The sequence below is a fragment of the Centroberyx affinis genome, unplaced genomic scaffold (assembly GCF_046629955.1).
Source record: "Centroberyx affinis isolate AG114_WGS23_722 - 3 ecotype Tasmania unplaced genomic scaffold, CSIRO-AGI_Caff_v1 ptg002185l_1, whole genome shotgun sequence".
Taxonomy (NCBI): Eukaryota; Metazoa; Chordata; class Actinopteri; order Beryciformes; family Berycidae; genus Centroberyx; species Centroberyx affinis.
The window spans coordinates 1-268,016 of NW_027280493.1; the positions used below are offsets into that span (position 1 = coordinate 1).

At 42.5% G+C, this 268,016-nt stretch overlaps 11 protein-coding genes, 1 long non-coding RNA gene and 2 pseudogenes across 18 annotated transcripts; 9 read left to right on the plus strand and 5 right to left on the minus strand.

Annotated features, from left to right (window-relative positions):
- Positions 1-4,460: 4,460 nt before the first annotated feature.
- LOC139655045 (keratin, type I cytoskeletal 18-like) lies at positions 4,461-10,066 on the minus strand. The gene is made up of 8 exons (XM_071532349.1): positions 9,701-10,066; positions 9,129-9,211; positions 8,692-8,848; positions 8,332-8,493; positions 8,059-8,184; positions 6,433-6,662; positions 5,656-5,690; positions 4,461-4,993 (listed from the first exon to the last, which is right to left on the minus strand). The coding sequence occupies exons 1-8, from the start codon at positions 10,064-10,066 to the stop codon at positions 4,575-4,577; spliced, it is 1,578 nt and encodes a 525-aa protein (XP_071388450.1). The 3' UTR covers positions 4,461-4,574.
- A 419-nt stretch (positions 10,067-10,485) lies between these two features.
- Positions 10,486-16,322, plus strand: LOC139655025 (keratin, type II cytoskeletal 8-like; annotated as a pseudogene).
- Positions 16,323-21,406: 5,084 nt separating this feature from the next.
- On the minus strand, positions 21,407-22,432 carry LOC139655040 (G-protein coupled bile acid receptor 1-like). The gene has a single exon (XM_071532344.1). The coding sequence runs from the start codon at positions 22,430-22,432 to the stop codon at positions 21,407-21,409; it is 1,026 nt and encodes a 341-aa protein (XP_071388445.1).
- Positions 22,433-40,035: 17,603 nt separating this feature from the next.
- Positions 40,036-49,438, minus strand: aamp (angio-associated, migratory cell protein). Its single transcript, XM_071532337.1, has 11 exons — positions 49,129-49,438; positions 48,674-48,817; positions 48,445-48,564; positions 47,563-47,702; positions 46,831-46,975; positions 46,183-46,266; positions 44,548-44,663; positions 43,887-43,981; positions 42,184-42,274; positions 41,357-41,511; positions 40,036-41,019 (listed from the first exon to the last, which is right to left on the minus strand). Exons 1-11 carry the CDS (start codon positions 49,217-49,219, stop codon positions 40,944-40,946), a joined length of 1,257 nt encoding a protein of 418 aa, XP_071388438.1. The 5' UTR covers positions 49,220-49,438; the 3' UTR covers positions 40,036-40,943.
- A 9,814-nt stretch (positions 49,439-59,252) lies between these two features.
- LOC139655023 (histone deacetylase 4-like) lies at positions 59,253-127,339 on the plus strand. 3 transcript variants are annotated; one of them, XM_071532319.1, is made up of 27 exons: positions 59,253-59,375; positions 61,785-62,125; positions 78,728-78,796; positions 88,434-88,765; positions 93,871-94,021; positions 95,859-95,982; positions 98,021-98,139; positions 106,226-106,354; positions 106,597-106,706; positions 107,675-107,809; positions 108,219-108,411; positions 110,673-110,896; positions 113,589-113,804; positions 114,633-114,828; positions 115,412-115,545; positions 115,656-115,758; positions 116,190-116,236; positions 116,645-116,752; positions 117,387-117,442; positions 118,232-118,319; positions 118,559-118,678; positions 119,239-119,336; positions 120,260-120,378; positions 120,618-120,751; positions 121,964-122,048; positions 122,924-123,068; positions 123,907-127,339. In XM_071532319.1, exons 2-27 carry the CDS (start codon positions 62,104-62,106, stop codon positions 123,944-123,946), a joined length of 3,297 nt encoding a protein of 1,098 aa, XP_071388420.1. In that variant the 5' UTR covers positions 59,253-59,375; positions 61,785-62,103; the 3' UTR covers positions 123,947-127,339. The 3 variants fall into 3 exon arrangements, with proteins under 3 accessions (XP_071388420.1, XP_071388418.1, XP_071388421.1); XM_071532317.1 differs by lacking the exons at positions 59,253-59,375; positions 61,785-62,125 and having other exon boundaries at positions 78,682-78,796; XM_071532320.1 differs by lacking the exons at positions 59,253-59,375; positions 61,785-62,125; positions 78,728-78,796 and adding an exon at positions 84,216-84,296.
- A 2,442-nt stretch (positions 127,340-129,781) lies between these two features.
- On the plus strand, positions 129,782-142,089 carry LOC139655031 (ribose-phosphate pyrophosphokinase 2). Of its 4 annotated transcripts, none has more exons than XM_071532331.1 (8): positions 129,782-130,047; positions 134,190-134,373; positions 135,192-135,200; positions 137,044-137,142; positions 137,693-137,817; positions 138,227-138,400; positions 139,530-139,689; positions 140,628-142,089. In XM_071532331.1, exons 1-8 carry the CDS (start codon positions 129,926-129,928, stop codon positions 140,718-140,720), a joined length of 966 nt encoding a protein of 321 aa, XP_071388432.1. In that variant the 5' UTR covers positions 129,782-129,925; the 3' UTR covers positions 140,721-142,089. The 4 variants fall into 4 exon arrangements, with proteins under 4 accessions (XP_071388432.1, XP_071388433.1, XP_071388431.1 ...); XM_071532332.1 differs by lacking the exon at positions 135,192-135,200 and adding an exon at positions 136,490-136,494 and having other exon boundaries at positions 137,046-137,142; XM_071532330.1 differs by lacking the exon at positions 135,192-135,200 and having other exon boundaries at positions 134,190-134,374; positions 137,036-137,142.
- A 1,244-nt stretch (positions 142,090-143,333) lies between these two features.
- LOC139655029 (thymosin beta-12) lies at positions 143,334-146,122 on the plus strand. Its single transcript, XM_071532325.1, has 3 exons — positions 143,334-143,454; positions 144,789-144,901; positions 145,120-146,122. The coding sequence occupies exons 2-3, from the start codon at positions 144,802-144,804 to the stop codon at positions 145,149-145,151; spliced, it is 132 nt and encodes a 43-aa protein (XP_071388426.1). The 5' UTR covers positions 143,334-143,454; positions 144,789-144,801; the 3' UTR covers positions 145,152-146,122.
- A 34,415-nt stretch (positions 146,123-180,537) lies between these two features.
- LOC139655049 (transcription elongation factor A N-terminal and central domain-containing protein) lies at positions 180,538-185,105 on the plus strand. Its single transcript, XM_071532353.1, has 3 exons — positions 180,538-180,606; positions 184,006-184,398; positions 184,540-185,105. Exons 2-3 carry the CDS (start codon positions 184,011-184,013, stop codon positions 185,103-185,105), a joined length of 954 nt encoding a protein of 317 aa, XP_071388454.1. The 5' UTR covers positions 180,538-180,606; positions 184,006-184,010.
- A 3,368-nt stretch (positions 185,106-188,473) lies between these two features.
- Positions 188,474-194,098, plus strand: LOC139655027 (ras-related protein Rab-9A-like). The gene is made up of 3 exons (XM_071532324.1): positions 188,474-188,574; positions 191,032-191,066; positions 191,731-194,098. The coding sequence occupies exon 3, from the start codon at positions 191,810-191,812 to the stop codon at positions 192,413-192,415; it is 606 nt and encodes a 201-aa protein (XP_071388425.1). The 5' UTR covers positions 188,474-188,574; positions 191,032-191,066; positions 191,731-191,809; the 3' UTR covers positions 192,416-194,098.
- Positions 194,099-197,373: 3,275 nt separating this feature from the next.
- Positions 197,374-224,786, minus strand: LOC139655026 (neuronal membrane glycoprotein M6-b-like; annotated as a pseudogene).
- Positions 224,787-240,733: 15,947 nt separating this feature from the next.
- On the minus strand, positions 240,734-243,765 carry gemin8 (gem (nuclear organelle) associated protein 8). The gene is made up of 4 exons (XM_071532347.1): positions 243,706-243,765; positions 243,339-243,393; positions 242,478-242,853; positions 240,734-241,961 (listed from the first exon to the last, which is right to left on the minus strand). The coding sequence occupies exons 2-4, from the start codon at positions 243,339-243,341 to the stop codon at positions 241,705-241,707; spliced, it is 636 nt and encodes a 211-aa protein (XP_071388448.1). The 5' UTR covers positions 243,342-243,393; positions 243,706-243,765; the 3' UTR covers positions 240,734-241,704.
- Positions 243,766-244,500: 735 nt separating this feature from the next.
- LOC139655032 (motile sperm domain-containing protein 2-like) lies at positions 244,501-257,131 on the plus strand. 2 transcript variants are annotated; one of them, XM_071532334.1, is made up of 16 exons: positions 244,501-244,546; positions 244,640-244,697; positions 245,298-245,453; positions 246,049-246,135; positions 246,909-247,063; positions 248,765-248,825; positions 248,996-249,034; positions 249,448-249,572; positions 250,809-250,958; positions 251,224-251,241; positions 251,564-251,661; positions 253,442-253,535; positions 254,396-254,492; positions 254,758-254,887; positions 255,626-255,740; positions 256,646-257,131. In XM_071532334.1, the coding sequence occupies exons 1-16, from the start codon at positions 244,514-244,516 to the stop codon at positions 256,796-256,798; spliced, it is 1,569 nt and encodes a 522-aa protein (XP_071388435.1). In that variant the 5' UTR covers positions 244,501-244,513; the 3' UTR covers positions 256,799-257,131. The 2 variants fall into 2 exon arrangements, with proteins under 2 accessions (XP_071388435.1, XP_071388434.1); XM_071532333.1 differs by lacking the exon at positions 251,224-251,241.
- An 818-nt stretch (positions 257,132-257,949) lies between these two features.
- On the plus strand, positions 257,950-260,475 carry LOC139655048 (uncharacterized). The gene is made up of 5 exons (XR_011696054.1): positions 257,950-258,153; positions 258,403-258,714; positions 259,306-259,426; positions 259,988-260,024; positions 260,118-260,475. It is a non-coding gene; the product is annotated as an uncharacterized lncRNA (long non-coding RNA).
- Positions 260,476-261,333: 858 nt separating this feature from the next.
- LOC139655050 (uncharacterized) lies at positions 261,334-264,318 on the plus strand. The gene is made up of 5 exons (XM_071532354.1): positions 261,334-261,418; positions 261,937-262,248; positions 262,399-262,519; positions 263,245-263,302; positions 263,890-264,318. The coding sequence occupies exons 1-5, from the start codon at positions 261,358-261,360 to the stop codon at positions 264,103-264,105; spliced, it is 768 nt and encodes a 255-aa protein (XP_071388455.1). The 5' UTR covers positions 261,334-261,357; the 3' UTR covers positions 264,106-264,318.
- The last annotated feature ends 3,698 nt before the right edge of the window (positions 264,319-268,016 follow it).

Sequence of the window (268,016 nt, forward strand, 5' to 3'; positions counted from 1 at the left end):
AATACTTCTACTTGTTTCCAATGCAAATCAAGTTGTCTAGACAGTTTCCATGAATTAAGTGACATTATGTTGATCTTTTTTTTTACAGTCTATGGTTGATACTAGTGGAGCCATCTGGCTTATTCTGCCTTATTTCAAAATATTGTCACTCGTTTCAGTGAAATTATCCCAAACGGGTCAAGCTGCATTGGAAACAAATGGAATTATCTCACTCCAATGACGGGCTATAAGTAAATGCCTAGTTAAGATGGATAGTTTGCAGTGTAGGTATTTGATGAAACTCTCCCCGATGCGTAACGTACTTAAAAGACTTCTGCGTCCGCTCCACAGGCCTACATTCACACACGTATGAGGGCCAAGACGTCAGACTTCCTCAAGGTGCTGAACCGCGCCCGGCCCGACGCCGAGAAGAAGGAGATGAAGACCATCTCGTAAGTAGCCTCCGCTCCCTCCCCTCCTCCTCCTCCTGTCGGCCCTCGGCCCCTGGATCTACTCCCGCACATGTGGATTTATAGTGCGAGTGTTTGTGAACTCTTAACACGTTCATGTAAGAACAAGATAAGTCAAGGGCAAGTCAGGTATTTAACCAAGGATTGTAGTTCTGCCCTTCTAATCATAAGAAAGAACTTGAGGATTCTTCGATCAAAGGGGTATGTGTGTGTGTGTGTGTGTGTGTGTGTGTGTGTGTGTGTGTGTGTGTGTGTGTGTGTGTGTGTGTGTGTGTGTGTGTGTGTGTGTGTGTGTGTGTGTGTGTGTGTGTGTGTGTGTGTGTGTGTGTGTGTGTGTGCGTGTGTGTGTGGCTGTGTTTTGCTCTGCTCCTCATAACTCAGATTCCAGCAAACAGAGCCAACTGTTTGTTATTTAAGTTTAAACAAACAGATTTTCTTTTGTTTATAGACAGATCATGGGATTTTAAAGACAAGTTTGATCATAACTCATCTCCGCAAGCCCTTAGGCCTCCAATAGCTGCAATATTCAAATCTCATCTCTCTATTCAAATTCAACCCACAGCAATGCTCGAGCCATTTTTGTGGTTGAAAGCAAAATACGACAAGATTCAGGGTTTAGGTAGCCTGTCTAGGAGTGTGCAGGTATGCAATATTTGTTTCCCGTGTAGTTAGACTTCAAGAAGTCAAAGATGGAAGTATTTTTCTTCTCTTGTTGGTTTATGATCTACTGTGTGAGCCTGACTGCGGTCTGCAGGACGTAATCTCTGTGTGTTTTTGAGGTGTGTGTATGAGTGTTTGCCGGTACTACGTTTTGCACTGTTTGAAGTCAGTCAGGTTGGAATTTTTTTTTACGGCTTTCTACACACATACGCTAAAACCTAGACACAGCCACACACATAAATTGTTTTTAGCCTTATTGTTCCAAATAACTGCTGAATCCAGGCTGCCAGCACACAGAAATCCTTTGTTCTGTGGTTAATGTGTAACTGGAAACGAAGGGAAACCCCATAGCTGCCATCTTTGTGAGTTTGGAAAAGGGATTGGTTTCACATGACTCCTACTTTTGGTCAATAAATATGAGGGCCAGGAGGGAGTTTTTTATATTTTTAACACCATATTATTTGGATAGTCCAGTGTTGATACTCAACTAACAGGTGACAAAAAGTAAATGTTTAACAAAGTCTGGCTTGCCTATTTGCAGTATCTCTACAGACTAGGGATATGGTGTTTTAGTATAAATGCAGATGCAGAACAAGTTAAGCTTTCCAGACAGGCCTATCTTAAGATAATTAAGTGGCTTTTTAAACAAAAGACCATGTTAGTTATATTCTGTTGCTAATTTTACGGTTGTATTAAGTGACACGCTCATAGAAAAAAAGGTCACAAAAATGCCAGTTCCATAATCGGCCAAATATCAGCAGTTAAAATAATATACGACCGATACCGATATTGCTTTTTAAAGTTGATATCGGCCGACACCATCTGCAGTCTGTGTAACCCCAACCCCATTTCTAACCTAAACCCCAAATAGACTATTCTTCTCACTATTATGAGTATCACTTGAAACTCTGTAGGCTTTTTAGTGACACGTTATATTCACTTGATAGAAAGTTGAGTATCAGTATTGGACTATCCAAATACACTGGGACCCTGTAGGGGAAAACACTTGTTTTATTGGCCTACCTTTCCTATAAGCATCGAAGCTGCATGTAAAATATTTAAAAAAAAAAATGAAATAAAAAAAGGACCAGTTACAAACACAAAAACAACTCTGTCGACTAAGAATTTCCCAAGTCTGCTAAAACCCAACAGGCAGCATCAATCATATATCGTTTAATTAATGTGATGAAGACATGAGACAGATGATATCTTAAAGCATACCATGAATACTTTGTAAAGTGTCTCATTGATCGAGCTATGAAGCAGCTGAGACAGTTGTGTATTGCAACATATCTCCGTGTGTGTGTGTGTGTGTGTGTGTGTGTGTGTGTGTGTGTTACTCCAGTCTACACCCTGTACTAAACTGAATGACATCATCTGCGTAGCGTACGGTGGCGAGGCCTAATACGTCTTTCTTGTTTGTTTCCAGGGGCAAGACCTTCTCCCGCTGAGGCCACCCCCTGCCCCCCCCACCACCACCACAGTAATCCGACCCCCCCCCCCTGGACACGCCGAAACGCGCCACACCGAGACTTGATTGGACAGGACTCCAGGACGCCTCTAATGCCCCGCCCAGCCCCAAACCGTGTCCAGTCTTTTTAAAAAAAACAACAACAAAAAGAACGAGTAATAAAGTTGGCTCTTCTTTTGAATAAAGTTGGCTCTACTTAGGGAAAGCCGAGGCTTAAGATAATGGAAAAAGGGCATTCCTTGCTTTGCATAGTTAAAGAGAATTATTAGTCCTATATAAATATATATATGAAAAAAAAAAATGAAATTTTTGATACGATATCTTTTACTCCATTTGGTACTCTTGCTTGCCCTCCCTCCCCCCATATGCCCCTCCCCCCCTCCCCCCAATAGTATCCATGCATTTGATGATTTCAAACCTCCTCTCCCTCTCCTTCTATCTCTCTGTGCTTTCATGTCGTCTGTACCATTGTCATTGGAAAAAAATAATAAATCACTCTTACAAAAAGCACATCTCTCTGGCAAATGGTGTGTGTTGTTTTTTTTTACCTTTTTTTTTTTCTTTAGAATCTGGTCCGACCATGACTCACCAGAATCTCTTTCTCTCCAGATTTTATCAGTTTTTGGTAAAACAAGTTGGCTTTTGATAAGAGTTTTGCGCTGAGCTTATCTCTAGTGGTTCTGTTTCCTTATTTATTCTGTTTATTCTGTTTCCTTTCATAAGTTCTGTCACACATTTACATGCAACCAAGGAACAGCATATTGACTTGACACACCTGAAAGTCACAATGAAACCGAGAGCGTCCTGCTTCCTTAATGTGATGTATTTCCTGCTGAAACAGGATATTGGGGCGGGACATAACACAGGGAGAGCTCATTCAAAAACCAACGGGATATCAGGCAGAGAAACAGTTTATTTGGTGGGAGAGGCAGGATTGCTCAAAAATCTGTGATGGTTTTATTGGTTGGAATTTTTAGTCACCACTTAAGATTTTCTTCTTTTTTTGTATGGCATGATAGAATGAGCTCATTTTGGTGTGACTTGGTTAATGGGATCGGATGGGTGGGGATGTGGACACTGCACTAAATAAGAAAATATATTATACAAGCATGAGTGAAGCCACAGTCTTTCCCCATTGAGGGCAGCAAGGTGGGCCCACCATTAACTGTCTCATCTGTTCCTATACCTTTTTTGGCTTATAATGTTGTCATTCTTCACAGTATCATCAAAGTTTATATATCCCCAAAATCTTTACAACCATAGGTAATTAGTATAAATCACTCATGGACATTACTGTACACTATTATAGGGGAAATTAGGCCATAAATGACTTGTATGTGTTTTCAATGCTAAACCTTCATGTGTAAGGTTCTCTTGAAATATTTTCTCATTTAGACATATTTGTGGGTTTACTAATGTGTGTATATACATTTTTCTGTCATATGAAAACCTTGTAAGTCATGTTTTAACTTCAATTTAAGGATTACTACTATGGGTTGAGCCTAAAAAAAACATTTCAAACCCCTTTGGATAAACTCAAAAATGCATGGTGGTCAGGCTAGAAACAAGGCTGCGTTTGATGTTTTAGAGATATGGGGTTTTCATATCTACTCTACTTGTCTCTACTAGTCCTCAAAGGCCAAATTCTCTTTTCACTCACCACCTTACTTGGCAATGAAAACATTTACAGCACATGTTTATATACTGTATCTTCTAGGTAAATGAGGATAGAAAAACTAGTTTAGAAAATCTACTATTTAGTTGCCACATAATTCCTCTGTCAAAGTAGATGAGTGGGTAAATGAAGCATTGTTAGAAGACATTCTTCTGGAGTCAAATATATTTATTTCACCACCACAAATCAGACAGAAAATGCATTGTAACAGCCTCCAAGTCACATCACAGGGTTCACAGCATCAGTGCAATACCGGGTTTAAAATATCATTGATGTGATGCAAAGCTAAGTGAAAGAAAAGTGTGGAAAAGAGATAAGATCAATCTTTGGCCTTTTCATCTTCATTCTTGGGCTTTTCATCTTCGTTCTTGGGCTTCTTAACTTTGTTCTTGGCCTTTTTATCTTCATTCTCTGACTCAGAAGAGGAAGAAGAAGAAGAAGAAGAAGAAGAAGAAGAAGAGGAGGAGGAGGAAGAGGAAGAAGAAGAGCCCTTCTTAGTTTTGGTTTTGGGGGTTTTCTTTTTAGCGGGGCCGTTGTTCGGAGCGGTCGGGGCTTCAGCGCTAACTGCGGGCGCTGAAGCATTATTGACAGCAACCGTCTCCGCCTTGATGACGTCTCCGTCTTCCGCTTTAGGGGGTTCGTCTGGCTTTGGGGTGCTCTCCTGAGGGGCTTTGGTGTTTTTTGGGGGGGCGGCCTTATCGGAGGGGGCATTTTCTTGCTTCACGGGGGCTTCTTCTTCTTTCACACCTTCCTGCTTTTTGGGTGCCTTATCATCAGGCTTTTGTGGGCCTTTAGGAGGAAACAAGAAGGTGAATCAGATTTTACATGGATTCAAGAGGACAGATACATCAGGCTGCTTTATTTGTCCTTCACCTTTCCTTTTCCCCATGTGTGACTGCAAAAAAACAAAGAATCGTGACATTTCTGCTTCCCATACATTGTGTTAAGATCATGTGTGTGACTGCATGCAATTACAAGGTGCAACAGGTGAAAATTACACTTTGTTTAGGTGAAGTTTAGTGACACTACTAGCCATTACCAGAAGTGGTGTGAGGGTTAGATTCCAAATGTAACCCTATTCCCTACCATATAAACTCCAGAATGAAAAGGTTTAAGCCATATGGTTATTTTATTTTGGGTAGAACGTCAACCATATTGCTTACACCTCTCTACAGCAATGTTGTAATGGCAGACATGAATCAAATCACTCTTTAAAATGGAATCAATTACTTTTCAGGGGAAGACTAATTTTGCCTGGTAATTGAAAGCATTTCAGTCAGTAATTGACTCAGCTCTGTGTAGATGTAAGTTTCGTAACCTGGGCTTAGAGATAAACTGCTTGATTGGGTCACAACACAAACATGCCGCTGTGATTTTCTCCTGCAGGGTCCAGAACTTACCGCTCTTCAGCGCGTCCTCTAAAGAAAACTCCAAGCTGTCGGGGAAGAAGAGGATAAGTACACTGACACTAACGCACCAACTGGGAACCTTGAACAGTTACACCATGCTGACTTGAATACATTTGTAAAGGCTCAAGATCTGTGTGGATTTGTGTGTGTTTAGGTGTGTGTATGTGATGATGTTGGTGGTGATTTCTGGGTCTCTCGATGTCATTTGAGCAAATAAGGCAAATCTACAGATTCTCAATTAGGGAAGATGGGACACTTCTTTATTGCAGCCTCACTTTGTGATTTAGACTGATATGACAGGTGTATTTTTACATGATAAATCTTGTGTGTCTTGCCTAAATCTTGCCTGGTGCAGCTTTAAATGGAAAAGAAGGAGTTCCAGGGTACTCTTCTGGCAAAAACCTGAAAAGCCTTTCTTTCATGGCTAGTTCAAAAGAACACATTAAAACCAACTTGTTACTCATTATCACATCAAACTGCATGAAGAAGGTCCTTGTTCTTCAAATTTCAAAACCTTTTAAAGATAGTAGGTAACTTAAGTCCCTCGCTTGACACTTTCATAGACTGGATCATCTCTGTTTTGCAGATAGTGAATGATGAACTTCAGGTAATTCTTTTTTTTAATGGATGTATATGTATCATTTTGGGAGAGACCTCCTTCTTCTTCTACTCCTGCTCTAACCAGCACCAGAGACAAGCCCCATGTGCACAGAGCATCTCCAGCCCTCCTCCGGTACCAAAAAGCAGCGCCCCCGCCCGTCCTCTCACCTCTCCTCGTCGGCGGCGATGCCGTGCAGCAGGCGCCGGTAGTTGCTGATCTCCGCCTCCAGCTTCATCTTGACGTGCAGCAGGTCCTGGTAGTCGTCCACCTGCCGCTCCACCTGCGACCTCACCTGGCCCAGCTCCGCCTCCAGGCCCAGCAGGATCTTGTTGAGGCGGTTCAGCTCGTGGCCGTAGCGCCCCTCGGTGTCTTTCAGGGTTTCCTCCAGAGAGCGGATCTGAGAGAAATATATCATGTGATCAGCAAATCCAGGAGCGCTCCTTATACTTGTATTTCTATTTTATCTTTAATTTTGTATTTGTGTTTCTTGTTTTATCACTTGTTTTTTTACTTACTAGTTATTCTTTACTGTCTCTATAGGGGACAACTTTTATGTAAAATTCTATCTGTTTTTAGTTGTACGTCTGTTTTCTAGTTGTGTCTGTGTATCTCTTGTATTACCTTTTATTTCTATTTTTTATTTATTTATTATTTTTTATTCCACTTTGTTTTATTTAATCGTGGTACTTTTACATCACTGTCTCTTTGGGCTTTATTGTATGTAAAGCACTTTGTAAATACTGGTTTTAGAAAAGTGCTATACAAATAAAACTATTATTATTATTATCATTATTATTATTATAAGTTACTGATTCTCAATGGCGAAGTCATCATCTGATGCAGCCTTGGTGGGCAAGTACACTTCCTGGATCTTTATCCGTCCTTCGTTCTTTGCATTCTTTTGCTTTAGAATCGTACTTTAGCCGATAGATAGTTCGTCAAACGCATCACAAGAACACATATTAACAAAGACACATAGGTAAACAGAGAAATATCAGTATAACAGCATGGATTTACATACTTTGGAGGTTTTGTATGGGCTTTGTGTGGGAGGAAGAGGCTGGAGGAGGAGGGATGGAAGGGAAGTATGAAGGGTGGGTGGCTGGTGCAGAAGTCTGCTCCATGTGTGTTGACTTTGCTATTTGGCCAATGCTTTACCACACACTGCTCACAATCCACTTCACACACACCTGCCCCTCAACCCCCAAGTCAAACCTATCGCTGCGACTTCTTTGGGACCTTTGACCTTTTTCTGTGTTCTCATTTTGTTTTGTTTTGTTGCGTAACACCAGTTCCAGCTGGCTCGCTCGACTACAGTGAGACGGAGACTGAGAGCTTGTCTGGTTTGAAATATCAGTTTTACAGAGTAATAACAAGGTAGTCAGGAATGCTCGTGAAAAAGGACAGGCGCACTCACACCCCTCCAGACGGTTTTCTCATTCTTTACATGGCATTAGAAGGCTTTTTTAGAGCTTTGCCTTTGATGTGGTGTCACAGAATTTGAATGAGCTGCATTGTAACAATGTCTAAACAGGACATCTCAAAACTTGTCTTGAGGGTGACGTTGCTGTTAAAGCATTGACAATAAAGCTCAACTCCATTGTTTTCCCTGTATATCTGTCTGCGGTAGGCTAATAGCTCCAGGTCATACATTTCACTTTGTTGTTTTCTCGTTGTGTATATTATTACAAGTGAGGAACAGGCTTGAGGGGAGTGTATGTGCACATGTGTGTGTATTTGAGCTGATGTGTGTGTGTGTGTGTGTGTGTGTGTGTGTGTGTGTGTGAGGCTACCATGCTGAGCATAGCCTGGATGTCGATCTCCAGCAGCTGCCTCTGTCTGCGCAGGTCGTTCAGCTCGTTCTTGCCCGACTGCAAGGCCTCGGTGTTTTGGGCCACCTCCACCTTGATGTTGTCAAACTGAGAAGGGGGAAACAAGATGGAGGCGGGAAGTGAGAAAGGGAGGGGGAGAGGGAAAGGGAAAAAAAGGGAAAGGAGAGAGGATTATTAGGAACACAGCAAGATAATTAGAGAGGAAGAGGAAAAGACATGCTTTTGGTAACGCACCTTGCTCTGGTACCAGTCCTCGGTCTCCTTCAGGTTCTTCTTGGCCAGTTTGTCATACTGGCCGCGGATCTTGTTCAGAGTCTCGGCCAGGTTGGAGTCCTGGGAATCCATCTCCACCACAACGTTGGAGTCCTTGACCTTCTGACGGAGGGTGTCGACTTCCTACAGGAGCCACGGAAGAGCAGTTTTAAATTTGTCCCTAATTTCAGATAACATGTTTCTGCAAATATGGCATGTGCTGCAAGTCTGCATCTTTGTGCTATGTGTGTTTTTATGGGTGTTTTTGCAATATGAACATGTGTATATATGCTGGATTTTTGGGGGGATGGGGATGTGTATGTGTGTGTTTTTTGGCCTCACATCCTTGTGGTCCTTCTTGAGGAGGGCCAGCTCCTCCTTCACAGAGTCGATCTGGTTCTCCAGCTGCATGCGGTTCAGCTGGGTCTCATCGATGGTCTTCTTCAGGCCAGCCAGGTCATGTTCTATCATCCGACGCGCCTGCTTCTCACCGTCCAGCCTGCACAGGGGGGAGGAGGAACCCGACAGTGAGCCGTGAACAGCAGACATGGCAATGCAAATTATAGTTATGCTAATAAATGTATGAAATTAATTCATTAAATGATGTGGCAGGCAAAATTTATGCAAAGCCTGTTAATTCATTGCTTGATCCACATCTCTCTCTTGTGGGAATAATGTTACATTATAGGTTTGCTAGACCATCATGCATCATTTTGCCAGTAACTAATATTTTACCATCAGTTGTTATTGATTTTGTATCAAAAATGCATGTCACTTACTTGGTCTTGAAGTCCTCGTTGGCCAGTTTGGTGTTGTCAATCTGGAGCAGCAGCTTGGCATTGTCCATGGTCATGTCCTTCACCTGAGAGGAAGAATGCAAAGTATTATTAATATTTCTATTAGGCTAAAAAAATAAACAAATACATTGTTTTGGGGTCAAATTAAATTTTATTTAGCATTTCAAAATTTCAAACTGTATGTTGAAACATTTGGCCCTCCGGTTACTTCACGCTGCAAAAATATCCATCCTGACAACTCGTATAGCCTAGTCTTAAAATGTTGTTTTCCTTAGCACAAGTAAAAAAAAAAAAATATCTGTAAGTGAGTGAGATAATTAAACTTGTTTCCAATACAAATTAACTTGCTCAATCATTCTGATTATCTGGATAATCTAGTAGAGTGACCCGCTTTATTCTTCCTCTAGTATCAAGCTGATTTGCATTGGAAAGATGAATTTATCAGCTCATTGTTAGAATATTTCACTTAGGGAAAAAAGGTTTTAGGGTGCAACACTACTGTAAATGTAACGACTTGTATAGATAGATAGATAGATAGATAGATAGATAATCACCTTCTTCCTGAGGTCAGCCAGTGGTTTCTCCACCTCCTCCCAGTCGCGTCCATCGGGTGCTCCCCTCTTGGCCAAAATGTCATCGATCTGCTCCTGCAGCTCCTTGTTGGCCTTCTCCAGCTGCCTCACCCTGCCCAGGTACCCGGACAGCCGCTCGTTCAGACCCCGCATGGTCTTCTTGTCGTCCGCGGGGGCGACCGGAGCTGGCGCGGCGGCGGCGGTGGGGGCGGCGGCAGCTGCGGCGGCGGTGTCCCTCTCCGGGTCGCCGCGCATCACGTTCCGCAGCCCCTCCAGACTGGCCACGGACACCCTGGAGCCCCTTCCGCCGGCTCCACCGAACATGCTGCTGGAGCTGTTCCTGGGCATGACGACGACTGGATGGGAGTGAGCTGACACAGAGAGAGAGAGTCCGACTGGAGCTGGTATCACCTGGTCAGGTATAGAGCTGTACAGAATCCAGGTACCGTTTTATACTTGGGGGTTTTACGCATGAATCCGGCCCCGCTGATGCCATTGGCTCCCCGGGTCCAGCACCCCTCCTGACAAACAGGTTCAGGGTCGAAAATCAAGTATTTCATGTTCATTTTTTTATTTTCCTCACTGTAATTTTGCACTTGTCCTGTCTTGATTGGACGCAGGCAGAGTTTTGGGGAGGTGCGGGGTGGTCCCGCTCACCTTAAAAGCAGGTGTCTCCTATGGGTGCAGGTAGGTAGACTCCCTTGCCTGCGCACTTGTTCTCTTTCTACCACTTCTGGGGTAAATCTCACTCTACTACACGCACCAAAATGTCTAAACCTGGAGGATACAGCAGCCAGTCCTATTCCCCGGCCGGCAGGGCAGGAGCGCCCAAAAGCTACCCGACCGTCGGGCCCAGCAACCCCGCCCTGCTCGCCCCGGTGGACCCTAAGGTGGACCCGAAGGACCAGACGGCCAAGACCAAGGAGAAGGACCAGATGGTCGGACTCAACGACAAGTTCGTTGCCTTCATCGACAAGGTCTGCAACCTTTCTTTTATTCTTGTTATAACAATCCAATTAACTAATTAGCTATAGCCTAAATATTAGCCCAATTTAGCCTATTTATGCCACTTTTTAAAACAGAAGTTAGAAAGTGCTTAAACAGGTGGTAAAAAGAAAAAAACTGGGAAAAAACAGTAAGGGGAAATAAAAGAAAATATTGAAAAGTAGGCTAATAGGCCTAAGAAAATTGTAAGTTAAGTATAAACATGAAAGTAAAATTATAAAAATGCCTTTTGTATAAATGGGTCTTGAGAAATGATTCAAAGGATAAAATGGGCTTCAGCCTAAAAAGTCACTGTTTTGACATTTAGCCTACTTTTCTTTTTTTTTTTTATTTTTTTTTTTTATAGTGTAATATCATATATGAAGTGTAAGCCTATTTTATTTTTTTATTTTGTATTCTTTTAGGCCTTTTTTCTCTTATTTTGGGGGTTATAGTGTAGGCTATATAATATAGCCTATGTGTAAGTGTAAGCCTAGGCCTATTTTATTCAAAAAAAAACAACCAAAAAATCGATGTTATTTTGTATTCTTTTAGGCCTTTGTTTTTGTTTTTTGTTTTTTAGACTGGCTCACTCTTTCTACTTCGTTTTTTTTCTCTGTCAAAGAAAGCTCTTGCCAGTCTCAAAAACAGACCAAAGTCAGGTTCTCTTATTATAAGCCTAGAAAATTATAAGCCTTGGGGAGATAAAATGTTTGCATGAAAACCTGTCAGACACACTGACGCTTCCGAGCCTGCGGCCAAGGAAAGCCTCTCGTCTCCTCACACCTTTACAGTCTGTCGCCTCACACACACACACACAACAAAGAATGGTCTTCTACAGCTAAGACGCCATCTTGCGGCCAATTAGATAACTGCAACAAACCTTTAGCAGTGTTCTCTATATTTGGGGTATTTGGGGGTTTCTCTCTCTCATTAAGATCAAATATGTTGAATTTAACAGCGTGTTTTTTGTAAATCTGAATGTAGTATGAACGTGTATATTTTCATCAAGAATTTTTTCTTCCCCCTCATACACACTGATGCGCACACACACACACACACACACACACACAAACATACACACATGCATTAGGAATCAGGAAAATGTTTTCCATATGTCATGTCATTATCAGCACGAACCATAGTCATAATTTAACGTAAACTTTGGCCCTCAGCCTACATGTCATGACATGCCGCAGGATCATGATATATGAAGTGGTGTCTTTTCTAAAATGAAAGACGTAGACAAAAAAAAGCCTTTATCTTTATATAAATCATTATCATTTACCTCACTCCAAAATTAACACTTTTTTTGCATCTACTCTTTTCTCCAACTTTTTCATTCTCTCCTTTCTGTCAACTTTACCTGTTTTCCTCCTTTATTTTTTTCACTACCTGTTCCCTCTCTCTCTCTCTCTCTCTCTCTCTCTCACTGTCTCTCTCTCTCTCAGGTGAAACACCTGGAGAATGAGAACAAAGTGCTTGACACGAGGCTGAAGATCCTCCAGGAGCAGGAGGACTACAAGGGGAAGATCAAGGACATCGTGAGGCACCTGGAGGCGGAGCTGCAGCAGCAGGTCGAGGGCTTGAAGCGCGATCGAGCCAAACTGGAGGCGGAGCTGCTCCAGGGCCAGAAGGACGTGGAGCAGACCAAGAACAAGTCAGTCTGTCGTCCTGCTTTGATTGACTGATTGGTTGACTGATTGATTGATTGATTGATTGATTGATTGATTGATTGCATACTGCAGTTTTAGTTACTGCAGTTTTAGTTACTGGAGGCGGAGCTGCTCCAGAGCCAGAAGGAGGTGGAGCAGACCAAGAACAAGTCAGTCTGTCCTCCTGCTTTGATTGAGTGATTGATTGATTGCATACTGCAGTTTTAGTTATACCATGACATTTCTCAGAGGCAGAGCTGGCCTGGAGATAGAAATAATCTCACTGGTTGAGTTCCAACCCCAAACCTCAGTGGGTGGAGCCAAAGAACCACAGTTGCAAGTTAGCTAACTGACAAACTTGAATGGTAAAGAAGGAACTGAAACTATAAATAAAAATATGAATGGCAAGGACAAATTTTTCCATTCATTCATGACCATGGCATTCATGATATTGGAAGGTCAGCAGCTAGCTAACTAGCTTACCTAGCTAGCTAGGCTATAGTATGGCTAGTTTGAACTTGGAAGGTCCACAAGGCTAACTAGCTAACCTAGATAAGTTGCTACTAACTAAAAAATACAATCTAGCCATAGTAATTACATTGCAGGCAGAACGTTTGACCTCCCTAATATTAGCTTCCTCCTCTCTTACCTCTTGTCTTTTACTGGGCTTCTAATGTTACTTAGTTTGAAAAACTGTGGTTCTTTGGCTCCGCCCACTGAGGTTTAACTCAACCAATGAGATTATTTCTGCCTCTCTTCTCTTCTGCTTTCAGTTCATGTAAGGAAGGTTCTTGACCTCGCTAGCTGAATAAAATATGTAGAAATAAAAAGAACAAAGGATGAATCACTGAGCAAGAGGTGTCAAATAGTTTTCTAATCAATGTGGACAAGATTCTTTAAAGCATAATGAAGCATGCAGGCACACAGAAACACATACAAATATACGTACATTTGTAGATGCCACTGGTACTGCCTATGCTTTTGAGCTTCATCCTGTTGCAGTGACAAATGGCATTTTCTCGCTGTCCGTTTTCCCACCTGGTTCGCTGTTCTTCAGAGGGCTTCTACCATTCATCAAGCTTAAAATAAGCTCGTGTCAGACGGGGCAACTTGGGTTCGAGGAAGATCCTGCACTATGTCTAAGGTTAAGAATGGAGGTTGTGGAATTTAGGTTTTGGGGAGAATATGTAACCGTCAGGGCGGAGATCCAGGAGCCGGGGCAGGACATCCATCCACCCTGTGACCTGCTAACTCAGTCTGGATCTGCTCAGCACACATGCACACACACACACACTCACACACACAGGCTTCAAAACAGGAAGCATCCAGTGATTCAGTGTGTACCTGTCTGCCTTCAGGTATGAGGACGAGTTCCAAAAGAAAACTGAACTGGAGAATGAGTTTGTCATCAACAAAAAGGTGAGAAGATTGGCCTTTCTGCTCATTTATTTAGCCAATAATGATAAAAACGAAGAACACCAACTCATAAAATGACACAAATTTCAAACATATTATGGTACTTTTTAAGGGATAGAAGGTAACTGAAATTTTACAGATTTACTGTATTTTATAGATATTGAATAATGAATTTAAGGCTTTTTTTTTAATCAAACATGGATACACAAAATTTTGAACAAGTCCTTCAAACAGTAATCTCATAGATTGTTCATGTTGTTAATATGTTTATCTGTGTGTGTGTGTGTGTGTGTGTGTGTGCGTGTGTGTGAGACAGGAGGTGGACGAAGGTCACTTGGGGACAGTGGCCCTGGCTCTGGAGGCGGAGGACCTGATGGGAGAACTGGAGTTCCTCAGGCTGGGCTATGATGAGGTAAAATTGATTGACAAATCAATAATACATAACAACACAGTGCATAGTGAAACATGGTGGTCATCACATACAGTGCAAGACATGAAACACATATCACTCTACATATATACATTCAACATTAAAAGCAGAGAAGAAGTGGATGTAGATCACAGTCTTCTCGCTGACTCTGTGTTCCTCCTGTCTGTTCCTCGCAGGAGATCAAGGAGCTGGAGTCGCAGGTGCAGAACGAGACGGTGATTGTGCGTAACACCAATAAACGTGCGCTGGACATGGACGAGATCATCGAGGGCGTCAAGGCCCAGTACGCCGACATGGCCTCCCGCACCAGGGAGGAGGCCGAGCAGTGGAACCAGAAGAAGGTGAGGAGGAGGAAGGAGGAGATTTATATAGAAGAGATAATAATAGTAATATATATACTACTACTACTACTGCAACAGCTACTACTACTACTACTAATTCTAATAAACAAGTATAACCAAACAATGAGCTATGGTGACTGTGTGCATCATAATCGCTCAAAAATGTACTGAAGAAATTTCAGAGAGTTTCCTTAAACCAGTCGTATAAATAATTATACCTGGGCAAATATTTGAAGCAGTTGAGGCATGCCTTGCTGCAGATTTGCAGATTTATTGTGCCAGTAAATTAGACACATGACTTGCAAGTATTTTCAACTTTTTTCAACTATTTAAACTATTCAAAAAGTAAAACTATAACCAACAAAAAGACACAGGCTGGAATTCACAGAATGTCTTTGGCTTCAATCAGTAGCCGATTTTTTCAGTTAAGGCTTTGTATTTTTATTCTGATTCTATTCCTAATTTCAGTTTTTTTTTCCTTACACTACTAAATAGATCTCATCAAGAGATTTTGTTCAATATGGATCTCATTTCTTAACTTAAACTTAATCCCTCACGATGCAAGTGTGTGTGAGCTGCATGTGAAGCAGGACATTGTTGAAAAACAGCGAGCGTGCTCTGTGAACCTTCCCTGGATTAAAAATACAAACATCAACATCATACAGCACATTTTGCCGTTCCCTCCTCAGATGGACGCCCTGGTCCTCAATGCAGGGAAGCACGAGCAGGACGTCCGTGATGTGAAGAAGGAGATCGCAGACATGCTGCGCCTCATCCAGAGGCTCAATGGGGAGCTGGAGGCTCTCAGGAAGAAGGTGGGGGTCTCTCTCTCTCTCTCTCTCACACACACACACACACACACACACACACATACACATTCAGAATAAGTATATAATGCCAATTTTGTGGTCAACATTAGAATTGAAAAAATGGGACTCCATGCAGCTGCTTGTTATCCAAACTGATTAGAAAACATCAGATCTTTGTCATGTGAGAAAAAATCAGAATAGAGGTTTTGCTGGTGTGTGACAAATCACCTAGCAACCACAACTGTATGCAAATGATGTCTAAATGAATATCAATCACACTAGAAAAAGAGAGATTAAGATCATTGTGGCTTTAACTAATGTTATAAGTAAAAGTGACTAGTCAGATGAGGTAGTTTTGTGTTCAAATTTAGGTTATTTTGACACAGTAGCTTGAAAAGTGTTCAGTTAATCTTAACAGTTGGTTTTTGGCTTTGTTAGCTAACTAGCCAGCGAGCTAATTTAGCAAAGCAACTGAAGTTACTGTTAACATGTGACTACTAGACACTTCTAACCAAATAGCTAGTTGACATTATCTAAACACAAAATTGATCAGATTTATCAGAAGCAGAATGATCAGTTCCCTGTCAAACACTGCACAGAAATGAACCACTATTTGACACTTCAGCCATGGTGTGAATATAGCCTAGACATCGACTGACTGCTTCATAAATTCCAGCTCTCGTTTTAACGCTCTTTCCTCTGCAGAAAGAGTCCCTGGAGAAGGACATCACGGATACAGAATCAGACGGCCAGCAGAACCTGGACCAGGCGAGGGAGAACATCGGCCAGCTGGAGGAGGCTCTGCGGCGGGCCAAGCAGGACATGGCCCGGCAGGTCAGGGAGTACCAGGAGCTGATGAACCTCAAGCTGGCCCTGGACATCGAGATCGCCACCTACCGCAAGCTGCTGGAGGGCGAGGAGAAGAGGTGAGCAGCCGGGGGGGAAAGGAGGGAAGTGCAGGGCGGGTGAAAGTGTGGGTGTGGTTGAGAGGGGAGTGTGTTGAGGAAGCCTGTAAGTGTGTATGTGTGTGTGTAGGTGGGTGGGGGGCTGTATGGACACATATCTACATGCATGCAGTCATATTCAGTGTATTCACTCATGTTGCTGGGTGTTAAAATGTACATACCATGATACATTAATGCTTACACTAACATTTGTCTCTCCATCTCTTTAAAGAATGAATGACCTGATGCGTCAGGCAGGTAATTCTGTTTCTAAATAGTCCACTTTTGACATAAATTCTTAAAGGAAAAATCCACCTAAAACACTTAAAAAAAAAAACAGCTACTGGCGATGTACCTTGCATTCCTGGGCCCATTTTGTTGTTTGGTGGTGTATTTTTCACAATGAAATATTTCCAGCAGCTACAATGGAGTTTAATAGGAGAAAAATGTTCAACTATCTAAACTTTAACGGTAAACGTCAGGTTTTGGTGTCAGCTCCTCAGAATCAAAGAGCGAGGGCTTCTTTCTAGAGCCGCCATTTTGCACCAAGAAACGTTCAACAATCAAACAGGGAGAAATCCATCGTAGAGGAGGCAGAGAGGCCAATTTCTCCACCCACAGGAGCAGGAGAGAGACCAGAATGCAATGCAGCCATGAAACAGGTTGCGTTTTGAGGAAGGGGGCGTGACTCTCTCTATTTTGTCAATGTTCGCTCGCTCTGCTATCACTATCGCTATCGCTCTCTCCACCGATACATGTTTAGCCCACAGCTGAATGCAACAAGTTCACGCCTGTTCTCTTGGGGTTGTTGAAGGGCATTCTGGGAAATGTAGGAAATCATTAACTGAAGCAGAAGTAGACGAGGCGGGTTAAAGGAAAGTGGGTTCACCAAAAAAAGTAAATTACACTTCATCACAAAATAACTCCTGGAAAGCACTGAACATCACAGATTGATATCTATCTATGTAAGAGTATCAGAAGGTGGATTTTTCCTTTAATAATAACTGTATTGACATAGTACTCTTCAAGCAGAGAGAGCTAATTCTATTTCGGCAAGTCGGACAATGAGAAAAGCCAAGAAATTTCCCCATTATACTCTCATGATTGATTTATGTTTTGTGTCCCAACTAAAATCAACCCTCTCTTTTGCTTAGATTTGTAAAAACAAACCAACCAATCCAAGTCCTTGCTTGCACGCAGACGTTGTTCGCTTGCCGTCAAAGCAACAGCCACCAGTGAAGCCACTCCTCATCGAACCCGCCGTTGCCCCGGCAACAACAACAACATCAAGCCCCGTCCCCAAGAAGCGCCTGCTGGTCCGAGTGGAGGTGGAGGCAGGCAGAGTCGTGTCCGAAAGCTCCCATTACGCTGACGACTGAGCCGATCTGTCCTGTCAGCACTACAAAAAAAGACAAAATTCACATTCACAATCTATATTTGCACTCTTGGAAAAAAAAAAGAAACGACAAATGATACTGAATGTAATGATCAGAATGTTTCCTTTGTGTGCTTCCTGGTTTATCTGGTCAAGTTTAAGAGCTTAACTATTATCTACTGTCTTGGGAGGTTCAATACTTTTTCCTGGAAGGCTTTGTTTGAAATTGGAGACATTTTGTTCATATTATGGTGTTTTTTTAAAAAGTTCTTATCTTTGTTTATATTTGCGAAGACTCGCAGCAATGCTCGTACCAAACCTGACTTCGCTTTGTGTTGTTTTCACCTTTCTTACCGTTGTTTTTTTTCAAGCTTTGTGAGCCAAATGGAAATATACTGTATACAGTTCTGTCTTTGTGAACCGGAAGCCCCACATACCTAACGGTCTGAAGGTGTCTTGATGAAGTGCAGAATAAAAAGGGGAACTTGTGGTATCCAGCGAGTGTTTCCGTTGGCTGGCTCCGCATCTACTAATATCTTGAAGGTAGAAAAAAGCGAACAGTGTCATACATACACAGAGATAATGTTAGAATTGCAGGAGGGCACATTGTGTGTTCAGCATACTTATATGACCAGGGTCGGGTAGTAATACTTGTAAGAACTACATGTTCTAAATACAAAAAATATATAACTGTAGTCCTTTACGTTACCTAAAAAGATGATATATTCTGATATACAGAGATACTTGTGAAAAATGTGAGGATTACGTCTGGGAATACTTTTAAAGTGAAAGCAAGAAACTCAGAAGGCCATTTAGTGTCAGGTGTGTTTGTATGCAAACCTGAAATAAGTTTCCTGAACCGAATAATTAGTAGTAATTTTACACTTTTTCCTATCTGTACTGGTACATTTATACCTCAAGTATGGCTGAAAGTAATCAGAATATATTACTAAATTTGGGTATGTTACGCTACCCAACCCTGGATATGATGTATCCAGGATGCTAATGTTTATACTGACAGTATGTACATAGTCACACATTCTCTCTCTCTCTCACACACACACACACACACACACACTCTTATGGAAATAAACTGAAGATGCTATCTGGTTCTTACTTTAAAAGATCCAGACATGGTTTGAGCATGGTGTGTTCCCTCTGTGTTTGTTAGATGGGAACAAAGAGAGGCTTCCTGAAGGGACACCGATTCATGTAGGTGGGAATAAGTAATCGGCAGGAGAGTTGGGGGAAAGCCTTGCGGTCTCATCCTGCATTCATTTCTCCTGCACGTACCTGACTGCTTCAAACATGGAAATGCTCATAAAAATAACAACAGTAACACCCTGAAAAGCATGTTTAACACCCCCTGCCTTCTCTCTCTCTCTCTCTCTCTCTCTCTCTCTCTCTCTCTCTCTCTCTCTCTCTCTCTCTCTCTCTCTCTCCCTCTCTCTCTCTCACACACACATAGAGACACACACACACACATATCTGGAAGAAAATATGCTTGCATCAAGTGCATCAAGTTAGCGTTAGTAGGTAAACAAAATATTGGTCTTTGTCTCATTCCCCCCACATATGTATCCACTGCACATTAAAAACAGTTTTGAGTGGGAAACTAAATAGATTGAGATATTTTCAGTGGTGGAAAGTAACTAAGTACATTTACTCAAGTACTGTACTTAAGTACAATTTTGAGATACTTGTACTTTACTTGAGTATTTCCATTTGATGCTACTTTATACTTCCACTCCACTACATTTCAGAGGGAAATATTGTACTTTCTACTCCACTACATTTATTTGACAGCTTTAGTTACTTTTCAGATGGAGAGTTGACACAATGGATAATATAACAAGCTTTTAAAATACAACACATTGTTAAAGATTAAACCAGTGGTTTCCAACCTTTTTGGCTTTTGACGTCTTACAAAAAGCAGTGTGTAGTCGGGTCACATTTCAGATGTCTATGAGTTGTTAACAGCTCCACCAAATAGTGATTTTTCCCTCTAAACCTCACATGGTTTCATTTCAATAAATGTTCAAATGATCCAATATTTCAGCAAAAATCAAAGATTAGAGAAAAAGTCCAAAAACTGAAAACAGATTTGTGTATCAGAACTTTGTTTTTTCTTCTTTCCTCTGCCATTAATCATCTCACGACCCCTCAGATTTACCTGGTGACCCTTTGGAGGGGCCCGACCCCTAGGTTGGGAACCACTGGACTAAACTAGCTAACTGTATATAAAGTAGTTCAAACTAGCTCCACCTCCAGCAGCTACAACAGTAACATGCTGCATACACACTGATGCTTCAGTATTAATAATCGAATGATGTCATATATAATAAAATATCAGTCAGAGGGACCAAACCACTACTTTTACTTTAATACTTTAACTACATTTTGCTGCTAATACTTATGTACTTTTACTTAAGTAGGATTTTTCATGCAGGACTTTTACTTGTAATGGAGTATTTTTACATTGCTGTATTGGTACTTTTACTTAAGTAAAGGATCAGAGTACTTCTTCCACCACTGGATATTTTGCATAAAAGTAAAGACTTAAGAAGTTAAGACATAAGTCTTTGAAAGAGCAGATATGTCTGTGAAGCACAACCACAGTACAGGCATGATTTTTATTTCATCTTCATTTAACATTTTATCCAAATATGGCTGGAATTTGAAACTTATGTCTTGGTGGATTTTCACTTCAGCTTTCACATCAGGCAGGCTTGCTATTTTAAGGAGTGGCCCTTTACTAATGGCTACCCCTATATACTGTATATAATGAGACTCTTGGGTTGAGTTATTCATGTGAGCTTAGTTTTCCCCTCATGTTTCTTTTCTATGTGTTGTTGCTGTAGGCTTAATCTCCCCATGTCTTCCAGATGTATTATGGACTGTGAATGCATCCCTCTCCCCCCCCTCAGCTCACATACCAGCATGTAGATAAACACTGGAGAGAGAAGTAGGAGTAAACACTGCAGGCAGGGGGGTGACGGATGGAGAAAATCTACAATCTACGACTTAGTTGATGTCCATCGATATCTCCAGAAAGTCCACTTTCTATGAAGTACAACTCTGATACACGGGTACTTTGATTTAACGTTCTTTGAAAATCTTGTAATTTAGGCTACATTTCCACTTTCACATATTGCAGGCCAGAAAAGAAAAACAGACCTCATAAGTTACCTGTTTTATGGATATCGGTGGTTGAAAGAATCTTTCACAAGTAGACAGAATTAATTTCTTTTTTATTTGTCTTCAATATACTCAACTGACTTGATTCTTGTGACTGAAGATTATGATTATGATGATAAGATTATGACGGGTTGTGAAACATTTTAATGTAATTTTTCATGCTGTCCTGAATACTGCACTTACTGTATAACTAGTCACTGTAGATAAGACTGTCAGCTAAATGCCTAAAATGTAACTGCAACTGTAAACCTAAAGAAGTGGAAAGCCCCAGAGACAAAAGGTATGTAATTATATCCAGTGTAGTAGTGGTGACAGGTGTGCTTTTTTTGAGAACATTGATAAATAAATGTAACAGAGAATCAAAGAAAAACACACAGTGTTGCTTTGTAGATTTTCTGGTGATTTTCTGCAACATTTCCTCACAACAGCCTTGATCAATAGGAATGCCGTCCATCCACATCATTTGGTTTGATATCACTGGCTGCATCATTAACTGCACATTCATCATCATAAATATGAAAATCCATCTGTATTTCTTAGAGCGAAACCTCCTCCGATTCCCGCGTCCTTCGCCCCCACCTGTCTCTGAGTTTTTGCATCAGTTTATGCGCAGGTTCTGTGTACTGCCTGTTTGCCAGGCCGAGCACCAGCGGCACGACCGCCATACTCCCGATGCCTGTGCATGAAAGCACGATATGAGTGGTGGAGCTCCACTTGGTCTCGCTCAGCAAGAACGCCACGCAGACGTGCATGTAGATGATGTAGGGCACCCAGCACGCGAGGAACGTCAGCGACACCGCCGCCACGCAGCGCGCGTATCGCAGGTTCAGCCTCTGCTCCCGGTCCGAGGCTTGACTTCCCCTCTCCACCGAGCGATGGAGGCGGCAAATGTCCTTCAGCTGGCCTCGGGTGATCCACAGAACGCGGCCCGTCATGCCCGCGATGGTAAGGATAGCGGGTAAGACGAGCCCGTACACCTCCAAATAGATGAAAGCGTTGTGGAAAACTCGCCGGTACGAGCAGCAAGCGGTTCCGTTTGTTGAGCAGTTCGTGAGCGGCGTTATTCGTCCACTGCCTGCACAACAGCCGTTCCAGTCTGGGCCTGTCCAGTTATTCCACCCGAAAGCAGGTAGGGATGCGTACAGTAGCGGTGGTGCCCACACTACTAGCAATGCCAGCGGAAAACTGCGATGCATCCACAAGCTGCTGTAATGCAGGGGGCTGACGATGCATATGTAGCGCTCGTAGTGGACCATCACCAGGTTGAACAGGAACGCCAGGAATAGGAAGTTTGGGAAAACGTGAACCACCAGGCAGGAGCTAAAACTCAACTCTCGGTTCAGGCCCATCCACGGTATGAAAGGGAGCGCCACGCCCGTGCACAAGTCGGCCACTAGCAGGCTGAGGAAGAAGTAGTTGGGCGTGTTGTGGAGCTGGCGGTTGCAGGCGATGCCCAAGATGATGACCAGGTTGGCCAGGATGATGGAGGTGGACAGCGGTACGGTGATGGCGTAGATGAGCTGTTCCCCGGACAGCAGGGGTTGGGAGTCGTTGCTGCCCATCGCAGGTGAAATCAGACCACCAGACCTTCTCCGCCTTGGAGCCTGTCTCCACTCCCATCAAGGTGCAGGTGTCCTGTATGGAGGCACAGCATAAAAGTTCTCAAAGGAGGCAATGACAAGGTAAATAGAGGGATACAGTAGGCAACTTTGGTGGCAGTTGGGGCCACAGAAACTATGTCATCACTACAGGGAGGCTGGAAAGTGTGTATGAGCAAGTGCTACTCACATATGAATGCCACATGTATCATATCAACAAGTCAAATGTTTCAAATTTAACCATAAATGATAAGTAATGTTCAGCAAATTATCAGTCTGGTGAAGTTTTAAATAAAAATGTTAATTAAATTAGGTGAAATCATCTTCATTGACTTCGTTGACATTGGCCCAAAAACACTTCCTTAATTGCTGTGGTGATTAAAATAGCAAAACATTATCAATTTGTGTTGTATAAAGCATGTTAAGTGCAACAGTTATTGCTTATTGTTCCAATATTGGACTGGTGCTGGACTGGTTTCAGTGTCATGCCTGAAATTACCATAAAACAAGAAATAGAAACCCTTGGCTAAGGCTTTGAGAAGCTTAAAATGAATGAGCCCAAAATAAACCCTTAAAATTAGAAAAGTCAAATTCTTAAGTGACACGATTAAGGTAGTAACTAAGGATATTTTATGGAATCCTCAGGTAGAGAAGCACTAAAAGTGGCCACTGGCCTGATAAGACATGGAGTGGAAACAGAACTGAGTATAAGGATGAAATATGAATGCTGGAATGTCAGGGATGTGGAAATAAAGAACATGCTGACTCATGCTCAAGGTAGAACTCCAGCAGAGGATGAGAGAGCAGCTGGGAGAGATTGGGGAGCTGAAGGAGTATAATCATGATGCCATATGTATATGGACTAACTGGTGCTGGACAAGATCTATGCTCAAATCAATCTTGAACATGTTGATATGGGGCAGAAAGAGAGGGAAAGCATGAAGCTCATAGCAGACAGTGAGCTCAAAGCGGTCCAGCTGGATGAGTGTGCTGCAGGAATTGTGAGGGATAAGTAGAGGATTGCAAAAGCTCTTCAGACAGTCAAGAGGCTACAGATTGTCCTCATTGAACAAGAAAAGACAGATGAGCTCGTTGAAGCCCTAGCAATTGATGAGCTCCAAGCTGGGAGAGCCAGGATGAGCAAGACATGGAGAACGATAGGCCTAACAGTCTTAAGATGGTTGACCTCCACACAGCCATGGCTGAGACTAAAGAGGAATGCATAGTTCTGCAAGGAGCCATTGATGAGTTCCAGGCTGGGAGAGCCAGGACAGAGCAAGAAAAGGCTTAAAATGGCCGAGCTCCAGATGACGCTGACCGAGAGTGACGGGAAGCGAGTCCATCTGCATGAAGCCATGGAAGAACTCCAGGCTGGTGAGTCAGATTGAAGATAAGGAGATGGATAGACCGAAATGGAGCTGCCAATGTAGCTGTCTGGAAATCCCAGAGAAATACTGACCCCCTGCGTTCAAAGACTAGGAATGCTGTAGTCTTTGAACGCAGGGAGTCAGTATTTCTCTGCGTTCAAAGACTAGGAATGCTGTAGCCTCTCAAAGGCCTTTCAGGCTTTCAAAAGGCCCTGTCAGTCCAGAGACAGGTAGAGGAGCAGCTGAGATTGCACCTTAGTGAGTCTGAGAGAAAACAGATTACTTTCCTCAGTGAGAGAGAAGAACATTTGGCTGCCATGGATCAGCTGAAGTCCTATATACCAGAGAGGCAAAATGAGATCAAAGACACCAAGAGCCAGCTAGAGATGGCCCTGTTCAACCTGGCAACGTCCACTCCGGCTGCTGAGATGAACCAGGTTTCTGTTGTGGAAAGGCCTGTTGAAGTTCGAGGAAGCTACCATGCCAGCTGAGGTCTCGCCATGTGTCAGTCTCAGAGCTTAAGAGTCAACTGAATCCAGCCAGCTGTTATCACAGCAACCCAGGAAGACTGAGGTGTCAGCTGTCAGTGTGGAAGACACAACATCCAGAGGGATGAGGAGCAAGCCAGTCTCAAGGCAAGCCGGCTGCAGAAGGCCCCGATGGCCCAGAAGAAAACAAGAAGGACCTCAGTGCAGGCCAGGAACTTATTCAGGAGAGGGACCAAGACAAAGATGAAATTGAGTCCCAGGTAACTCCAGTAGAAAACAGTCAACCAGCTGAAGATGGAAAAAAAATGGAGGCAGAGCGGAAAAAATGGGAGGAGGAACTGACAGAAACAATCCTATGGCTGGAAGAGAAGGGCAGCAGGACCTTGCACAACTTCAGGTACAGATAGGCAGGGCAAATATTGAAACTTTTCAATGTACATTTCGGTTTCAGTTTATTGATAAAATTCTTATCTATATTTCCCTCTCCATCAGGTGGCAGAGACAAAGAAGCAAGGATGCATAGCTGCATGTTTTGGAAGGAAATACAGAAAGCAGAAGATCACACATACTGGAGCAACATAAATACACATTCCTGGCCAATATTTCATCTTTCCCAAAACACAAAACAAACCATGTCCTTTGCAATCATCTTCCTCAATAAAGACACACATTTTAGTTAATGCTTATTAAGCATTAACTGCTTATTAAGCATTAACTAGCCCTTTTTAAGTATTAACTAACCCTTAACTTAGTGACCCTTATTGTAAAGTGTTACCGAATCAAACTCCTCCATTTGAAGTTTAACTTGCAAATAGCTTGAAATTATTCTCTCTCACAAAGAACCAGGTCCTTTTTGTCCGAAAGCACCCTGGTAAGTTACCCTGTTCTGCTCTCTCTCTCTCTCTCTCTCTCTCTCCCAACAAGAATGGCTGATGTGTAATGTTTTTAAAATGATTGTGATTGTGTTCACGAATGATTGTGTGACATTTCTTTCTGATGTGTGTCTGAAAACAATTGTATGGTTCCCTTTCTACATCTTTCTACAAAACCAATTTTACCCGGTGTTAGGTAATAGGTAAGATGAGAAGAAGCTATAGAAGCTAATGAACGTGAGGCAACTATCACTTAATAATTGATAAGGGAAGATTGTGGTGTACCTTTTACAGTCAATGTGCTTGAGTTTCAAATATGAATGCTACATTTGCATTGAGTTGGAGAAAGTGACACATATCCTTAAGATAACGTTATACTATCTCATGTCTACAAGGATCACAGTGTCTCTATTGTGCATTATAATCTTCCATGTAGACCTACAATAAACCACACCTATATGATACACATAGTTTTATGTGTATAAGCTCTATGATGTCCTTTATTATGTGTGTAGGTATTTAGTTTATTTGAAAAAAAGATTTTTTGATTTTAAGAACATAATCTAAACAGAAATATTCAATGCAACTGTGCAAATGCAAATAAGGAACATTATATTTGCTAATCACATTAAAACCCAATTAAATATAAGGGGATTTTATGGTATCAAAGTCCTGTGTCAGTTTTGACAAATGCAGACTTTAAAAGGTCTCAGTGTGGTAAATACATGGGAAAACATCATTAACACAATGCTATGTCTGCATTGAACATAGTTTTGTTGAACTATAGCGAATCTTAACCTCTTCAGTTTTGTGCTTTTTTCCTTCCCAAATTGTTTTTTTTTTTTTTTTTCCAGCACTGCATTTCATTCTAAGAGGCACCTGTAAAAGAAGCCAGATACTTTCATCGAATTAAATTGTCTTTCACAATATGAATAGTTATAATAAATGCTACAATTTTGAAATTGATATAATAATGTATCACTGACATAAGGCAAAAATATGTCACCACAATTAGAAGAACGACCTTTTGCAAACTTTTGCAAACTTTTGGAAACATAACTCAATGAAGCTAGTTCAGCCTTTACCTTTTCGGGATGAGCAATCCGGTCATCTATCGCTTGACAGAGGAAATTCAATAAAAACACTGTTCCTTATCCCTCTCCTTGTGACTTGCATGTCATATCCACATCCAGAGGCACAAACAAGACATGGCGTCCATCAGGAACTGTTGGAGCTTCTTCTGCATGTTCCAACGGCAGATCCCTCCAGTCAACTCTGCTACACCTCTTAAAAGACTGAGAGAGAGGCTCAGATAGAGATAGAGAGAGTGAGAGAAAGAGAGAGTGTGAGAGAGAGAGAGAGAACAGCCAAGTGCAAGGGTGTTCCTCAGACAGAAACTTTTAAAGGGGAAGTACACACTGGAGGAGGAGGGGAAGTGGTGGCGGGTGTTGTATGTTTCTCCTTCCCAGAGGGGAGCTGCTGGTCACAGTGGGGATGATGGGGGGGTCAGGGGGTTATTTGTGTCACACGACATGAGACAGCAGCGCCCAGTGACGCATGACCTACTAATTCGTTCTCTGTCATCTTTGCACAACCTTTCATCCATGTTGTTCTCATAGGCCCTGTGCAGATTTTACAATACTGTCCAGGACCGCAGTACACCGTGAAGATGGAAAGTTGTTATCACTGTAGCCAGCAGATGATAACGTTCCAGGTTAACATCAGTAGCATGGCATGTGGTTTTGGACACGTGAGGCCCCCCCATTTCACACCCTCCATGATGGGCCCCCCTATTTCACACCCTCCATGATGGGCCCCAGATGTTTCAAGGCAGCCTCAGCAAGATGCATGGCCTGTAAGTATGATCTGCAACTAAAGCCAACTTTATTCAGTGAGACAGTTTGTGTCTTGAGATCTGAGAAACAGCCGGGGATCTGCATACACTACATGAACTGAAAGAGAATAATTTTCAACATCCAACTCTGCTCCTTTTTCTCTTTTGTTACATAAGTCCCAAAAGAGCACCTGACCTAGTGAAGCAACATATTGCAGTCCTTCTGTCAAGCATATTGTCCTCCATATTTCTGACTGTTCCAATCCAAATCTGTATCTTTTTATGTGTTTTTTAACCCTCTCAGGCGACACATGGACTTGATTTGCCACATAGGACAATGCAATGTGTGCCAGAAATTTTCAGAGGTGGGAAATATTTAAGCAAAATTTTCAAGTGTCTGTGCTTTCCTCAAGTTTTTCTTTCACTGAAGAGTTTTTACTTTTACTCCTTTACCACATTTCAAAAGTAAAATGTACACTTTCTACTCACTACATTTTCAAAACTGACTCGTTACTCTCGGGAAATCAACAGATTTTTTTCTTTTCTTTTTCTTTCTTCTTCTTGTCCAGCAAAACGACACCAATATACTTTAAGTAAAGTTAAGACAATGTACTTTTATACTTTGACTTGAGTTAAGGATTTGAATTGGTAGGCTTAATTCACACTTTTACCTTTTTGTGTACTTCACCTCTAGAAACTTTAGACAAGAACAGGAAAGTATTTAACACAAAAAAAAGCCAAGCTGCTGTCAACTGATGGTTGTTTCGAGTTTTAGAGTTGAAATACCTCCGCTTTCAAAATTGAAAAAATTACTTTTCCCACCTTCTGTACAAACAAAATGATTTATTAATTTATATTTTCCCCCTTCAATTGCCAGCTTATAGGTCTTGTCTTAGGCCTAAGCCAATTTAGCATATTTTTCTGAGAAGTCATCGTACCTGACACTATCTCCATTGCCCTGAATTGGTCATACTGTGCTCCAAGTATACATTAAAACAAACGCTAAGACTTATTTGCTACGACTATTTGCCCCAGGTCTGATCTAAACATATACATACAACAGTGTGTATGTATAAATTCATAACAGCTGTCAAACATGTCTGGTATTTAAACATAGCATTGGATGGAGGGCCGGTGGCAGACCTGTGGTGTTGGCCAAACACGGAAGATAGTAGTGATAGTTTGGACGAGGCCTGGTCCGGTGGAGATGGATGAGCTCCGGGCAGATAATGGCTTTAAACATAACGTTCCCCCGCTTTCAGTGTCTGACAAGACACTGTGCAGGGAGGACAATCATAAAGCTACAAAGGAGAAGTCGGAGTATCTTGGGTTTCCTTGGGGGAATACACTACAATAAATCAATATATTTTCAATGATTTCTACACAATGTTAAGGTGACTTTCTAACTGTGGAATGTGATACAATTAAAGACGCATTAAGTACTCTATGACTTTATTGGCGACCAGTAAGAATTGCAACATCAATAGAACCAATTCTACCAATGCTAATCTCACCAGCCTCTAGCTCAAATGACGAAGGTCTGGAGAAATTCTCGTCATAAAATGTGGGACAACGAGAACTTGCTGAGCCAAAGGCAGGACTTACGAGTGTGAAACAGGATTTTTACACAATCCCCAATAGATGGCACTTCTGGTTTGTTTTTCTGCCCGGGTAGAACAAGTTGCCATTGTTAGCTTAGCTACAATGCTAGCTACTTCACTGAGTAAATTAGAGTTATTGTGTTGTACTATTAGGGAAGTAACTGTCCACACCAGGGATTAATAAAGGCAATAGTTTTCATTAAGAAGCCAGAAAAATTTGTCTGCATGGCCATAGCCCACACAATTTATGTCAGTTTTGTTTCGCTATATAGCTAGCTAACTGTTGCAACTTGTTACTATGACAAGTGAGCAGCAGTGCTATAACGAAATTTGACTGGTTATGATGACAGAAAGAGTAGCTAATTAGAGAAGAGGACCTACAGAAACCTCAAGTTAAGAGGTGATGTATCACCATGCTAAATGCCCTAATAATAATACTGCTTTGTTATTTGCTTTTTTGCCTTCGTAGCTGAAATGTCTTGTGACACCGGTCGCTTGCTCGTAGCACCTCCATCGCTGAGCGGTTGAAAATGTGAGTGGGTGGGAGGAAGAGGCTCTTGAAACTCAATAGGTGGTTAGTTTTTGTTCCAGACCACAGTACAGGCCAGAAAGTGAGTTTTGAAAGCCAGAAATCAAAAGTAAAACTCTTATAACTTAATAACTTCCCTTTTAAGGTACTTTATCAGGAATCGTTGATATTACATGCTTTTCACAGGTATTTAAAGCTGATTCTCCTCTTATCATTTTTTTAATCAGTTATAGTCCAGATGTCTGCAAACGTTGTAAAAGGTTTTTTTTTCCTAACTCAGCTTTCATCATTATGAAACATGTATTTTTAATGGATATGTTGCTTGACTCCTTTCCTTCAGACATGTTTACCTTGGCAGGACAGCGGCACCTGCCCCTCTACTTAACTGATTTGTTACAGCATCTAGTGTCACCGCAGCAGCCCTGGTGAATACGAGCTGTTATTTAATAGAACGGGCTTCGGCTGCGTCTCGGTCGCTCCCACCAGACTGATAATCCCTCGGCCACTCCTGCAGCCTTTTGTCTTCATACACGCTGACCTTTGAGGCCAAACACCATCCAGTGACAGATGAGGAAAATATCCTGGCTAAACTGCACACATCACAGGTGTTATTTTCCCCCTGGTTTCTAGTTAAGCTCCAGCTGTATGCAGTAATGCTGGGAAACCACTGAGGTGACGCTGGGTGAGCGTTGTGCAGCTGCTTCCATGTTCAGACTGGATGTGAATTGATGCAAAGGGCAATTTTTGGGGACACTTTACTTGCAAGGCACCAGCAGAACATTATAATCGTAATTAACACTGACTGTACAAAATAATGGGGACATTTACTCTCTTTTCATGAAGTCCACTGATGAGGTGAATCCAGGTAAAAGCCATTATCCCTTATTGATTTCCCCTTAATAAATCAATACCAATCACTAAGGAGGAGATGTGAAAAAAGAGAAGCAGACGAGTTAGAGGAGGATTTTTAAGCTTTGAGACAGTTGAGATGTGGATTGCGCAAAAGGGGCTGAAACTCAATATGAGGAAGATGTTCTTAAAATAGTATATGCTCTTTTTCACATTATGGTCAACTCAGAAGATCATATTCAATACAATGCATAATGGCATGCAATAAAACATATATGACTATTTTCTGAGTTTTTTGATGATGCAGTATGATGTATAGTATGTATATGATGTAGTAAATTATGTAAATGAAGTATGTATATGTTATGTTATGTGTTTATTTCGAACATGTAACAACACAATAAATAAGACATAAAACAAGAAAATCCATTAAATAGGCAAAAAAGAAAAGAACAACAAAACCTAAAACATACAGTAAATTCTTGAAAACATTCACTAAATTCTTGACAAACAAAAAAGTAGACCTAGTATGGGCTGTATGTGATGTGTATATATATTGTAGTATGTGTATGTGTGATCTAGTATGGTATATGACATGTATGATGGTATTTAAAGCCCTTTGAGACTTGACTATGACAAAGGGCTATATAAATAAACTAGACTAGACTAGACTTTTGCATAGTGTATTCTACTGTATGATGCAGCAGGGTGGATTAGCGGTTTAGACACACTTTATAGCCAACAGATCACAGGTTCAATTCCCTACAGCAGCCAGTGTCTGTCCATAAACAGCCGTCTGTCCTGTCCTGTAGAAGTGAACCAAACCCCATCCTAGTTTCTCGGGGAAAAAATGTAACCCCTAACTGTTCAGTCATACCAGAGAGTTTGCTTAGTGCCTAAAATGTCTCATAAGCTTGGTCTCACTTTGGTCACAGAGTCAACTTTGCTCAAGTCCCAAGTCAGTCTCAAGTCTTGAGGCACAAGTCTGAAGACAAGTCCCAAGTCTAAATGTAGAACACCAAGTCCAGTATCAATTTAATATCTTAAAGAAAACTAAATATCTAGGACTTTTCAATGCAATATGGTTTTAATAGGATCATGAGTTTGTTTTCTATAATCAGTTTCAACTTCAATAAATTCAATCGTTCCATACAAATTCAGAAAACAGAATTTAAATTCAGTCGTCTGCTGGAACAAATCTCATCACTTTCAATTGAAGTCAAGTCACAAAAACAAGATCTTTTGTCAAGACTTTAGAAACCTTTTCAAGTCGTCAAAAGTCAAGTCCCATGTCACCAGAACCCAAGTCAAGTCTCAAGTGTTGTCTTCATGTATCAAGTCAAGTCTCAAGCAAGTCTTACTTGAGTCTCACTAGAGTCCAAGTCATATGACTCTGAGTCCCCACCTCTGCCCATGAGCAACGTAAAAACATGTTTGTGCACGCAAGCGACTCTGCACACGCTCACACGCACACATTCAGACACACACAATGAGCTCGAGTGCAGGATCCAGGTACAAGGAAGAAGCTCTTGTGCACAGGATACTGAGCGGAGACAAAGGGGCGAGCGGAGGGTAGAGAAAAAAGGGGGGAGCGGAAGAAGAGAGAGAAAAAAACAATGTGGGTTAAGCAAAAATATTGAAGCAAATATTTAGCAGTGTTTCAGAAAGGGATGAAAACATTAGTGGTGGCTTTTATCTGGTGCAATATCAGTCAAAAAAATCAAATGCATGAGTATGGGGTTAAAGGAGGGGCTGAGGATGGGAAGGAGGGGAGGGGCTGTAAAGAGGAACTGTTAGGAGTGTTGGGAAGACATACATTACACTGGATGGCAGGCAGCTGTTTCCTTTCCCTTCACAGGTTTGGCCAAATCTGGTCTTCATCAGGGTCTGGATGACCAATCAATATAACAATAATAATAATTTATCAAAACAAAGTTGCCTCAAATTGCAGAGCAGGGAAAAGTTGGTTGTCTAATCGTATCGTTATCGTATCGTTGAATTGCCCCTTTGTGTTGTCCATTATTGTCTGTTTAAATAAAAAAATATATATTTGATAACAAAAAAGAAAAACATAGTTACAAAGTGCTTTACAATACAGAGAGGAGAAATACGCACATAAAAAAGACATAACAATAAAATGCAATTACATAAAAAGGTAAGATATTACAGGTTAAAATCACGACTTGTAAATATGCATCCATCAATACAAGTGAATGGGAAAGTGATGGTACAGTATTGAATCCCTGCTGGGAACGATTTCATGCACACTTTCTACCTGAAGAGTGAAAAACAAATACTTAGCAAACCTATAAAACGCAATAATGCTGTGACCTTATCGTTTTACAGGCTCCCATTCTTATACACACACACACACACACACACACACTGGCTTACTCACACACGCGGGGTTACCCTTGCCCTCCTTTGGCAGTATAGTATGATTAAAAGCGTCGGCATGGCAACAAGATAGCGCCTTCGCTGGCTGGTGAGCTAATGTGTTTTCCTGATTGGGGGAAATATGGGCCAGGGCAGTAAAATGGCATGATGCACGGGCAATAACATCCACATAGACGTTTCATAGACGGCAAACGCTCGCCACAGTCACCCATAGAAAGCAAAACAAGAAGTGAATAGCAGGGTTTGACCAATACGGGATTCTGAAGGCCGATATTTGTTGGGTATTGAAGGTGCAGATATTCAACATTCAACTTTAAATTTGTCATTTTTAACACCAAAAAATGCAAGGATTCTGTGTTTTCCTGCATTTAGAGCATCAAAGAACACTAAAACTCTCCACTGAAATCCAGACTAATGAAATTATCACAGTTCTTTAAGGCAGGGTGACCCACTTCAGGAGGTACAGGGGTCCTTGATGGGGTTCCAGGGGGTCCCCAGCAAATTGATGAATTGTAAAACATAACCATTATTTCATTTACAAGAAGTTGACACAATTAGAGAAGATAGAAGAATGACTGTTTTGGTCATAGTTTCACTGTTATCTCTCTACCTACAATACAGATATTCATGGAATTCTGGACAAAATCAAATCTAACAATAAAAATATTCTCAGATTTGGGTCAGATGGGGGTCCATGGACCTAATGTGGACTATATTAGGGGTTGTAGATATGAAAAAGGTTGAGAATCACTGCTCTAGGATACAATACTACTATATGAACTGTTTTACTCCATCCTGTTCATTATTTATTACAGTCTTGTACTTCCATCCTTATGTAAGTAAAACTATCTCATGGTTTGTTGTTCCGATGCACTGCTGGACTCTCACCATCCACTGCAACGTACTGTAGGTCACACTGCCTGAATGCAAATATTGATATAATGATAAACATATAGAGTGATATGTATAATATCCACAGTCTAATCGAGGTGTTGGACTGTCTCCTTGCACTGAAAACAAGGTCCTGTTGCCCCTTCACCATGTGTGTCAGTCTGTATTTCTGTAAGCGATACTTCCCTTCTCCACAGCTTCAAAATGTTGCTTGTGCATCTTGGACCTAAAGCTTGTGATACAACAAGCAACATTTTTGGAGAAGATGACAAGGCAACGTGTCGGTCAACAGGAATTGAAGTCAGACATGCAGCATAATACCATGGCATTAGAAGTTGCCATGTAGACAATGTGAGAGTGTTTATCCATCTACTTGGGCTGTGTAATCCTGCAATGTTGACCAAAATGTTACACAGTGTGCGTATCAAGGATATAAAAGTGTAAAGGCAACTTATTGATCGATCTTGATCATCATAATTGCCCAGACATGTATTTTCCCTGGTCATCTCTGCCTCAACAGTTGAACCAAAACAGGATCTGTCTGTCATAAATTTGCTGAATTCTACTCCCAGTGACTCAACAATAAGTCCATTCCGTCTCCCACAGAAACTTTCTCCCTGAACACCCTCAGTTCATTTCAGCCACCAGTATCAACTGTGTTTGAGTGCTTTTACATCTGTTCTCTAGTTGTGAGTTTGGTAGTTGGTTTTATTGTGTCGTTGTTTCTGCACTGTTGATTTGTCATCCAGTAACAAAACATCAATGGACTGGATTGAAGGAGAAAGGGTCATCTATAGACCTATCAAGGTATGTGAGCATTGTTTATTGCAGTAAAATTATAAAGATTTTGAGCTGAAATTAAATGTAGCATAAGAGGCTTTTGAGTGACATTATCGCATTTCCTTCAAAGGCATTGTTCAATGTACCAGTGTACAGAGACACTGTACAGCTCTGCTGGGAGTGGAAGTACTATGAAGTACAAGTAAGAACCACTTTTGTTTCAGGCCCACAAAATAAAACACCTGACAAATTCTGGTAAAGTGTCTCCTATGATTATACATGAGAACATCTGATGTTTTCTATTGTCTTGTAGAAAAAAATGATGGTGCAGTTTTTGAGGCTTCAGCAACAAAAGCAGGTCCCATCTGAGCTGACAGCTGAGGACATGACTGACTGGCTGGTGGCGCAGGGCAAGACATCTCTCAGGGAGCGGTGAGACAGTCCATCCACTCAATCTGTCATCAACTCTGCTAATGTTAAAGGAATAGTTCACCCAAAAATGAAAATTCAGTCATTATCTACTCACCCCCATGCCAGTAGAAAATCGGTTTAATGTTTGATGTCCACTTTAGTCTCTGTTCTGTATGTATTCTGCACAGTGTAATACATGCAGCGTTTATAGTTAAAAATGGCACTAACCCTTTTCATTATTATTATGACATCAAACATTAATATGGGTGCTCACTTACTGAATTTGACAATTAAATACAAAGTAATTACTTTAAAACGGTATTTCTATTTTAAAATCTTGCGCTTTTATTTTGAAGGCTAAACGGCCAAACTGTCTTGTTTCTGCTAATTCAAGCTAGTCTTACCTATTGAGGCCTGTGCACAGGTGACGTATTTTGAAATAACAGCTAGAGTGGCGATTTCAGCTAAATAATGGTGTAAATGTCGATCTTTTCAAGTCACTTTGGGATTTTTTGGCTTCAAGAGACTTGGATTATGCTGTAAGAGCTGCATGGAGCCATTTTATGGTTATTTTCTGTTTTTTGTTTTTTTTAACTCTGTCCATCTGTTGTATGGACTAACAAACTATTTTTTTATGATTTTCTACTGGCATGGGGGTGAATAGATAATGACAGAATTTCAATTTTTGGGTGAACTATTCCTTTAAGCTAGTCTGTTACTAATGAGAAGAAAATAGAGCAACAGTTAAGATGAACCTTCTTTTTTCTTTCCATTTGAAGATTGTGGAGGTTTGATCTTGAGAGTTTTGATGCAAGTGTCCAGCCTCTCCTCACGCTGGTAAGACCAAGATCATGAAAAGACTCAGTTTGGAGTAAATGATCACATAACACTAGATTGATCCTGTAAATATGTTGAATCTTAATGGTGCATCCCATTTCTTGTTTCAGATGTGGGAGGTGAACATCAGCATGAAAATGATGGTCACTGAGTTTTTAGCCCGAATCGTGCTGAACTCATCTGAAGCCAACAGTCCTTGTTTTCAGTAAGTCACAGTTATGAGATAAGATGAAACTTGAATGATTTCCGTGGGGAAATTGTGTCTTTTCAGAAAATGTGTATTTTAACTCATTTTGAGCGAATCTCATTGACAGAGACCCTCAGATCATCCGTCTGGCTGACAAAGCCATCAGGAGCCTGATGGAGAAGCAGCAGCCCAGCTCCAGCCTCCTCGGCCCCCAGGAGGTAGTGATGCTGGTTGTGCCTAAAGTGCTTCAGGGCTTCTGGATTAATCCGGCGATCCTCTTATCCGTACCCCCGCTGCAGCTCAGCGACCTGGCCGTCGGACTCACGAAGGCCGTTGAGGATAAGCTCTCCACCTCTCTGACCTTCACGGACTGTCAGGCCGCCTTCTCCCGCTCCATCCGGGATGAGAAGGTCCTTACTATCCAGAACAAGGTCAGAGAGAAGTACACTCCAGATGTCCTGCTGGAGAAGCTGAAGCGCTTTGAGCCAGAGCTGCTGACCAGGATCGTTGACGTCACAGTGGGGGAAATCTGTGTGATGTTTGAGCCACAGAAACAAGTGCTGACCACCAAAGAGGTAACAAGACCTGCACAGATGTATGATCGAGTAGCTGGATAAGATACTGTATAATAAAAAAGAAATTCAAACGGCTTCTCTCCCTCTTTAGGTGGATCTAGATGATTCCACCCAGCCAGCTGTAGTGGATGGAGCCGTGAACTCCACCACCCTTGATGGAGATTTAAGCGAAGAGCCTGGCCTGAAAGAGGACACAACACCAAGCCCAGAAATGGACTCTGCTGTTGGTTCAGCTGCTCTGGTTCCTCTGAGCCTCCCAACTGAAGCTCTTGTGGTTTTTCTGACCCTCCCAACTGAAGCTCCTCTGGTTCCTCTGAGCCTCCCTACTGACGCTCCTCTGGTTCCTCTGAGCCTCCCAACTGAAGCTCCTGTGTTTCCTCTGAGCCTCGCTACTGAAGCCCCTGTGGTTCCTCTGAGCCTCGCTACTGAAGCTCCTGTGGTTCCTCTGAGCCTCCCTACTGAAGCTCCTCTGGTTCCTGTGAGCCTCCCTACTGAAGCTCCTGTGGTTCCTCTGAGCCTCCCTACTGAAGCTCCTGTGGTTCCTGTGAGCCTCCCTACTGAAGCTCCTCTGGTTCCTGTGAGCCTTCCTACTGAAGCGCCTGTGGTTTTTCTGACCCTCGCTACTGAAGCCTGTGTGGTTCCTCTGAGCCTCCCTACTGAAGCTCCTCTGGTTCCTCTGAGTCTTCCTACTGAAGCTCCTCTGGTTCCTGTGGGCCTCCCTACTGAAGCTCCTGTGGTTTTTCTGACCCTCCCTACTGAAGCTCCTCTGGTTCCTCTGAGTCTTCCTACTGAAGCTCCTCTGGTTCCTGTGGGCCTCCCTACTGAAGCTCCTGTGGTTTTTCTGACCCTCCCTACTGAAGCTCCTCTGGTTCCTCTGAGTCTTCCTACTGAAGCTCCTCTGGTTCCTGTGGGCCTCCCTACTGAAGCTCCTGTGGTTTTTCTGACCCTCCCTACTGAAGCTCCTCTGGTTCCTCTGAGTCTTCCTACTGAAGCTCCTGTGGTTCCTGTGAGCCTCCCTACTGAAGCTCCTCTGGTTCCTCTGATCCTTGCTGCTGAAGCTCCTCTGATTCCTGTGAGCCTCCCTATTGAAGCTCCTGTGGTCCTCCAAACTGAAGCTCCTGTGGTTTTTCTGAGCCTCCCTACTGAAGCTCCTGTGGTTTTTCTGAGCCTCCCTACTGAAGCTCCTATGGTTCCTGTGAGCCTCCCTACTGAAGCTCCTCTGGTTCCTCTGAGCCTCCCAACTGAAGCTCCCGTGGTTCCTGTGAGCCTCCCTATTGAAGCTCCTCTGGTTCCTCTGAGCCTTCCAACTGGTAGGAGTTCTTCATCAGGTCCGCTCACACTGTAGCTCATGTCTACTTCCATGAAGATGAATTGAGGCATTGATTGTCCTCTTTTATTTTTCAGAGATCAAAAAGACCAAGAAGAAGAAGAACAGAGTCTGGCACTTCTTCCATCGGCTGGTCCAAACACTGAGGAAAACAGCCAAGGAAACTGAGAGGGACTGAAATCCCACTGCAAAAAATAAATTCAGTGTTGCATTGCAATACGTTTTTTTTTTCATTTACTGTGAATTGATGCATTGTAAATTCAGAAATGATCACACAGGAATTGCATGACACATATACATATACAGTCAGCTCCAGAATTATTGTCACCCTTCATGAAAATGAGCAAAATGTATTGAATACATTTTTTTTTTTTTATTGATCTCAGAATCTATAAAATGTATTGCTTTCATCATTTCTTGTTTCACTGGGGTCAAAATATGAGGTTGCACACATGTAAAATCCATTTGTCATCCATCACTTTGTGGAAAATCAAAGAGCTTTCAACTCAGAAGAGACAGATAAAATACCACTAAGCACAGTCAGGGCAATAATCCAAAAGTTGCACAGTTGAGTGGAATGCTGAGGTTATCAAGTGTCAAAATCAGTTAGACGCCTCCATCATGTCAACAAGCTCTTTGGAAGGGTTGCAGGAAAGAAGCCCTTACTGAGTGCAACCCATAAACTGAAACGCCTGAACTTTGTCAAGCATCACTGGAACTACAATTGAAAGAAATCAATGTTTGCAATGGCCATCTTGTCTCCAGAGGTCTGAATTGAAGGGGGCAGTCCACAAGCACAAACCTAAGAATATCAAGGATCTTGAAATGTTCTGCATGGAGGCACGGCCCCTCCCAAAGTGTTCTCCAACCTTGTCAGACATTACAGTAAGAGGCTATTGTACTAAACCATAAAACATTTTGTGTTTGAAGAACATATTGTGTTAAAATAAAAGTGTACGACTCCCATATGTTTGAGCCCAAAGTATGACTCATTGCATGTGTTGCATGCGACCGACCGAAACTTAAATCTGATTGACTCCAGATTTAAGTTGTTATAGTTGTTGTGTTCTAGTGGTTAAAAGATTTATTTTGGAGTGGAAAATGCAGAAATCGGACATGTAATGACCCGGAAGCGGTATATTTGTTTACAAGTAGAAAACGGTGGTAAGTCTGTCTTGTCTTAGCTCTTGTAGTGTTCCTGAACACTAATATGAAACCGTGAACAGAATTTCTTTAAAAATGTAAAGGTTTATAGAAAACGCGATTGGCAGCCTCTCGCTCACTATGCTTTTTGGCAATAAACTGATTCGGATTCTGAAAGAAAAATGCTGAATTCACTCTCATTCAGAAAATCAATTCCCCACATTTGGCCCGGACATCTAATTTTCTCTTAATCTCTCTCTCTTAACATATGGATTAAATATGATTCTCTCCAATTGGCATATTCAGTTAATTCGTTCATACGTACCGGCCTTTTCTTTTCCTTTCACCTATTGGTGCTTCAGCATAAACAGACATCTGTACCTGGTCATAAAAAACTGTAGCAAAGGTCAACAGTACTACCAAATGACAAAATGTAATTTTCTTTAGCATGGAGTGAACATTTGTTAGGCTGGCATCAAACCAGAGCACAAGACAGATTCGACTTTATCGTTTTCCTAACATGATCATGCTGAAATACGTTTATGGTTGGTCAAATGTCTGACCAGGAAATGGTGGTTTTATATAGGATCAATCCATTTTAAAGTTTTGCTCTCTGACCAAAGGAGTTGGATGATATATTTGTCATCATAATGAAAGGAGCCAGAAGGGCATAAATAGCATTTTGGGTAAAAAAAAAAAAGACTTCTATGGATCATATTAAGGCTCTTAATGAGATCTGTCTAGGACAAAAAGCCCTCTGTTCAAATGAACTGATCCACAAAACGTTGAAAAATTAAAGTGGCCGTTAATGAGAAAGGAATATGGGCTTTCCTGCATCTTTAGTCAAAGCCTTCTTACATGATTTCAGTTCCAAATCCTCACTATCATTATTCTATTTTTTTTTAGATTTTTGTAATGTTTTTAAGGTGGATCATGCCTAAATTCAACAAATAAAGAGCAGATTTGTGATTATGATCAAATATATACATGGATCAACCTCAGCCACTACACTCACATCACAGAATGTTCTACCTGTAAAAGTACACAGCCTGTTGATCGATGCTGTGGTTTTGGAAGAAGTATTTTGAGATGCTCTACTTCTTTGAGGGTTGTGTCATCTCCAGTCTGACTCAACAGCTCGCTTTAGTCATGTCTGCCCTTAAGTACAGATAAGACGAAACCAAGTTGTAACTGAATCAGAGTCTAAATACAGTCTAAATAAAGCAAGAGAGTACTTTTTTTTTTTTTTTGAGATGTTACGGCAAGTCCAGTCTCGTTCCCAGGCCTCCAAATGTCACCATGACCAACAAAACGACTGCTTTTGTCCCAAAGGATGAACTCACAGCTCCATGATGCATCTCCATCACATCTCAAATCACTACTAAAATAATGGCACACACGATTAATGACAAAATGGATGACAAACATAAACCGATGACGTTCACTTGGGAAAGGGTAGGAGTGACGAATTACAGACTCTTTGGTTGAAATCGTGTTTTAATGGTTACCAAGAGGAAAAGGATATTAATTATTTTATTGTATTTACATTTGAGGTCACATCAAAAATTTGGCGAGATAATTGCTGACAGAGAGGTCTGTCTGAGAACTGGAAGACCACACACACATCCTCGGGGAATAATAAACTAGGAAGAGAAGTCTGGGCAATCTAGTCCTAACTTTTAGATCGTCGCTCCAAAAAAAACCTGATTATGAACAAAAAACAAAACAATCGACATCAAAACAATCTCATCACAAGCTTTGAGCATTACGGGATATTATCTGTAAAACATTGCTGGAGGACAAAACATTAAGAGGAATCGCAAAGTTAAACACATAAGGGTTTATAATGCATCACTCTTTTGAATTTCACTCTGTTTAATCTCTTCGGGATTCCTGTACAATTGCACACTTGAGATAAACTAATGAGGACCCAGTTTGTTTTGAAGGATCGTGCTTTTGAAACGCTGTGCAGACCAGAGCCAAAATGCACAAACTCCTTTTCTTTCCTCGGCTGCTTTAGGTGCGCTTGATTTAGCTCGCAGGTTAGAAAAGACACCAGAGCACGATGGTAAAACCCTGGAAAAACGCGCCTGCCGAGCTGCATCGAGCACAACTAAAGCTGTTAATGAACACACAGAAAAAAAAATCTTTTCACTGCTGTTTGCTATAATCCTAAAACAGCAGGTCAGATAAGAGGATATGTTAAAAACCCCAGCAGAAGGAAGATGTGCTCTCCAGTGTCAGAGAACAAAACAGTCTGATCATCGGCTGCAGCTCTTGTCAACTGGGACAGACGGTGTCCATCTGTCCCACATCTCTGCTATTTCCCCCTTAAATCCTTCCCCTCTCTCCTCCTCCCCGTCTCCTTTCTTCCCCCCGGACTCTCTTTACCGATCGGGTCTTTGGAGGCAGAAGACTTTCGCCTGGTTGTCTCCGGAAGCGGTGATTGCTACAGACGCTTCCCTGCAGGCGAGACAGAAAAAGGACAGTAAGGGGTCAAAGGTCAGGAGAGGAGTCGGTGAGAGAATTTGAAATGATTTCTCAGAGATCTGTCGTGCTAAAAGACAGCTTAAAAATGTATGCTAAAATCTATTTCTTTCATCAATGGGACTAAATCAATGTCTGAAGAAACACGATCCCCCGAGAATACAAGGTTGTACATTAGAGATGCACTGATACTAATTATTCAAAACCAATACGAAGTACTTTAAAAGTACCAAGCACTTTATTAAATAGATCGGCCAATCCAAGTACTACTCATTTAACCTCATTCATACCGCCTATTATTAGTCAGTCCCACCTGTTGAGGGTGAAGTCGAGGATCTCGGCTGTGTGGCCGTGGTACTCGGACACCATGTTGCCAGAACGGGCGTCCCATAAGCGCAGCGCTCCATCTAAGCTGCAGGTAGACACCACCGAAGAAGACTCTTCCCACCGTAGATGGACGATGCCAGCCTGGAAGAACATACAGAGGGTTTTCAGGTGACTTTAACGCACCTTCTGGCAGCCATATTGGAGGATGTCAGAGCTCTTGGGCAGCAATGGCTGTGAACAACTGATGTTTCTAAACGTACGATTTGGCAGAATTGAGTAGACATTGTTCATTTCTGTGTTGTTTTTGACTAAATTTGGAAAGAAATCTACCATATCAGACTTACACTACCAGTCAAAAGTTTGGACACACCACATTTTTCTTTATTTTTACTATTTTCCACATTTTAGAATAATAGTAAAGACGTCAAAACTATGAAATAACACAAATGGAATTATGCAGTGACCAAAAAAGTGTTAAACAAATCAAAACTATCTTATATTTTAGATTATTTAAAGTAGCCACACTTTGCCTTGATGGAAAGGCAAAGGCTTTGGAAAGAAATTCATACATAGGATCAACTTCACTGTTTATATTTGTCTAAGAAACAAATTTCAAGCAATGTCCATATATAATGGACCTCCATGATGGCACCAAATGTGGTTGCTAGGAGATTTGTGACACAACAGACCTCTACAGAGTTACACAGTGCGGCTGCATGGGAGGGTGTGTGTGAACCTGCATGAGCTCATACTGTACACATGTAAAAATCTTAACACTCGACCACACACACACACTCTCTGATGGCTGGTTACCTCATGTTGGCACTTGTGCCTCAGGGCCTGTGTGGAGAGGTCGTATATGGCCAGGGTCCCGTCCAGGTAAGCCACGGCTATCAGAGGCAGGCTGGTAAAGACAAGAGAGGCGGAGTATTGTAGAGCTGTGCCAGACTTGTCAGTATGTATCGACTGTGAAAGCACCAGGGCAAATTCCAGTACATTTTTTGTCCTTGACGATTAAAATGATCCCAGCCCTTAATTTTAGTATTCACTCAGTGTACGACAACATTGGGAACACCTTGCTAAATTGATTTGCACTCCCATGCGGACAATCCATGTCTCAGTTGTCAAGACTGAAGGTCAAAAGAAACACTGAAATCTGACGCTGAAAAACACTGAAAAAAAAAAAGAGTTGTCTTGGCTTGTTACCAAAGGGTTTTTTAAAAAAGATCATGGCAGTATTCCTATATCCTATATCCTTAGTTGAGGACTTCTTTATTATTGAGCGTTCTTGTTTCACCTAGCTGTGGTTATAATTACTTTTGATAATGTTTTCTTATTACTATTAGCCAAGCTATTTTATTATTAACATGAGATATGTAAAATTTGTTTCTGTTCATATTTTCTGCAGTTAGGTATGTTTGTGTGTTAATGAGAGAGAGGTTAGGTATTGGTGTGTGTGTATCCGTGTGCTTGTGGGTGTTTATCTGTTTTATTTTCCTATTGTCTTATTGTACTGTATTATTGCTATTCTGTAAACAGGGCACATTTGTAAGAGGGCTTGCTCTTAATGTTTTCCCTGTGTAAATAAAGGTTACTATTCCTATAATCTTAACCATTTGTAAATCCCTCTCACATTGTGCACTCTGTTCCAGTGCAATGCAACTGGACTGGAGTCACTAGTAAGCTTATCCATGAGGGATTGTCTGATGCATCACAGGTTAATTTGCCCAGGTAAGGGATTCTGAATAAACCTGCAAATCAATTTCCTCTTCATCCTAATTTAAAGCTAAGGACACTTCAGCTTCCTCTCCAAAAAACAGCATATTTATATCCAGTAAATGGCCTGTCTAGTCCTTCAAATCGTGGTGAATAGCTAAAAACATACTCAACTTTGACATCAGGGAGAAATAAAGGCTATTCAAATCCTCCTCTTCATCCATACCTGCCATTCATGACTGAAGTGGATTTAACAGGTGAAAACGTTGGAAATCCACACTAGAGATATAACTGGTCCAGACCAGACAAAAGGATGAGCAAACCTTGAGGGATCATCTCCATTACCTTTTTAATAAATCTGATAAGTTGCCCTCTGTGAGGCCTTAGTGCCTTGTTGAATTCATAACATTAATCCCTACAATTTACACTGGGAGTTGCTTTTTCCCCACATTTAAAAAAAAATATAAACTGGAATATGCACTAGTCCAGTTATGTTAGAAGCACTCCAGTCCAGTGCTGTTATGTTGTGCTGTTTGATTCATTTTCCAGTGTGAACAGTTAAGTTTATATCCCCATTTTAAATCAATAAGGGATCAAACCTCACCTGGTCAGACAAAAGAGCAGGTATTACTGATATTCATTATTCCTTCCGTTCAGACAAACAGGCTACAGGTCCTCAATATCAGTTCTCCAGTTATTGTCAATATCTACTTCATCTTCAGTGAGCCTTATCTCAGCTCTGGCTTTGTGAGGCAGTCGTTCATTTCCACAAACACAAGCAACAGCGCATCGCCACTCACATGTTGCAGAATCCCACAGACTCTACAGAGTTGGTTTCTTCCTCGTCTTTTGAGCCTTTGGGTTTGCCTCCCTCCACAGGGAATGCTCCAACCACCTTTAAACACACACACACACACACACACACACACCACACACACAGATCGTAAGTTTTAAACAATGCCGTCTTACAAAAAATACAAAAACAACATGGTTCCCGCACTCATTTGTACATTAAATTCAAGGACTATTCAATTACTTTCAAGGTCTTGTTTGGTGAAATTCAAGAACTCAAAACTGGCATGTTTTGGGGTAAGACATGACATTGATCAAAATTAGACATCATGGAGGCCTCATTTATGACTCATGATCTTGTCAAGTCAAGAAATCACAGTGAAATCATTCATTTTAGAACTCCTGCTATATCAACAGAAATCTCCATCAGAAGGTTGTGAATCTTTGGACGGAGAGAGGAATGATGAATTTGGGTGCAATGTGTAAAAAAAAAAACATGAAGGACTTTCAAGGCCATCCACTCATTTTCCTCAAATCCACAAGCTTTCAAGGATTTTCAAGGCCTTCGCAGAAACCCTGTTCTGAGATGCACACGCAACACAGACAGGTCTACACGCCCACACACAGATGTTTCCTCTCTACTGTCCGTCCTGTCCTGTCTGTGCCCACCTTGCCCGTGGCGGTGTTGATGAGCTTGGCACTGCCGTCCACTGAGCCGGTCAGCACCAGAGAGCCGTCCTTGTTGCACGCCAGGCAGGTCAGCGCCCCCTGGTGCCCGTCTTGACCTGTTAAAGGAGACGCAGCGATTACGACTCGCTGTACTGTATTCTGCCCCTAAGCCGTATGAAGATTTCTCAACATCAAGAATGACAGTGAACAAAAGGCAGGAACATTAAAAATCAATCCTTTGCCCAGATAAATCCTAAACAGATTGGTTACTTCATCTTTAAAGAGGCACTAGGCAGTAAAAGATAACCATCTGAGTATTTTAAACTTCAATACCCATAAATCATGTCATCAGTAAGCTGCAAGCTCATGTTTAACAACCTCTAAAGTCTGTGATGCTTTATACCAAAGGGACAAGAGAGGAAAAAAATTGAACGCTCCGCCCATCTTTCTCTGGACACCAGAAATTAATCTGGGCAAATATACCAAATCTCAGTTAAGCAGGATCGGGCTCTCTTCTCTGTCGTAGCCCCACTTTGTGATTTAGGCTGATAAGACAGATGGATTGCATCATAAGATGTGTGGGGATACTAAATCTACTTTACTGTTACTTCATCTATCACAGAAACATATAAAATTATACAGACACTTGGCACATTTTTATAGCCCCTGTGAGATGCTTTCAATCACCAACTGCTTGCTATTAGCCTACTCTATTTCTTTTGAAGTGTCCTCTACCACTGCAGCTGGAAATAAATCTGAAGATGGTGTCTAACTTGTATTCTATGTATAGTTCTACTTGAAACTAAGAAGCAGATAATTGTGGCTCCTAACTGTAACTGTGATAGTCGTGTTGTTTGCTTAACGCCGATTTGACACAGATATGAAAATATCAGATGTGAAAATAGTATAGCGTTAACTTTCAATTATTTTCTGTATTGTTTACACTAAGTATTGTCAGTGACCTTGTAAAAACTTACACATAGCCTGCCTGAGAAGCTCATCTTCTAAATATCTTCTTGTACCACCTTTTCCCAAGACAGGCTATTTTTATTTTTGTTTGTACTTGCCCATTTTATTCGGCTGTAACCCTGTATCTGATTTATGTCCGGTACGTTTTATTGTTCGTCTTATTGGATTTTATTCATTTCCGTCTAAACGTTTGTATAGAACTTCGTTAACTTTGTTATGAAAAGTGCCATTTAATAAAGCTGCTGTTTACTATATTACTGTTATTTCAAATGTGCAGGGTGACCTCCACTTTAACAGACTCTTCCGTCTCCTGGCTCCAAACGATGAAATGACTTTGCCCGTCTGGTCAGACCAGCAGAGTCACATCTGACGTCGCCCTCCCCAGTGAATCACATCCTCTCTCCCATGTCTTCTTCCTCTAATTTGCTCTTATCTTGAAAATAAAAAATCCCCTCTACCTCTCTCCTTGATTTGTTCCCAAGCACTTCTCTCTTACATGATCTTTTCTGGTTACTGTGACTCTTGCTCTCCCCGTAATGTTGGAGTTGTAGGACTTGAAGCTTATACTACTGTTGCACTCACTGTAAGTCACTCTGCTAAATGCCTAAAATGTAAATACACATGTGATAGCGTAATTTAACTACATATAAGAGTTGCCAGACTCACCTTTAATGACATGGACAGTGTTGCCCTGCTTCAGGTCCCACAGCCGGACTGTCCCATCCTCGTAACCCACCACAGCCCTTTTACCTGGAAATAAACAAGCAAAATATAAAATATAAAGCCGTTTCACTTGGTTTGAGTAAATTCATAAGTCAAGTAAGGTCATTTTTACAGACTCTCTCTATTTTTGCAAACAGACTTCTGAGGAACTAGTTTTTTTACCAACTTAATTTTTGTTTGCATTTGTTTTATTCCTCTGTGACCCTGGTTTTACTGTCTAAAATAGAAAAGGTGGAAAACTGTATAATGCACAAAACAAGTAGTTTCTGAGTAGCTGCTAAACCAAGCCTATATTTGTGTTCATTTATTGCTCTGAACTGCTTGTATTTGTCAGCACTATTTATAGCAAATAAATTTGTTTTGTGTATTATACAGTTTCCCACCTTGTCTATTTTATGTTCTCTGACCCATTGGGAACCGATCTTTCCACTGCCTTTTTATGTGGTTTAATTTATGTCTGGTGCTCTAAATGTTTCTGAATGGCTTTCAATTTTACTTTTAATTGTTGTAAAGCACCTTGTAACTCCCTTTTGACAAGTGAAACTCAATTTAATATCTTTTTTTTTTTTCCTCCTTTCCCCCATCTCTCACCGTCGGGGAGGACTTTGCCGCTGGTGGCCTGGCATGCCGGACTCTGGAAGGTTTTACAGTCTCCGCCGGGGATCTTCCACATCCACATGTTGCCGTCGTCTGTTCCCGCCAGCAGCACCGGAGCGCAGGGATGCCACTCCAACCACTGGGGAGGAAGCAGAGCAGACAACCCAGCATTAACGGCAACTTTACACACAAGCACACACACACAGATCTTATTTACATACACACATACACCCGGGAATCGCCTGTTGCATATTATTAGAGCAATTGGGGGTTGAGTGCCTTGCTCAAGGGCGACTGGGGAGTCGTGGTTGAGGAAGGGAAGAGTGTTTAATCGCTCACATCCCCCCGCCAGACCAGAAATTCTTGGCTGAGACGGTCATCCCCCTGTCTTATTACCACATAAATTCCTACAGCCTCAATAAAAAGACTTACACAAGTACTTGCAGATGCACATAAACACACACACACACATTAGGGCCTGACCGCTACAGGATTTTTGGGTTAGATACCAACTACTGGAGAGGAAAAGTAATAGGATCCGATGTAACTGGCGATTGGTGAAGTACTTCTCCTTGGAAAATATCTACCATGTTTTGTGAATATTTTGGGGTATATTTGCCAGTACTGATATATCTGTGAAAGGCCAATATCAGCCAATAATATCTGTAAAGCCATATATTGCTCAGGCCTTCAAACACACACACTTCAATACACACAAGTCCTCACCTCCAGGTCGCCCACTTCGAAGGACCAGATCTCCTCTTTGGTTTCTACTTTCCAAACCTTTATCATGCCGCTCATGTCACCCGAAGCCACCAGAGAAGAGTCATGGCTGAATACGGCGCACGTCACCGAGTCTTTGTGTCCTGAGGATTCGAGAGAAAGGGGTTGCTGTTACAGATCATGCATGGGTTCCACTGTTTTGTAATTATTTCTGTGTCATACTATTTCTGGTTGTAGCATCATGTGTCTCAGGGTGCGATCACACCTACAGCTTGTTTCCCTTGGCCTGACCCTTAGTGGAAAAGTTTACTTTGTTGCATTTCTGTATTTAGTTTGTTTACATTCACGCTGCCCAATCACAAGTGAACCAGTGCTTGTAAACAAAAGTCACATGACTCACTAGTAGCTCATTTATTGGACAGATTTTTAGTACCCTGTCATCCTCTCAGGTTTGAGGTTTTGGTGGCAGTGGGAAGTCAAAACAAATCTGATTCCAGTCCTTGTAACATTGGCTAAGCAAGATGGACTTGTCTGCACTCTTTGCCATGATTTCCCTTCTCTGGTTTTCAACCCAGTTAAGAAGACTGCAGTTTGCCCTCAGTACAGTTTGTTATTCTAGACTTTCCAAGTATGGGTAACGGCTGGTGTCAGATGTCAACATCTGTCTCCTGATGTGCACAATCCCTTGTGTTTTGGGGTTGTTTCCTGTAGTCGGTTCGAATTATGTTCTCACAAACAACACCACAATTCTCCTGGAAGAGGACCAAGACCTGCATTTTCAGGCGTCTCTGTGATGTTATTTGGTGCTATCCAGATAATGCCATTGTTCTCACCTGGCCAAACAAACTGAACTACAGGAGCAAACAGTTTGCCTTTGACACTCACCTGTACATTCAAACAGGACTTCTCCGTCGCTCACCCTCCAAACGTAGGCCTTGTCGTCTTCTCCTCCCGTTACAGCTAAGCTGTTGGTCACAGGGTCCAGGCTTACACAGAACACAGAGCCTGGAGAAAGGCATGGAAGAGCGTGTCAAACAGTTAAAAGACTGGATGTGTCTAATAATAAGAGTAGAAACCCAAGCTTAGGGTCTTGTAAGAGAAGAGAGGCTGGTACCAGTGTGTTTGGAGAAGGTGAGCTCGCTGTCATCTTGCTCCGCCTCCGCCTCCATCTCATCCTCGGTCTCCCAGCCTTCATTGTCTTCGTCTCCAATCCCAGGATCTTCAAAATCAACATCCTCCAAGTCATCGGCCAGATCATCTGTTGGTGGCAGAGGAGGAGAGAGGAAAAGAAGAGAGATTTAACCTTTCAGCTTCATTGATGAGTTGGAATCAGAAATGTGAATTAGGACTGTCATCAAGCAGCAGCTGTGTTGCTGGTGACGCCAAGATTGTCCGTTGCTCTAGTCAACCTTGACATAACGTCTAGAGCCAACTTTTAAGTCCAATTCCAGCTACCAAAAGCAAATGTACAGCCTGGCATTTGCTGTCAAACGTGTGTCCAAAGCTAGACCCTGTCAGCAGGTGAGTTTTAATGAGCTTTAATGCAGTTTTAAACTGTTTGCTACCTACCAGGACCCTGCTCCGTCTCGTTTAGGTCGATGACTTCAATGATTTCCTCATCTCCGTGGAGCTCTATGGCATTTTCTTCACTGTTATCCATGTTGTCAGCAAGCTAACAGCTAACCGTTACTGGAGTAAAGGGGGAAAACACACACGAAAAGTACCACCGAGCGAGTGCAGCTAAGCTAGCTGACGTTAGCTACGTACAGAGTCGTAATTTGTTTAGAAATTAAAGTTTCAGTCGCAAAAGTCGCATTTGGCGTTGTCAAATTGAGATACACACTAGTGAAGAATCAAAATACAACGTCCCCATATTTTATTCACATGTTGCAGCGACCGAGGCGCACAATGATGACGTAGTCGCACGGAGTCCCATAATACTCAGCTCCGTTCACCAAGGAGAATCCACAAGATGGCGGTAGAGTAAAAAATGAATAAACGAGAAAGAGGTTTTACAGGGAAATACAAGAATTGACCAACTTAAAAGTATATTTGAATTACTGGAGAAAAGTTATCAAGCCGTCATCCATCCCTCATTGTGTTTATCCTTCTCATAAAGCTCATTAACACGTAAGTAATCTATTTTCTTTTTTATGCTTTTATTTTTCCACACTCAAATTTTCGTTTTCCCAGCTCATCTGTGGATTTGAAACTACAACCTTCCTCTCACAGTTTAACTTCTCCAACCTTGAGGTTTGACCGCAAGCAAGTCACTGCCTTGGGGACTTAAAGGGGAAATACCCACTCACTTCAATTATGTCAATGTCCGAAGACAGTTTAGACTGTAAGTGAACTTTCTGTGTCCAAATGCCCCAGATGTCGTAAACAATAGAGTCAACCTTTTGGATTCATTTATCTATGGTCTCACATGTGATCTAGTATCTAGTATCTAAGTATTGAATTTCTATTTTTAGTTAAGATTTATATACTACTTACACCTGTATCACTTCTTTATATACTGCCTCATAAAGAGACCTATCCCCTAATTTCTACTTTTGATATTTTTATCATAGGTGGGGACTCGAGTCACATGACTTGGACTCAAGTGTGAGACTCAAGTTAATTTTAATTGCTTGAGACTTGACTTGACTTGGGTTCTGGTGACTTGGGACTTGACTTTGACTTGTACTTTGATGACCTGAAAAGGTTTCTGAAGTCTTGACTTGAGATCTTGTGTTTGTGTAAATGACTTGGATTGAAAGTGATGAGATTTGTTCCAGCAGACGACTGAATTTAAATTCTGTTTTCTGAATTTGTATGGAACAATTGAATTTACTGAAGTTGAAACTGATTATAGAAATCAAACTCATGATGCTCTTACCAAGTTTTTATCCTATTAAAACCATGTTGCATTGAAAAGTCCTAGATATTTAGTTTTCTTTAAGATATTAAATTGATACTGGACTCTTGATTTGTTCTGATTTGACTTGGTGTTCTACATTTAGACTTGAGACTTGAGCCTCAAGACTTGAGACTGACTTGGGACTGGAGCAAAGTTGACTTGGTCACACCTCTGATTTTTATATACTACTTATTTTGTGTCACCAAGCCAAATTCTTGGCCAATAAAACTGATTCTCATTCAGATTCTGATTCTGATCAACAAGAGGACTGGACCCAGATCTGATCCCATCAATCTTCTCACCAAAACCGCAGCCTGCTTCTCAGGTTTCTAGTTTTGGTAGACAGTTTGTTCACAGTCAGACACATTCGTTAGACTGCAGTAAACAACAGGATTAACATTTCACATGGAGCGGTATTCCATTTTTAAAGGATCTTCCCTCTCTTTCCCAATCTCTCGCTTTGCTGGCCAGAGACATTTTATGAACACTTAACATAATTTGTCTAGTTCAGGCTCTCTGGTTGGAGTTTTATGTCTCATGCTATATGCTGCTGGCATGGCTCGTGGACTGCATGCCCAAATGACTTTTACTGGCTGCCCCACTCTGGAAAAATACAGCCATCTCATGATGTGGTGAAACCTGGAAACATCAGGGCGCACATTATTTAAATGTTTTAAATCTGCAGCGACTGGGAGATTTATAAACACTCCACTCGCTTATGAGTTATGCTGGAAGAGACGATCTAACTTGCTCATTGGAAAATTAGATGACATTAGTTACGATGCTGGTTAGCTCCTCTTTAGTTTATCGATCTGTTTCCCTGTTTCGTCGTGTTTTTTGGTCTTTTCTGGCCAAGCAAAGAGTTATTTCAGCTCTGATTCACATGAGTTAAAAGTCTCGTTGTCTAATTAATTTGGGAATTTTAACTCTGTACCAAGACTCTAGTTGTTTTGACAGTTTTGCTTTATTAGAAAGTGGATAGTAGGGTTTGAACAATATGGGGTTTTGAGGGCCAGTTTGCAGATACTGATATTTTTAGAGTGCATTCACTGATAGCAGATATATTGTGACTATTTTCATACCAAAACATAACAAGTATTCAGTGTTTCCCCTAGAATTTTATTCTTGTCAGGGTGGAAAAGCCTCTGAAATCATAAGACACTAAAACCTTCCATTGAAACCCAAACTAATGAAATTCTTTTGGGTCAGCATCTTAAAGACCAACCTCAAATATTCAATGGTAGGGGAAACTTTGAATAATTAAATGAATAAATACAGACTGTTTTTATATAGCTGTGGTCAGGGAGAAACCTCCATAATATCGGCAGTGGACGACATGACTGGACGATATCTGATATTTAATAAAAGGTTGATATTGGCAAAGTGATATATCGGTCCAACCCTAGTGGACGGTAGCAGGAGAGACAGGATGATATCCGCTGAGCCAACGGGACGTCCAGTGATATATCCACACTTGTCATGACCTGAAACCTCATGATCTTAAGTCTTGTGTCTCCCATGCTGGTTTCACTGCAGCTCGAGTGTGAAAACATTTGAAATTGAAGCTGTCAGGCAGCTGCCATCACCTCCGCCTGGGAGGCTATGATTGGTTTTCACTTGTTAGTTTGTCTGTCTGTCTGTCTGTCAGCAGGATTGCTCAAAGACTTATCGATGTACTTTCCATTAAATTTGGTGGACAGATCGGCCTTGGCCTGAGGAGCAATTGATTCGATTTTGCTGCTAATCCAGATCTGGGATTTCCACTATTAGACGATTATCATTTTTTAGCCGTAACTCTGAAACCGACAGAGATAGAGACTTGAATCCAAATCTTACGGATATGTTTGCAAGGTCAAGAAATCAATTTAACTTAAAACTAAAGTGAAAGAAATTATGTTTTTAGGTGTAACAGCAAGTTGTGGCATTGCTCGGTACTGGAGGAGGTTTGCTCTTCCACTTTGGTTTTGTTTTTTTGTTTTTTTATCTGCCATCCTCGCTCTATTTTTACCCATCTCACACAGACGCTCTGTAACGGCACATTGGGTGGGCTCCTCTCTGCCGTCATGAGGACAGCAGCTAGCTAGGACCGACCCGTCATAACAACATTTCTCGGTTTATCACTCCGGCAAGCTGGTTTATGTCTGAAAAGCAGGGCGCTCTGGGGTGCTGTTACTTCACAGGCACACACACACACACAGAGAGAGAGAGAGAGAGAGAGAGAGAGAGAGTGCACTTCAGAAAAACACACACATGTAAAATACACACCCTGACCGGCACATGGAAGCAAAATGCAGCTACCACACACACACACACACACCTATGCACACTTACAAACACCCACTCAGGCAACGCAACACCACACAACGCACAAACACTATCACTAATAAGGCCTGGAAGCTGTTGCTGTGTGAAAGGTAATTACTCCATGCAGCTCGGCGAGGCTTTGATGGAAAGTTTTAGACTAACTGGCTCTGCTGTAAGAAGTCTTGACTCTGCTTCTTTTTAACAAGAACTCTTTATGGGTCTTTCTCACTCTCTTTTCTCTCCCCCCAATGTTCCTGCACTTTTTGAGTTTCATGGTCGAGCGTGGAAAAGATTTTGTGTCTCGTTTTCAAATATGCCTAACATACCGAGCGGGGGCTTATAATTCGCAAAGGTGCCATCGATTTATGATTATATCTGTCAGAGTTTTACGCAGCCGGGGAGCCTGTTTATTGTACAATCTCATCATGCGCTGTCAGATATACAAATGTGCTGTCGGTGTTTTCTTGCTGGCAAAGCAAACCTCTTTATGGCGCTGAGGTCGGCGCGCTTTGTCTGCATGCTGCGTCTGACTCATGTGGGCCCGCGCTGGGTGAGACGACGGCTTCCCCTCTGAAACCACTAACAGCCAGTTGTGTGTGTATTGCAAGTGGTCTGGTCCACAGCCTGTGTGTGATGTGTCTGCTGTGGTGGCAGAGTGGTAGTTTGTGCAGGCTGTTGACTTTCGAGCCTGATTGGTGTTCCTCTTCCAGCCGCCGGCCCAAAACACAGTCGTATTTTTGGAAAATCATTACTCAGGAGCTGCTTTTTTAGCCACAACTGCTGTAAGGTACTTTGGTACGACTCCTTTTGCAGGCATTATGCTCCAAATGTGTAAAAAAAGAGGACTTATAATAGCCCACACTGGATGCAAACTGAATGACCGGAGGTAATAGTTACACCCCACGATGCAAAACAGTTAAACTAACATAATCAGCGATTTGGCAACCCCAATGTACTGTTCACTGAATTGCAAATGTGCTGCTCTAGGCAATATAAGCCAATCTAATCCCTACTTTGACATCACTGCACTGTATGCACACACACGCACACACACACACACACACACACACATTTGAGTGTTGCATTTATGTCTGCATCAGCAAAAACCAATGGGCAAACAATACAGATGCAGATGCTACATTTGAGCTTCCTGACACTAAACAAGTAGAAACTCTGCAGTCCCATGGTGTTTAAAACTTAGTGGATACAATGGGAAGATCACACTCACAGCTCAGGTGTGAAGAGTCATACTTAATGTGACATTTCCACACACAACTTTTACGTCCCTTTATTCTGATCTGAGATGTTCAGGGTTATTATGATTTTTTTTTAAATGTAGTTTTACTTTTTTTTTAATGTAGCTATTTCAGTTTAGTTTTAGTTAGTTTTCAGTGCAGGTTTAGCAGTTTTAGTTTAGTTTATTTTTTGCAAATGTTTTGTTTTAGTTTAATTTTTATTTACTTTCAGTTGTAGTTTTGGTGTTTTTTGTAGCGGTGGTATTTTTTAAGAGTTATTTTAAGAACATTTATTATATGTTTGCAACAGGTATTATGTAATACAAACCATAAATCCTAAATTCGTTTTAAAAGTTATTTCCATAAATTTTTCAATATATCCTCGGCCAGTTTAAAGTTGGGCCTCTTGGTTTCTTGCTGCACAGATGAAATGCAGCAGCAGACTCAACAGCGATCTGAATTCAGAACATTTAGCTCCAAATAATCCCAAACAGACTCTGGCGTTTTCTCTGAAGTATTTTTGTCATGAGTCGATCAAACAGCAACGGCGTCGGCAACACTGGCACTTCCTCATGGGGGCCGAACAAATCAGTCGACAGGACAGCGCCATCTAGTGGCATAGTTAGTATTCAGCAAAAACAGTCAAAAAAAGAGGAAAACTAAAAACATTTCACATACTGTATATTTGTATTTTATTTGACTTTTACAAGCAGACAAGACAGTTTTAGTTATTTGACAAAGTCTCGTTTGTATTTTTTCTTCAGTTTACGACATCATTTCAGTTTTTTAACACCTAACCCTAACGCTTTCATCTTAGTTTTAGTTTACGATAATAACCTTGGACATGGTTTGTAAAAAAATATTTTCTCAAGCGCTGTAAACCGTGTCAAAGTTTGACGGTGAAGTGTCTCATCCCTGACTGACTGACCTGAATTTGTCTCTTGATGATGATGGCAGTGCCTTCCTCACATTGTACAGCCTCCAGTCCCAGATAACTGAAGAAGATCTTACCAGCTGCTTGTCCCCCCAACCCCCCCTTCGCTCTTGGACCATCATCTGCAGGCCCCGCGGCACTCGCCTGTGTACTTAGTTTATATAATTCAAAACAAAATACTTGAGTTCAAATAAGGACTGGAATTTGAAGTAATCCTTAAAGGAGGATGAAAGACGCTGATCATTACATCCTGATGAAGCCTTAAAGGGGAAATACCATTCAGCTTAAGGATTTCATAAATATTCTCCCTACGTCTAGCCACGCCCGATCAATATTCGCTTCTAAAGATGTCAAGATGTAAACTCTGAAGCTGCTCCATGAATGGAACTGAATGAATGAACTGGCATGAATGAATTGGGAGTGATGGTAAAGGTGACTGTGATAGCAGACATGGGGATTTTACAGGGATAACAGCACGTTTGCTGGTTCAGAAGTGAAAATACTAATGTGGAGTTAACTTTCCAGTGTGTTTTTTTCAGTGACAGTTATTTGGAGTTGACAAGTATTGATTAGAGAGTTGTTTGTCCATTAAAACAGCTGATATGGCTCTGAGGCGGCTGTTCAACACTATGTAAAAGCAATTAAATGATGTTGATTTTTACACTCTCAGAGTTAAATTAACACTGACGATTTTGCCGTGAACTCCAACAAATATTCTATAAAATCTAAAATCACAGGTTCAACGCTTAGTTTTGTGGTTTTTAGGTTTGGGAGAAAGACTCTTGTATTCACAAATATAGATTAGACTATGGTAGACTATGTTAAATAACACACATGAGTTCTGGTTTTGAGTGGTATTCCCCCTTTAAATTCTTCAAAATGGATGTGCTTTGTAGAGTAAGGTGTAAACAAAAGGATTATACTCGGGGCCGCTGGCCTCACAGATATATAGCTTATGTTTTTATTCATGTGAAGCATCTGCAGGGAGAGAAGCTCTGCATCCAGCGTATCTGCGAGGTTTTAACCCTAAAGAGCTTACTCAAGCACAACAGCATCAGAGATGCCTCCAAGACCGACCGCGTTACGTAACCGATGCTCCGTAGCTCATCCAGAGAAATTATAATCCTCTGTTGCTATGGATACGGCTGTCCCAACAGGCCTCCCTTGTACTCCAAAAGAGGAGCGACCTCGATTAATAAATGTAACTTGTATCCAATCCAGTCTGCAGCACAAAGCCGGGACCAGATAAAACAAAAAGTATTTTTTGACAGTAGAGATGGTGGTGAGAGTGATGGAGGGCAGCAGGGTGACGTAGGGAGCATCCGCCCTGCTGAAGCGCCTTTGAGCAAGACGCTCCAGGGCTGCTGACCCTGACCTCTGACCTCCCTGTGGAGACAAAAAAGAACATTTCCCTTCATAAATAATAGAGAAAAATGAAAGTTATGATGATAAGTAATTCTGATTGTGTAGAAAATTAAAGTCTGACAGAATGTGTGCAACAGCAATTACAGAGATTAGTATTAGTAAGTATGATTAGTTAACTATAAAATTACTACAGAGTACCGCAGACATGCTATAAGCCCCTATATGAATATTATAGGGATACCATAGGAGATAATAAGTAGCCTACCTTAAAACACAATAAGGTCATTACTGAGTACCAAGTCACATTGTAAGTCCCTATAGCAATAGTATAGGAATGCTATAATGACACCATATGAGATAAAAATATCATAAAGTATTATAAAGTTATTATAAACTCACAGTAGAGTACCACAGACACACTGTAAGACCCTATAGGAATATTATAGGGATGTTACGATGACACTATAGGAGATAAAATACCATAAAGTAGGGTTAAAGGTAAGGTTATTAGAAATTCGACCTCACTGCGGAGGGTGGGAAAGCAAAAAGAGAACTTTGCCTTCAGAAATAAAACAGAAAAATAAAAATGATTGCGATTAGGGAACTCTGTGTGTTAACTGGGTGTGTGGAAAGTTTAAAAAATGGAAAGATTGTGAGCGACAGTCATCAAGTCATACTGTTTGTCGAGGCCTTTGTCTTTGCTGAATGGCACTATTGGCAGTAATGGAGTTCAGTAATGTGTCAGGCTTTTATAATAATAATAATAATGAACTTTATTTGTATAGCACCTTTCTTAACAGTGTTACAAAGTGTTTGACAAAGCAAGTAAAAAATCCAGCAGTAAGACAGAATAAAATAACACAAAAAGGATCCAAGAACATAACAAATAAGTAAAATATAAGGAATCTGTTCACTTCCTATGCTGTTTAGTGTGGTGGTATACTGGTTCAGGCCCAGTATACTGTAGATAACCCTTCCAAAATCCAGTACAGGCCCAGAAATAACAGTCAAGCTCAGCATGAACCACAACACTGCGTCAGAGGAGCCTGAGGTTGAGAGGAACCAGTTGCATCAGGCTTAGCTCACAGCAGAACTGTGTAGTCTACCTGTACCGGTGAATAATAACACAGTCTGTGTCTGCAGATGGAGCCTGTGTAGAAACTGGTTAGCATATTACAGTAATCAAGTCAGCTAAACTTGGCAATGCCATTGCGGTTTTTGCCTGTGGGTGGCTGAGATGCAAAATCAAATATAAGGTAATGGAAATAAAAGCATATTAGATTAGAGCAGGCAGCGGGGAGGATTTTTCATGTTGCAATGAGCGAGAATTGGATAAGAGCATTCGTTTCATTTTGCCACTACTGGTTATGTTGAAATGCCGAACGTGCAGGTAAATATTGTAAGGAGAGATATTAATGTTGCATTAGATCTCAGGCAGCAAATCACTTTTATCTTTATAGGCCCGGCGAAGGAGTGGCTGCCTAATTACAATGCAAATGCTGGAATAACACTGTATTAAATGTGCAGGACTGCAGTAATCCTGTAATGCTTTTTGAAGGATGCTGTGCAAACATCACAGCAAAAATTAGTATTTATAGGAATGTTATAGTGATACCATAAGAGATATAAACACCATAAATGATGATATGATTGCTATAAAGTCACTACTGAGTACCGCAGACACATATTATATATATGCTAATATATCTAATAGATCTCTCTCTCTCTCTCTCTCTCTCTCTCTCTCTCTCTCTCTCTCTCTCTCTCAGTCCAGACACTGTCATGCAAAAATTATGAGGCATTTTGAATAGAGCACCACTGATTTTATCAGGTTACACTAATAAAGACTATAGGTTAAAACCAGTAATCTGTGGGCATGTTTAAAAGAACTTACAGTAACCCTGTAATACATTTTAGAAGGTTGCTACACAAATATCAAATCAAAACAACCTAATGTCATATTAGTATTCCCATGATGTCATGCATTTCCTACCAATATGGTGCTAATGGTGCTATTATAAATGCAATCACCTGTTAATTTATTACAGTCACTTGTTTCCTACCAAGATAGCCTTGTGGCGATGTAACAAAATACTGTGAATATGAATATTTTGGGAACATTATAGTGATACCAAAGGAGAAGAAAAAATACAATCAAGTATGCTCAGGTCACAATAATCAATACTGAGATCCACAGACCAACTATAAGTCCCTATAAGAATATTATAGGAATATTATAGGGATGTTATAATGATATCATAGGAGATAAAAATACCATAAAATAGGAAAAGATTATTATAAACTCACTATTGAATCATATAGACACACTATAAGTTCCTATAGGAATATTATAGGGAAATTATAGGGAAATTCTAAGAGATACAAGTACTATTAATTACGACACAGTTATTATAAACTCACCACTGCCATAGACACACTATAAGTTCCTATAAAAATATTATAGGAATGTAATAATGATACCATAGGAGACAAAGTAGGATAAGGTTATTCAAAACTCATTATTGAGTACCATTGAGATACTACAAGTCCCTATAGGAATATTATAGGGATATTATAGGAAATAAAAAATAAAATATATTAGGATAATGTTATTCTAAACTATCACAGACACTCAGAAAGTCCCTATTGGAATATTATAGGAATATTATGGGAATATTATAGTTGTTTTCGTTAGGGATATAACTTTACTATGGGCCTACATTATAGGACACGCCCTTAAGACTTTTCTATTCATTTTACAGAGAAATTCACAGCGGACAGACAACAATCCTTTCATCCGGATCGCCAGTGCAAAATGTAATCGCGGTTCCTCCTCACCACCACCACACATATCATTGCTCGTATAGTAGATTATCACAATTTCATCAGGCAAACCCCGCCTCTGGTAAATGCAGGGGCGCTCCATGTGACGCTGTAACAAAAATCCAGTATGGCGGAATCTGTCAGGAGATGAATTTTTCGCCCCCCTGTCCTGAGAAAACCCTGACTAAAATGGGCGAGAAATAAAACTGTGGACACATGTGGGAACAACTGGCCGGCTGCGGGCCCCGTCTAGGTGAGCTGTGGTGTTGTTTCTGTCCTCTTCTCGGGGGGGGAAATGTGCGGCCGAGCTGCGCCTCTTTTGATGTTGATATTCAGCAAGGATGCGATGCACAGGATTCATCAAAACAATGTCCGGCTGAAGTTTCCACTTGGGCTCGCTCTCCGCTTCCCTTTCTGCAACAAAACCCGAGTCGGATTCCTGGCTATTTCGGGTGGGAATGCCCTCACATTTCAAACATATAGTATTTCCACTACGGGTTATTGCACTGTAGCGGGCGGGAAGTGTGTGTGTGTGTGTGTGTGTGTGTGTGTAGGCAATAGGAGAGAATGGACAGGCGATATTTATTATGCCGATTGTTGGAGAGCTATTTTTAGTGCACGCTCGGGCCTTAGGCTTTAATGCAATATACGCCGTGCCAGCACGCATGTATCGGCTTATACCCGCGTTATTGACGAGATAAAAGCGTAAAGTTAAGGTATAGGCCTGTATAAGTGTGTGTGTGTGTGTGTGTGTGAATGGTTCGGGATGGGCGGTGGTAATTCTCTGCATGCGTCAATCTCTGTTTTTTTTGTGAATGGAGGCGTACGGGTTGTTGGAGCTGTGGCAGCATCAAAGCAGCATATTATGTCTGTTTTAAAATCTCTAATAGCCGTGCAAAGAGATTAATAATAGTCAGAAATATTAGGTTTTGTTGTTAGATATGTTAGTGACTTTATTTTAGGGTGTAGTGGAGGGAAAACTGGACTAAACTCATGAATTCATAGTAGCTTGTGTCAAACTGGTGTAAGTTTTATGATGATAGGGTGTTTTGAAGGGGGTTAAAAGCGTAAATTGGTGCTTTTTTTTGGTAATATAATAGATTTTTGTTCATATTGGTGATTTGATGATGAGCGACTGGAGGTCACAGTTCACCCTGCTTGTTATTTTTCCCACTCCTTCACTGGTTCCAACCCCCTTTTTTTTTTTTTTCCAGCTCTTTATTATTTTTACTTCGGAGCTTCAGGGCTTCAGAGTCGTCTCCCCAGATCTGTCACCCTGCATCAAGCCAGCGCTTTTTAGGGACAATGGCCTGGGACACGCACACACACACACACACATCACACACACACACACACATCACACACACATCACGCACACACGGACAGATGAGATGCCCTGAGAGAATGGTGTTGCATGGATCCCCCCTGGAGTGTAAGCTACTCCCCGTGACACACACGTACCCCCCCCCCCCCTCTTTTCCTATCACAAAGCACAAGTGAGTGTGTGTGCAGTGACCGACTTTTGGCAATTTGTCCCGCGGGCTGCGCTGTCTGGCCCTCTGTCTTGAGACCCACACCCCCCTCCTCCTCCTCCCCTCAACTCCAACCCACACCCATCCTGCCTCTGCAGACCTCTGAGACCCCCGCCAACACACACACACACACCCACACTACCCCCACCCCACCTTGCCCTCGGGCAGTTTTTACCCCTTCCATTCGTAGCGGTGCAGTCTACTTGCTGCTTTTTCGGGCTCGAGCCGTGATTGCATCTGACACTCCTGCTCCAGGCCCCGATGAATTTCGGCTCCTCTCTCCGAAACAAAGAAAAGAACAATCATTTATTCTCCCCAAACAAAAGAAATGAACAATCATCATTCCCTAAAACAAAGAAAAGAACAGTGATCAAAAGGCTTCCTGCTCTGCTGATGAGACTTTTGGGGATCTTGAATGGGACGATCCTTCAAAATCCCGACTCGGCTCAAACCCCCAAATAGACCGTTCCACACAAATTTCACCCATCCTAGTGAAAATGATACATCATACTCTTTCCATGTTATGTTTTTTTTTTCCAATTTTGGAGCGCCACAGTCCCAAAAAGAACGATTTATTGCCCGATTGGTTTACAGCGTCTTGCGGTGTAAGCTTAAAGCCAAACCTCTCAGGTCGAATTGAACGAGACGGAGACGTTGGATCTGCATGTAAACAATATTTTACCTCAAAGAACCTGGTGGGTGTTTCGAGAAGCGGGGTTTTATAGCCAGATAACTCTAAAAAACTACCAGGAAAAACTGGTTCATAATGAGAAATCATCGGTTTCTGTAGCTGCAAGAGAATCAACATCCAAAATTTATTTAACTCATTACTGAAAACTTCACTTTTGACTGTTCTTTGTCACACTGTTACGGCTAACTTGGTACCGCAGCTTCACGAAATACCCCTCCGGCACTGTGTAAGCTGTTTACCGTTATCAAAAGGCTTACAATTAGATGCCTATTAGCCTAAATGCAAAGCAAAATCGACAGTGTTAATTTAACTGAGGGTGTAAAAATCAACACCATGCCATAGTTGCTCCAAGTCCGCAGCCATCAGAGTTAAACTAACACTTTTAGATAGTTTTGAACAGCTCAAAATACTGTTATACCTCTTATTCTCTCTCTGATAGGTTGGTACCGGTGCTAGACAGCGAGGAGGCGTCCTGATTGGATTACCCAAATCAAAGGCGCATGGGGATTGGCTGCTGGTGGACGTCCGGTTCCTGCTTCCAACCTTGAGGGATTCTTGTGGAGCGGACTGTCCTGAAACTGTGTGTCGGATCAGTCCTCACACACACACACACACACACACACAGAAGCATAACAGTTGATTGAACGCTGCCCTGTAAATCACATAGGCACGTGCAGAAACAACACACACACACACATCTGTCCTGCAATACACACCAAGCCAGCTCGTCCACTTCCCACAGGACCGGCCTGTCAGCGATGACATCACACAGCCACCAAGGTAAGGGCTTTACTTCACTCTCTGTCATTAGCATTGTACCTCCTGTGTCCTTGTCTGCACCCTTGTCCTTGTCTTTATCTCAACATGAAGTCTGTTTCGCTTCAAGTCACACTTGAAAATGATGCCCAAAAAAAAGGACAAAAATGTCATTTTATTGTATTTTTATATAAAAATCTCATTCGTTGTACTTCATGGAAAATGGAAAATCTTTAGTGGTGACATCATCGTGCACCGGGCCTGCGTTCAGCCCCGTCAAAACGTAGCAAAACGTTTATATAAACGGAAACGTTGAACGCCCTGTTGTGTTACGCAAGCGTTGCAACTACAGCAGCTGAGAAGGCCATTCTTTGCGTTCTTTTCGAAGAATTTTCAGAGCCTGATGAAATCGGTTTAAATACGTGTTTAACTCTACAAAATACGCTCGATGTTACAGTCACTGCCCTTGCCGTCCAGAACAGCAGAGAACATCCCAATCGAGTGAAGGGGTTTGTGGAAACTGTGGTTCCTAATTATAGTGATCCAACATTTGCCTCATTCGCATTTCAGGATGACAAGGCAAACATTTCAGGTGAAGGATAATCCACTTCTTACCTTCGAGACTGTGTTAGGACCTATATGAGCTAATTATTTTATTATGAGTATTAGGCCTATCATTATTGCTGATCACTGTTGTTGTGATATGATATTGTAATATTTACCATTATATATTTAGAGGAGTAGAGAGGAGTAGAAAAGTTTATGAAAGTGTCACTCCACAATGGTACAAACAATAGCAAAAGATACAAACATGTCTTCTAATCAGTTCAGTTGTTGCAGACAGCAAGCTGCAGCGGACACATTTGTAAAGGACTTTTGTCGGATCCATTGTGTGCACTGCCTTTTTAATATGGCGGGGTTTATATACACGTCGCTGCTGATTGGGTAACACCTCTGACACACCCACCAAACGAGAGACAACATACCTCAAAGCCCGTTTCACACCGTTTTGAGGAAACATGACGTTCAACCCGGAAACCGTAGCAAAACGGTGCACACCGTTTTCAGATTGAACATGCCCCTGCCTTTGTCTCCCTAACTGATCTCCCATTGGTTTAGACTTTTGAGTGATCCCGCCTCCCGTTAACGTCCCGCCTCCGCATCCTGTTTCACCAGGAAATACATCACATTAAAGAAGGACGATGCTCTCAAAATGCTGTTTCCTTGTGACTTTAAGCTGGAGACAAGCTAAATTTCACTCAGATTTCTTGATCTAATTAAGCACTAAGTTGCCGTGCAAGCTAAAGTTACAATATCATGGTTTACTGGGGTAATTGGGTCAAATCTTGACTTGACTATAGATAGTGGGGTTAGACTGATTATATTATGGCTCATATTGGCCTTTTAGTGAATATCAGATATCAACAGTCATGTGGTTCACTGCTTTGATGCAGATTCCTCCCTAGCCACAGCTACATATAAACATTCTTTAAAACCTGCAGTGAAATGTTCTGTTCTTTGGACATTTTATGTGTTCATCTAATTGTTTCCCCAGTTTTTAGTTTTAGTCCCATGATGGCCTGAATGCTGTTTCAGAGGCTTTTCCAACTTAGTAAGAATAAAATTCTGAGGGAAACACTGAATATTTGCAATTTTTTACATGCACAAAATGGCCATCGGTGACTTCAGTCTAAAAATATCAGTATTGTTGTAGTTGTTCTCTTATAAGCACACCGACTTTGAAAATGACAGCCACTCTGATGCTTAATTTAGAAAAGAAAGACAGGTGATGAAATCCTGTAGTGTGTTTCCCCCCTCATCTTTATTATGAACCAGGCCTCGACACTGACAATGTCCTCAGAAAGAAACAGTGATTTGTCACATCGGCAAATCTGTAACATGTCATGTGTGGAGTAATGAGAGTCGAGCTCATCAATAGCCGCGTTAAGAGAAATGTATCTGCCGCTACATCTCCCGTATTGATAGATGTGAGCGTTTTGATTATGAACATAGTAACGCAGTAAAGCATTTTCGTCACGTCTTACGGATGTTAATTGGATAATGGTAGTGAGAAAATAGCCTTGATTCAATATGAATAGGCTCTGGAGAGCGAGAGAAAAGTCCATAACACAACCTGATTAACTCTACTACTTTCCCATCTGCTTTGACACCTAATCAACTGCAGTTTAGAAGCTCTACTCTTACAAAAAAAACGATTTGGCTCGGGCTATAGCGAACTGATAAATGATTAAACAAGCGGCCGGTGGATGAAAAGGTTAGTTTCCTGGCCTGGTGTGTGTGTGTGTGTGTGGTGCATGACAGTGTCCACCGTGTTTACTTTGTACACCTGGGAGTGTGTGCACTATAAATACCACTGCTGAGGTAACCGCCGGGCCCCGAGGGACACCGTCACCAAACACACACACACACACACACACAGAGAGGGTGACAGGGGTGTTTGGGGAGGTGTGTGTGTGTGTCTGTGGTGTTTTAATTCCCTTTCCAGAGCCTCCTTATAGGAAGATATTAACACTTTGTCCACAGAAGGCCGGTCGCTCCTCTCTACCGAGGCTAGAGGCCGAGCGCATTACGTTGTTAGATCAAGCCGGGATTAAGGCGGCTCAACAGTTATCATCAGACAGTCGGCTCTAATGCCCGGCCGCGCTCGCTCCTCTGCCCCGCAGCTGGACAAAATTAATGCCGCGCTAATCCTGAGAAATTATTTAGTTAACGGTGTCTGCTATATGCAAAATCGCATGTTAAATGATCAGATTGGTGCTCCTCGCCTTGAAATGTAATGTAATATTCCCCTAATTTGTTTCAGATCGTTTTGTGAGAGATTTTTTGCCCTTCATCGTGAATTTAGACAACAGAATTGTGTATCACGATAACTTTCATTACAATATATTTCTTTTGAAAGACGTTAAACGATAATATAGAATTATTGCCCTGCTCTGCTGCGTGGTAATATAAAGTATGATGATGTAATTTTCAAGTAGTGTTCCCTAATTTGTGCCAGATCTCATTTTGTGGGAGATTTTAAGTTGCATTTGCCTTTAATCATTAATGTAGACCAGTGGTTCTCAACGTGGGGTCCGGGGACCACCAAGGGTCCTTGAGGGGGTTCCGGGGGGTCCCCAGCAAACGGATGAATTGTTAAACTTCACCATTATTTCATTTACAAGAAGTTAACACAATTAGAGAATGTAGAAGAATGACTGTTTTTATCATAGTTTCACTGTTATCTCTCTACTTGCAGTACAGATAGTCACTGGACAAAATCATATCTAACAATAAAAATATTCTCCGATTTGGGTCCGAGAGACAAAATCTCATCAAATGGGGGTCCGTGGCCCTAATGTGGACTAAATTAGGGGTCCTTGCTATGAAAAAGGTTAAGAATCACTGATGTAGACAACAGAATTCGCAATCACAATAACTCAATATCAACATTTCATTCGATACGATCCAACCGAAAGACGATGAATGATAATATTGAACCAAGGCGAGAAACTTAACTTTCTATTGTTTACAGGTAAAACCCCAAAATTCACCAGCTACTTTTACTATTTTAGCAGCCAGTTGGACTTTCAGGACATAACAGGACCTCCAAACGATTGTTGTCGCCTGCCGAAGTGGCTGGTAGAGCAGATAAACTTACCAGCTGCAGTCGAAATATAATAGGATTTGGCTGTTTTTAATTTCCTACCCTGCCCTCCGCTGCCTCTCCTCTCCACAGTGGAACCTCAACAGCCTGCTACCCACTAGAGGGCCAAACCCAAAACGACATAGCTGTGATTTTTGTCGATTTCGGGCTTTTCGTTTTCCTTTCTGAACGACAGCTTAGGTCCATACTTGAGTATTATCTGTAAGAAAACGGAAACCAGGCAACCTAAAGACATTTAACCTGTTCTTCCCTGCCGGCCCCCCCACTTGGTCCCTCATTACAAATGCAGGTTGCACAGTTAAGCTTTGTTCAAACCCACAGGACTTTATTTTAAATTCTAGTCAAGATAACAAGTTTTCCAAAGACACCAAATATGTCATGCTACATACAGGGAAATGTGTATATAATGATGCACAAACATCTAGATTTTTTCCATTTGATGTAATGGTGCATAAAAACATGGCGTCTTGTATTTGAATATTTCATTCAATATAAGCAGCTAGAGCTTCAAGAAAGCATTGGAACAGCAGATAAAGAATATGGATGTGATGTTGTTGTACAGTTAGGAAAAAAATGTAAGGGTAAAGTCAGCTAAAGTTAGGGTACAAGGGGTTAAAGACATAAAATGAAGGGAAAAAATACCCAATAGTTCAGCCTTGTGACTTTCTTCAGGCATGTCGCAAAGGTCACTGTGTGTTTTTTGTCGTTAAAACGTTCAAACGGCAAGGAAGTGGCAGTAGGCGGGACTTCTGACTGACAGGAATAAGGTGTACATCCTGTTTTGGAGATGCGTCAGGACTCAGATTTCTGTGTTATGATGGTGCTGTGGAGAAATTGATGTGTGGAAGTGATCCAGTGGCTTCATGTTGCATTGACAGTTGAGCAACATTGTCTTTTTTCGCGAGGTAAACAAGGTAAACAATGTGAGGTTCAGGTCCGCAGCTTTGTTGCACTCTCATATTTGCAGTGTGATCCAATGCTGCTGCACCTTTTTGAGCTTGCTTTTCATAGTTATTTCCAATCATCTACCAGCCTTCTAAATAAAGCCTTCAGTGCGTGTGTGTGTGTGTGTGTGTGTGTGTGTGTGAACCTGCATGTTTGCCCTCCTGATTATGTGTGTGTGTGCGTGCCTGCCTGTGTGCTACTGTAATGTTATGAACCATTTTTATAATCTGTAATGAGCTTACTAGCACGCACGTTTTTTGATCCAGGACTTACTCATTTTCTTTATTACAACAGCAGTGGGATTTTTAGATTAAATATCATTTACCATAAATCTCTTCCTAGAAAAGTGAAATGTGAAACACTTTGTCGGGTTTATATTTCCCAGAAAAAAGGGGGTCAGGCTGATAAGGCCCTCACATCAGTCTTTATGGGCATATCTGCAAACAGGCTGGAGTGTTTGCACAGAAGTGATTACTCTGTGTACTGAGGGCTTTAGCATATTAGCCGGCGACATTTGTTCTACACTTGTGCTTAGCATTAAGCTAACGTGTCGGCTGTGTTGTGCTGAACGGGGCGGTTTTCTTAAATGTCACGTTCAGGATGAATGAATCAGTCGAGATCAGTTAGGCTTAAAGTGTATTCACAAAATCTGAAGTAGTCTGCGCTACCTGCACAGCTAGTCTGTCACACACACACACACACACACACACACACACACACACACACACACACACACACACACACACACAGATTCACACCACAGTCTGACCTGTTATTGCATTCAGAGGTCTGTTGAGAGCCTGTTTCACATCTAATCATATCACTCCGCAGTCAAGAAGTCGGGTCGATTTTGTTGATTTCTAATCAAATTAAGTGGCGCCACCTTGTGGCAAAAAAGACGTTACTGCAGACAAACTGACGGCTAACCGAGGTGAGATACATGGAGGATTTTACTTGTACTATATGTTCTATATGTTACTTTTAATTTATTAATCAGAGCGCGGAATATTTTTGATTGCTGGTTATAGAGACTGAATGGCAATCTTACTGGATTTGTTTACGTTGCCATGGTTACAGTTCAGCTATAATGTATCATGGATGCTAGCTACAGACATTCCTATGCTTTTATAGTCCTGCTGAACGATTTCGTGGCGGAAACGTTATTGTTATTTTAGCTTGTAATAAAATGAATTGAAATGAATATTTTGTGTCAAATGATTAATGTCTTTGGTGATTAGCCGTGTAATAAGCAGCAGCTGGACATTATTGCAATTGATTCAACCTGTCAGGGCTTATTTTGCTGTGCGTTATCCCTTACCTAGCAACTTCTGACCTCATGTCAGTGTTAGCTTCTTTCCCATGATTCTCAGGGGCCCCTCTGTGGTTGTGGTCACTTGCCAAGCATCCTTATCAGGTCATATGGTGACAATCTGGGCTGCCCCTATCCAGATAAAGAGGGGACTCAACTTGTGTGGTTTGGTGTAGCATAATCTCCCATTAGAAATGGATGACGCCTGTAAAAAAAAAAAAACAACAACAAAAAAAGAAGAAGTCAAGATAACAAACTTTATTGTCCCTGCAGGGAAGTTTGTCTTGGAAATTGAAGCCGCTGCACAACGTACATAAATACAAACAGTCTATGAAAACAACAGACAGCAGAATAGGACAGAAGCATCTATATATACAGTATATATCATTTAATAAATATAAAAAAACATATATAGATGTGAAATGTTGATTTCAGTGTTATGATCTCCCTGTTGAAGGGACTGAGCTATATTTATTATCCATGTCAGTATCTTCTGACCTTAAACTGCTTTGGTTCCAAATGCTAAAGTCTAACATTGATGCTGTAAATTAAAATGAAGCCATTGTTCCAAATAAAAAAAAAAAAGCAGAAAGCCTTCTCTGGTGTTACCTTATTAAAGAGGGAAGGTGATGCCACTACCAGGCAACACTTTGTTTTTGTCTTAGTCAGAAGCACCAGGGCTTTCCAGGAAAGTCTACAGTGTTTACCACTGGAGCAAGAACTGGGTCTGCAGATGAGTCATCAACACACACACACACACACACACACACACACGCGCGCGCACGCGCACACACACACACACACACACACACACACACACACACACACGCACACAGAGAGGCTATAGGTAAGCGATTATTTGTGAATGGGGAGTTTGAACTTCACGTTGTCGTACGAGAATGTAAACTAGCAAAATTCGAAGAGCACCATCCATTCAGACAAAGAAGCTTTGCTACAACATGAAGCAAACTGTTCAGATTAGATTTTTTACTGCTTTATTTTGCTGGGTCTGTGTGTGGGCGTGAGCGCCTTTTATGGCTCTGAACCAGTGAACTTGACACACTGCTCCTTTCCTCGAAGGCTCAGCGTTATCTAGGTTACAGGCGGAAGATTTTCTAACATTTTGCAGCCTTGTAACATGACAATACTGCAAGGAAAATAAAAAAAAAAACACTCCAATTATTAGGGTCAGAAGATCGCACTCACTTGGGCTGGGTCCCAAGATTAGATAAGTCTCTCTGCGAGCCTTAGGCGCTTCTTGCTATACTGCTTAGCATATACAGAGTAGTCTAATTTATGCTTTTCACAAGCTAGTCAAGAATCTGGACTCAGGATCGGCTCTCACAGGGTCTGCTTGCCTGTTTAAATTGATTCTCACTCTTTAGATGACTTTATGGAGACTGGGTTAAAGGAGAATACCGGTGCCATTTAGCATTATGACCCATTTACTTCTGCATATGTCTAGGTGACATTTCCTCCAGTCATTTTGCAATGCATGGCATATGTAATTCGATTTCTTTTAACATTTATTCATTTTTTGGCGTTTTTGAAATACAAACTTTACATATATGACAACACTGAACTTGGGCACACTGATTTAAGGATAGAACAGAAACTTGGACCAACCCAAACGAAGCCTTCATGTTTACTGTGATGGATTCTCTCGCTCTGTGGAAGTTTTTTTTTCATACTGTACAAGAATGAATGGCAGCAAATGGCTCTTTCTGAAAGGAGGAAAACGAGCGCTGATATCTCCAACTACGCTGACTGTGTGCAGACAAACCAGGAAGAATGGAAAGGAGAGGGGCGACCTAGACAACTGGCACAAACTTATAAAAAAAAAACACTGGTGTTATCCTTTAAGCTTTTGCCTTATTGCTTTTGTGGAAGATCTGCCTCACAGTTCCCATGTGTTTTTCTGACTTCCAATTTGAAAACTGGAAGCGTAATCATGGCTTGTGTGGCTAGCAAAAACCACGCTATGTCCAACAGGTGAAGATTGAAATCAGGTTTTATATCAGAACAAAGGATGAGGGCGGCTGCAACTATTTCACTTCTTTTATATCAATCTTCTGTCAGTCTTTGTACAGTAATTGTGTGTGCAAATTGTATTTTTTTTTTTTACCTCGTCTGTAGGGAGTTTTGGCGGGGATGGTGAGGGACAGCTGCTGACGTAAACAGAGCAGCAGACAGGATCAAGAAGTCTATATACACACACATACACACACACACACACACACACACAGAGACCCTGGTGTACAGGTTGCACTTGCTGATGCGAGCAAAGAGACACACGGGACATGAAACTGTGTCACATATACACAAACACGTGCATACACACAAATGCACACACACACACATGTATAGAGAAACATGTCTGATTTTTTACCTATAGAAAACAGGACCTATGGGTGTCATGGGGGTTTAGCCTGCTATTTCTCAGACCCCGATACTCGTGACCACTTGGATTTTAAGTCCCAGCTCGCACTATACTGCCAAATCTCTCTCACCGCATTTCCTTGTCCGTCTTCACAGTCCCATTTCAAGTGTTGATAAAAAATACTGGCGGCGGGTGATTGCCTGCTCTGCCTGGGACCCATATTTTCAAAGTAATTGTTCTCAAAAACTAATCTTGCAGGTTATTAAGCAGGCTACTCTAATAAAATCCATCCTGCTCTTGCACTATCAGCCTACTACAGTCTTGTGTTTGGCCTTATCTTAAATGGCAGGGATTCAAAAAGATTTTGCTCAGGGATATGATTTTTTTTTTCCCTAGGATTTCAGGATTTTGAGATATTAAATTACCGTTCATTTCTACATAGAAATTCCTGTTCACCCACGTTCCTCCTGCTTTTTTCCCCTCACTGTTTTGGATTGTCATCTTTGATAGCTTTGGATGCTAATTTCTTCAGTATAATTAGATGACCCATTTTTGCCTCCCGCAAACCAACTTTGGGTCTCACCCTTGTCTTTGATAAACACTGCAGCACAGTGTACACACACTTCTATGGGTGTAACGCTTTAGGCCTAGGTAGAGCGAAGTCTATATTGCACATCCGCCTTTTATTAGACCTGCCGCTATTAATGTGGCGGCAGTAGCCTAGAGATTTAAGATGTGGACTTGTGACCGGAAGCTCACCGGATCAAATCCCTGCACCGGCTGGTAGGTGGGGAAAGTGACTGAGAAACACTCTTCCTTCCCTCAACAACCTCCAGTGATGAGACACTTAACCCGCAACTGTTCCGGTGGTGCAGCTCAGTGATAAAACAACAAGACTGCAGTTGTACTGGGCAGCTCTCAGGTGGGAATGTGTGTAACTGTGAGCGTGTAGAAGTGCTGTTGCTGGAAACAAGCCTGCCTTCTCAACTGTCATGGGATAAGTAAAGGTTTAAAATGAAATGAGATGTGAAAAAAAAAAAAAAAGTGTTTGGTTTCGACTTTGGACTTTACGTTTCTCTCATCCCACCTTCCATTATACAGTAGAAATCAATGACCCCCTTTTCATCGTCCTCTCCAAGCGCACGCAATCACACATCGCTGCTTAAATCCAGAGGTGAAGGGGTTAAAAGCTCTCTCGCTGCAATAAAGAGGGCCCGGCTTATCCCCGAGTCTATTTATAGACACACACACACAAGATATGCGCACGTGCGTGCATAGCGAACAAACAATCATTATTTTTGGTCTCCCGTGTTGATTTCTCCTCTTCACGATTGAGCGGTTGTTGCCGTGTGTCATGCGGCTAAAAATGGAGCCCAGGACAAGTGCATGCATGACAAAAACGGCGCCTCTTTTGTGCGGCGGTCATTGTGATACGAGCGCGGACCTTTGCCGACAAACCGTATAGAGACAGTGCATAAAATAGGCCACGCCCATCGTGGGGGAAACCGCTGCACTGCTTTCGATTCACCTTGTGTGACTGCATGTACATCATTGTCATTATTCCCCAAATTAAACATGCCAACAAACTTAAAAACTGTGAATTACAGTTTTTTGGGCTCCCGAGTAAAACAAGGGAGCCGTTGAGAAGAAAAATGGGGATCTAGGCCGTAAGGAGAGAGGCGCTGACAGTGGTTCATGGTAGAAGAGGGGGAAAACTTTGGGACCCTGAGACTAAGTACACTTATAATGTGTATTTTGTCACTGGTCAGTAACTTACCAGTAATTATCTAGTTATATTCTTGTAAGATAACCTGAATGTTAAAATGTGTTCATGTGTGGGTCTCAGGATAGTTTGCTCTGTATTGACTGCCAGTCCAGGGTGCAAAAGTAATGAGAAATCTCATTGACTTGTTAGCTAACATAAGATAGTTAACTTAGCAACAATCCACTTTAATAACCAATGTCACGTCAGCGTCACGCAAATAGTCTGAAAAGCATAGCTGTATTTCAAATTTTTAAATATGAAGTGAAATTATTCAACGTCAACTTATTATCTTACCTGGTGATTAAATTAAGTAGTGGTAAATGTCTAAGTATTTCACTTCAGGCCACTGTGTGGGATCATTTATCCAGCTTTATTGAAAAAGGACATTGATGGAGGCCAATTAAGTTCATTTTTTCAGTGTACCTTCTCCTCTCTGTTGGAGGCAGTGTGCTGAAATAATTCTTTGACATTCTTTGTCTACTCGAAAACAGGAAAAACCTTTTCAGGCTGTCCATATCGGTTACGAATTCCTCCCGATCACCGCTTTTGCCTGTTTGTTAGCGATATTGTTTTCCCCTATGGTGGGCGTGGCTTTCGAAGTATGACGCCACTCTGCTGTGTGTCTATGGTCACATTTGTGCGCCGTCCAGCTGAGCTGACATGGCGTTTCTATCCTACAAATTGATATTATGAAATTGTGGCCACTTGCAAAATCCGCTTCGACGGGATGTTCCCACGATGTCGCACCCTCCCTCCCTCTCTGAACCCGATGAACAGAGATGCGGTTCATGCCAGCCAGACAGTTCGTCAGTTCAGTCCTCCCATGTGCCACCAACTTGGCTGAACATGAGTAACAGTCCATCCCAGAACAAACCCAGGGGGGTCTCTTGTGCAACAACCCCCGCCGCCGCCCACCCTCGTCCCCGCTTTGTCCTTGTGTAAACGGAGCGCACCACCCACCCCACCCCGCCGTACCCATCCCCCTCCAAAAACAAACACCCCAACATGGCCTTTATACAGGGTGGTTGTCCCGGTACATTAGAAAAGCTCTGTTTTTAATTGGTATTAGGACAGGGGCAGCAGTGAGGGAACATGAGCTAATGAAAAGAACGGGACGCATCTTTTGTCCCTGTGTCTTTTGTCCCGTCCCAGCTGAGAAACGGGATACACTGTGTTCTGCCAACGAGCTGTCAGCGGCAATTACAGTTTACACCGCCGCCTCCGAGCCCTTTCCTTGTGCCTTTTGACACAGCGCCGTGGTTGTTTGCTCTAGAGCGCTGGACACGCAACATGGATGTCTGGGCCGGCCCAAGTATTGCTTTCATCGTATCGCAGGTTTGGGATGGTTGGAAAAGTATCGATCTAAGTATGCTTAGAAACATGGGCAATATGCATAAAAACGTCTGGAAAACTATAAACAACTATTTTTGTTGAGTCTTCATTACTCCTATTACTCCATTTCTATGCAGTAGTTGTTGACCAACTGTCATCTCACAGTGTGGTATTTGTTGCTGTGAAGAATTATCCCCAGCTATAGAGGCTTTGCAGTTGGCGTCAGAAATCTCCTAGCAACACGTTTTGCACCATCATGGAGGTTCATTGGAAAATTGTCTGTACGCAAATAATGACTAAATATATAACTATATAACTAGAAGCTCGAAAAAGAGATATACCTGAAGAAGAGACTGTTGTGGTGTTGGTGTACGTCTTCAGGTAGGTAGGTACAGCTGTAGGTGGAAGTGAATAGTCTGATGAAATACTTTATGCTTTTCTTTTTGTTCCTGTGACATAGGAAACTTTCTTTAGCCCTAGCTCTTTTGGTTTTATCTCCACTCCACATAATGTTAGCTAGCTAACTAGCTAGTAGTTTAATTTAACAAAGCAACTGTTAATGTTAACATGCGACTACTAGCACTAATGCTAGCTTCTACCAGCTATAGCTAGTGCACAAATCAGATATGTTAACAGCAAGAGTGATGGTAAAGCTAGTTTAAGACTAGTCTAAGCCTTAGACTGGTCTTAGATTCTCAGGTTGGACTAGGCTAATTAAGACTGCCTGTTACTTAAATATTACGACTGACTTATTTTGAGGTAGGAAAGTTAGCCACCTTCCCCCTGGCTCATCTTGAGTTAAGAACTTTGTTGTTATGGCAACGAGTCGGCCTGAGTGGGAAGTTTAAATACTAAAGCTGTTTCATAAAAGATGGCAAATCTTTGGTTTTTGGAAAGACCTGAAGAAGAGAGCGAGTCTTTAGAGACAGAAACAACACATTAGAGATCTACAACAATCAAGAAGTAGTAGGAACATATAAGTGAAAATATAAGTGATATATATGTGTCTATAGCAAGTTTGACTTAAGGTCACATTTAAGACTAAGACTAGATCTATCTTTATGCAACTACTATGGTTAGCTAGCTAACAAGCTGGCTAAACACAAAATCAGATTTATCAGTAATTAAATAATCAGTTCCCAGTCAAAAACAGCACACAAATTAACCATTCAATTCTGCAAAGAAACAATGCAATTGTACCTCCAATATGGCTGCCAGAGGGTAAGGACATCTGAAAGCCCACACAGTGTTGTGGCCAGCCACTACCAACACACATAATATTGAACACCAAAATCTTGAAATCCAGTCAAAAATGAATGTGGAAAACGTCTGGGATTTGAAATAATAAAATATGTAGCAACCATCTTATAAGCCGTCCGATCGTTGCAGATCGTCCAAGTTGTATTTCAGATTGGCAGTTTGGTTTTATATAAATAAACTACCGTTGGTTAAAAAACAGCATCAGGATTTGGTGAGGGTCGCTGATTCAGAGGCTGTCTAATTTTCAAGGTCCGATCAGACATACTGCATGGATTTGAAAATGTCCAGCCAAAAAATAATTTGGCTGCAATGTGTACCATTCATTGAGTTCACTGATTTTTCTCTGCTGAGTATCACACAATCTTGTTAGGCTTCTGGGCAAGTTTTGTCCACCTCCAGTTTGTTTTGACCATTCGCTCTTGATCTAGCATTGCACTGTGTATCTTATACTCATACTGCTTTTTTAAAATAGCAGTAGCTCTAAACTTTCAGGCTAATAAAGCAGATACAAACCCCTATCCAACAGTCACAAAGTCATATTAAATTCGTAAATCTGATCTGCCATTTTAACATGGGCATTGCCATAATGCTGACGCTGAAAAACAGTTAATTTTTAAATTATAAGCCATAAATTGAGTCTGAGGCCTACACCCATTCATGGACAAGTGTATATTATCTGGTTTTGTGAATTTATAAATCTGGCAATCCCATCTGTAGCCAAAATTCAGAAAACATCTCTGAAGTTTTAGTTAGTTACCTAATTGTTGGTCTCTTCGTTGGTCTACTAACCTCATAACTAACTCATTTTGGATGTGTAGCAGACGCCCACGGTCTAATAACCTGTTCTCCCATTTGTGATTTTATATCAAATGACAGCATTCACTCAGAAGTACAAAGACGCACTTTCACGCCAAACCAAACTGCATTACGGCTTTGTTTTTCTGACTCTGCCGGCGTGAAATGAGGGTCAGATGGTTGCTTCCGACGGTTCGCGGGACGCAAACCGGCGGCGGCTCACCGGGGTCACCCATTCTCTTTTATCAGTCGCCGTGACGTCAGCCGGCGCCCTCGGGAAGCAAATTTGTGACCCAGAGGAAGTGGCTCTTCAAGGAGAGGCGTGTTTGATTAATCGTATTGTTCCTGTCCCGTTCACCTTGTTCGCTGGAGTCACCCTGGACGAAGCGCCCAGAACGGAAGTGAACTGAATGTAATGAGACTGGAGCATCCTTCCTCTCTCTCTCTCTCTCTCTCTCTCTCTCCCTCTCTCTCTCTCTCTCTCATTGTAAACGCCACAGACAGACAACATCTAATTTCTCCTAGATAACAAAGGCCTCTGTCAACGTATGCTGTCCACGCCAACATTGTTTCAAGCCCGCCTGGACTGCAGTAGCAAACGCAGCAGACAAAGCTCTCTCTCCACCATTTGGTTTGCTTGTTACTCCTGTATTCTTGCCCTCCATTTACAGCGCCGATCATAACATGCGTGTTTTTGCGACGAGCGCTAGCTGCATTAGCTCGAGTTGACTGACTCGCAGCCCGAGGCTAGCCGAGGCTATTTATAGCTCCCCGTCTCCCGATGCTTGCCCAGTGGGACCAAGAAGAGAGGAGGATGGAGAGAGAGAGAGAGAGGGAAAGAGAGGGAGGGAGGGAGGGAGGGAGGGAGGAGGGGGCTGGTGGGTAACTAGGCTACATTCAAGATTGATGGACCCTGTTGCCAAGGTGTAGGGCACTTCTCCTCTGCAAGTGTGCGGTGGTTGTGTATGTGGTTTGTTGCTTAATTGCGCTCCCCTTCGCGTTGATCTCCCTCGTTTTCCCTCCTGGTCTCTCTCGCTCCCTGACTCTTACGAACGTGAATGTGTGTATTTGCGCACACACACACACACACACGCATGCACACCTGTGCTCCCTCCATGTGTGTCTCAGGTATCAGCCATGCGGTTTGGAGTGAAAGCCTATATGCTTTGTTTGACTAACCACAGACAAAGACGGCCATCCCCCTAATAACCCACACTTAAGTCGGAGATGTAAAGCTCTGCTATCAATTTGTGCAAAACCGGCGTAGAATTACTCCAAGCCGCAGGTGTCATCGTTACATGCACATGCACACACATTACACACACACATGGACGCACCTCATTTCCATTGCAAAACCCAGCAGCATGTGCTTGTTGGGTCATTTGAATAGGCTAGTCGAGAGATATCAACTATCATTGGCGTGAATGTGTTTGTTTTGGAGAAGCAGGGACATGTGGGGCGTTTGTGAGTGACCACCTGTCTGCTCCTGCATATTTCCTCACCTTTTACATACTGCCTGTCACTGTGTATGTATATGGGATTGCGGATGGAGACCTGCGCCACCAATCCTTGAATAGATTCCACCCTGGGAACAGAATTACGCCTTAGAAAAGTATTTGAATGGCACCTGTTTTGAGTGGGGTTTTTTTTTTGCTTATTATTATATAGCAGGCAGCAGTATCTGGCAACCGGTGCTGAGAGGCTGTAGGTAAATGAACTCAGTATGTTGAGATATGTTTGAGCAGGACCAAACGTGATGTTCCTGTCCACACCCAAGTCCTCACAGGGATTGGTGCATCAGAGGTGCAGCCATTCATGCAAAGGTGGTGTGAGACGAATACACACACACACACACACACACGCACACACACATACACGATAATCAGTGCACAATGCATCCTCAAGCTTCACGGCTAATTAAGTGTGTGTGAGTGTGTCTGTGTGTATGTGCCAGTCTGGTCCGGAGAGAATTCCAGAAATAGATCGTGCACAGTGAGACGCTAGCCTGTTTTCCTCTGCTTTATTCCTCCAAATTTTACATGGGTTTTCATCTCCCATCCAAAGGAATAACCGCATGTTTGTGTGCCTCAGATGCCTTTAAGCCATGTGTACAATATCCTGTATGTATAGATGAGGTGCTTATGTTACACTTCGATGTACATATGTGTGTGTGTGTGTGTGTGTGTGTGTGTCAGTAGCTTTTGTGTGCACTCTTAATGCATGTCAATTCCATCCTCGTTCCCCCTCCCCTTATCCTTTCCTCTCTCCTCCCTTTGCGCTGTTTTTCGTTCATTTCCCTCCATCTTTCCAACGCCTCCTTCTCCTGCTTTCCCTCCTTACCTCTGTCTTCCCTTTCTCCCCCGATGCCCCCTCCCTCCCTCTCCTCCTCCTCCTCCTCCTTCTCTTCCTCCTCCTCCTCCTCCTCCACCACCCCTCTCTGTCGCTCTGCTTTTTATAGCCATGTCTTCCCAGGGCTCGGCAGCTACAAAAGCCTTTTCATGTTGCCACTATAATTACAGCCTACACACTTGCATACACACCCACAGAAACGCACACACACACACACACACACACACACACAGGAGAGAAGCACAGCAACAGCACTGTGTCTTTGTGTCTGTATGTGTGTGTGTGTGTGCGTGCTCCGTATGTGCCGTTATACACAAAAGGGTGAGCTATTTTTACCTCTCTCCCCCCTCTCTTCCTCTCCATCCCCCCCTTATCCCTCTCTACCGCTGCTGCCAGCCACATTTGCTATGCTGAGCACAGGCAGTATCAGTCGAGCCCCAACATCCCTCCTCTCGCACACTGAACTCGCACAAGCACACACAAGCACACGCCGCCGATGAAGGCTGCTCCCTTGTCATTCTGCCGTCAGATATCTCGCCCGTTTTAGCGCACCTCTGCCCGCCGCGCAGCCGAGGATCTCTCTCTCTCTCTCTCTCTCTCTCTCTGCGATTTCACAATTCAGCCTCGCTCTTTTCAGTGGCCATGAATCGACCGGTCGCTCAGGTGGCGGTAACGGCGCCGCGGTGCGTGCTCGCGGCCGTGCGGATGACCTGAAGCCCGCTGTGGACTGTACTCTTGACTGGCTGGTTAGCAGGTTGGTTGCTGGAAGGTTGTCTCAATGTTGCGGACCATATTTGAAGCGGAGTGCTCTCTCTCTCCCACAGAGGGGATCCTGGGCAAGGATCAGCCGCTGGAGGTTCTCAAGACATCGGCGCTCAACCACATCCCAACAGGTAGGACAGGGAGCTGTGTGTGTGTGTGTGTGTGTGTGTGTGTGTGTGTGCGTGCCCGTGCTTTTCTGTAAACCATTGCCTGTGTCTGTGCACCTACGTGATTTCACTGTTAACCACATCCTGTGCGACTTTGCATGCATAGGTGTTCTTCCTAGGATGTGTCCGCTTGTCATGAGTGTTTCATTCCAATTATAATTCCAGCTGTAAAAGCTCAGTGCATTGACTGCAACACATTTTTTTTTTCAAGTTTCCTCACTTCAGAAAGAGTGAAATGTTATCGTTACAGTATTGTGACCATTGCAACTCCCAAATATAGTTTATCTAGTTGGAATAGTTAAAAGGCTTTTGTTCAAGGCAATAATAATTGCAGACGGGTTTGGAAAGGGATCCATGCGTAACTCGTCCCTCAACTCTTGTGCAATAGGTTTATGCAGTTAAATATAGCAATCCAGTTTTGCTGAATGGAGAGTGAGTAGCTCAAATGTAGGCACACTGTTGTTTATGTGAAACTGTTTGGATTTCTCAAGAGGAATACCCTCCAAAAATATAGAGCAATACAAGCATTTGTGCATCTGGGTGATGCATTTTCCACAAGTCCCTGAGACGGTTTGGTAGTCCTAAAACAAATAAGTTTTGTTGAGCTACCTCTTATCTACTGGTGGGACCAAAAATATTGAAAAAAATGGGTTTCGGGCTCTGAAGCCCCCTCGAGTGCAAGTATTCCAGCTCCTTTGCTGTGACACAATCAAGGTATCACCAAGTGTTACCTTGACATAGCTCTCTGAACCTCCAATGAAAATGGAGATGTTAATAATAGAAGTGAGGAAGAATGCAGAGGAGGGAGCAGAGAGAGAGAAAAGGGAGAGAAGCAATAGAGGGGGAGCAGAGAATAAAGGAATGAAAGGGGGACAGATGGAGATGAGGTAATCTGAAGGAGAAGCCAGTCTGAAGTAATGTATGCATAATGCATAACCTAAATCCATAATGAGCCAGCCTAAACTGTCCTGTGCATTTAATTTTTCACCACAGAATACAATTTGGATTCTACCCTTTAAAAAAGAATGAAAATGGTAGTGCAATTCCTAATGCACCCCCCCCCCCCCTTTCTAGCTTTCTGTTTCTATCATTCTTCTTGTGGCCCAAAGAAGCAGCAGTGAGCAGGTAGGTGCTGCTTAACACTAGAGCAATTTACCAAACTCAGCCAGCCTGTTGCTGAGGAAGAGTGAAAAAAAACAACTCGGTTGCTTCTTTACTTTGACCCAAAGCGTCCTCCTCCTGCCCCGAACCTTTTTAGCCTGCACACGTCCTCTCGTGTTGTTGTTGGGGTTATTTTCTACATGCCTCAGGCTACTTGGTAAAATATTGAAATTCACTGGAGTGCCTTCGTAAGATATTCTTGAAATCTGTTGTCTTGGATACAGAGTTGGGGCCTCCAGTCAGATAGTGTCTGCGACCCGGACCGTTTGGACGTGCTCCTCCCAAAGTGAAGAGAGTCCACCTCACTAACGGCATATGCAATGCGCTTTGTAAAAAAAAACGTATTATGTTAGTCAAAGTTCCTAATGCTTCGTCACCTGTCCTTAATGTAATTAGATGCCAGTGGGAGCGTTTAAGCACACAACACACAGTCCTTTCTTTTGGGATGCAAACCCGTGGTCGCCGCACCTGCAGGGCCACAGTCATGACCCCTCGGCAAAGGAAACACCTGACTTTGGTTTCACACAAAGCACTCCGTCATTGAAGTTTGACCAAAAACAACTGCTGGCTGTTTTGAATGACTCTCCTTTCTTGACCCCTTGCCCTTTTCCTACGATTGTTTTTTTGCCATATTGCGACCTAATGACAAGGGTGGGATGCTTAAACATGTCTTCTAAAATGCTTGGTTTGGAGCGTACCCGCCATTAGGGTTGGCCATGGTAATCCTGCCTCTTTGATGTAAATTCTTATCCTTTTTGTTTAGATTAATGGGTGGAAAATGGTGCTACGAGTGCCAGGGTCAAGGGTTCACCTGACCCTGCTTAAAATGTATGCACGCATGGCACTGTAAGCTGCTTTGGATAAAAGTGTTCACCAAATGGTGTATGTTATGTTTTGCTTTCCATCCTTTATTCCTCTGATCTTCAACCCAGGCATTGCGATGACATGCTAGACCTTAGGTAAGTCCTGGGCCAAAGGCAGAGGTGGACTTCTGCACGTATGGCAGCTCAGCCTTCACACATCTCGGCCCTCTCCGTCTCACGTCTCAAGTCTTCGTCTCGCACTCACCCGTCTCCTTCCTCTTGAGCTGCGGCGCTACAGACCGGTGTATGACGTCACCGGCACCGGGACGAGCTGGAGCATGTTTTGGAAGAACGAGGCTTGCTGCACCTAGACACGTCCCTCCGTCACGCCCTCCCTCCCTCTCTCCCTTTCCCTGTCTCTGTGTCTGGCCTCCTGTCTCGTTTTCAAGAGGTTGCGGTGTCATTCCGAATCTGGGCTACTATCTGTCTTCGCTGTAAGCTAATAACAAGGAAAGGCACAAGTCCTCATCGTGTCCAACTCCTGTTCTAATTCATAACAGCTACAGTGAGAGTGAGCGGGTGACAGTAACGTAGGCCGATGTGAACCCAACCCACCCTCAGAGACCACTCAGCAACCCGACCTCAGCTATTTTCCATCATCAACAGATGCGCTACTTGTTGCCTCTCATCTCACTCTCCTGCTAAATTCACTGTGAAACCCTGTGCAGAACATCTTGTCTCCCTTGCCATCGCTTAGCATGGATAAAACAAAAAAGATCTCAGCCTCATTTTATCGAGAACGCCCAGAACCGCTCTGCTCGGCTCAGTATGACATCTATTAAGCCTAACGAGTGTAGAGCCCAGGCAATCAGACCATGGGATATCCACTCGGCGAAACGACTCTCAAATCAGAGACGCCAGTCCTCTGCATTGTCTGGTATAAATAGATCTGCAATTGGAGCCAGAAGAGTTGTGGAGTGCGCCCGAGGGGTTGTAAACAGATTGTGATTTGTTGCGGGGAGATGGAGGGAAGAAAGGTGGGAGGGAGCTACCGAGTGGGGAAGGAGGCAGAGCGGGGCCGGAGGATAGGGCAGGGAGTGGAAGGGAAGGAGGCAGCATAGGGCCTAAGGATAGAGCGAGAACTCCAAAGGAAAGGACGAGGGCAAGGGGTCATGAGGAGAGAGGCACACGCCGAAAGGGAAAGGTGGTGAAGGGGGATGAGTGTGAAAGTTCGTAGATGGAGCAGAAGTGATGGCAAGAAGGGGAGGTTGAAAACCAGGCGGGATTGGAGAGGTAGTGTGTGACCCTGATGAACACACCTGAGAAACGACGCTGCCGGAGAGTGGAATAACCTGTAGGAGTGGCATAAGAGCGTGGCGGATTGGAGAGACTGTTGTGCTAATCAATCGTGAATTATGTCATTGTCACGTGGAGATTTCCTTCTCACGCTTAAAATGCTCCTTATCAAGCTTAAGGAGACTCTTTCAGATGCTAAAAAGGAAAGAAGAGAATAGGAACAGGGATGTCAGGTCTCTACTCCATTTCCCTTCCCCTCTTTTCTTTGAAGTTACTGTGCAGACACTCCTTTGCTGGGTTGAGCAAGGCCTCAGATCCTATTCTGTAGGGAAAAGAAAAACTTTATTCAGAGAAAATACCTTCAATTTGACAAACTGGAGTGGAATCCAAGTGTCGAAAAAAACTCCTTACGCTCCTCAAGCCTGTGTTGATACAGGTAGGGTTGCCAGTTGTGTAAGAGCTACTTCCAGTCTTCACTCTGGTCTGCCCCGAGACGGCACGTTTGTCTTTGTTTTGGTTTACTGCAAGTGCGCCCATATTGTCTTCTATCTGGTGCACATCAGTAAACCGAGGTACGTGTTTGACGTCACTGCTTGTATACAAAGATGTGCTGATATCAAAGTTTATCTTTGCCAAGTGGCTGCTCTGGTCGGCCGCTCATCGGCCATAACTGTCCTTTCAGGCCTAGCCGTAAAATGCCCATGCATGTTTCTGGTTGGTTCAGGTCATGCTGCGGACCTAACTGGGCTTTAATTTGCAGGCTTGGTGTGTTTTGTTCTGTTTATGTGTATGTGTGTGTGTGTGTGATGAGAAGAACAGTGAAATCAGGACATTCTGTTGGCCCTCACTATTTTAAGGTTAGGGGTCAGAACTTTGGTGAGGGAAATTTGAGAGAGCTGGTTTCTCGATAGTCAATCATGCATAATATTGATTTTAAATGAACTGTAACTGTAATACATTTGATTGAGCTTACTATGATCTGAATCATATATAAAATGCACACACACACACGCACAAAAAGATGAATTTCTCACAATCCATTTTGATGCGAACATGTTTATGCTGCAATGTGTGTTGAAATCTTTGCTGTGAAAGATTTGTGATTCTAATGAAGAATTTGCATAGAGGATTTCCAATAAGAAAACGCCTTGATTGAGCAACAAGCCTACCGGCCTCAACACATGCACTCACACATGCACATGCACAGGATACCAATACACCGAATTCTTGTGAAATGCAAGCAACCGTAATGTCAAACTGAGAGAAATGCGCAATATTGGCACAAAAAAGAACATCAGGCAAAATCTGTGATGACATTGAACCAATGCATAATTTAATTAAAAACAACAATAGTAGTAATAAACAATTATCATACTAATCCTTAATTTTTTCATCTTTCCCTATTCAAATGTCTTGGGAGCCTCCCTGTGGGGAAAGTCCTACCTCAGCTTCACCTTAAACCATTTTGTGGTTTTATTTGTTTGGGAAATGTAGGCAAATTCCAGGCCAGGAATTTGAGCGCACAGTAGTAAACCACAGAAGAGAGAGAGATGGTTAGAGGCGGAGAGGGGAAAGGCAATGGAGACAGTCGAAGAGGGAGAGCGAGAGAGAGAGAGAGAGACAGAGAGAGATATTTGATGCACTACAACCGGTGTGGAGGGTTTTCCTCGGCCTTAGAGAGAGAGAGAGAGAGAGGAGAGGGCAAGGAGTGAGAGAGAGAAAGAGAGAGGGAGAGAGAGAGAGTGTGTGTTCTGTGTGTGTGACGTTGGTTCCTGGAAAAGCAGAGGGCTGCAGAATAAACAGGCTGCATGCCTGAGACTGCCCTGTGATGTCACCACTGGGCAAACGAGGGACGAGGGGAGGAGAGAGAGAGAGAGAGAAAGAGGGAGGGAGGGAGGGGTGGGACGCCCATCAGGTTTAAACAGGGAAGCCAGGGGAGAGGAGGGGATGAACACAGAGCAAAAAAGTGTTGGAAACGGAGGTTGGAGAGGGAGAGGAGAAGTCGGGACGGTCAGGGAAAGGGAGCGCAGTGTCGTCCCCGGTAACGGACTGATAGACTGAAGGAAGGAGGAGAGGAGAGGAGAGGAGAGGAGGAAAAGGTGCAGCAGTAAGGTTGGAGTGGAGGACAGGAGAACGGAGGAGAGGAGAGGAGAGAAGGGAGGCTGCTGAAAGGAGGAGGAGGAGGAGGAAGAGAGCACTGATGGGTAGGTACAACGATAGGACCACTTCCCCTCTCTCTCTCTCTCTCTCTGTATCTCTCTCTCCCTCTCTCGCATTGCGCGGTGAGCAATTAGCACTGATGGCGGCAGAGATGCCTTATGAAGTGTGTGTGCGTCATCATCAATCCGCGTGCGTGCGTGTTTGTGTTGTGTCAGGGACTCGATATTAGCGAAAGAACATTTTGTCCAGGAGTGCGTCTCTTTGTGCACGGCATGTATGAGTTATGGATTTGCATTAGCTAAGATTGGTGCTGCATTGCTTTGACAAGTGCAGTTTTCAGTCATCATCATTCATATCTCTCCTGTTTTATCACCCTGCCCTGTCCTAATACCTCTTACTCAGATTAACTGTTATGCTCCCCTGCTTGCTAAAACCCACATTAGATAAGAACCACCAGCCAAACCAGTTCTAGTAATTTGTTGTTCTGGTAACAAAAAAATTGAGGCCTTTTTCCTCGCCAATCCACACCTCACCTGTCACACTGGGTTTAAATTTGCATGTATACCTCTTATGTCAGCACATAATTGAGCCTTAAGGCTTAATATGGTGTCCCCTTCCCCTTCAGTCCTCAGCCTCGACTTCTTAATAGTCAGGGAGACATCAGCTGAGGATCTCAGACTGCACTGTGACTCATACAGACAAACCAGTTCACAGATAGAGCAAGAAGCCAGGCATAACCTTGCCTTAGCTGCAAGCTGCAGACACTTTTTTTGAGTCAAAAATGGCTCAAATTTGGCCATGCAATAGTGAAAAACAGAATTTTAAAAACCATGATGTCATTGTGAATACTTGATTTTATATAATTGCCATTATTTTCAGCATATCAAAACTCCTTTTCATATTTTGATGTAAATGTGTACTTTCTGTCCCTGCTCTAGTCTTTACTAACAAGCCCCCTGTTACTGCCTTCCCTTCCCTTCCCTTCCTTTCCTTTCCTTTGCCGTGCCTTTCCACCAACTGCCAAACTGTACTATTGCCGCTTTTAAAATGGGAAAGGGCCTGAGAACAGCCAAAACTGGGGGCGGTTAGAAGTAACCTGTAATGAAATATTTGGGGTACCTTGTTAGTCCGATTCACAAACGGCAAAGCTTGCGATTTCCGTTTTTTTCAAAAATGAAATTAATTGCAGAAGAACAAGAACGGAGACCGAGGTAAAAAAAATAACGGACTGAGAGAAGAAGAGATACGAGGGAACCAGAGACTTTATGAGAAAGAAAAAAAAAAAAAGCAAACAATCATATGACTGGGAAATGTCAAACCTCATGCGCTGTGGGTTGAATTGATGTGAACAAATAGAGTAATTTGTAGTTGCGGAGGGATGTAGGCACAGTGCGGATGATGTGACTGTACTGACTGTTTGACTGTACTGACTCATGTGTTGTTGTCATCCCCCACATGACGGCGGTCCTCAAGGACCCGTTGCATGTTGTTGCTCTGCTCCCCTATGTGCGGGGACGGCAGAAGCCCCCCGGGGGGGTGCGTTCACCTGCTGCACGAAAACACAAAGGAGGAAGTGGCATTTTAAAGGCACCAAATGGCTCTAATGGCAAGGGAAGACATTTAGAATGAAAAGAGACGTTCATGTCGTACCGCATGTGATTGCTGTGTGGAGGGAAAAAACTCTCTTTCCCAGGTTCAGCCTGGTTGTGAAAAGTCTGCAATCCATTTAAGGGATTTTCTGTGAATGCTTTATAGCTTTATTTTCTCAAACGTGGCGTGTTCTCGGGGAACGCGATGTGTCGTAGATCAAATCTAAATCGTGTGTGCGTCTGTGTTGGGGCATGACAGATGCAGGAGTTTTGGTCCGGCGTCAAGAATTGGAGAGGGAATGTAACAGTATCAGAAATCTCCTGATAAAGACGCTGGTAGCAGGAAAGATGTGAATGAATTAAGCTTCTCTGTCAAACTTCCCTCAAATCTGACTTAATTTGTCACAGTGGCAAAGTGACAAGTCAAATGTGTGTAATATAAATTGTTATAGTCTTCTTAAAGGGGATTTTCATACTTAGAATTTGTGGGTTTTTGTCAAAGGTCAAGTAGAAAATCTCATTTTTTCATAGTACTTAATGATACCAATGCCAGTTCATCTGTGATCGACCGATATCAGCTGATAATATCGATATGTCTTGGGTGCTGGTTTATCCTCTGGGCCACAATGCATGCTTCAAAGTGCCTCATGTTTTTGGGGCAAACCGGTGCAGCCCAGGTGTAAATGTGACTGTGGATAATGTGTGCGGTGTGTTTCCTCATGTAAGTGCTTGTATAAGTGTATCTGTGCGTGTGTGGGTCCGCGCCGACGATGGCGTGTTTGCCTCTTTATTAACACAAAGTTCCAAGCAAGTATCTCTGGCTCGCGCCGCGCTCTCGGTAAACATGTAGGTAAATAATCAGCCAATCGACTCCTATTTATTCAGATTTAATGGGGAGGAAGCCGCGTGATTGGAAGGCTTCCTGTGCAGTGATTTGTGGGTGGCTGGCCCGGCTCGAGGTCTGCACCGCCGCGGGTCAATGCGAGCTTTGTCAAGATGTCGCCAGGCTCCAGGTTTAAACTGCAGCATCAGAGTCGGGCCTGCCAGTACAGTGAGGAGGGAGCTGTGTGCTGATAAGAAGTTCATACAGACTCTTGTGTGTGTCTGTTTTTGTGGGATAGATGGGGAAAGATAAGGATTTCACTGCTGATTCTACGGTACAGATTTCTAATAATAATGTAATGTGAAGCTTTATTGATCCCCATAGGGAAATTCTGTTATCATCTGCCATCCTCCGCAAAGAGGTCAGAGGTCAGGGTCGGCTATAGAACAGCACCCTAAACAGCTGGTAGGGATTCAGTGTCTTACTCAATGTCTGCTAAACTTTAAGTATCAGCTGATACTGGGTACCGATCCATTACTCTTACTAGACACTATAGATTTAGACCATTTGTTTGGGATCACTGGTCAAATAAAAATCAATATTTCTCAATTAAAGACATATATCATGTTGCTCGTGTCTCTTAAGGTTTTTTTGGTATTGCAGAAATTCTCTGCTATGTTGATTTAAGCTGGTATCCGCCTGATATATCGAGTGCTGATGGATTTCGGGCGGGGTATTGTTGACAAAGACAAAGTTTTGATAGCTAATACTTTAAATTCAATGTTGTTTCAGTACTTTTCTGTGTTGATTGGAAGAATATTTTATGAAGTAAGTCTTTTCTGTCAACTGTAGATGCCATTTTCTAAATAAAATTATGGCAGTTCGGTGTATTTTCTTGATTAGAAACGCGGGAAAATAACAGAATTGATACTGATACCAAACATCAGTACGGTGTGTCTTTTTTGCCAATGTTCAACTCTGTATCCCAGAGCAGCGAGAAGCATTACATTATATTTCTAAGAGCTTTGATTTAATCCCATTCAGCTGCACACCGTCTCCCCTCGCAGGTGTACTGGCAAACAGGAACATGTGACAGAGTTTTGTGTGGGCCCTGCTGTCCTCTTGTGCTTTTTGCTTCCTATCCTGTAAAAACTTAGCAGACCAGAGGGTGTAATGTGCAGCGAGGGTTGGAAACTGAAATGACCGAACACGCATGACAACATACCGCTAAAACGCCACTACAGAGGCCTTGATCTCATTCTCACTGATATAACGTTAGCTACAGTTAGCTAAGTATGCTAGCAGTCCTGATGTTGTGAAAAACAAGGCAGTAGCTAAAGTTAACGTTTCTAATCAGGAAACTAAGGCTGCTGACTTTGCTCCAGGCACTGCTGATGTTTTTTTCTGTCATGGTAGTATTTATTTGTTTGCTTGTACAAACAAGGGAGTTCTGAGTGCTCCATTTTGACTTCTGTTGTTTAGGGCTTAGTCCCTTCAGGCAGTTTGATTTGTCAGTCACCCAGAGAGTGACATTGATGCAATGTGCGATGCGGCTAAAGTTGAGACATGTTCAGCTTTGTGCCCAGGGCAGTGCCCCAAAACACACCGCGTCCAAACATGAGGCACATAGCTTGGGGGAGATGGGCACCTGCTGCAACCAAACCCTTAAAAAAATAACAGAAACACGGGACAGGCACATTCAACTCTCTCTCTCTCTCTCTCTCTCTCTCTCTCTCTCTCTCTCTCTCTCTCTCTCTCCATCCCTGCAGTGGACATCAACTCGGCGCTGCCCCTGCGTCTCCCCCCGGCCGCCATCCCCATGGACCTGCGCGTGGACCATCACCACCAGCAGCAGCAGCAGCAGCTGTCCTCGCTGTCCCCGCCCGGTCAGCAGACGTCCGGGCCGGGGTCCCTGGGAGGCTCGGGACAGGGCGGCGGGGCGGCGGGGCCGGCCTCGGCCCGCGAGCAGCAGCTGCAGCAGGAGCTGTTGGCCCTGAAGCAGAAGCAGCAGATCCAGCGGCAGATCCTCATTGCCGAGTTCCAGCGCCAGCATGAGCAGCTGTCTCGCCAGCATGAGGCCCAGCTCCAGGAGCACATTAAGGTATTTTTCTACTTTTTCAAATCTATTTATTTTAATTTAGCCTTTATTTTCAAGGGAGACTTAGCCAAAAGAGCGGCATCACACATAAAAGCTGCAGATAAACAGCGTACAAGTGCAAAAGCAAATACATTCAAAGTCACACAGAAGGAGAAAAGTTTCATTTTTTATTCAAGCGCTCCATTAGGAAATAGTCCCATATCAAACCAGCCGGCTCACGGGCCAAATCCATTTAAAACTTGACTAAACAAAGCAAAGACAGCTCTTTATTGCGTCTGCCACAAGATCCTTCATTATCAGTCTAGACTCACCAGGAGAGACGAGCTCTTTCAGCTTTAAATCATTTTGCAGCGAGTTCCATAAAGAAGGAGCAGAGTAGACGGAGGCACTTTTTTGCCAAATTCACTTCTGTCTTCAGGGACAGATAACAGCAATTTAAGGTGGTAAGTGGATGTGTTTGGATTCTGAAATCCACATGCCATATGCGCGGGTCGTGCAGCTCAGTGGGTGGAGCATGGCACTAACGCTGCCAGGGTTTGGGGTTTGAATCCCGCTGGGGCCACACATGCTAAACATCATGCTGCTGTTAGGCATTCTGAATAAAAGCATCTAACAAATTGGGTATGTTCAGAGAAAACAAAAAATAGATGCATGTAGGGCTGCAACTAACCATTGTTTTCATTATCGATTAATCTTAATTATTCTTTTTACAATGAATCGATCAATCATTTAGTCTATAAAATGCAAAAATAATGACAAATGCTCATTACAAGTTCCCAGAGCCCAAAGTGATTCTTAAAATTGCTTACTTAATCTGACCAACAGCTGAAAAAATTCAAAGTATTTGTTTTATAATAATATGAAACAGAGAAAAGCAGCATATCTTAGCATTTGTGAAGCTGTAACCTTACTTGATAAATGACTAAAACGATTAATAGATTATCAAAAATGATAGTCGATTAATTTTCTGTCGCTGGACTAATCGTTTCAGCACTGGATGCGTGTTTTATAGAGCTAATTTCTGACTGATTTACAAAGCACCAAGGACCACTGGCTCATAAAAGAGAAGTGAGATCTTTTTGAGGCTTTTAGAGTGCAGGCAAATGGCATTTAGAGTTGCCATCGCTTATTCACACTTAGACTTTATGAGTATAGGTCCACACAGTACATACAGTACAGTATGTCAAATACCAGATTGGGAACGCTGGCCTTGGATCTCTAATGAAGTCCATATGACTGTTTCATTCATGGTGACCTGGAAAGACAGAGAGTGAATGCAGAGCGACACGCCCACACTGAGGCTTTAACACATAAAGGCCTTGGAGAGCTGGAGCTGTCCTGCAGGGCCGCATCGTGTTAAAACATATTCTTGCATCATTCTTTGTAGAATACTACTATTGCAATATGAATTGCAATACATGCAAATACAGTTGAACTACTTAATTTTTTGTTTTTCAGCGCTTGAAAAAATGTCCAAAAAGGATTTGGGGGAGCAGGAGATTAGATGCTAATGCTGAGGATTTACTTGGATGGAATATAACAAAATCTTTTCTCCAGTGTGCAACTTGATTTATAGGCCTTTCTTTCTTTCTTTCTTTCTTTCTTTCTTTCTTTCTTTCTTTCTTTCCTTCTTGCTTTCTTACTTTCTTTCTTTCCTTCTTGCTTTCTTTCTTGCTTTCTTGCTTTCTTTCTTTCTTTTGTTCTTTCTTTCTTTACTTTCTTTGTGTTTTCTTTCTTTCTCTTTCTCTCATTCTTTCTTTCTTTCTTTCTTTCTTTCTTTCTTTCTTTCTTTGTCTGTCTCTCTTTGTCTTCCTCTCTGTCTTTGTCTTTCTCTCTCTGTTGTTCATTTCTTTTTCTTTTTTTTTTATCTTTTTACGTAAAGCTACTGTACACGTTTGTGTGATGAGTAGCTCCTGAAGAATCTCACTGCATACTGCTGGATATTAAGAAAGAATCCTAATGATCCACTTCTGCACTTCAGAGTATCTGTTACAAAATCTAAAAGAAAAAATAATACTATTATTCAGCAGTGTGCAGATTCTTCAGTCTTCTAGTCATTTCACGTTGTATTTAGAATCAACGCACCTGCAGCTCATTCATATTTCTGGACTAATTCTTAAGCGCGACAGCCTTTCCCCTGTTCCTGCTGTCCCACACTGCTCCGTCCCGTCCGCTGGGTCGTTACTGTGATGTTGAGGGATGAGCGATGCTGTGGAAAGGCCTGTGGTGGGGCTGCAGGACCACTCAGGTGGAAGCCAGTGACGCACAGCCTGGCCAGGGAGGCCCGGCCTCAATCAGCCCCATTCACAGCCAGTGTGTACACACACACACACACACACACACACATTCACACACACAGGCGCGCAGGCACTAAAACACACACGCGCACTCTCAAATGTCAGCAAACACACACAGTCACACGCATGCACACTTTGCCTCCACATTAAGCATGGCAAACGCTCATACACTTGAACACACACACGCATGCACACACTCGCCCTTATGCATGCGTACACACACACGCACACACCCGTACTCAAATGTCTGCAAACACACACACACACACACACACACACACACACACACACACACCTTCCTCGCACATTGACGACAGGGAACATTCATACACTTGAGCAACGGGTAGAGAGAAATATACGGAGGCACTTCGAGTATTAACGAGAAAGGGAAGAAGGGAAGGTCTGTTTGTACGACTCGGGGTCTATTGAACCACAAGGGGGGGGGGTGTTGGGGGGGGGGGGGGGGGGCTTTGAGCCTTCCCACCCACTCTCTCCCCTTCCTCCCACTCGCTCTCACCTTGATTGAAAGGCAAAAGAAACAAGGCTCCAGCCTGGAAGCGGGCCAGAAAGCCGACATGCTTTTTTTTTTCTCCTTCTTCTTCTTCTTCTTCTTCTTCTTCTCACGAACCCTCTCACCTTCCACTCACCTTCAGCTCCACTAATTTATTCACCGGCTTGTGTGAAACGTTTGATTTCCCGTCACGGTACACTCAAAAGCGCACGTCCCGGCTTACTGAGCGGCTATTTGAGGTGCGTGAAAAAAAAAAAAAAAGCCATCAAAAGTCGATTGTGAACACGGAGGCGAAATTACGTCCTGTTAAACTGATCAAATATTGCCACTGGGTGTTCGGTGATAACGTGCCGGAGAGAAGCGAGGCAGGCTGTCGATCTCTTGGCACGGCGGAGAGAGGTGTCATTATGTAGCTGGCTGATTGCATACACAGAGTATCTTATTAGAGTTCGCCTATTTATTATAAATTAGTGAACATTATGGAGTAATTGGAACTCTCGATTTAATTCCTGAGGCAATCAAAATGTATTAAGCCTCTAAAGAAGGTGAAACCAGGTAATGTCCAACATGCATTGTTCATTTTTAGCATTTAACCAGAGGTGGGGACTGGAGTCACATGACTTGGACTCGGGTCAGACTCAAGCCATGATTTTAATTGCTTGAGACTTGACTTGACTTGGGTTCTGGTGACTTGGGACTTGACTCTGACTTGTACTTTGATGACTTGAAAAGGTTTCTGAAGTCTTGACTTGAGATCTTGTGTTTGTGTAAATGACTTAGATTGAAAGTGATGAGATTTGTTTCAGCAGACGACTGAATTTAAATTCTGTTTTCTGAATTTGTATGGAATGATTGAATTTATTGAAGTTGAAACTGATTCTAGAAATAAAACTCAGGATGCTCTTACCAAGTTTTTATCCTATTAAAACCATATTGCATTGAAAAGTCCTAGATATTTAGTTTTCTTTAAGATATTAAATTGATACTGGACTCTTCAGTTGTTCTGACTTGACTTGGTGTTCTACATTTAGACTTGAGACTTGACTTGAGACTTGCCGCTCAAGACTTTGGACTCGAGCAATGTAGGGTGGGTTTGAACTTTGACCTTTTGGTTATAGGACAGACCACTAGCCCGTCCCGGTGCACCATATGGTTTTTTCCCTTTGTATAATGGAAAGGAGAACAGGTTTTACACTAACATTTAAAGCGTTACACTCTTATCTCTCTTATTCCAAGAAGCGAGCAGGTGGGATGATGCGTCTTGCGGAAGCCTCATCCCCAGTTAAATTGTTTATATTTATTTAAAAGCTTAAGCTCGTAGCCTGAGGTTTTATAGTATTACCAAGGTTTTATTGTGTTGCTTCAAACAGCTGTCAGACTTAATTAATCCAGATGGCGACTTCAATAGACCTGGAGTGGAATGTAAATAAATGTTGAAAGGCGAGAAGGTAATGAGTTGATGAAGTGTAGGATGGACAATAAAAAGTGGTTGTCATGAAGTAATGGTAAATCAATGTGCTTGTGTCACTGTGTGTTTCCCCTCTGTCCAAGAAGCAGTAGGATTTCTTTAGTGTCAAAGCATCAGGAAGTCCTTGTGTCCACTGGGAACCTTTTTACGCTTTAGCTCAGTGGTTCTCAACTTTTTTTTTGGCCTTTGACCCCTTAAACCAAACCAATGCCTACTGGTGACAACGACATTTCAGGTCGTTTCATTTGAACATCAGAAGAAGCGGCTGAAAACTATTAAATATTCCACAAGAAAAAAGGCAAAATTGGAGAAAAATCAGAAAAATTAACAAATGATAATACATTTGTATAGTAATATCTTTTTTTCCTATCCCATAAATCATCTCGTGACCTCCCCCAATATTATCTTGCAACCCCCTGGGGGGTCCCGAACCCTAGTTTGAAAACCACTCTGCTTTAGCTAATAGCATTTAAGCGATACACGTGGGAAACGCTGATCGTGTCTCCTGATGTGGGGATTTTAGCAACTTTTTGCTAAAAGTTGAAATATTGTTTTTTACCCCTAATGCTTTGCGTACTAAAAAAATATGCTGTCTGCTCTGTTAAGAACGTGCAACAGCAAGCGAGGATGAAACCTGTGGCCTTCCGGTCTCACAATCTCTCTAAACAAACACGAGGCCATCCTGTCACCCAGAAACAATCCTGGGCGTTGACTGCTCTTGACCCTCTGCGGAGGTGTGCAAGCTGAAAAGTGAAACCGTCCTCCCAGAGTGAAATGTCACTGCGTTAGACCAGGGGCGTTGCTAAAGTGATTTTTGTGTTTCCTCCTGCAGCAGCAACAGGAGCTGCTGGCGTTGAAGCACCAGCAGGAGCTGCTGGAGCACCAGAGGAAGATGGAGAACCACCGTCTGGAGCAGGAGCTGGAGAAACAGCAGAGGGAGCAGAAGCTGCAGCTGCTGAAGAACAAGGAAAGGGGACAAGAGAGTAAGTTGCACACAGGGTGGGAAAATAACGTTAAACTCTGGTAAATCTCGGCGGTGGCTGGTAAGTTTGTCTAGACTACCAGATTCCTATCATTTGATCCATTTCTACTCTTTAAATCTAGCTGGCTGCTACCATGAGCAGGCAGCTCAAAAATGATTTTTTTGCATATTTTTGCATAAAGTCAGCAAAACAATACGTGCTATCCGATCTTTTCAAATCCAATTTAAACCACATTCCTAGGTTGTTTGAAATGCAATTCAAATCATATCTCCGAATTTGCAACTTGGTCTGACCACTCAGATCAGATTTCAAGTTTGTTTCTTCCTGTCACTCCCAACACGACACGTATTCGGTGTCACGCGTTGCAACAAGATGAGCAGAGAACAACAAACATGGAGGAGAGCCAGCGGGAGAATATCGATGCCTGGACGAAGGAAGAGGTTTCATGCTTCTTCTCACGAAAGAGGGAAATGGCATCATAGGAACAGTCAGAATAAGCAACAGCGAAACCTCCATATTGTTGGATAGAAATACACCTGCGCCGTTACTATGACAACCAATGTCGTAATGACAGCAAGTGATTACACTGTCTAAATCTGGTCACTTGTAAATCACAATGTGGACAATCAGCCTTAAAGTGATATTGAACTTTGGCAGTACCTTGGCTTGTGTAGCTTCCAGACCACGATAAAACCCCAAAAATCAGCAATTCTCTGTTATCTGTTGGTGAAGTAGAGGCGATTGGAGAATTGTGTTTGTTTCTCTCTCCATTCACTGCCATTGTATGGCGAAACAGATCTGAAAATCACACTTTTAGCGCAGAAACCCGAACAAAGCAGATTCTGACAATATATAAAAAAACTAGTCCTGTGGCTGAATTGTCGTTTAGTGAATCGCTTTTGAAATTCTTCCGTCTGGATTTCAGTGTTATACTTGTTTCATGAACATAAAGAAAAAGATCAGATTTGAAAAACAGATTTGATTCGCCTGCTGTCTGAATATAGCTCTAGTGAAAGTGAGTTCACACTGTTTGGCAGCATCTGAACGGGTTAGCAGGGAATGTTCATTCAAAATACCAGTTGAAGGTTGAATGGACCGTTGAGATCAGGATTCATAGTCTGTGTGTGTGTGTGTGTGTGTGTGTGTGTGTGTGTGTGTTTGCATGTGTTTCCATTTTACTTGGAGAACCTGTGTGTTTACTATGGTAAACAAGAGCTGTATTAGCCGGTGGCCTTGGCGGGGGCTGAGCCGAGGTATTGCTGCTCGCCTGCTGGGTGTCTCTCAACAGTTCATTGAGAGCGAGTGGACAGGAGTCCTTGAGAGCAGTTTACACGCTGCATGGAAAGTGGCTACAGATCGAGGCTGCATCTGTGTGTGTGTGTGTGTGTGTCTGCTCTCACGTGTATCTGTGTGCGTGCGTCCGTACACGTGAGATCACACGGTGTGTCTGCGCCCCGTGTGTGGAGTAAACGGCCTCAGCGCCATAAATTCTTTCATCGTTTTTATTTCCCTCGTTTTTTTTTGTTGTTGTTTTTTTCCCCCATGCTTGCTTCAAAATCCCACTCCTCCAGTTGTGATGATAGGGTTCCCTGGGCTGTCTTTGGAAAGTTCATTTTTAGTACGCTATAAATCCATTTTGGGAGGGGGGAAATCGTTACGTGACATGATTCAATATTTCTGAAATATAGGGAATGCCGTCTGTGAAAGTGTTGCCATTTTGTCAGAGGATTCAAGTTGCCTGCTATTGTTTTTGTAGCATTTTTTTTTGTCAAGCGGTGGATGTCTCACTGTGGAATAAAAATCTTTGTATATTAATTCGTCCCCCTCGTCCCGTCAGGTGCCGTGGCCAGTACGGAGGTGAAGATGCGTCTGCAGGAGTTCGTCCTGAACAAGAAGAAGGCCCTGGCCCAGCGCAGCCTCAACCAGGGAGGCCTCCCCAACGACGCCCCCTACTGGTACCGGTGAGAAACAGTCGCTGCAGTCAGTGAATCAATGAGTGAATGAATGAATAAAGATAGACAGGGAGAAAGAAAGGAAGGGGCGAGGTGCATAGATGCATGCAGAGCCATTTTGGGGCTTGCAGGCTGCAGCTAACTCAGCTAGCGGTTAACAATACAAAGTTGTCAGTTCTTACCATCTTGCAATGTGTTGACAGCGGGGACTAGGGCTGCAAACTAACGATTTTCCTTGTCGATTAATGTATTTTTTGTATTAATCGATTAATCGTTTAGTCTTGAAAATGTCAAAAATAATGACAAATGCTCATCACAAGTTACCAGAGCCCAAAGTGATTCTTAAAATTGCTTGCTTAGTATGACCAGCAGCCAAATAAATACCAAAAATATAAATTTTATAATGATATGAAACAGAGAAAAGCAAGGAAATCTTAGCATTTGTGTGGCTGTAACCAGCAAATGTTTGATATTTTCACTTGATAAATGACAAACGATGAATCAGTTGACAAATGGTTCCAGCACTAGCGGAGACCTCATGTCATAGTTTGATGTCGTCACCTGTCTCACATGGATGAATCAATATCAGTCTTCACAGTCTGGAAACACAGTGAGCACAGGGGAAAGGAGTGGGAGGCTGACGGCTGCCATCTTTTCATTCCTGATCCTTTGTAATGAGTGAATGAGCGTAACGAGTAAGCAGCAGAATAGATGCGAGACGCAGATCGTTCTAACTTTGGATGGTAATTCTTTCTCGCTCAGCCTGCAGGCAGATGAATAATGTAATGGATTGTGTCTTAATCTGTCAGTTTGCTTCCCCTCTTCTTCACCTGCTGCCGCACTGTATGAGCAAGACTGAGAGATGGGTCGAGAGTAGGGTTTGAGAGCAAAGATGAGAATGCACACACACACACGCACACACACGCACACACACACACACATACTGTACGTACGTGTGAGGACAGGATATTGGAACCTGTTGATAGGACTCTTATGCATCAGCATTGAGTGTTTATTTGCGTTGTTGGGGATCTGTGCAGGTGTGTATGTTTGCCATTTAAATCTTCCGGGAAAGGTGGTGACGCAAACCTGGCCCGCAATGGGACAAAAAAGGTTTAAAAATAATAATATTATGCAAACAAGAGCAGGAACCAATCACATTTGGGTACAAATCTGGCTCTCAAATTCTCCCAGTCAGTAGAGTTTTGTTCCTAGTTCCACAGCTTTTGCTCTCTGTCAGTTTAAGGATCTTAACAAGCTAAATAATCTATGGAGAAAAGCAACAAAAGTTGTTGGTTTTCCTGGTGTGTAACATTAACTGAAGTAGCCTCAAATATTTTAGCTGCTAACTTTAACTGTGGTCGGCTAAACAATGTTACGACACTTTCCAGACATATGACTATAGGTTTTATTTGAGCATTATAACATGAATAAAATATTAAAATGCAAAATAAGCCTGCTTAAACAAATAATGTTAAACAAACCCGATGCTTTCCCCAGAACACACCCAGTGAAACGCCCACGAGCGACAGCGAAGCGTCGCAAAGCAAAGTGGTCACGTTTGGTCTGCATGTACTTTTTCTCTCTTTCTCTCTCCCTCTCTTTTTCTTTTTCTTTCTGTCTCTCTATCTCCTTCCCTTCCTCCCTAAATGTAAATTTTCTGCTCGTTGGCGTAAGCAACCCCCCCCCCTCAGAAGAGATGCGTGTGTACATCCTCCTGACCTGAACATGCGGCGGGACGGGAGCCAGCCCGGCTTAGCTTTGCCTATGAACACAGCCGTAACTCTGTAGGCAATGCACAGATGGCCGCACATGTCTACAACCTTGCCAAGGGATTTGCATGATGCTTTAATCATACAAATCTATGACGGCCATAAAGTTAGTCACTTTGTTGACTTATTTCAGGAGGGATTACTCATTTAGTCACATGAACGCAGAGAATTATAGGCGTTGGGCTTTGTGGCACATGGTTCTGTGATCTTGGTGCCACCTTTAACGGGGTGTGTGTGTGTGTGTGTGTGTGTGTGTGTGTGTGTGTGTCCTATAGGAAAACCCAGCACAGCTCCCTGGACCAGAGCTCCCCTCCACAGACTGGGGTTTCCACCTACAATCACCCTGTGCTGGGCATGTACAACCCTCGGGACGACTTCCCACTCCGAAAGACTGGTACGATAAACACATACACACACACACACACACACACTCTTTGGCAGTGCCACAGAGCTATCTATTCGCTCCTATGCAGACTCACGTTTAGAGAGGATTACATACACAGAGACACGCACACACACACACACACAAACTCACGCACACACAGTTTGCCACTGTGCCGTCCAGTAGCTCCTATGCAGGCTCACGTCTAGCGTAATTTAGATGGCATCAGAGCTCTGCGCCATTAATCACATCCAAATTAGGCTGTCAGGGTCTCCCAGCATCCCCCACATGAGAGTGTTGGAGAGAGCGTAAGCGTAGGTGGTTCAAGAGTTCAATAGAGTGCACTCCAACCCTGTAACACTGTTTAAATCGAATCTATCTGCCGCGAGTACTACTAGAAACAGTAGATCCTGGAGTTTTCCAAAGTCGGTGCACAGTTTTTTAGATGGGGGATAATCTTGAAAAAAGTAATTAGAGCTGCTAAAATGCTAAAAGTGCCACTGGAACTCTTGATATATAGCAAAATGTTTTCATTTAGCCTGAAATCTAACGTCTTCAAACTGAGCGCTCAGAGCACAGAAGCCGTTACAGTGTAAAAAACAGCTGTTTGCAGTGTGTTTTCCCCAGGTAGACAGTGTGTGTGTGTATGTGTGTAAGTGTGAGTGGTGTGTGCGGTGGTGTAGCCGTGAAGCAGCGGTCGTCTTACAGTGCAATTATTCACTTAGCGGGGCGGCAGGCGGCTACAGCCAGCGCTCCAGTCCTGTTGACTCTGAGCCTTCAGGCTGCTGGCTGCAGCAGCAGATAGACCACAGTTGACACTGGCCCACACAGCCACATTCCACCCCGGGAGGAGAAGACGAAGAAGAAGAAGAAGGGAGGAAAAGAGAGAGAGTAGAAGAAGAAGTGGAGATGAGAGAGAAAGGGGGGGAGGGAAGGCGAGATAGTGAGAGGTGAGAAGGAAGGAGAGAAACGAAAAGCAGGGAGGGAGAAAGATGAGAGGGGAGAAGAAGCCTCCGGTGGCTTCACTGACCGACCCCAAAACACACTTCTTCTTTTTTTCTTGACTAGAAAAACATTTGAGGCGATGGAGTGAGTGTTTGGTTTCTTTAAGAGAGAGAGAGCAATAGAGGAGACCAAAGTTGGGAGTGCAGAACATGAGCCGGCAAGTGGCACGGCGATGCCTCACTCCCCAAAAAAGACTTCACGGGAGAAAGGAAAAGATCGCGGGGAGTGAAAAGATTGTCCCCGGAGTGTCCGTCTCCCCTTGATTTCTATGCTAAGGAGTGTGCTCAACTGCCGAGGGGAGAGAACCTGTGCCACCCTGATATTTGCCCACAGCGATGACGTGCTTTGCGGGGTTTACTTATGGTAATGCCAGCTTGGGAGAGGTTAGAGGCTCTTTTATTTCACCGCCTGGCCGTAAAGTAGAGGACTGGCACCCGAGGCTCCCAGCAACGGTCAAAGGAAGCAACAGCGCTCTTTTGTGCATCTCCCTTCTCCCTCTTTACATTTACATTTTAGGCGTTTTAGCTGACGCTCTTATCCAGAGCAAATTACAATGAGTGCAACAGCAGAATAAGCTAAAATCCTAGACGAGTAGAATTACAAGAATCAAATATAGCCGCAAGCGGCAATTGCGGGGTCCATTTGAAAAGACAGACAAATTTGAAAAGACAGACAAATTTGAAAAGACAGACAAAACAGAAGGTAGAAAGACACACAAAAACTGACAGGTTGTGAAGATCAGACACACCTATGATTGACAGACTGACATGCTAATTACTTTCTAAAACATTGTAGTACTCTCCATTAATGAATAAAACAATACTAAGTCACATGGGCCAGAAAGCCACTGCTGGCCACACTTCAATCAGTGATGCCAATCAGGTATTTTGCCATTGACAGATGATGTCAAACACCTTGAGTTTTCTAGATTTAGTGTTGATTTACTTTTCATGAAACTTCAAAATGTTTATCACTCTGCCAACTTCCACTTCAGTGGGCCATAGTGGGGAAACAAAACAAAGGGACAAGTGACTGGTCATAGGTGATAGTCCAACCCATATTGAAAGCCTCAGAAAGAATATTATAACTGTATTAATGATGTCTGTAAAGCCATGTGTAAATTGATTAATGTGGGATTAATCAATTTACACATGGCTTTACAGACATCATCTTGACAGTCCAGACATCATTTGTATTTCGTTTGATGAAGATTGATCAAACTGTCTTGAACATAACATATTGTCAACATAACACATTGTCAATTTATCAAACTATTTGCAGCTGCACATTTCCATCTACCGTACGCTCAGTTTTCAAGATATCATTACATTTTTTTGGCTGGTTACTAATTAAGGTATGACAATTTAAAAAAAAACATTTCCCTGTAATGTACGGTTTAGGAGGACAACACTGTGGGATCGCAGTCAGTTTTTGCTGTAAACAGAGGGGGGTGACTTCAGACTCGGGGGTAGATACCAGTGTACGAAAGATTAATCAATAATAACCAAATTTCATGGATTGACTTGGATATCATCCGAGAATGTGTAAAAAAAATCTCATAAAAATCTATGCAGTCAATTATGAGATATGACGTTTTTGCATTTGTAGCACCCACTAGTGGTACAGCTCAAAATGCTTTTGTGGGTGTATTCAAGCAACACTTCTCAACGTGTGTTTCAAATTTTGGCTTGATTAGATGAATGGTTAATGAGTTATGGCCAATTTAGAGTTAGGCCGTGTTTCATTAAAAGAGGACGGTCCCAAGATTCTCCACACCAAGTTTCACGTGAGTTGGATGAACAGCCTAGGAGGAGTTGCGAAAAAAGTGTCCACCATAACATGGTGGACATTGAAAACGATGTATGGGTTGGACTCGGCATCTTCCAAAGAATCTATGGGCACAAGAATTTTCAGTCTCCAACACACAGTTTAGAAGTTATTGGCCAAAACGTAAAGTTGCTTGTTATAGCGCCACCATCTGGCCAATATACGTAGGCTGCCTTGCCTGAGTAGTGGTGGGCCGTAGGAGCCCACCTGCCAAATATGGTTGCTGTAGAACTTACGGTTTCTGAGCTGCAGATACTTTTAGGGGAGAAAAAGAAAGAAAGAAAGAATTCCAGCAAAAACAATAGGGTTCCAGCACTACGTGCTTGGACCCCTAATAATAAGGAATGCAAAGCTAAGGGCCTTACCCTGCATTCAAGTGGTGTCGGATTTACGGTCCGAGCAAGTTTCCTACCAGGAGGTGCCACATGAACACCTTATTAAGTCAGAGAAATCAGGATTGTAGATGCTGCACGAATTGGCCGAGCTGTGACGTAATCGCTCTTTCCAACATGGCTGAACAGAGCACAGAGTCGTAATAAAAAAAAAAGCCAGATGGATATTCCTTGATAACTATAGTGCTACGGCATTCACTTTCCTGTGGTATTTATATTCATAACCCCCTGAAATAGCCGAACATTACTTGCTAGCTAGGCTATCGCTAACTCGTTAGCCTAGAAGGCTGGCAATGTGTGTAAACAGTTGAGGTAAAAATGCTCTCCAGACAGTAGCCTACCACATGCATCGTCGGGTACATACAGTACTGTCATGCACACATGAAGGCAACAGAAACATTGTGTTTCCCACGGGATGGGAAAGTTTGTGACCAAGGCACACTGTTCCTGACCAGCTTCGTCATGGCTTTGAATTCCTTCACTGAATGTCCATGGTCAGTAATGAGCTAACATGTTTTTGTAGCTTAATTGGGGCGTCCCATCCTTCACATGGATACAATAGTTCATGGGCAGACGTGTTCTGTACATGACCCGGCAGGTTCAGTCACCAGACTGCACAGCTAGCCCATGAATGTGGTAACATGCAACTATCTGAATACCAGGGTACAGGATATGACCCACTGAATACCGCGGCCTTTTTACCGCAGTTGTGAGGCCCATTTTAATAATGTCAACAATGCATCATTTGTGCATCAGTATCCTGTGTGATTGCATGTGCTCTTGCCCTCCTGCTGCCTACACTGAAGCCTTAATTTCTCACAAGGTAGTTCATCATAAAGTGCCAGTTATCAGGAGCCAGGCTGTCATTAATGAGTCACTCGTCTGGGCTATGTAGCGTGAAGTATAGGTGCCTATTATCAACTGCAAAACAAGTCATTTAGTCTAGTATTCAGTCTTAAAATCGTGCTTTCCTTCAAACAAGTGAAAAGATCTACCGACGGGGTGGAAATCATTTCAGTTGTTTCCAATGCAGTTTCACCAGTTTGGAGAACTTTCTTGAAACAGTGACGATATCTTGAAATGAGGTGGATCACTCCACAAATTTCAAGATAATGCCACTTGATTCACCAGTTTATTTGCGTTGGAGATGTAAAGTTACATGTCATTCTGATTTTTATTTGTTTATAACAACCGTTCTCCACTTCGCACGGTTCCTCTGTTCTTCGGACTGAAGAACAGAGGAACCGTTCACATGAGCATTTGTGATTCGTCAAAAAACAGACAGATGTGTTTTGATGGATTGTCATCACAACCCAGTCCAGTTAAAAAAGTTGAAACTAGTTGAACTTTTGACAGAGCGAAGGTGAATGCAGCCTTTCAATGCATGCTTGTCCGTGTATTTGACGGATGACAAATGTCCCATGTGAACGTCTAATAGTTATTACCTATGGCTTTTCTATAAGCATCTGTCACATCCATTCAGCTGTTTCCCTTTGAGATCCGCAGCCTCCTCCGTCCGTTCTAACAGGGTAGAAAATTTCTTTCATAGGTATTGACAATTTCTCCATCGATCCCACTTGGCTTTGACTCCACCGTTGCTTGTGATTATTGAGTTGTCGTCATATCGGATCATTCACCTTTCAAAACTTGTCCTCGCTCTGCTGCAGAAGGAACCAAAAAGGGCTAATTAGTCTCCTTCTTTCAGGTCCAATCTCATTTCATATGGTTCCTCATTAACAGACACTTTCCTTGGATCAAATCCTGAGACTATTACTTCTGTCGTTTGTTTTGGAAGCTTTAAATGAAATTATGATAATTGCTGATGGCTTTTATGTCTTAAAGATAATTTAAAGCAAATCAATCCGTAAGAACAAGGGCTCTGATCTTTCAACATTCGATCTCGACCAGCAATACACAGTTAAGTCTCCTCCTTAACTTTTTTCTCCTCATCTGGCAGGGTAATGACTTGTGAAATCTCATCTTTTTCTTTCTGAAAATTGAGATAAACCAAATCTCCTCAGACGTAGCTACGGCTTTTCGGCTTGATTCAGAGTGGGAAGACCGTGGATTAAAGATGGCTTCGATGCCGAACAAAAACTTCTCAAAACTTCTGCGTTTTAACTTTTAATATTTGACTTTTCCCCAAACGTACCAGGCCACGATTTCACTCTCACTTAAAAAGGCCCTTTCGATTTTCTTTTGGAGAAGATTTTCAGCTCAATTATTTCTAAAAATCAAACCTGGTTCATTCAGGGAAACAGGGGAGACATGAGAATCCTTTATTGAATTTGTAGCGGATACCGATAGGATAGTTTCCGAATACTTCATATAAATATGTTAGCAGCCCTGTCTGCACCAACTGATTACATCTGACTGGACTCCATCTGGGCTGGACTCTCCTCCTGCTACCGATTTCACACTTCACACTTCCTAATTCACACTTCACTCTTTTCCACACATTTATTTTTACCTGGCACTGTAAGTCAAGCTCATGTTGATGAATGTTTTTTTTTTGTTGTGTTGTTAGTTTATGGAGGAGCTCCAGGGAAGCTAGCTGGTATTTCAGTATTTGCACTTCATAGGAACGATGCAAGGAGGATGCTGTCATGCAAAATGACTATAGAAAATGCAGTTTAATGGCTGAATCAATGCTTTAACTGAAGAATTGGAATATACAGTATAGTTTCAGGTTAACTGTAGCTATAAGAAGGATCTGATTGGATTCTGATTGGATTATAATCAGGGTTAGTGGTTTACTAAATTTATGTTTTGTCCTCCCTTGATGATTATGCTGATTCTGATATTTGAAATTGGATATTGGATAGTGAAATTACAACAATTTGAAGCTTTTCGATAACGTCTGATGCTGTAACCTTTTTAAAGTTGACATTGACAACAAAATGCAGTACGCTACTGCTAGATATCACTTTTCGATACCCAGCCATAATTATGCAACTCTGGAGGGGGGAACAAAAGATATTATTAAAAGAGCGCCGTGAGATGAGAAAGAAAGCAGAGGAGAGAGAGAGAGGACTCTTGTTCTTTCATTCTGCCTTTTGTTTTCCCCTGAAAGGCTGAAATGGCGCTTCAAGATGATTAGTGACAACGAACATACGAGAGCCGCTAATTGGTTAACGTGGGCCCCACTGAGGCCCCTGATTGGCAGGGCAAAGTAAACAGAGCATTAGCCTCCATGGCAGGAGCCAATGTGACATGCCGTTCCCTTCACCCCGTCTCCATTCACAAGTCTGTGACCGCATAAAAACAAAAGACCTTTAGGGAATCAGATATGGCTCTGAAATTGGAGCTAATTTTTTTTTTTTTTTGCCTCACTGAAATACGGATTAGAAACCAAAATAGGAGGGATGGATTGGGGATTAAATAAATAGAAGCATACAATAGTATGCACAGCAGCCAGATATCTGTGTAACCTCAAGGAGGCTTGACAGGGGTGTTGGTGTCTGAGCTGGAAGCAGCTAGAAATAGATGGGGATGTTAGACCTGAGTGTGGTAGATTTTCACACAAAACTTGTTAAAGTGTAGAAAAACACTGCTGTTCCCACCCCAGAAATAATGTTGTCAGGTGCCTCGTTGAAGCACTAAAATCACATGGGTTTGGTGTTGGTGACAGTTTTTTTCTTCTTTTCCAAATGTTATCAGCAAATCCTGTGAAAACACATCATGTCACAAAATAAGTGGTTCAAATGGGTGTCATGAATCTTCAAAACAACATGAGCTGCTGCTTTGAGCACCTCATTCATCTGCCATTTTGTGGACACTTGTATCCAAAGTGCGAGTGTGGGCCATACATTTTTAGCATGGGACGGCAAGTGGAGCCGATCACCCTGACCGTGTTTGTGCCAATTTCTACCCATCAAGCCTCAGGACCCGCGCAGCTGGAGCTTCTGTCGTTCAACCACCACTAGAAATGGACTCACTAGAAACGACCCTTAACAAACCCACATGTGCACACAATGGAGGGCTTGAAGGTGACATAATGCGACCTCTGGCGGCCATAATGGAAGTCATTAGCTCTTGGGCAACAGAAATGAACAGCTAACCGTTAGCTGTTCATTGTCTGTTGTACGTTGTTGTTAGCTGTTGTACGTTAGCTGCTAACGTACAACAACATACAACAACGTACAGCAAACGTTAGCTGCTAACGTACAACTTTACCATCTCAACAGAATTCAATAGACATAATTTCCCTGCTGTTTTTGACTGTGAATTGATCATTTCATCACTGATGCATCGGTCGACTGTGTGTTTAGATTACCTTAGCTTGTTAGCTAGCTAACTGTAGCATCTGGTCAGCTAACTGTCACTTTCCTGTTGTAAACACATCTGATTTGTGCACTAGCTAACATATGTAGTAGAGGCTTAAGTTAGTAGTGGCTAGAAGTCACATGTTAACACTTGTATCAGTTTTTGCTTTGCTAAATTAGCCTGCTGGCTAGTTAGCTAGCTAAAAAAGCCAAAAAACAACCATTTGTTAGGTGAACAGCTATCTCAAGCTACGTAGTGTTAGAGTAGAGACTAGGCCTGACGACAAGACAGTTTGTGTGTCACAGTAACCTAAATTTGGAAACAAATGCACCTTATAATTCACTTTTATTTATAAAATTAATATAAAATTTTTCTCCAATGGTGACGCAACCACAAAGCTTCAATTTTGTGTCAAAAAAATTATACAATTATACTTATTTTACTTAAAATTATACTTATATTATCTTTGTACTGTATTTATTCTTTGTATTGCGTTATCGGTCACATGCCGCACCTTCCTGTTGACTGCCCTTAATGTTTATCATCCAATCAATCAATAAGCGGATCAATCAGTCAGAGTGTTTTGTTCATCTCTCTCCGTCCTTCAGCCTCGGAGCCCAACCTGAAGCTGCGTTCCAGGCTGAAGCAGAAAGTAAGCGAGAGGAGGAGCAGTCCGCTGCTGCGTCGTCGAGACAGCCCCATCGCCACCGCCAAGAAACGCTCGCTCGACACGGCAGGTAAGGGACACACACACACACACACACACATACACACACACACACACACACACACACAGCCTGCCCAAAGTTCATCTAATAAAACTTGAATCAACATTACACATATAGGCCAATTGATGGTGCTTTGTTTTCTTGTGTGTGTTTGTCTTTTGGGGTGTATTCATGTAACTTGATGATTTTGGTGTGTGTGTGTTTGCGTGCACGTGTGTGTGTGTGTGTGTGTGTGTGTGTGTGTGTTTCAGACTCTGCGTGTAGCAGCGCCCCTGGCTCAGGCCCAAGCTCTCCCAACAACAGCTCTAACAACATCCCCAATGAAAACGGCATCACTGTGGCAGTCTCCAACAGCTCGGAGGTAGCACACACACACACACACACACACACACACACACACACACACACACACACACACACAGTGAGTGTATCAGTTATACGCACACAGGGTTAGACTGGTATATTGATTTGTGTGATATTGGGCCGATATTGGCATTTTATCAACATCGTCCAGCCTGATATGACTTTGTCTCTGATATGACTTCCTTCCTGACCTCAGTGACATAAAAACAGTCTATAAAACCTGCAGTTTTATCTATTTTTTGTAAATTAAGTCTTAATTTAAAGGCAGTAATGTATCCACTACCAGTGAATAGGTGCAGTGGGTCACCCTGCCTTAAGGAGCTGCTAACCACCCTAAAACAATTTCATTAGTCTGGGTTTCAGTGGACAGTTTAAGTGTCAGATGGTTTCATTTCCAGCATGTCAACAATAAAATTCTATGGGAAGCACTGAATTCTTGTCATTTTTTGGCATAAAAAATGTCAAATTTAAAGGTATTGAATCTTGGCATGAAATATCAGCAGCTTCAGTTACAAAGTCTGTGTCATCCAAACCCTAATGCACACAAAATCATAATCAAACAGATATAAGTTGCCACACCTGCTCGTAAACCACACACAGACTCACCAACAAATCAGAGTAAGATAGCTCCTTTGTGCGGGTGCTGGAGCTACAGATGCCAGCTATTAGTTTTTATATTTAGTAGCTTAGACCATGTACCAGGCTAGTGGTGAGGGGTCTTCAGATGACGGGTCTGCAGAGGAGGAGGAGAGCCAAGGAACTGGCAAGATGCTATTTGTGGCAGCTATTAGGACACTCAGGCGGTGTGGAGGAGGCTTGAGGCCGCGGCGACGACTTCACATGGCCAGTGGAGCGCAAACGTAGCGGGATCGCCTTGTACGGACATCTGCGTCTGCAGCGTTTGCCCCTGTGCTGGGGTGTTTCATACTGCGGACACAGAATAAATCATTCAAATGTGCTTCCCAGGCGTCTCTGGCCCAGAGGCTGTGCAGCGGTGCTGAGCGGGGCTCCGTTAGCCAGCTGTCCCTCTACACCTCGCCCTCCTTACCCAACATCACCCTGGGGCTGCCCGCCACTGCCACGGCCACCGCTGCTTCCAATGTAAGGAGGCCCTGCTGCCTCACTGGTTGAATCATTTGTCTATTTGATTGATTGATTTTCAGTATTGATTGATTTCATTTATTGAGCCTTTTACAGGAATTTGCCTTGCATGTAAGAGCATTGAGTCAGACATTTAGCAAAGATAACATTTAAGACATCAAAGAACAGACATAAACCACACAAGAGGAATGACAGGAATAATTATTTATCTGTGTTTATCTGTATCTGTCTCCCCATAGTCTGTCAACCCCTTTTCTCCTTATTAGTTTTGTCTATATTTCTGTCTCTCAAACATCAACAGTTCCAAACGCACTGCTCTTCAGCTAAATATTATCATTTGCTATCGTGAGGGAACTTGGACTTGGAGTCTAACTTCACCCTCGCCCTCCCTGCTCTCTCCTCTCCCCAGGTGACCTCGGCCCAGCAGGAGGGCGGCCTGCAGCCGGCCCTCTCCCTCAGCCCGCCCTTCCTCTCCGGTGGCCACCTGAGCCCCTACCTGGCCGAGGCGGGAGCGGGCTCGGGCGGACACGGCGGCCACAGTCCGCTGCTGCAGCACATGGTGCTCATGGAGCAGAGTCCAGCACAGAGCCCCCTGGTGACAGGTAGGAGGAGGAGGAGGAGTGGTGCTAGTAGTGATCATAGCAGCAATAGTAGTCGTGATAGTAGTGGTAATAGTAGTAGTAATGAGAGTGATAGTGATAGTTGTAGTAGTAGTGACAATAATAGTGGTAATACTACATAATAGTGACAATAATGCTACATTTATTAAAGGAAAAAAAACATTTATTAAGTTCTGGATTGTGCGAAATCCAAGAGAAAGAGAGGGAGGGAAGGAAGGAAGGGAATAGGTGGTTTGATGAAATGCCTCATCAGTCAGACAGTATTGGAAATGAATGAATGATCAAATGATCTGATTGATGGATGGATAGATGTAGGGCTGCAACTAACAATTATTTTCATTGTTGATTAATCTGTCGATTATTTTCTCGATTAATCGATTAGTTGTTTGGTCAATAAAATGTCAGAAAATGGTGAAAAATGTGGATCAGTGTTTCCCAAAGCCCAAGATGACGTCCTCAAACGTCTTGTTTTGTCCACAACCCAAAGATATTCAGTTTACTGTCATAGAGGAGTAAAGAAACCAGAAAATCACATTTAAGAAGCTGGAATCAGAGAATTTTGACTTATTTTTCTAAAAAATTACTCAAACCGATAAATCGATTATCAAAATAGTTGGCGATTAATTTAATAGTTGACAACTAATCGATTAATCGATTAATCGTTGCAGCTCTAGATAGATGGGTGGTTGGTTGGTTAGGTGGGTTACTGGATGAGTATATTAAAATGCCTGATTGTATATTATTATTACTTCCATTGCTTTAGAATATATCACCATTCTGTCTAGTATTACTTATTTTTTTCCCCCGACACACACTGAAAAAAACAATACCACACTCAGAGAGATGTGTGTTCATGGTTCACTGTGCGCTCCCTCCCATTGACGGACATATATTCATTAGCTCAAACTAATGAGCTCCTTTCATATGTCAGCGTACGCTACAAGAGGACATGGGAGTGTGTGAGATGGTCGCATTGTGTGCCATTTCCCATCAGCTTGTCCATTGACAGCCATGTCACCACTATTTCAGCTGGGCATGAACAGTGAATGGGCGATGACGCACATACAGACGTATACACGTGTGTGTGTGTGTGTGTGTGTGTGTGTGCAAATACACAGGAACATACATGTAAACTCCCACACAGACCCTGTACAGAGACTGAACTTGCACTACTAACATGCTGAATTCAATAATGATACATTTTAATGATAAATATCACTCTTCAGTACAGACTTACAAAGTGATTTGCAGATAATAAATCAACAAAAATAGGAGAAAGTCAAGATTTGGTGCATTTTGGTCTGGTCAGTAGCTACTATGTAACAACGCTACATTCAATATAATTCATAATACATCTGCAATGCAGACTATGACAATGTTAGGACATTAAATTCAGTCCATATTGACACCCAAATGCTGAGAAATGTGTAGCATTTTATCTTTACAATTCCATATTAATATTTTCTCAATACTCTAACTAAAAAGCTTACTGATTGCCAGCTACTAAGTCAGACAGAGATTTTGGCTTTGGATTTAATATGCAGGCCTGTTTCATTTCGGGTAAGCAGGTCAGTCTTTTTAGGGACAGCAGCCTTGTCCTTCCTCAAAGTCTTCTCTCTCCTTCTGCTGCCTCTGTCCTAATACTGCACTGAGCCATGTATCACCTACTGATCACCAGGCCTTGTCAGAAACTGAATTTGAAAATAGTTTGGTAGGCAATTTGTTCTCTAATGCATGTATACTTAAAGTTCCAGCTTCTTAGGTAATTTTTCAAGCTTGATTTAGTCCATTTTATTACTTTTGTCCCACATAATGCATTGTTAGTGGACTAAGATGTTCACTTCACAGCCATTTTGAGGTTCAGACCCGGGACCCTCTGGTTCCAGGATGGTCTCCCTGCAGTCACTTTAGGAGTCTTTCTCATTATGTGTTATCGTGTTCTCCGTGACACATTTGACATAATATCTAGCAGCCGAAGTATAATTCCAAAACAAAAGAACGGTGAGGGCGGATAAAGATCCTGGAGGTTCACATGGCATGACCGATGAATGGGAAGCCCCAAGATCCATTGTGTGAATGACACATCACGTCTAAACAGTGCTATAGTCAAGTGGTTTTCAATACTGAGAAGGTAAATCAGGGTAAAACCGGGACACCAGCATCGACTCGGCGTTGTTCGGATGTAACAATCACCTTCGTCCTCCTCTAACCTCTAATCGTCTCCCTCCCCCTGCGTCTCCCAGGCGTCAGCGGCCTGTCCATGCCGTCGGCGGCGTCCATGGCCAAGCTGCAGCGGCAGCACCGGCCCCTGGGGCGGACCCAGTCGGCGCCGCTGCCCCAGGGGAGCGCCGCCCAGGCCCACGCCCAGGCCCTGGCCCTGCAGCAGCTGGTGGTCCAGCAGCAGCACCAGCAGTTCCTGGAGAAGCACAAGCAGCAGTTCCAGCAGCAGCAGCTCCACCTCAACAAGGTTGGTAAGGGCTGGGGTGTGGCTACAGTCTTTCATTTCATTCTTCTTTCAATTTCTGTGCATTCATCTCTTTCTCTTCCCTGCCCTCTTTCTGTTGATGTGTACTGGTGTGCAGTTTTTGTTGTACTGCAGTGCTGTTGTTGCCTCAATTTCGAGGTCTTAAAGAGCCAAAGTCAGGCCAGTCAGAAAGAGTGAGATGAAAGAAAAAAAATGCTCTGTACAAATCAAGTTTGGTCTTTCTTGGCAGTATTAATTAAGGGCAGTAAAAGCTGTATTGTTCTATTATTATAATATTAAACTTGGAAATCTTCACATCTTAGCTGAGATTTTTTCACTTAACTCCCCTGATCCCCCTTTTTATGCAAATGAGTTTCATTCATTTGAGGGAGAACTTCTGGGTTGCTCTGGCCTTCTATTAGCTTGTATGGACTACTGCCACACGATGATGTATGGTGAATATATATATCGTTAAATCTTTTTATGATCATGAGACAACACATACTTTGGATGTAATATGCGATAAGCTAATGTTTGCTAATATTACTGAATGCTCCATAGAAAAAATGAAGGCAGCTTGTCAAATAGGGAGCCACAACTGATATTTATTCAGGTCTATATGTCATTGCCAAAAATGCATTGTGGGAATGTACAGTACTAGTTTGAGTAGGTGGAAGCCAATACTGTTTGTTAGGTGTGTGTGTGTGTAGTCCTTGATTTGGTCCTTGATTTTCTGTGTGTCTTCCTCTCTCTCTTTAATATTTTTCTTTTTGAGCAGGCAGAGGCAGGTATGGGTTAACACAACTGTACAACTTGTGAGAAACAAGTGTGTGTGTGTGTGTGCGTGTGTGTGTGCGTGTGTGTTTGCGTCCGTGTCTCTGTGACTGAGACCGAGACAGTTGCCACGGGCTGCAAGGTAACTCTGCGCTGCCATGGCAACAGGGCGGAAGCCGCTGCCTTATATGGTGGCAGCGGAAGCGAGCAGCTGCCGCTCTGTATGGCTATTCCTATTCTAGCGGTGTGTTCGCTGGAGGAGAGGTGGGTGGATGAAACAAGGGATTTCCTCTCCTCCTCCTCCGCCGCCTCCTCTGCTCTCCTCTCACTCCCTCCATATGTTCTCCAGCTCTCAAGTGGCGTCTTTTCACACAAACATCTCTATAACAGCGGCTCACGCTCCAAGGACGAACTCTGTAGGATTTTTCGACAGGGCGATGGCTGCACAACGCGACGCCAGTGCATGTCTTCCAGTTTAAATGCAAATCTCCAGTTAAAACATTGTTCTGTTCTGTAAAGTTAATCAGAATGATGATGGTGTGAAGAGCATTTTTTTCTCGTAAAAATGCGTAAAAATGTACTTTACCCTAGGTTCTATCATGCAATCATTTTAAAGAACGTGATACAAAAAGAGATGATATAGGATTTCTACCTTGGATATCTGATAATGTGAATACCCAAAAATGCACATTTGCACACCCTGGATACATGCACTTGTACTGGACTGTAAGCTTATAAATCTGTTCACTGCAAACATCTGTAAATCCTTAAATCTGTCAACATAGCAAGAAGTTTTTCTAGCCAGTAGGAACTCACAGGAACCCAGTGAAAACAACGTTTATTTTTAGGATTCTTTATTTACTGTATTTTTGTCTAGATCTTATTCTTTGTTGCTGGAATGATTTAATTTCTCCTTGGGGGGGGGGGGGGGGGATCAATGAAGTCATCTGAATCTTAATTTTAGTCATGATTGAAGTTTTCGGTTTATCACAGAAATACACATATGTAGATAGATATACAGATATACATGCGTGGTTTCTGGGAAAGTAGAGCAGGAGAAGAGCGGCTGGTTTTGAGCTGTGGAGGAGGGAGGAGGTGAAAAATGGGGGAAAAAAGCAGTTTGTTTGGAGGGAAAGACAAGAACAGTGGGGGGGGGGGGGTGAATGAGAGAGCTGGTGAATGCTCTGACGTCAATGCTGTCCCTTGGCATGGCGCCAGGAGACCCAGAGGCTGACAGCTCTGGGAAACACACACACACACACACACACATACACACCTGTAGTCTTAGCCCACTCTTGAGACTTCTGGCAAACACCTCTCTTTCTCACTCTCCGTTGTTCCCTCTCTCTTTCTCTCTCCGTCAGTAATGTACATGTGCACCACACACACACACACACACACGCTATGGAGGCGAGTACTCCACAGCCTTGAATGGGACTTTCAATGGTCCATGTCAGGGAAAAAGCGAATGAATACACAACTGAGTCACTACTCGGTAGCAGGAGGCCCCAGAATAAGTCGATGAAAAGCGGCACAACAGGGAGTGTGGAATGTCTCTGTTCGACGAGACACATTTTGCCCCGGAGTACACTCGGCAGAACGGCCGCTCACATTCAATTAGAACGGATAGCTTTGAAATGAGCAAGACACCAATCTGACTGAGTAATCCAAATTAAGCTTGTTAAAAGAAGAATGCGCCAGAGAAAAGAGCGATTTGCCAGGAATTTGATTCAGAGCAGTGTGTGTATGTGTGTGTGTGTCTCTGTTTCCGTATGCAGGCTCACACGTCGGTTTGAGTGGGATTTGTCATATCCTGTGATTCGATTGCGAAATAAATCGTTGTGCTGTAAAAATCACAGCTTCCCCTCCGCCCCTCCGCCCCCCCTCTCCCCCCCCCACACACCCTCAACTGTCGCCGCAGATGATGGCCAAGCCCAGCGAGCCGTCGGTGGGCCGCCAGCACCAGAGCCACCCGGAGGAGACGGAGGAGGAGCTGAGGGAGCACCAGGACGGGGCCGGGCTGCTGCCGGGCGTCACCATCAAGCAGGAGCCCCCCGACCCGCAGGAGCTCCAGGAGGAGGCGCTGCAGCACAGGGAGCGGGAGAGGCAGGCGGAGCAGGAGCTGCTCTTCAGACAGGTAGGGGAGGATGAGGGGTAGAAAAAAGGAACGAAAAGGCAAGGAAGGAAGAGGAGAGGAAAATTTGTGTCTGCGTCTCGTCCTTTTCGATTTAAGTGCTATAATACATCACAGGAATATTGCAAGTGACAAGGCCCCGGTTATAAGCTGCCATTGTCTGCTTTGTGGCCGCTATCGCTCGCTGTGAAATGATCGCCGCGGTGACACCTACATCAGCGAAGTTGTGGGGGTTGAAAAAAAAAGTGAAAAATGAGACATCTGCCTTATTTTACAGCTGTAAAATAACGCGGGCTGAAAGAATCGATATTAAGGTTTGGAGAATTGATGCTGACTTTACCCGGCCCTAATATATTGTAGGTGCTCCGCGGGGAAGTCCCGGAGAGGTGAAAACTCAAACAACCAGACACATAAATGTAATTTGGGCTGTGAAAATGTTGCTTTCTGTCCCATGGCATACTCTTGATTAAATGCTGAGGGGAAAATCGAAGCCGCACCATTTGTTTTGGCTGCCATCTTTTGGCCATAAGTTGTACTTGCAATATAAAACAGTCCCCCCCCCCTCCAAGTCCCTCAATAAATTAACATCTTAGGCATTTGATTGATTCTGCTATACAGAGGAACTTGAGTGCAACAGTAGAATAATGTTAAATTCCTAGTTCATCAAAATAAGGGAGTGCAAGACTGTCTTCCTCCTGTTCTGTGTCTCTCCTGCTCTTCTTCATTATGTCTCTCTACACTTTCTTTGATTCTGTGTGTGTGTGTGTGTGTGTGTGTGTGTGTGTGTGTGTGTGTGTGTGTGTGTGTGTGTGTGCGTGCATGTATAAGCAGCAGGCCCTGTTGTTGGAGCAGCAGCGGATCCACCAGCTGAGGAACTACCAGGCGTCCATGGAGGCCGCCGGCCTGCCGATCTCCTTCCCGGGACACCGCCCCCTCTCCAGGGCCCAGTCGTCTCCGGCCTCGGCCCCTTCGTTCCCCATCAGCGTCCCGCCGCCCGATCCGCCCGTCAAGCCCCGCTTCACGACGGGTCAGCGCCACTCTTTCATTCGCGTTTTTCCTCTTCTGTTCTATTCTGCTTAACTGTGGCTTTTATTGCGCACAGGTTTTGTTTTCAAGTTCATGTTGGGTTTCTTTCCACAAGGCTCGTTCAAATATTACACAATTTAGGAATTTCTGACTTTATTTTGCTGCAAATTTTAGAATTCCTTTCTGATGGACTGGTTAGTGAAATTTCCATCAGGAAGGGAAAGGGAGGAAGCAGAAAGGGAGAGTATTGTCATCTTGAAAGCAGGTGACTTGCCCATGAATGATGTAATGATTTAGACCTCCAACTATGGAAATACCCATACGCCAGATGGATGAGGATTAAATTCCACCAGAACTTTTTCTCCTGTGTGTCTGCTCTTTCTCCCTCAAAGAAACAAAGGAAAAAAAATACTAAAAGGAGTGGACTGCCCATCTTTCTTGAGAAAAAAGAATATCAAAATTTAAGGCTGATGGTTGTTATCAGATTTTGACTGTGTTTGTGGAGGAGAGTGTTTTAATCTGTGTGCGTGTGTGTGTGTGTGTGTGTGTGTGTGTGTGTGTGTGTGTGTGTGTGTGTCCTTCAGGTCTGGTGTACGACTCTCTGATGCAGAAGCACCAGTGTATGTGCGGAAACACCAACAGCCACCCGGAGCACGCGGGCCGCATTCAGAGCATTTGGTCCCGGCTGCAGGAGACGGGACTGAGGGCGCAGTGTGAGGTACGACACTGTCTCACACACACTCTGTGTATCGCCAAACTGGTAAACTGTGTATGAACGTCCTCACCGTCCTGCTGTGTGTGTGTGTGTGTGTGTGTGTGTGTGTGTAGTGTATCCGTGGGAGGAAGGCCACTCTGGAAGAGCTGCAGACGGTCCACTCTGAAGCCCACGTCCTCCTGTATGGAACCAACCCTCTCCGACAGAAACTTGACTGTAAGAACACACACACACACACACACACACACACACACACACGCACAAACACACACACACACAGAGCACACCAGGATCTACTTAGTCAGCCTTGTCTTTCAGAAACCTGCCTATATAAACACAGTCACACAAAACTAGACTAACTAGACTAGTATAAAACAACATGCGATCTTGTTTTATTCTATTTTTCTTCTCATCTCCTTTCACTGATAGTAATAATAAATAATTGTAGCAGTAATGGTTTAATGTAATTTACAAACATGTAGAGGTCCGCTCACATTGTACACATAGTAGCAGAAAGCTTAGTACAATAAATACAATAACCTACTAATTTACTTTAGTTGAAATAAAGCAAAATCAAGGATCGAGGTTAGCAAGCATGAGCATAAGCAGTGTTCAGCCAATAATTTCATTTTTTTCCCCTTCACCAGGTTCAATCACTCCCATGTTCGTAAGGCTACCGTGTGGAGGAGTGGGGGTAAGTAGCAGTCGTGGTTTTATTTGCGTTTCACAGTCATAGACGGGATTAAGACACCATTTTACAGTGGAATAGAAAACTGCTATACGGTTTCTTAAAAGGATACATCTAAACATATTTTTAAAAAGTAGAAAACATGCATAAGTTTTTGTTAGACAGGGACAGTAGGGCAACTGAACCAGTCAGTTGGTGGAAATGTATGAGGAGAATGGGAGAGTGTGTGTTGAAAGATTTTGGTAAAGGAATGGGAGAGTATTCATAGCTTGGATAACTCTACATCTTTCTCCGTTTCAATGGGCTGATAAACCAACTGTCACTTGATAAATCTCTTTAGTTTCCTTTTATGTGGATTCAGCTCAGATATGAAAACTCTGTGTGTGTGTGTGTGTGTGTGGTGTGTTTTCCCAGGTGGACAGTGACACCATTTGGAACGAGGTCCACTCCTCCAGCGCGGCTCGTCTAGCCGTCGGCTCTGTGGTGGAGCTCGTCTTCAAAGTGGCTACTGGAGAGCTGAAGGTAACGAGGATCGCGCTCACCTGGTTTCTCTCTCTCTCTCTCTCTCTCTCTCTCTCTCTCTCTCTCTGACTCTCGCTCTCTCTCTCTTACGCTCACCCTCTCTCTCTCTTACTCTCTCTGTTTTCTTTGAAAATGAGTTTTTGAAGATGACTGGATGGCCTTGAAAGTTTGAGTTCACACCTATGATGGAGATTCTCTTTGATATAACAGCAGTTTTAAAATGATGAGGATTTCACCAGGATTTCTTAACCTGCCAATAGAAAATGTCTTACCCTCAAATACCTTGAAATTCATGAAAAAGTCCTTGAATTTGACGTCCAAGACAGTGTGGAAACCTTGATCTTAAAACTGTTAACAGTTAGTATTCGTCAGTGTTTCCCTGTGATTTAATGCTGCAGGAGGTAGTTTTACCTTTGGTTCCACATCTTTGGTACTAGTTCTGCTCCAAAAGCGCTTCAGTTGGGATTGTTTCTCATTTAAAAGCAGCATTTCTAAACATCAGAACCACACTTCTTTGTGTTTTAAGGGCACCTTTGGCTAAACTACAGTGTTTTTTTGTGGTGGTATGCCACTGCTGAGTAAATAGAGAGGAAAACACTGAATGGTGATGAATCGTTTCTGTCTGTTTCTCCAGAATGGTTTTGCTGTGGTCCGCCCCCCTGGACACCATGCAGAGGAAAGCACTCCCATGTAAGGCCACAGTCCGTCACCGCACTCGGTTGGACACTTTGAATCCATGCATATACAAATACCAGTGTTGGAACGGGCTTGTCTGGAATAGAAATGACATAAGCCATTGAGTTTATTTTGCACATAAAGTCGTGAGTGTCTTCATTCTGCCAGCTATGTTAAGGTGTAATTTATTCTTCTCATATCCTTCTCATAATGTGTTTAAACTGCGCTATAAAAATATTGAAATGTGGCAGTACATTGCCTCGGCACAGCAAAATGTCATTACACAACTCACAACCAAGGGTGGAACTAATTACATTTACTAATTTTTTTGTGTAATTGTACTTTTTTGAGTTAGTAATTTGACTGTTACTTAAGTAAATTTTTACTGAAGTATTGTACTTAGCTGCATTTTACATTTATCACATCCATGCTTGGCTCTCCATAAGCATTTGCAGTGAACAGTCAGTCAGCACAGAAGAGAAGAGTAATCTGGCTTTACTTTGTGCGCTTTATTTTGTAATTTCCAAATTTTAAAATTGAAGGATCAAGGTTGAACTTGTATAGGAAAGGTCACATCTAACAGCGATCTCTTTTCTAAAAACGAACTCTTTTAAATTAGCTACTTTTTCTTTTACTTTCTTTTACACCAGTACGTTTACTTCTACTAGAGTAAAGTATCAGCAAAGTAACAGTACTTCTACTTAAGTGGGACATTCTAGTACTCTTTCCACCACCTCACATAGCAAGCAAGACGGTTCAGCCAGGCTTTTAATTCGTCCCTCTCTGTGTTTGTTGCTGTTTCAGGGGCTTCTGCTATTTCAACTCGGTCGCCATCGCAGCCAAACTGCTCCAGCAGAGACTCAACGTCAACAAGATCCTCATCGTGGACTGGGTGAGTCTCCTGAGAAACCAGCCGTCTGTCACATGAAAGGGAGAGAGGGCGAAATTAATTTCCACGGCACAAGCCATTTGTGTGTATGGGCGCCTTATCTCGCTGGGATTTAGCCCTCTCAAAGTCCGCTCTACATTTCAGATTACTGTAACTCCTGTTTGTTTTGGAAGGACACCCAAGGGTAACAAGGCTTGTGATGATATAATGACTGATTCCGGGTCGTGTGTGCTCACCCTCAGGACGTTCACCATGGCAACGGCACCCAGCAAGCCTTCTACGATGACCCCAACGTCCTTTACCTGTCTATCCATCGCTATGATGACGGCAACTTCTTCCCTGGCAGTGGAGCGCCTGATGAGGTGTGTGTGTGTGTGTGTGTGTGTGTGTGTGTGACCCTAACCCTATTAACTGTTATTAATTCTAAACAAAGAGCTCCCAATGTATTGTGGGAAAAGTTCTGCACAGCATTCAGTTTTAATAGGTTGTTTAATTTGGATCTCTTTCGCAAATGAAGCCATTTGGAGAAGAATAACAATCAAACTGTTAATTGTGTGCCATTTGTTTCACTGTTCTCTGGAGTGCTGAAGCTAAATGTTAATTCGAGTTCATCGAGATGCGCTTGTTTGTTTCAAATCCTGCTGTTCTTTGGATACCAAGCTAAATTAAAGCAGACACAAAGTAAACCATACCGTCCCACGCCTAGCTCCAGGCAAACTGGAGTTAATGGAGTTAATGGAGACGAGGCATCTGTGTTTTCTTGTGTGTGTGTGTATGTGCGTGTGTGTGTGTGTGTATATATGGCTCACTGTAAATGTGACTGGGAAATCTATACTTTTTACTTATGGTGTCAGTAATGGTTTTGGTGTAGATACGTCTGTGTTTTCCCTTAACTCACACACACGCGTGCCTCCCTCTCCAGGTGGGCAGCGGGCCTGGAGTGGGGTTCAACGTCAATGTAGCCTTCACCGGTGGTCTGGACCCACCCATGGGAGATGTAGAGTACCTGGCGGCCTTCAGGTAGCACAAACACACACACATATACAGTATATACTGTATATATACAGACACACAAACAGACCAGTTTTACCAGTGGGTGCGGATGACCAAGTGCAGCCTGAGAGAAAAAGCCAATTTTCCACTGTTTTGGTCACCGGTCCAACACCAGGCTTCTCATGCAGGTCTGGAAAGTCCATGGAAAATGAATTTGATCATTTCCAGGTCTTGACAGGTTTGGGACTTGGACAAAAAGCCAATAAAAGAATGGAAGAGTTTAGCTGCAATATACACGTAACAACACATTTTATGTAGTTGTAGACCCAGTTAATACCCCGCCAAGGAGCTGTCTGTCTGTCTGTCAGCATGATATCTCAAAAAATTATGAACGGATTTTCATGAAAGTTGGTGGACAGGCAGTCCAATTGAGTAGATTTTGGTGGTGATCCGGTTCTAGGATTTCTGCCGTTAGACAATTATTGTATTTTTTAGCCATAACTATGAAACCAACAGAGATAGAGACTTGAATCCTAATTCTTACAGTATGTTTTCAGGGTCACGAAATCAATTAACCTTAAAATTGAAGTGATAGGAATTATGTATTTGGGTGTAACAGGAGGTTAGAGAATTGTTTAGCACTGGTGGAGGTTTGCGGTCTCTCGGCTTCTAGTTTCAGATATTTTTGAGATATTGGCTGCCATGATGAATAATCTTTAGCTGGATAGTGAAATGGCCTAGTAGTTCATAGTCGTATCACCCAGCCACTATCAGTAAACATCATATTAAACACCAACCAAAGGATCGAATCCAGTCAAGAAATGAAGGTCTGGAAGTGGAAAATATGTAGGAACCCTGCTAACTCACATTAACCCTTTACCACTAACAAGATCCATTTTTCAACATCTCACCTCCTTCCCTCCTTCCCTCCCTCTGCGTTCCTCTCTCAGGTCGGTGGTGATGCCCATAGCCAATGAGTTTGCTCCGGACATCGTGCTCGTCTCTTCAGGCTTTGACGCTGTGGAAGGGCATCCTCCCCCGCTGGGCGGCTACACTCTGACATCCAAATGTACGTATAAGACAGAGCTCCATTACCTGAAATTCATTTCTCACCTCGTGCTCCAGCAATCATCCACACAAGGCCGAGAATCATGCAAAATGTATGAATTGGGTGGGGAGGGACCGGGGAAAAAAGAGGGAGGGGATATCTGATAAATCTGTTTGAAACTTATTTGCATGCATTCACCTCCTCCATAACCCCCTTCCTCTCTCTCTCTCGCCCCCTCCCTCTCTGCTTCCCCCGTCCAGGTTTCGGCTACCTGACCCGGCAGTTGATGACCGTGGCTGGGGGCAGGGTGGTGCTGGCTCTGGAGGGGGGTCACGACCTCACCGCCATCTGTGACGCCTCCGAGGCCTGCGTGGCCGCGCTGCTGGGCCAGGAGGTGAGACCAGAGGAAAGGGGGGCATGGAAGGGGACATTAGGAGGCATTTTAGGGCATTAGGGCATTTTAGCAATACACAGGATCTGACGTAACTGTCCCTTGTGCTATTCAGGGCAGATGTTAGAGGAAAGGGGGCGGGTTAAAAGATATGTTTGCTGATTTTAGACTTACAGGGTTTGTCACAATATCTCCAAAAAAGCCATTTGTAGGCTCCACAGGGGAGTTGAGAGTAAACAGAAAAATTGCAAAGTACATAAATTAAAATCAGGTCCAAAATCACCAAACTTATCCTTTGAAGCGGGCATGCTTGTGGGGTTATCAGTCAGCCAACTCCCATCACAAGTGTTTTATTGAATCAGGCCCACAAACCTCCATAAGACTCGGCAGTCAGTTCTGGTTTCTCAGCCCCAGCCTCCTCCACATCCGCTCTACTGTTCGCTATTTTACTCCTTTTATGAGTAATATTACCTGGGGATTTGAAGTTGATTTGTAAGTGTGGAGTGATTTGTAGTAATTGCAGAGATTGTCAGTGATTTTAATCCAATGTGAATCTCCCATGTCAAAAATTCTAGCGCAAATGACTTACTGTATTTTGGTGACTGAGCTCCCCTTCATAATACTCATCTCTTGCGAATCAAACTTTTCGTAATTTCAGCCATAATTTGTTTTTAGCTCGTGATTTATTTTTTCTTCTTCTTCCACACTTCCACATACTCTTCTTCTTCCATTTTCTTCCCTTCATGAAAAACGGAGGCAGTAGTGGAATATATAGAGGAAGGTTTTGAAAGCATTTTCGGCACAATCGTTCTGCTTTTTGTGAAATCAGTGCGTGAGAAATTGTCAGATCGTACACAACTGTATCTGGGGCTACGATCATTTCAGCGAATTTCATTATTCTTTGTGAATGCGTTGAAATGCAGAGGCTGGTGGGTAATTCATTAATTACACATAGAATAGGGCTTTAGGCGTGCACTTAGGCTTAAATATCTCACCTCATCTGGGGGCCAGGAAGGGACGAGTAGGAAGACGGATTAGGAGTTTTGGAGTTTGGAGAGTTTGGAATGAGTTGCTGTGAGAAAACACTGAGCCTTACTGTAAACGGAACGATTGGCCGTTATCTGGTGCATTACTTAAGGTGTTAGAAATGCAGCCTGTTACATTGTCAAGGTTACTTGTGTTTACATTGTGTGTGTGTGTGCGTGTTCTTCACAGCTGGATCCACTGCCAAAGGCCGTCCTGGAGCAGAGGCCCAACCCCAACGCTGTTCGCTCCCTGGAGAAAGTACTAGAGACTCACAGTGAGTTCAACCTCAAAAACACAAACTGATAGCACCGACACACACAAAGGGACGCAGGGCATTCAGAAACAGAATATTAGTTTTTCATTGCATTGACATTTTAGACTTTTAGCTGACGATCCTCTCCCAAGTGACTTGCAATGAACAGTAGAAGAATTTTAAATTCTTAGATCACTAGTATTTCAAGTATCTGGTAACAAGGAGGGCAAGAGTCAAAAGTCACAACGTCCTGAAAATAGATGCAACAAATATTCCTGTGACCCAACATTGTTTGTGCATCTCTCTGTAGGGAAATGGAGTAATGGTTAAGCCCAAGTATAAAATTTCAACAACAACCTCTGAGTCGTCATTACACATTCACGCTTTGATACATCAAGTCATTTCTTTTCTCTGGCTCAAGACTCAGACTAATCCTTTCACAACTTGGACACTGTTAAAAAATGGAACAGATCCAAAAGAGGCAAACTCATGCAAACAAAGGACTGACATTTAATTATATAAGGTGCAAAAGTGACAAAAAAAAAGCACAAAAATTAAAACAGTTTTTTTTTTTTTTTTGGTAGTTTTTTTTGTCATATTTGCACGTTTATGTAAGTAAATGACGGTCCTTTTTTGCATCAGTTGGCCTCTTTGGGATTTCCTCCTTTGTTATCAGTGTGGGAGTTCTTGCTGGATTATTTTTGTGTGTTTGATTTTTGAACCCACACACTTGAGACAAACCTCCTTTACCACAGGACTTTTCCTTTAGAGCGCAGACATACCTCTACATTTACTCTGCTCTACTTTTCATTGTCTTTCTTTTCTTTAATTTCTGCTCTATCCTTCTTCATCTTCTGCCCCTTTTTTTTTTAACTCATTCTCGCTCTCCCTCTCAGGTAAGTACTGGCGCTCGGTGCATCGCTCCTCCCCCCGCCTCGGCCTTTCCCTGCTGGAGGCCAAGAGGGGAGACTCCGAGGAGGCTGAGGCCGTCAGCGCCATGGCCTCTCTCTCCGTGGCCAACACCAACGCCATGGACCACAGGTACGGACACAAACCAGACCGATAGGCGGGAGGATTCTTCCCAATTAGAGAATGACAAAATAAAGAGCGCTACAAACAAAAGGACAATCCAGACACTCCAAATATAAAAATATAACCACGAGGAAGAAAATATTTAAAAAACCTTTATTGTAGTGGCTAAATCATTAAAGCCATACATATTTACTTTTACCCCGCAATTTACCAAGCCTTGTCCTCCTCAACCCTTTCAGTCACCAGCTTCCGCTGCTGCTTTCTGTATTGGTATAATTGAAGTCCATACTATCATGGTATTCATTCTTTAGTGGTGTATATAAAGGAAGATAGAGGATTGAATAGCCAGCCTGCACCACATAATGCAACTTACAGTCAGTCAAAAATGTATCTAACCCCAATTTATCGGATTTGTTTGTCTAGAAAAGTGAAAGCAAATATCATTTTTAGAATAAAATGTTGTTCAAAACCCTTAACTACAACCTGAAGTTAAGGTTTATCAAAATGTAAGAATTAATGAGCAAATTTTGGCCAGTGAGTTTAGTCCAAACGAAATAAGGGGGTGAATTTTGCATAGATGTACTGAAAAATCCCCCAAAAATCCCAAATTTCCCAAAATACGCAAAATATGCAAAGAGGTAAATATTTTTGAGTGACTGTACTTTCACTACAAACAGTGGCTGGATGGGCTGAGTCCCAAGTCCATAAGGTCAGAAGGTTATCTGCATGTTAAGTGTAGCTGGATATCGGTTTACAGTTGGTTTGGAGTAAATATAGAATGATAGGGAGCCTAAGGTTTTAGACTCGCCTTGTTTATATCTGTTGGTTTGTCTTATTTGCCCGGCAGGCCAGAGGAGGAACCCATGGAAGAGGAGGAACCACTGTAACGGAGGGAACCATCAGGGTGTCGCACTGTCGCCATTGACCTCTCCGGAGAACGCCTCTTTGTGCTGCGAAGAGTCTCGACCGATCCCTTCATTTAGTCCCCCTAACCCCACTCACCACGTCAGTCACCTTGATTGGCGGGTCCCTCGGCCAACGAGGGAGAGGGGGTGGGCTCAGCCTCAGAGTAGGGAGCCAATCAGGAGACAGAGGACTGAATTGGGGAAAAAAAAATACTACTAAAAGCTCAGCGTTGCTTCGCGGCACTCGCTCAGAGACACACATTTTCTGCCAGTCTTCGCACCCCCACGTTAGCCCACGGCGGCTAGCAAAGCGACCACGTCTGAAGGCAGTAGGCGAGTGTATTTGGAGCAGGGGCGAGAACGGGCCTCGTCGCAGAAAGGTGTGATACGCTCCTGCGCAGAAAAACACGGTGCTTTACATAGCTGCCCTCTGACCAAATACGGACACCAGGGACAGTGGACGCTCCCGGCTGTCGACGCGCAGCTCGGGGTTTTCTTTTCTCTTTTCTCAACTATTTTTCCCTACAAAACAAAGGGCATCACGGCAACGGAGATAACCGTTCTATTTTAGAAGATACGTTCACTGTGGACTTTGGTCGGCCGAAGCTTAAGTAGGCCTTTACAAAGATTTGATGATCTGGTGGTGAGACTGTCGCCTCTTTGGACCAGCCTGTAGTTGCAGAGCGGAGGGTTGATGAATGAGAGGAGTGCCTTGGTGAGGGTCCGCTGGATTTCAGGATTGTTCAGGAAAAGAAGATTGCCTTAAGTTAAAATGATTTTTCTCTCCGTGCAAACCGAGCGAGAGAGGGAGACGGACAGTTTCCAGTCCTTGAGGACAAAGAATGACAAAATAAAGCAAACAATCTTTCAGCATGTTTACTTGGAACGTGACGCAGACAACATTTATGTCTCTCACAGCCTCTCTTGAAGAGTTACTTTACTTTTGGATGGATCTATTTTTCTGTAAAAAACAAAAAAACAAAATGCTTTGTAAAGGTAGTTGCCAGCTTCAGTAGAAAAGGTGCAAACATGGAGACGTTCAACGAGGAATTGGATTGAACACTGTCAAAAAGGTTTAGCCTTTTATGTAGCTTCCCTTTAACTGAAATCATTGCTTTGTAAACCACATAAGGCATGCATTTGAGCAGAGAGACCAGAAATTTTTTGCAAGATTTGAATGTTATCCAAAAAGAGAAAGCCAAGCAAGAAAAGCCAAAGCATGAGTTTGCATTATAGTCCTTTCACACCACTAGCTGGCAAGTCGACAAGCATTTCTAGTATTGGCCCTTTCAGATAAGGTTCTCAATACCAAGTTCACTGTTTACTGATTTAATTCTTCACAGATCAAGTGAGCATTTCTTTATGTATGCTGATTGACCTCCCATGCTTTGCCAGTTGGCAACTACCTTGGTTACTAGTGTGAGCTAAACATTAGTCATGTATATTGAATTGAATATATTTTGAAAGGCAATAATCGAGTATTGCCTGTTTGTAACTACATGTATGATTTCCACATCAAGTTGTCAATTTACAATATCAAATGTGTTTGGTAAGCGTGTCCACTTTTTATTTTTAATGTATAAGATTATTTTTCTAACCTTTTCATCCATAGTTTTTTGTTCCGTGTCTGTTTTTATCCGTTTTCTGGATAGTTATTGGGCCGCCATTCACATACTCAGTACTATTGTTACTTGTTCAAGACTTTCTTTCTTTCTTTCTTACTTTCTTTCTTTCTTTCTTTCTTGTATTTATCAAAAATAAGGAGCAACACTTTCTTTCTACGGCTCTAGGCCTTTCCGCAATTTCATCAATTGTGTATTTATAACATGTACTGTTTATAGGAGATTTGTATATGGAAAATTTATAAATGTACTCTAAGTAATGACAGCTATGATATTGTGAACGAAAACAGTATGGCGTACGATATTACTCCATGAACTTAAAAAAGCAGCGTATTTAACTAGTCATTGACTGCACTGTTTGAAGTTGCCCTAGATGAAATGTGGTCACTCAGCATTACATGGCACTGCAATTGAGCTTCTTAACACCCTCCAACACATTGGATCACTTTGTTGCCTAATCGATGCATTTAGCTGTAGTGCACGGGTGATGTGCACATGCCTTTCAACTGTGACGACATCACCGCACACTTCCAAAAAAAAAAGAAAACAGTTCGGAGGCCATTTGATGTAGCTGGCTGAGTTTTCCTCAGTGTGGAGAAACAGAGGAGGGGACGCTGATGTCATGATGATCAGATTTTGGGGTACAGTGACTGTGAAGTGGCTTTTTTTTTTACCCCGCCTCGGACGGAAAACGTCGATCAGATTGGTAAAAATTCTCTCTGAGCAGGCGGTGCGCCATCGCGTCTGATTTCCCATGACATCATCGTCCCCTCCTTCCCTTGTCCTCCTAGAATTCAGCTTGGTTACTGAAGTGGATCTGATACTAAACTAGCATTATTTAGTAGCCATGCATCCAAATTTCACCCAAATTATCCCCCCCCATCTGTCAACTGCTTTGTTAAAACACTCGATTAACGACGACCATCACGTTTACTTTCAGTTGATATACTTTTGTAGACTTGTAAAATTTGGGATTGAGTTGATATTTTTTCATGTCTAACAAAACATTCCACTTGTTTATAATTTTAATTTGGCTTAACATTCTTTTTTTTTTTTTTATCTGAATTTGAGGTTTAGCATTTTTGTAGAATCTTTAATACTATTCAGATGTTTCTTTTGCTGTCTGCTCGCGCCAACTTTAACTCTTTGCATGGTTTGTGAGTCAGCATGCCTGCTTGTCTATGTAACAAAATGTATTTGCACAATAGAAGAAGAACACTGGAGGACTAAAGACCTCCCATGGCAACTCAGAATACCAGGCGGGACCGACTCTCCCTCTCTGGTGTGCAAACAATTCAAAAGACTTTGTCCAAATGACTCCACTGAGAAATATTTGATATTGTTCTTATTAAATATTGTTTCCAATAAGTGATTTTAACATGATTCAGCACTTACAAGATGTACGGACGTGAGACTGTATTTAAGAGAAACATGCTCTGCCAAACCTCTGGTATATTCACACCTTAAAAGGCTCGACTCTCCCCAAGAATGTTCTTCTTTCAAAGAATTTTAAATGGGCACTGTAACGGTAGAGAATTGATGGATATTGATTGAAAACCGTTTGGAAAAGGGCATCCTCGTTTGATTGTCATACCCACCTCGGCCAGTTCTATATATAACCACTGTGGCTCAAGAGCAATTCTTGGTTTACATGTAAATGGAAAAAAAAGTTATTTTTTGTTTGTTGTTTGTCTCTCTATTGATGAAAAATGTTATCTTTCTTTGGGACCTACGCTTTGGACATTTCATCTCTGACATCATCTATAAAATATATTTCAGAAAAATACAAGTGTCTTTGGTTGCATCATTTGCATTGTTTGTTGTTGTGATGAATACTATTTTACTTAAAAACTGTACAGTGGATAAACAAGATTGGGACTCGGGAGCTTTTGGAGCTGCTTCAGGAATTTTCCACATCTATAACTAGTGGTGGAAAGAGTAATAAAATATCCTACTCAAGTAGAAGTATTGTTACTTTGCTGATATTTTATTTAAGTAAAAGTACAGGTGTAAAAATCTACTTAAGTAAAAATAAGTTTACTGAGTAAAAGTTACTGAGTTACTTTTTAGAAAAGAGAACATTGTTAGCCGTGATCTTTTCCATGCCAATCTAAAAGGACGAGAGGTTCAAACTAGATTCTTTTAATTGGGAAATTTGGAAATTACGAAATAAAGTGCACACACAAAGTAAAGCCAAGATTCCTCTTCTCACTGTGAACGGCTCTACATTTTGTTAATTTAGGAAAGTCCAGTTTCTGATGTTTATGGAGAGACACAAACTGTATAATACTTCAGTAAAAAAGTAAAATTAAGTACACAAAAAAGCCACTCAATTACAGTAATATGAGTAAATGTAATTAGTAACTTCCACCCTTGTCTGCAATCAGAATGGGGGGTTGAAGATCCGTCTGCAGCCTGTATGGGAAATTCAATTCACCAGATCTCAACCAGCAGAAATGCTCTTATCACCTGCAGAGCTTGTAAAGAGCCGTATCTGCTCTTCATTTCTGACTCGAGGACTAACTCAGTGACCTGTGGTGATCTGACTGATGGAAAACCAGGGAAATCTTTCCTCTAGCTCCACTTTTTTTTTTACACGAAACCAGTGTGACCTGAATGATGTGCGGCCCATATAGGTGACAACTGGTGGGACTTAATCATTTCAGCTCAATGATTATTCAAAGTCCATGTTAGCTCAAGCCAGGCGTCATAATGATAATCAATACTACTGGTTGTATTGGAATTCCTGAAATCTGTTAATCAGGACAGGACAGCTGTTTTTTTAGTTCAGTTTTAACAGCATTTCAATCATTTTTTAGTATTTACTAAGGGGACATTTTACTTATATATTTACTTATTTATATTTATTTCAGCTTGTCCCTTCCTTTTTACTGTGGTAATAACTTTTATGGTGTACTCTATACATGTAATACAATTTTCTTTTATTTCTTCCTATTTATTATATCCTAATATCCCTTATTTTCACAGCTCATTGTTGGCAGATGTGCAGCCTTTTCTCTCCCCACTTTTCAAACCTATAAACGTTTTGAAGGAAAACATGGCAGAGAGCACTGCTGGTTTCCCTTTTCTTTTTGGTAAATCAAATTCACTTTTTATTTTTGTTTTACTCTGTTTCAAACATTCCTTTTGAAGAGTAAACTCACACTTCTGACCTGTGCTGGATCTGAAGAAGAACAGAGAAGAAGAGCAGATTAAATTATTTCAAGTAGATTATCTGCCCGGCACATGACAGCAGCGATGTCAGACAGTATATCACCAGAGTTAAGAAAGGTCTTGGGTTTGAGGGACATGAGAGAGGCATGAAGTCTCAGCTGACTGAAATCTAATTAGCAGACCCAATATCACAAGCGTGCATGCTGCGTTTAGTCAGAGTCCAAGTAGATATCTGGCAGCCGAGCAGAGGAACGAGCTGAGAAATGATCTGTTTGATTGCAAAAGTGTGGTGAAGATTATTATTCTTGCATCTGTGTTGAAGACACACACAATAATGAGTTTTTAAATCATGTGGACATCACTTGGTTGAGGGCTCAGGCACTGTTAACTTTACCATTATACAATTACAATATATAGATATTGAATTAGAGAGAAATATGGAAAATTGACCACTTGTGACCACTTCTTGCTGACAATAGTCAATTTTCTTGTTACAGTGGACCATATAACAAGAAGAAGAAGAAGAAGGAGGAGAAGGAGAAGGAGAAGAAGAAGAAGAAGAAGAAGAAAATAATTGTATCACATGTGTAGAGTGCACCATTATTACCACAGTAATAAGGAAGGGACAAGCTGAAATAAATATAAATAAGTAAATATATAAATAAAATTTAAAAAATGAAATAAACAAAAATATTTCAGTTTCTCTCAGTGAATAATTCAGATTCCTAATTAAATTAGATTCAAACTTACATGCCTCTTATTGTTGACCATTTGGAACAATTTTTATATACTTTTTACATTGTGTCAGAAAAAGAAGCTTTGGCAATTTCTCTTAAAAAAAACAAAACGTGTGTGTGTGTGTAAAACAATTCAGCATGAAGCCTAATAAAATGAAGAAGATGAAGAAAAAGAAGATAGTAAAATGACCGTGTCGATGGACTGCTGCACTGTCCAATGAGGTGACGGCACTTCCGCTTTTACCATGCAAACACAAACTTTATTTCCTTTCTGACGTCGGTCTCCTCCGGTGCACAACTGCAATGCAAAGGCTGCAGCATTAGCACGCTAACTTTTCCCACTTTAATAACCCGTAACTGGGGACATTTACCATCTTGTTGCCTCTTCTTTTTCCCCATCTTAAAATAACTTGCACCATTTTTCGGACATGCCTAACATCGTGCTTTTCAGCGGGAGCTCTCACCACGACCTGTCCCAAAAAGTGGCAGATCGACTCGGACTAGAACTGGGGAAAGTGATTACGAAAAAATTCAGCAATCAAGAGACATGGTGAGTACGCTTGAAAGTTATGTATAGCGATTATTTTGCTTGTGCGTTAGGATGTCGACGTAGTTTAAGCAGGAGAAGCATGTTTATTTTTTGCTTTTAGCTGTCCGTGTTGCTTCAGTGTATCACATGTGCGTAAGTTAGCTCCAAGCTAACAATAGTTTACTCTTCAGCGGGCAGTGCTGTGCGCTACACGTGACTAGCTAGCCACATGTAAACACACCAGGCTAACGAGCTAACAGGAAGCTAACGTCAGGGCGTCTATTATCGGACGCAGTTTTTGCTAGCTCAGTCTTTGCGTCGACTTTCCAGTAGGCAAGCCTATTTAGTTGGCGTAACCGCAAACGAAAATGATCGACCGTGTCAAAGTAGTTGTGAAATAGTGTATTTATTGATCGTTTGGATAAACTACGTCTATCTTTCGCGCGACGGTGGAAACCGAGTCGAACCGAGGTCTATTATCGGACAAGCAGAGCAAAGCTTTAACTGTTATTGTTTTGGCCTTTTCCTAGTATCACCTCCCCTTTATTGCACAGCCATCTGTTGGCAAAATCGGGAGGTGGGCTAACCTGGCTAAGCCTAACAGCTTTGCCCACTGACAAGGCTTAACGTTAAGAGCAAGAAACAAGTAACGTTAACCACAGCTTCAAATTGCTCGTCCAGGCGGATATTTCTCCCAAATGTGTGTATCCCTACAAAAAAAGTTGGCGTATTTATTGGTAACCCTGTTTAAAAACTGTGCCGTGACTGTCGTTGTTGCCCAAATTTTTTGCGGGAAAGAGGAAAGAAGTACGGCAGGCGGGGACTTGTCCGATAATGGGTGTGTGGCAGCTAGCAGTCCGGTAACTGACGCATTTAGCTAGCTAGCTACGGCGATACCGTATGGCTGGCAACAGCGACTTGCATCGGGTTATGTAATGTTGGACGGCGAAAATGTAGCTACTGAACTACAGCAGTCACACAAACTGAGGTGTTAAACTTCAGACATGCACAAACGTCGTCTTTAGAGCCGGGAGGATAACTTGCAGTAACGTGTTTTCAAAACTCCTCAAGTTAAATAAGCAAACAGCTTTCACTACTGCCTCTGTCTTGCAAGATAAGTTACAGTCACGTCTCCAGTGATTTAAATCACATGCGTTCAATTTATGTTCATTCCTAGAGGAGGCAAGTTGATCATTAGTCGGATCAGTGGCTGCACGCTACCAGCTAGCTTAAAATTAGCAATGCAAAGGAGTCTTTTTCACTTTTACTGCCTCTGTTTCCTTGAGCAGGGTTGCCTTTATATCTGTAGCCCTTGTACCTTTCTACACACTGACCTAGACCTGTGGCTGTGAGTGTGATGACCTGAATCCACCAAAACACTGCAGGGCATTGGATTCAGCAGGGGTTTGAATGGTAGAGTGGTTGGAGAGGTGAGGTTGAGGACAGTTTTCATTGCTCATTTAACTCTTGACATCCCATCTATGTGCTTTTTTTAATTTCTTGTTTTTCTGATTCTGGAAAGGAAAATGTGCAACGTGTCAATACACGTTGCGGTCAAAAATCACCATATCATCACGATTGTCTATCATACTCAAAGACAAACAAAAATATTGAATTATCGCCCAACCCTAATGCAATGCACTTTGGATAAAAGCGTCCACCAAACGGCACATTATATTTTGTATTATTTTCATTGCATGAATGCGTTCCAACACTGCAGTTTCCTTTTATTGGGAGAGTTGTGAATATATTCCACTTGCTCCATATTTACTTGTAAAGGCTGTTCTTTTTCTTTGCTTTAGCACAAGTTTCTTCTCCTCTTGTCCCTGAGTAAGCCCCTCTCCGCCGGCGTTGTTGCCACCCAAAACACTCTCTAAAGTCCAGGGAAAACTCTGATTAGCCATGCTGAGATCTCTCTGGGGAACGCAGCTGTTTGGGTGACACAGAGTACAAAGGCACAAGATTATTTTCTTATCCTCACAGACTGAAAGGGAGGCGAGCACAGTATGTTAATCACGACTCTTTTCTCACAACTCTGACACACAGATTTTTGCCCAGTTGACTTGCAGAGTTCAAGGACCAAGGAAGGGGAGTAGATTACTTGTTCCTGGGAATAAAAAGTCGGGAAGAGTTTTTGTTTGTTTGCACAGCGAGAAATGTCCACATACAGATTTTATATTGACATTGCCTTGTTTAGTGTTGCAGTGTAATTGCTGTAGTGCAGGACAGTGTTTCCCAACCTGATGGTTTTGATCCCGAAATTGAATTACAAGATGTTGTGACAGGGCTGCGGACAAAAAAACAACTCAGATTTATCTCATTTAATGCGTCACAACTTCAGGGACAAGGAAAACTTTCGGTCTTGATCCAAGAATGAGTGCTGTGGGATGCTGTGTTGAAGACAAGTTAAGCCTCAGTTTAAATATGTAAAAATGATAAGTACACTAACAAAAGGAAAACAAAGGGTGGTGATTATCAGTTCTCCTTCAAATACTTTTATGAAACATTGTAAATGTAGATCTTAATTGGTCCAGTTGTGTACCAGACTTGGGTCTTATGTTCTCTTCATATATGTGGCAAAGAATGACTGTCTGTCCCAGAAAGTGTATCCTGTTTTTCCCCATGTTGAGCCTCATCTATTAGTACATTTCAGTGTTTCCTGCAGGAAATATGTTCAAGTTGGTAGCGGCTGACCAACCTAAATATCAGAATAAATAACACACACTAATGTTTTCTATATTGCTGTTTAGTATGCATGGGAGAATAAACTCAAATTAGTTTGCATTGCATTTGAAAAGGCAAATTCATTACCAGCTTACTTGTAGGTTAATGAGATATACTAGTAAATGCAGGGAGGAAAGTGCAAAGATATTTGTTTGCAATGGCATGAAGGAAATAATTTGAGGTTGCTAATGGACTTACTTGCTAACAAAGCTAAATACCAGCATTTTAGACAGGGTACACAGATATTATGGCTTTAACATTAGGTAGATTTGTAACAGTTAACTCTACTCGCATGATGTAAATAATGATGCAACTCAAATAAGTTTTTTTTTTTTTTTAGTTTTTCAGTCAAAGTGGGGTGTTTGTTTGACTGTGAAGCACTGCGAGAAACCCGGCATTTGTGACTGTTTGTAACTTTTAGCATCCGATAATGCCAACACCTCTGGATACACAAAACATTGAATTTTGCTTGCATTGCTATCAGATCATCAAAACCAGATGGGGAAAGCTTCAGGCTTGCATTGTGATCAGAGCTTTATGTATACGATCCAGCCACTATGTGCATGCAAGCAATATAAAACGATGAAGAGACAGAGTGAGGAAAAAGTAATGCAGATACAGTATATAAATACAGCCACTGGAGATTCATAACAGTTATTTTCAGTCAAAGTGTGAAGCCTTGCCATCTTTAAAAACACAACATTCATGTTCAGTTGACAAGTGTTGGCCTTTCTAAGAAATCTCACAGGCGTGTTGTGATGGTCGGTGCAGGCTGGACCCAAACTCATAACCACCCAGTGTGTCCGGTGATCACATGACCGAGGGACCGGGGTCGTGTTCGCCCGAGGAATGTTTCACACACGTGTTGCCTGCTGTGGCTTTCATGTCTGAGCCTTTAGAGGAGACGGACAGCCAGTGTGAGCCTGGCAATGCCGACTCTACCTCCTGCAAGCTTTTCCCACACACCTTCAAATGAGTGGAGGGACTTGGCCCAGACTTGTTTCTGAACATTCAAGGCAGTTGTGCCACATGTAGCTTTATCCAAATGAGATGACGCTGTATCTAACCTGAGTGGTTCAAGATTGCCTGGCCATTATTTCTGGTTGAATACATCGTGGGGTCTTAGTAATATGTATGTTATTATGATCTGGAAAGGTTGTTTTAGCTTTAATGTTCATATTAATGGTAAATGCTGTTGTCTAGAGAAGGTCAAAGGTCAGGAGGAATTTCTAATGCAGTTGCTTGCATTCAAAAATAATTGCAATTTATCATAAATTGTTAGTCGCATTAGCAATTTAAGGTTTTAGTCAGGTTGTTTTACCCTCTGGGCTCAGTTTCATTTGGATGAGATGTTTCAGTTTCAGGTCAGACTGAAATTTTCACACTTGAGTTTGACATGTTATAGTAATTTAATTTTTTCCCTCATTGTTGTCGATCAGTGTGGAGATCGGGGAAAGCGTGCGTGGCGAGGACGTGTACATCGTGCAGAGCGGTTGTGGCGAAATTAACGACAACCTCATGGAGCTGCTAATCATGATCAACGCCTGCAAGATTGCCTCCTCCTCTCGCGTCACCGCTGTAATCCCCTGCTTCCCCTACGCCCGGCAGGACAAGAAGGACAAGGTAGAGAGACACACACACACACACACACACACACACACACACACACACACACACACACACACACACACACACACACACACACACACACACACACAGCAACATCACTCCTAAACCCCATCCTGACATCCTTACAGTATATTGATTTCTTTCATATTTATCAGTCTATACCCATCTCTTCCATGTACTTTTACACAGTTGACTGTAACTTGCGCCTTCTGTTTTCATTGCCCATGTTTTATATCATCCCAAGCACATCAAACAAGTTACTCTGATTTAAAGATAACCCTTGTGGTTTTGTTAGTAAATGTATTATTGTCAAATAGTAACAGAAATAATAGGCACTGTGAGCTGCAGCCTCTCTGAGCTACTGTGTATTGAAATTGTTTTTGTTGGTTCCTCTTCTGGCTTCTTCTGATGTGCAACTTTCCAGCAACTCATAAATTAGACGAAACGTCTCACTGGGTGCTGCTGTTTGTAATGACTGACAGTTGTGTTCCCCCCTAGAATTACAGGTTGATATCTCAACTAATTTTGCAGTGATGTATTAATGAGAAAACATACTAATAGCTGTGGAACGACACACCAGGGTGAAAAAAAACTTGCTTTGCTGTTCTTGGAAAACCTGAAATTGATATCAGACTTTCCTACAGGGAGAAGAAATGGGTCCACACAGCCTGCTTATCTTGTAAATTATTATCTCCTGCTGCCTCAGTTGTTATTGTAATCACTACAGCATACCAAGTCCACATGAAGCAAGAAGAAACTTGCGTTTCTAGACCAGTTAGCACATGGCAACATTGTTTAGCGATGATTTGCAGTCCTCTGCAGTTTTTTCCTTCACTCCAGTAGCCCACAGGCTGCAGCTGTTCGATAAGATGAGGTCCAAAGCAATACTATAATCTCCTTTAACTCACATGGAGGTGCAACATGCTCGGGTCAAAAAGCTCTGCAGGCACTTTGCCACTTCAGGGTTACTATGCAGTTTTGTGCAGAAAGATTTGACTCCTGCAGGAGGATGTGTGCTCTATGAATTTTGGTATTTCCAGTTTTGGAATCAGGCAAAAGGTCTGGAAATTTGTGGAAGAAAATATACTACACATTTTAGAGTCATGGATCCAACACCATTTCACGTGTTATTTGATGATGGAAAAATAATCTTGAGCTATAGTCAAATGGCCTAGTTCACAATGGTGTCCAGCCACTATTAAACATAACAAAATGAACATTTTCTTTAAATTCACTCAAGAAACCAAGGTCTGGAAACAAGTATGGAACTTTAATAAATGAAAATGTGTAGGGACGCCGGACCTGAGTCTCAGTCTGAATTTACTATAATCTAGGGCTGCAACTAACAATTATTTTCATTGTCGATTAATCTGTCAATTATTTTCTTGATTAATCGATTAGTTGTTTGGTCTATAAAAGGTCAGAAAATTGTGAAAAATGTCGATCTGTGTTTCCCAAAGCCCAAGATGACGTCCTCAAATGTCTTGTTTTGTCCACAACCCAAAGATATTCAGTTTACTGTCATAGAGGAGTAAAGAAACCAGAAAATATTCACATTTAAGAAGCTGGAATCAGAGAATTTTGACTTATTTTTCTTAAAACATTACTCAAACCGATTAATCGATTATCAAAATAGTTGCCGATTGATTTAAATGTTGACAACTAATCGATTAATCGTTGCAGCTCTACTATAATCCTATTTAACTTGTACATTGCTTAGAAGTGGTTTTGTTTAGCCTACTTGTTTTAGTGAGCTGCACAGTGCACTGCATATGGATAAGTGTACTAATCCTAACACCTAATCTCTTATCAGTCTGACACTTCAGAATCAATACACAGCTGCTCAGTTTAACCTATATAAGTGTTGCAGCAAGTGTCCGGTCAGTGAGTTTGTCGTTTCATCGCCCCGCCTCCCTGCACAGAAAACCAGCTCAGCAGTCGTCCGCAGGTAGCCCACTGTTTTGTCAATAAGTCCCGAAGTCTAGCTCTTGTCATGTGTGTCTACAAAGTCTTTTCTTTTTCTCTTCTTGAGTGAAGAAAACAACTCTCAGAACAAGCCTGGGGCGGCAGGGTGGCCTAGTTTTTAGAGTGACCGTCCATTAATGGAAAGGTCAGGTCCAGTTTGAACAACAGCAGTGTGTCCTGTTAAAATGTCCTTGAGCAAGACGTTGAACTTCTACCTACCTGAACTCCTACCTAAGTTGCCCAGTATAAGGACATCACATGTCTAAAATGCAAATATAAAGCCGTCAGTCCCTTCTTTGTTTCTTGACTTTCATCCAGTGTCCCTAAGAACAAAATGTTTGTCTGTAGGAATGACACTTAGTAATGCTTCGCCCTCCCCCTCCACATGTGTTGGTAGGGGTGTTTTTAGTCGGGCTGCTCTTGTTGCTTCAGATTCTCTCTGAAAAAAATACACAATTCATCAAGAGACTTTCAGACTCTGTCACTAAAAGGAGACTGGCTGAAAATCACTGAAGTGGCCAGGAACTGAAATGATTCCTGAGACTAAAATCAATCTTGAAATGCGCTAAAATAATTAATGTGAAATGATTTTGATTCCCCGTGACAACAATAGATTTCCAGCATTAAGTGGTTCAAAGTTTGGACTGGAAGTCTGTTTCAACTTTACCTCAAATGACTCTGTCTTGCTGTTTGTCCCAGAGCCGCGCTCCCATATCAGCCAAGCTGGTGGCAAACATGTTGTCTGTGGCGGGCGCTGACCACATTATCACCATGGACCTCCACGCCTCGCAGATCCAGGTTAGTACACAGGTCTTTAAAGCAAACGAGTCCTCTTACTGTCTTTTTGTAAGCATTGTTGTAGGAATGATCGAGTAAACAGGCAAAGAAGAAAAGTGGTAGTTTATTAAATGGTTCTTCTGCTAGGTTATGTAACAGAGAACTACAAGTTTTGATTTCCTAATTGAAACTGATTGACTTGCCAATTTATAGTTTTAGTAGCTAAATCTACCCGGCAAACAATTGGCTTTGAATTGGGTATCCTGTATTCAGTTTTGAAATCTTTTCTTAAAACAATTGGAATAATCTTTCACTTTTGGGGAGAGAGAATTTGCAATTTCCAATTTAAGACATTAGAAGAATTTTTTGGATTTGGATATTTTTTCACTTCGCTCAAATAAGATTTTATGACTGAATGTGAGTAGATTCAATGACATTTTTGCCATGTATGTCGCCAATATTGGACTCAAACTGGGCTTTTGCCGAAGCCTAAAATTGGGTCCGTTCAACTAAACACTGTTGTTTTCTTCCGTTTTCTTAAGGAACTTTGCTCTGTTGTGTCTTTTTGAAGGGCTTTTTCGACATCGCTGTAGACAACCTATACGCAGAACCTGCTGTTCTCCAGTGGATCCGAGAAAACATTCTAGAGTGGAAAAACTGCATCATCGTGTCCCCAGACGCAGGCGGAGCGAAACGGTAAATACAGTGAACTCATAGGGGCTCAGAGGAAACTGGGGTGAATCACAGGCTCACAGGTAGCAGAGAGGTCATGGATGGACGGGCGCTACAGTCATCGCAAAGTTTCACTGCATGTTATTTCTGGAGGTGCGGAAATGAAGATGCTGTGAAGATAGTAACTTGCAGTGGAGTATACCAGTTTCCATAGGTGTCAACAGATCTCACAAGTTCGATAAAAGATGTCTGAGGTTTGTAATACTGTGACAAAATGGTGGTTTAGGAAGATGTTAGATGTTATGATTTCAAGTTTCTAGTCTTATTTAGAGCAGTTGATTCTCTTTCTAGACTGTCGATGTCTAGCAGGTCCTAACGGGGCAGTGATCATCTCTCACTCTCGGTTCTTCTCCTCTTCCTTTCCTCCGTCCAGCGTGACGTCCATCGCAGACCGTCTGAACGTGGAGTTTGCCCTCATCCACAAGGAGAGGAAGAAGGCCAACGAGGTGGACCGCATGGTGCTGGTGGGAGACGTCAAGGACCGCGTGGCGATCCTGGTGGACGACATGGCCGACACCTGCGGCACCATCTGCCACGCCGCCGACAAGTCAGTAACATTTTTGTTCTTTTCTGTGTGTTTGTCATTACGTTGGCCCGTGAAGAGGGATGGACAAATCGAAACTGGAGTGTAGAAACTAGGAGCAGGGCTAGTATCTTAACTTACATCTCATGCTGGGATCATACTTCATCTGTGAAGTGTTTATGTTGCACATTATGTGCAATTATGTGTGTGAGTTCAGTGCAAACATGGATCCAGCATGTTGAGGTGAAACTGGTAAGGCATCAATTAGTACATAACATAAGTTTTTGATACAACTTTGATTCATTAATGTTCATAATGTTGATCATTAAAAACTTCACATAAAGTTGGTAAAGAAAAAAGGGATAAAATATTTGTAGTTTTTGCATGCATTACCATTGCATCAATAGAATTAATCCAATGCATGCAATCATGCAGTGGTACCTGATTCCCACAGTTGAAATGAATGAACTTAGATTATTAAGCAATGCATTTAATTCATCAGCTGTGATCTTGGGTCAAAGTAAAGGCTCTGATGGAGGATCCATGACAAAAGGGGTAGATTGTATTCTGTATTTGTAGTTCTCTGAAACTTTGAATACCACTCTAAGGATTTTCATCTTCAGCGATAAGCCACTTGAGGCCAGGCTTTATAGTGATTTTTGAACCGCTAAGAGCCTTTATTTGCATTGTGCCTAAAATCTGTACTAAAGTAACTGTAAAGAACAGCTTTGAGTGGCTTATTGCTTTTATAAAATGCCAATTTGTAATGAAAACAAAGAAACCCAATTTCTGTAAATCTTTTACATGTTATTTACATGTTACCAAGAAATATAGTTTTACAACACTTGCTAAAAAAAACATTGCTGTGAAAGTGACATAAGTAGTGGTATGAGTGGTAATTTTGATATTTTACATTTTGATATTTGAATAAACGGTTATGTGGTCACAGGTGTGCATTTATCAGTTATTTTACAACTTCAAACATGATTCAGCCAATCAGAACTGAGGACTGCAACTATCAGTTTTATAATTAGAATTAAAACCTCTTGGAGGAAGACTTGTCTGCTGCAGAAAGGTTTTGATGTTTCTCTTTCCTCACACAAATACACACAGTCTAGCATCTTACTCAACTGACCTTTTTTTCCTCCTCCAGGCTGATTGATGCTGGAGCAATAAAGGTCTATGCCATCCTCACACACGGCATCTTCTCTGGTCCGGCCATCTCTCGCATTAACAACGCCCCGTTCGAGGCTGTGGTGGTAACCAACACCATCCCACAGGAGGAGAAGATGAAGTCGTGCCCAAAAATACAGGTGCACATCACGTCTTCTCATTTCCTGGTTGAATTTAGCCAGTGTGTTGGAGCATTGTCAAATGAGCATTAACTAAAATGAAACCGTGTCTAATATGCACTAGGACCTTTATGGAATTATTGGTACAGGCTGAAGAAGATCAATATAGATTGGAAACACGTCTTTTCTGCCCTCAGCTTCTGAGATCCTTTGAAAATGTGCCACACTTTGTAAATGTGTTGTTGTGTGCACCAACACTTAAGAATTTTGATTGATTTTTGGTTGTTTCGTGGCCTTCTCAACTGCCTTTTACACCCACTTTTTCTCTCATGTAGAAAGAAACTACTGTCACTTCAAATATTTCAGATAAATCTAATTTATATAACATGACCAAATGTCAACATATGTGTATTTGGTCTAGCACAATATCAGGAGTTTGTCTCCCATACCCACTACAACCAACATCAATCTATGTTTGCAACTAACTAAGCTAGATGTAACTACTAGAGACAACAGTAGTGACATCAAGTGGTGTAAATGTTAATTTCAATATGGTAAAACCCATGCAGTTAGGCCTAATGCAATCCAACCTATCTCTAATAGGGTGGAAAAAATATTTATTTTATTGTTGGCTAAAATGTTATACTTGGTCCTTCAGTGATCTAATTTCATGTTGCTGAAGTAAAACGCTGTATTTGTTTGACTTTACAGTTTACAGTGAAGGGTAGGAGTAAGTTACTAATTTACTTTAGAACTATTTCAGTTGGTGTGAACATTAAAGTGTTATTAATGAGTAAACTCGAACTTGGTGAGAATTTACATTGAAACTAGCCTACGTTTGAGCTGAAGTTTAACTGGAGCAACAGGCTGGAGTTCTTTTCTCACTATGGGAGAACTACGGGGTTTGTTTCCTCACTGGGTTGGTCGTGCTCAGTTGACAGACGTTTTGTTTCCTGCAGGTCATCGACATATCCATGATCCTGGCGGAGGCGATCAGGAGAACCCACAACGGCGAGTCCGTGTCCTACCTCTTCAGCCACGTACCCTTGTAGAGAACAGGAGGAGAGGGGACGCCCCCCTCCCCTCTCCTGCCGGCCCACTCGGCTTGCACCTTTGGCCACATATCCTAAAGTCTTGAAAAGGCCTGACGGCTTTGGCCAATCCCGTGTGACGTTTTAAAGGTCACGCCCACACATTCTGTTTGACATTTCCACCCGGGACACAGAGCAAAACATCACTTTTTCTGAAGACCAACAAGTTTGTATTTATGAGTATCACCCTTTGTCTATCTGTGTTTTCTTTCTTTCTTCTTTTGTTTCAGTTTCAGTTTTGCCAACCTTGAACCCCAAGGTCCTGGCCGTCACTTTAACCAAAGGGTCCATTAAGTAACATTGTATTATTTGTACCTCATGTTGAATTCGCTATAAATGAAGCATTCCATGTTGTGATGTGATTATTCATGTTTTGGCCCATTCTGCTTCACAAAGGATGAAAAACGGTGTAAAATGTGCACCTTTTCCCCCCCAAGTGTTCTCTTAATGGCTGCAAAAAGTATTAAAATTAATAGGTGTAATAACTGTTAACTAGCTGATGCTGTATTCAGTTGTAATAGTTTAGGCTCAGTGTTAAAATCGGGATAGTAGGAACACTAATGCCCCCGTTGTTAGTTTAACAGCCCTCTCTGTAGTTTTGTCCATTTGACCACAGACAGACACAGACCCAGGAGGCCGAGTGGGAACACAAGACTGAACATGCTGCCTCAGGTGTTCAGGCTTTCACTTTTCAACAATTTCCCTCAAGTTCAATGTTTTGTATTCTCGAATATTCAAATTTTCAGTTGCTGAGAATTGTAGTGAGCTTTTCTGAATGTGCTGATGCGTCTTACCTCTGCAGTTTTAACATCTGCAATGTCATTGAACAGCCACGGCCCCCGCCCCCTCCCTACACCCCTCCCAACACCCTGAATCAGCTGCTGTCACCCAGTGGCACCAGGTTTGTATTACAGTAACCTTTTCCTTTTAACACTCATAATTGTGCAAAAAATAATAATTAGTCAGTTAGTTGTTACTAAAACTCAAGGACAACCTTCACATCTTGGTCAGGTCTTTTGTTGAAAAAAGAATCTAATAGGAGGTTTAATGGGTGAACAACCCATGTTCCAAAAGGTCATGAAAACTAATTGAGCCCAGAGGTCGGTTATGGTAATATATTTCAATTATGATTTGAGATAGTCGTAAAAATGGTGTAATTCTCACAGTTGTCATGGGTCACCTATATGGAGCTTTTGTTTGAATGAGGCAGGTTTCACTGTTAGCCTATAGGTGGGTGAAGTTGTGGAAAAATGTGATTATTTTTTTTCTTTTTTTTTATAACACTTCCAGTTGTTTCTTTGACAATAAAGCTTTGACAATGGCTTACCGATACACTGTGCTGTCTCTCCTTGTTTAGTTTCTTCCTCATCGGTATAAGCAGAGTAATAGCTTTAATCACATTTGAATGGCTATTTTGTACCTCATTTGTAGTTAATAAGGAAGTTATTAGTGAATCAATGAGATACTGATATGAACTATCACTGGTGAACTGCTTGATAAATTATGTCCATAGTTAATCAGCCCAATACTAATGTAATGTAGCTTTGTTAATCACTGTAGAGAAATTGTGTTCCTTTGGAGGTCAAAGGTCAGGTTCAGTTACAGAACCATGACTTGGAGCTGGTAGGGATTCATTGTTTTAGGGACACTTCAGCAGGGTGCATGCTTACCAACACAGACTTCTGGTTGAACAATTAGTTGATTGACAGCAAATTAATTGATTATAATTTTGATAATCGTTTTAGTCATTTATCAAGTAAAAATACCAAGCATTTGCTGGTTACAGCTTCACAAATGCTGAGGTTTGCTGCTTTTCTCTCTTTCATATCATTATAAAATGAATATTTTGGGGGGTTTGTTGGCTGCTCGTCAGACTAAGTAAGCAAGTTTAAGAATCACTTTGGTTTCTGGTAACTTGTGATGAGCATTTGTCATTATTTTTTACATTTTATACACTAAATGATTCATCGATAATTAAAATAATCAGTAGTTGCAGCCCTACGTACTGTATGTTTAGAGAAATTCTGACAAAAGCATCACTTCTTAATCTGTTAATTCATGATGTAGTAAAAACTTAATGGGCGTGCACCTACTGAGCTGAAATGCAGGACTGTAAAATGGAGTGAAGCATGAGGATCTCACTGGGAGGGACGCTGAGTCTCCACCAGGTGGAGCCTAGTCTTCACTGAAGCAACTACAGACGCATAAAAGTGATGAGGAGAAATTTTGGGCCATTTGAAGTCACAAGTAAGCCATTCTCACACCGAATGCTGTTATACTAATGCGATAAATGCAAGTAAAAAGAACTATAGTAATGGTATAATGACATTTAGGGACACTATATAGACATTACAGGAAAATTATAGGGAGGATATGAATATTGCATTGATAACATAGGAGATACTACTAATACTATTACTTAATATAAACTCCATAGACACACAATAGGTCTCTATAGGAATATTAGAGTGATTTTTTCTATTATAAAGCGCATATTTTGAGGGATTTCAGCCTTTGGTTTCAGCATGAGGATGAAGGGTTTGTGTCGCTCCAGCAGGGGGATACAGAGGATGGGAACTGGTGATGTCAGATGTCATTAGCATATTTCTGACTATATCTAACGCTTGCGCTAAGACGCGCCACTACTGCTGCAACGCATAGACCAGAGACCTACCACCCTCCAGTCCAAACTTTGGTAAGCACTATTTAATAAATTATTTCAATTCTTTGTTCTTTACACCGCTTTAAGGGACTGAAACGGTGCGATTAATGTGAGAAACCTGATCAAGGCGCATATATTTGGATGTGATCTCTGTCAAATAGATTACCAAGGACAAAAGATTAGATAATAACATTTTTCAGTGGACGCAGCTTGTGTTGGATTTCAATATTTTAGGGTAAAATATGACATCTGCGTATATCTGGTAGGTATGCGTCTTAAGCAGAGACATTCATATCATATCAAGCCGTTTCCTTTGTTGCCTTTTGTGGCTGAGCTGCATGCGCCTTGTTCCGTTACAATGATGCCTAAACACGTTCCCAGCTTGTCTTTATGTGGTTATTTACACGCCGGGTGGGTATATTTGAACGGGTGATGAATTTAAGGAGTTGAACTTGGATTTAACAGCCGATGGATGAGCATAATGCCAATCTGGGCGGTGGTTCCTTCACATTGCGCCCCGTGCTCCCCAAGGGAGAATACGTGACAAGTGAATTTGCGGATGGTAGACAGCCTACACGTGGAAAGCCCCTGCCTGGACCCACACAAATTATTTAACGTCTAGAATGCGGTTTTTTATTATTTCTAGGCTATTTTGAAAGAATAGATGTACATAGGCAAGCAGGGTTTTCTGTTTTTTGGGGGGTTTTTCACCCCTTTCTCGGTTTTCCCAGCATGGGAACTCCTATTGTTATGTAAATGTGGGGGTTTGAAACCTTGGATGGTATTCATTGTTTGGTGCGGCTCGTCTGTGTGCAACATCCCGGCTCAGTGTTGGATAACGGGATGGATGGGAGTCAAATCACACTGGGCAGAGCCGCAGGGGAACAAAAGAATGCGCACGTAGGCTTGCACATTAGAGGGGAAATACTTTGCGGTTGCGCATGTAGTTAAATTAGGCGCTAAGTGATTTTAGCTGCAGTGATTTTTTTTTTTTTTAGAGCAGCTCGGAGGGTTTCAGGCAACGCCTCTGCTATTATCTGCTGTAAAATCAATGTAAACCACGGCCTCGAGTGGTTTTTGGTTTTATAAAATGGCGGTTACACACATTACAATTAAAAAAAGAAGCAAATGTATCATAAATATTTTATTTTTCAATTGGTATCATATTCATTATCATTCCTCCGCCAAGCAGTATAGTTCTTGAGCAGTACGTCGCTAGCGAAACATGGTGGTTGCTAGGTGACACAGAAGTACCGGTAGTGATTTGCGCATTAATACTTAAATAACTGTTATGTGGTGGCAGGTGTGAGTTTATCAGGTATTGGGAACTATCTGCTCTAACTGGATGTTTTCCTCTCATCATACAGACTCTCTGCAACAATGTCTGACAAACCAGACCTGGCCGAAGTGACCAGCTTCGACAAGACCAAGCTGAAGAAGACGGAGACGCAGGAGAAGAACCCCCTGCCCTCAAAAGAAAGTAAGGCTCACATTTATATTTCAGCAGCAAGGGAGTGGGATTACACGCGCACCTGAGATTTCTTCACCACTTCTGTGCCGTTAACGGACACTTGACTTTCATTATTTAGAAAATGGCGCATGGTTATTATCAGGTGGCGAGTTATTTAATGTGAAACTGACCGGTGTTCGGTTGTGCGGCAGGAATCTCATATCCCCTTTCTCTGTTCCCCTCCACAGCCATCGAACAGGAGAAGCAGGCGACGTCGTGAAGCCCCTCCCTGCCGTCATGCACTGTACGCCCCCCCCCACCCCCCCACCCCCACCCCCCTCCTGCATTGCCTTCTTTTCAGTCACTTCTTTTAGCTGTATAACTTTGTAACCGAAATTATGAAACGACAACAACAACAACAACAACAACCGAGCTGCACGGTCTGCGGACGGGCGTCGTCCACGTCCGGGGGCGCTTGGCCCTGTCCCCTCAGCAACGACCACCGCCACCATTTTACCATCACCACCTTAAAGTGACGCTCCCGTCCTTCTGTTGTGGAGATGAGGAAGCTGCGTCTAAGGGAAACGTGCAGAAGACGGGTCATGAGGGTGCATGTCCCCCCCCCCCCACACACCCATCCCCATCCCCCCACCCACCCACCCACCATCGCCGATGTGCAGCAGAGAGGCCTGAAGGGACGGGGCGTGGCCTGCGTCCCAGGAAGCCTCGTCATCGTCTCACCACCGCCCCAACTTCCCGTGTGGCTGCTGTCGCGCCAAAGCCGAGGCGTTAAGCTTTTTTTTTTTTTTGTATTCTAAATTTCGGAAAAAATGCACAACTTATTTGTTTTTACGCTGGTCAAAACATAATACCCCAAAATTGATACTTGTCTGTCACAATATTTTTTTCTATGTACACGAGGATGTAAAAGAATAACGGAATCCACCTAGATCTGGGAGATGCTCAAATGGACTTTATTTACGTTGATATTTTTGTAATTGTATTGTACATCGACCCTTTTTATCAGTGTGATTCGGGATAGCTTTTGTGTTGCACCCTGTCTCTGAATTATGTCTCAAATGAGGAAAAGAAAAATACTGGAAATTGATTCCATGTGTTTGCTTTCAACCGTAGATCAAAATTCTTTGGAGTTTTTGTAAAGTCCCAGCAGTCATGTTACTCTGCCACAAACCATTACCAGTAATGGAAAACCGTGAAATGTTGTAATAAAAAAGAATTTGTTACTAAGAAGTGTACTGCGATGTGCTTCTCCTAGCATTGTAACACAAATCCTCAAACCTAATTCATAAATCACTCATTACAGCACATTTTACCACCGACCCTCACACTTGACGACTGTTTGACCAATAATGTCGCAGCTTCATTTCCTGTTAGTGATTGACCGCTCATCCACCTCTAACCCACTTTTCACACTACTTTACACTCTACACATGCCAAACAGTCCTTTAACATTACTTAAGGGATGAGGCTGTTGCACAATTAAAAGGCTTAAACGTCTTCCAGACTAGCCATGCAGGGATTTAGCACAGGAAATGAAATGTGTGTGTGTGTGTGTGTGTTGTTAGACCACCTGTCATGCTAGGTATTTTCTTGAATAAGTTGTGAATATCACTGTCAGCACAAAGCTCGCCTTAAAGCCAGTGATTATCTCAGACAGACTCAAGCCGTGGGAACAAAATGGGCAAAAGTAAGCTAGCAGCAAGGAACTCACTTCAAGCATTATCAAGCTAGCTTGCGTAACAACAGAAGCAGTTAATTGATTGAATTTAAACATATTTATGTGCCCAGGTTAGTCTCTGAGGGCAAAATGTCAATCCTTTGCTTCTTTATCAAACTTTTAGCCAAAGGTACAAAGAAGGGGATAAACAAAGATGTGCTAAGGCAGCTAGCTTGCTGACTCTTATCACATATCTGTTTGATGATACCGTATGTTAGCGAGCAGGGGCTTATGGTGCAGCACGCCCTGACCCAGAGTACAGGGTGTAGTCTCTCTGGGAGATTTACTCCGCCCAACTGCCTTCATCCTAAATTAGCCCTCGCCTGCAAAGCCTTAATGGCATTAGCATGACATCGCTGACATTTCCCGTAAATGGAATGTATAGGCTGCGTAACGGCGGGCATCATCCTGTAGGAGACCTTTTCCTCAAATTAAATATAACTGGTCAGTGCGGCGGGCGTCCATTTTGACGGGCAGAATGTAAAAAAAAAGGATTGGTGAGGGAGTGTGCGATCACGTTGGGGAAATGAACACATCACACTTTGAAACAGATAGGGACCAGTCAGATGCCTGTATGTAAACAGTACCTGACACAGTATCTTGTGTCCTGTAGGCGTGCTGCTTGCGACGCATAAATATGCACAGTCGTCATGGAGCGTGTGTTGCCTAGAGAAGACATCACCGAAGTTACACAGGCTGTTTTCCGATTGATCTCGGGGGCCACGTAATAGTCGGCTAATCGCACATGTTAGTGTAAGTGGATTGTTGTTAAGTCAGTTGCTCTTAATAAGGCATTAATCTGTGCTGAGGAGGAGGGGCAGATGTGGAGGTCAGTGGGCTAGTGTGGCATGGCTACTACCGCGTCCTCCTCGCTCCCCTGATGGGATTAACACCTCCCATCTCTCGCCCCCCCATCCCCCCACCCCTCTCTCTCTCTCTCTCTCTCTCTCCCCCTCGCTCGCCCAGTGGTGTTACTTAAAGCACACTCGCCATGAGTCTAGTGCTGTTGCGAGAAAGTGGCGGAGGGGTTTAGGGGGGAGCGGCAGATGGGGTGGAGTCATTGCACGGCAAGGGGGGGAGGGGAGGGGAGGGGGGAGGGTGGGTGAGGGAGTTCAGATGTGTCACCGAGCCTGGTGGGGGGCACTATGGGTGACCTGCTTGGTAACCCATGGCAACGGCTGCTGCTGAGTCACTTCCTGGTTGGCTGGTCTGATGCTTATTATTCTCCTGGGCACTGACACTGAATGTTTCTCCCTGGCATGCGCTCTGCATAGACAAACCTTTGTTGTTAGCTGGTATAATAGGCATGTGTTGAACACTAAAGCAGAGCATATGAGTCCAGCACATTCTGGTTTACTGCCTGTTTCTATTTTGCTATCTGTCCTGCAGACCGTGGTCTCCACCATAGACATGTGCTAATCTCGCACGGTCCAAAACTGGCCTGATTAACCGAGGGATTGATTGATTAATGGCCGCCGAACGCCCTCATGGGAATCGATGTGGCAACCCCGTTGGTTTTTCACAGGCTGTTGCACAGGGGAATTGTGGGTCAGTGCTCTAATGTCCCTGCACTTGGCGCTAACTGATGGATGGTGCTGCCTGTTGGCGGTTAGTGCCAGCCACAAACACTTTCAGGGCTTTTTCAATACTGTTGCCATCACTGGCACTGCTGGTAACTGGGATGCAAAAAGATCGGATAGGCTCATTCACACAAGGTTTCTCTCATGTTTTCCAGTGTTATATATTATCTGAAGGTGCGGGTTGGCTTTCCACAGAAGCGACTGTCTGAGTCAATTATCTTTCTATCACTCACTGGCGGAGAAAAACAGTGGGTCCGGCTGGCATTTCCATGGCAACCACCCACCCAGGAGCTACATTTGGTGTCGGTAATGAAACGGGATGTGGCTGCCAGCGACCACGCAGGACCGAGACACATTAGCACCTGACCATTATCAGATATCCACTGTGACTTTGGCCATGACTGCTATGTAGATACAAACAGAGAGGCGGGGCCAAGCAGGAAAAACATGTTTGTGGGGGACGCTATTATCACTCCGCCTTAAATTCCTATCCAAACCGTGTGTTTTTAGATTGCCGATGGTATCCATGTCGACTTCTGGCTGTGTCTGCTTTCAACAGACTGGTAAATGAAGCATGAATGGCTTTGCGATACTAAAAGGCATAAAAAGAGACTGGTAGCCATGCTAGTATGTTAGCTGCTCCCTGCAAATGCCTGAGTGGAGCATTTGTTCCCACTTGTGTGTCATTGGATACAAGCCTGTGCCACAACAGCTCGCCACTGGTGTTTTCTCATCGACACATGGCAATAAAGCTTTTCAGGCGAGGCAATGACAAGCATGCGGGGTATGAGCTGCCGTGTCACAAGGGTCGAGGGCCGTGTTTGCATGAGCGCAGAAGATGTGACTTCAGTGTGTAACCGTATACTCCTATCAAAGTGTTCAGAGACTCCCACATCGTCATACGGATGAAACCAAACCTGTCTGGAATCCTTCACTAAAGCTGAGGAATGGTATGAGGTGTTATTACTTGGTTTGGTTTATTTTCTTTTTGAGAGGTACTACCAGTGATGCATGTGACAGCAGAGCAAAGTTTAGTGTATCAGTGTCAGCAGGGTTGAAACACTGCTGTTAGATAATTTGATTGATAACCATCGGTTTGCCTTCCCTTTGCTTTCTTACATAATACAATATATTGAGTCTTGAAATCTTATTTTTCTTAAAACAAGAGCAAAAGCATACCATTGGGTGAGATTTTTTCACTGGTTTCCAATGGTTTCGAAAATCTCTCCACTCCACTAGTATCAAGATATTGGCCCTCGTTTACGAAATGAACGTACAACAGAAAACTGGGCGTACGGTCATTTCCACGCAAAGCTCGGCATTTATCAGTTTGGACGTGAGCGGAGGCTACGATCAAATCTCACGTCAAGTCTCAACTCGTGTACGCAGGTTTTCTAGTCAGCGTGGACTTGCGGTGCAGCATAATAAATCTGGCTGAGTCGGAGAATTGTTATTAGACCATATATTCTGACTGGTATCTAAGCATATGCAGCCACATATTCATCGCTTAAAAATATGTAGCCTATGGCAAAATATTCTATTTTGTAAAGGCCTACATTGACTATGTGTCATATCCCTAACGTAAATAGGTATTTTCAAATTGTTTGCAATTAACGGGGTTAACAGTTTTCTGGTGTAAGATTAATTTCTCTTTCATTTTGAGATAGCCTACTTGTTTGAGGTCTGACCATTTTTTCTTCACCTAAATGTAAAGAATTGCGGTATAAGCTATTATATTACTATTATATATATATATATATATATAGGCTATACATATGTATACGATGTATAAATTAAATATTCAAACCTCAGCTGGAGTTCGATTGTCGACGGCAACGCTGTTGACCGCAGCAGTGATTTCTTTCCATGCTGCATTTTTCCGACATCCTTTGATGCCACTTTTCAGGCTGCCAAATAGAACTACTTGGTTCAATTGGACTTGGGACGTTAGAGTTTCTATTTCGAGGTCGGAGAAGTTTCTCTTCTTGGACGTATTATGCTAACCTGACGCGCCAGATGGTTTGTTACACAGAACCATCTGGGAAGTCGTCCTTGGAAACTGTTTGGAAAAGGGCAGGCACTTTCAAAAAATACTTGGCAGGTGATTGGATGAACCATCTGTCTATCGTCGTCTATCGCGGGCTTACTTCAACCAATCAGATCAACGAACCATATAAGCAAACTCTTGCCGAAGCCAGTCGGGAGAAGAGCGAAAACATTTTTTCCATCCAGAAAAGCCTTCTGTGCCGTTCTTTGCTCTTCTTTCAATGAAGAAATACTCTCCAGTTCAGAAGTAACTGATGTTATAGCAGCATCTACGCTAGCCTTTTTAGGAGCCGCCATGTTGTGAACGAACAGTCGCTTCTCGCTGTCGTCACACCTAAGCCACGCCCCCAGCTGCCCTCATAGGACGCTGATTGGTCCACACCACTGTGGTTCGGCCACAAACGCATAACTTGAAGCCTGGCAAGATGGATTCTATCCAGCTGCCTCGCAAGGTAAGTCTTACGCATCTCCTTGTCGTAAACTCTAGGGCGAGGCCTCTAAACGGAGAATATTTAGAGGTGTGATATTTAAATGACGATTGTTTTCAGCCACCACATTTATCAACGCCTGATCATTCTTACGCTGTGATTGGCGAGATACGAACGTTTCATGAATGTGAACACGTGAACCCTGTCGTAAGATGATTTCTGTGCTCGGATCTGCACTGGTTTCTACGTTAGATTGATAAATGAGGGCCCTTGTCACTAGACTCAAGAAAAATTTGATTTGCATTGGAAACATGTAAAATTATCCAACCACCAAGATTTTTTCACTTGTTTTAAGAAAAAAAACCCACACAGTACTAGACTAAATTATTTGTTTAGATGCGTATTTTTGCAGTGTAAAAGTCAATCTTATGGTCAGTCTTGCCTGTCTATGCTCAACTTCTTCCTGGATTTACACATTTTTTTATGCAACAGGCCTCAAATGGCCTCTCATTCCACCAGTCATGTCCTTTTTGCGCAATGTGCTCATAGATAAGTGCTGTGGAGGTCAGAGGAGCAGGAACTAACTTTTTATAGCTGAGCGCAGACACAAAGTGCTGTGAAACAAAGGGAACAAAACAAACATATGAGCAAACAGTTAGCTGTGATAAAGGTCAGACATGCACTGCTGGCTTCACATCGCATCGGTGCTCACCCCATATTGCCTAAATGCTAATTACATCAGATCCTGTGGATTGGTAAAATTGAAAGCCCATTTAACAGCTCTACAACCGCTAATTACACTCAAATTGAAGTAAAAGGGACACAGGCGGGTTTTTAAGGATTTTTGCAGATAGAGAAAGGGCGTGGTGCTACAGTACAGAGAGGCTTTTTATCTGCAGCAGGCTGAGCTGTCTGTCTATAAGTCGGGTTGATTATCCCAGACGTGCTCTATTAGGCCGGCCCCAGGTGGGGCCTCGATCAATGGTGTCTAAATGGTGTTGACTGTTCCCCATCGCCTGTAATGCATTAGCCAAAGCGTCGGACAGAATCAATGGCGGTGCATGGAGAGCGAAGCTAAGCGTAGCGCACAGTGGCAGACTGACTCATTGTGACTTGATGAGACGGTCCTCGTTCATGCAGACAGAAAATATCGACTCTGAGGTGCTGACTGAGGGCGTGAACAAAAGAGTGAGTCACACATTTGCATGGAGCTGTGTGTGAAGTGTCTGCGTCTGCATGGGGTCCCCTGCATTCGAGCGAGGGAATGCGTGAACTTAGCGAACGGATGCATGTGCGCCTCGAGTCACCTTGAGCATCCGCGAGGTGTAAACACAGAGAGGCTCTCGGTGACTGCTCTCCGGAGGGCTTTATTCAGAGCGACAGCCTTGACATTTCCAGCGGGAGGGGGCTGGCTGGGTGGGTGGGTGGGGGGATGTGGGTGCCACGCTGCAGACGAGACGTTTCCTCCCTCGCCGCAGGCACAGATCTGGGCCACTCTGCATCTCCTCTTCCTCCTCAACGAAGACGGTGTCGTCACTGCTGCTGCAGGAACCCCACACTTTTGGTTTCTCTTTAATAAAACGGCACCCAGCAAATTCATTTTTAGGGTTGACCTTGGTGAATTTAGAGTGAATCTCTTGCAACTGAAATGCAACTCAGCTCCCTTTGATAGCAGCAAATGTGGTGGTTCCTTGCTTGTAGTTTGGGTTTCAGGAGCCAATCTGATTTTTCATGAATTGGAAGATCTTCAGTCCTTCTAAAAATGGACTGAAAGGACTCAAAGGTCGTGTGATTAAACCAGACATGACTCTTGAAAACCAAGTCGACAGGACACAGGCCAATCTGATACTGTAAACACACCCATTGATTAAGGCTTTATGCTAAGCGGTCTACTTGAAAACGTGTTCAAAGATCACTTGTTTACAGGATCCTATATGAGTTAATGTTCAGCCCTTGACTCAATACTTATTTGTCAATGTGGCCCTCTGATATCTATTGACACTCCTGATGTAAAGGCTCTATAGTACATATAGATTAAACATAGTTCTGCTGTCAATGCAACCAAGCACCAATGACTGAACCTTGTTTAGTCTTTGCCAATTTATCCAAAGTAAAAAAAGAAACACTATTGAGTTAATAATAGTGAAACCTGAGGCGAGAGTGGCTCCCCGACTCTGTCCGAGTCGCTTGATGAAAGAATGTTGATCAGGAGCGTTAATTACACCAAAGGTCCCTGGAGAGATCGGTTTTAATTACATAACCCTCATTAATAACAAGCTTAGCCATGCCATGTCCTTATTTGGGTTATATTAATTAGCACTATGCAGCAGGATGGAGTGAGTGGGTCTGGAGGGACTCCGGCCTTCAACTGGAGATTTAAGCCCCTGTGTTGACAAGCGTTCGCCCTGCTGAAGTGTCCATGAGCAAATCCCTACCAGCTGCAGGGCTTTCCCTACGAGGATCAATGAAGGATCACATCAGCATTATCGATATTATGGTGGATGGAGTCCCTCATATCATCAAATACTGATTTATTATTATACTCTTTTGATTCTAATTTCCTCTGAGCTGCAAGTTTTGATATGCAGGTGAAAAGCCCAAGGACACCCTGTACATCCACAGTGTGTGTGTGCGTGCACGTGTGTGTGTGTGTGTGTGTGCAGAAGAGTTGATTTATGATTCAGTTTTCCAAAGACAGCCAAACTGTTCAGACTGTCCTGAGTCAAGCGGTGGGCGACTGAACGGTGCTGATGAAGCTGCACTTCTCCTGGATTAAGAGAAAGGTGTTGCCCGTTTGCCTCGTGCTGTTGCTCACAAATTAAACCCAGGAATGACTGCTGTCTCTCACTGGAGGTGCGAACATTAGTCAGTTTGTGATTCCTACAAGGAGGAGTCTCCCACTCATAATTGAATCTGTCTCTCTCTGTCTCTCCTTGTCTCTCTCTCGTCCTCAACACCGTCTCTGTCTTTTTCTCTCCCTACATACCCTAGGGGAATAGCTCTTATTACAAACATGAATAACAGTGGAGCGCATGAAATGTTCCTTTTGCCCTCCATCAGTTCATCATCTTTGTTTTGAGGCCCCGAGGTTAATGGCATGCTCTTATGAAGATACCATATGAAGATAGCATTCAAGACAGCTTAGCGCAAAATGTTCCCTCGCTGCTCCTTATCTCGTTTTTCTCTTCAGGGGCGACAATAAACCCTCTGGAGGCGTTACATCATATGGAGTATGAGACATGAGACTGGGAGAGTTGCTCAAACGAGGTTGCTCAAAGGCTTCATTGTGCAACAGCTCATTGGTATATGAAATGCATACAGGATACAATCACCATAGGCTGTAATGAGTCATGTGTTGTTCAGTCTCAGCTGCATACACATACACACGCATTTGTAGAAACTGCGTTATATAAGATGTATTTTGTGGACACACAGACAGACACTCACAGATCTGATTAAGTCTCATGGACCCCACCCACCCATAATCCATTTTACACCATATCACTCGTTGGTTTGACATGGTGTTTATTTTTTAATTTCCTGATGGCGAGGTCGGTCCAGTGGCGATAACGGCTGCTGGCATGGCAGTGAGTCACACTGGGCCAAGGTCAGCCTGAAGTTGTGTCAACAACAGCAGGCAAGACACAAGGTAGGCCAACCAGGAAGCTGGAGCGCTGCCATCCTCCGAGGGGGTTTTGTGGCTAATTTGGGAGTGCGCCACAAACTTAAAGCAATAACTCTGGCCCTTTTCAGCCTGGACTCTATTTTCCCATCAGTTTTCATCATCAATTCTGACCAAAATCTTGACAATTAACCTCATTCCCACGGCAGCCATTTTGAACTTGTGCCACGTTACGGGAAAACTCTACATAGAAGATTGGCATTTGTACAAAACTAGCATTACTTCAACACATAAGTGAGGACTTCAGATAGAACTAACAGTTATTAAATTAGCTAGCAAACTCTGGAGCAACAACAACAAAGACTGTTTAAATTTAGCAGGGAAGTTAGCTAGCTTACTAGCTAGTTAGCTAGCTAGCTACCTAGATTCCGGTAGCTATTGTGGGCCAAATATATTACCTTAAAATGTGAACCTATATGCCCTGTTTTTTCACTGGGGAATTCGTGAAATGATATATGCTTGTCCAATTCCTGCATCTTGGTTCACAACAGCAGAACATAGTTGGGCTGTACTTGCTTGTAGAGTTTCCGACCCCCGAGTGTGGCGTAAGTTCAAAATGGCCGTCATGGGAATAAGGTCTATTGCTTCACTATAGAGCTACTTGCCTCTAAAAGGCTTGGACTCTTTTTTCCCATCAGCAGGCCCCGAGCCCACTGCATCCACAAGAATCATTTTTAAAAAAGAAGAACTGTCATCACCTTAAAGCTGACAGTTTGATGACATAAGCGGTGGTTTCCTCAGGAGTGCCAGCTCGACAACAAATACAGCTCTTTGGGCCCAGAAACCATCTGCTTGGAGCCAGAAATGTCTCTGAACTTAGCAAAGGCAGTCATGGCTAGAGATATTTCAGTTCAAAGATGATCTGAAATGCAGCATAGCTGAGCCGAATGCATAATCGGCACCCCACCATGTTTTCAGGGGAAATGGATGACAAGGCTGTTATGTCTGCTGTGTTGTGAATTGAACAGGGAATAGGAGAATGATTGCACACACACACACACACACCTGCTTGCACACACACACACACACACACAAAAACACATTCTCACATACGATGGCGAGAGATTTTAAAGGCGAGAAATGGCAGGTTTTCCTCTCATTAGTGGAAAGTTTCACCACCGCCTTTTCCTACATTTATTAAAGCTTTTACATAACATCTAAGGAAAGGACACTGGAGTGTGTGTGTGTGTATAGGAATATAATGATGTCATTGATCTCGTGTTGTTTCATTTTTCCCTTGGCTATATCCGCAAATTGGACGCTCATGAATGTGTTTGTTTGTTTTTTAGAAGCGAACCTCCGCACCTACACTGGAAACAAATTCTGTGCGTAATATTATTATTATCAACACACACACACACACATATATACACACATACATGCACATATGGACACACACACATTTCCTCAGCCACATTACAGAGCCCAGGCACAGCTTGTGGCATGGTACAAAGGCACATTTTGTCCTCGTTACCTCAATGTAAACCAATCCAACGTAAACCAAGAGTATTTTCTAACAACTTTGAAGAATAGGACAAAGGAGGATAAATTCAACAGTTCTGCTTTGGACTCTTCAACCACATCATCCACTGTAATTTGTGTTTTTCTTTCCAGTGTATTTCATATGTCTCTTGTCAAACAATAGCAGAGCTGAAATCCTTGGTCCACATTTAGTCAGCACAAGGTCAGTGTTGGCTATCAACCATCCAGCACAGTGAAGGACATGAACACAGACACACACACAATACTCTTAATTTACTGGCTTTGAGGCATCCAAGGAATTCTGGACCACATGTTGTTTTGTCTAAAGAGGGTGAATACACTCATTGATAACACTCATTTTGGCAAAACACAAATGTTATGGAGATGAAAAGGGATGTTGAATGTAATCCATTGTCACCGCTGATGAATGGAGATATTATAAAATATGGCTAGATCTGAGCAAGTCTTTTCCAAAAAACCATGCTTTGAGGTTCTTAAGAAGATGCAGTTTTGATCAGAAAAATAATAATAACATGAAGTAAGTAGTATAGTTTCTAGATCAGTAGAAAGACACTGTCAACCTGTGGACAATAAACATGTCTTGGTTCACTTTAAGGCACATCATGACACAATTATGGATTGTCTACATACTGCCTGACCTCTGACCTCTCTAGTGAAAAGAGAATTTCCCTACAGCGATCAATTAAATATCACATTATCATAACAGTAGTTGATTTCCTATCTGTCAGCAACCAAATCTGAATGCTTATTTAATGTTTGGGCTGATCTTTAGCTCAGTGTTTAGATATTTTATGGCATTTCAGATGGTTTGTGTTGCATGATGACAGGAAAGATGGAAGCGAGAGGGGGGGTGGAAGGTGTGATGTCACCAAAGGTCAAGGGTGGGACTTCAGCCCACAACATTGCAAGTACATCATGTTCGCCTCAGCCCACTTACTGCAGCCTCCAGGAGGCCCGTGCCCACTGGGGGTTTTTACCCTGCTTGGAGGACTGAGCCCCGATCACGGCCAAAAATCCACTGAGCTTCCTGGGCTCCCTGAATGTCCCAGCATGCCTGTCCAGTGCTGCGTGTCTCTGTCCCTCTAACGCAGATGAATGAGGCCTTTTGTACACTCTCTCTGTTCAGAAAGAGGGAAGTCAGGGGCTTTACTTCCTCTCACACTGTATCAGTAATAGTGCCATGCTGCTTTAATTGGCAAAGTTTCGGTATTGGTTTGCATCACATTTTACATTGCACAGAGAGTTTACAGTAGTTCCACGTGGTTTGATAATGTCACAAGATGCAACAGAGACTAAATTTTTTCAGGGAGAGTACCTAGCACATAGTTAAGGGATGAAATTGCACCACAAGAGGACTGTGTGTATGTGTGTGTGGGTATGACTTAAGTCACTTTCAGGGACACACACCAGATTTAAGACCAGTTGATTGGGGACGGCTTGTGCAATTGGGGACAAAAGCCATGTCCCCAATTGGTAAAAAGCTGATTTTTGGGTCAGTGGTTAAGGTTAAGGTTAGGGTAAGGGTTAGGTTTAAGCAAGTAGTGGTTATGGTTATGGTTAGGGTAAGTCTCCAGGAAATGAATGTAAGTCTATGTAAATACCCCAAAAGTAACATAAGTAAGACTGTGTGTGTGTGTGTATATGCGTGTGTGTGTGTATATGCGTGTGTGTGTGTGTGTGTGTGTGTGTGTGTGTGTGTGTGTGTGTGTGTGTGTGTGTGTGTGTGTGTGTGTGTGTGTGATCATTTTTGAGAGCTGAAAGAAGGAAAGAAGAAGTTGCAAATCAACATGGTTCCTAGTGTCTTGACTGTTTGGCTAATATTTACTTTGGTGCAGCATGTAATAACTGCTGGATAATGCCATAACTTATAAAACGTAGTAAAATGTCCCTCTAAATGGGTTGAAAATGTAATAAAACCTGTTAATGTAATAACATCTTCTGACTAATATTGTACTATATTTTCCTGAGACTGTAATACATTATTGCTGTATGTTAACCAGCAATTATTACATTATAAGGGGTGTAACTTTTTAAAATTCTTACAATATAATTTTGAAGATGCGGTTTATTACATTAACAGGTTTTAGTACATTTTTGACACATTTAGAGGGACATTTTATTACATTTTGACCAGTAATTACATTATCCAGCAGTGTGTACATTATCAGTTGCTACAAGCAGCGCCTGTAGTGCTGTCCCCTTCATCTGTGACTGTTGTCAAGGTGGTCTATACTCTGTCTCCATGGCAACAGACATGCAAGCCCCTTCTGGATACGTGGCTGAAATGATGTGCAGCCTGTCGCTTTCTGTCTGTGTCTCTTTCTCTCTCTCTCTCTCTCTCTCTCTCACACTCTCTCTCTCTCTCTCTCTCTTTCTCTCTCTCTCTCTCTCCCTCTCTCTCACACTCTCTCTCAGCATGCCGCTCACTGCTAAACATGAATGCATCTCTCTACCACTGAGGCACACCTAATTCGTTCACCCGAGGATCGTTAAAGCTCCCCCATTACGGCGTGTTCCTCAAAATCAGCGTGGTGAAACCACCGTCCTGCGCGGTGGAAAAGAAGTGAAAGGGAGTGATGTGGAAACTGATTCTGCAGCAGCAGGACAGGATGCTTTCTGTTCACTTTGTATGCAAAATGTGGAGCAGAGCCATTTGTTAGGTCTGCACTGCAGTCAAATCCTGCCTTGACCCGCTGAAATCAATGGGAAAGTAAAGCGTGCAAACAACTGTCTGCCCGAATTTATCTGGCTCTTTTATGGTCATACATTAGTGTTTTATATATTCATATATTAGTGCAATTGTACATGATTTAGGTCAGCTATTTTCTTGATTAACCTAATCACAAGCACTTAGCTGACTTTACCGTCAATGGTTACAATTACCAATGTTTACTGCAGCGATAAAGCAAGAAAATCACAGACATTGACTCACTGATAGTGTGTGTGTGTGTGTGTGTGGGTGTGGATGTGCAATCTAGGTCGATACGCTATCAATAAAGATAATGAGACCTGATTTTCATCTCAATTGTAAAAGTCTAGTGAGTCATTCTTGTCAAGCCTGTCTATCTCTTTAGATTAAAATAGGGTGTGTATGTGTGTGTATGTATGTGTGTATACATGGACTTACAGTATGTATTAATGCTGTGGACAAATTCCTACAACTTTTTTTACCTGACAATAAAGTGTTGTGTTTCTAATTGTGGTGTTTTGGGTCCTGAAGGCCTCTGCAGGTTCTGCTCTGCAGAACAACACTCACCGGACTTTCTGCAGCTGTCGCTGCACAAGGAAGTCAAGGAGCTGATTGCTCTTCCTGTTTTTGGGGGAGATTCTTTGGCTCAGCCGCACTGTACTGTTCTCCTTTCTGCCAAGTTTCCTCCATCTGAATATCAAAGGTGAAACCACGTTGTTCTGAGGTCTGGGGTTTATTGAATTATGGAGGTGTGTGGGCAGAACGCCTGTTTATAGCAGGAGATGCTTCCAGTGATAAGAAGCCAAAGGGACAAAATGAGAAGTGGCTGCACAGGACTGTGGGGAAATGAGAAATGAGATGGGACTAATGAGGATTCTTCAGGTGGAGACATAGAGGAACGGGCTCTGCCTTTTGCCCGTGTGTACTGTAAATCCACAAACAGGAATTCCAGCAAGCACCTACTTCTACAAAACACTCGCTCGCATAAAAGATTGCAACCGTTGCCGGGTGAATAGAATCCCAGATGCCTGAGCGCCTCTCTGCCTTTGCGGGGGGAAAACAGCCGGTCCCTGTGTCTTTTTTGTCCGTTGAGGCCCCCTCCTTACATAAAGGCTGGTCAGACGTGTGCCTGCATTCCCTCATCCCCCCACCCCCCACCCCCCCCTCCCTCCTTTGGGTTCAGCTGGACTCCTGCCCGGCTGAGCACCAACTCACCCTCTTTGTCCGCGGATCTGGCACATGACCGGCTCTGGCACCTGGCACTGTGGGCCGAGCTCCAAACGCCGCCCACACGCCCCCCCCCTTTTGTTCCCCGTGCCCCTTTTGCCCCTAAAAACTCCCCGCTGCCCCAGCGTAGGCACGGCGCCACGGCGGCCGGCCACAACAACAATGGCGTCACTGCTCGTGTGGAGTGAGTGCGCAGTAACCACGCCATTGCAGAGCCTCAGTGGGTGCAATTTGGTGCACTGTTTTTTGTTGTCTCAATTGTCACAGCGAGGCGGAGCTTTGGACAGATTTCTTTTTGCAATGAGTAACTTTCAAAAAATGAAATCCACACTCACATACCTTGTCTTTGCTTATTCTGGCACAAAAACAAAAGCCAAAAATGTGGAAGGCCTAAACTAAAAATGACTTCTTTTAACCCCTAAGCTTCATCCGGTTATGATATCAAACATGCACGTGATTGTTTTTAAGGGTAGAGATCTGCAATTATGTGAATAACCAGGTGTCCGAGATTTGTTCAGACCAGCTTTTGAGCTCATTATTCAAAACAATTATGTCAACCCTGCACCCTTAGCTTGAAACTTAAACATTGTCCAAACCGCTTGATCCGCAGTAAAAAGATAAGTAGCCTACAATCAGCCAGACCAACAAATCCCATACACCTGGATACACCTGGATATAATTATAGATTTCTACCCTTTAAAACAGTTAAGTGTGTGTTTGACATCATCTGATGAAGCCTTAAGGAGACATTTTTAGTTTGCCAACCGCATTTCTTGTTTTTGTTTTTGTGCAAGAATCAAGACAGACAAGAATGAAAGTCTTTTTGAATCCACGCACCGCTAGACATCTGTCTTAAGAAGACATTTGGCAATACTCAGGCCTTTACTGTTTTTTGAAATGAGTCAAAATAAGTCAGGATGGTTGAGATGGTCGGACAGAGAAGCAGTTGTCCATGCTTTGATTTTCATGTGTGTAGCAGAGTGCGATAGCTGCCATCACAGTTGCTCATCATGCTACTACCCTGCATCCATCCTCCACCAGCATCGCAGCTCATTCTTTTCCAAATGTTGCAAAGTGGGAGTGAAGGAGCATATTTTAACACAAACGTCTCTCCAAGAGCAGCTTATTTATTGCACCTTCTGACAAGAGAAAAACAAGCCAAATGTAAGATTACGAAATTATTCATTATTTTGGCATGGATGAAAGCAGTGGCTGCAATAAAGCAATGAGCAAACCACATCTGAGAAGAAGTGAAATCCCCAGATATCTGCCTCCTCCTATGAAACTCCGCTCATCTTAATGTAAATGTTTGGATTGGCAGGCGAGAAGCCGAGGTTTGTGCCCCATCTGTTGCACAACAGATTAGCATTCCGGTGAAGTTCAGACCTCGGTGGAAGAAGGCGGGAATAGCTGGAGTGGGAGAAGGGAATGTCAGACATGTGAGGTCGACCCGGGACGGGAACAACCGACCTGCCCGGGCGTCTCCTGGTATGAACCAGACGATGGAAGTCAGATGACACTTTGCTGATATTTTACTTAAGTAGAAGTAAAAGTTCTGGTGTAAAAATCAACTTAAGCAACAGTAAAAACTAACTGTACTCAGAGTAAAAGTTACTGCGTTACTTTTTAGAAAAGAGAGCAATGATAGATGTGATCTTTCCCAAGCAGTTCTAAAAGGACGAGAGGACAGAGTTCAAACTAGATTCTTTTAATTGTAAACATTAAAAAATACTAAATAAAGTGCACGAACAACATAAAGCTAGATTCTTTCACTGCGTACTTCAGTAAAAGTAAAATTACTGACTTTAAAAAATGCAAAAAAAAAAAGTACAGCAAAAGTACACAAAAAAGCTACTCAATTACAGTAACGTAAGTGAATGTAATTAGTTACTTGAACCCTTGCTTATAGGGCCTGTACCTGTCTGTGCAGGCATAGAAACACATACATGCATGCACAGACACATATTTACGCACAAAAAAGTAATATGGGATCCGTTTTATTGTATCCTCACAAAAGCAGCTGAATGAAAACGGAGACATGCCTCGGGTATGACGGTGTGTAAAATGAACCTGGCCTTGCCCTCCTGCAGCCAAATATTCGCCAACCGCTGTGAGAGCCAGCGGAGTGGATCCCAAGGCAATCTCCCCGTTGTTTTCCTTTGATTAAGAGGGGAGTATTTCTCCTCGGTGCGGTTGGGTACGGGCTTGTTATGAACATTATTTGGCCCTCAGCTCCTTGGGGAAATGTGAGGCGAAATACAAGAGGATTAGCTTAACGGAGAGGGAGATAGAGAGAGAGAGAGAAAGAGGGGTGGGGGCGAAGAGAAAGAGGGCAGCCACAATCCCAAAGAATCCTCCTCTCCTCGCCTCTCCTCTCCTCTCCTCCTTCCTCCACCCTCCCCCAGCTTCTCCCTCAGAGAGGTCACACTCAGGGTTACTTCCCAGAAACAGTCCCACCCTCGCTCTCGCTCTCTCTTTCCCTCGCTCTCACTCTCTCTTTCCATAACAAATCTCCACAAGGCTCTCTTGCAGCAACAGACGTGGGTTACAAAACTTCATGTCTGATAGGTTTTCGCACCGCTACAGAATCTTGAATGTATATGTGAAGAGAAGTGGGATATGTATAGTCTGCCCTGTCCATGTTTCTCAGTTTGTGTGAGGTCCAGTCGTCCTCCTGACACGTACAGCAAAATTTACTGTGATAATAATGCGATGGAGGGAAATTTCCTTTTTGTTTACCGTTCCAGAGGGAGTTCAGAGGTCAGGGTAAGATTCAGAGTCTTGTTTCAGCAGGATGGATGCTTGCCAACAGAGTGATTTGACCTGGATCTTCCAGTTCGAAGGAAAGTCTCTCTACTCACTACGCCACCCTGCTGCCCTTAAAGCATGACTCCATTTTTGACCTGGACCCTATTTTCCCATAATTTTCCCATCATACTGACCAAAATCTCAGCCAAAAATCAACCACAAATGAACTTTATCTGACAAAAACAGAAGGGAAGGAGTGGATTCTTAGTGCAGGGTACTACTGGGTACTACTGTTTTTGACTGGATCTTAAAATATATTTACAAAGACTTCCCATGCATTGTCTTATTCTGAAAATGATCTGAATCTGGGGGTTGATTTTTGGAGCCTCCATTGGCCCTATAGGACTGTATTGGAGAGCCGCACCTGGGCAAGGAAGACGTAAGAAGCTCTGTAGTGAAGGAATTGGTGAGGATTTGGTCTGAATCGATTGGTATGATGGAAAATGATGGGAAAATAGGGTCAAAGGTCAGAAGAATTGCTGGAGTTATGGTTTAAGGACAGCGGTTTCACACCAAAACAGAAGAAAACACACTGATGGTGAGGTATATGTATGTATATGCATCTGTATGTTGATGTGTCTGAGTGTGGGAAGTATTTTCGATGTCAGACAGAGTGGGTTGACGCAGGTCAGTCAAAAGGCCTTTTCTGTGGGCGAGGTCTACTACTAATACCCCAACTTACCATAACTGGTTCAGCCCAAAGGCAAAACCAGGGTTGTTGCATAATGCCCTTAGGAGTAATTACTGTCCATGTCCAATGGAGTAGTTACACATATTAGACTTCAGCCAAACAAGCTGGTTTTATGAGTGTAGAGTAGCACAGAAAAAAGGGACAGTAAATCCAGAATGTATACAATGCCTCTGAAGTTGAGTGCTTTTTGCTAAAGCGAACAATGAGAAATAGCTGCGTAATGGTTTGTTGACATTGTGATAGCGAGGAGAGTCAAACACCACAGAGCAAATTTAACAGCCCAAAGCTAAAGTGGTGGAGAAGTCAAAGAAGAAAGAGATAGAATAGGGTTTTTTATTAACTGTGTTATGGATATATGGGTATTTTAGTAGGTTTAGAGCAAATTTACATTCCTCCCCGCTAACAGGGAGATGAGATTAGATGGTGATCAAGTCAAAGCACAACCTCTGCGACAATACAGTCTCTATCGGCCTGTCAGCATCTGATATGGAAACAATAGGCTAATGTTAGGGACTGGCAGCCTCCCACATTCCTGCATCCACCGGACAGATCGGCCCATAGACAGCCCGTACCCATTAGAAGCTAATCAATTTGCACAGTGACGGGAAGAGTGCTGTTAAATGGATTCTCTCTTTGGCACACTCATGTGATGTCAGGCCTCGGCAACGGGGCTGGTTGGTTGCCAGGGGGGTAAAACGGTTTAGTTAGGATTTCAAGGCCGGGCTTGGTGCTGATAACTAGGACAACGGCTGCTTCTAGCTAAGGCTGCATGTCGGGAAACTCTCTGTACAGCGCTGGCTTGGCTTTTTTTTTTTTTTCTTATTTTCAATAGAAAGGACACACTGATGCATTAGAGCTTAACATGCTTTTATGGTTAAGAAGATTTCAACTTTTAGCACTAGAGCATAATGCTTGAGGTTTTCAATTTTCACAGTTTTGGCCTAAACACAATTAAAATTTGTCTTTAAGCTCAAGATGAAGTCTTTGTTTATTTGTTTACTGCGCAGCATAAATGATTTTAGTGTTATTTTAATAATGAAAATGATGTTTTTGTTTTGTTTTGTTTTGTTTTGGTTGTGCTGAGTATTGTCAAGGGACACCAAGTGCATGTGAACTGCTCCCTGAATCTAATAGGCATGTGTGTTAACTGGCATAGACCCTCTCCCCACACACACACACACACACATACACACACACACACTCACCCTACTGTCCAAGAAAACACACACTCACACACACACACACATGCATACACGCACACACACACACACACACTAATCTCCCCTGACAAGTTGCTGATCAGATAGAGGAGTGTTGCCAGCTCCTTCAGCCAGACATGCAGGTCCTGTCATCCTGTCAAGCTACTGTGTGTGTGTGTGGCGTGTGTGTGGTGTGTGTGAGTGTGGTGTGTGTGTGTATCCTCAGGCTACATTTTAAAAAGAAATGGTCCTCTTACATAACTCATGACAGACAGTCGGACAGACAGTCAGACAGATGGAGGATGAGGTTCCTCGGGGGCTTATATTCTACCATGTACGCTTTCTACTGTTGTCAAAGATGCAGTTGACCCAACTTTCCTGCATTTTAGCCGTTTATCGGACTTTCTTATCCAGGGGATTCAGCCAAGGCCACGTTTCCACACACACAGGTGGAAAGAGTATGAAAATATATCCTACTCAGGTAGAACTTTGCTGAAATTCTACTTTTACTCTCCCATGCAGTGTAAAAAGGACGAGACAACAGAGTTCAATATGTGACAATATCGAGACTGTGTTGAGCTTCAAAATAAGAGTCTGAAATTCATTATGCAACCCGCCACAAAACAAACGTAAAGTGTTTAATATTACATTTAGCTAAGTTAACATGTCTTTTACATGCTTGAACTGGTTTGATCCAGTTGAAATTTAGTGGCGAGTGGAGACAATTTTTTATTCTGCAATTTATTGTCTGTGGTTTTGATATAAACCTATTTGATGACCAAACATGAGTTTTACACGGTCTAAACAAGTGCCGAAAAGCATATTTTTTCATCTACTAGTCAAACTTGTCAAGAACCTATGTGGATAGACTGAAAGTTTAGATGGTCAAATGAATTCCAGATTGAATCCTTACGTAACAAATCCACCTTAAGGCCGTGTTGTGCTTTGTGATGAAGGGTTAACACCTGCAGTCAGTCAGTTTCTTCACTGTGACACTTTTACAACGTCTCAATCTGCAGGTTGCACTGCTATCGAATTCGACTGAAGGTGTTAATTTGTTGATAAAGAAGCTATACACTCGAGGGTGTGGAGGAACCCGTGTGGAATTAAAAACTTGGGATTAAAACGGGAGAGAAAAGGTCACAGGAAAGAGGATCTCCTCCTGCACAAAGGAGATCAACCTGTTTTCATGGGAACTGGAGCACTCTTGGTCATGTTTTGTTTTGTTGGCTGGGCCTGGAGTAAAGTTTCAAAACCAGTGTCTCCCCCGGTGTGAACTTCCTCTCTACGGGGTCAAATATGAAAAAAGAAGCAAGTTTGACGACACAAAAACTGTAGTATTTCAGAGAAAAGTTGGTATACTATGCTGTGGAATGAGATTAGAAAGAATCACTGCTCGGTAAAAAGCAAGTAAGTGACAATTTTTGATGTTTTCTTACTTGAATTGAAAGTTCACATGGTCATTCATATCTCCCCGTAACTCAAATTGTGGTGATTTTCATGTTTTAACTTCAGTTGAAGGATTACATGCTCCTCTGTCTTCCTCCTGAGAAAACTCTGCAACCACTGGGTTCATGAAACCTTTCAAAAAACAATCAGATAAACCCAAAAATGCATGGTGGTCAAGCTAGAAACAAAGCTGTGCTTAGTTGACATTTTGGAGATACAAGGTTTTCGCCCGACAACAGTGAAATGTTGACAGTTTCATGAATTTAAGGCCCTTGAAACCTATTAAAACCACACTATATATTTTCAAAAAATACATGGCTGTCAGTGACAAGCTCCACAGTCTTTTATCATTCCAGAAAATTGGCAGATTTGTGTTTTTGTACCCTGCAGCGGTGATTTCCTCTCCATTAAGAAAATGTTAGTCCAGGATTGCAGTTCATCTCTGCCAGAGAAGCGAGCCCGTATAGAAATGTCAGCGTCAAGAAGACAATGGCTGCAGACTCTCAGGCATTTTAATAAACATACAAAGGGAGCGATGGAGAATTAACTTCGCTATGTGAGCAGATTGCAGGCTTAAATAAGACTCTCCTCCATTTATCAACACGGCGTCGTCATGGAAACGGACGAGGGGGCCAAAAGTGAGCAGATGGCCTGAGAAATCAATGGCTCCGACTCAAACTAGCTGATCCGCTGATTTGCTTCAAACCCAAGAAGAGAGTGTTTGGACTTGCTTTCAGGTTGTGTTTCGCAGGTCGTGTGTGTGTGTGTGTGTGTGTGTGTGTGTGTGTGTGTGTGTGTGTGTGTACACTGGGAACAAGTATGTGCAGGCCAGCCTTTATCACCCGGCCCTAGGGTGTCTCGCCCCCTGACTCTTTGCTCCGACAAGCAAGAAAATGCCAGTAATGTTAAAACTGGGTGTGACACTGCAAACACATCTCACAGATCCTCGGGCAAGGGGTCTCTCCGCCATTTCAAGCTTAAAATCAAAGGTTAAACGCTTTTGCAATCGGAGCCGCTGGACTTTTAGAATGACCAAATTCAGTATCTTCCTTAAAAATCCCTTTTTAAAATGTTAACAGACTTGCTTTTATGCAACTTTCATCCGTGTTTACTGTCCCATTGCTATATCTATTTCATCAGTTTCTTTCTTTTTTTGTTAGAATGAATATTTTTTCTGCGATTATAGTTGTTTTCCATGCATTTCTAGTTATTTTATTACTGTTCTATTCATTGCTTGACAGTGAAACATTTTGGGACCTTTATTTTGAAAAGTACAATACAAATATAGTGTGTTTTTCCTGTTTAGAACTGCCACTCTATGTGTATCAATATCAGGTAGGACACATAACTTTGTAGCAGACATAACCTGGCCTTGGAAACCAGCTTGGGGACTGAATGCACACAGAGCTGAGAGAGACTGAAAAAAAACAGACCGTCTCCCCTTAATGTAAGTTTCCAATATTTCCCATAATCCACCGGGGTGCATCTGTGCAAAGCCTTCCAGTTGTCCTGCTTGGAAACAACCAATCAGATCGCAGGTTATGTAATCCCTGCATCCATCGAGCGGCACAGTGAAGATGGACAAACTATGGAGGAGTGGCTTGCACACACACACACACACACACACACACACACACACACACACACACACACACACACACACACACACACACACACACAGATTTACTCCCCCTAATTTTGCCTTAGAAGCTATTTGATGATGAGCTAAACTGCTTTACATTTTCCCTCACACACATTTTTCTCGCTCTTTCTCCCTGCTTCACTCTTTCCCTTTACACACACTCTCACTCTCACCCCCACACACCCACTCACCCACACACACACACACACACACACACACACACCACCCAGACTCGCCATAATTATGAGCATTCCTCCTCCCCAAGCTGAAGTCTCCTGTTGTGCATTCCACAGACATGAGAGCAGGCCGCCGCAGCAGATGGGAATTACTGTAACCGCTCCTGTTAGCGTTACGTCATTACACACATTGTTTCTGAATTAAGAGTGACGTATAAATCTCCACTTGTTTTGCTTCATATTTAGGATTGTTGTGTGTTTAATGACTTTGTGTGTGTGTGTGTGTTTGCAGGACGATGGCATATGTGTACAATAACAAGTCATTATACCGCATGGGGAGTGCGGCAACTCACTCTCACTCTTCCGTAAAAATTGTTTAAAGGATGATTCAGGCCACAGTGAATGTTAAATGTCCTCTCTCCCTTCTATGGATTTTAACACGCTATTATCAAAGAAACGTTTATCATTTGACTTATTTCTCGACCTCCATGCTATTCCATTTCATTCAACTCCAAACGTTATCAAAACCAAATTTCTGATATGGCAAACTACGTGTAGTAACGTAATCAAAATCTTTGCTACAAGCCTCGCCTAATAAAGAATTTAAAAAAAATCACTGTTTTGTGAATGAAAAGTAGTTCCTATCCTAATAGATTTCAAAGTTTTTTTTAAATAAATCGCACATTCAGAAAGCCCTCATTGGACGAACAGGGCAGGAATAGGCCTGTCTATGATGTTTGGTAAAAATGTAAACATTGGAAAAAGTAAGAAGGAAAAACACGGCAGCTACATGGCTTTATCGATCACAGATGCAAATGTAACTCTCCAAACGCTAACACGACTAATCGCTTTAATCACTTTTTGGGTTTGATCGTTGGAGGTTGCGTCGGCACTCTCCCTGCGAACTGGAGGAACTTAAAGCTCATGAACGTAAAGTCATGAAGGTAAAAACGAGGACAATAAGGCTCAGGTTGAAAATAACCAGAATTATCTTTTAAAATTCAGATTCAGCAGCAAAGTTGGTGCTTTGGATGGACACTTTACAGGAAGATAGTTTTTTTTTCTTGTCGTTTTGCAGCAGCAGGCGACTCGCTCCCGCCTCCCCTCCTGGCCTACTCCTTTTCTGCCTGTTGTTCTTTTTCTCCTTCTCTCGCTGTACAGTATTAACATGCCCGTGGCGGGAAAAGCCCGGCTCGCCATTGTCTGATTGGGGGGCACCGATGGCGGCGGACAACAGCCGACCAATAAGAGGCCCCCTGCTGAGACAGCTGTCGTGCTGTTCCACTGATCTGTGGGCATCGCTGCTCATTAGCGGCCTTTGTTGTCCGCTATGTGTGTGTGTGTGTGTGTGTGTGTGTGTGTGCAAGGAGCTCGGTGATGAATTGACTGTGGCAGGTAAAGTAAGAGAAAGGATATGAATATGCATGAGAGGTTTTGGGACTGCTGGGAAATATGTGTGTGGGCATCTTTGTGACGGACTACAAACTGCCTGTTTTGGCGCAGCGGGTGGAAAACGCAAACTTATCAACGCTTTTTCACTCTTTTGAAATGTCAACGCTTTGAGATGCCACCTGAGGTCAGGGCCTCGTTCTCTCGTTTTCATCGCGTGGGCGGCAGAAAAAATGGGCTTTTTCCTGTGGGACGCCCATGTGGAACACACACACACGCGCTCAAATTTCTTACCTCGTTTTGCCAGCACACCACCATATTAGGACGTGAAAGGACATGAAAGAACATGCCCCCATTTTCTGTACAGGAATTTTTCAATTCGGACCTTATCTCCTGTACTCAAACTATGATAACACAAGCTTCTGGCTCAGTACATTATTCAGATAGAGAGAGAGAGAGGGGGGATAAGAAATAATGAGACAGTTAATTTCTCCCTCACTCTACTACCTAAGAATAGAATAGAAAAAGAATCGCCCCCGAGAAAAGTAAAATCCAAGCCATTTGAAAAGTGTGTAGAGAACTATATCTGTGACTTTGGCTGCACCGTGAAAATCGTTTGAACGAGCATTTCAATCCATCAAAACATCAAATCCCCAGTGCTGTTACACCCTGTTCATCCTTTACACCCATCCAATAGGAAACAGTAGGTGACAGTGTGCTTGGGATTGGGCGCGCCTTGTTAGTTTCCTCTTATCGCGTTCCAGAAAATCGCAAACAGACGAGGAATAATCCAAAGAGACGCTGAAATGGTTTTAGTAGAGATACACCAGGCAAAAGTTCGGACCCACCTGATCGAATGTACAATGTTTTTCATTCTCTTAAAGACCCTATAGACAACTTTTTTGCTTTAACTTATCATTATGAAGTAAAGTTGATTGCACAGTGTAATGGTTATAGAATAATGACACCATCGGCGTTTAGATTGGTTCCCTATAAGCCTCGCTTTCACTATGCAATTCTGTCTGCCACTGGGTACGATCTCCCGGGAGAATGAAGGCTCGACTTACGGCACAAAGGAAGTGTGTCATCCATTGCGCAACCAAAAGAGGAATAGGATAGTTTTCCCCAGTAGCTATCGGTAGCAACGCTACCGCTAGCAGCCAGAAAACGAACCAGGAGCTACAAGGAAGCCAGGAACAGTCAGAAACAAACATCCATGTTTGTTTCTGGAACAAAAGAAACAAACATCTAACTATGCCATGTCTAACGTTAGCCATGTTGCTAATGCTAGCTACGCTAGCTAACGCTAACACTAGCAGCCAGAAACAAACAAATGATCCATTGTCCGTTTGATAATCTAAACAAAGAACACGTTTTCTTGCAGTGGCCTTTCTAAAATGAGCAGTGGTGAAAGTTACTATATTGTGTTATGATCAAGGAGTTGATAAGCAGACAGATGGTTTGTTCTATTGCACACAGAAAACAGAAAGCGATCCGGTTGTCTTTGCAACAGCGGCGCAAACAACAATAACACTTGGAAACACTAGGGGGGGACAACAGGGGGGAAAGTTGAAATGTTGTCTGTATCCACTTTAAAGCCATTTTGATCTAAAGGCTTATGCTTAAATTCTCGAAATTTGCTTTTTTAGACAAATATAAATAGTGAAGTTGATGCCTATGTATGAATTTCTTTCCAAAGCCTTTGCCTTTCCATCAAGGCAAAGGGTGGCTACTTTAAAGAAGCTAAAATATAAGATAGTTTTGATTTGTTTAACACTTTTTTTGGTCGCTGCATAATTCCATTTGTGTTATTTCATAGTTTTGATGTCTTTACTATTATTCTAAAATGTGGGAAATAGTAAAAATAAAGAAAACCAAACTTTTGACTGATAGTGGATGCGATGCAACACATAACTCACACCCAAAAATATCAGCTGAGGATGTTGCTTGGCTTCACTCACACATGCAGACATATAGACTTTTTTTTTGCTTTCTAAAACCAAGCTACACACTCTTTCTTTTTCCAGGCATAGAACAGGCATAATGGTTTTCAACAGTGAGGTCAGCTCTAAGGAATGTGGGCCGTCCCTTCCTCCGTTACACTGAAACCAGCCAGATAACCTGCCCATTACAGGGACAATATGTAACCACATCAAGAGGGACTTTTCTTTTTTTTCTTTTTTTTTTTTTTCACCATACGCCTCCGAGCCAAAGAACTACTGTTTTTGGTACAGAGAGCAGCCATTGTTTTAGGAATGTGGGAGGGATGTTGTGTTTTCTAAGCCGAGCAGAGCGGCTCTGGCCTACAAAGCCAAACAGCAGTATCTACTGTTTGTGTGTGTTAAGAGCACAGTGCCAAAGCCGGGGTTTGGCTTTCATATTAACAAAAATAATATCACTAAATTCTTTTAAATGATGTATTATCCACTTTTTTTTTTTTTACCAACAAAACTTCTGGATTTCTAGCTGGGACAGATAAACTTTCTTAGATCATTTTCTTACGTAATTAGTATATTTTCATAGAAATATGTCACCCAACCTGTTTTCAGTGCTATTTGCAGCACAAGAAAACAGAAGTGTAGATGCCATCACTTTGTGTAGATCAGCCAATCAGAAGCCTGTTTGATACAGCACCATTGTTTCGCTTTGATCTGATTGGCTCACGGTCATGCAGAGTGTTACGGTGGCCAGCGGGGTCAAAGATTGAGAAGAGACAAAGACCAAACACTGTGTATAGCTCAGGCAATTCAAATGTTATCATCTCAAAAAGTAATTGAGAAAGTATTGCTTACTGATTTATCCATGAAAGTTGAATTTTAGTATTTGGTGCTGGAGAGAAACACCAAACTGACAGAATTCAAACCCTAGTCTCCTCTATACCAAACATGATGTATTTCTATGTACTAGTATATATAACCCAAGTGTTTTCATTTCTCATGTTCATGTTTCATCTGCATGACGTCTTTGTACATTAGTCACCTCTCTGACATTATCTTTGTGTAATTCTGTCACACAAAAGACTACAAAGGGGGGATACTAGACCACAAAAGGGGAGATACTTTCAGGGGCCCAAGCAAGAGGGAGGTCTGTAGGAAGGTTATGTGATACTGTACTAAATCAGATCTTCAGGATGGGGGGTGGGGGTCCATCATGTCACTGAGGCTGTTGAGAATGGATGCTTAAGAAATGATTAGATGAAGAGGAAGAAGTGAACAGTTTTGTAGATATCCACTATTTGATAAATGTGACACCTAGTCTTACAAAATGATTGATACCAACATATTAAAACAAAAGATAATACCTTTTTAAAGGATAATAGGTAGCTTAAAGTTATATATCATCAATCTATGATGTTTAATAAATTAGTTATTTTGTGATGAAGTGTTGTAGTTTACGTTTTTTTTGGTGAACACACTTTCCCTCATCTGCGTTATCTATTTCTACTACAGTTAGAGATTTCCTACATTTCCCAGAATGCAGCTGCACCTCTTAGTCAAAACACAATTGGGCCCAGAAATGTAACATACAATATATCGCCTATAGCTGTTCTTTTTACCACTGCTGAAGTGTTTTAGGGTGGATTTGTCCTTTAACTCCTCGCTTTAGAGATGCCGAATGATAAACTTCAGGTATGCAAAACATTTTGGAATTGAATTCTTCCCTCCTGAATGCAAAAGGAAGAAAGAGCCTGATAACGCAGAGGAAGAGGACGGTGAAGAGGGGACGGATGGAGAACTGAGAGCGCTCTATCCACTGCCTGAACCGCCTCCACTTCTGCATTCACTGCCGCCGACGAGGAAGTGGGAGCGCTGACTTCCTGCTGCCCCCCCACTTACCCACTTACCCACAATCCCTTAGCGCGTATTCAGCGCGGGAGAAAGGCAGGAAGTGTGACCCGGGGTTGATAACAGCGGGGGCGGCTATTTCTGAAAACAAGCAAGCAGCAGAGTAGACAAGGAGGTGTCTGTTGGCTTTCCTGTTGGTTGTTTTGTCAGATGTGCGCCTACAGTCGGCTGAATGTGTCTTTATGTGCAAAATGAACTGTTTGTGCTCTGAGGTCGACACACCGATTCACCGAAACCTCCGTATGGGCTGAACCTCCTCAGATTTTAGTGTTTTTGCCGCTAAAAAACAGGAATCCACTGTTTGGATTGCCCCAAATCATCATTCCCTCCCATTTTGTACCATTACACAAGCAAACAGGAGAATATCAAGCTACTTAAGGTCAGGAACTCATTGTTTACGCCGAGGGAAGTATCATATCATGCCATTAGAAACGCTTTAGGCCCCCGTCTCTCAAAATGGCTGACCCGGTCGCCCCCGAGCTTGTTGATATTCAGCTCTCTCAGCAGACACAGCAGAGGTTGAAAGGCTACACCGACTCCACATCAGTCTTGGTTTTGATAAAAACCCGATGTGGAATTTTGGCCCTCGCCTCCTTCCTTCCTTTTCTCTTCGCTGGGATATGCCAAATAAGGCCGGTTCGCCACATCTGCTGAAATATGAGGCGAGCGGCCCGCGCCGGAGCTGCCACTCTCGACTCTCTGGATGCATGTGTGTGAAAGAGAGAGAGAGAGAGAGAGAGAGAGAGAGAGAGAGAGAGAGATGAAGAAAGTGTGTGTGTGTGTGTGTGTGTGTGTGTGTTTGCCCTGCTGACTCGATCCCCATCTCTTACTATGAAATAGATGACATCATTGGGTTTTTTCCCCTCCCTCCCTCTCTCTCTCTCTCTCTCTCTCTCTCTCTCTCTCTCTCTATCCCCTCTTTTTTCTCTCCCCTGCCTTTTTTTCCACATGTTCTGTTATGTAACTGTGTTGAGGCAGCCAGGGCAAGATAGTGAACCTTTGCACCGAGCGGAGAAAACATTTCCCCTTTTCCACCCCGGCCACAGCTGCTGCGTCTCACCGGCTGTCAGTATCGCAGTACACACCATTAACCAGAGAGACGTTGCACTGCTTTTTGGGCAGAGTGGCTGTTTATACGACTGGCCTCAAGACACAGAATGGCCTAAAATGGTAATTTACCAAATACACAGCCTTTTTTTTTTGAGAGCAAAATATGTCTTTGCTCTGACGTTTTGTATGTTTTTGATTGTAGTTTGCTTTTAGCCTCCAAGCGAAGCAGTCGGATTAGCAGTTTCAATTTTGTTTCTTGTCTTGGTTAAATAAAGAAAAAATGATCCATATAGTGCTATTTATCTGAGTTGAGCACCTACATAGATAAAAGGCAAGGAAGGAAGTTGGGTTGATAAGAAACAGCAGATAGGCCTACTGATTTTCTGAGTAACCAATAAAACCTCAATAAAACATATCATATGATTTTCACAGTCAGGTTTATTGTTTAAGTTTTCCATTACATGAATACAGTTTAGAGGTCTGTAAACCACATTCTCTTGATGGTTTCACTTATTTCCGATGCAGATCAACATTATTGTGATACAAGCGGAGTGTATTGTTGCAAGAAATTTCTCAAAATAGGTGAAACTGGATTGGAAACAGGTGAAACCGTCTCACCCCACTGGCAGATTTTTCCACTTGTTATAAGGAAAACAAGATTTCAGAGATGCCTCAGTGCTACACTAAATGTCTTGTTAAGATCTTGCATAGCAGTATGTCTAATGCTACTTCCTCCCTTCAAGCACAATGTGTTTTGGTTTTTTTTCACTGTGAAGTTCCCCTTCTGGGATGAGACAAGTGTTGCATTTTGTCTTGAATCGAGGAAGTGAGACGCAGCACAGTGTGCGGTTTACCTCAGATCAGCCAAGTGACAAAGGACTTCGGTTCAAAGCAATGGGAATGAAAAGGGCATGACCTGTACTTCTCAGATGTTCCCACTTAGGGTGTGTGTGTGTGTGTGTGTGTGTGTGTGTGTGTGTGGCTTCATCGTGCCATCCTCATTGAGAGCACTATAAAGTATCTTTCATCCTCTCTAATAGAGCGGGGAGAGTCAGTGCCCACCACCTCTCTCTGTCACACTCTGTCCCGCAGTCTTGTTTGAGTTTCGCAAAACAGATTCCATATGTGCAATAGTTCAGAGGTTAAATATTTGCAGAGTGTCTAAGGTGAGGGAGCTTGAGCTTCAGACAGCTCGACGTCTCGTGTGTGTGAGCTGAAGGAGTCGTCCTCTCAGGCTGCGGTCACACCGAGCGTGTGTGGAGCGGTTTGTTCCAACTCTGGAGCGTTTCTTCCTTTATTTTGGTTTGTTTGGGCAGGTGACAACACTGCTGTTCGAACCTGAAAATCTGGGCCTCTGTCCTCTTCCAGGAGAATTGAGGTGGTGAGGTTCGTTAGGAGCGAGAACATAATCTGAACCAACTAAAACAACATCAAAACGCAAGGGTTTATGGGTAGAAGGGGAGGAGATGGATGCTGACATCTGATTGCCAGCAGTTCCTCATACTTGGAAAGCCGAGCAGAACGAAATGAAACCACAGTCTGGACTGATGCTCATATTCAGCTTTTTCTTCATGTGTTCTCAACTGGTATGAAATCATATCATAATCAATCAATCAAAATCTCTAACTTGGCTGGATGACAGGTTACCAAAACTGTCCAATAAACAAGCTGCATGTGAGTGAGGACAGTGTGAACATAAACAAACCAAAGACAAACCACAGACAAAGACACAAAAAACTACAGTTGGCCACTTTGGTTCAGACCACAGAAAACAAACTGTAGGTGTGATCACACCTTTTTAGACACCTACTTCAGTCTGTCACACAAAACTTTTTCTCATCTCCTGTGTGTGTGTGTGTGTGTGTATTCTTGGATCGCTTAGAGAGCGAGAGGAAGAGAGAGTGACAGAGACAGAGAGAGAGAGAGAGAGAGAGAGAGAGATGGGTCAACTCTTCTCCTCACAGCTTACTGTTGATGTCTTTGCCACATGACCAAGCAAGAATGTGAGTGTGTATCTGTGAGTGTGTGTGTGTGTGTGTATGAACATGTGTGTTTTCTTGGCGTGCGTGTCCACCGCTGATGGCAAAACACACCTCCTCCTCCACTTTTCTTTGTCATCCTTCTATCTATCCTTCAGCGTGTCATTTCATATTTCGGCCCTGCGAATAATAACGGCATCTGATTCTCGTCATGCATCGATCAGACGGCGGAGGCAGAGGAGGGGCACCGAGAGGAGGAATGCATCAGGGGGAAATCCGCAGGGGAGTGAGGAGGAGGAGAAGTGACGTGGAGGAGGAGAAAAAGAAGAAGAGGAGGAGGAGAGAGCAGGGGAAGAAGCAGGGGGTTAAGTAGCGGCCTATCCACACACACCGCAGGCTCATGAATCTTAACTGTGGGATATCTGGAATTCAGACTCGATTGCTGAGCGGAAATTACCAGAAATGGGGGAGGGAGGGAGAGAAGGAGAGAAGGAGGGGGGGGGGGGGGGTGGCAGCCTAAAAATGTAAAAAAAAGGACAGTACATGCTGCCTCTGTCCTTTTTCCGCTCTGAGAAGAATACTTTGTGCTCAAGTTTGATAGTTGCATTGTGTCAGAGGGGAGTCCTGCACACTGTCTGAATTCTCACACCAAATGTTTCTGCATGCAAGTACCTCCATAAAACAGATGAATCATTATCTCACGCGTGGGCCAACTTCCTGACATTCAAGTGTAAACTGCAGCAGAACTCTTTGGGGATTTCTGTTTCGATGGAAAATGGGCTTAAAGCCGGAGTTGATCCCCAAAAAAAAAACTTGATATCCTGCTTCATATCTGCTTGGTTGAGTGAGGGAAAGATAGGATACAGAACGCATAAGCCACATTATACAAAACCCTCCAGTTACAATAGTGATTTACACACTGGGTGTCACCCTTCCAAACAAAGCACTCTTGTTTCAGCCCTTATCTTCCACTCGCTATCAATCACACCTGTTTAAACTTGAGTCATATAGGTAGATATTTAACTCCGTCTTGCACAGTTCCCCCTCCAGTTTCACAGTGGGCGCTACCTGTGAGGTTTGACAGTTACTGTATAAGACAAATGAGGGAAGTTATGGAGCGCAGTGTGAGTTTATGTGAACTGTAAACACAGCTGTCCTCTATGGCTGTGATAAACTCTCATACGCTGAGTAGCACTGACAATACTTTGCTTTAGGCCCTTCAAAGTTGAAGTGCACAAATAGACCAAAGATTTTTCCTTCCTTTGGATCATTTCTGCAGCAGAATGCTGTAGTGGCATTGATTTAAAGGTGCGATCACATCTACAGTTTGTTCTCTTTGGTGCGAACCATAGTGGAAAAGTTTAATTTGTTGCATTTTTGTATTGGGTTCGTTTAGGTTCATGTTGCTCAGTTACAAGGGAGCCACGCCTTGTAAACAAAGTCACATGACTCAAATGTAGCTTATTTATTGGACACAGTTTTGTTAGCCTGTCATCCTGCCAGGTTACAGATTTTGCAACAAACCTGATTCCAGTCCCTGTAACTTTAGTTAAGCGTGATGGACTTATCTGTGCTTAATATGAGAATGAGTAACAGCTGAATATGAGTAATAAGTTTGCCCTCTATTCATTTTGTTATGCTAGGCTTTCCATGCATGAGTAACTGCTGGCTATCAGACGTCAGTATCCTTGTGTTTTGGGGTCAGTTCCTGTAGTTCAGATTACATTCTCACTTCTAACGAACTGTACTGCAGTTCTCTGGAAGGAGGACTCACATTTTCATGAATCTTATCTCAGTGCGTATGGCCTCATTTCACCTGGACAAACTAACCAAACTAAAGGAGGAATCCAGAGTTTGGACAAACCGCTCCAAACATGCTGAGTGTGAACGCACCCTAAAATACTTCAAGCACCTGTGCACAGATGGCACTTTGAGGCAAATCCCTCCACTCTGATCACATTACAAGGGACTTGTAAGGCCATGATAGAGTGCACAACTGTGAGCAGCGTGGGAGGATGTGGGTATTTGTAATCCAGGCCCACTGGTGGTGGTTTTCCCATAAGGCCGAGCATGTGTCCAGTTGGGAAGGGGGGTGGGGGGGTGGGGGGGGCGGGGGGGTTTCATGGGAAAACAAATGCGATGAATCAATGCAGCTAATTGTTTGTGCACCCGGAGGAACATATGGTCCAAACCACAAAGGACTGACGCGGCATGTCCTTCAGAGTCAAGTTGTTGTGTGTGTGTGTGTGTGTGTGGGTGTGTGTGTGTGTGTGTGTGTGTGAGCAGCATGTTGAAATCAATACTCATATTCTCTCATTACATTTCAGCGATACAGTAATAGGTGATGTCATAGGGATCCAAACATGTGGTGTAACATAATACTCTGCGTCTTGATGTTACCAGTGAGTGTCTCTTTCTTTTCCACTTGGCACTTGGTTGACGTGTCGCTGTGTTCTGACTGGTTGTGGGCGGGGCCAGAGCCTCTGACTGTCTCTATGTAGCGCCCTGCAGCTACACAGTGTTGAACAGGTAAATCATGTAGTGTAATGTAATGTAATGTCGTCTCTGTGTTGATCTTTGTGTACTGTTGATGTTCATTACTATGTTGAATAGTTGAAATGTCAATTTTTTGTGATTCATGTGGACCCCAAGAAGAGTAATGGGGCTAATGGGGATCATAATAAACCATAATAAACCAATACACAGTTTTGGTACTGTTTTTTATAATGTTGCTTTGTTTTGATGGGTTAACATAGCTAGTTAGCAAGCATTAATTCCGTAGCAGTAGTTAAAAATAAACAGGAAAAAATGTAAATTACTTCAGAGTTGACCATCAACCCCAACGACAGACGTTTATTCCTGTAGTCTTTCAAATAAAAGAAGTAGAGAACTGGGAAGCTTTGAATGGCTCTAATTAACTTCTTGGCCATTTTGCACTTTCAAGGTGGAACTATTGTTCATGAAACTAAATCACATCAGTAGGGGAACAAAGAACCGCGGAAACCTGATTGGCTGTTGACGGCCGATGACCGTGAAAACCTCAGCCGTGGACAACTTTTTCTCAGTCGACGAGCTTGTTGACTGAGTTGTAGCTGGTTGCTCAGCTCTACAGGAAATGAATGGACTTCTGCTGACTTGTGTTGCTCACAGTGTAAACACAGGGTTAGACTGGAGCATCGGATGCATCTGACTTGTTGTATCATATGTTAAAAAAGGCCAAAAAACCTTTCAGATCTGGATTATACTCCTCTACACAACCACTGCACTGCTCTGCACCTACCTAAACAGCAACAGACTAAAGGGACGACCTGCTGGCTTGAAACAGCCCATTCTGCAGTATAAAAACTGAATTCTATCAGCAATGAGAGACTAATGGGACTGAAGACCTTCTGAATTGCAGATACTGACCTTTTCTGCTATTGCAATGGGGAAAACTTGCTCTATAAGTGTCTGCTAATTGCCTAATTTTTAATTGTTATTGAGACCAGTTTTCCTTCAAGTTTTTATGGCCATGTGATACTGAGTATGCAGTCATTTTCTTTTACTTTGCAGCTCTTGGTAACCATATTAACAAATCTGCTGCAACAATCGTTATTTTTTTACTTGATGAGAGATCAGCACAGATCAAAGCCCTCATTATGAAATTCAATTTATTGTAATTCCAGAAGCTACTTAAACTGCACAGTTTATCCCTAATCAAATAAAAAAACTATAAAGTTTAATTGCGCCTTGAGATTCTGTTTCACTCGTTCCTCCACTGAAGACCAAACCATAAACAGAGCGATATCAAATGTTTGTATTTCCTCAGTAATTTCTGCCTTTGAAAACACAGGCTTTTATCAAACAAGAATAATATTATGATCGCCCAGCACAGACATAACAGTCACTAGTATTGTGTGGCTGCATGTTTGGGGAATCTTATTTCCTGAGTGAGGCACTGCAGTGTATATGCAGTGTGAAAAAGTGCAGACACTCAGCGCACTTTCTCTAAAAAAAAAAAGAGTTTGTAAACACTGTCACACACACTCTCAAGAAACACAAAGACCCTGCAGAGCGTCGTCCAAAAACAAAATGAACTCATTGGATGAAGTCGAGATAAAGTAAACACACACACACACACACACACACACTCCAGTCATCTATAATCACCCTCAAGGTTGTGATGGGTGGGTGTGTGAAGGAGCAGGGGAGCAGCCATCCTTCCCCGCCCCTTCACCCTCTACCACACACACACACACACACACACACACACACACACACACACAAACACTGTCAGTAGCATTAAGCACTGAAACAACATAGAGCTGGGTCTTACTCATACTTGAGGACTAAGCATCGCAGCATGAATAATACAGCGACAGCCTTTAACAGCCTGTCACACTGTGCACGTTTTGCACTGGTGCCGACTGAATACTGAACCCTAATGTGGTAAAAGTGACAACCTGAGGGAAAAATGCGATCCTCATCATCCCCATCACATGTACTAACATCCAACCGAATCCAAATATGTGGATCGAAGAAGCAGGCTTCCACGAAAAACAGCCGGTAACAAAGAAAGCTATGTAATCATTCATGATACGCAGTTTCTACTATGTGGCTGTTATAATGAGGCAGGTAAGAAAATGACATATGAGCAAATGCGCGATGCTGTTCTTTGCCTTTTATTCCATTGTGTTTTGTGATGCGCACACACACACACACACACACACACACACACACACACACACATACACTTGTGCTTGGTATGCATGTGTTGGAGTGTTTTTGGGCTGGGAGCTTACCATGTTGTCATGAATGTCTGCCTGTGAACAACCTGATCACTTTAAAAAGGAAAGCTTCCCTCCTCCTATAATGATTTCTCAAGCTCAGACACTGGGTGGGGCGGGGTAGCATGTGTGTGTGTATGTGTGTGTGTGTGTGTGTGTGTGTGTGTGTGTGTGTGTGTGCTCATGCGTACACGCCGCTCAGTGTGGCGTGGTCTGCACAGGAGAGGGCCGGGGACAAAAACGCAGGATGTGATACAGCAGGACTCCACTTCCTCACAGAGCTCCGGTGAAGCCACAGCAGAGCAGAGAGCGCCACCTCGTGGTCGCCGGGCCGCACGGCGCCCGCCGCTCTGGTAAAATTCCATTCCCACAGATAAGGAACGCACAAGTGCGGACAGAAGACTGCAACAGAGGGTCGGGGGAAATCATTCGATAAGACCCGAGGAGCCTTGAGTGCGTTTTCAGGAATTCCAGTCATCTCTGCTGCTAGAAAAAAAACAGAAAGGCAAAGACCTGCTGTGTGTCGGCTGCTGAAAGCTGAAAGAGGATTTTTTTCTCTCTCTCTGTTCACTGAAGGTCCAGCCTGACCCCACCCATCTCCCTCCACACACACAGGGAAAAGCAACGCACACAGTCTGCAGAAAGGTTGATGTTTAGGATGCGACAGACTCATCTTCCATAAAGCATAGGGGCGAGCAGAGGGGCCTAAAGCTGAAAGACCCTCCTGTAACTGAAAGGTCACGGGTTCAATCCCCCCCAGCAGCCTGTTGAAGTGTCTTTGAGCAAAACACTGACCCGCAAAGCTGCTCGCCCCCCCCCCCCCATTGATAAGAGCATCATCTAAATGCTCAGAAAGGTGGATGTAAATGCAAAATGGCAGTCAGACAGGAACGCGCGCCTGCAGGCACTTCCCTCCCCTCCTATATGGATGAATAATGCATCTTGAAACTGATGTGGCGCTGTGCTGCGCTCGCTCCGAATGCAGACGCTGGCTGGCGGATACACCGGCAGACGAATTCCTGAGCCGACCCGCCCGTATTCGGAAAGAAAAAGTTAAACATTAACATTGCTAAAAGCCTCCTGAAAGCATTGGCTTCCATCTGGGCTTTTAAAAGCCACTGTTTAAAGAGTCCAGAGCCAAAAGCTATTAAGCTAGGAGACACCAAATCAATTTTTCCCTCGGGCCTTCCACAGCTATTGGCTGCAGCTGCATAAATCTTGAAAGCAAATTTTTAATATAAGATAGAGAGGATGATGTCATTTTTGGTGCCGATGCGTTACGTAATGGCACCGCTCATCTATAATGTGTCATGAAAGCATGTGTGCATGGATTATGAATAATGACGTATATTGAATGAAGGCCTTCTATGAGTTTTGGAAATACAGTGGTGAACTGCTATGAAGCTACAATGGATTCAAGTTAATTTAGGTATAAAAACTCACATTATAGTCCAGTTACACGGTTTAAGTGTAAAAAAGCTTTCCATTCATTGTCAATGGAGCCACTCCAAAGGGACTTTCCTTATAGTAGATTAGAAATTTGACTCTCTGTGTTCCAACTTTGCTTGTTAATGTTCACAAATATTAGTAATGTCACCAAAAAAATATCATAACAGACATGTGAAGGTATAACACACCCTATATACTCATAATAACCAAATGAAAGTGGGTTTTAGAGTGGATTTCCCCCCTTAATGGCAACTCAAGTCTGGCTGCCATGCAGTGACACTAGTTTGGGGTCGTTCCATTCAAAATGGATGGATATGTGGACATTAATCCATATGCAGATATTGCATTAACCAACAATTTCTACACTTTCCACATGTCACTCTAAAGTGTGTGATATTACTATAATATCCCACTAGCTTTGAGGATTTTGTTTTAGCTTTGAAGCAAGAAAATAATTGTCTGCTTCCCAGTATTTCCACTGCAGTGCTGATAAAAGGCAGCAACACTTGTCACAGTTTCACAACCATATGTTATCCTGAACAGACACGTTCATCACATTCTTCCTACATAACCTGCGATTGCACAAGAGCCGAAAGCTTGCCTCATCTTGTAGATACATACTTCTCTTTCTTGGCTGGAGGCCGTGTTCTGCTTGGCTGGACAGCAGGTTTCTGCACACCGTCTCCAAACAGCCACCACTGCTTTGTCATTGTAACTTTACAAAGCATCAATCAGTATCCCAATCATCCAGCAGAAAGTAAGAAATACCCATTATCATACTTATACATACTTATACATCATACTTCAATTCCTGCTCCACCAGGTCACACCCTCAACTCCTTTCCTATACATTTGTCACTTATAATCCAGCTCTATTGTTACTGTCCATGTATAGAAACGGCCAAATAAACTAATAAATCTCCAGTTTTATCAACAGCATCCTCACAAAAAAGAACTATAGTAATCCTGGTGTAAATTTTAGAAGGATACTATACACATAAGTATCTATAGGAATATATTACAGTGATACCATGAAAGATAAAAACATACCACAAAGTACAGAGGAAAAATATAAATGCAAGTTTATAGTATATTTTACATAGAAACTTTTCTACAGTTTGTCTAAGACAAGTAAGATGGATAGATGAAAATGTATATTATACATCTTAATGAGCTCCAAGTAATCTTAGTGTCATGATAAGAGCTTTATGGCAAACCAACCCTGAAACTGGTCACACTGCGGGTCGGGATGTGTGAGGATGCAGCGCCATCTAGAGGCGATTTAGGCAACTCCCCCATTCTCCTGAGCCCTGGAGAGGAAATTCAACATGGCTGCCTACATGTAGACGTTTTAGGATTATGGTGTGAAGTAGCTGCAGAACATGAGGGAGCAAAGGTAAACCAAAGCACACACACACACTGAAATAAATATTTTTAAAACACAGAGTGATAAAACATGCTGGTAAATAGCACACTAAACCATCATGCATTGCAATTACAGTCAGTGGGCAAAAGTCTGTGTTATTGATGCTATTGGTATTGTTGTTATGGTTTTAAAAGGCAAACAGGCATTATATAATCAAATATGCCATTACATTTCTGAAAATCACATCTAATTTCACTAATTTGCAGCTCTTTAGGGGGAAATTCAGCAACAGTGATAAATTGTAGATACCTGTGTAGAAAGATATCAGTTGTATATGTTAAACTAGATTTTTCACTTTTCTTAGATTATGGTATCTTTGATTATGATGGTAACCGTTTAATTTCCTTATTTCCACTCTTTTCCTCTCTGCAGCCACCATGGATGCAAAACAGATCATCCACTGTGCTCGTCAACTGGAGAAATCACACCTGGACAGAAGCTACGGGAGCATGGTGACTCTCCTCGGTGACCTCGACAAGTCGGGCGTCACAGCGGAGCAGCTGCAGACGACAGACATCGTCAAGGTCCTTTACCGGCTCCTGAAAACCTGCAGTGATGCCGGCGTGAAACGGGCAGTCAAGTGCTTGTTGTCTAAGTGGAAGAGGCAGCACAGCCAGGATATGGGCCTAAAATGCACGGAGGACAGAAAGAGCGCGACAGTCTCTTGCGGTGTTTCTGTTACAGATGGCGGTGCTGCCGGTGACGGCGATGAAGGAGTCATTTCCAAGCAGGGGGTTGGTTCAACACAGAGCCAGACGTGCGAGGGTGGGAAAGAGAGTGCGAAGGCCGCTGCAGAAGAAGAAGAAGAAGAAGCGGCGTCTTCGCCCGCAAGAGATGACCCGTCGACCGCAGCTTCCGCCCTCCACGCCCTTTCAGACGATTCCAAATCACTTCCTTCTGCTGCAGATGGCGCCTCTACCTCCTCAGACTCCTCACCTGTCAGGTCCACATGCGTCCGCCTCCTCCTCGCCGCCCTCTGCTCCGAGGCTCCTGATGAAGACGACGAGGCCGCGGGGCTGGCCGGAGCCGTCGAGCGCCACATCTACGAACTCCACAGAACCAGCTGGGCCAAATACAAGGCCTGTGTCAGGAGCAAGGTGTCCAACCTCAGGAACCCCAAAAGCGTCCACCTCCGGCAGGGCCTCCTGAGCGGCTCGCTGTCGCCCGAAGCCTTCGCCCGGATGTCGGCGGAGGAGATGGCCGGCGCCGACCTGCGGCGGCTGAGGGACGAGTACTCGTCCCGGGGCGTGAGCGAGCGGCAGCTGCTCCGCGGGGTGGAGGGGACGCCGACGCAGAAGATCCGCTGCAAACGGTGCGAGGGGTCGGACTGCAGGGTGACGCAGGTGTCCCGGGGCACCCTTTTCCTGCCCGCCTGGGTGCGGCAGGGTGGCCCCGATGAGGACGCCATGACCTTTGTGACCTGCAGCGGGTGTGGGGAGCAGTGGTACCACAGTGGCTGGGTCTGCCTCTGAAATCCACTGACATATTTTTGTGTTTTCGCTAGTGAGTGATGGGACGATCTGCTTATCTCACGATACGATTCGATACAGCCACGATACGATGTGATAAATAAAAGTACAGTGATAACAAAGTCTGACTGTGCAGAATTATGTTTATTTATGAGCCACAAATCTTTCTAGTGATGGCATTGGCTTTCTAGAATGTAAACAACAATCTAAAAATGTCATTACAAAGTACAAATAATACAATTTCAAATGGAGAGCTTGTGAAATTGTGATGGGCAAGCTGTCTCATTTGTGATGTAGCTACTGTCACGATTCATTTTTCTGCTTTACGATACGTATTGTCACATTTTTGCATTGCGATATATTGAATTTCGATATATTTTTGTTTTAGTTGAAGGATGACATGCTCCTCTATGGGTGGATAAACTCAGGAACACCTAGTTCCTGAAAGGTTGACATTTTGGAGATGTGTACAAGGTTTTCACCCAATAGCAGCGATGTCTATTTCGTCTACTAAATCAAAGATAACGTGATGGAGAGAAATAGACATGTACTTTTCCAGCCAGTCCACTGCGTCAAGAGTTTTCTTCTACATTGAGGCAGGAGGAATGCAGGAGGAGGAGAAACAGAAAAACAGAGCGCTCTGGCCGGAATATTCAGAATTCCTTATCATTCTTGGCATTCTTTATCGGTAAATCCATAAGCAAAAGCCCAGAATGGTGGAATGACGTTCCCACTCCAGCTCAGAAAAGCTGAGTCACTCCCTATCTGTCGTGGGCTGAAGCCTCATCTCATCTCATCTCATCTTTTCAGCAAGCAGCTCACATCATCTTCTCTCCGCTGAATCACATCGCTCCAATTGCTCTCCCTTCTATCTCTCTCCTTACTGCAGCTCTTTACTTTGCTGCATTTCCCAGCACTTCTCTCTCTCATCCACAGGAATATTGTAAAGCCACGAAGGCCCTGACCATTACTTGTAATTCTGGTGGTCTAGGAATTGAAGCGTATTCCACTGTTGCACTCTGCTAAATGCCCCTAGCCACCTACAATATCCCATTCATTTGGAGCAAAGTGGATCCAGTGGATGAGACATGTGACCCTAGAAAACAGTGAGCATGTGAGTCAGTAATCTTCTGCCCTCCCAAACAGCCTTCGGGGTGGGTATCCCATGATCCTCCGCTCTCCCCGCGTGGTCGACGTGGCACGGTGAGTCATTTACCCGTCATTGTGACATCACATGGAGGGGGGCCTTTACCGTCCGGGACCTCAGCTTTTAGGAAGACCAGTATCACCTTTTAAATCTCATTAATACACACTTACAGACGGGCTTTTATTTTGTTAAACTTTGCCTGTGTTAATGCTGTGTAACCCTGTTTTCAGTTCCATGTCTGGCATTTTTATTGTTAAATGAAAAATAGAGTTCGCACACTACTCGGCTCCCATTTGTATGTATTTATGTATTAATGTATTCTCTTTTTATTTCTCCAGCACCTGTGAAGTAACTGCATGTGCGTGCTTTTGAGTGTTTCTTCATGGCATTTTTATTGATAAATCTAATAACTCTTTAATGGGGCCACTGTTTAATCTTATTGACTTTTATTCAATATTGAGTTATTGTGCAGTGAAATAAATGAAATTCTAAGGAAAATGACTGGAATCTTGTAAAGGTTTTACTAGGAAACCCATAAGTGTTACTATTTAGTGGGAAAATGACATGACTTACTTTATGTAATAATAAATACTAGGTAGGCCAGCTGCAGTAATAATTCGTACTGAGTCACTGCTTTCATGGCAGCATCATATAAGAGTCTGACCTTTTTTAGTACGTGGAAATCTCATTTTTCTGTCTGCACTCTATGTTCAAGTTTCAGTTAATTTTACCCGTTGATCATGCTGCAAATAAAGCATAACCTGCTCTTATTTTATTTCTTTTTTGGCAGTTATTTTCCTCCTGTTCGCTTCATCTGTCTGTTGAGAATCCCCCCTGGTTTTGAGTTCAGTTTCAGTAAGCTCAAGAGGACAAATTAGGGAAGTCCAAACAGAAAACCCCCCTGTAACAGAAACCCCCTCGTTCTCCCAGCTAAGTGAATGTTGTCAGATGTGGCTCGGTCTTGTCGCTCAGATAGCGGGGCGGCTGTATCTCACGCTGTGGCATTTCTCTGTGTAGTGTCTCCTTTCAGATGCTCCCTATCTTCTGTGTGTTGTGTCGGCTGAAGGATTTCACCCTTTCAGTCTCGGTGGCTTGTCAGTCCCCCAAGTCTCCACTCATCTCTCTCTCTCTCTCTCTCTCTCTCTCTCTCACACACACACACACACACTCATACACTCACAAAACACACTGCAGACCGAAGTAAGAAGCTGAAGTGCTCATAAATTCAAGTTTTTTTAATTGGTAATGCCTCGGTATGCTTTAATAGGCTTGCAAACCGACAGAGAACAGCACAACATCGGCAACTGTCCGCCCTGCTGATGCATCCTTGAGCAAGACACTGAACCAGCTCCAGACCCTGACCTCTGACCTCTGACCTCCCTGTGGAGGGGGGGACAAGAGAAGAGAAGTCTCTGCATTTAATATCATTCGACACCAAAACTTCCAAACCCGATTTCATCAACTCGACTACATTTCTGGGGACAAAGTGGAGCAACAACTGGCGAGACATTATTATTTCAGCAATGTGATAAATTATTAAGATGTAGGTCACCTAGCTGTGAGCTTAGAGGGAACATTGGTCTTACATGCTCCCCTGATATGATTTATTTTTGTATTTTTTAGCCTATAGCTGGTGGAGGCTGAGCCCCAACGAGTCAATTCTTCGACTCTAACACGCTTGAGAGTCAACCAATGACTCTGGAAGTTTAAACTGAACATAGTTGACCAATTTTCCAGGTTGGGTCCATTGTATCCCATGGCCTATCTGTTTTCCATGGCACACCCATAGAGCAGAGGTATACTTCCAACCAGAGATACTGAGGTGAGCATGGATTGGAATAGTATGGAGGAGATGGAGAGTGAAAAGATCAGTTCATGCATTTAAGGTAAATTGGTGTAAACTTATCTTTACTCTTGCAACATTATTCATACTTATATCTTAATTTCTGTTTTTGTACACAGCTGTACAAAAAAAAATAATTTGGGAGTCCTGTACTTCTAAATAGAGCTCTGGCAATTTTGCTTGATTTTTACTAAAATTAAAAGATCAAAATGTAAAATATAGAAATGAAAAGAGGCGCTGTTACAAAAACACATAAAATTTGGATTAAGCCACAAGTAGCCATAGTGACTGTTGACTGCATGCAGGAAAGCGCATGATATCAGTAGGCGTGACAGACCCGGGTCATATGAGCGTCATCAGCGGTTTGGGGCCAGAGCAGCGGTGACACCGGAGCGCCATGTCACCGGCCAGCCTGAACACGGTGCAGGATGGATGAGAGGAATTTAACCACAACGACCCAGCCGTGACTGATAAACAGAAAGGTATAGTTGTGGCAAGTACAAAACCTTTTTTTCGGCGGCGGTGTTTTTCTCTCGTAGCCGTAATAATCGATAAGAAAAGTCGTGAGAGCATCGGAGCGTAAACTGTCAAGTCTGGCCCGGTCTGTTAACGTAACGCGCCCATTATCGGACAGCTAAGGTTTGTGGCGAGGCATCCATTATCGGACGCGTACCCGGCTGACGTGCTTCTTTCCGTTTTGTCGCCAAATGTGGACGGCGACTCAACACAAACAGCCAGTTCGCGGTATTTAAACAAGTTTACAAATGCGCATGGCAGTTTTTGTAACGATACACACCGTTTTTGAAGTACAAAGTCAAATTGATCTCTGCTAATCGGAACCGATCAGGCGCATCACCCTAAGCTAGCTCTGAGCGAGTTTGCGGTCGCGGTTAACTAGTTGTATTTTCCATGCTCTTAAACCTTGTATGAATAGGCTCTGCTCTAGCCTATACCTTCATATTTTCAACAAAAGTTGTGGAAGAGGGTGGAAGTGACGAAAAGCCAAAACAATAACGGGCGATAACATTAGCCTTGACAGGGCTTGGCTGCGTGTCCGATAATGCAGCTCTGAGTGTTAGCTAGTTAGTAACCGCACCAAAGAAATAGAAAGTAATACTGCAAGGCAAGCGAAGTTGTCATAAACATTTCGTGGCATTTTAACGACGTGTACGGTTTTTCAAAGTGTTTTAGCTGTAATAACCCTGGCTTAGACGGGTAATGTCAACTGTCAAGTGCTGTTTTGTTGTGTTTCACACCTGGGGACTACTTTCCCCACTTATTGGTGGTATATTAATCATATTTGTTGGTATATAAATCCTATTTATTGGCATATAAATCCTGTTTGTTGGTAGGAAAGGTTTTGGCTAATACTCAGTTAAGGTGTGTCACCTGAAGTAGCTCAAGTTTTGGATGGCATGGGTAAATTATTACCATGTAGACTTAACACCCTTGCTCTTAGATAGTTCAGACTGTGAATTAAGATAATGTTGGTGGAAATATAATGTTGTAGGCTTAGACCAAAGCCTGTGCTTCGTTGTTCAGAGGAATTAACTGCAAATCATGGTGGTTGAACCGCAGAAGAGCCTCCCCCTTTAAATCTTAGCCTTCTGCTGAAGTAGGCACATGACTGTGTGTGTGTGAGTGTGTGTGAGAGTGTGTCTTTCAGTGAATGACCACACAGACACACAGAAGTGCCTCTTGCAGAACTCTGCTCCCTATAAAGGTTGATGGGTTTACATGAGGCCAGTTTGGATCCTGGGCTGAAAATATATGGAAAGTCATGCAAATATTACCGCTGCCATTTCATATATGAGCACTGTTCTCCCAGCTAGGATAAAGGCCTATTAGTCCTAAGCCACATACCTAGATAGCATCTTGACTTTTTAATTTGCTGAAGAAGTCAGCTGTTCACTGCATTCACATCTTTGAACTCTGCAAAGTAACTTTTCCTCATAAGTTTGGTGAATCTGAACCCTAATTGGCTGCAGCCTGCACAGCACACCACTGTTGAATGTTATTGCATTAGGAGTGTTATTTTCATCATGGCATATTATCATTATTACACTGCTCGGACGGGGGAGTAATCAAATACAGGTTCAACCATGAAATAATATTTCAAACTTGCAGTCAAACAGTTGAACCTCTATAGAAGGCACTTGTACAGATGAGATTAGGGCAGGGTATCACTGGATTTTTACTTTTACTAGTTGAAACTCCATACTGTTTTAAAACAGTTCATTTTCTTCACACGAAAGCACATCATTATCCAATATTTAGTTATTTTCTGTGTAACATTCATTCATTTAATCTACTTCTCCCAATTAAACCAAACTGTACTCAATTGACTTAAGAAAATGCCCCAGGTCAGTAGAAAACCTGATATAGGCTTTAGACCTTTTAGATACTTTTTTTTATTATTCCTTAAAATAAATATTGCTACCAAAAATGTCTGTATCTTTTGTTTTTCAATGCCAAGCCCCAGCTATCCAAATCAAAATAACCTGATAGTCAGTGATTGATTGGTAGGGAGGCGATCCTATCTCACCATGCTCCATCTCACTATCTACAATGACTGATGGATCGATCCCTTAACGAAGCACTTTCTCACACTCCTCCTCACATTCAGGCTGCTCTTGGGAAGCTTTCACACTTTCATCTCATGGCCTGGTCTGGGATGAGGGTTGAATGATTGTCATTAGCCTAAACGGACACTAAACTGTTAAAAGTGTGTAAGTGTGGTGCCAGATTAGATTTGCACTTAAATCCTCATTGGTCAAATAAGGAGGGTTAACCTTTTCCCAGGCAAATATTTTGGCTAATAGGATTGGAATTGCTCACTTCTCTTCATTCCTGAGTGGTAGGTTTGCAAGTGAATGAAATTCCTTGGATGCGTGGTGATTTGTAAAGCTAAATATTTTCTCTCTCTGTCTCCCCTTCAGGTCCTTGAAAGCATGAATCGTCTGCAGAAATAAGGGTGAGAGATTATTTTCGAATGAAGTCACTGTTTTTGTCGTTGGACTTTCTGACGCAAGGGATGAAGTAGCGGCCAAGCGATCGGTCCTGTGATCGCTGTCCACGTGACGCACAACGCTGAACATTGCATGCATAGCTAATATTGCAGATACTGTAGGAAGTTCATTAGTTGCCTGGGCTAATGAGCGGGCTGTGGCTGCTTAACTGCATTAGCTAGTTGACTGACTGGATCGTTTCCTTGCACAAAATCCAGCCCAATCAATCAGTCTGAGATGAAGTGAAAAGTTCAATGGAATTATAAGTTGATGAAGACAGAAAATATCAGTTGCACTTCCCAACCACAACTTTATCTCGGGTCAAAGGTTAAAGATAAGGTTAATGCTGAACAAAATAAAGGAATACCCTCGCACTGAAGTGTGGTTAGTGTGGCTCTTTGTCAGGTAATTTTGTCATACTGTCATATTTATTGTTAATATTGCCTGATATAAGATAAGATAAGATGCACTTTATTGATCCCCTAGGGGAAATTCGGGTGTCACAGTGACCCACAATAGGTTGAAACGGTATACAAGCAAAGCCAAGCTTACTCAGAATAAGATATGGTGTATGGATATTGTTATTCTGTTGTTTTCTAAGTTGATTTATCAGAGTTGTTTGTTCCCCAGGTTGCAGTGTTTCCCACATCCTTGGTGTCCTCAAACCCCCCCCCCGCACAGTCCCTGCTCTCGGCGGCTCGGCTCAGCCATGACGTCCAAGTCGTCTCTGCTGAAGGTGATCCTGCTGGGCGACGGCGGCGTGGGCAAGTCGTCGCTCATGAACCGCTACGTCACCAACAAGTTCGACACGCACCTCTTCCACACCATCGGCGTGGAGTTCCTCAACAAGGAGCTGGAGGTGGACGGCCGCGCGGTCACCCTGCAGATCTGGGACACGGCGGGCCAGGAGCGCTTCCGCAGCCTGCGCACGCCTTTCTACCGCGGCTCCGACTGCTGCCTGCTCACCTTCAGCGTGGACGACGGGCAGAGCTTCCGCAACCTGGCCAACTGGAAGAAGGAGTTCACCTACTACGCCGACGTCAAGGACCCCGACAGCTTCCCCTTCGTGGTGCTGGGCAACAAGCTGGACGTGCCGGAGCGCCAGGTGTCGGGCGAGGACGCGCGCCAGTGGTGCCGCGAGAACGGCGGGCACCCGTACTTCGAGACGAGCGCCAAGGACGCCACCAACGTGGCCTCGGCCTTCGAGGAGGCGGTGCGGCGCGTGCTGGCGTTGGACGACAGAGGCGAGCACCTTATCCCGACCAACACAGTAGACCTGCACAGGAAGAGCCAGTCCAACACCACCTGCTGCTGAACTGCGGACTCGATCGGTGGAAATGGCGTCTGGCTCTGATGCGTCTGCTGTTGCCTCATGTGGGCCCGGCTGTGGCTTGTGACTCTGCTAAAAGAGGAACTGGTGTTTTTGGTCCGCAGGGGTTTGTAACTCATCTCCGTGTCATACCCTCGGATTGACTCTCTCATACACACACACACACACACACACACAAGGGTCGACCGATATCAACTTTTGAAGGCCGATACCGATATTTCTAGACTGGAGTCACCAATATTTTGTGCCGATATTCAATATTTCTTTTTAAATTTGATAATTTTCTTGCCAAAAAATTACAAGTAATCAGTGTTGCTCACATTTTATTCTTGTCAGGGTGAAACAGCCTCTGAAACAGCCATGGGACACTAAAACTCTCCACCTACCTATTCAATGGTAGGGAAACTCTGGGATACATCAGGCCTTTAAATGAAGAATTAATTTATAAAAACATAATTGACCAATTAAATGAATTAATAAAAATGTGCAAAGAAAATAAAGCCATTGCAGGTTTTATGGATGTTTCTATGTAGCTGTGGTCATCATATCAGAGGTGGACTACATGACTAGCCAATAGCTGATATTTATTTAATACAAGGCCTATATCGGCCTGATATATCAGTCTAACGCTACACACACACACACACACAAAAGAAGTTTCTGTAGGCGTAAATTGTAGGCCGCTCAAAAAGCTGTCAGATTCCAGTTCACAAAGACGACAGCTACTGTAACTCCTTTAGTTTTATCCACTGCCTGTCTGGGAGGTGTATTAATTAAATCACTATTGTGTTGCAGATTTCCTTCTGTCTGCGTTCCTCCCTCTAAGAGGCGGACTACTATGCTAACCATATGATCATGTAGTTGTACTAAGTAATGACTCATTTAGATGTTTTTTTTTTTATTATTATTTTTTAAATAAACCACTATCACTGTCCACTCTGTTGGAGTGACAGTGCCAAACCAGAGATCTTATAAATGTTGTTGATTTGTAAGTTAAATCTTTTTTTAAAATAAATTACATTTTTATATCAGCAGCAATGCCATGATATAGGTAAGCTGGTGGTTTTCTAAACAAGAAAAGAGGCTGCCGGTAGTTGGTTTTTTGAAACAAATTAACCAAATTAATTCTGTAATTCTTTGACTGAAAGGGTAGATTTTCCCTGTTTCTAGACCAATCAAAGAATTATATTTATGTTTTGGAAAAATATTAAGCAATCAAAACTGAAGTGATCACATCATTGACAAAAGGTATCTAATGCTCTAAAGCGAATGACCCCAGTAATGATCCATGAGTCAGTTGTGTGCCTGAATTGAGAAAGACCACAAGAGCTTTTAAAAGGTGAACTGCAAATGCCCCAAAGCCAGTTTAACTCACTTATTGTTGCATTAGCTGTTGAATTTGCTGGAGTTTTTATTTCCTGTTGTAAAATGTTTCCGGATTGCAAGGCTCTCTGCAGAACTGCTGATGTAAGATTCAAACTGACTGTAATTGCACTGCGGCCTGTAATGGGTAAAGTCTACATGATCTTCAGAAGCGCCAATTCTTGGCAAATGACTACACTTTTTTTTTTTTTTACACTTTAACTATAAAAACAAACAGAGGAAAGAAAACAGTCGTATTATGTTTATGTGTTAATAAAGTAAAGGAAAAACTCACTTCTTAGGTTAGCAAGCCTTCATTAATTTGTTGAATAATATTTGGTATATAATCTTGTGGCTCAGATGTTGGTCTCTGAATCAACGGGTGATAAATCTCAAATATTCAACAGCAGTACCCAGTTTGTCCACCTGGTGGCGTCCATATATAAACGACTTCAAAGAACAACGCCCAGTTTGTGCCTGCTGCCTACAGTAGACAATACAACTGCATGGTCACGTTTACACAGGGACTGTCAAGTGATATTTATATCAGAAATATAATTCACATATTGCAGAGGCAAAGTAGGCCGAATGATGAATTCCAGCATTAAATGGTGATTCATTTTCCTTGGTGGAGTCCAGTCTGTAGTTGCAAACATTAAAGGTCCAGCGCAATGACAATTGCATTGCTCAATTTCATGGTATAATTTGACAAAGGACGTGTGAATGTTAAGTCCCCCAAATTATAACTGTCAGCACTGTGGAAATTTGACTAACGCCCTTTGAAAAACTTCCTCTGGTTTTCAACAGAATCAATTTAGAATTCCAACTACTTCCTGGTGGATATGATGTCACCTACACCCAGGTTTCAATGAAGCTTACACTGGATCTTTAAAGTGGCTATTGTCACCTGATTAGCTATGCATAGTGTCGACCAATCAGAGCATTCATTAAAACCAGGGTGTAGGTGATTTGTTTACGTTGTGATAGTTACAGTTCTGCTACAGTGCTAGCTACAGATGTCAATATAAGTAATAGGTAAGAAGCTGTATAATGAGCAGGTAACTCGCTGTATATTGTCCTTTACAGTTTAAATAAGAATTTAAACTGTAAAAGGAAATAAAAACTCAAAAACCAAAACTTGAAGCACTTCAGAGACCAAAACACAAGAACGAGGCAGCAGACAACGGTGTCACGATAATAAAAAATATCGGTTTTACTAGAGAAGGTTACAAAAATCATCACTATATAGGAGTCATAGAACTATTTCCAACTTAAAAAATAAAACCATAATGAAACACCTACAGGGACTACAATGCCATCAAAGTACAATGGAGTTTTTCCTTTAGAAAAGAGTGGGGTGGAGAGGGGGGGAGGGGAGAGTGGAGGAGGGGGAGGGAGGAGGAGGAGGAGGAGGAGGAGGAGGGGGGGGGGGGGCAAACACCGCCTACCATAGTTGTCAGTACAATTGACTACACATCACCTGAAAAACTGCAAAGACACAGTCATGTCTCCTTCATGCAAATAACGAGGAAACAACAACACCCTGACACGCATCGTCTTAGAGGAAATTGAAGTTTGCCTACATCAACCTGGCGGCAAAAAGCACGTATATCAAACATAACACACATGGCAATATAGTCCTTTTTTATACAGAATAGACAGCTGCACACATGGACGATACTGACATGCTTATCTCATGAAAGTTCAAAAAATTGTCGTCATCTTCAGTGTTTTTGAGGGTAAACTAACCAGTGATGATCGATATATAGAATATAGTTCATGATTATTAAACAATATCTGATTATAAAATTAATGTATGAAAATTCCTGACTTGTTTTATTCATATAGTGTAAACATCCAAAACAGTCTCTGTGGCTCATATGACAGGCATGAGAGAGAAGAAAAAATAAAATAAAACAAAATAAAAAGCGACTTCCTCGACTTTTTGCGTCGACGCGTCACTCGTTTGGCTGGCCGTCGTAAAATAAGCAAACAAACAAAGTTCCATAAAATTATTATTTACCGAATCACAAGAAGAACTCAGCTGCCTAAAAACTGATAAAACGTTAAAATCAATTTCCATATTGTTTATTTTTTATTTTTTTCACATTTTAAAATGTATACGTCACAAGCACCTCAACCCATCATTATCATATCATGACTGCACTGTAATCCCTCTCACGACATATCATTTAAGATGTTACATTACAATTATTATATCAAATGCAGAACTAGTTATTTGAATGCTAAACACATATCCCAAAGGGTACATTTACATATTTGTGGAAAAATAAAAAGAGCATGGCAAAAAACATTGACCGTGTCCCCCCCCCCCTCCCCTCCCCTCCCCCCCCCTTTGTTTCGGGAGAGGTGTTGAACGCGAGATCTTTTTTACGGGGTGATTCGTCTATTTACAAGTGGACTTCATTCGCGAAAAAAGGGTGAAAGTTTAGAAAAACGAGAGAGAGAGAGAGAGAGAGAGAAGAGGGTGTTTTATATTCCACATGGCAGTATACTGATTCAGTTAAGGGAGAGTGTTTCTATGGTCTGGCTTTGGAACAGAACTGGCTAAAATCAGAATAATCATTTGGTTTGATACCTGAGGTGTATGTGTGTGTGTGTCACATGAGAAGACCAGACCAATCTATCCTCGATCTCCGCTGCTGTTCACGCCGCTGGTGATGACTGAAGCAAAAAACCACAAAGGTCTTTTTTTAAGCTCTCGGTAAAATCGGCCACACCTCCGGTCTCAAAACGCAACTGTTAAAATCTTGGTGAATAATCCTTGAGATATCATACTACTGAAAATCTGTTATATGTAATTTGACGAGAAGGAGGGGGAAGGGGGGCGAGAGGGAGTGCTTTGTGTGTGTGTGTGTGTGTGTGTGTGTGTGTGTTTTTTTTTAAGGGACTTTTCTCCCTTTTGTGTTTTTTTTTCCTTAAAATAGTGCAACAACGTATCGAGCATTACCAATAAAAAGTACCAAAGAGGATGGAGAGGAACAGTAAAAAGGAGAAAAAACGATGAGCGCAGAAAAAAGAAGAGAGAAGAAGATCATAGTAGTAGTACCTGGCATACTTTTGTGAGAGAGAGAGAGTATTAAAAAAAACAACAACATTCGTACACATTCGCACAATATATTCATATTCATATATATATGCATATAAAACACCAAAAAAAAAAAAAAAAACGGAGGAAGTTAGTTGCTGCCTGGCTTCCCTGGGGGTTAAAGCAGACAGTGAGCGAGTGGTTTTTTTTTTTAGGCTGTTAGGAGCTGTGGAGCGAGCTGGCCGCTGGCTCGGGGGGGAGGGGGGGAGGGGGGGAGAGGGGGGGGGCGGGCCGTCACAGCCGGGCCGCCGCCCCGAAAAAAGCACAGAGGGAGGAGGAGGAGGAGGAAGAGGAGACGCTTCTGAATTGATGTACCTGAGCTCGACCGACACGGGGGAACTCTTCCGATCTGAAGCACCTGCCTCCGTTTGGGACCTGCCATCGCATTCCCGATTCCTCGATTCTCTTCCCACAACTCTACGCGGAGGGCTAACAGACTTCGAACGAGGGAAGAGGATGGAGAATCGGGAGTTCGAAAGAGGCCGGGCGGGGCTATCAAACATGACGGAGGTGGTTTGTTTGGACAGAGGGAGGGTTCAGGTAGTGGAGGGTGTTAGGGGTCATGGGGATGGGGGTGGGGGGGGTTAAGGTGTGGAGAGGAGGATGGGCGAAGGCGGAGGAGAGGGAAGGGGATTGGTCTGTCCTTATGAGTAGGAGGAGGAGTTCTGGCCCTCCTTGGAGCGCGCCTCGGCCTCCAGGTCCTGGTCGTCCTTGGTCTTGATGTCCTGGTACTCGTGCGTGGTGACGGCGCCCTTCAGGTAGGCCCAGTTCGCCCCCAGGATCATCAGGTAGTGGATCTGAGGAGAAACCGAGAGTGGAAGTGGGTGAAATGAGGTTCCTTTTGATGCAGTCTTATCAAATGGGGGTCCATGTTGTGATGTAGATCTATTTGGGCATTCTTGATATGAAAAAGTTCAGGAAACCCTGGTTTGGCACATTCACACCTCACTAAAACCAGCTGCTTTTTTCTAAAACTTTATATCATCTTGCTTGAGAATGCTCTAATTACAGGTGACCAGCATGCAGTTCATCTGATAGGGACATATGGGAAGAGACAGACGGACGGTAAGATTAAACTACAATACCCAGCATGCATTTGGATAGACAAGCCTGCGAATCAAATGGCCAAATGTTCTTTCTGAGTGGCATTCTGTGTCTGATGTCTGTACAGTACATATGCAATCCTGACAGAATACAAACTGTACTGAACATTGTGGCAGAAATTCAGTGCCGTTTTCAACCAATCACACTGAAGCCAAGGCTGACATCACTGCAAATTTCCAGTTAGCATTTTGCCATTGTCTGCTCAATCACACACAGAAAGAGAGAACGAAAGACTAAATCAGTGTAACATTCAGGCATTTTCAACGTACTGATGTTTATGGAAACACTTTGAATTTAGTATAACAGCCTGCTGATCAACAGGTAGTGCACCCAACTTGGACAGGGCTACATAACAGAGTTAGTAACTGTAATCCATAAATCTACTACAGACCTGAAATACTTCACTACATAACCTTAAAGAAGAGATGTGAGCAGACAGATTCCTGTGGCACTCTGCTGCTTTTAGCCTGTTTCCACAGTTAAGGTCAACCAGGCTGCATCAATCAATTAAGCACAAAGTGTCACCCACTAAGTAAACTGATTGGATGGAGCGATCGGTAAAGGCCCCATGTGATGGACTCATTAACCTTTTGCTCTACCTACAACGAGACACACTGGAGCTGCATCTCCATTTCCCTGGACACAAAACAAAGATGTCTGCCTCCTCGGTACAGTAAAACACTGTAGAAATAGTGGCACACACACATACACACACACACAGGCAGGCTACAGGGCAGAATTCCAGCCCATAGGATGACATGCTCACAAGCATGAGAGGCAGCGTTACTATGGCGACCGATAAGCACGCCATGGCAACATGCATAATTTCAGCGCATTATCGGTGGCATCATGAAAAGCTTACCAATGCGATGACAGTAGCACCGGCGCCAGCAAACGCAACGATGTAGAGATGGTAGGACAGGTAGAACTGTGAATGAAAAGATAAATTCTCTGTTAGTGAGGAGAGGAGGAGAGGAGGAGAGAGGAGAGGCGAGGAGGAGAGAGGAGAAGAGGAGAGGAGACGGGGGGGAAAGGGGAGAGAAGAGAAGAGGAGGAGAGAGAAGAGAGGAGAGGAGAGGAGGAGAGAGGAGAGGAGAGGAAAGGAGGAGACGAGAGGGGGGGAGAGGAGAGGAGAGGAGAAGAGAGGAGAGGAGAGGGGGGAGGAGAGGAGGGGGGGAAGATGAGAAGGGAGAGGAGATGGGAGAGGAGAGGAGAGGAGAGGAAAGGAAAGGAGAACAAATGAAAGGAAAGGAGGGGATGAGAGGAGAGGAGGAGAGGGGAGAAGAGAGAAGAGGAGAGGAAAGGAGAACAAAGGAAAGGAGAGGAGAGGGGGAAATAGAGAGAGACAGTGGAGAGGGAAGGAAATGAAAGGAAGAGAGATGAGGAGAGCAGAGAAACAGTGAGCAGAGAAGAGAAGAAGTAGAAAAAAGAAAGAAAAAAAAGAAGAGGAAAGGAAAGGAAAGAAAAGAAGAGTTGACCCGTCAGCCCGGTCTCACCTCGCTGGTGTTGCAGATATCTCCCAGTGTGGCTCCACAGGCTTTCCCTGGTGTGGCGTTCCAGGAAATAACACCTGAGGACCAAGAGAGACCAAACCACTCAGGACTGATCTCACTCATCTGAGACCAGAAGACTCTCCCTTTCCCTTTAAAAGAGGACCCCCCCCCCCCCCCTGTTCTTCATTATTCATCACCAAAAAGAAAGAAAAGGAGCAACTAAACTGTGTAACATGTACTTTGACAAAGACAATATGTCAAAAGGCATGCGTTTTTAACAATAAAGAAAGCCATTTTAAGAGTAAATATGTTGAATTGTTCAAGTCTCCCTGTTCCACTTCCATCACCCAAACAATTTGCTTTATTTGATTTCATTTACTAAAAGGTGCCTGTGTAAGTAAATCAAAGACCATGTTCGCCAAAAAAACCCCACTATTTTTGGTGCAGAGGGGGAAACAATTGTGAGAAACACTGGCATTACAGGGTGAAAAATAAGACCATTAATAACTGAATTTAAGACATTTTAATACGTTTTATGACCTTAAGTTTCTTTTTTCAGACTTTTTAAGGACCCGCGTGAACCCTGTTGTTATTAATTGAGCCATTTTTTTCCCTTAAAACACTGATTCATTGACAAACTGAAGAGACATCTGTGCTTTTGTATTTATTTGTGTGGGTGGAAAAGGCCAACCTGGTGCCCCGTCCTGGCTGGGGTCCTGGCCCGGCACCACCACAACTATAAGCTCTGCCAGTAATTGGGGTTAATGTTTTATACAGTATAGTGCAGTACGACTGCCAGAGAAGCATATGTGATCCTCGCTCCACTTTCTAAGCAGGCCAGCTGTCCTCCGAATGTGGGTCACATACATTAGGCCACCATACAGACAGATAGGCTGATATGCAATCACAGGAGAGTGTTACTCCACTGTAATACCTGCATGATGGAGGATTTTCATGTGGAGATTCAACCAAGCTCTAAATCATCTAAATGTGTTTTTTTTTTTACCTCTTCTTGTATAGAATATCACATATAATCCAACCTGAGAGAGGAGCCGGACACAAAAATGTAATTTTGTTTAGGACTCAGGAAAGAATTACACACATTTCACTCAAAATACGCAAGGGATATATGACTATATTTTTTTTTACATTTTACACATGAAAATGTGTTTTTGCTGTTTCCTTTGAAAGGTTTTCCCTTGACTCCTATAACCACCTTTTTGCAAGCAATTTTAAAGATAACTTCATTAGCATAAAGGCATTGCTTTTTGTGTTTAGCTGATGACACACAAAGTAAACTGCTGTGTCGAGGCTGACAATCTACTCAGTAATGGTGTTGTTTGTTTATGATAATTATACTAATGTGTGAAAATTAGTCTCATAATGATTTATTGATGTTAAAGGGAAAATCCATCCTAAAACATGAACTAAAACAGCTAGTGGCGATGTACCTTGCATTTCTGCGTCTATTTTGTTGTTTGGTATTTTTCTCATTCCTGTGGTTAACTGGCTAAATGTAAACGTAGATGTTAAGATATTTGCAGCATAGGTACAATGGAGTTTGATAGCAGAAAATGTTTCAGCGATCTAAAACATCAGTGGTGAACGTCAGGTTTTGGTGTCAGTCCCTCAGAATCAAAGAGCGAGGGCTTCTTTCTAGAGCCGCCATTTTGCACCAAGAGATGTTCCACAATCACACAGGGAGAAATCCATCATAGAAGAAGAAGAAGAAGAGAGACTGATTTCTCCACCGACAGCAGCCTCAATAGACCAGAATGCAATGCAGCCAGAAGACATGCTGCATTTCGAGTAAGGGGAAATGTAAGAAATCGCTAACTGAAGTAGAATTAGACGAGGCAGATTGAGGGAAAATGGACATAACAAAAAAGTAAATCACAAATAGATAACAAATGTATCTGAGGTTGGGTTTTTGAGCCGCGTACCGTACTGCCGGACGTCCACGCAGAGGTCGGACAAGGTGATGTTGGAGGGAGACCTCATGGCGGCGCAGGTGTTCCACATGTTGAAGAAGAGGAAGACGGGGATCGCCGTGAAGCCGAAGATACCGAGGAAGGCCAAGGCCAAGATGTAGGTCAGGAACATGAACTGGAGGAGAGGGGAGGAGGGGAGGAGGAGAGGAGGAAAGGAGGAAAGGGAAGGAGAAATGAGGAGGGACAAGCTTTAAATTTCCATCTCAGCAGCAGAAAATGAGAGATTATGTATTTTCTCATCACGACTCTCACCCCAAAATGTTGCATTGCGTCTCCAAAAAATAGGTTAACATTATTCCTTAAGGACCTCCGCCCACCACACACACACACACACACACACACACACACACACACACACACACACACACACATAGATACCATGTTTAAACTAATGTTACTGGACATCTGCAGCAATTAGCGTAATCAGGCTAGAAAGGACAAACTGTGCCAGAGTTCCCCTCAAGGGCTCAACTGGGCTTTTCTGCTTTTCTGTGTGTGTGTGTGTGTGTGTGTGTGCACCAGTGTATGCGTATGTCTATTTTTCTTATGTGTGTGTACAATGCATAGATATGCAGAGGTGTGTGAGCACTTTGATGTGGTGTGTGTGTGATGGTGTGTGTACACTCGAGAGACCGACACTGCACTATGACCCTTATCCCGGCTTGTGCACACAGCCTGAAGCCTTTTTTTTTTGCCTTTACTCTTTACTCTATTCATATTTTCAAGCCTTTAGAGACTTGTGCTAGCCCACACACTGGAAAATAATATCCATCGAAGTCATTTCATCCCACACAGTATCTTAAAATCCAATTTTTCTTAAAACAAGTGAAAGAAATCTGCCAACGGGGAGATAATTTCATTTGTTTCCAATAGAAATCAACTTGTTTCATGAATTTTCTTTAATCTTTTTCCTGATCCTGGAAGAGTGAAGTGCCTTTAACCTGCTTTATTTAACGATATTGACATTTTGTTCCTGGAAAATTCCTGAAACAAGCGAACAAGTGGAGGCTAAACGGCTTGTTCAAATGGAGTGTAACTGGGGCAATGGGCGTGCTGATGTGCAGTGATAATGGACTGTGTGTGTGTGTGTGTGTGTGTGTGTGTGTGTGTGTGTGTTGACATACGAAGGCGGTGATGCAGCGTCCGCAGACGGTGGTCTTGAAGTCGCTCTGCAGCTCCTTCTTGACGGCGCTGGTGGTGTAGAAGCCCTCGGCCAGCAGAACGATGGCGTAGACGAAGAAGAAGGAGGCGATGCCGTAGATGATGTACTGGAGGATCTGAATGAATCCTGCACACACACACACACACACACACACACACACACACACACACACACACACACACACACAGACAAAGACACAGAGAAAGACACATACACAGATACAGATAGACACACACATGTACACACACACACAAAAAGGAAGAGACAATATTTCAGCAAGATTGAACCTTAAACAAGTGTTAGGGCACACACACAAAAACACAAATATTTGAATATGTGTATTTAACGTTTTTCAGCTTGACCACAACACATTTATGAGCTTATCCAAAGGATTTTTGAAGGGTTTCTTCAGCCCAAAGGTTGTAGAAATATCTCATCTTATAGCGGAACATGTGATCCTCCCTCATTTGAATTTACAACATGAAAATCCCCATAAATTAGAGTTACAAGGTTTTCACCGGACAGCAGCAATGCGGCATTGTCGGCTCCAAATGGCAGTGAGAAGTAACTGAATCTGAACTTCGATACCCAGAAATCCTGTAATGTGAGGTCAGTAAACGTCACACAGCTCGCTCATGTTTAACATCCCAGCCGCTCTGTGATGTTTTATACCAAAGAAAACCAAAGAGACAAGAGAGGAAAACATCTAACATTGGTGAGTCCAGCTTTCTGTCAATGCTGTTTAGGAGACAGTTTGGATTTCACTCTAAAGATTTGATTTGTCACTTACTGTAGACAGAGAAGTGTCCATAATTTGAGCAAACAGCATCTCAATTAGTGGAGATGGGACGCTCTCCTCTATTGCAGCCCCACTTTGTGATTTAGGCTGATGAAACAGGTGTATTTTTTACAGAAAATCTCGCCAAGTGCGGCTTTAACAAATTATATTTGGTGGATGCTTTTATCCAAAACACCTTACAGTGCTTCAGCTACATATCTTTCTAAGACAGGCCGTCCCAGCGGGAGTCGAACAAACCCCCCCCCCCCCCCCCCCCCCCCCCCCCCCCACCCTGACTTACACCATGGTGAGGGTGGCGTGGTCGCTGGTCACCCTGGAGAAGTGGTTCTCCAGCATGGTCAGGGTGCCGGTCAGCGCTACGTGGCCGCACCCGCAGAACAGAGCCACGCCCGAGAAGCAGAGGATGGTGGCCACCAGGGAGGCGTAGGGCACCCCGCCCAGACACTTGATGCAGCACTCAAAGCATCCTGCAGGGGGAGGCAGAGAGAGGGGAATTAACCACAAGGCTCTTCTGTTGCTTTCCTTTGCTTTCATTTGGGCTGCGGTGGCCCTCCGCAGCTGGAGAAATAAGAATACAATGGAAATGCATCAGCTGGCCTTATTGCTCAGCCAGTTGGAGCACAAGTGTATCTGTGTCAGGACAGCAAATGAAAGAAAGAACAAACACAAAGAAGCTGAGAGAAGTAAATCATGAACTCTTGCTCCTTATGTAGTGCAGATTTGAAAGCAGATGATTGGCGTAAAACTGTTTGCAATCCAGTCTTATGTTTTTAAATGAGCAGGAGGAAGGTGGACTAAAGAGAGAGATGATGCTTGATAAAAAGGTTTCCATATGAAAAATTCACAATACGATTATCTTGACCAAAATTATCTCGATGTACGATATTATCTCGATAATTGAAAAGATGAAAACTTTAAAAACGATACTGTAATATGCTCCAGTTACTTAAAACCTAATTTATCCTACCAATCACAAGACATTTGACTATTTTCTTAAAAAACAACATGATAAAATGCTGGTTTAGCTTATAGAAACTGTAAGGACAGTTTTAACAACACAAATAAAAACCCAAATAACATCTAAAAGTCTCAAATAAAATGCTACTGACCTAGATCAACTTTAACTCAGTCAGTAACATGAATATAACAATGATGACAGACGGCGGTGTCATAACCGTTATATGTTTATTACCGCGATATATAGTAATACCGGTTATGTCCCATCCCTAGTGTGTACAACAGGCATTTTTCCCCCATTTCTGTTTCATTAAATGTGTTCAAAAACCTACGTGGAAGTTCAAACTGGTAAGAGGAATTAAGAAGCCGCAGTGTGGGATCCTCACCGCCGTGCTCGTCCCTCAGAGTCTACAAGAGAGGAACAACACTTCTCCCTGTCAGCCGTGTCAACCATCTAATCATAGCAGCTCTCCCAGTTAGTGTGCGCACTCTTTGAGCTCTGCCGGGAGTGCTGAATATTACATGTGAGCCGCTCACATCCAAACCATCTCCTCTAAGAAGACTTCTCTCTCCCTCCCTCTGCCTCCCTTTTGTCTTTAAAGAAACATTTGAAAACTATTTTTTTTTTTCTCTCACCAGATTGCATGAATAACTCATGATCTAATTCTAAATAAATAATTTCAAAATAGATGACTTGAGCCGTTTTTCTAGGGCACGGGGAGAAGTGACATGGAAGTGGCGCTCGTTAGGAGTCGAACCCCGTCAGATACTTCTTCTTCTTCTCTGGTTTTAATCAGACAGGTGGAAAATGAGAATAAGCCTGACTTGCGCTACTCATGGTACTGCTGCCCTGCATAATTTAGCATGGGTTTCAATACAATTTAAAAAATCTGTATTGAAAGAGGAATATGACATGATAATTGCAAGAGAGACCAAAGAAGAACAGGCTAAAATTGACCTATTTTCATTTTTTTCCATCTTTCTACAGCCTGTCTCATTTTTTCACAAAGTGACTCCAGAATGATGATGAACGATCAAAATTTGTCCCTTGTGTTCGAGCAATTTCTGCCGAGCGATGATGACGAATTATGAAATTCTGTTTTCCATTAGCTGTGGCGGCGCGTGAAGCTTCCCAGTGAGTCATGAGCTCGGCCTGTGTGTGTGATACAGGTACGGGAAATGTTTTTTTTTTTTTTTTTTGCTTTGTGTGTTGGCGATGCGCGCTGGATGGATCCTCCCAAACAGGCAGGCAGCTCCCATCACAGTCAAGAGGATAAAAGGAATGAAAAGGAGGAAAAAAAAAAAACACATTATATCGAGCGCAAGAGTTGCATCTTATATAACGGGCGTTAAAAATAGCTCCTCCGGCAAAGCAGGAAGTTACTTAAAAAAAAAAAAAAAAAAAGAATTGAACTGTCTTGTGTGTGCCACTTTGCTGTTTCCATGACAACCTGCTCCAATTGGCAACTCTGAAGCATCATTATTTCATGTTCAGACATTTTTTGAATGTAAATGCCCTTTATTTGATTAGTAAAGCCATGAAAAAAAAAAAAGGATTGACCACAACACATATCCTGCGAATTCTCCCTCTGTGTGCGCAGTGCTGCAGAACTTTAGATTGATACTAGCTGTTAAGATTACACACACACGGTGCCAGTAAAGGTGCTGTGTGATATATATGTGGCGAAGGATCCTGTGATACATGAGAGAGATTCACTCGAACCTGGTGAGAAATCACACAGGCAGGAGCTGAGACCCCGTGTCAGTTTGCATCAAGCTCAAACTAAATCAATAGCTTCTGACAGCCGATGAGACTGAGACCTAAGTGATATCCTTCCAGATAAACCATCTCGGTTTACACACACACACACTCTACACTGGGCTTTCCCAAGCTCGGTTTGGGAGACACCATGAAAACAGGGTCATCACACAAAAATCCTAATAATAATGATATCCATTTGTTATTTTTGAAAAGAAAAACTACTTCCAGTCTTTTTCTGAATTGCACAAAAGCCGCTGTGCAAGCCAGGCACAGCTGACACTGACCGGCTTAAAAGAGCAGATTGATTTCTGCCCCCTGAGGGGTGAAGCATCACTGGTGCACTTGGTAAGATATTGTCGCTGTCTGGTGAAAACCTCACAACTACCAATTTTGGTGACTACATGCTCTTCTATAGGCTGAGAAAATTCTACAACTCTTGGGTTTTTGAAGCCTTTGCAAAACCAAGTAGATCAATTAAAAAATGGCTGGTGGTCAAGCGAAAGACAAGGCTGCTTTTCTTAGTTCCTGAAAAGTTGATGAGGTTTTCACCCGACAACAGCAATATGTTATCTGCACGCTCTGAAGGAATACCATTTTCTTGTATTTTAAAGGCCTTTTTTTATTTTCTGACCCCTGAACTCCTTGCACACACTTGAGCGAATCAAAACCGAGAGCTGAATCTAAGATGCAACTGTTCCCCTCTCATAAGTGTGCTGCTGCTGATGAAGACTCTCATTCGTTGCATAACGGAGCGGAGGCCCGTTGCATAATAGATCCAAATCCTATTAATGTTAATGAAGGAGCGAGGCTGGGGAGAGGTGGAGCTGATAAGGCCCTGAGCCCAGAAACAGGCCAGGCCACCGGGGGCTGAAATGGACTCACCGGTCGATTTATGACAACCGGGGGGGGTGTTAGGAGCCTCAATGACACTCTATCCTGTGAAACAAGGTCCAAGGTCCATGTCATTTAGTATTTTAGTCTTGAAAGTGAGTAAAATCTACCAAGCGGGTGTGATAATCCCACTTGTTTCAAATGCAAATCAAGAATTTCCTGATCCTGAAGTGACGTTATCTTGATACCAGCGGAGTGATGTGCCTCATTTCAAGGTATTCATAGTATTCCCATGATGTCACATTGCATTGCCCCTACCAATATGCTGCTTTAGCATACACACAGCTCATTGGCTGCAGCTGCCATCTGATTACAATCACCTGTTATTTTCAAGACGTGTGGTGATGGAACAGAACACTTTGAATTGTCACTTGTTTCAAGAAAATCCTTGAAACGGCCCTAGAAACAAGCAAAATTACTAGATTTTGTTCACTTGTTTTAAGAAAAACTGGATTTTTGAGATAAAATCCAAGCTTAAATGACTTGTTAAGACAGATATTTATTTGCAGTGCAGTCTGTCCTCTGCCTGGCCCCGGCTTCATGGGTGAATTCACAGGTCCCTCCCTGGTTTTAAACAGTGAAAAGGCCCCTCATCCGGTCTGCCCGCGGCTACGCCTGCTGACTGTTTGTCAGCCGCAGTTTAAAAGTGCGCTAATGGGAAACAGACAGGCTGGAGCGGTCAGCCCCGGCCGGCCCTAATGGAAATCAATGGGCTATTCATTAGAGCAGAGTTTAGGTGACACAGTGAGGCTGGCCCATCGCTCTCACTTCACCTCGCTCTGTCTCGCTACCTCTGTCTCTCTCTCTCTCTCTCTCTCTCTCTCTCTCTGTCTCTCTCTCTCCCTCAGGTGAAATATGACTGCAAGGCCACAATAAACTTACAGTGAGACAGCCGGGGTTCATCGGCGCGACCCTGGGCAGTATGTCACGCTCTTGTTACGATGCTGTATCACGTTACACACTCAGACCCAAGAGCCAATAGGTTGTGACACTGTTTCTCAACCCAGATCCAGGGCTTGTGTGGGACGTTCATGTGCATTAGTTCTAATATGATCTCTTATTTTGTATTTTTTTTAGGCTGTCTGGTGAAGGTGGCAACGCCGCTGCTTGGCAATATCGAAGAACAAAACGTTTGGGAAATGTTGTTTTATAGCGGCTTAGGTGAGCAGCTGAAAAGCCAACGATTTGATAGATGAGGGCTGCAATTAAGGATTAACTTCCCCTGCTGTTAAAGCCTATTCTCCTAACAAAAAAAGATATGTGATTGGAGCAGAATCGGAGAATGTTCCCCTGCTTAAATGAGGATTTCAGCTGGCGGCCGTGGGTGACAATCAAGCAGTGATGGTGGGAGAGAATCATAATAGATTCCTGTTCTTTTTGTTTTCTCTCTTTTCTGCCAGTGAAAAATGGCAAGAGTTTTCCTGATGGCGAACTCACCAGACACTTCCAGCACAGCGGTTCAGCTGTCAAGATCCTCAGCCCACTGCTTTGTGATGCCAGGCCAGGAAAGAGGGAGAGAGAGAGAGAGAGAGAGAAAGTGAGAGAGAGAGGAGAGATGGAGGGATAAAGACAAAGAGCGAGACAATGTGAGGGAGGGAAATGAAAAAGACAGGGAGAGATGAAGACATGGAATTAGAAAGAGAGGAAGAGACAGGGTGGAGAGAGAGAGAGAGGTGAATGTGAAATGAGAGGAGAGAGAGAGAGAGGGATGAAGACGGAATGAGAAAGGAGACAAGACAATATGAGGGAGGGAAAAGAACAAGACAGAGGCATTTGAAAAGAGAGGAAGAGAACGGGTGAGGGAGAGAAATGGAAAGAGAGAGAGAGATGAAGACAAGGAACAAGAAAGAGAGGGAGAGATAGAGCGAGGGTGAAGAGAAAAGAGTGATGAAGATTGGGAATCAGATGGAGAGAAAGACACAAAGGGATGGAGGGAATGAGAGTGAGAGAGCGAGCGAGGGAGGACAGGAAAAAGCGAGAGAGGGATGAAGACGGAGGAGATGGAGGACAGAAAGAGACAGGAGGATGGAGGAAAGGGAAGAGAGAGATGAAAATGAAATGAGAGAGGAAGAAAGGGCAAGAGTAGGAGAGAGAGAGAGAGAGAGAGAGAGACAGAGTGGGATAAAATCAGGAAGCAAGGATGGAAGGGCAAGAAAATGTGAGCGAAGGAATGGAAAGACGGAGATGAAGATGCAATTAGAAAGAAAGAAAGAGACTGGGAGAGGGAGAGAATGAGAGAGAGAGAGAGCGAGAGAGGTAGAGGTGAATGGAGGTGAAGACAGAGAGAGAGAGACATCGATTTATACACAGAGAGCAGAGGAACAAAAGGGAGCAAGAGAGAGAAGAAGAAGAAGAAAGAGGCAGAGCGAGCAAAGAAGAAAAAGAAGAAGAAGAGAGTGTGTAAGCGAAAAGCAGTTCTTGGCCCCGGGGCCCGGCAAATAGCAGTTGCCATGGCAACGTGTTACCCACGACCCAGTTCAGTGGTAGCGTAGTCCTTTGCAGCCGCTTCGCTCTTCTCACACACACACACACACACACACATTTCACTCTTCACACACATTCACACACACACACCACACACACACATACACAAAAGTAGAGTGATGTAACCTCAATCAAAACCCAAAGGTTTCTAAACGGTGGCAGTCGACCCCGAACAAACCAATAAACACATTATGTGGTTTAAAAGCATTTGAAGCAACGACAACAGAAGGTTTTCAATGGTGTTTCTGAATGTAAAAAAAATAGGTTTTCAATGGTATTTCTGAATGTAAAAAAAAATGTTTTCAATGGTATTTCTGAATGTAAAAAAAATGTTTTCAATGGTATTTCTGAATGTAAAAAATTGGATTTCAATGGTATTTCTGAATGTAAAAAAACAGGTTGTAGTAGATGATGCAAGTTAGGGCTGGGCAATATATCGATATTATATCGATATCGGGTTAGGGTTTTGGATATCGTGATATGGCATAAGTGTTGTCTTTTCCTGGTTTTAAAGGCTGCGTTACAGTAAAGTGATGTAATTTTCTGAACTTACCAGACTGTTCTAGCTGTTCTATTATTTGCCTTTACCCACTTAGTCATTATATCCACATTAGTGATGATTATTTATCAAAAATCTCATTGTGTAAATATTTTGTGAAAGCACCAATAGTCATCCCTACAATATTGTCGCAATATCGATATCGAGGTATTTGGTCAAAAATATAGTGATATTTGATTTTGTCCATATCGCCCAGCCCTATTTCAAGCTTCTTACAGTCAGTTAGTGTAGAGAGAGATACAGATCCTCTCAAATGGTGGGAGGAACATGAAATTGTCTTTCCAGCACTGAGCCACCTGGCAAAGAAGTATCTTTACATACCAGCCACCAGTTCCCCTTCTGAAAGGGTTTTCAGTTGCATGTATATTTTAAAACAGGGAAGGAAACCCTGTCTTTACATTTTATTTTGATCACAGTCTCGTTTTAATAAAAGCGCTTGAGACATCTCATATGTAGCTTTGACTTACAACTGAACATTTAGCCCACTTCGTAGAAAATACCGAGATATATAACGTGTATCGCCATTCAGCCAAAAAATACCGAGATATGATTTTTGGTCCATATCGCCCAGCCCGAATGCAAGTAGCTCTATCCATATTCTTCGCTAAGGTGATCTGTTTTGTTTTTTATACAACTGGGTCAAAAAGAAATTCTACTGTTTGACATGAGCGAGAGAGAGAGAGAGAGAGTAAAAAAAATAGATGGGGAAGAGAGAGAGAAGAAGAGAGATAGAGGCAGAACGAGATGGAGAGAGAGAGAGAGAGAGATAGACTGAGACCTGCGCTCCTTTTTTTTTTTTTTTTTTTTTTTTTTGGCTGAAATCTTTTTTACTCTACTTGATACATTTCCAAGGGGATTTTGTGACTCACACACTGACATTATGCAACGTTACACGGCATCGACAGTCCTGGCAGTTAATGATTTGTCAGAAACTGTACAGCCAAACAGCACGAGATGATTATCCCCAAAACTCACTACACACACTACACATCTGGGTACTAATTACACATCTTTGTTAAAGCATAATATCTGTGTTTTTATAAGTTTGTGCCAGTCATCTAGGTCGCCCCTCTCCTTTCCATTCCTCCTGGTTTGTCTGCACACAGTCAGCATAGTTGGAGATATCAGCGCTCGTTTTCCTACTGCAGAAGAAGACATCTGCTGCCGTTCATTCTTGTACAGAATGAAAAACAACTTCCGAAGCCTTCATTTGGTTTTGTTTCCATTTTATTTAGTCGAGTGTCTTCATATCAATGTGCGCACGATTCAGAGGCCTCTCATTGGACCGGAGAATATTTCAGGCTCGTTGATTGGATGTCATGATGTAAACATAGGATGTAGACAAAACGCTGACATTGTTTGTGGTTATACTTTACACTCTGCTCTGGAAGAAATGGAAGTCTCCTCCAGGAAATAATCCCTCAAAAACACGTCGCCTCTAAAACTTTTATTAGTCACATCCATGTCTTTTTATTTGGGGCGCCTTCATTAGCCGGGACAGCAGTTAATGTCAAGCTAGGTGTGACATTGTAAAGTTATCCTTTAATAGCAATTATCACTTGTCATCTGTTGATGTCTATAATATTACCTGATACACCGTTTAGCTTTGGTACCATCGATTTCTGTCCTGTCATGCCTATAAAACAGATTTAAATATAACTGAGAAAAGAAGAGTGATAAAGAGCATTACATCGACTCTCCTGTCAGGTAATGATTTGCCATAAACTGTACAAGCCAGTGGCACAGCGTGATTATCCCCGACTGTTACTACGCTCAGTGCATCTGCCGAGGAATAACAGCCTTAATAAAGCTTTGTGAATATTTCAACGGCCGGTCTGGTCCCTGCCCGGGGCGCTACTCCAATTTAGAAGTGCCGTATTCATTATGGGGCAATTTCCTCACAGTGCATTGTGGGTAGGTTCCCAGAAGAGCAGTGGCGGAGGACCTACAAGAGAAAGAGAGCGAGCGAGAGAGAGAGACAGAGAGAGAGAGAGAGAGAGAGAGAGAAAGGCAAGGTGTGGGAAAGAGAGAGAGAGAGGCGGTGTATCTCCTGATGAACTAATTGAAATGGCCGCTGCCTTCTTTGGATGAGCTGCAGATGAAAAAGAAGCCCCATCTGTTTGACAAGAGCAGACCACAACACACACACACACACACACACACACACACACACACACACACACACTTGCATGAGCTGCTGTTGTGTGAAAACGTTGTAACTCAAACTTTGGTGATTTTCATGTTTTCACTTCAGCTGAAGGATTACATTGCTCCTCTATGGGTTGAGAAAATTCTCCCACCATTTGACCTTTTGAAACCTTTTTCAAAACCCCATTGTATAATATCATAAATGCACTGAAATCAAGCTAAAAACAAGGCTGCTCCTGAACACACGAGAACGTAAACACAGGAATACACTGTTTATTTCCCCTGTTGCGGCGCTTGATGCACGATCAGGAGTATCAAAAGTATTTTCCACACCTGAGGAAAATACTTTTGAACACAGCATTTCGCTTCATTTCCCGTGATAAATCATTTTCAACTCCGTTCCTTCGCTCATCTCCCCTCCTCAGACGGAAACAGTCATCTGAAAAACAACACATTATCGGGGGCCGAAACGCTTCCAATAATCGGCTTGCTCGCGGTGTCGATCAAGACCCGACAATATGCTCCACGCCAGGTAAGAGGATCATCACCGCTCCCCACCAGAAACCCTTTTTTTTTTTCTTTTTTTTTTTCCCACGGTACATAACTGACCCTAATCTTCTGTTTGTGAGAAACCCTTGGCTGGTTGTGCAGCTTTATGAAGGCCGGGGGGGGCCACAAGGTCAGCATCTGCCCGGGCGTAATTGAGCGTTATGAAATGAACGGCTCTCAAATCCCGTTCTCTGCTGGGTGATCAATACTTTTATCCCACTGATCTGCAGGAGTTCAGGCTCGCTCCCTCCTGCTGTTCCCCCCACCCATCCTCCATCCTGATCTCTCTCTCTCTCTCTCTCTCTCTCTCTCTCTCTCTCTCTCTCTCTCTCTCTCTCTCTCTCTCTGTGGCCAATCTGGGCTAAACTCTGACAGCTGGGCAACGGACTCAACTCCCAAGACACACACACACACACACTCACACACACACTCATACATATTGAATGTACAAAGAAATTACACACAATTAAATATACCGAAGCACAGATGGATCGTACACTAGAGGGGATGCTTGTGTACAAAATGCATTCACACACACACACACACACACACACACACACACACACACAGGGATGCAAACAAACAAACACACACACGCAGGGACATAAATTCCTCATCTGGCATAAATTACTGTATAAGCCTGTTTACATGTTTATATCTGAACCGCCATGTTCAGCGGGGGCGCCTCTGCATGCCAACGACATAAATCACAATCAGTAAAACTTTCACTCAAACATTACAAGACAAAAAAAAAAACACTCCCAGAAAACGATTTCGGTTTGTTTCGCTCAATTAACAAACAGCTATTGCTCACGTTTTCTCTTAAAGACCCAAATTTACGCTCTGCGACATCAAATATTCACAAGCATTTCCTCGTCTCTGCGCTCCTACTCATCTCCCCGGTGTGTGTGAAGGCCGGCTGAGCTGCAGCTGGAGTGCTTTCACACTCCTCCGCTGCCTGGGAGGAGGAGTGCAGCGTAGTGAGGCATCGCTCCCGTTCACCAGGCACAGATTCACCTGCGAGGGCCGACTACAGGCAGAGCCGCACTGCAAAGAGTTTCACTCGTTTTGAGCAAAATGATTGATAGCGCACAATTAAAACAAATAATGTCACTTTTTAAATGATTTCAGTGAAGTGAAGTCCTTGTTTGAGAGCGTTTTTACAGGATCGATCCTCTGTTTTTAAGCAATAATGAGCGATGAATTTGAGATTTTTTTCCCCACAATGGATCAACAGAACTCTTAAAACCGATCTCCCAAACTGAAACAACAGCTACAATAACTATAACTATAACAACAGTAACTATATTACACACAATGCAATTATGAATTTGTTTCTTTGAGAATACTTGTGTACTGTACACATTCCAGCATCTTGCTCAAGGACACTTCAACAGGGATGGACGCATTGGCTATTGCTGGACAATTATAGAACAGTTTTCTCGACCCCACCAGGCCGTCCCGTCACTTACATGCATTTACAGTATTTTCTAATCCTGACTATGTGCATCTTACCCACCCTGCAACCTAAAAACCTTCGGAAGACTCTAATCTCCTAGTCCGATTAAACTGTGAAGGTGCCGGTCCTGATGGTAGCCATGAAATTCCACTCCCACTTACTGTAAAATTGTGTTTTTTTGACGCGTAATCCAACAGCTGACAACACTAAGTCTGGTAAATGGAAGTTAATGACCGACCTGGGTCAAAGTGTATTTTAAGTCGTTTTCACAACAGCTTGCACATGCCAGCCTGTGGCGGCACATGGATGGAGTTTTATTCATTTTGGGACTCTTCAGTGTTTTTTCACAGAAGCAAAGTGGGGACAAAGTGCGGCTAAGAGGAGGCTAAGAAAGTAAGAGATTGACCAAAATGACAGAGAGAAACCTGTAATGTGCGGTAGGATACTTGGGGTGCAGAAGACTTCAAGAAAGTTTGCAAAACCTGGTACATCTTCAAGGAATCCTATAACTTGGGGTGCAATATCATACAATCTGATACAAGGAGGCTCTCTTCGTTTCCTTTTGGTTATTTCGTAAAATCAGGCGAGCTCAATTAATCGCAGAATATCAGAGGAGCTTAAACCGACATCAAACATGAAAGGATCTAAACCAAGATGGCAGCAAGTCCACTGACCTCCTACACTCTCTTCTCTTCAGAGTCAAAACTCTCTTCCTCATAATCAGCCCTCTCTCATCCCCCTCCCTGCTCTCTAAATCTTCTCTTTTTCAAAAGCATCATCGCCGCACCTGTCCTGCGCCGCGATCGGCCGACTCGGCGGAGCGCAAGGAACGCTTTTAGTCGCCGAGTCCTGTTCCACCAAAATGTAAAATGGCCCCTCTGGCCAGGAGTACGGTGCCGTCTAAGGCTCAGCGGTTACGCAACCAACTTGGCTAATGTCACTTTCCCTGAGATGTCAAAGAAGTCGGCGGCCCTCCCATGGCCCCTTTGCCTCCACTCCCCTCTCCCTGATGCGATTATGGAGATTCACTTTCCATTGGCCTCAGGGGCTGGGCGTACATTTTGTGTGTGTGTGTGTGTGTGTGTGTGTGTGCGGTTGGATGGTGCGGGGGTCTAAACGAGCGTGGACTCTCGAATATGATTTACTGTGGAGAGTCTCATTTACTGTAGCACAAAAGCACTTTATGTGTAGGCTGACTAATATGTGGAATATAAACTTAGTCCAAATTACACGGTTAGGAGTTTATTGTGATTATTCAGCAAATGATGCGGGAAGCAGAGTGAACCGCAGCTTAAACTGCAATGAAGGTATGAAAAAGGGAACAATTTCTTAGAGAGTTTTGTGCTAGATAGCAAAAAGATTTGCTATAATTCACCATTTTTTCTCGGGCTGTTGATCTTTCATTAGCAATTCAGTGTTTCATATTCATTCAGCGGTGGAGAGCCACCACCAACGAAAAAGCCAAGCATAAAATTGGCTAATGTTTACAATTACATCTTCTATCATCATAAATTATCCAGATAAGAACAGTTTCATCGCTTTAACCTGCAGTTGAACCAAAACCGGGACCAGAACAGAGACAGACCTGAAACCCAAAACCAAAGTGACCCGCGACCACCGGTGCAACAAAACATTACAGGCGGAGCAATTTATTGATGTCAGTCATGGCTAATGATGACGAGCGCTAATCGGCATCAGGCGGTTTATGGGATATGGATGAGAGGAGCAGATTGGGCATCAGTGGGTGATGGAGGAAGGCCAGAGGAGGTTGGCATCGCTCAGGAACAAGGCATGCTGCGCCAACCTGCCACTCGCTGCTATTCATATACCCACTGTAGACTAATGTAGACGCACAGTGCAAACACAGGGGCAGTGATGGGGGTAATGCATTACTCTGTGTCTGTGTCTCTGAGTACTCTGATTACTACCTAGTAACTTAACATGTTTTCAATTCTTGCAATGCATTATTACTTACTTAAAAACTAGAATGGCGTCACTATTATTTTCCTTCCATACGGTTTTATTTTTGTTTGCGTAAAGTAGAAAAATTGAAAGTCCTGCTGCAGTCTGTGTATGCTTGATCTACATGAGATTGGCTTCCTGTTTTAAAAACAGAGCGATAGTCTTCCGTTACGCTTGAATGATCGAGCAGTAGATGTGTCATTTCAACATCGCGTCTCTGCTTTAGCTCTCATATGGCCCAGCCTTCTGCGGCTAAGTATAGCCCAGCGTTAGACCAAGCAGTAAATACATTATTACATATTTAAACAATGCATAAACAGCTGTAAATATCAAACATATGCACCAGAGCAGTCCATTACATGTAGACTACAAGATAATGTTTTATTTCTATCATACACCCTGCAAGACGTAGTCTAAGATGTCTATTAAACTTTCAATTTTGAACCCTATGTGGCCTCATTTTAGCTCAGATGTCTATAACCATTTAGATGATAATTTAGACCATTTTAAACGGCTAAACAACAGAAAATTGCTCAGTGGGGTGGCAGCAAAAGCCACATTGCTAGCATGTTTTGAAGTGGGTAACGCAAAAGTACTCTAACATGCTCTCTTTCAATAAGGACTAACAATGCAGTTCAAGGTAAGTAACAACGCAAAGTAACTCATTACTTTTAAAAGGGATTTTCCCCAGCACTGCATACATGCAGTGCAGGCAATGACACACATATTGCTTGCCTTGTGAACATGCAAATAGAGGAAGCGCTTTTAAATGTAAATGTGAGCGCAGTGTGAGGAGTGAGAGAGCTGAATATGAAGACACAATAGCGCACCACATGGTCTCGCCCACACATGTGCGCACAAAAATAGAGCTTTTCCTTCAGCGCAACCATTGCACCGACATAGACATTCCCCTGAACGGCTCCTGGTCATTGACACGTAAACAAATACAAGTGCACACACAAACACACACACACACACACACACACACACAAACGCCCACACACACACACACGTATCCAGATGGAGGCTGACAGCATGCTTTGGGCAAATGGCTTCAAATGAGGAACACATGAGCCTCTCCCTGTGTGACGGCTTTCACATGCTCTCGCAACCTCATACACCTTCGGGGCGAGAGGAGAATAGTCGAGGGGTGTGTGTATGTGTGTGTGTGTGTGTGTGTGTGTGTGTGTGTGAAAGACAGATAACCAGCAAGAGAGGTAGAGAGAGAGGAAAAAAGACATAGAAGAAAGGGAAGGGAAGGAAAGAGAAAGAGGCATGTTAGGTGTAAGGATGGAAGGCATAAGCTCTTCAAGTAGAAGACGGATAGGAATAAAAGCTAATCTATTTGAGCGTGTGTGTGTGTGTATGTGTGTGTGTGTGTGTGTGTGTGTGTGTGTTAGAAAGAGAAGCAGCTGCATAATTATAGTCCGCCCCAGTGGAAAATGTCCCCTGAAGAATCGGCTACTATTACAGTCAGCCTTCCCACTGCTGGTGAAATTTCTAGAATTTCGTGGAAATTTGGGAGGTGTAGTTTGTGTGCCAGCTCTAAAAGTCAGTCTGTCTCATCGTTTAGCAAGTTGAACATTTTGAAACGTACGTGTCAGCCATAGAAAATGATGCCTAGCGTGGGTAAGAATGGTTTAGCCAGGGAAAAGATGCGAGCTGTTGCTTTTTCTCTATCTTACTGCCTCAAACAGAGATTCTGTTAGCTGTGTTAGCTTAGCATAGAATTACGGTTATTTGCTTCTTCAGTTAAAACATTTTATCAGTGGTTTTCAATAAAGCACACTAATACAATATTATTCATGTTGGTTAGCAGTCTTTTACCGAATGTTCTGTTTGTGGAGTTTGCTAGCTTTAGCTAGCATGGAGAAACCAGAGGCAGAGAGGAAGTACTTTGGCTCTAACATCAAATACCTAAACAGGTAAAAAGGCCTTATCAGAGCATGCTCTATTAAGGCCTGTTTACCTCTTTGACTAGGCTGAAAAGTTTGCATATTTGTTGACATAGCCAAAATAAAGTGGTGAAATTGAGATTAGTCAAATTCATCCTGATGATCTGTGTGTGCTACCTGTTTTTACCTTTGGGATGATGAAACTGACTTTGGTCAAGCACCACAAGCAAATACTGGGTAGGCGCATCCTTTCATCGATCTAGGAAGTATTTTGGTATTGCTTTGTGCCGTTAGCTGTGCTAAAGTAGTAAATGATGAACATTACCAGTTTTTGCACTCTACATTATTACGAACTGAATAATAAGTGGCTTTCTGCTAACTTACAATCTTTAAACGCCATTTAGAGGAAGCTGGATGCCATTTGTGTGTGTTGGAGTGCATTGCATTGCCCTGTAAAGTGGATTACAAGGCAGAATAACATTAAACATAGGCAACATGGACAAGAAAATCCATTTACTATTGAACCAGAACAGCCAAGCCACCACTCGGCACACCTAGTCTTGTTTTAAATTCACTGTCCACTTTTCCACAGCAAAGCCATTGCATTTCCACGACCAGAGGTAACGTAGCGTAACTAAAATGAAGAAAAACTTCCAATAATAAATAATCAGACCCACATGAGTGCTTGATCCTGAATTGTTATGCCACATTTCTCTCCTTTATTGTCATAATTATTCCTCCTTCATTGTTTTTGTTCTCGACATCCAAGAGCACCTGCGGATACCTGAAGCATCTTTAAGTATTGTTTAGCCCATTTGAAACAACAGCACTACTGATAAAGCAAGTGAAAAGAGTCACACATCTTTTGTCTTGGAGAAAAACTGCAGTAATGAGTTCGCCCAGTTTGGTAAAATCTTTCCACTTCTCTGAGCTGAAAAGCAGCACAAATGTTCCAGAAAGAAATTTAAATCTTACATCATCACTCTTGGAAAAGTCGTGGAATTTGATCTTATAGGCCCAGGTTGGGGATCCTGTACAAAAACCCTAATCTCAGTTCCAACAAGGAGAATAGTCCAAACCACAGGAGTAACTATGATAACCAAACTGCCCCTGCCTTCTCCCTCTCCCTCTCTCTCTCTCGCTCTCTCTCTCTCTCTCTCTCTCTCTCTCTCTCTCTCTCTCTCTCTTGCTCTCTCTGTCCCACCTCATCACCCAACTGATGCCCATCAAACAACATTGCTCCACAGGTGTTGGCCTTCAGAGGCGAGGCCACAACCTGGACTCAGCTGGTTTGTATTACCGGTGCTTTTGTTTTGCCCGACACTCAGATGACTTTGAACTTCCCCAGCCTCCCTGCAAAATGTGTCCCACATGGTATCTTCCTGGCTTAGGCGATTTCCTCTTCCTGCAGCATCACTACTGCTCAGTGTAGGATTCGGTAACACCATGGCAATATGCAAATATAACAAAGATTACGACATAGATGCATATGAATGGTAATCAGACCTCGAGTTTAGAAGGATATTATGAAAAAAAAAGTCAATTTTCTAACCCTCTTTCCAGCTACTGCAGAAAGTAAGTGACGAATTGGAAACTAGATTTTTTTTTTAAACTGTGACTAGGCTGAACTTTCCTTTCCTCCTCTCCTGTGAACCTACAACAACTCACTGCCTAAATCCACAGACGAATGCAACGTACAGCAATGCACTCCAGTGGCATTACGATGTTTCGGAGCCATGTTACTGGTCAAACTGGGAAGTAAAAGGTGGCAAGTTCAAGTCACAACCGATTTGGCCATGTGATGCAATTACAAATCGATCTCCAGCTCTACCTCCTGTCAATCCAAACAGTCGGAAACGCATTGCTTTAATACGCTAACGCAGTGAGAAAAACTTAAAAGGTGATTAAGAGGAGATATGTTTCTGGGTGTTGAGTGTTCAGAGGCAGCGAGTGTGACCGCTCTGTCCCTCCACGCTGAAAATTCGACAAAAACCTTCGCCTCTCCAGACGATGATGTAATCTCTCACGGTTCTGATCTGAACATCATACCCAAGGACGGCGAGCCAGCGCTGTGTTATGTAAGAGTGGGCACACACACACACACACACAAGGGAGGAAGGTGTGTGTGAACAGGCCAGTCATTTCAAACAAAGGATTGATTTAGATAGACAGACAGACAGACAGACAGACAGACAGACAGACAGACAGATAGATAGATAGATAGATAGATAGATAGATAGATAGATAGATAGATAGATTCCAGAGAGCCAGTGCAACTTTAAATACACCCACGACTGCTCAAAAATGCTCAAAGCAGCTTTACACAGGCCATTGAAAGCACATTAGAAGTAAAAATGTATAAAACAATGTCTGCAGTTCACCTGGGAAATGCTCGCTATCTCTGATCAAAATATCTCACACTAATGAAATCAAACATAATTGTACCTCTGATGGCACAAGAGAGGTTGGTGTCTCTTTATCTGAGTCCTGAGCACAGTGCACGTCTATAGACGTACAGATTAGAGATTATACCAAGCAATCAGGCAAAAAGATCAATCCGTATTCCCTCCCCACTCCTCCAGGATTATAAACCCGGCCTGTGTTCTGTGTTCATTGTTCATTTTCCAGTTTATAATTGCTCTTGGCTCAATGTCATGCAGAGACACCGGAGAGAGACGCTCCTCTCTGTGAGCATCCGCAATCAAGAACGCAGGCTCTCTGTTTAGCGTAATTAAGGTGCAGCCGCTACTAATGAACGCGGTCTGTACTGCAAAAGTGTGAACACGTGTCCTGTGATGTCGGTGCATGCTGGGAGAGAGAGCGCGCCGCTGCCCGCAGAGCAATATGTTAGAAATACGGCCGCGCTAGATTAAAGCCTAAAATTAGAGGCCCTAAAAGTGGTCTTGTGTAGCTCAATGGGGCTCAATTCCCATTACGGCCGCCTATGCTAGAAATGTACGCACCCATGGTACTGTAAAGTGCTTTGGATGAAATTGGCTACCAAATGGCACAGGTTCTGTTATGTAAAACATTTTAGAACTGAGATTTTCCGATTTGTTAAGGCTAAGATGGGAGAAATACAGTCATAGCATTCAGACGACAGAGCAGATGTTTGGAAATTGTCATTATATTGAGCTTAGAGGTTCTGAGTAAGTCAGTGTTAGTAAAACTTGGGGTTGCTGTGCGGACTTGGACATACTTGTCAGATGAAAGGTAGAAAACGTCTCTTTTGTAGCTTCAAATTTCAGGGTTCTAGTTTTCATAAAGTGGCCCCTGAGGGTGACAATGCTTTGACGTGGCACTCAGTCCCCAAGCAGAGAGAATTGTTCTCTGGTCTGTTGAGTGCAAAAAGTTTTGAGTGTTACTGGGTTACTGATCACTGGAAAAAAACACCACCTTTGCCAGCCAGCACTTTGCACATTCCCTTACAGTACAGGATTAGATGGGAGGCATTCTTGGAAACTGAGCTCGGAAAATACCAGAGGATTCTCTGATGGTTTGTTTTGCTTCGAATGCTTTTGATTGTGTCGTGCATTTGGGAATAATTATTTTATACACCCAGTATTTTTTCCCAAAACAATACACTACCAGTCAAAGTTTTAGACACATGCATTTTTCATTATTTTTACTATTTTCCACATTTTATAATTATAGTAAAGACATCAAAACTATGAAATAACACAGATGCAATTATGCAGTGACCAAAAAAGTGTTAAACAAATCAAAACTATCTTATATTTTAGATTCTTTGAAGTAGCCGCCCTTTGCCTTGATGGAAAGGCAAAGGCTTTGGAAAGAAATTCATACAAAGGCATCAACTTCACTATTTATATTTGTCTAAGAAACACATTTCAAGCATTTAAGCATAAACCTTTAGATCAAAATGGCTTTAAGATAATGAAAAACATTCAATCAGGTGTGTCCAAACTTTTGACCGGTAGTGTGTACATCTGCTTTAAAAGGGAAACGTGTCACACCAAAGCAAAAGAAGCAGCAGTGGCACACACAGACCCAAGCCTCTTACACGGCTGCTCTTGCCTTCTTGCCCCCACTGTAAATCTTCAGCATCTTAACGGATGCTATAAGCTGATGGTCACATTCCAGATGTCAAAGGCACACACAAGTGATTGCACCGACAAATAGGCCATCCTCAAATCCAATCTATCTCGGTAGGCTGGTGTGGGTGGACTCAGTTGTGCAACATCACACCTGGAGCACAGCAGTCCAGGCTGCAGAAGTTGAAGTGGGCAAAAAACGCCAGGACTCGCCGCGGTAAATTGATTGGTGTAAAGTAAAATGGTGATAATGGAGTTCAAAGGGTTAATTGCTACATGTAAAAATGCCTGCTCTCTCAACTATCCTGATTCAAACAGGCTCGCCCACTCTGTCCATTGAAATTCTATGACCTGGGCTCTCATTGGACACTGGCCGATGCGTAGCAGCGTGCCTCAGGAGAGGATGATGTAATGTCTTTTTAAAAAATCACAGTTGAGGGACACCCCACTCTTCTGCACCTTACGTCACATCTCCGGGAAAAAAAACAAACTCTTCCATATAGACTGTGACCTAGCGGCAGGGTCCAACTGATGCAGGAAGAATTAGTAAATGATGTCGCGATTTTAAAGAGAAATTGTAAAGAAAGGTGTAAAATAGGCCTGGCATGAGGTTAAAATGAGTTTCATCCCAAAATATCCACTATTATAAAAATGACAGCTTCTCAACAGCTGCAGCAGCATAACTAACTACAATTCATAACTGAATATTACTGAAGCTATTAGCAGAATTGTAACCGCTTTGCTTCCAAAATAGCAACATTTTGGAGGACACGGTCATGGCGTTTGGTAACACTGAGTAATTAATTCCAGGTAATAATCACTTGAGAAATTAATCTGTAGTGTTCTGAAACAAAACCCTTCGTTGTAACACATTGGCACAAACTAAACTGATGGCAAAACTGCATGACAGGAAGAGAAAAAAAAAGAAAAAAGGCAGGGGAAGCACTGTAATTAGGACATTGCTGTGAGGAGAGTGTGTGTAAAGCCCCTTAGGCCCATTAGCTCTGACTTGGTTTCAAATGTGTGTATCCTGCTCTCTGTAGCCAACAGGACCAAAAGGCGTCATGCCAGATCAGCTGCAGCACTGATTCACTGATATAGTTGTAAATATAAAAGGTGGGTGAACTTTGACCTCCAGTCAGTGATCAGTGACAAAAAACAACTACATTTACATATTTTTTTTACATCCGTATATCTCTTGTACCAGACTGACTCAACTTACCATGATGTACACTATGAACTTACACATCATAAGGATTTATATCCCACCTAAAATGTGGGTACACAGTGTTTAGGTGGGTTTATCCTCCACTACATCCCTGCTTATATGTAGGTAACCTAACATGTTGGCCATGATAGACAGCCTGTAATCACAGGGCCAACAGTGTCATCTCCAACCTGGTAAAGGTGTGATTTTACTACCGGGCCACAATAAAAACAAATCAGGTATGCATTCTGTATGGGTGTTAAGTCCTCACCGCCCACCTATGATTCACAAAGACACACCTACACTTTTCCAATACACAGATTCAATATGATGGCAAAGGTTTGGTATAATCTGGATATTGTATTTGTTAAATACTCAAATGTAATCATGGTGAATGGCATACAAAAGAAACACCACTGGTATTTTAATTTCTTTTGCATATTGAGGCACATGAAACCAGGCATTTATGGGTTTGATAAAGAATTTTGGTGTTTTTTTTGTATTATAAATCCTTAAACTAAGGCTGTGGGATGTATAGGGCGCTTATTTCAGAGCAACATCACCTTACTATTCCAATTAGAGCATCTATTGCAAAGCCAAAATTCATGTGTGTGCACCCTGATTACGTTATAATAACAGGACTGGGTGGTGGGGAATAACTGATGGACATAATAGCCATCCCTCTGCGTCAAGTGTTTCCACTGTTGATCCTTTCTTTCTTTTTTTTTGCAGGAACCTTGAATCACTGCGGTCACACAAAACACACACAGGCTTCCTATTGCAACACCCTCGACTAATCGAGCGGATAGATCAGACAGCAGGCAGATAATAATCGAAGCGGCTTGTCTCTCTCTGCGGCGAGATCTCAGGGAATGCAACAATGGATCCCTACATATAGGCTATATAGTCATTTATCTAACGCTCATTAGGTAGACACAGGGTGATGATGGTGCAGCAAAGCAAAAACAAATTGGGATTAATCTGCTCCATAAAACAGACCGTGCACCTTCCCCAACCCGACAACCCACCCACCCCCTTATATCTCCCTCCCGTCCAAACCCATCCAAACGCGTAAAATGAGCCATAAAACATATAATAATGCCTATGGATATGGGAATAATGTCGGTCGGTGGTGGCACCGGAGAGGTGTTTATTGCTTTCCAAAAAAAAAAAGGTGAGGGGCCAGTCTGAGCCGCCGAGAAAACGCCGCTATTGTGTCGCGCGCCGAGAAGCCATTGCAACTAGGTTAAACCGCTCAGCCTGGCGCACACGCTAATATCTCCAAACATTAAAAAAAAATGTAATGTCAGCGGTGGGTTTTGCGTACCTTTGCTCTCCTGCCCCTCTTCTTGAGTCTCCTCCGCGTTGGACTCCATGGCCGGCTTTGTCCCATCCATTATGGTTTTTGGTAAATAGTCTCCTTGTGGTACTTGTACCTATCTGGATGCTGTATCCTGGTGACTTGGTTCTCTCTCCCTCTCTCTCTCTCTCTCTCTCTCTCTCTCTCGCCTCGCACACACCCTCTCTCTCTCTCTCTCTCTCTCTCTCTCTCTCTCTCTCTCTCTCTCTCTCTATCTCCTGTCAAAAGCTTAGCACTCTCTTTCTCTATATTAACAATCCCGTTTCAAGATGCAGAGGCGCTGTCAGATTGGATTTATTTTTTGCACATGCAGATTAGCGGCCCCCCAAACGATGCCAGATAACGCTCTCTGGCCCCTACGTCACTTACAATCCCACTTTGGCTGTGGATGAAACCGTGTTTTTTTTTTTGTTTTAAATGTCCTACTTGATAATGCTGGATTGTGGTAATAGAGCCTCTCCCTTTATCCACCTGATCCATACTAAATTTCATTTTATTTCATCAGTCTGTCTTCCTCTCTCTCGGTTTTGCAGGTGAAACTAGGTTATTATTATTTTTTTTTCTTTAACCACAGTGAGTCAGAGGCTACTGTATAAGGACAAAATGTGCAGTAGATGTAAATATGCAAACTCATGAGTACACCACCATGCATGAATAGGCCCACACACATACACACATACACACATACACACACACACATACACACACACCGCCCCCTCTCCATCTGGTGGCTTGAGAGAAAGAGGGAGGGAGGAAGAAAGAGAGAGGAGGAGGAGGGGGGCAGAGAGCAAAATAAAAAAAGAGAAGAAGAAGATGATCTACTGTGCTAAGAGAGTGTAAGTGAGCGGAAGGAGGGCAGTGGATAAAAGTGAGAGTCTGGGATGGATGGAGGGAGAGAGAGGGAAAGGACCAATCTTGGTTTTTACTTTTTCTCTGTGTGGTTATGGAAATCGAACAAGTGACAATTTAACCCAGAGAGTCTAAACATTAACACTGCAGTATGCCAGTGTTTGTATAAGTCCACACACCTATCAGAGTTCATTTAACACTTTTACATAGATTTAAATAGCTGCTCCAGAGCCATATCTGCTCTTTTAAAGGACAAACCACTGTTCAACTCCAAATAACTGTCACTGAAAAATCAACACTTATTAACACTAGAAAATGTGGTATGTATGATGACTTTAAAAGCACATTAAGTGTAAATATAATCTTCCAGGATGTCAAAACAAAGTCTGACATGTTATTATTCCTATTGGAATCCAGAAAGTAGGCAAAAAAACACACGGAAGAAAGCCTGGAGTACTATGAATTCTTTAGTGTGTGTGTGTGTGTGCATGTGTATGTCTATAATTAATATCACTATCCTACTGTTTGTGTAAGCGTATGTCCATTACTACTACTATTATTCTGGAAAAGTACACTTATTATACTTCTATTATTTTAACATTACCTTGCTTCTGAAACAAGCTTTCCTTAAAAATCCCAGTAGTTTCTAATCATGGCAAAAATTTATTTCAACTTTGATTGGATCTTAACCAATCAGAGCCTCTTTATGACTAAATAATCATACTTTACTGTATGTATGGACAGTAGTCAAGCTTTACTGAAGCGGGGGCCCGGGCCAACCCTTTGTCTCTTTTGGAGGATGCTGATTGGCCGAGGGTAGACTCCCGCCGTCCAATGAGAAAGCAAATGAGGCGAGACCCCTGAATTCATAAGAAATGCTTAAAAGTGGGTGTGGCTGGCAAACAGGAGGGAGGGAAGGAGGGGGTTGGTTCCCCCATTCACATCATTTTCTAATAATAAACATCCTGAAACAATGGGACGCCATCTGTCCTGAATCCTCTTTAATCAGGTTTTAATTCGGACACACGTGGCCCTGGTGCAGACCTGAATCGAGCGAGACAAAGCTCAGCCCACACAACTGTCCAGGAAATCCCCTCCAGACTGCAGACAGAGGTAACAACGCCTGATGTTTTGATCCTATACAGAAACACCCACACAGCAGCCCAGTAGTGGCTAACATGACATATATGACATGTATTTACCCAGAGGCTGAAATGAACGCCCACCAAGCGCCAAATGTAAGATTAAATCAATCAGTGCATCTCATCGGCTGGGAAATTGAGACGACACATTTTAACATTTGAATGCATCAGTTTTATTGAGTTCTGTTGCTCTTAATGATTAATTACAAACTTGATCCATTGCCTAAGTAAGTGAGCATGTTTTAATTTAACACAGCATCTGATTCTATGCATGAAACGTAATTGAAAACAGGTTATAAATAATTATATTGTTTCATTTATTAGTTTAGTGTACTTGGCAGGTGAGTCAAAAAGTTAATCATGTTATAATAGGATCTTAGGATTTTTAGCTTTACTTTTTTAATCATGTGTGGGTTAGAGTGAGGGTCATGCTCTAAAACATAATCAAAAGGGAAATCAAAAGGAGTATACACATCAGCCAGTTAGTGCATCAAGCCTCAAAAACAGGACATTAAGAAGCTGAGGTAGTAGAAATTTATTTTAGTTTGACATAATAGGCTACAAAAAAACAAAAAGCACAGAAACTGATTCAGGAAATGTTTTCACAACCTACAGGCTGTGTTGCAACGTTTTATCGTTTCCAATCAATGACAGTCTGTGGATTGGGACTGTGAGCTCAAAATTGTTCATTTTTGTCGGTATAATTGTTTTAACATCGTTTATTGTGGCACCTGACCCTCTTTTCATTTGCCATTTATTGATCTTTTAATGTGAAATACAAATTACATAGAAGATGAGCAAAAAACACTAACCCTAACTCACTGATTCAACATTAGCAGTTGAGTACAAATAAATGTTTGTACTTTGTTTTTGTGTTTCCACTGCGGCACAATGGGAAGCAGCGAATAAAGAGGAACGAAAGTGTAATGCCCTTCTTTCGTTTTTTTACGATCAGCAGGAAGAAAGCACACACATAATAACACACCAACAGCATCACACAAACTCTAAACTCTCAGTTATCGGAGTTGAAGGGCGAATTTCAAGTCCCGTTTTTCCCCCAGCACCCCCATAATCCCCTGCTGGGTCACACAGATTAAGGACTTGTCCAGAAGATGAGATACAGTGCTCCCTGGCACTCTCCACCATCACCCTGTCATAGGGACACACACACACACACACACACACACACAGACACACACACGATGTCCAGTGCTTGGATTCTGGCCCTAACCCCAAACTAATGCTACGTTTCAGACTTGTCGGAAAGTCGGAAAGTCAGAGTTTCTATTAGGAAAAACCCAACAGAATGGCCCTTCAAGTTGAAATTCCAAGTAGGAAACTGATTTTTCAACCCTGCAGTTATCTGACGTCACGTTAGCATGGCGGCATACACTGTAAACACAACACAGCATTACTTTTAACATGTTAAAAATCCTTCAAATACATTTAACTTAGCGCTGCATGACCTTAAACCCATCAAAACACCTGTATGGTAAATGGTTAAACATTTAGTTGCCAATATTCTATGCTACCAAATCTCACTGACATCCAGTAACATTATCTGTTGCATGGGGAACAGTGTTTTCTGTTGGGCAAATTAAATCTCATCCATATTCATTTCCTGGTTTTTCCAAGCTGGACTAGTGGAACACACAGAGGTTGGAATTATGACTTACCAACTGGGAATGTCAGACTTACAACTTTGAATTGAACGCAGCATCAAGTCCATCTAAATCATTACAAAAGTACTAAAGACTCTCCTGCACACATGAGACTCTTTGGCAGTTGACTGCACAGCTTGCTAATGCTTGCTGATGTTCCTGTCCAGACAAATTCACAATGAGTTCTGGTCATTGATATTTTAAGTGGAAAATATACAAAACCTTTTGACTCACTTAAAATGTGTCTATTATTGATTGTGTTATGGGTCATAATAAAGTTCCAATAAATTATACAAAAGCACAAACTCTGCAGTTTAATACATTTGTTGGGAAATGAGTGTATACTGACTGAAAAAGGATGTCTCTCTCTCCTTCTCTCTCTCTCTCTGTGTGTGTGTGTGTGTGTGTGTGTGTGTGTGTGTGTGCGCGTTGGGGGGGTGGGGGGTGGGCTGTGGTGACAGAGGATTCAGTATAGCCCCCATATATAATCCTCTACAGCCATATGACTAAGCCTGTGTGGAGTGTATTATCCAGAAACCAGTAACAATGAACCGAGGTTTGGACTAGACAAAGACAGAACACCGAAAGATAAATCCATGCACACACTCCTGTAGTGTGAACCTTATACGGTGTGTTAGTGCGTGTGTGTCTTCACTGTTTGTGTGTGTGCATGCATATAATGGCAAGTAAATGTTTTAAATGCATACTTTCGGTTACATTTTGAAGCCTTATGTTCAATGTTCATATCATGTCCCGTAAGTTTAGCCAATCATGCAGCTTCAGAAAGAGCCCAAAGCTTCAGTTCAACTTTTCTTATCTGCCTCCTCAAACTCTTGGCGTCCATTAAAGGGAGAGACACGAGTGCCTGTCCAATGCCTGTCTTCCCTCATTACAGCGAAACAGAAGAGAAACTGGAGCCAAAATGGGGCCGTCCCACAGTAATGAGGACATCGCGGCTCTTTCAGGCCATCAGATGTGGAGTTAATGGGACAGAAGAAGTAGAAGAAGAAGAAGAAGAAGACATGGTTGTCTGGTTTTGGACTCCCTGTAAACAAAGGCGTAATTGGTTTCAAATTTATTTCAAACTCTGAAACCACTTATGTTTCAAAGCTTTACACAACAAGTTCAACATTTGGGACTCTCATGATGATGGCCACGTCCCGAACATCAGAGGAGCCTGAATTCAAAGTGATAAGGGATCCGCTGTTGCCATGGCGATGTGCAACACTGCTGATAGGCTGCGCTGATTCAGATCTTTAGCGACGCTATCAGTTCCTAGAAAACTTCTCCTGTGTCCTCGCAGCAGCTTGAATCCACCAAGAGCCAGAAACCAAACGAAGAAGAAGATATCCTTGCAGAGGGACGGACTAGAAGAAACCTTATCGGAAATGCCATCAGTAAAATGATTTTTTCTGCTGTGACCGACATGCAACCCTGCAACACACAACAGATTTTTTTTGTTGTTGTCGCTGAATGTCTAAAGCTTTCTGTGTCGCCCTCTGAAAGGCAGAGTCAGAGGCAGAGTCTTCTCTCTTGGAGTGCTACAGCAGAGAGTAAACATGTCGTCCCCTATGAGTGATGTAGTCGCCTCTTGGGCCAATCAGTCACGAGAGGCATCTTCCCTCCAAGTTTCATCTAAATCAGAGCAGTGGGGTAGCAGTTAGGGCCTTTCAAAGTGTGAAATGTTGATCTTTAATTATAGTAAAGTGTCCTTATTACACCCGTGGAAATCAGTGTAAATTTTGAAAAGCAGAACAAAGAGCCAAAATGCATCATCCCGAGTTTTGTCAAAATCGGACCAGTGGTGACATATCACCTGAGGTCACATGTTTGAGTTAAAAATTTTGACCTTTGAGCTCCTGCATTAGGCCAACATTTTGTACGGACAGATTTGTGTCGTAAGTTTCACGTCAATCGGTCTTTTGATGTAGGAGTTAGGGTCTTTCAGTATTTTAAATTTTGGCCTTTAAGTACAGCGTCCCCATCAGTGTACTGTTTTGTTTTGGGCCATTTTTTGCCTTTATTGGATAGGTCAAAGTAGAGAGAGACAGGAAAGACTGGGAGAGAAGGGGAGGACAAAGAGAGAAAGGACTAATGAGGTTTAGATTCAGACATTGCTTTTTGTCTCATCAGACTGCTCCTTGTCTTCCTCTGTCCTGACGTTCGACTCCACCCCACCCCAGGCTCGCCACATTGACCTTTTAACCCTCTTCCTGACACCCTGCTCAAGACCATTATGCATCTTTTGTCAAGCTTTGAGCTCTGATCTCCGAGGACTGTAGGTCAGGACTCACCCTGACCTACAGTGTCTGCTGTCCCATGCCTTGGGAAACCACTGCTACACAACACAGAGCCGGTTGTGTCTGTCTCTGTCTAATACGGGATCGTAGGGCATCCAGAGTGAGAATCACGGGACTTGGAGAACTAAGGCCGTCATCACATACAGTAGGATGCTTTTTTTGCATGTACCTGCACCTTTTTTCAGTTATTTGGTCACAGCAGGTGTGCATCTTCTCCAAATTATGCACCTGGCCTTTTGGACGCAGCGTGCCTTTCCAAGTTGACTATGCTGCAACTTTAGCTGTGCCGCACATTACATCAGTGTCAGACAGATTAAAAAATTAGCACTGCCTCATACCCACGGTCTACACCGGTCCCATCGCATCAGCAGCACATCACAAGCAAAACCTCAGTTGGTGTCTGTCCACACTGCATTCATCACTGATACAGGTAAGTTTGCCTCTTTTGTACATTGTTTCCTATTGGAGCCATGGAACAAGACAAACTTCTTGCAATAGTGCTCTCACATACAGATGCATAGCCTACCATCCATAAAAGTGATATTTCTTTGATTTAGGGAATCGCTATTTCAGTGATTTTTTTTTTAATTGTTAGCTCTGTATACCAAAGATTGCAAAAGCTTCCTCTGGTTAATAGAGAAAATACACAAAAATTCTGGTATAACAGTGTATGCAAAGGGTTTTAAATAGTGCGTTCACACAGGTATGAAGCGTAAAAAGACGGAGCAGCTCACATTATTAAAACGAGAGTGTTTCTGTCCCAAGAGACAGACGACTTAAAAAACAAAGCAGCTGAATTGCTTCTGGTGTAGACTGGGCATTACAGTGTCCTGGTGAGTAACGTCAACTCTAGCTACATCCTCCGTTTCAGAACAGTATCTTCATCCTCTTCTTCAAGAGCAAGGAGAGCAAACCGCTAGCTAGCATAGCAACGAGAATGATGTAACGCTGCTTACAGCCTTGGAATTCTTGCTCTCTGTTACTTGCTGCACTTTGCGTTTGAGCAGAAGAAAAAAAAAAAGCATCTATCTGGCCGAACAGCTTGCCTGTCTCACCCTTAATGTTTCTGTCTGCTCGTCTAGCTGTTTGGCTATTGGTTTATCTTATCCATTAGTCAAATAGAGGTGTTTTATCAGTAATGCTGGAACCGGGCCATCACTTAGCGAACGCACACATACAAAGATACCGATACACACACTCTCTCTCTCTCTCACACACACACACACACACAGGCACAGAGTCTCGGGGACGGCTTTATGAGCCTCCCGCTGTCGCTTTAGTCTAATCCTTGCCATTTTAATGGGCTTCTGGCTTCCTCTAAAAGGGAAACCTTGGCAGAAAGTGAGTCAATGCGCTGCACCTTGCACTGTCTTGACTCCATCACCTGTGAAGATTCCTCTAAATTCTCGACAGACCATGTGTGTGCAAGAATGTGTGTGTGTGTGTGTGTGCGTTTGTGAGCATATGTGTGTGTGTGTGTGTGTCTAGATTCGGGCCTTAATCTGTAGTGGTGATGACCCAGTTTCGCCCCCACCCCGCCCCTCAGCCGTCGGTCACCAAGGAGACGCCTCCCTCTCATCCCCGAACTGAACGTGGGATGCTGACCGGCGTTAATCCCACACACACACACACACACACACACACACACACACACACACACACACACACACACACACACACACACACACACATACACACACAATCTAAAGATATCAGACCATACCTACAAACACTTTCAACGCTTTTAAAGTCATGGCTTTCTAGCGATGATCTCGAAACCGACACTGAATGGGATTTGTTTATCAGCTTAAAGGAGAGGTGTGAGATGGGTTTGGACACACACACACACACACACACACTCTCTTTCCACTCCAACTAACCCCACAGGTCGGACAGAACACAGACACATGGACAACTTGTATGCAAACTCATGCAAACTAATCCCGTCATGCCTCGACATCATCTGCAAGGCCTGTTTCCAAAATTTGCATGCTATTGCAAGAGTTTCGTTTTAATGCGTAATGGTTTCTGAGAACATTTCACCAGACAAAGAAGGATAGTCTCTGCCCTTTGTCGCTCGCTCTTTCATCTCCATCTCTATCTCCATCCGTCTCTCTGTAACACGCACACACACACACACACACGCACACACACACTGAATCATTTCGCCTGACTGCACCCCGCCCCCTCCACTGGAAGTAGGTGAAGAGATCAAATCAAAGTGTGAGTGCATCTCTGAGATCTCGCCTTATTTACCATATCTGACTCCTGTCTGTACGGATGGCTTAACCTCGCCCTGGCCTACCTCTTTACACACACACACACACACACACACACACCTCCATACACACACACACACACACACACAAACACACACCCCTCCCCTTCCACCCAGCAATTTATCCGACGAGCCACTAATCCCGCTGGCCCAGATACGGGCCGCGATCTGCCCCGCTGCTCCACATGATGTTACGTTGTCGTCGTCATCGCATCCCGACGACTGCAACCGCACACACTCCCCACACACACACACACACACACCCTTCTACCCCCCCTTCCTGGACTGCCTGCATCACATGACCTCGGTCAGTCATGTGACGCAGGAGCTGCACCTGTGACCTACTGTACTGAACCGCAGCACACCCATGCAGCAATGTGGGATGAGAGCTGTGTGTCTCATCTAGGCAGCACACCATGACTCATTGTGTGGAGATAAAAAAAAAAAAGGCGAAGCAGGGTGGGCTCATCATCATCTTTATCATCATCATCACCATCATCATCATCATCCTCCTCACTGCAGAGGCAGGGGAAAGGACAGGCGAGGGAGAATGGCGTTCCCCTGCCGGTTGCAGGTTTGTATGTTCGATGCCTATTTTTTGCCCGTGTGGGCTGTGTGATCAGATGCATGACTGTTCACACGCGACGGGGAACGAGATGACGCCTTGAGCTCCGCGCATCGCCGCGTCGCCATGGCAACAGGTCTCCTCTCTCGACGGCTGATTCCGACACATCAGAGTCGCCGTCGGGTTTGAGCTTAAAATGCTCTGCGAGCAAGCAGGCAGGAGACAAGGGGGCTGGAGCCACAGCCGAGATAAAATACATTATTTGGTTTTGTGGTGGAAAGGAGGGGGTTGGTGTGTAGAAGGAATACAGGCATGTTGAAGGAATTAATTTTTTGTCTCTCAAAGGCCTTAATCAAGACCAGGTTACTCAATGGCATCAGCTGTTCTGATAATTCTCAGCACAGTACAAATATACAGCACTCTTGTGTTAAAGAACAGGTATAGAGAAAGCACTAACATTTTACTATTCCTTAGTACCAGTCATAACAATAATAATAATCTTTATTTATATAGCACTTTTCAAAGCACAAAGCACTTTACAAAGGCTAAAGAAAAACATAAAATCAACAGCAAAATCAATAAACAAGGCAGAATCATAAATGTGAGATCAAATACAAGTAATAAAATTAGGTTTTATGAAGTGACTTTAACTGATTTAGCAGCCTGGGCTTCTCAGGCAGGTCGAGCCAAAGTAGGAGCGCAGATGGTGAAGAACCGATCGCCTCTTTTGTTTTTAATCTACATTTTGGAAATGCCAAATAGGAAACCGAGAACTTTTAGCTAAAGATGCTAAAATCGCAGTGATGTGATCTTGTCTTTTCAGAGACAGAGACGAGAGAGAGACATTTGACCGAGGCAGGAATACAGAGTTATTCTAAGTAAGAAGATACAAAAGCATGGATGACGTTCTCTAAATCACTTAGGGATAAAAACATCTCTATTAACCTGACCAGCGGGGACAGACATGTAGCTGTAGATGGGTGAATCACCTGCTTCTTTCCGTATCTGCATCCTGATTCAGTGACTAACGGCCTGCACAAATTTAGCACAGTTTACCTCCGTCATTTATGACCTTTACAGGTAGTCGGCATTCGTCAGAATCACTGTAAACTGCAGGCCGAGCCACTGCTGATTCCAAAATCGTCAGTTTTCATTTGTAAAAATCAACATACATACACCAGTGTTTATATAAATCCACACCCATTAGTTAATTTAACACTTTTAGATTCATTTTTAACCCCTCGTCCCAGAGCCTTCTCAGTTGTTTCCTATCAACGCTCCTATCAACACTTTTCATCTCCAAATAACTGCCACTGAAAAATGAACACTTATTAACCTGGGAAAATTTGCTGTAGTCGTTGTTGGAGTTTGACTGTTTTCTGAGGCTTTGATCGGTTTTTGATCAAGAGCCCATTTCTGCCTCTTCAATGTCTAAGAAAACTGCCTGTCTACATGTATAAATGCATAATTTGCATGTGTGTGTGACAGGGGGGTAACACGCTCATCTAGTGTGCTATTATCATATATTATGTATATATCTATTACATATGTATTTACACATGCATGTACTGTATATTTATATTAGGGTTACACCTATATATTGTTTTGCCAATATATTGGGCCACTTTTTATTAAACATTGAATATCAGTCATGTTGTCCACCTACAATATGATGGAGGTTCCTCGTTGACCTCATTTTATTTATTTAACTGTTCAATAATTCTTCATTAATTGGAAGTAAGTAATTAGTCTGGGTTTCAATGGAGAGTTTTAGTGCTACATGATGGTCTAAATGCCATTTCAGAGACTTTTCCACCAACAAGGATAAAATACTTGTGGGAAACACTGAATCCTTATGCGTTTTTGGCATGAAAATGGTTTAAAGATATTGAATATCGGCACAAAATATCAGCTATCAGCAGTTTCATACATAATTCATATGTATTAATACATAAACTGGAAATATATAGGTTAAAATGTAGTTTTATGGCTTGTGTTTAACTAACCCCAGCTTGTTATTATTCCAGTATTTTTATTAAAGTGTTGGTATACTGTTACTGTAATTAGGTCAGTGGGCCGTTCCACTTTCTCCTGTTTTGCCGCTGAGAGCCGGGCGACCCTCCGTCTCTGATCATTTATTCTTTCACAGTAAAACACTCTCTCTTAAAATCTGCAGCCCTTGAAGTCTGTCTGCTTCATGTTACACAGACAGCATCCAGTCTGCAAATCAGCACAGCGAATCCGCAGGAGAGGATACAAGAGGATATGGGGTTTCACATGCAGGCGAGGAGGGAAGAAGAGGAGCTGCGAAGAGGGCTAAAGCAAATCCACAAGAGGGGGAGGAGAGAGAAGAGAGGAAAAGAATAATGATGAAGACAAGGAGCGGGGAGATGATGATGAGAGGAGCAGATGCGATGCGCAGATGAAAGATGGGATGATGATGGTGGCGATGATGAGGCGAAAGGAGCACTCCGGGGGAATAAACGGGCGGCGAGGGGAGTTGAAATAAGAGGAGTTTACGATGGCGTCCCGGAGAAAAGACCCCCCCCCCCCCTCCTCCTCCTCCTCCTCGCAGTAAATCATGTCACTTGGCTACATCCTGTCTGTTCTCAACTTCTCACCGGCCTGCAGGCAATAAACAGTCCTGCTGCCTTATTGAAAACAGATGTTATGAATGGGAGAGAGAGAGAGAGAGAGAGGGAGAGAGAGAGAGAGAGAGAGAGAGAGAGAGAGACCTGGAGGAGGAGGGGCAGAGGAAGAGGCAAAAAGCAAAGACATGGATGGAGATAGAAATGGCAGACATACAGGAGACAAAATGGTAAGAAAAACCTCTGCGGCCTAATGAGAGAAAGCTGGATGCTACTGATTTCAGGTCAGTCTCCAGTGAGAGAGAGAGAGAGAGAGAGAGAGAGAGAGGGAGAGAGAGAGAGAGAGAGAGACTTGGAGGAGGAGGGGCAGAGAAAGAGGCAAAAGCAAAGACATGGATGGAGATAGAAATGGCAGACATACAGGAGACAAAATGGTAAGAAAAACCTCTGCGGCCTAATGAGAGAAAGCTGGATGCTACTGATTTCAGGTCAGTCTCCAGTGAGAGAGAGAGAGAGAGAGAGAGAGAGAGAGGGAGAGAGAGAGAGAGAGAGAGACTTGGAGGAGGAGGGGCAGAGAAAGAGGCAAAAGCAAAGACATGGATGGAGATAGAAATGGCAGACATACAGGAGACAAAATGGTAAGAAAAACCTCTGTGGCCTAATGAGAGAACGCTGGATGCTACTGATTTCAGGTCAGTCTCCTGAGAGAGAGAGAGAGAGAGAGAGAGAGAGAGAGAGAGAGAGAGAGAGAGAGAGAGAGAGAGAGAGAGACTCTGCTGAGGTTCTGCCAGGACTTTCATGCACACTACAAGATTTTGGCCAGACTGAGCTGCAATTACACTGTCCCAAACAAAAAGAAAACTAAAGGTGCAATCACTTAGTTTGTTTTCTTTGGTCAGCCGTTTTAAGATCTTTCTTTCCATAAATATTCATGTTTGAGTTTTGAGGATTTAATCGTCCGTGTGTTTGAAATACTGACTGATGAAATTTCAGATAGAAAACTTTTTCCCCCCAAAGTGAATAGATCTAGTTTTGGAATGAAACCCTTCAAATCTCACAACATGCACGCAGTCCCATACACAACAGCAATTGTCTTCCGTGTCTGAAGCTTGTCCCAGTCTGTATAATCCACAGTTAAGGCGGCAGATCACTCCCTGTTAATCCAATCAGCATCAACTCTCACATGAGGAGTTGACGCTGGGAGGATGAGCTGAAGTTTCCCGCTGTTCTACAAATCGGTCAGGCAATCGCTCTGCAAACGCTTAAAGGAAAATTCCACCCAAATCGACCTCTGGGCCGCAGTCACTCCGCAACACAAGACGTTTTCCTGGAATATCCCGAATGACTCACCATGAAAAATTTTTGGAACCATCATGGTGACATTATAGGACCGCATTTCCCTTGATATTTAGAAAATTAGGGTAAATTTCACATAACGAACACAATAAAAGCTTGGGAAATGGTAGCAAACTGTCCGCAGAATAACAACTTTACAGTCTGTTTTGGTTAAGTTGCTCTTTAGGATTAGGAAAATTAGGAAAAAGTTCAAGTGTGTGTGTGTGTGTGTGTGTGTGTGTGTGAGTGACAGAAGAGAAGGACTGTAAGTTTGTTAGAGTGTCGTGTCCAGTGTCATGCAACCATGTCATGCTCACACACACACACACACACACACACACACACACACAATAAGCTACACATGTCCATAGGCACAGTGGGGTTGATTCATGAAGAGAAAACAGTGCCTGGTTAAGTAATCATGCCCTCACTCTTACACACACACACACACAGACAGACAGACAGACACACACACACACACACACACACACACACACACACACACACACACAAAGAAGGCACACATGCACTAACACACAGCTGGACACACTTTCCTTTCCCATACACAGAAACAAATGGATTATTCTGCTGCTGGCACAGTTTGGCATCAGTCAATATAAAAACACCAAACATACAGAGATACTCATGCACACATACGCGCATATAACTACAGATATTCGTGCACGAGCGCGCGCGCGCACGCACATGTGGATGAAAAAGTGCGCCATGAGGGGATGATGATGATAAATAAATCCAGAACTGAATCATAAAAAATCCTGTTTGTCTCACGGAAGGAAAACTGCTGCTGACAAAAGGACGAGAGGAATCTAAAGAGTGAAACTGTGAAACTCAACAGGCTGCAGGGGCTGCCCGCGTGCTTTGAGCCTTTAAACTGATTAGCCGACACGCACGTTAGAGTAAACTACCACCGAAGAAGACGCGGGTGCACTCATACATCACACTGAACAAAGCACAAACAACTATTCCTGCAGCAAACACACGGACAGGCAAATATAAACGTGACCCAATTTCTTGCCCGGGTTTTTCCCGCACGGAAAAAAAACAAAACAAAAGCAAAGCAAAAGTGTGTAAAATAGTTCACCTACCCATTTTTAAGCCCCTGTGTGGAAATTGGCACTGAGACACTGTCACAACACTCCCAACTGGCTACGGGTTTCTTGGATGGAGGGGGTCCAGCGTGCAAACAACTGGACGTCCCGTTTTGGAATAGGGGGAGCAGATGGGGGGCGTGACGTCACGGCCGGGGTTAGATCCTTGGCAGACTTTATCAATCAACACACTCCAAGTGTTTTGTGTTGTTACTGGAAGTAGAATATTTCATTGCTTTTCTAAGGCTTATTGAAAATAAGTGTTAAAACACTAATGTTTCATTTCGAGACCCTGATTACCAATCCAAGGAGCAGTGTTAGTTTTTTCTTTCTTTTTTATTATTTACTTTTAATATATTTTTGTTTTCTTTGTTTCTTACATTTATTTATTCATTTTTTTTTTTAATCTTATACTGTCTTCTATGCTTCTTCTCTAATTGTAATGTAATTCTTTAGATCTTAATTTAAGCAATGTTCTTTACTGTTAAGTTGGCATTGCCTGTAATTTGCAAATTGTTCAATAATAATAAAAAAGTTGATCAATCAAAACACATGCACATGCCCACACACACATACTCATGTGCACACAGAGTAACTTATGATTTGCACATTTTAGTTTCCCTTGCGAAAAATAACTAGTAACGCTATAATATAGTGATACCATAGGAAATCCAAACTATCACAGAGTAAGATCAGGGTCACTGTAAACTCACTATTGAGTACCAGACACACTAAAGGTCCCTAAAGGAATATTACAGTGTTTTTTTGTGAGGATACTTCCTCTGCATAACAAGCCAAAGGCATCTGTCACACTGAGGCTTACAGATCCAAAACCGATATGACAGATAGTGTGACTGTGAATGAAAAGTAGAGGATACAAACTAGAGGATGGAGGATAATGTGTCCTGACCAAGACCCAATGGGGTCGAAACGCTGGAGTGAAGTTAATAAACTCAATACTGGGGAAGCATTACTCCAGTATGAGAACTCATCTCTTTTGTTTAAATCAGAAGATAAACCCTTTCATTTGGAGAAATCTTTTAGCATGCCTGCAGGGCTGGGAGGGTGTGTGTGTGTGTGTGTGTGTGTGTGTGACTTTGACCCAGTGCAGTGTGCCATCTTCTGCCCCTGTATGGCTGCAGTGCGCTCCTTCCACAAATGTCACATGTAGATGTTGCACTCAAATATCTGGCTGTCTGTGTGCTTGTTCTTCCTTATATGGGCCTGTGCATGCTTATAATGAAGCACTATAATGTGCAACACTGGTTGTTTTGGTGTATTTACATCAAAGGAAACACTTTGAACACTGTTAAGAAACAGCTATTGGCCTGTGGATAAAATGAGGATGATGTGGTGTCTTGTTGAAATATTTCCAGCAGCTACAATGGAGTTTGATAGCAGAAAATGTGTCGGCGATCTAAAAAATCAGCGGTAAACGTCAGGTTTTGGTGTCAGTTCCTCAGAATCAAAGAGCGAGGGCTTCTTTCTGGAGCCGCCATTTTGCACCAAGAGACGTTCAACAATCATACAGGGAGAAATCCATCGTAGAGGAGGCAGAGAGACCAATTTCTCCACCCACAGGAGCAGGAGAGAGACCAGAATGAAATGCAGCATCAAGACAGGTTGTGTTTTACATATTACATACAGTGTAACCCAGCATTCTGGGAAATGTCAGAAATCACTACCTGAAGTAGAAGTAGACGAGGCAGGTTGAGGGAAAGTGGGTTCACCAAAAAAGTAAATTACAACACTTCATCACAAAATAACTGGAATGCACTGAACGCTATAAATTGATATCTAACAGTGTGAGAGGATCTGAGGCTGGATTTATCCTTTAAAGCAGAATAAGTCTGACAGCCATGTGAGACTTAATTAACTGGAGCCCTGCTTTAGTTCAAGGCCATGATATGGTCTGTAAACCGATTTTAGCGTGATATTTAGTTAATTGGAGAATCTGGTAACTGGAAAAGTCAAATGTGTGTTGTCTCAAATAAGGTGTACGGATATGCTTAAAACAACACCTTGTTTTTAAGAGTGCATGTTGCTCAAAAGCTGAAAAATATTAATACTTCTATAGAGCCAGGCTCAGATTAGACAGAGGTAACTTAGAAAACACCACCGATACAGCAGGTTTCAACCAGTTATAGAAAACTTTATTAGAAACCATATCAACAGCATTTATATAAAAATACCAACTGCTCAGTTTAAAAAAGAAAATGAAGAACACCAAGAAGTACAGCGAGGTGCAAAGACCCTGCTGAAGAGAAGATAAAACACAACAGTCAACATCCCTCCTGAGAAGCTGCATGGGCGGCTTTGAAACCGATGAAATGTCTGAATCAGAAAGGTGCAGCGCTGACAAACAACAACAACAACAACAACAACAACAACAGCAGCTCATTCTTCATGTGTGTTGAAAAGTGGAATTTCAGTAGCAGCCGAACAGGAACGCTTCTAAATTTGAACAGAGAAAAAAACAAAAAAAAACACTGGTCCTGCGGTTAAACTAAGTTGACAGGCATAAGAGGAGCCACCGCAGCATGAAACATCATCAACCTGGAGGGTAAACCAAAACAGATTAGGAGGAAGCACACAGGCGCATGTTGCTTGAATCCATTTACATCACCTGCCGGGGCATTTCTACTGTACTTCTGACCCTCAATTGACACAAATTTCACTTCTTTTCTGCTTGCACGCTGCATTTTTGTCCTGAATTTAAAAAGCGACTAAGGATTCAAACGTAATGGAGAGATGAGTCATGAGGAACAAACAGCGCTATCTGTGGGATAAAGGCCAGTACTCCGTGTTGCTGCTTGAAAGCCACGAGTTAAAACTATTTATGTGCGAGAGTAACCCACATAAGGTCCAAGATTATATTATCTAAAAATAAGTCTTCATTTGGAGCGGCCGGTGACACCGAGGGTATCTAAGTTACACTTAAATGATAAAGTAGAAGCTCAACAAATTATCATAAGTGCTCAAATGACTTCTCTAAACCTCAGCTAACCCAAACCATTAGTTCCAGATCAGCAGAGTTGACGGCGGAAATCCATTACACGCCATGTCTGGTGTCTGAACAACAGCTCACAGCGGGGATATCCTCCGCATCAAAACAGGTTTTAGCCTTTCCCACCAGGCGTTAGAGTTTTAGCGGGATAACGGGCCAGTACTTTGGCTGCTTGCGGTCACAGTTCCGGTCAAAAGTCAGCTGCATGGCCGCCTCCATGGCCTGGATCTTGGCCGCGTCCTCGCCGTACAGCTTCTTCATCTCGGCCCCGCGTCTCTCGCCGGGCCGCTCGGAGGGGGGCGCCATGCTGCTCCGCCAGGACACCCGGTGCAGGTCGCGGTCGGCCGGCACGTGGCTCTCCTGCTCCGCCTCCAGCTGCTGCTGCTTCTCTGCAGGAGGAGGAGGAGGAGGACAGGGCTTAATATGATAGTAAAATAGATATAGTAGGCTGTCCACTCACCTTTTGTATTGTTTTACCTTCATTTAGACAGTTGAAAAGTAGCAAGGAAGATAGAGTAGAAGAGGAACAGGGGAGAGGAGGGAGTGTTAAAAGATAAAGATAAAGATAAGAAAACACATTGAGATATTTCCAGCAGCTACAATGGATTAAAATTATTCATCTATCTAAAACATCAACGGTAAATGTCCGCTTTTCCACATTTTGCCCTGATGTTCACCTATCACACAGGGAGAAAAACATTGGTTGAAAATGTTTTATCGTCTCTGCATCGAAAAACAAATCGCCCAGAGATTGAACTTGTAGTACACAGACAGTCTATTTACTGAGAACGATTTAAATCTTTTTATCGTTATCGTTCTAGATGTGAACGGGCCTTCACTGGGATTTTACTGGTTACAGGACAATCTCTCAAGCCGCCACCCGCCCCGTCCCGCTGCCGTCTTACTCAGCTCTTCTCTGTGCTTCTCCGTCTGGGCGAAGTACTGCCGCAGCTCCTCTGTGATCTCCATGTTGCTGACGTCACACTCGATCTCGCTGTCCGAGCCGCTCTCCTCGTCCCCGTACTCCCCGTCCTCCTCCTTGGCCGGGACCCTCCTCGCCGCCCTGCCTCGATTCTCTGCGGCGTGCCAGTCGGCGTAGCGCTGGGAGCTGCTGGGATACTGGTGGTGGTGGTGATAGTAGCCAGGGCCGAAGGCTGCCTCCAGGGCTTTTCGGTAGGCATGCCGGTGTCTCTGGTGCCAGGCCATGGCCTGCTGGTAGTGCTGCCAGTAACGCCCGTACACCGGGTCCGCAAACCAGGAAGTCACACTGCCACTCTCCTCCTGCCAAGGAGAGGGTTCAAATCAGTGCAAGACTTGTTAAGCTTAGTGTCCAGTTATTTAATGAATTCACTGACTCACTTAATCTTTATTTGGTGTATTTCTGATGGTTTTAAAGGGTTAGCCAACCCAACCGGTCTGTAATCACTTTATACTAAAGGATACCAAAGGGACGAGACAGGAAAAGATCTAACGTTGGTTGCTGCATGGATTTCACTCTAAAGCTGTGATCCGTCACTTCCTGTGTCCACTGCCAACATTAGAATTTAATGTGGGCAAATAGGACAAATCTATAGCTTCTCAATTAGTGGGGATGGGACGCTCTTATATACTACAGCCCAACTTTGTGATATAAAGGTTTATTTTTACATTAAAATCTTGCATAGTGCAGCTTTAATGTTCAGTTAGCAATCACCATGCTCATTCGCTAAAGTAAAGAAAGTTTTGTGAACAATTAGAGTTGGGACATCACTTCTCAGTTGCCTTACCATGATGACAGATGCTTGCAGCTCGGTGAATTTCTCAGCTATCTCATCTGCAACCCTTTGAAATGTGGACAGAGTCAGAAAGCCATAATCCAACCAGCAAAATACAGTATATTAGACGTTATTTTCCTTTATTAGCTGAAGCTAGCCTCCTAAACTAGCTAAAACACATCTGTGTAGCGGTTAACTTTACTTGTGCCTGGACAGAAAGACACATGCTGACATCTTGAAAACAAAGATGGAGGAAGACTGGCTATCAAACGTTTTACTAAATATTAGAATATACAAGGCTATGCAACTGAATAGACATTATATCAAACACATTTAGCAGTATTTCTACGTTGAATGCCTCCCGCTAAGAATAACTTACCTTGGTGCTCTCGTGTTGTTTAGCAGCTCATGCTTCCTTGATAATAATTTCCCAGCAGCCTTTGAGTCAGAGCAAAATCTCTGGCTATTTGGCGCCACCTAGAGGATACAGTGCATACATACAATAATACTCTGTTAATATTTCAGACAGTGCACCTGTAAACTGATAGGCTATTATAGTTTGTAATATGGTGTGTAACTTATGCCGAAGCGAAGCGAATGCTGTCGTTGCATTTTCCATTTCGTTAAAAGCATTTAGTCGGAAAAAATTGTGCAAAATACAAGGCCGAACCACCTTAGTGATTTTTAAGCGAAACTAAAAGGAAGTTATGATGTTTTTACCCTATCTTCTTCATATCTTTCGGCGTGTTATTCTCTTTTACACGTTTTAATTTATGACGAGTGTGATGTTTGCTTTGATTTCACTGTTAAATCATTTTTGTAAACTCTTTTAAAAAGTGCTACATAAAAAATATTAGCATTTTCTACACTGTCATCCTAGTGTCAAGTCGTCCCATAAAATTACAATTTCCTGTCTACATTTTCAAAATAAAACCTTTATTAATAACATAATCCTCAACATAACAATCGTTTTTACTATCTATTTCTAGACTATTTGGCGTGAGGCCAGATTATTAGAGCCTAGATTATTTAGGTTACAGCTAGAGTATTCCGATACCATTTTTGTTGTTCTGTACACCCAAATAGATAACGTTCTATTACGCTTTTATTTTGAAGGCAAAATCGATGGTTTCCGGTTTTGTTCTGTCTATCTCTGTTAGCTTGACGTGGCTGCTGAGCCACAAACCATGGCGACGACTGGCTCAACTGAATCAGAGGAGGTAAACTATGGTTAAAACTTTTTGTCAGTTTGTCTACACGCTTTGCTAGTTTCTGCTTATTATCAACAGCTCAATATAGTATCGTTTTCACAGAGTATTCAAAGGAAAATTGAAGAAACACGGGAGAGGTTCCGCTCTGAATATGTACAAGGTAAGTTAGGACAACAAGCTAACTTTTTCATACAGTTTGTAACAAATAGGCTAACGTTAAATTGTTACATGAAAAATTAAAATGTTACGTTACTAAATTAGATGTCATTCATTTGGTATAACTATCAAAACACTGGTAGTACATTTTCTTATTATGTGCAGTTTACAACGTACGTTATATCTTCAAGTTGGGCAACTCAAAATTGATTTCAAATTAATGATTGTCATCTAGCCTACAGGTAATACAAAACATAAGTTAGACTTGTAAACAATAAAATTTTCTTGGCCATTTTGAAACGTAACGCTATTCATAAAAATCTACTGAAATATACAGATATGTGAAATGTATTTTTGTCCACAAGAGCTTACGTTTGACAAAAAAAAAAAATCTGTCTGTTTGAATAGTCATGTTTTGTTTTCCAAATGCAAGGTAAAAGTTCATCTGTGTCATGGAAGAAAAAAAACTGTTAACTCTGCTACGTGCCAAACCGTTTGCTGAGTAGGGGTTTGCAGAAAACTGCTTAGGCAAAAAAACAACAACAAGAACAACCACACCAACAGTTGTGAAAACCACATACATCTTAATCTAACTTTCCTCCAGAGCCCACAGACAAATATGAGAGCGGTGATGTGGAGAGGTTGTGGAGGGACGATGGCTTGGTGGAGGGCTACCTGGAGTGGAAGCACTATATGGTGGAAGACACTTTGAAAATGATCGACGAGAGCCTTCAGTGGAGAAAAGAACTCAATGTGAACGGTAAGCTATGGTTTAAACTGGTGTTACGTTTCCAAAAGCGTCTCTTTTACCAGTATACAGGCCTTTGGACGCCAGAGGAAAGCGGGGTGGGTGTCCTGGTTATGCACAATAGTTGCTGAGAAAAACATTGTGGTAATGTGAGGTTTCCTGATCGGCCCGCCACAGCAGCAAAAAAGGAAGGATGTGTTTAGTAAACAACCACATCGCATCCTCCACAAAATAGACTATTATGTTGCCATTTCCTATACCAGAAAAGCCCCTTTAGCTGTAACTAGCTGTTTAGCTAGTTACATCAATAAAGTACTATCTTATCTTAACTGGAGGAGGAAACTGTGACACTAAAATGTCACCGTTTAGCCTACAATAGTCCACAATGAAAGCAACTGTATATCAAAATAGAGAACTCACTGTTTGTTGACTCCAGATAAGTCTAAGTCCATGTGATCACTTTCTCTCTCTCTCTCTTTCTATGTATCTCTCTCTCTTGACTCTTGACACACAAACACTGACTTTTTGTTATCTTACAATGCCACCAAGCTTAGCGCCACGTAACATTGGGCACCCTGGTTTTGTTTACGTTCATCTCCTCTTTCAGAAATCAACGAAAGCTGTGTGCAGAAGTCTCTCCTGGAGTCGGGGATGCACTATCTCCACGGCTACGATAAGGAAGGCAACAAGTTGTGTAGGTTGCACTTTCACTTGTTGCTTGACCTTTGGGACGTTTTGGATATATTCCTCTATCTAGACCCGTCTCTGTCTATACTCACCAGAAGTGCTGAAAGGAATAAGTTAGGAAATGTGTTGAACGCATTGGGGTTTTGTCACTTCTTAATAACATAACATATAGTAGACACCTTTATCCAAAGATCGATCTGGGTTGTTGAAGGCCGAGACCGATATTTTGAGCCTATATTCATTCAAATTTGACATTTTTCTTGCCAGAAAAGTACAAGCAAGTGTTTTCCCCAGAATTTTATTAGAAAAGCCTCTGAAACAGCATTTAAACCATCATGGGATACTAAAAACTCTCTCTTGAAACCCAGACTAATGAAGTCGTTTTCGGTGGGATTGCGGCTCTTTAATGTAGATCGACCCACCCCACCTATTAAATGGTAGAAGATACTTTGGGATCTTTAAACGAAGAATTAAGTTACAAAAATCATAACTGAATTAAAATAAATGAAATGTGAACAGAAAGTAAAACTTCATTGCAGGTATTACAGACTTTTTCTGTAGCTGTGGTCAGGGAGGAAGCATTATATCAGGTGGACTACATGACTGGCTGATATTTGATATTTAAGGCCAGTATCGGCCCTAATATCGGTCTGACCTTATTTTCAATACCCATGAGTGCAGACATTTTTAGCATGGGTGGCCCCAGTGGGAATCAAACCGGCAACACCGGCTGTACTAGTGCACTCCTCTCCCCCTCTGATCTGCGCTGTGTGTTTCCAGTCTGGTTCAGGCTGAAGCTGCTTGTGAAGGACGTGCGGCTGCTGCAGGAGAAGAAGAAGTATGTGGCCTTCTGGCTGGAGCGGTACATCAGGAGGGAGCCGGGGGCGCTCCTCACCGTCGTCTTCGACATGTCTGAATCCGGCCTGAGCAATGTGGTGAGAAATCTACTCTCTTCGTCTCTGTGTATCCCTCTCTTATTTTTTCTCTTTTTACGTTTTCAGCCTTTGTCCTCTGCTGTTTTAATATGAAATGATTCACAAAGGAACATCAAAAATCGTTCTTTCTCTCTCTCTATAAGCTGTTCAGTATCTGTAACGTAGTAATGTTTCTGTCAATCTCTCTTTAACCATCTAATGGAAGGCACACTAAGGTAGGTCCTGCACGTCTCTTTCTTGCTTGTGTGTGTTTACATATGCCTGTGTGCATGCTCAGTGAATATCAGTACACTTTTGGTGCTGCGTGTGTGTGCCATGTTCACTACATGCCCAGGATGTACACTGTATAAAGCCAAAGATGCGTGGAATTCAAATCAAATGAAAAAGACTAGGACAAATAGGACTAAGACAAATATGAAAACGGCTGCAGGGCGATAGAAGCAGGTGGGCAAATATGGATTTAGCGAGCTGTCTGTCTTTGTTTATTTGTGTATGTGAGGGCTGGAGGATAATTAATCTTCTTCAATCAGCCGTCTCCAGGCGTGGGGCGCCGCGTCGGACCTGCTGATCTTGAACGAGACTGTGTTTTAGTTATGCAAGCATTGCTCAGAGGCAGAAATAATCTCATTGGTTGAGTTAAGCCTCAGTGGGCGGAGCCAAAGAACAAGCTTTTTTGAGCACAAGTTTCCTAACTGACAAACTTTCATGGTAAAGAAGGAACTCTGGTCAAAATATAAATGAGGTTTAATTGAACCAGTGTGATTATTTCTGCCTCAGAGGAATGATTGTCAAACCAAAACTGCAATCTACGTGTCTCTGTGTGTCCCAGCGTTTCTCATTTCTTGCTTTTCTAATAGACAGGCAGTACTAATTTGTGAACATTCCCTTCTTTTTTTACTGCCAGTGTTTCTCTTTCTTTTCCATTTCACTTCCTCTGTGCAGCTTAACATTCCTGTCAGTGCAGCCTAACCCCCCCCCCTCAACATCCCCCTCCTCCCACCACCCCCCAGCCCCAGCCCAAGACAGAATCAGCTGATGTAGTGGGGAACCATGTGATATGGCCAAACACATTGCTATGAGAGTCAGAGGTGAAGTTGAATCTCCTTGGAGCCATGGAAATGAGTCAACAAGGCTTTTGGAGGAGAGTTGATTTTTCTTTTTTTGAATTTAGTTGAATTTCATATTGTTTCATTTGTGGTATCATATAAATTTGTTGAATGGGCTGCACAAATCAATATTGTGTAAGGGAATTTTTAAGTTGAATTTTAGATTTAAAGAGGATATTTTCACTTGTAATATCCTGCACCTTGCCCCAAATCAGAGCAGGCCAATCCCTTTGCTTCACAAGCTACATATTTGCAATAGCGCCAGTATTCCAGAGATCTATTTTTTTTTACCCCCGATTTGAATATTTGTCTTGCAGAGTTTTCAAAACATGAAAGGCCAAAATATAACATCATATGCGCGAGGACGTTGTGATATTTTAGGAATATCAGGGGGTGTAAGACAAAATAAACCAGCAGCGTCTGCGTGCTGTGAGACATGTTTTACTGTATATCTGGGTCACGCTTTGGCTCGAGGCTCCAGATCTGGCAGGAGAGATGCACACAGATGTGCCTTTTCAAAACACAATTTCCTCCTTTTGTGCTTTGAATTAATGTCTCAGTACAATACAAATCTCCTGTCTTTTCTCCATTGCAGGACATGGATTTTATGAAGTATGTCATTAATTGCTTCCAAGTGTACTACCCCAGATTGCTGTGTAAGTATTTGTTAAACATTATGCTCTCCATGTCTGTTTCACATAATAAATGTTGCATTATGAACCCAAGCCTGAGCTCCATTTCTTGTTCACTCTTTGACGTAAAAGATGATATTTTATACTATGAAGCTGACGTCACATGAATGAGGTTGTTTTCTTTTTCCTTTCAGCTAAAATGATAATATACGAAATACCATGGATCATGAATGGTAAGTTACACAACTTGGGGGATCGCATTTCCTGAGTGAATACGACACTTATAATGTGTGTAATATCTGCCATTATACGATGGATAGTTTAATCAAAGCGATCTGATTGGTCAAAGATGAGTTCCATGCATGCTGATAATTCCCATATTTGGTAACCATGGTTATTTTTGTGCTAGCTGGCAATCATTCTTGTTTTCTTCTGTTTTTGTTCTCATGTATGTAATATATCTTTAAAGAAAAGGTTTCAGACATTACAAATCTATTGGTAATCATTTTTTTTAAAGATTGGCTGCTCCGCTTGTATCGTAGTGTTAGATTGGCAGATTCAGTTTCCTATTTTAAATCACTTCTTAAACTTATTTAAACGTATTATTATTGCTATATTCATAACCATTGTTGCTCATAATCTGCAGCGGCTTGGAAGATAGTGAAGAGCTGGCTGGGTCCAGACGCCATCAGCAAGGTGAAGTTTGTCTCCAAAAGTGACGTCCAGACCCACATCGACCCAGAGCATCTCCCCTGTCACATGGGAGGAACGGTATGTACACACACACACACACTCACACACACACACGGATTATACATGAATTCTCTTTTCATTGAACACTTGCATGCCCACAAAAATGGTCTCAGAAATGAATTGGTTTAAGTGTGCGGCTCACCCAATGACATGACATTATGCATGAAGCACACAAACATGTTAAATGAATATTAACCACAGGGTGTCTGCAGGTTTTAAAAAGCCAAATTTAAGACTTTTTAAGTCATTCTTAATGCTACCTGGAATTGAATTTTAAAACCAATTTAAAAACCAAATTAAAGAAACAAATCTGGCAAAACAAGCCTATTTCCGATTGAACACAACTATTGGAAATTCTGAAACTATAAATGGGTAGTATAAGAAAAAGGACGACAGGAAATTAGTTTTTAAAGGACATGATGTCCAATTAGTCCAAGTAAAGCAGATACCTTAGAGTGGGTCATTGTGTGGTGAAAAAATGAAAACTAATAACTGCATTTAAGACTATTTCAGACTTTTTAAGGACAGCAGACACCCTGTAGACAGATACAGACAGTACATTATGTTTCAGACTCAATATGCTACAGAGAGATGCACACAGATAAGTGTGCAGTCATAGGACTGCACACTTATCTTGTATAATCATAATAGGCCAAAAGTGCAGAAAAAATATGTTTGTTCCTCAAATTATCAAGACTAATAATCAAGATTATCATTTTGGCCGGGATCTTTTAGCCCTAGTCTCCACAGAATAGAGATTTTTAATCTCAATTCAACTGCCTGGATAAATATAGGTCATATAATGTTTTTTTCCCCACTACTCCCTCTGCTGGTAGGCCTCATGTATAATGCTGTTCTAGTGAATGAGCCTAGAAAGCTTTGCATTGATTATAGTGAGGTGTAGCAAGGATGAATCTGGTCTGTCATATCCTACTCATCAGAGTAAGGTTAAATTCTCAGATCACCAACATTACAAGCAAGAGTGAGCAGTGCAATGTTAAAGCCACAGCACCCAGACCAGAGATGTGACAAATACTCCTGTGTCCTGAGTATATGGATGCATCATAGAGAAATACAAGGTGAAGGAATAGGAGCTGCTGCTGTTCTTGTTTTGACATGACAGCAGCAAGATCAAGTGCAAGTAGAGGAGGAGAGGAGTGAAGTTCTTCTTGAAGAGTTTTCAGTTCACGCAGGAAGAAGTAGTGGCAGTTGGCGATTAGAGGAAAGTAAGTGATTGTGATTATTTTTCTCCAGGACAGCTTCAGTTACAGCTACCCCCCTCTGCCTGACGAGGACTTCCAGTCGCTCATCTCAGATTCGCCCATCCTGGACGACAAGACTGAGCTGAAGGATGGAGATCCGGAGGGCAAAGAGAGCTTTGAACCAGTGCTAAGACTGAGAAAGGTGCTCTGGCTTCTGTTTCTTCCTCTCACTTGGCAATAACATATACTAATGGGAGGACAATACTTTATTTTTTACTTGACACCTCAAGAGCTGGACTCTAATGCCGCCCCTAAGTAAACACTATGCTCATGTTTTCTGAATTACAGTCAGTCCCACAGGCTAGAACCTAACTTGCATGTATTAAAGGGACCTGAGGTCAGATTCATTAGTAGAAAAACAACCAACAATACTAGTTTTAATAATATTTTCTAATATTAAATCAAAGATCATCTTCATGGCAGAAGTAGTGGAGGAAGATGTATTTGAAGGACTTCATTCCAAAGTGCTATACAGTAATTCTGGGGAAAGAAAATTGTCACCTGATGTTCCTTGCTTGATATTTAAAGAACACAGAGTCTCCTAGATGATAACACAGAACGATTTGTAGGTAAAGGGCTCATAATAATAACTTAAATCATTTTAGTGAGTTTTACTTCCATGCCAGCAATCATTTTGTCAGAGAAAGTCAGTGTTGCACTTTTCAAATGGTTGAAATCTCATTTTGCAGTGAATCTCCTCATTTCTAGTGTCTGAACCTGAGCCCCGTTGGCATTTGTCTGTGGTAGGTGTGTTTTGCAGATGACGGGGATACGGATACCGCCAGCAGAGTGCGAGCCGCCCGGAGGCCCAGCACAACATTTGAAGGCTCTCTGCTCCATGTCAGGTCAGACACTGGTCTATCTTACAATTACATGGCAAGCATTTAGCTGATTTTAGGGCTGTACAATCCAATCATGCCGAAAAATCATGCTGTGATTTATTTTTTTTATTTTTTTTTATATTGCAATGTGAATTGCAATACATGTCAGCACAACTATTTATACATATTTATAATAATAACAATAATGATAATAACTTTTATTTGTATAGCACCTTTCATACACAACATGCAGCTCAAAGTGCTTTACATCAATATAACGCATAATAAAAGACATAAAAAAAATAAAATTCATATAAAAGAACAAGCAAAATGCACTGCATTAAAATAATCAAATCAAGTAAAATAGAAAGATAAAAGAACACAACAAATACTCCCACTTTTAGATGCATTGTGAGTGAACCCATATGTTTTTCTACATGTTATATATTTTTAGCATTTATAAATGTAAAAAAAATAAGAAATTCAGAGAAAATTAGATATTAATGCTTAGAATTTGCACATTAAAATAAGAGGTTTTTGTACAACATGCAAAGTGATGGATATCTTGTTTAGAAAGCTGTATGAGTAGTAGAAACGGTGTATGAGGTTAAGTTGGAATGGTTAATCAGAGAGGAAGTTTTTAGTGTTTTGATTATTATTTGTTTCTGGTTCTGGTTTGTTTGGTGGAACTCAACGCCTCTCTGTCTGTTTGTCTATCTATCCATCTATTTATCACCTGTCTATCCATCCATCCATCCATCCATCCATCCCAGCTGACACTTGAAAAACAACTTAAAATGTTAAAATGTCTGAGCAGGTAGGGGCTCAGTGTCTTGCCAAAGGAGACCCTGACAGGACAAATGGCTGTCCCAGGGATTAAACCTGTGTCTTTATAGTTACAGAACAGTCTGAACACTAGGCCTCCCTGCTGCTCTATGTCTTCTGTGTTTGGTTCCACTCTTGGTTCATTCTGTGGTGGAAACTTCACGTTAAAGCAGAAGCTTGGTCTGCACTCAAAGAGCAACATTCAAGCTTTTTTTTTTTAAATTCTGCTCAAACATTGTTGAAAGTAGGCCCAAGTCTCGCTGAGGTGCTGCTCAGCTATAACCTGCACAGCCCAATAGAGTGGGTTAGGTTAGCGTTTAGTTCTTATATCTACAAATACACTAGTGCAAGAGAATACATCTACCGTTAGTGGTACCTGACCACAGAAATAAAATTGGAACAGGTAGATGAAGGATTATTCTGCATCACTTACACACCATCTCACCATGCTTGTCTTATTTATTTTATGTTTTGTTTTTTTGCATTTTTATAGGCTGGCCTCTCTAAAGTTTTATAATTGTTTTTATGTCCATTTTGTTTAAATGTGTTTGTTTTAATCTTGCGCTTACTGTTTTCGTATCCTCTATGTTTTTGTATCCGCTATATAAATAAAGCTTTACTTGCGTGGTTGTGAATTGTGAACTTGTGCATGTGGTCTAAGGAAACCATAACCTACTTTCTTGCTCTGTTATCCTCAAACGATCAAGTTATTGTACTGCAGCAGCCCTTTTCAGTTCAACCACAGTTCTGAAACTTACAGGTATATTAACACACGCTTGTTGTCTGGTTTACACAGAGCTACGACAGGCAAAACAACTTCAGTGTTGGTCTGCGTCTTTCGTAGCCCTTTCTGTCTTTCTTCCTGTCTGCCCACTCATCTCCATTCTAGGCCTGTGTCTACTTAAACCTTTTATTTTTCTGCCCGCCTGTGTCTCTCCAGTCTTAGTTTGTCTTGTTTAAACTCTCTGTGTGTTTCCAGTCCAGCCGAGGAGCTGTGCTTTGGCCTGACAGAGACCGACAAGAGATCCCTCATCGTCCTCCACAACGTCACCAAAAATGCCGTGGCCTTTAAGGTCCGTTCTCCAAACTCATTTACATTACATTTTTACATTTTAGGCATTTTGCTGACATTCTCATCCAGAGCAGCTTACAATGAGTAAGCAGGTAGGGGTTCAGCGTCTTTTTCTTGAACACAGGGGATTGAACCCATGTCCCTTACCAGATGTAATGGGAATGCTTTTTTTTTTTTTTATAAACTCAATTCTATTGGGGTTTTTGGTACAAAACATACACCATCTCTAAAGATTTCCTCCAAAACATAAGAAAATATATACATATATGCCTATCCATACAAATACCCACACACATATACATGCATGTGTATGTATATATATTATTATAGTTATTGATATAGATCTTGTATTCAAAGTTTACAGTTTAAAACTTCAGACTAAACTAAATCCGCCATATTAAGTAAACGGAGTGAGTGAAACTAGGTTGACTTTAAAAGCTCTGCCTGTTGACACCAAAGCACTGTGGTAGCACAGCGTTGTTGTAACTAAGAGAATGGCTGAACAAAATTCATGCGTTGACTTAGCCACTGTAGAAAATCCCCGAGCTACTTCCTGGTATGCAGATGCACAGCGCACCAGCTTCCAGTTGGTTGATGCTTGTTTGACTTCTACTGTACTGCAGGGCTTTTGGGGCTCTGTGCTGCCTTAACAGTGCGTACCGTAATTCCCCAGAGCACTGCGCACTGCATTGAATCTCTGCCTAGCTGATTAAATACAACAACACAATAGGAGGCAGACAGTAGAGATCCCCAGAAAATCCCTTCCTAATCTGATCCCTCTGTATTCCAGGAGCAAAGTCTCTCTGACAGTATGTAGGTTTGTTGTCTGAGCAGAGTCTTGTATTGTGTGTGTGGTTGCAGGTACGAACCACAGCTCCAGAGAAGTACCGGGTGAAGCCCAGCAGCAGCAGCTGTGCAGCAGGGACCAGCGTGGAGATCACAGTCTCGCTACATGGAGGTAGGTCTGTACCATGCAATATCCATACTACGCCATATTCAGCCATACCCAACAACATTCGGCATTAATTTATATATGATACATGTGTTATTTTCAAAGTGGATAATTAAATAGTCTGTAAACAGCGAAGGTGTAAGAAAATCAACTAAATTATGTGCAAATCAAAAATGACTTGCCTTAAATCCATGAAAGTTCTGATCAACCTGTAGCCGCTGCTCTGATTGGTTCTTGGACATGACTGTCAGTGCTGTGATTGGCTCCTCAGGCTCCCAGTCGAATCCTCAGGACCGTTTCCTCATTATGGCTGCTGAAATGGAGTCCAGTACCACTGTTGAAAACCAGGACCTGGCCCAGTTCTGGAAGGAGATCCCCAAGTCTAAAGTCATGGAGCACAGGTCAGACTGATGATGAGTTTTACACAGCACAGCAGAACAGAGCACAGAGAAGTGCTTGGAAAGCTGTACTAATAAAAAAGATTGTTTGGGTTATAAATCGGTCTGGCAGGTATCAGACCGGGTTATTTTTGTCTTCTCCTCCTTCTCCTCCTTGTTGAAGGAGAATACTGGTGTCATTTAGAGTTATAGCCCATTTACTACTGCCTACGTCTAAGTTTACATTCCCCCCAATCATTTTGCAATGCATGCCATACGCAATTAGATGATTTAACATCTAATTTGTTTTAAAATACAAACTTCATGGTGTCAAACCTAGCTTGAAATGAACTGCTGTCACAGCTAACAAAGATGCTCTAAATAAGAAGACATGAATGTGACTAATTAAGTTTATAAATCAACATTTTTGAGGGATTATGGCCTGGAGGAGATTTCCAGTTCTTCCTGTGGGTGTCAGGTGATTGACAGGAAGCAGAGCGGAACGTAATGCAGCTCTGATATGAAAACACTCAACTCAGCACAATGAAATAAAAATAAAACAAACTTTGACCAAACCAAATTAGGGCTTCATGTTTACTGTGATGGGTTATCTCGCTCTGTGGAAGTTGTTTTTCATACTGTATAAGAATGAATGGCAACCTAGACGACTGGCACAAACTTAAAAGAAACATTAATACTTTAAATGTCACGAATACAAGGTGATGGTTGGAGATTAATCTTTTTTTTGTTGTTCCTTTTCAGACTGAAGTGTCATGTCCTGCAGGGTCTAAAGCCCGCTCTCAGTCTGACTGCCAACAACTACAACAGACCACCGATCACAAATGGCACGAACGGCCACCAGGACATGCAAACCATGGTTAGTCATGTACTTAGAGACCAGCTTTGTTGTGGGAGGTTTTATTCATAACCAACAATAACCCACAAATATTCACATACTCTGCTGTTGTTTAGTCAAGCCACAGTGATGCTTTGCCCTTCTTAAAGCTGGGGACTCAATCACTAAGCCAAAGAAAAGCTGAAGCTACTGACCACAAACCTTATATTGTGCCAGTAACATGCATTTAGATGGATGTATACATCTTTAGCATGGGTGACCCCAATGGGATCAAATCCCTGACTGAGCCACACAGGACCATTTATTTTGAGAACTTGAACATATAGATGAACATCCCATTGGACAAAAGGCTTTCCTTGCGCCCATCGTCATCTAATTTTTCAACCATTAGATGCGTAACAGCAGAAAAAGTAATGGTGCTACTGCTAATGTGGAGTAAAACAGCAGTCAATCCTCATCTTTTGTTGTACGTTGAAAAATAATCTCTTCAAGAAGTGCCTCACATCAAAATATTTCCTCTCCCTCATCTTTCTCCTCTACTCAATAGAAAAACTTCTGCAACGTTGATTTAGAAACTGAAGCTTGCTGTACTGTTGCCCTTGTACATCGCTCTGGTGTCAGCCCCAAAGTGTATAAGGTGAAAGGTGTGAACAATTTAGAGGCAGTAAGACGAGGCATGTGATTCATATTTGGTCAAACAATGTGACCTCTGCCAGTAAGGCTCCAAATGTGTTAAAATGCGTGTAAATTCACTCTGCTGCTCAGAGGAAATCACAACTCAATGGTTGTGGTATGTAATTTTCTTCTACGTCACCCCTATTCTCCAGAGCATGAGAAGAAATCAGTACATAAAGGGTGTGACTGACTGAATCCTTCAACTCTACGCTGTCGTTGAGTTACATCTATTTCTTCTCTGCTGTGTTCAGCTCCTGCAGGTGATGGCCAGCAGCCGCCGACTGGAGCAGAAGTTGGACCACTGCCTTTGGACCCAGAAAGTCATTATTGTCCTGGTAATGGCACTGACAGCACTATGGTGCTCCACGCTCTACATACAGCATACTGGGGACAGGCCAATGTAACTGGACCGCTCGGTTAAAATCGGAATATTGATACCAAATGTAGAGGGACGGGGACGAACGACTAATCTGTCACAGTGGAGAAAAGGTCAACAAGCTTTTGTGAAACTGCCTTCTGGACAATCCTGTTTCTATGCAACAATTTGCACGACTCATTTGCCTGTGATTACTCTTGTGTTCAGAATTTTGTGTAAGGTGGGTGTCTGTTGCAGGAAGGAAATAAAAGACTCATAAATGCGGCTTGGTTAAGAGTTGAAGCTTAAACTCTTTATCTTCTGATTTGCACATTGCAGACTTTTCAGTCATTTCTCCCACAGGGTTCCAGCAAACCCGGAAAATCCTTGAATGTTTATGAATTTGAATAAAAATAAAATAAGGCCCGAAAAGTTTTTGAAACTGAATGGAGGCTGTCGAAAGTTGATTTAAAATAAAATAAAAAAAACAAAAAAACACCCAAAGTCATCAATACGCCTCACCTCTCTCCACCAAAGAACAGTTCACATTCTGATGAAAACCCTGTGATGGAGATATGTATATTGATACAGCAGCAGTTTTAAAATTTGACTTGATCATGAGTGACACATGAGGCGTCTATGATGTCTGATTTCAACCAATGTCATGTCTTACCTCAAAACATGCCAAATGAGACCTTGAATTTCACCAAACTAGTCATTGAAAAGTCCTTGAATTTGATGTCAGAGTGAGTGTGGGAACCTTGCTCCAAGAAATAGAACTAAGAATCGCTTAATTTATATAATGGCTATATAAAGCTGAGGTTGTAAAAGGGTTTTTATTCATCAGGATCAATATGTTTTTTTTAATCACGAATGAAACTGGCCCAAGTTGATGTTTTTCAGCAAAGCCAGTGTTAGAGATTGACCTACAGAGTGAAAGTAGAAACAGGCACTTGCGCTTCCTCTTCCATTATTATCCTCTGATTATTATTTTTTTTTGCCTTTTTTTTTATTATGCAGTTCAAAGTAGAGAGACAGGGGAGATTGGGAGAGAGAGAGAGAGAGAGAGAGAGGACATGCAACAAAGGTCCTGGGCCGGGTTTGAACCCAGGATGTCACATACGTGGTTCACGCCTTCGAACACCGAGCCTCCGGGCCCGCACTTCCTCTTCATGACACATCAGCTCACACTTCCATGAGAACAGTTCAGAGTTTGAGGTTTGGGTTGCAAGAGAACGATTCAGAGGGGCGAGTCGATGTTTGCCCTCCTCCCTTCAGTACAGTATTTACTGTACACCGCCAGCAGCAGTTAAGACTGTCGTTGAGTCCTCTTGACCAGTATGGGTGGATGGAAACTGTGGTTTGCTCTCCTTCTGCCACTGATCGGGTGCGCTGCCAGTGAAGGTACTGTGCAGGAACTACTTTTCATTACTTACACTTCATGCAAGTCAGTTTTATGGTTTGTCATAGTTGTGTATTCTGTAATAATTTTCTTGACTTTGTGGTTGAAACAGGGCAGCCCAGTATTTTCTATGCCCTGTTATTTCTACTGCAATTAGAAATGTAAAATGTGATGGGTCAGTGTTATTTATAAAATGTATAAACACGGCAAACACTAACTCACTGAAATTATGCATTTCCTATTGACTGCAGTGACTCTTGTGAAAACCATTGGGAGAGAACCAGATGTCACTCCAGTGTGCCTCAATAAAACACTGGATATGATCTTGCTTATAGTATGTAAGATCCCCACAGAAAGGAACAGAGGAGAAGAGTGTCACCTGGCATATCGGCATGGGAAGGACTTTGAGCAAGGTTGTGACTCCAGGATCAAACTTATAAAAGAAGATCAGATTGTGTTACTTCACCTGACCAGTTTAACATCAGTGGACAGTGGGAACTACACTTGTGACTGTGCGTTTGATGGAGGAGCAGATATTCTCCATCTCAATATTACTGTGGAAGGTAAATGTGTGATTTATGTTTTTGCTTTTGTGTTATACACTCTTCCTTTTTATGGTAACATGAAGAATTTAAATGTCTGCAGTATCCCTGTGTTTCTAGAAAAAAAAAGCAGACTTGGCTGAATATGCAAGGTAAATCGCAGTAAAGAGTAATTAGGCCAACAAAACCAGGCTGCAGCATTGACATATGATGAAATTAGTACTTACAGTGATGTCTTTAGATCTGTTTTAACTTCTGTAATTTTACTGCATACTGTATTGATAGCTTAATACTGTCTGATTAGAGATGTAAAGCAGTGTGTAAAGCAGATTTTATGAATGTCAAAATGAGATGTTGAGGTGCAGATATTAAATATTTGATTCAGAGAAGATGCCAGTCAATACTGCATGATACTGTGGATGGGAGAGAGAAGGGCCTTCATTTTCCTCTCCACATGGAGCAGATACTGATGCCATTTTCCCTGACCTTTTGTGTTTCAGTCATATTTTGGCTGAGTTTACAGTGGTTATTTTCCATTGTATGGTATTATTGTGAAGAATTATAATGGGAATATGATGCTAGAGTTGTTTTTTCTCCTCTGCAATGTTTCAGAGGATGAAGAGCCCGGCACTTCTACAATAACGGCCACTGCTACAGCTATGATTGGTGTTGCTGCATTCATCATTTTAACTGGAGTTATCCTTGGATTTATCCTGAGAAAAATTCATCATGGGTGAGAAATTCTTATAAAGTGACCTAAATATTGTTGTAATATTCTCTGTACAAATGAAGATCTCATTTCCTAAACATCACAGACTATATTTGGGGAACAAAAATTCCGAACCGAAATTCATCATCTTATAGCTTTATCACAGAGGATCCTGTCTGTAAAAGTGTTATCATGTTGTGAACCAAGGGCCTAAGTTATCGACTGTCTGTACCATCAAGTTTAATGTTATGCTATCATTTTGTAAACGTAGGTGTCACTGTCACCTATCTCAAGTAGATGAGTTCTTGTTTTGAAATGAAACTCTTAAAACACACACACACACACACACACACACACACACACACACACACACAAACACACACACAAACACACACACACACACACACACATCAGTATCATGGACTTGACCTAGTTTTGGTTATGTATGACACAACAAGGGGGAAGATGGTCTTTCATTTCCTGTCCTGTATGAAAATAGATCGGATAAGCGAGGTTTACAATGCAGAGTATATACACCTTAAGTTTAGTTTCTAATTCATTGCTGTTCGCTCTTTTACCCATCAGAACACAACCCAAACCATTGAGCAGCCGTCCAAACACGGTACTGTACAGGAAAATGTCGTAGCTACTTCATGTTTACTGTTCATTTAACTTTGAAAAAACGTTTTTTCAAAATATAAATGTCCTTTTGCAGGAGCCACTGGATATTGAGCCGTACAGCACCTTCACACGGAGAGAAAATGGGCTTTATTCAACTACTAAACTGCTATAATAAGCCAATCATCTATTTGCCAGACATGATACAGTATTAGAGAATATACTGTTTTTTAGGGCATGTTGTCCACAAGGTGGCACTGTTGCCTTGTGAAATCCATGCCACTAATAGTGTTTCACTCTGTGCGAGTCTTTCCTTTCTGTCAATGTATTTGATTTTAAACACTGCCATCTTTATTACTTTTTTATTAATTTGTAGTGTATTTTTTATCTATGCTAATATGTAATATGCTGTCTGCCAAAGATAATGTAGATCTGAATCAATGAAAGAATGAATACATGGATAAATAAATGGTTCCATTTTGTTCTTTGATGGTGTATTTTTATTATTCCAGTGGATAACAGGCCAAACAACGATTTGATCTCTTACTGAGATATGTCCAGCAGCTACAGTGGAATCTAATAGCAGAAAATTATCTATCTAACACATCAACAGTAACCATCAGGTTTTGGTGTCAATCCCTCAGAATCAAAGAGCGAGGGCTTCTCTCTAGAGCCGCTATTTTGCACTAAAGTTCAACAATCACACAGGGAGAAATCCATCGTAGAAGAGGCAGAGAGACCAATTTCTCCACTGACAGCAGCCTCAATAGACCAGAATGCAATGCAGCCACAGCTTGCATCTTTTGCAGATCTGTCGTCAGTAGTGTGTTAAATACAACGCAACCTTTAATGCCTTTTTTGTTATTTTTCAGGCACGGCACACCATGACACTGTTCTCTCTCCACTCTCACTTTTTCTAAATTGGGAAAACTCAGAGAAGAGAAGGCCGTTCCCTGGGGGTTGTTGAAAAGCATTCTGGGAAACGTAGGTAATCACTAACCGAAGTAGAAGTAGACAAGGCAGGTTGAGGGAATGTGGACACACCAAAAAAGTAAATCCCATCAAAAAATAACATCTGGAATGCATTAAGCATCACAGATCGATGATAAATAACGGTGTTAGAGTATCCGATGGTGGGTTTTTCCTTCAAGATCTGGGTGCTGGGTAGTTTTCCAATTCTGCTTCAAGCCACTACTGTCTGAAGCGTTTCCATGCAGACCAAACATGGTCAGGAAGTTATGCAATGCACCATCACCACAGTCAGGAAGTAAGATCACTTTGTCATTTCATCTTCTCCATAGACCGAGGGAAATCATTACTTTAGATTATTGGTCAGTATGGGTGGAAATGCGGTTAAAGTGATGTTGATTCTTCTTGTTGAAGTATGCCACACTGAAGGTAAGACATGTCACTGTCTTCCAAGCAAATACCATACTGAACTAAGCTATATACTATACTGTACTAAACTATATACTATACTGTACTAAAGGCACGGGCCTACCAACATGCAGTGTGAAGAAACACTTGTAACATGGTTTTTCTTTAGAGGAAAACTTATGTTTTGGTTAAAGTCTCATTTATTCTAGCAGAGGGAAACACTTGATCTGCAAACTTACTGACAATAATACTGATATGTTTTTTTAATCCATTATCTCCCTATATATATATATTTTATTTTACACAGAACTACTTTATCTTTACATACAATGCAGTCACTGTGGAGTGGCTGCATTGCCTGCAAGGATACACAAACTACTTTTTTATTGCCCTATTCATGCTAGTGCTGCAGAAATCTAAAATGTAATGAGTCATGTTTATTTGCAAGACTCATAACGAACTTCAGAGAAATCTGACAATAAAGTTCTATCGTAATATATAGTGAACACTAACTCTCTAACATTTCCTATTGATTGCAGTGACTCTTGTGAAAACCATTGGGAGAGAACCAGATGTCACTCCAGTGTGCCTCAATAAAACACTGGATATCATCTTGCTTACAGTATGTAACGTCCCCAAAAAAAGGATCAGAGGGAGAGAGTGTCACCTGGCATATCTGCAAGGGCAGGACTTTGACCAAGGTTGTGACTCCAGGATCAAACTTATAAAAAAAGATCAGACTTTGTTTCTTCACCTGACCAATTTAACATCAGTGGACAGTGGGAACTACACTTGTGACTGTGTATATCTTGGAGGATCAGATACTCTCCATCTCAGTATTACTGTGGAAGGTAAATGTGTGATTTACGTTCTTGTTTTTGTGTTTCAGTCATATTTTGGCTGAGTTTACAGTGGTTATTTTCCATTGTATGGTATTATTGTGAAGAATTATAATGGGAATATGATGCTAGAGTTGGTTTTTCTCCTCTGCAATGTTTTAGAGGATGAAGAGGCCGGCACTTCCTCAATAACGGCCATTGCTACAGCTGTGATTGGTGTTGCTGCATTCATCATTGTGACTGGAGTTATCATTGGATTTATCCTGAGAAGAATTCATCATGGGTGAGAGATTCTTATAAAGTGACCTAGACCTTGTAAAATAATATTGCCAGTTTATACACTGCACTAGAAAATGTGCTCAGTAGAGGACAGACCTCTGCCATGTCTGACAACACCCCGCAAGGCAGTTATGTACCTTTTGGTGATATGCCACGACCACCACCACCACCCCTTTTGGCCAATCGACATGAAAAGTTTATCAGTTCTTCCTTGGCCCATAACAAATCTTCATACCAAGTTTTGTGCAAATCCGTGCCCAACGTTTTGAAATATCCTGCTAACAGACGGACGGAAGGACAAACACACAGTGAAAACATTACCTCCTACTTTCTTGGCGGAGGTACTAAAGCATTATAATCAGGAAAGCTCAGTGACTTGATAGCAGTAAAGGAGCATTACAGCTTTTGTTGCCAAGCAGAACAGTGTTATAATATTCTCTGTACAAATGAAGAGTTAATTTATTAAACATCACAGACTATACTCATTTTAGAGATCAAAAAATACCTGAAATTCATAATTTAATGGCTTCAACACAAGAGGATCCTTTATTTAATTAGAAAAACTCAAAACTTCAAATACACACTGTAGTGATTCTGTATGAAGAACTTGACCTTGTTTTTGGTTATGTCTGCAACAGTGAGGAGGAACATGATGTTTAATTCCTTCTTTAATTGTCTTGCTGTGTTCAGTATTCCTCTACTAACTCTGACATTCCTTCTAATTTACAGAAAAAACACAAGGCCAGAAGCATCTGAATTACCTGAATATGCAAATCACTGGTCTTTGGTGAGCACTGTATAGTTTTATAAAATACCTTTCAACTTAGAAAGTACCTAATTTAATGAACGCAGTCATTTACACCTTTACATTTTAGGAATTTTGCTGACCTACCATGAAGAAGCTATTTAAACCTCAAACCCAAATCTGTGTAAGGCCTGACATCTAATGGTAAAAAGCATGTGACTGAAATTTTCATCTGCTATTGGCTGATCTTTGGTGCCAAAGATCAGCCAAAAGCAGATGGCAATTTCAGTAGCATGTTTTTTAGATGTCGGGCTTTACACGGATTTGTGTTTGGGGTTTAGTTACTCATTAAATTCCAGATCAGTGACAAAACTCCTGTGACTGATCATGTATAAGAGAAGTGCTAGGAGAAGACAATACAGGCTAAGGAGAAAGGACAGGGGGATTTTTTTTGAGAGCCATCAGAGTGAGGCAGGAGGATATGAATAAGTGGGAGAGGACGTCATGTTAAGTATTTCAAAAGCTGTGGTTTCAGTCTACAATAGAACAGGAATGACTGACATGGGAACGTTTCCACTGTATTTCAACCGCATTTAATCAGACTTTAAGAGTTTGATATGTTTTTATAGGACCAAGACGACCAAGACCCCTACACTAGCCTTCAGCACCCAGCCAGTGATCTCTACCAAACCGTCTCCTCAGTGCACCGTCTTCATGATGCTGCGGCAAATCCAGCCAGCAGCAGTGAAATGATCGGCCACTTGGATAACCAGGGACCAGATGGAAGAGAGACAGATTCCCATCCACACAGCAGGACAAGCTGCCAAATCTATGAAAATGCTTAAACCCAAAGTGTCGATTACTGATGTGGGACACCTGGGTTGGGTGGATCCCAGGTTATTTAAGATGGCTGCTCTCTCTCCCTCATTCAGTCTCTCCTCTCCTCCCTTCTGGATGGTTTGAGCTTATGTTCCCTTTTTGGTTCTTTTCCTCCACCAAACACCCCCACACCATACTTTACACTCATCCCTGCAATGCATTCACTACTGATGTTACAGACTTGCACACTTCTCTCTTTGGATAATTTACTTATTTAGGTTACAATAAATTGTTTGTTGTATAACTTTGAAACATGTGTGGTCTCCCTTTTTGTCAAGTCCATTGAGCCTGGGCTGTGACATTACCAATAACCTGTTTTGTTGTTTTACAAGAGAAGGAAATCCACTTCTCTCTGTGTTTTTACCTTCATCACTCAGCAGGAAGATTGACAGGAAGACAGGGGGGGATTCTGGGATGCTGGGATTCAATACTTGCCCTTTCATAGATGGAGGCCTTAACCAGAATACCATCTCTGGCCACCCAAAACTCTGCTTTGATGTAAGTACCAGGATGTGGTTCATGTTGGCTCTTGCTGACTGCATGCTGTCTCAAAACCTCAAGCTGGTATTTCAGCGTCAGATGCTGGATCACTGTCACAGGTGTCAGTTTGGGAGGGCAGGTATTTCCCAGATGCAATCAATAACTGAGAACATTTTGATGCAGCACTTCTACTTCTTTCATCTTGTTGAGGATTTTTTGTCGATAAAGGCTTTTTTTGTAAAGATGCCCAGAAGACAAAATAGCATTTTTCATTCAACAAGATGATTCATTTAAAAGTAGTAATCCACACCATTTTCAGATAAATACATGTCAATTTTGCTACTCTCTATCACCGACTGATACCATACAATAGTGATTCAACCTACAGCCACTTAATGAAAGCTTTTACATTTGCTGTTCTAAACACCTTTGAGGGGATCCCCCGGAAATACAGATTCAGCTGCACAGAAGTGATGCGTCTTACGCAGCAACAGTGGTTTGTTTGGAATAAATAGAAGGCAGAATAAATAGAAGAAGTTGCAGTCTACATTGAGTGTCTTTATTATTACAGTATGATGGGCCAGGGCCTACATAGAGTGTAAAACACCAAAGCTCATCACGAGAGGCATCGCCAAAATCAAGAAAATCAAGAATCTTCAAATGAAACTCTTGTGCAACACAACATGTTTTAAGGATGATTCATTTTGGAATGAACACTTTCATTTTTAACACACATACCTTGTTAAGACTCATGTACAGTAACCCCCAGACCCTTGAACTTCTTTTGGGCAGCCACCATCAAAGTTCAGGCTTTTTCTGACCCTCATTATAATTGCAAAACCACTTATTTGAAAGTACAACACCGTGATAAAGCTTTAGGTTGTAACATCTGCTCTTATCTAGCCTGGTTCCAGGCTCCTGAATCGTCACCCGCCCACTCTTCAGATTTGGTCCAGCGATTCAGAGAGTCTGGTGTCGCTCTGTTGAACAGCGATTTCTTGATCGGAAAAAAAACGATCGGGCCAATCAGCGGAATTAAAGGTTGAACTCTTAATGCCTGAAATCTAAAAGTAAAAGCCGGTAAATTACATCACCGCAGATGACAGTAGCTAGTTTTGAACGTGATTGTTGATAAATTCATGTGTACTAAAAAGTGAAAATGAAGTGTTCACGTCCAAAAAGCTGTACTTGCATCATTACCTGAAGTTCATCATTAACTGTCTATAATATATATAGGTGCCTATTCTTTTAATGAGCTCCATATTGTATCATTTTTGTATTACCAAGCACTTTTTAAGTGTAGTTGTCAGTTTCAAAATGGTGGATATCTACTTTGGGAATAAATCTCTTCAAATGTACCACTGAAGTGCCTTTTTTTTTTTTCAAGGCTGTGGGTCATGAATAATCTCTGACAGACACATAAACAATCGTCAGCCTTCCAGTGAGACATTAGGTAGTTTCCTACTGTAGTTAACAGTAAACAGGAATTCTAACTTCCCCTTGTTTTGATACACAACATCTAGGTTTCACATGCAAGAATTAATTATATGAGATTAATTGTTATTGATGTGTGCTTTCTCTACGGCAAACCATCTGCTCCGGGACAATGGTGGTTCAATTGGTTAAGGCACATACTGTCCTGAGTTCAAATAATGTGACATGGGGGTTTTTCTGTCACGTCATCCCCTTCCTCTCTCCCCTGATGTGAACCATCCGATAAAAATGCAAAAAAAACAAACATCGGCTTCACACAGGAATACAGTGAGTAAACAGGACATCTCAGTACTACAGTAACAATGTATCTTTGACAGCCATTTCCCGGCCATTATGCAATCACAGAATATTTAACTATTGCAGAAGTGATAAAGTTTCAGAGTGACAGTAACAAATCCAGTATGCTGTGAGTCATGCATGCATACAGGATGGCCGAGGGGGTCGATCTTTGTCGTTTTAGCACTGGAGGATATGTTAAAGGACTAAATCACCCAAAAATGAAAATTCAGTCATTATCTACTCACCTCCATGCCAGTTGGAGCTCTAGTGAAGTTTGTTAGTCCGTATTACAGTCGTAGAGCTTCCCAGCACGACTCAGCCTTCTCCGAAACAATTAGGAATGGAGGACCAATCTTTAGAGTTCCAAAAATAACAAAAAATAACCATGAAATTACTCCATACCGCTCCTTCTGACGTCTTCTGACGCCACACGATTGCTCTGTGCGTGAAAAAAAAAAAGTAAATTTGATCCATTATTTCACAAAAACCGAGGCGATCTGCACTGTATTTCCTTCCGCATTGCCGATCAACTCGATTTTCATTAAATACTGGATCAAATGTAGTTTTTTTTTTTTCACTCAGTGCAATTGTGTGGTGAAGACTTGGATTATATACTGAACAAAAATATAAACGCAACACTTTTGTTTTTGCTCCTATTTTTCATGAGTTGAAATAAAAGATCTAAGACTTTTTCTATGCACACAAAAATGGGAGCAAAAACAAAAGCGTTTATATTTTTGTTCAGTATACTTCATGACTTGGATTATACTTCACAAGTTATTTTTTGAAAGATCGGTCCTCCAACGCTTCAACTGTTTTTAAGAAGGCTGCTACGCAGTTGAGCTGGAAAGCTCCACGACTTTTATATTCTTTACTAGAGTTTCAGCTGGCATAGGGGAGAGTAGATTATGACAGAATTTTCATTTTTGGGTGAACTATTCCTTTAAGTGGTGCTGAGAACCTAATTCCCACGGTGGCCATTGAGTGTGGCAGTTCAAAATGGCTGCTGAGGAGGGAATAAAGTAAAAGCAAGGAAAAGCAGTATATTTCAAACATCAGATTACCATCATCACACGCTCATCGGACATTTGCAGCTAGTAGGTTTGTACTGGTCCAGTTTTACATTAGAACTCTGACCTGGGGCAAAGATCTGACAACACATGAATCACATGACAAAGTTCAGAACCACAAAAACACCAGAGGCCACCAAGCTGAACAACATGGGAAGTTCCTGCTTCTGGGATTTTTTTTTTTTTTTTTTGGACCACTTGAGATCTCACAAGTGTGACAGGTGATGAATGAATGAATCTACAGTAAATGTCACTGCACTTTCCAGTAATCATAGTTTCACCGAGAAAACAGTAGTGTGAGCTGTAGTGAACAAGTTTAATACATTATTTCTAACATAAATGACTATAATATTCCTATGGGGTATTTTTTACAGTGTATCTGTGGTACTTTTTATTGTTATTATTATTAAACCTTTATTTAACCAGGTGTGTCCCATTGAGATTACAAGATCTCTTAATGAGTTTACAGTGACCTTATCACACTTTATAGAATGTGTTTATCTCCTACTGTATGGTTTTGGTTTCTGTACAGTACCCTAAAAAAATGTATAAAT

Excerpts from the sequence above, each read along its gene's own strand:
- LOC139655045 (XM_071532349.1), bottom strand. The coding sequence starts at position 10,066 with ATGCCCAGGAACAGCTCCAGCAGCATGTTCGGTGGAGCCGGCGGAAGG. Across the intron at positions 8,185-8,331 it reads AGGACTGGTACCAGAGCAAG|TTTGACAACATCAAGGTGGA; the intron begins GTGCGTTACCAA and ends CCCCCTTCTCAG. Across the intron at positions 4,994-5,655 it reads AGAGGACGCGCTGAAGAGCG|AAGAAGAAGCCCCCGTGAAG; the intron begins GTAAGTTCTGGA and ends AAGGTGTGAAAG.
- LOC139655040 (XM_071532344.1), bottom strand. The coding sequence starts at position 22,432 with ATGGGCAGCAACGACTCCCAACCCCTGCTGTCCGGGGAACAGCTCATC.
- aamp (XM_071532337.1), bottom strand. The coding sequence starts at position 49,219 with ATGGATAACAGTGAAGAAAATGCCATAGAGCTCCACGGAGATGAGGAA. Across the intron at positions 47,703-48,444 it reads AGTCCTGTTTGAATGTACAG|GACACAAAGACTCGGTGACG; the intron begins GTGAGTGTCAAA and ends TCGAATCCTCAG. Across the intron at positions 46,267-46,830 it reads CGGCAAAGTCCTCCCCGACG|GTAAAAGGGCTGTGGTGGGT; the intron begins GTGAGAGATGGG and ends GTTTATTTCCAG.
- LOC139655023 (XM_071532317.1), top strand. The coding sequence starts at position 78,682 with ATGTTGCGGACCATATTTGAAGCGGAGTGCTCTCTCTCTCCCACAGAG. Across the intron at positions 119,337-120,259 it reads GAGTACCTGGCGGCCTTCAG|GTCGGTGGTGATGCCCATAG; the intron begins GTAGCACAAACA and ends TTCCTCTCTCAG. Across the intron at positions 123,069-123,906 it reads ACCAACGCCATGGACCACAG|GCCAGAGGAGGAACCCATGG; the intron begins GTACGGACACAA and ends TTTGCCCGGCAG.
- LOC139655031 (XM_071532330.1), top strand. The coding sequence starts at position 129,926 with ATGCCTAACATCGTGCTTTTCAGCGGGAGCTCTCACCACGACCTGTCC. Across the intron at positions 134,375-137,035 it reads GCAGGACAAGAAGGACAAGG|TGTCCCAGAGCCGCGCTCCC; the intron begins TAGAGAGACACA and ends TGTCTTGCTGTT. Across the intron at positions 137,143-137,692 it reads TCCACGCCTCGCAGATCCAG|GGCTTTTTCGACATCGCTGT; the intron begins GTTAGTACACAG and ends GTCTTTTTGAAG.
- LOC139655029 (XM_071532325.1), top strand. The coding sequence starts at position 144,802 with ATGTCTGACAAACCAGACCTGGCCGAAGTGACCAGCTTCGACAAGACC. Across the intron at positions 144,902-145,119 it reads CCCCCTGCCCTCAAAAGAAA|CCATCGAACAGGAGAAGCAG; the intron begins GTAAGGCTCACA and ends TCCCCTCCACAG.
- LOC139655049 (XM_071532353.1), top strand. The coding sequence starts at position 184,011 with ATGGATGCAAAACAGATCATCCACTGTGCTCGTCAACTGGAGAAATCA. Across the intron at positions 184,399-184,539 it reads ACAGAGCCAGACGTGCGAGG|ATGGCGCCTCTACCTCCTCA; the intron begins GTGGGAAAGAGA and ends CTTCTGCTGCAG.
- LOC139655027 (XM_071532324.1), top strand. The coding sequence starts at position 191,810 with ATGACGTCCAAGTCGTCTCTGCTGAAGGTGATCCTGCTGGGCGACGGC.
- gemin8 (XM_071532347.1), bottom strand. Across the intron at positions 241,962-242,477 it reads GAAGCACAGAGAAGAGCTGA|AGAAGCAGCAGCAGCTGGAG; the intron begins GTAAGACGGCAG and ends CTCCTCCTGCAG.
- LOC139655032 (XM_071532334.1), top strand. The coding sequence starts at position 244,514 with ATGGCGACGACTGGCTCAACTGAATCAGAGGAG. Across the intron at positions 247,064-248,764 it reads AATCCGGCCTGAGCAATGTG|GACATGGATTTTATGAAGTA; the intron begins GTGAGAAATCTA and ends TCTCCATTGCAG. Across the intron at positions 255,741-256,645 it reads ACCAGGACATGCAAACCATG|CTCCTGCAGGTGATGGCCAG; the intron begins GTTAGTCATGTA and ends TGCTGTGTTCAG.
- LOC139655050 (XM_071532354.1), top strand. The coding sequence starts at position 261,358 with ATGGGTGGAAATGCGGTTAAAGTGATGTTGATTCTTCTTGTTGAAGTA. Across the intron at positions 262,249-262,398 it reads TCTCAGTATTACTGTGGAAG|AGGATGAAGAGGCCGGCACT; the intron begins GTAAATGTGTGA and ends GCAATGTTTTAG. Across the intron at positions 262,520-263,244 it reads CTGAGAAGAATTCATCATGG|AAAAAACACAAGGCCAGAAG; the intron begins GTGAGAGATTCT and ends TCTAATTTACAG.